The following is a 243,793-nucleotide window of genomic DNA, read 5'->3' on the forward strand; positions in this document are numbered from 1 at the left end:
TCGAGAACAAGTCAGAAAATATACAAGAAGAGATACCAACAAAAAAATCTAAGCAGTCTATTAAAAATTATATAAACAGAAATAATATGTACGATAAAAATTCTAAAATAAAAAAAACAACTTGATAAGTTTTACGTCGAAATCATCGCTACAGACATGTTGCCTTTCAGAACTTCTGAACTAAAGGTTTCCAGAAATTATTAATACCATAGACAAGTATAAATTACCTAACAGACACACGCTCAAAAATTCGTTAATTCCACTGTATTACGATGAAATAAGAAAGTTGACAATGGCAATTTGACAATGGCAATTGACAAGCATTTTGCTATTACAACAAATATGTGAACAAGTTCTTCATACAAGGGTATTTTAGCAGTGCTTATCACTGCTAAAATTTTAGCTTTATTCAAAATGCAAAGTTAAAATCACCATTATTAAAAGTAACCAAAATTAAAGGATATCATACGGCTGAATCTACGGTAGAAGTAACTTAAACTTGATTTTATTTTTTTATTTATTTGTTTTACGTATTACTGGTGAGTCTTTATTTACATATTAAATTTTTTTTATTATCTTGTTTCAGACTATCAATGAAATATTGGTGGAATATAATATTCGTCATAAGATTGTGTCTATGATTACAGACAATGCTGCATCGATGATAAAATGTTCGAAATTTCAAAAATTTGATATTTGCCTTGCTACGCTCACAGTCTTAACTTGACAATGCAAGAGTGTTTTAAAATAGATTCGTTTGCCAGAATTTATAAAAAAGTAAGGCCATTATAACATTCTTCCGTAACAGTACGTTGGCAGGCGGTACATTGCGTACTATTCAGCGAAAAAATAACAAAACGGAATTAAAACTATTGCAAGAAGTGGAAACTCGTTGGAATCGTTCATATTATATGTTAAAAAGAATTTCGGATGTACGTACTGAGCTGGCAATTGCCATAAATGAGTGTACATGAACTCCACTGCCACTTACAACCGAAGATTTCAAAGCAATTGATAAATGATTGCAGCTTTTAGAGCCTTTTGAAGTAGCAACAACAACTTCAGGGGAGAGCTATGTAATTTCTTCTTTAATAATATCTCTTTCAAGAGATATTTCTGCAAAATTAATAAGTTTTGAAAACAAAGTAGAAACTATTGAATGACGAGACATTCTAAAATTTATTAATAAATTCTGTAAATAAGAGACCATATAATACAAGATCGGCAGCCTTGGAACAATTTTGGATCCAAAATTAAAAAAAAAATGGTTTTAAAACTTTTCAAGAAGCTGACAATGCGATTCAACTTTTGCAAAAAGAATATACATCTTTTATCACAACTACACAAACGATTATCAGTTCTATTAACGTGATGGCGATTGAAGAAAATTCTAAAGCAGATATATTACTTTTTTTGCCAAATGATAATCAACAACTGGTCGCAACTCCATTGAGTGATGCTATCATTGACATTCGTCAATATATTGAAAAGCCTATAATTGACAGGCAAGCATGTTCCTTATTATTGCAGTATGTCTAATAGTATGCTTCGAAAAATGGCCGATAAATATTTATGCATTCCGGCAACCGGTTCCATCAGAACGCATTTTCTCTAAAACAGACGATATTGACTAATAAAAGAAATAGGCTAAAGAACAAGAACTTAAATACATTACTATTTTTTAAACAAAATATTCCGTTGCTTGATAATCAATAAATTATGTTTTTCTATAAAATTTTAATTTTTAATTGTTCTGTATTTAATAAAAACAGTTTTTTATGATATTATATGTAATAGTACGTGTACAATTTCTGTTATTTTTTATTCTGAACTAAAATATCGATATTATCGATATTATCGATAGTTTTATCTAAAAATTATCGTTACTATCGAAAGTATTAACTATCGATGTAGCAGTACTAGCCCACGCATATACTTTACAAAAAGCAAAGCGAGGTCCACCCCATAATTGTTGTGTGAATGGGAAAGTGTATGCGTGGACGTGAGTTCCGCCCCCCCTCCCTTCGGGGGACTCCACTTCCGGAAGATATAATCTAACCCAAACTTATTTCTGATTTAAAATTAAAATTTGATTTCTTGTGTTTATGATCAAAAAACGCAAAACATTAATAGTACATACGATTCTAAGCTACACATGGAAGATACTAGCGACAGTGATCTTCACAACATGTCAAGGTCAAGGTCATTGGGTTCGTTTTTGTAAAGTTTTATCATCAAGACCAATACTTTAAAATGATATATCTCGGAAACTATTGGTCGGAAATTTTTTTACTATTTTTCTCGGTTTCTCGTCAAAAATGCTTTCAGAAACAAACGCCCCCTTTCAAATAAGGGGCCGTAGTTATCATAATCATCCCTGTTTTTAAAAAAATTTGTTTTAGAGAGGTTCATTTAGTTTAAGACATTTTCGACAATTTCAATGGCATTTTTATTTAAAACAAACATTTAATAAATTGCACATATTTAATAAATGACATTTATCTTCAATAAAATTAATATTCCTATTAGAATTTGCTTTAATGTACTGCAATATTCCAATTGCTTAGTGCTATGTCAAATATATTTTTATATTGCACGTGCAAGCACATCGTACATGTCATTGAAACTACTGGCAGTATTTCTGTTTTAAAATTAATGTATACAGAACTACTTGCTACGACGATTAACTTTTTTGACTCATTCAGGGAAATTATTTCATATTTTTTATTAGATGACAAATTCAATTAAACGATATTTTTAATAATTATTCATAATTGATTTTTATCTTACCTCGACGATGAAGTAAAAAGGATCACCGGGAAGGGCATGTACGGCGAGATAGCGGCTGGCGGACACCAAGGGTTGAAGGCAAGACCGCGCAGCCGTGACACCGCTACCACGCATGCTGCATGCTTCATTTCGTCGCCGCTACGTCCAGCGTCCTCACTGTAAACAATAAATCATAATTTTTTATTAAATACAGAATAATATATTTTAATTGGAAGTTAATAAATTTCTAAATGCTTAATTTAGTGTTACATCCTGTAGACTTCACGATTCCTTCCTTTCGAACTTACCGCGTTGATTTCTTCCTTTAAAAACAAAAAATTTTTTTAAAATTGCCAATAAACAAATTCTTCATAAACAGTATTATTTTCGCAATATGCTTTACAATCTACTAACAGAATTGCTAACTTTGAAAAACAATACGAGAACAAATGCGGCAAGATGGGTGAAAAAGTGATGAAAATAATTAGAGAACTTAGACATATATTAATTTCTTTTAAACAAATAAAAACTGTCGGAACGCAAAAATACAGTAATCAATAAAATCTCGAAGTATTAGTTTTTTGGCAGGACAAAAATATTATATTCGTGTGCACATTGAAGGTATACATTGAGGGTGTTACCACACTCTGTTAAGAGGCAAAAAAACTGAGAAGAAGAAAAATATTATTAAAAATTTACCAACAGAAACAATTAAATAACGAAATCAAAGAATAAGAATTACGACAATTTATAGTTTGACTGGATCAGTATTACTTTGTTTCTATTTATAACTGAGACAATGAGAAAGGGGATCGTCCCGTTTGCGCACATTACGGATCGGACACGACAAAATTTCCCGATCAGACACAGTCCCAATCGAATACAGGCTCGATCGGACACAGTTTCGATAGGACACATATGATTGCAAATTGGACACCGACCTGATTGGACACAGACCCGATCGGACACTGGTCCGATTGGACATCGGCTCGATCGGACACAGGCCCGATCGGACACGGCCCCGATCGGACACAGACCCAATTGAACACGGGTCCGATCGGACACTGTAGTAATTTGTAAGTTGTAAAGCAAGGTCCACCCTACCGGCGGGTTAGGTGCGGAAAGGGAGCCAAAGGCCTTCCTTGCACACACATCCCCGTGTGTGTGTGTACGCGCGCGCGCGCGTGCTTCCTGTCCATGCATGTACTTTCATATAGCGTCTGTGTCTGAGCCGGTGTCCGATCGAGCCTATGTCCGATCGGGCTGATGTCTGAACGGACCGGTGTCCGATCAAATCGGTGTCTGATCGGGCCTGTGTCCAATCAGGTCGGTATCCAATTTGCAACCATATATGTCCGATCGAAATTATATCCGATTGAGTTTGTGTCCGATCGAGCCTGTGTCCAATTGGGACTGTGTCTGATAGCAACAATATGTGTTCAATCGGAACTGTGTCCGATTGGATTTGTGTCCGATGAAGCCTGTGTCCGATCGAGACTGTGTCCAATCGGATCTGTGTTCGATTGGGAAATTTTGTCATGTCCGATCTGTAATGTGCGCAATCGAGATTCACTCATTTTTAATAGCGATTATCTCACGACCTGGACAGTCAATTGCTTTTAAATTGTGTCACAAACGTGTAGATTTGTACAAACGTGTACATTTATTAGTACATTTATTTAGTATAATTAAACTTTCAAATTTTTCTTGTTAATTGCGAGATAACTACCTTAAAAACTTTAACATCGAGGAATCATAGCTCAACATCATCAACGGATTGCTGTAATATATTGCTACGAACAACTAGGAAACATTGATGGCAGTATGAAGATGTTTGACGAGATTCATATTGATTAACAAATATCGGATCGGCATTTATACACTATTTTTATTCATTATTTATATGCAAACTGTACATGTCTGAGTATAAATATAATATTTTGAATCTTCTTATAATTGTCTTTGTGTTATTAAATTTTAAAGTTAATTTACTTTGAATTGCAACAAACAAATAAACAATAAGACTTCATATCTTTATCAATCGATGTGTAACATACATGCTACTTTTTAATTCATTTTTCTTATAGTCAAACTTTTAGATAAGCTAAAATACTATTCAGAAATTTAACATAAAAGTTCAATATCTCGGAATAGAACGAGCCGCCGCGCGATCTTATATACTGTTGCTGATGTCTTTTCATTCACAGGTTGAGCTTCCACTGGCACGTCTTGAAGTGGCGCGAGTTTGAATCATTGCTAGGTGTGCGCAAGCTTTCCATATTAAGAGACACGATAGTGTCTCGCGTCAAGTTCAATGCGAAGCAGTCCGGGTATCTTCTCGCGAATCAGCAAGATTATTAGATATCGGACCTCAATAACGGTTCGATCGTATTTTTAGTAGGCTCAATTGATAGCTTGGGTTTGAAATATGTAATAAAAATGTCTTTTCTTTTTTTCTACCTATATCGTGAACGGAGATAATATAACGCAAAGTTAAAATGTCTAAAATTTTATTTAGGATATGTTTCCGTCATCATCGCAGCTCCAAGTCTCCAATGCGCATGTATGAAAACAATTGGAGCGTTCGTCATAAGATTGCGTTAATGTCGCTTCATGATGTTACTTCTCGCGTCCGTACCTGCTTTTGCAAGTACAGGTTAATTTGACAAGGTTAAATAATTTTCAACATAAGAGTGCAATAGTAAATGAAATACTTATTAAAAATATCGCGGAATAATGCAAGAAAAAATATCAAGAGATATAATAAGAAGAACCCGCGAATAGTACGAGGAAAAATATTCTGTATCTCGCCCCAAGCAAAGATCACGCACCGCAACGATGAGCATCGTGAGTATAATGCAAAATAAAGCAACAAGAAAAAAAATGATAAAATGATTAAGGTAAAGTCGTAAGAAATTATTAACGTTTATAAATTATAAAAGTATCGCGGAATAGTGTAAGGAAAAAAAATGATTTTTTTAAATCGATTATTTTGGACAAATTAGATTATTGTGATTATCGAGAACAAATTAAAATTTATAAGACTTTACTTTTGTGATCATATAGAATGCCTTTGGGGAGGAGATCAATATAAAAATTTCAGTAAATTAAGGCGCTAAAAATGTCTTGCTTAAAGCCAAAATAACATTTGGGCAATCAGATTTTAATATTTTAATATAATAGTATAAATTCTTTTTCATTAAACTATTAATATTTAATATGCATTACATTATTTCCCAAAATATAAAATACAAGAATTAATTTTTTTTAAGCATTGAGCATTTTATATAATATCTATTTTTTTTACGCAGTTGAGTATTTTATTGTACATTAAAATTTGAAACATTGAATATAATGTATGTTTTTTTTGACACATTGGGATATTTTAAATAAAATATTTATTTTTTCGCGCACTAGAGTATTTTGTATTAATATTTATATAAATAGATAAATAGATAGATATTGGTTTTATTGATCCCTTGAGGTTACAATCTCTTTCAAATACACTTCCAACTTACACTATAGCTTACAAACTAACATAATTCTAACTTATCCTAGCTTAACCTCTACCTGATCCTACGCATACACACACTATTATTTGCCCTACTCTAATGTGGATCTCCGCTTCCGATTTATGTCGCGGTTCCTTTCAGCCATCCTCATTCCTTCTTCTCACATCATTCTCTCCACTCATTCCCATTCTTTCTCTTCCCCCCATCTATCCCCCTCTCAGATCAAATCCTCTCTTCCCTCATCATTTCCTCCCTCACCTCTTAATCTCTCTAATTCCCTCAATCACCTCTCTCCCTCACCTTCTTCCCTCAACTTCTTCCCCAACCTTTCCCAACATGTCCTGCCATTCCATTCCATTTCCCAATTCTCCATGTTTCTCTTCCACATATTCTACAATTTGTTCTTGCTTCATCTTTCCAGTACCAGCTCCCCCTCATTCCGTTTCCCAACCTGTACCTTACAACTTTTTGCCATCTACTTTCCCCCATTCTCTTTTCAAGTATTCCGGAATCCCATTCCTCTTGATTTCTCTATAATACTCATTATATCTTGACCCTTCTATCCTTTTCCATATTTTTTTTCTATATCTCTCTTCACAAAATAGCCGAAATCCAGCACTCCTTCCAACCTTTTCGCTTCTACCTCCACCATGTCCATACCTCTATCTTCAAAAAACCCACATCTTTCCTTTTCCCATTTCGATAAATCCTTTTTTCTCTTACATCTCTCTCTCAATTCCTCCCAACACCTTCTCCCAATCATACTCTCTCTACCTTCCTCCAGCCTTTTCTCGAACCCCTATGCCCTTCTCCCCGCCCTATCTCTTAACTTCTCCCTCTGTAATTCCTCCCTTATCATAGCCCGACGTTCCCCATTCTACTCCTAGCATCCATCTTAGGTATCTTTCCTGCAGCCTCTCCTTCCTCTTTTTCCAGCCCCAAATTTCCACTCCATACCCCATCACTGTTCACACCAGTTTATCAAAGAGCCATAATCTCCTTCCTCAATCACTCTTAAATTTCCTCTTATCAATTCCACAAACTTAGCCCATTACAGCATCGCCCTTTCTTAACCTATCCCTTATATGCGCATCTTGTCCTCCATTCTTCTGCATTGCATAACTCAGGTAAAAAAACTCTTTTACCTCCTTTATCATCTCCATCTATCCTCTCTATCTCTAACTTACACTCTTTTCTTTTCCTCCTCCTTTCCTGAACCTTAATTTTTGATTTTCCCACATTTAACTCTAACCCCTTCTTTTCAAGATAACCCTCTAACCTTTCATAATACTCCTCATTTCATCCTCCTTCTCCGCAATCAAAATCACATTATTCGCGTATGCCAAGGTATAAATCTTTTCCTCCCCTAATCTAACCCCTCTCCATCCTTCTCTTTTCATTACTTCTTTCATATCCGTCGTCACCAAATTAAGCAAGTTAGGGCTTAATAGGCACCCCTGCCTTACTCCCCTTTCTATCCAAAACCGTGCTCCCATATTCTCCCCCTTCCTCACCTTGTTTCTAGGTTCCATCAAAATATCTTCACTCTTTCTAATCAATCCTTCTCTCACCCCCCTCTCTCTCATTGCCTCCACCAAGTTCCTCATATCCAGAATCAAACGCTGCTTTCAGATTTATAAAGAACGCCATTAATTTTCTTTTCTTCTTTCCCAGCTGCCTATTCACCTATTAGTTCAGCGCATATATGTTGTCCGTCGTTCCTAGCCCTTTTCTGAATACCGCCTGATTCTGCGGCACCAATCCCTTTCTCTTCACCTCATCACTTAGTCTACTTGCTAACACTGAAGCGTATATCTTATATAGCGTCGGCGTCAGCGACACCACTATACTCTTCTATTCTCTCTCCGTCTCCCTTCTTTAACACCGGTATTATCACCCTTCACTCCACTCATCAATTTACCCTTCCACATCCTATTACATATTCTCCACACCCATTCCTCCATATTCTTCTCTCCGTATTTCCATCCAGACCTCCGGAATTCCATCCCTATCGCTTTATTATTCTTCTGTATTTCAATCGCCAACCTTATCTCATTCCTACTTATTTCCCCCTCCTTATCCACCTTAATTCCTTCCTCTGATCCTATCCATTCCTGCCTTCCACCTCCATTCCATTCCTGTCCTCCATTCCTCCTCCTTTCTCTCTCTGTTCCTTCCTCCCTTTGCTCTTCCTCTCCTTCTCTTCCTTTCCTATCTTTCCTTCCATCTCCTTCTTTCTCCAGCTCCTCAGCTCTCTTCTTACTATATTTTTTTTCTCCTTACACTTATTATCCCACCATCCTCTCTTTCTTCTTACCTCTTTTGTTACGCACTCACCTATCATAACTTTCTTTATCTTGTTTCTCATATTCCCCCACATCTCTTCTACATCATCCTCCACTTTCTGTACATTTTCTAACGCCATCCTAAACTATTCCCTACCCTCTAGTGTCTACACTCATTTTTTATCCGTCTTCTCCTTCCTTCCTAACTTTTTCTCCTCCCCTCCTTTTATCCGCAGTTGAATGTTGATCCGGTCTATATTATCCTGCCACCACCGCCACCTCTTCGTCCCCAGCCTGTATTATTCCCCTGTATATGTCCATTTCCCCCTCTGCATCTCCCTCCGTGCAACCATTAAATATTGTCTATCCTGTCTTTTCTATCTATCTTCAGCAACTCCCTTCCCTCCTTATTAATTCTTTTGTCCTTAGACTTCCTTCCCTTCCCTTCCTCCTATCCTTTGCCTATTCTTTCTCCCTCCTTAACTGTTTTCGCGTTAAAGTCTCCATCAATAAATATTCTACTGTTTTCTTCCTTCTTCTCCGCCCATTCATTCAACTTTTCCAACTTCCTGTCTATATCCTCTCTAATATACATTCCTATTACTCCATTTTTTGCTCTCCACTTTAGTCGCTACTTCCATTAGACCATCCATCTTTCTTGTCTCCACCTTAAATTCCTTTCTTATTCCTATCAACATCCTTCCCATTGCCCTATTATTCATCCTCCATTCTTCCATCTCTATCCATTCCTATTCCATCCATCCTTCCACTCTCCATATCTCCCATCTCCTTCCATCCCACCTCCATCCTTCTCCACTCCACCACCACCCCTTCATTCCATTCCATCCTTCCTTTCCTCCCCATCCCATTTCCACCATTTCTCATATTCTTATTCTTCCTATCAAATTTTCCTTTCCTTCTTCTCCTCATCCCTCGCTGATTAGAAGAGATACCTCTAATCTCCATCTCATTTTCCTTTCCTTCCACGTTCAATCCTTCATAATTCTTTCTTTCCTATCTTTCAAAAACTTCTTCCTGTTCCAAATCTCTCTTCTTTGATCCTCGTTTTTCAACTTTACTACCACCATCTCCCTTTCTCCCTCCATACTTCCACCTATCTTTCTCACCTCGATCTCCGCCTTAACTCCAATGCCATCGAACACCTCTTCTACCACCACCCTTCTCCTCCCTTCTTTTACTTCCATCCCTTTAATCAGCACCTTTTTTCCTTTCCCTCCTTTTCATTCTACTTTCCATCTCTTTTATCCGATTCCTTATCACTTCATTTACCCCCACAACCGCTTAACTCTCTCGCCCATATCGCGATTTTTTAACTTCTCTATTTTCCCCTCCAATCCTTTAATATGACTTTTTAGCTTTTCTCTCTCTTCCGTCTATCTTTTTTCCCTCTCTCTAAATTCCCATCTTAAGTTTTCTATCTCCTCACTCACCCTTTCCCTTTGCTCCTTGATGCTCTCCTTAACCTTCTCTTTCATATTTCTAATTTCTTTCCTCCACCCCTAACCTTCCTTTCTCCGGAGCTTTTCGTAATCCTTTTTTTACTACTTCTAAAAATAACTTCTTCTTCCATCTCTAACCCCGGTTCCTCTCTTTTTCTTTTTAACAACTCCTCTACATTTCCGTAGCTACTTCTTCTCTCTATTGTTTTTTTTTATAGCAAACTGCGCCATCTTGTTGTCCCGCCCTCTATACAGAATTTTGCCACTAACCCATTGCCACTCTCTATGTCCTGTAGCACTGCCGTTCTTACTCATCCTTACGCCTTCCTTACCTCCTTACTTCTCACCTTCCACCCATCCTTCACACCTCTTCCACTCTTCACTTTCTCACTCTGCACTCTGCACAACACACACGTTAAGCCACCACGAGGCACATTTCTTGACACCGGAAACGGAAGTCCCATTAATATCTATATGTTACTTTTATATGCATTAAAGTATTTTAATTTCTAGTACATTAATTTCTACATATTCAATTATTAATGTCAATTTTTTCTACGTATTATATTTTTACTTTTTACACTCCAGTTTTCTTATGTATTAATATTTTAATCATAATAATATTGTAATACGCACTGGAGTTGACGCTTTTTTTCTATGCATTATATTTATTTTTTATTTATTTTCATATTGTTTATATTTATATAATAATCATTCTATGTCGAAATACTCTTAGCGTCCTGTTACGAATCAGCTTCTTCATCGCTGTCTAATTTATCCTCACTTTGTTCTAATACTTCTATATTTTTAATTTTTATATCTTTTATATTTTTGCAGAGCTTTTCTTAATTAAAACTTTATAATATTACTTAATAATGTTAATAATTTTATAAATCTAAATTGTTTACAGAACATGTAAAGTTAAAATAAAAACACTTTTTAGTTAAAATACTTTTATAATATTATTAATTGATTTATTTGTGCTTTATATACGACTTGCCTATTACGCTTTATATACAACTCCAAAATTGCAAATCTTTAATTTCTATTTTATTACTTTTAAAATATTTTTTACTATATAAACTCAAGTTATTGATTAACCCTTTCGCTACGGCGGGCCTTGCCGCGGAGTGCCTCGTCTAGAACGGAGCGCTGTGCCGAAAGTGGGAACATTAAGCGCGCGCAGTCTTTAGCATTCGGGGCCAAGACTTTTTCTCAAAAACGACTTTGTGACATTACTTTTAGAAACAAAATGATTCGTGTTCATAATTTTTCCATGGAGGTATTTTTAATTCAACAATATAATTAATATTTTTATATTATACAACAATATAGGAACTATAATTATAATATAATATTAAACAGTAATTTTTAATAATAATATTCTGTATGAAATTTTTCAAAACACGGGTAGACGCATAAACCAACATCACAGTTCTTACATTGATATCGTGTTTGACTGGTTTTATCGTTCTTTTGCATACTACACATTTTCTTAGTGGACTTTTTCTCTTCGTCTTGTTATTCTCATAAAGTGATGGAAAATGTCTTGCAGTAAGACGCGTTGTGTTGATATGACCAGATTTATTAACATCCTTCGTGGCTTTTGATGAATGGTAGCGCCTTAAAATTTGTCGAATTAATTCAAGATGGAATTTAGCCATCGATATATATTTCCCACTTTTCAACTTATATAGACAATAGGCGTTCCATATGCATATATCCAATAAGTGGAAAAAATACTTCTTATACCACTTTAAATTTTTTCTTTGGGAATGAATTGTACTTATTATCATGTCAGTTTTATCCACGGCTCCCATAGAACGATTATAATCAACGACACATTTTGGTTTTATGATCATTTCCTTTGTACGATAATGGATTTTTGTATCGACAAATTCTTCGGTGTGAAAGGTCGATAACATGTACACCTCCCTTTTGTCATGCCATTTCATGGCTAGCAAACATTCTGACGACCAGAAACTCGCCTCGCCTTTTTTCAATTTTTTATCCATTCTTGGCATACCTTTGCGTCTTTTTTCACGGTGCCACAGGCGTTAGTACCATTCTTGTGCAAAAAATAAACAGTGCTGGACTTGTGTACCAGTTATCAACAAATAGAGTATGCCCTTTTTCTAAATATGGTTTGAGTAACTGGACAACAATGTTCCCAGATTTTCCAAGATTTGCATCTGTGTTGGTAATATTGGAGAGGGATCCGTCGTAAATTATAAAGTCTTGAACAAATCCAGATTCCTTATCACATAACACAAAGGACTTAATACCAAATCTGTTCCTCTTTGATGGAATATATTGTTTGAAGGACAATCTGCCCTTATATAACAACAAACTTTCGTCAATGCATAAATCTTGGAAGGGATACAACGCATTCTTGAAGCTTTCTCTAAGCATATCACAAATTTCCCGAATTTTATATAATCTATCAACATTTGCTTGCATATCATTGGTATTAAAATGTAAAATTTTTAGTAAATGTAAAAATCGGTCCCTTGACATTATTTCACCAAAAATTTTGCTTCTCAAAAGCTCATCGTTTGCCCAATACTCAGAGTGAGATAGTTTTTATTCCGCGACATCAACATCTTTATACAGAGGAAACGATACATTTCATCAAGAGAAGTCCCTCGTGAAGGACTCGGAGCGTTATTATTATTTATGCATTCCTCATAATCGTTTGTTGTTTTGACAATAAATTCCACAAAGCTCTCGGAGAAAAATAGCTGGAAGTAGTCAAGAATTGATGCGGAGTGGCTAATTGGTACTCTTATTCCGGAATTTCGTTTCGAAAAATGATGAAGTTTGGGTCGCGCCGGTTCGGTAGTCCATGTAATATCCAATATATTTTTCCCGATTTTTTCGAATTTTGATCTTCGGATTCTGAAGTGCTCAATATACTCTTTCGAGTTCTTTTGTACGAAATAACACTCTCATCTTCCGATTGCGATTCATTATGCCGCTTTCTTTTATTATTTTGATTTTTATTGTTTCTAATCATTTTCTGGAACGGGTCAAATATTTAAAAATTTATTGCAGTTGCAGAAAAATATAGAAGTTAGAAAAATAATCAGTTATACCTTTGTCTTGCTGTACGTCTGATATATTATTTTTATAATTTTAATATAATTGTATCACAATTCACTATATTTATATAAATTTACTGCAATTTTGTCACAGATACGTCTGGTTTCTATCCTCTGATACATTCGACTTACGACTAACTAAGTATAATTATACATTTGAGGCCCACGGGTCGAACGTTGCAATAGCGCTTGCAAAAGCGACTAAAGTCGTTCTGCGCGGATTTGACATCTTGCGGGGAAGCGACTAAAGTCGTTTTGCACGTTTTATTGGTGGATTCTTGGTATTGATGGGCTTTTGTAGTGTTTTTACAATAAGATCGGATACATATGAGTATTAGGTCAACGTACATTGCGTCGAGCAAGCTCGCAGGTGCTAGCGGGAAGATTGGGGTAAGGAGGGAAGAGATTAAGATAAGCGACGTCTTCTCGGGATAATTTATGGCTTTTGTGCATGCTTCGATGGATCCCGGACATACACTGTCCAAATGTAGACGAAATACATAGATCGGGAGCATAGTAACGGGTGCATAAAGCTGCCACAATGTCTATTGCGAAAAACCTAAAGTTTCAAAAACTACAACTATTTTGTGAAGTCATTTTGCGTACGAATTGTAAAAATCGCCCGCTACCCGATGAGAGTTCGGTGGCAAAGTACCCGCGCAAGATGTGTTAACATTTGGTTCCATTTTTCGAGCGGGTGACTAAAGTCACCCGTCGGGTATGCGTGTCGTTTCGTGGCGGGTGACTATAGTCACCCGTAGTAGCGAAAGGGTTAAGCCTATTAGTTTGATTGCTTTACATGTCATTAAAATAATATATACATATATATATATATATATATATATATATATATATATATATATTTTAATGACATGTAAAACAATCAAACTATATGTATATATTATTTTAATGACTATATATGTATATATTATTTTAATGACATGTAAAGCAATCAAACTAATAGGCTTAATCAATAACTTGAGTTTATATAGTAAAAAATATTTTAAAAGTAATAAAATAGAAATTAAAGATTTGCAATTTTGGAGTTGTATATAAAGCGTAATAGGCAAGTCGTATATAAAGCACAAATAAATCAATTAATAATATTATAAAAGTATTTTAACTAAAAAAGTGTTTTTATTGTAACTTTACATGTTCTGTAAACAATATAGATTTATGAAATTATTAACATTATTAAGTAATATTATAAAGTTTTAATTAAGAAAAGCTCTGCAAAAAATATAAAAGATATAAAAATTAAAAATATAGAAGTATTAGAACAAAGTGAGGATAAATTAGACAGCGATGAAGAAGCTGATTCGTAACAGGACGCTAAGAGTATTTCGACATAGAATGATTATTATATAAATATAAACAATATGAAAATAAATAAAAAATAAATATAATGCATAGAAAAAAAGCGTCAACTCCAGTGCGTATTACAATATTATTATGATTAAAATATTAATACATAAGAAAATTGGAGTATAAAAAGTAAAAATATAATACGTAGAAAAAAATTGATATTAATAATCGAATATATAGAAATTAATGCAAAATACTTCAGTGCATAACAGTTGCATAGATATTAATGCAAAATACTCTAATGCGCAAAGAAACAAATATTTTAATTTTAAATATTCTAATGTGTCAAAAAAACAGACATTATATTCAATGTTTCAAATTTTAATGTACAATAAAATACTCAACTGCGTAAAAATATAGATATTATATAAAATAACTCAATGCTTAAAAAAAATTAAATTTTGTATTATATATTTTGGGAAATAATCCAATGAAAAAGAAATTACATTATTTATACTATTTATACTATTAAAATATTAAAACCTGGTTGCACTAATATTATTTTGGTTTTAAGCAAGACATCTTAAGCATCTTAATTTACTGAAATTTTTATATTGATCTCCTTCCTAAAGGCATTCTATATGATCACAAGAATAAAATCTTATAAATCTTATAAATTTTAATTTGTTCTCGATAATCATAATAACTTAATTTTGTCCAAAATGACATCGATTAGAAGATATCATTTCTTTTCCTTTTATTCCGCGATACTTTTATAATTTATAATTGTTAATAATTTCTTACGACTTAATCATTTTATCATTTTTCTTCTTGTTACATTATTCTGCGATATTCTTACTCGTTGCGGCACGTAATCTTTGCTTGGCGCGAGATAGAGAATATTCTTCCTTGCACTATTCTGCGATATTTTTAATAAGTATTTCATTTACTATTGCACTCTTGTGTTGAAAATTATTAACCTTGTCAAATTAATCTGTATTTGCAAAAGCAGGTACGAACGCGAGAAGTAACATCATGAAGCGCCATTAATGCAATCTTATGAAGCGAATACTCCAACCGTACAAATTTTCGTACATGCGCATTGGGGACTTGAAGCGGCGATGATGGAGACTTGGAGCGGTGATGACGTATCTTAAATAAAATTTTAGACATTTCGACTTTGCATTATATTTCCTCCGTACATGATATAGTTAAAAAAAAGTAAATTTTTATATAATTCAAACTATTGATTAAGCCTACTAAAAATACGATCGGTTCAACCGTTATTGAGGTCCGATAATCTAATATACTCGCACCTTGCTGATTCGCGTGAAAATAACCGGAATTCCTCGCTGCTTTGCATTAGCGCGAGACACTAGCATGTTTCTTGATATAAATGCGGCTATTATATGTGACAGTGTTCCAGAATTCGCAGATGCGGAATGCACAATGTGATTGTGTAAGACAGCGTGCTAGAAGAAGCAACTCTTTTCTCTGGCAAAATTGCGTCTAAACACTACTTTTTAAATAAAAACAACTTTAAGCTCGAATGAACGCTCTAGGTTACTCATAAATCAGAAGCAGGCGCGCGACATGGCGCGTGAGCGTGTAAACTATTTTACTATTTTGCTAAAGATTTTATAAGAACTATACATGTGATATCTAAATATTGCTATTTTAAATACAATTTACTTAATAAGAAAACATTTTCTAATTGAAATCACCAAAGCAATGAGTGAAAGTAAAATAAATAGATAACGTGAATAACTTTGATCCAAGATTATTGCTCCTTCCAACGCCAACATTCTAAAAAAGTTTATGATCCTGAAAAGGGTCTAACCCTAAGGCTCGATTAAGTTATAAGGAAATGTTACTCAAGATTATGTCCTTGACAATATATATCAAGGTCGGAATTGCCTTTTCTATACTACATAATTACTAAGTTAATTTTACCCTACTTATTTTAAATAACAAGAGGCATTTACAAACATATATCATTAGGTATTTACAAACTTATATCATTAGGAAATCCAATGAATTTGTTTTACAATAGTGTTTGCCTTAACGTTTTTCAGAAGGACATTTTAAGCAATGAGAAACATTTTAAAAATGGTTATGAAACATTTCGAAGAAACTTTTGTGAAAGGTTTCTGAAACAAATATGTGCTACTTCTGGGACATACATATATTATATTTACTTTATCACATACATATTAAGAGAGAATATAAAACGAATCTTTAACTAAAATATTGAAGAATATGTACAAAAAAATAAAAAGAAAAAGAATTTTTACCTAAATTCTCCCGTCCTCTGAATCCTCCGTCTTTCACGAATTTAGCTGCAACACATAAAAATTAATTATAAATAGTTAAAATTGTAATAGTAGTTTATTATTTTGCATTATCTCAAGAAATTATGAGGATATTGTCCTTTTAATTATAAAATATATTTACTACCTAATGTTTTTTATTAAAAAATTTGACAACACTATTAACTCTCAAAAAAACACAGAGAATTTAAACAACATATACGATAGATTAATAAAGGTCATTTAATCATTCTCAGTATCCCAAACATAGTGGTTGACACAATGTCAGTTTGACATTTCGATTTTTCTCTTTCTACTTTTTAACTATAACGTAGGTACATAATTCCGTTTATTTCATTTGTAACGTGACTATCATTATTTATAATATTGTTATTTTAGTTCACTTGATAAGGACCAAAACCATATGGTCGAAACGTCGTGATAAAACAATCAAACAATAAATTGTCAGTTTGGTCGTATAAACATCCGTCTATTAATTTATCTACCGGCAACATTTTAAAATTAAACATAAGGATATTTACTATCATTTGTAAGTCTCTATTGCAAAAATATTGATTTACATAAATACAGAAAGATAAAAAAATAGTAACGTTAAAAAAAAAGATATTGTTATATTATTTTTTGCTCTGTGAACGCTCAAATTTCTAATGATATATCTATTAAGCAAATAAATAAAAAATGAGTCCTCAAGAAACGCAATAGCAATATCTTAACAATAATATAGAAATCATCGATTATCTTTTTTATGCAAAAAATACGACATCGTATGGAAAACTTGATGTAAAATTTTACAGAATCTCTATAAAGTCTGTCTTCACTCCCTATATTTCGGAAATGGCTCAAAATTATGAAAAACCGCGAAATACATATTCCATCATTTCGAGAAGCAACTCTTTTAAGGAGGTTGAGGAAGTTATCTCTCCAAGAGGGTGACACTTAGGGGGATTATTCAAGTTAAACAGTTTTTAGGATCAAAGTTCGAAAAAGTTAATTTTCAAAATATCGTCACTCCCATTTTGAAAATCCTAATAAAACATTTGAGGTATGAAAGTTTATCTTTTTATCTTTATTTATATAAATTCAAGTCGATAAAACTCGTGTATTATGTAAAATATTTACATTATATCATACATTGTTGTATTCGTTTCAAACAGCATTACAACTTTTATCATATCGAAATGTTCACATTATTATAAAAAATTATGCGTACCTGTCCATTCGTTAATTCCCTCAAAAATTTCAAATGGAACTCTTATATTATAGTATATTATTTGAAAAGGCATAAAAAAAGAAAATTTTTGGCCCAAACGGAGATTGATACACAGATCCATTCGGAAGTTATATAGGATCAAAGTTCGAAAAAGTTAATTTTCAAAATATCGTCACTCCCATTTTGAAAATCCTAATAAAACATTTGAGGTATGAAGGTTTATCTTTTTATCTTTAATTATTTTTTAAAATCTTTTTCATAAAAAAAATCAGATTTGACCTTGATTGTTTTTTAAAAAAATACGCAAAAAACTGTTTAACTCAAGATGATCACATTCAAGATGACCAAATTTTTTTTTTATTAAATCAAAGTCAAATCTGAATTTTTTTATAGAAAATACTTAAAAAAACGAATGCTTTCACAACTCGAACGTTTTTTTAAGATTTGAGAATAGTCAGTCAATCTCTAATGCACGAGTCAGAAGTTGACCATAACGCAGAGTAGAAAGTGAAAAGGTAAACGCCTGCGATATTTCAAGTCGATAAAACTCGTGTATTATGCAAAATATTTACATTATATCATACATTGTTGTATTCGTTTCAAACAGTACTACAACTTTTATCATATCGAAATGTTCACATTATTATAAAAAATTATGCGTACCTGTTCATTCGTTAACACAAATAGCTTTTAAAAGCAATCGCTATACTTATAATAGAATTCAGTTTGAACTATTTAATTTGATATACATATATTTGTTAAATATCTCTTCTAGTCTATCTTTTTTAAAAGATAAAAGGAAGTAACCATTTTTAATGGGACACTCCTTATATACTCAGCCTGTAATATAGTACACTTTTGCCATTGACTTTAGGCCATAAATGCAAATTTTACATTTTATACCCGCTGCCGGCGCTGTAGAGGGGACACACAAGCGTAAACTGTGTACATGTAATGTACAGATCGTTCTGCGCATAAGTATTATACAAAAAATGAAGTAAAAAAAGAAAGAGAGTATGTGTGGAAAGAGATAGAAAGGATGTGAAAAAGATGTGCGAATGTAGGGAGTATACGGAGGAAGGGCTAAGGGCCGGAATAGAAAACATAAAACAAGTATATGGTATAAGTTAGAAAAAAATAAGAAATAAAAGGAAAGGAATGGCCTAGAGAGCAGCTAAAGAGTAGAATGGCTGAGACATAAAGTGGCTAAGGAATGATTAATGTTGTAAGTAAGACAATTTTGCATTCTCTTCTATCTAAACCGCGCTCTATGGTCTGGGATCCTATTATATGTAAGTTGGCACGCCTGTAAGCTGTGTGGGAGTGGCAGATTGTGAGACTGCGCACGAATCGAATTAACGTTACGGTAGTTTTTTTGTTCTGTGCAATAAAGGATTCCATTCGTGAATCATTACGTCTCCTTTCAATCACGAAAGTCATCAGATTATGGGTCCAGAACGTTCTTGAGCCCGGTGAACATTTAATAGATCTTTTTCAATGTGTGAAATAAGTCTCATGTCGGCACGCACACGTCGTCAATATGGCGGATGTAGAAAAGTACAAAATTCCTCTTTTCGACGGTTCTAATTTCGGGAACTGAAAGTTCAGAATGGAGACTTTACTGAACGAGTTTGATCCGTTGGAATTCGTTAAAAATCTGTATCATAGCATGATCGAATTTTCGGGAACTGACTCGACTGTGAAAACTGCGCAAAAGCAATTAGAACTGAAAAATCTAGAAAAACGTGATCGGAAGTGTCGCTCTCAGATAATTCAACGTGTCGCGGATAGTCACTTAGAGTATGTAAAAGATTGTGATAGTGCATACGGGATCTGGATGCTATTAATAGAAACATTTGAGCGGAAAAACATAACGAGTCAGTTGTTACTGCGGAAGAAACTCTTGCTAATGAAGTTTCATCCAAATCGTGAAACAATGGCGAATCTATCTCGCAGACGTACCGGAAAGCTTTGACGATATAAATTCTCGGGAAGACAAAGAGGAATGGCTGCAAGCAGTTAATGAAAAAATAAGTGCTCTAAAGAAGAGTAATACTTAGACTCTGTGTACCTTACCGATAGAGAAAAGGACTATTAATAATAGATGGATTTTTAAGGTCAAATTCAATGATTTAGGTAACATCGCGCGTAGGAAAACAAGGTTAGTAATTAAAGGATGTTCCCAACGGCTTGGCTTTGATTATAACGAAACGTACGCTCCGGTAGCGCGTCTAACAACTTTGAGAGTTTTATTAGCAATTATTAATGAAAGAAATTTGCTCGTATATTAAATGGATGAAGATGGCTGAAGAATGCATTTTTACATAGCGATCTAGAGAAAGAAGTCTTTACGAAGATACTCGAAGGCGTTGAAGCAGTTAATACTCAGGTCTGTAAACTGAAAACATTGTACGGTCTTAAACAGAAACCTTGTGCCTGGAATAGTACTTTTGATACCTTCATGAAGACTTTGGGAATAAAAAACTCAGACGCTGATCGATGTTTGTATATAGGCGAATTCTGAGACACAAAAATCTACGTGTTACTGTATGTCAATGACATAATTATCGCGGGGAATAATGATAAAAAGATACAAGAAATAAAAGTTGCATTGAAAAATAAATTCTTCATGAAAGATTTGGAAAAACTCAGCACTTTTCTGAGAATTAAAATATCAAACACAAGCGAAGATCTTTTTCTTAGTCAAGAGCCATGCCTTAAGAAATTGTTAACTAAATTCAACATGAGTGAGTGTAAATCAGTTAGAATGCCGATGGAAATTGGTTTTGTTAACGACAGTCAAAACGATTTGAATGTCAACAAACTGTATCGCGACTTGGTAAAGTATTTAATGTATTTAACGCAAACGACTAGAGCCGATTTTAATTTCTCAGTAATTTTTTTAGCAGATTTCAAAATGAACCGAAGGAAATTCATTGGAAAAGATTAAAAAGAATCCTGTGATATATACAGGAAACACTAAACTATGGCGTAATTTATTGTAAATCGAAAAGGGATATCAGAGAACCCTTGACTGGATTTGCGGATGCTAACTGGGAAAGTACGGAAGATAGAAAATCTACGTCTGGCTTTGTGTATCAATTGTTCGGGAACACAATATATTGAGCCACGCGAAGGCAAAATACAGTTGCTCAGTCCTCAACGGAAGCTGAATTTGTTACTTTAGCAATATGTGCGACAGAATATCTCTGATTAAGGAATCTTATGAACGATCTCGATGTAATTGAAGATAGCCCTGTAGTAATATATGAAGACAATCAAGCATGTATTCATTCTCTAAAAAAATGGAAACATAAACGGTTAAAACATGTCGATATTAAATATAATTTTGTAAAAGATTTACTCGCCAACAAACAAATTGAAGTCAAATATATTAGAACGGACGTACAAACAGCTGATATTATAAATCTCTAACAGGAGATAGATTTGCGATATTATGAGATAAGCTGAAATTTTGCTACGTCGCGCTTTCTCTATCTATGAATAGAAGATTCTATTCATACATAGTTATCATCATGAATACTCCAGAAATACTACCGAGCGTAACAAAATCGTAAAAGTTATATTAAAAGATTTGTTGCGTTTCAATATTAAAATAATATATAAAAGAAAATATTATACTATTTAAATATATGAAAACTAAATTTGTTAGTTGCTCTAAACTCTAAAGTATTAAGAATCGACAATAGTTATCACGGAATTTACATAACGCGAATATCGAATGAATTAAATAAAAAAATTGTTTGTATTAAGTATGTTTCGCACGCTTTTCATTAATTGCTAATTAGATTGTAACAAGCAGGAGATTGTGCGCGTAAGACATACACATTCCGGCGGGAAATATACCTTCTTTTAATTAGTGTATTAATCAATACGCATTGGTTCTTTGTTTCCTTTTTCTCCTTTTAAGTAATAAAGTGTTTCATATTAAAAATCTACGTGTTAATTTCTTATAATCCACAAACATTTTCTTTCAAAAAATTATTTTTATCATCCAACTTGTGTGTGTACATTTACTCGTGTGTGTACATTTTTAGTATCAAAACATTCAAAGCGTTCGCACATGCGACGCAATTCGCACCGTGAGGACTGTACCACCACGCCGAACTACGTGAGTAGGATAGTAATCGGCATGCTTCGGCATCCATTCCTGATCCCTGTGTAGCACATTCTCCAGATTCAAAACCAACTGCTGACACTAGGCAACTACCCATTGTTAGGCCGGGCTTCCCGGTCACTGGCACAAGCACACCGCGCACCTACGCTATACCAAGCGACGGATTAACCGTGGTTAGGCCGAATTCCCCGATTGTTTGAGCGGCGCTAACCAGATAAGATAACGTTGACGCCTCATACATCTACTCAGCTACTTATTACATCGACCGTTCTTACGAATATCGCATTTCTCCGATTTTGTTGTATCTACTGACCGTTCCTTGTAATAACCGCGCTTATCTAGTTTATTGTACCGACCAACAGCTTCTTGTAAATACGCGCTAGATTATTATACCGACTGACCGCTATAAATACCAGATTTAACTAGTTGTAATACTCCCGATTACTTCTTGTAATCACTGTACTTATGAACCACGAGCCCGCACGATTGATATAATTCAGCGGCGCTTCTTAGCTGGCTACGCGCATCTATTAACGCTATTTTATGCTACCATCACATAAACTTTACCGCGTCCAACGCTTGGCTTAATATTTGTATCGGCTTTATCAAAAAGTTTAATAAATTAATTTACACTAAAATACGAGCAAATTTGAGTTTTCCCTTCTCCCCGAATTCCGGTGAGCCTGATCCACGATGTCGGGAAAGGTGAACTATTACATGACATCCGAACAGGAACCTGACTAGTGGAGATTCCAGTTCGCTCAACCTACTTAGCCTGCTTAGCAAGAATGCATTCCGTTTCATACATTGAGCGCATAGATCGCCTGAAAATCTATAGTTCACGTTACTTATATTATAGATTTTCAAACGATTTATGCGCTCTATGCATGAAACAGAACGCAACCCTAAACAACTTTAAAAAGGACGAACTCGTAAAACTATTAGCGGCACGCGGGACAGTAGGAGCACTCGACGAGCTACGCCGACAACTCCGCCGGATTGTTTCGCGAAATCCAACCCTCTTTGCATCCCGCCCTAATATCCCGGAAAACAGCCAAATGCTACGACTAAAGACCCACCCATGAGCACGACTGAACTAGCCGACTCAACACGGGTGAATCAAATCCGCAAGTAAGGTTGCCATTTTGATGGCAATACCTCCCTGGTATTCTTGAAACGTGTAGAGAAGGTCAAAAGTTATCGTTTTACTAACGACCAGCTGCTGTTGAGTTTTCCCGAGTTACTGCAAGGCGCCCCCTCTGTTGTGGTACCGCAATTGCCGAGACCAGTGGGTAGGCTGGGCTGACTTCTGCCGAGATTTTTGTGCGCAATACCTCCCGCGAGAATACTAGTACCAGTTCCGAAGTACTATCTTGTGGCGCAAACAACCTCGAGAACCCTTTCAAAAATACGCAACCGAGATTATGACCATGCGGCAGGCAAGAGGACTACCCGTCCGAAAATAATTAGAATAATTATATGTCAACATGAACCTGGAATACCGATTGTACATCCAGAGGGCAGAGATCACCAGCGCTAACGAGCTCAGTGCTTTAGTCTCCGATATCGAGGAGACCACCAAAAGCAGAAGCAGCAGCGAGAGAAAAAAGATGATCGCTGGACCAACCGTGATCCGCGTCGCCGTCTACAACCGAGACTATTGTTGGCATTGCAAACAACGCGAGCATATTTGGCAAGACTGCCAAAGATCACCAAAGAAATTTTGCTCGCGATGCAGGAAAGACGATGTGTTAACTCGCGATTGTCACCTGCATGCAGGAAACGGAGCTCGGGCCGGACAGACCGCCATTATCCAGTCCAAATCCGAGTAAAGTTTACTCCCAGGCCGTATATACCGATTCGCCTGGCACGACAAACATTGTGAGCACTCCTGGACTCTAGCTCGGAGGTCTCCTTTCTCAGCGCCGAAACCGCTTGCCGACTTGGCTTATTACACCGATTATTCTTACAAATACCGCACCTCTACGGTTTTGTTGTATCTATCGATCGTTTCTTGTAATTATCGCGGTTATTTAGTTTATTATACAGCTCCTTGTAAATAATTGTGTTTATCATACCGCGATCGACCGCTCTTATAAATACCGCGCTTCTCCAATTTAGTGTATTATACCGACCGCTCCTTGTAATTACCGCATTGATCTAATTCAGTGCTCGGAAATAGTTGCCCTTTTCAGGCCGATATCTAAAACGATGCCTACGATCCCCTCACTACCATTCTAGGCTCGATGGCCGAGCCGCCGATCGCACGTGTAACTCTATACCTCAAGAGCATCCCGATTTAAAAAAAGGCTGAGATCGTATCTTCCGTCAAATGGGCGTTAAAATTTGCTTTGCCGGATAATTTGTATATTATTAATATATTATATATGTTACAATAATAGACAAATGGACAACTATCTTCGAGCACTGATCTAGTTTATTGTACCGACCAATCATTCCTTGTAAATACACGCTTATCCAGATTATTATACCGACCGATCTTGTAAATATCTGCTTGACCAGCTGTAATACCCCCGATCGCTTTTTGTAATCACCGTATTTACCATGTAAGACTTTGCCACGCATAAACTACGAGCCCGCACGATTGACATAATTCAGCGGCTTTTCTTATCTGGCTACAACGCCTATTAACGTTCGTTATCTAACGCTTATAGCATAAGCTTTATCATACCCAGCGCTTGGCTTAGTATTTGTATTGGCTTTATCAAAGAGTTTAATAAACCGATTTACATTGGAGGACGAGCAAGTTTGAGTTTCTTCTTTCTCCCGAGTCCTAGCATCGGTGAGCTTGATTCGCGGCATCGGAAAAGGTGAACTGTTACAATGTGTTCAATATATAATAATCATAATACTGTTTTCAATACGCTGTAATTAACAATTTGCTTACATTCTTTATAAATTATCCGTTATTTAGCTGAATTTCTATTTTGCTAGTGTTATGATTACCATAAACAAATTTTTTTAATATTATGGCAAATATGCATCTCCCCCTCCCAATGTCTCAAGAATAAATAAATCAGCTAAGAATATATGGCGTGCACAACAGAAAATTTTGAAATCGCGCGAAGTTGCATGTCAAGTGCTTTTCTTTTGCCCGCGCTCTCGAATCCACTTGCACACCTCAGTTAATAAATATCAATGCAAGAGATCTGGATTTTTTTTTTACGTCTTTCGATTTGTTCTCACGCTGACCGATGCGACCAGGACGAGAGTTATCAACGCGAACAAAACACATTTCTCGCAACGAACAATAGCAATACTTTGTAATTGTTACATTTTATTTACTGTATCTAAGAGGGAATAAATTGTTATTAAGAATAATCCGATTCTGATTATTTCATGGACTCGTCCTTCACCTCACCCACAAATACATATTAAAACATAGTAAATCTTCCCTACTCACGCATGAAATTTAAAAAGAAAGAAGTATTTTATAATTTTACTTTATTATAAAATGAAAGAATAATGGTGGGAAAGGTGCTGAGCACTTCCTACTATCCCAAAAAAATTCGAATCTAACCCAAACTTAATGCTAATTTAAAATTAAAAATCTAATTAGGGTGGGACGGGGGTATAAGGGGAGGGAAGCGTCTCCCTTGCCCACTCTTTTACTTTATAATTCATATATTTGCCATATATGTGTAATGTATGTATTAGGGTGGTCGCTAAAAAAAAATTAAAGGACATTAAAAAGATAATTAGGAGGAGCTGTTGCTCCCTAAAAAAGTAGTAATTGATAAAGAAAAAGTTCTGTAAAACCTCAAGTCTGTAAATTAAAAGGAACAGATGCCTCATAAAAATACAATTTAATAATTTAACAATTTAATAATTTGGTTTTTTTTCATTTTATCCATTTTTCCGTTTTTTTTTCAAGATTTTGCTTATTTTGGGTATGATAAATATATATAACAATGAATGTTACACAACAACCACTCAAGCAAGGGCATAGTGATTATGAGTTGTGAGACTGGAGAAGAAATAAAAAATTTAAAAACTACAACACAAACCAAATTGGGTGAAAAGTTTAAAGTTACTTAATCATCGCGGATGAATGAAACCTAAAATAAAAATAGTCAATATTGACAAAGAAGAAAGAAAATTGGGTGTGAGGATAATAATAGATATAATTAATAAACGGAAATTACATTAAATGAAGGATTTCATGTGTGAATATCAAAGAGAATACTTAAAAAGAAGAGAAATGATAATAGTCAATCCGGAAGAAAAAGAAGGTAATAATTAAATTCCGTAATAATTAAAGCAGATGAAAAAACATAAATTAATTGAATAAAGAAAAATCAAATGTAGGATAGAAAAAATGTCTTGTGTTCAATCATATTAGTGTTAAAACATGTTTAAATGCTGAGGTTCATCATTATATTGCAGAAAAATTGTACACTAAATGAAACATGCCACAAATATATAGAAAATCATAAAGCAAATGAATGCACGGCAACTAAGAAAAGAATATGTAAATGTCTGAAATTCAAACATATAATCTAAAGATAAGTAAGCATGATGTACTTAATCCGAACATTTAAGAGGGCAAAAGAAAAAGAGGAAATGGAAGGATATTAAATAGCAGTTACAGAAAAAAAAGAGCTAATATTATATATTATATAAACGGGTAAAATCTGATAGCGCATAATGAGATACAGCATCAGATCATGAAGAAAATGAAAATTATAAAATTATCGGAGACTCGATTAACTGCTAAAATTGAAGGTAGTGAACGTGCCGAGTTATAGTATTAAATTAGATGTGATGCGAAAAATATAAGAACAGGACAAACGATTTTATATGTATTAAAAGATGATATTAAATATAAAATGATATTGGCAAACAAAATAGTATCAAACGGCTGGTGTGTTGTGATAGAAGTTAAAAAGAAATTATAAAACTGTGAAAGTATAAAACTGTGATAATAATATAATATCATTATCACAGCGATTGGGACTTGGTTAGAAGGCGTGTGAGTAAGCGGACGCGTGCATAGTGCGTGAAGTAGTTTTTATTAAATATTTATCGTATTGCGAATAAGCAGAGGTGTATAAGATAGGTAAGAGAAGAGAATAAATAGATGAGAAGAAGTGTGATTGAAGAAAAGAGCAGAAATATAATAGCTAGGACATTATTTAGAGGTAAACAAAGATAGAGGTTAAGATGGTGAGGAGACTGGGCAACGGAGAGAATGCCGATAAGGAAGAAACGGATAAAAATGGTAAATTATCATCAGAGAAAGTCGCGTCAGAGTTATTCGAAGATCAAAGTAAGTCAAAGTCAGGTCCGAGTCATAAAGAAATGAATCCGAGAATAAAGCGTCGTCAGGTCATCGTCGATCATCATAAAGATCGATAAAGAATAGATCTCGATCAATTCAACAAAGTCACTCGGCATCAATTATCATCATCAGTCGTTGTCAGTTCGAATAGTCAATAAAGTCGATCGTCATAATAGGTCACGGATCCGGCGTAAATCAAGAAAAAGGAAGAATAAATCAAGATCGATCATCGGTTCAGATAAAATCGATCGCGTTTCCATCGGTTAAATCGCTTCGATAATCCGTCGAGATCGAATGGACCATATGCTCATCATCGCTCGTCACAGTCGATCGCTTTCATCGGATCCGGGCTATTCGCTAATTCTTTCTCGGAAGAATCGCGTCCGCGTCGTCAAAGACAATCCGGCATCCAGCTGGACAATGCAAAACAAAGTATCAATCAAATCGGCAAGAGCTAGAAGATAAAGTACATCGAGGAAAGGTGAAGAGAATGAAAGCGGATTCAATAAATCAGGAGTCGGCATTGTCAAAGGTATTAATATAAAATATTATATAATTGAGGGCAAAAAAATCATATTTTGGAATGGTCGTTTGAGTGAGAAGTAAAGGTCTAGATTTTTGGAAATATATTGAAGGTTTTGATTTTATCAGTTTAAGTGAAACCTGGATAGATGAAGAGAAAGTTGAAAAACAGATTGCCTAAGACACATGTTTGAGGATGTAAATATGCAATAAAAGAAAGAAAAAGAAGAGGTAGAGCAAAGGGAGGTTTTATAATAAGTAAAAGAAGAAATTGGGGTAGGGGAGCTAATAAAATAATAAGTGTAGATGAGGAAGAGTATGTAGTTATAGAAATAGAAAAAAGGTATATTATATATTATCTTTGTTTATAATAAAGAAAATTGGAATATTTTAGAAATGGACAGAAGGAATCAAGCAAATGTAAAGTGAAAGCGATTTAATATCGAATAGGTGAACTAGGAGGAGGTGAGAATCAGGAGAGTAAATCAAGAATCAAAATAAATGGAGAATTATCGAATATATTGAGGAAAGGATGCTATGTATTAATGGATTGACGGAAGGAGATTGGGAAAGGTCATATGAAATTATAGAATGCAATGATCAATTATGTTTGTAGTGAAGAATGCATGATATTAGATTCGAACAAGGTGGATCATACGATTAAAATCGTCGACAGTCGATCGGCATCAGAATATTGGGATGAAGAATCTCTGTCAACTATCGAAGATCGTTAGAAGCTCGTCGGCAAGATCAGATCGGCTCGTCATCAGCATCATCATCATCAGATCATCAGAGATCGATCCAGGACTCGTCGGATCAGTCAAGATCACGATCAAAGATCGAGATGCATCAGGCGATCGGGCTGCGATACAGAGTCAAGACGTCGCAGTCAAAGTCAATAAATCATCGAATTCATAAGGAACGGTCGGACGTCGATAATCAAGAGTCGGAAATCATTTCATGACTTAATTGAAAGGAGAGATAATAGAAAAAGATGAAGAATTCAGAGAAAACAGGTATGCAGATGAGGAAATAATAAGGATAAAGGAAGATCAAGCAAGAAGTCAAATAGAGAAAGAGGAGATTTGAAATGTGGTAAAGAAATTAAAAAAGAAGAAAGCAGTTGGCGTAGACGGTATACCCATGGAAGCTTGGAAGTCTGGAGGAAGCGCAGCATGGGAAGGACTGGTGGAACTTATGAGACAGATTTGGAAGGAAAGTTACCTAAAGACTGGAGAATGTCGATCACATTACCCTTGCACAAAAGAGGAGATTCAAACATAACAAGTAATTACAGAGGCATATCCTTGCTGTGCTTGGCCTATAAAATTTATGCGAAGATTTTGAGAAACAGATTGGAAGAAGAAACGGAAAGGTTGAGTCTGTTACCGGAAAGTCAGGCAGGTTTTAGAAGAGGAAGAGCAACGATAGACAACATTTTCATGCTAAATCATATAATACAAAGAGAAAAAAAGAAAAGGAATAAGGAAGGAAGAATCTATTCTTTGTTCGTGGATCTGAAAGCAGCCTTTGATACTGTGGAGAGGGAACAATTATGGAAGATATTAAAAGAAAAAGGGATAGAGATAGAACTTATCTGGAGACTGAAAAGAATATATGAAGAAACGGAGATAGCGGTAAAAGCAAATGATGAGGTCTCCAAAAAATTCAGAACAACGAAGAGAGTACACCAGGGATGTGTGATGAGTCCACTTCTGTTTAATTTGTATATTGCGGATATAGATAAAGATTTGGAAATGCGAAACATAGGTGGTATACGATTAGGTGACAAAAGATTATGGTCCTTACAATATGCAGACGGTGTTTTTGGCAAAGAATAGAGAGACATTATTAGACATGATGCAGACAATAAAAAGGTTTTTAAATAAAAGGAAATTGGTATTATGTACAGAGAAAACAAAAGTATTAGTTTTTAAGAGAGGAAATAGGGAAAGATTAGAAAAGTGGAAATGGAAAGGGGAAAAGTTATTTTTGAGGTTATAAATTGAAGAGATTAGTTTTTAAATATTTAGTTTTGTGTTTAATTATAAGGGTAATTATAAAGATCATATAAGGGATATAAGAAATAAAAAGAATAGCAGCCAACAAAACGTGGGGATTAGAAGAACAGATGTGGGGATGATTTTAGGTGGGTTTTGTTCAGATATTTGGTACAAAGTATGATGTTCTAGAAGTTTCTAGAAATTTCTCAGAGTAGAAATTTGGGGATGGGAGGAAAAAAAGAATTAGAAAAAATAATGTTGGACTATGTGAGATGGATCTTCAGACTTGATTTTTATACTCCAAGGTATTTGATAACAAGAGAATTAAGAATAAGTTAAAGATAGAATGGGATTTAAGGGCAGTAAAATATGAGAAAAAAATAAGAAAATTAAATGAAAATAGGTGGTTGAAGAAATGCTGGAGTGAAAAAGAAAATGAAGGGAGGAAGGATTTGTATAATAGGGGGAGAAAGAGATATTATAATAGAAATGGTTGGGGGATAGAAGCTCTAGAAGATTGAAGAAGAAGAGATGATATGAAAAAGGCATTAAGTGAGAAAGAATGGGATGTGCAAAGGCAAATAGAGGAAGATAAAATTAGGAAAGCTAAGTACAATAAAAAGTATAGGAATTGGAAACAAGGATACAAGAATCAAGATATTTGAGATAGCGTAGATATAGATAATATAGAAGATATGATAAGGACATTGTTAAAGATAAGAAGTAAAAAATGGAAGTAGAAATATGGAAGAAAGGAATAAATATTGAGTAGAGGAAGAAGCGACGTTGTGCATATTCTGCGGTAGCGGTGAAGATTGTATAACTTATATAAAGGAGAGTGAGACGATTAAAGATTGGTTTAAAAATTTAGGTACAAATTATAGTAAGATAGAAAGTAGAGTTTGGAGCGATGAAATAGATGTCACTAAAGGTAGGATATTGAGAAAAATATTAGGAGAAAAAGAAATTATCTTTAAGAATAAGAAAAAAAGGGTAGAGGAACTAGTCTTTGCTAGTCATAAAGGTAAGAGTTATGAATGTGTGAAAGTGTGAATGTTTAAGGAATTATATGTAAACCAAGTCCACTTCCTGGCAAATAGCTGAAGTTATAAATAAATTATTATCATGGCGAATGAATCACACAGTGATTTTGTAAGGTTTGTAAAGGATATAATAAGAAGTTTTAATAATAAAAAGAGACTGTATATAATGAAAGATTTTAACATAAAAGATTTGTTTTATACAAGAAAGTAGCAAATAGTAATGTAGAAATATGAAACAGTATGTTAATAAATAAAAATTATAAAGGATAGTCAAACGATTATAAATTTACTTTTTGCTAATAATAAGATACAAATATAGGTGATTCATGAGTTTAAAATAATCATGCGTAACTAAAAGGTGTACTAAGTGCGAATAAAACTTAGAATAAGTATAGAGAATTTAGCTCTAGGATTTTATCCTGATATTTAATGTAGATAAACTCTATTAACTTGACATTCTTACCGTCCAAAAATCAGATATAACGCATAATTAAGTACTAATTTGTTGTTAATTTATTGCTCTAAGCACAAATTTGTTTCTTCTGCACAATAGCAAAAAAATGATATTAATGATGGGAGCTTGTTTGCAAAAGTAAAGTACATGAACACAATTAATTGCTATTATGAGTTTGCTCCTAAAATGTTATCCTGATTTATTGTTCAATGTTTGACTCTTTTTATGTATTAATTTTAAGTGAAAAAAATAAATTTTTTATCTAAAGAAATGTGAAAAATACGTTTATTAAATTATAATTTCAAAAAATTCTTATCAAGATTTCAAGATTATTGGTGTTTGACGATTATAAAACATTAAATACGTTTAAGAAATCAACAAATTTGGGATATGAGCACCTAGGCAACTTTCTGCATATGTAAGAAATATTTTGTCAACATATAAACCTCACTCTATATGGAAAATTGGAAACGTATGACAAATTGTGAGTGAACCTTGGCTGGTTCCTCAAATCGATATATTTATCTTCTATTTGTTATTATATTAATTCTTTAACTAAATTTAATTTATATAATAATTTAAATTTAAACCGAAAGAAAGCAAAGAGAGACTCACTATTCTTACACATAGTTACTGAAAGTCATGAACAAATGCACATTAAATTATAAATTGATCAATATTTGCGAAGATGATCCAAAAGGATAAAAACATTCAATATCATAATAAATAAGAAACATATATAAAAATTAATTTGCACATCATTTATTGCGATGGGTTCTTAATTAGCCTGCTACTCCTCACTTAAATGTTTAATATCAGAGCCTTTTATTTCATATTTAATTTAAATTTATTTAATTAAATTTTTTCAATTTACTTACAAAATTTTAAAAAAATTTTTATGTTAATATGTTAAAATTATAATCGTATATAATTTTTTGATCATAAAAATTATAAAAAATAGTGAAACGTTTATTTCTCATATTAATATATTCATATTGAAAAATATCAAAAATAATAATATTCAACATTCTTGTTTTTATTTATTCTTTGCTTCCTAATCTACGTTTCCCAATCTATGTTTATTTTTGCAATCTATGTTTACAAATAATGAATTTTGGTAATTGATTTTAGATATATTTACATAATTATTTTATTATCGTATTTTAAAACAACAAGCAAATCTGCAAATCGATCTTAGATCTTATAAAGCTAAATTGCATACGTGCGTACGTTGATCTCACAATAAATAATTATAATTTTCATAATTTTTTGAAAAAGAGAGAAAAAAAGAATGTAATCGCAGCATTAGCTTCTCCAACATTCTTAGAGTTACAGTAGACAATATAATAGTTTAAAACTCATCATTATTTTATATTTTCGCGTATGCTAATTTCTTAGATTAGTTAGAGATTGATTAAAACTTTAGAAAAAAATCTGAACGATGTGAATTGAGTGCATAGTCATGGTGCGCGATCAAGGCGAAACCGAAAGAGTCAGTATGCGTAGCTCGGAAGCTTGTCATTATATTCACATTATAATCTCATTAGGATACTTTTCTGCTTTGTCAGATAGCTATGAAAATATGAACATATATATTCCTGTTTTGCCTTGCCTTGTTTCGAGTCCATGTTTTGTTTAAAAGAACTCAAATTATATAACAAGTCTTTACAATCGTATCATATCATATTGCATTTTTGCATATGAGATTTTTCATCTAATTTTCATGAATAAATTTTTTTCATATTTTTATTTCATTTTTATTGCATTAGTATGTATATAAGTCATTGTTTAAATAAAAAACGATTTATTAATCAATCACTTACTAAACTTGAATTTCAAATCGTATTTTAAAATACAATAATATATGTATTTTTTCCAAGGTGTTTTTTCTTGGAAAATTCTAGAAAATCTATATTTCTCAGAAATGTTTTTTTATTTTTGAAAATTAGAAATTTTTTATGGCTTTTTTTATTGATATGCAAGACATTATTTAAAAAATCGTTCCTTTGATAATAATTATATTCTTATTATTCTTATATTGTAAGCGATCAGCAATCTGCCAATAAGTTAACAATCAGAATAATGATATAGCGAAGTACACATATACGCATATATACAGGATATCTCATAATTCGCGGATTACCTTTCATGTGCATATAAAAGATGTTAAACTGGATAGGAAAGTTCTCTTTCGTTTTGCGATTTTCACAACAATTAATGAGAAATTAATTAAAAAGATAGGCCAATCCGCGCCTTGTACAAGCGCGCGACGAGAAGAAACGTCCTAACCTGTAACGTGATATTATGTGCGGCGAAGCGATGGGAGGGACGCTCTACGAAGGTTATGTACAAGCATGTAGAACACTCCACCGCTTCACCGCGCGCCTAGTATTGCATTACAATAGGATCTTTTTTAATTAATTTCTTATTAATTGTCATAAAAATCGCAAAACAGTAGAGGACTTTCCTATCTAGTTTAACATGCTTTATATGCACACGAGAGGTGATCCGCGAATTATGGGACACTCTGTGTAAAAATAATTTTATATAGCAGCGTCAAGTTCTCTTGCATTAAATTTTGTTATTATTTTAATTATTTTAATTAAATCATATTTATTGATATTTTGATGCTTATGAAAAAATTTTTTTTTCAGTAATTATATTTTATGAGAAAATATTACATATACATATCAATTATATTAACATATATAACATATATAACATATATATATATATATATATATATATATATATATATGTCTGTATGTATATACAGAGTGTTCGGAGTCAATCACATCACCCGTCGTGTGCAAATAGAGTGAATTAAACTTAGTAAGAAAGTCCTTTATATTGTATATATATAATATATAACTAAAAAATTAAATTTTATATTTTTTAAACAGTTATTCTCAAATTGTACTATTTTTTGATATCATTACTTTTCTAGAAAAGTAATAAATCTTTAATTGTTAAAATATACATTAAAAAATTATAAGCCAGAAAAATTTTATCCGAAAAAAGTTTTTGGCTAATAATTTTTATTTTATGTCTTCTTATTGTTAGTCAGGATGTTTCTAACAAATAGGCAAATTGTTCACTTTGTTCGCGATTCATCTCAGATTCCCTCACCGATAATGACACACGCATACACACATAGATTTACTCGATGCACAAATATTAATATGTACATGCATTTTTCTGATTTAAGTAATTTAGATACGCCATTGTTGTTATCGTTGTACTTTTTTTTGTAAAATGTTGTGATTGTGTAACTTTACTTTTATACTTTTGTTAGATGGCGCCATCGTTTAGTATTGTCTAGAGACTCTCTAATAAGATTGGCCATAAGAGAGCCATTTTTTATTAGTTCGACATTTTTCATTAGCTCCCGCTTATATTCAAATTTCAATTACTCTATTTATTTTAAATGTAAATAATATTAAATGATAAATATTATAGAAATATTAAAAACCAGTTTTGATATTAATTTATAATTTATATTATAATTCATTTTTAAATACTTTATTTTTTAATATTCAAAATTTGCAAATTATAATAAAAGTGAAATAAGAAAGAAGAGGTAATGTACAATAAAACATAAATAAATTTCAATATAAAAATAAAAGATAAAAGACAAGATTCATAACATCACTTTTAATTAAATTAATAATACATTTTTGATTTTATTAGAAATATGCTTTAATCTCACAACGATACGAATTCTTTAGGCGTATTTTTATGGCAACTTTTACGGTCAACATTTTTGGCTCATGAGGTACATCGTTGAGGATTTCTGAAAAATATTTTCATTATATAACCTTTCAATGATGAATTGTTGCAAAATTCTAATGAACATCCACCCATTTTTATGGAATTCTAAACACACAACACGTGTCACTTTACACCGACATGAATTGAAAGACACATGTATATAAATGAACATATGCTAAATATTTATGTAAGTGGAAGAGTGAGATAGCCTATATTTTTCTCTCACTTGCAGGATTTTGATGAAACATGGACGACTCGCTCTTATGGCCAATCTCTTATTAGAGAGTCTCCAGTATCGCCCATAGATTTCTATATAATATACTAAACTGCTAATTTCAGCTTTTTCATAACAATATGTGAAGCAAGGGCAAACATTTAGAATTGGGCAAAATATCGACATGAAATCGATATTCGATTAATTCATATCATTTAAACATTATTTATTCATTTTTTAAACATGTTGTAAAGAAAAAATAAATAATTGTTATAAAAAAATATATTGCTAATAATTGCATACTTTTTTTTAAAAACAATTATTTTCTGTACACCATTTGATTCATCTTATTATTCTATATATAAAAGTATTACGATACAATTATCGAACACTAATAATAATTTTCGAAATATTTTATATTTTATACTAAAATATGTCAGATTAAGATACAAAATAGCTCAAAAATTCTTAATGAAAAAATATTTCATTATAGTATTTTGAAAAGCTCTCGAGATAAGCTACAAGAATATGCAATAAAAAATGGGGGTTTACATTTAAAAAACGGAAGTTGACCTTCAAATGACCTTGAAAATGATCTTTAATGTCAAATCCAAGGTCACTATTAGATAGCCCCCTTTGTTCCCTACAACTTTTATCCGAGTCGTTTTCCTTCAAACGTTGATCCTGAAAAGTTATGAGAGTGGAACTTTTAAAATGGGATACCCTGTATATATATATATATATATATATATATATATATATATATATATACAGGATGTCCGAAATTTCGCGCAACACCCTTTAAGGAAAGGTAGAAGGCGTTGTTCTGAACAGAAAAGTCCTGTATCATTTTTTTCTATAACGCTTAATAAAAGAGTTATTATTGAGTGAAATCTGGCCTATCATCGCCGATCGTTAGCTAGACGCACAGTCAGTGAGCCGCGCGCCTGGTAATGTGCGTGAGCGTTCAGATGTATGACGGCTCACCGACGTGCGCCCGACTGAAGATCGGCGATGATAGGCCAGACTTCACTCAATAATAACTCTTTTATTAAGCGTTATAGAAAAAAATGGTACAAGATTTTTCTGTTCAGAATAACACTCTCTACCTTTCCTTAAAGGGTGTTGCGCGAATTATTGGACACCCTGTATATAAATTATTACATATATATATATATATATATATATATATATATATATATATGTAATAATTTATATTATATATATATATGTTAATTATATATATATATATATATATATATATATATATATATAAATTATTTTCGTGAAATATCTGTTGAAGTTATAGGTTCAGAAAAATCCTATATATTCACATACTGTGTATACATACATATGCACACGCATGCACACACATACACACACCCGCACGCACACGCACACACGCGCGCGCAAACACACACACGAGGGGTGAGAGAGAGAGAGAAGGTGTTTTGAAATCGAGGCTAATAATATTGCAACACGGAAGCTCATAAAAAAATTAAGTAATAAAAGTGCATATTGTTTTTTACTCTAAGAAATATTAGTTTTGTAAATATAAAATTTTATTCTCCCAATCACACAAATGTTTATTAAACTATCACATGTAAGTTTCGCGTATATATAATAGTGTTAATTATTAGAACTCTCACGATCAAGAGACACGATAGTGTCTCGCGTCAAGTATAGCGAGGCACACTATCTATACGCGAGTCGGTCAGTTGCAAGTATCTCATAATTACGGTTCTCAGTAACGGCTGGGCCGATCGAGTTTTTAATAGGCTTAATGGATAGCTTGGGTCTTAATTATATCAGGAAAATGTCTTTATTTTTGCTCTGCATGATCTACGATCAGAGATATTACGATGTAAAATTCAAAATGTGAAAATTTTATTTAAGAAACGTCCACGTCATTATCGTCATCAATCAATATACATATATAATATAATATAAAATAAAATGTCCGTTTGCTACTTTCGACGAAAGATTGCTAGTATTGTTCAGAGTTAGCAACGCTCTGCAGTTAGCGATTGATTGATTAAAAAATTACCATGGTAACCGCATCTAAACTAAAGGCTTACATTTGTGCAAGTCTGAATTGAGTCTGGCCATAACGTCCTTTTTATTGGTCGAAACAAAGTTTAGAAAAACATGGCAGAACTAAAAATAGAAATTGTTAAGGAAAACATAATAATTTTAAAAGAAATAAAATAAGAAAATTACGAACAGCTTGTACTTTTTTATAATTATTCTTAAAGAATAAAAAACATTAACTTAAATAACAATAATACAACTATAATTACTATAATATTCTAAGATAATAATATCCGATATTATAAAAAATATAAACTATATAATAAAAATTGAAACTTTTTCATATTTTAATATTATTTAATTATAAAATGCATGACCATTGTTTTGCTATTGTATATTGGTTTGCTTATTCGGCTTTTGATACAGGCAATTTTTATTTTATATGAAATAAATTGTGTTATAATTTTCAAACTTAATTGGTGACAATTGTTAATAAGATTTGCATAAGAAATATTTTTTTACTCGTTCATGTATATGTAGGCAAATAGTTATTTTAAGAAAATAACTTTTGACTAGACAAATGCTATCTGCTTGGTCAAATGGCTTTTATCCATTTATTTGTGTTCGAATGCTATTTTCCTAGACAAATGTTATTTGACTGAACCGCTGTTAGGTAAATGGTATTCGTTACAATTATTAATAAGATAATTATTTAGTTTAACGCTTTCACCTCAAGTATCGATAGAAAAGTGTATGCGTGGAGACAGTATATATAATAGTGTTCCGCCCCCTCTACGAGGAGGGGAGCATTTGCCTAAGAAAATGGCATCTCAACTTAAAAATAAACAAAACCATTTAGCCAAACAGCATTTGTCTGGTCAAAAATTATTTTCCTAAAATAATTATTTGCCTACAACATATACATTGCTATTATGTTTCTCCAAAACTAATTGAGTGGTCAGATTCTATTTTTAAGGACTTTAGTATACATGAACGAGTGTAATGCAAAGTAATTATAATTGCGTTATATAAAAAAATATTTTTTATGCAAGTCTCATTAACAATTGTCACCAATCAGATTTGAAAATTATGAGACAATTTATTCGGCGCTGCAAAACTTGTGATAATACAAAAACTACTGTTAATAATAATATTATTATTTCGATTCCTATTAATAATTTGAAGAGCAAAAGTTATAATTTTAATAATTTATTAAATGTTATATTTTTACATTGGTATATCAATCACACAATGAATCATGTAAACATTATACTGGAAATGATTTTTGAAAAATGAAGTAACGTTAACAAAAGAGAAAATTGGTCTTCATTTAGTACTATTTTCATCATAGGATGATAAATTAATGAAAGCACAAGAATTAACTTATGATCTGTTCCAATAATTAAAGTATTACTAGCTAGACAATTTTATAAGACGATGAATGCTATATTTTATCATGGTTCATGTATTAATAAAGGTCATTATATAAGTATATGTAGAGAAAGAACATCTAATATTTGGATCGAAGCTGATGATGCGTAAATAAAAAAAGGCAGTGGCCTAGAAATGTTTATATAATATTTTTACAAAAGATAGTTGATAAATAATATATATTGGATATTATGAAATAAAAAAATAATTATATAAAAGAATTTTTATTAGAAATAGATTTTTGTAATATCAAACTTGTGATTAATACGTAATAATTGCATTTAATAATTGCATTTCTATCAGTCCCACATAAAAGAATGTCTCAGCAATTTCGTGAACAACGTTTCACGATCTGCATTATTCGTGAACTGTAAAAAATACATCTTTACTATTCAAAATAGAATTATAGAACTCACATTTTTCTGCCTTATTAATATAATTAATAATAAAACTACATGAATAACAACGATTATTCATCAAAAATTTAGAAGTATAGATTGTAAATAATAATGTATATTTCTGACACACTAATTTGTAATTATCCATTATTCTTAGATTAAGAGTAGATAAGAAATTTAAAAAATCTGAATATCTATAATAAGCAAAAAAAAAAAACTCGTATTTTGATGAAAAAAAGAATGATATCCCTAAAAATTACCTTTTTAAAAAAAAGATTAAAAAAAGTGCCAAGTATACGCGTTATGTGAAAAAATATTATATTTAAATAAAAACATTTTAAATAAAAATTTTAAATATTTTTGTATAAAATAATTATTTAAATTTGCTACAAAAATAATGATATAAAAAATTGCGCCAAATAAATAAAAATTTATGCTATAAAATTTCTTTTATTATTATTTAAATAAAAACTTTTTAACTGAAAAAACTGTTGTACAAAAACTATTATATAAAGTTATTGTTTCAAATTCCTAGAAAAATAATTAAATTGAAAAATTATGTCAACTGAATATAAATTTATGTTGTAAAATATTTTTATTTTATTATTTCCAATATTAAGAAAAATTATATTCAATACATCACATTATAATTAAAGTAGTAGTGTACTACTAAAATAACTAAAATAGAGTTATTTTGTAAATAACTAAATGCACAATATACACATATCTAAGGCTTTGAAATATAATTATTAAAGAAAAATTTCTCATAAACTCTACATCGCATAAAACAAACTTATACTAAAGCAAGGTATAAAAACGTGTACTTGGCGCCTTTTTTTACCTTTTTTTAAGAAATTATTGATTACATTAAACAAAAAAATTGACTCGTTGCACAGTGGATCGAACTGTATTAAAATGCGGGCATAAAAATAAAAAATTTATTTTTCAAATTAGCTTTCTAATTGCTAATTTGGTTACTTAATATATCACTATAAGAAATAATTATAATATTTTTTAATACTTTTAGCATTTTTATCTAAAATAATCATAATTATCACATTGAAACACTCATGGATTTTCATCGATTTTTTAGTCAAATTTCAAGACAATATATTTCTTCTAAATTTATATACTATAAAACCAAATTTTTTTCCATCTTATAGCATTTTGTTTAATTTAAGAAAGAATATATATTTTAAGTAAACAACAATAAAATTTAATGTTTAATAAGTATTTTCATAATTTTTCAAAAAACATACTATCTTAATTTTTTATTAACATTTAAAAAAATGTTTAAAAGCTGTTGGAATGATTTCGATAACTATGGTCCCCTATTTGAAGGGTTATTTCTGAAGGCATTTTTGACGAGGAACACAGGAAAAATAATAAAAAAATTTTCGACTAATAGTTTTCGAGATATGAGATTTTAAAGTTTCACAGTTTTAATGCATTTTCTGTTATAAAATAAGAAAAAATAAGGTTTTTTTACTTTGTATTTGTATAAAGCAGACGTGAAAAAAGTATTTGTTTACATTTCCAGAGATAAAACTCCTTGAGTTTTTTCACTTACCACGCAAAGCAAGGTTCAACGCAAACTATGTGCCTAATTTTTTGATAGTGGAGCCGTCCTGTAGAGGGGGCGGGACATACTGTCCCCACACATATACTTTTTAACGCGAAATGAAGTTCCACATGGGTTTACAATTTTCCATTTTATATTTACCAAAAAATTATATAAACAACACTTATCAATACAAAGATTTGAACCTCGATTTGTGTGAAAAGTGAAAAAATCCAAGGAGTTTTGTACCTGGAAATCTAAACAGAGACTTTTTTCACATCTGCTTTACACAAATGTAACGTAAACAAACTTTATTTTTCCTTATTTTATAACAGAAAAAACATTAAAACTGTGAAACTTTAAAATCACATATTTTGAAAACTATTGGTCAAAATTTTTTTTACTATTTTTCTCGTGTTCTTCGTCAAAAATGCCTTCAACGACCCTTAAAATAGTTATCGTAATCGTGTCAAGCTATTATATTATTTATTGTTCTAATTCATCAAGTGAACATTCCACAAAACGTGTATATGTATTTCATCTGTCACTTTGATAGATAAACAAAAAATTCGATAAATAAATCATAAAGAAAAATTTACGAAAACTGAGACTAGTATACATTTTGACTTATTTGTTTCAAATACCATTAAAAATATGAAAAATTATTTCTGAAAACAATATTATTGAAATTAAAGTTATGTATACATATATGCATGCAGAAACACACAATATAATTAAGTCATCTTTGGAAAAAAATATATTAACATAGTTCACAAACAGTATTTTTAGTATACAATTACATAAATTATGGAAGTATATCAGAGATGCTTTATTTATTTCAATTCAAATAAAAAAACCAGATTATTTATCGAAACTTTAAAACTTTTACTTTAGAATTTTACTTTTAGAAAAAGATTCAAAAAGTATTATAATAATATTTGTAATAATCAAAATATAATACATTAATAGTAAACAAAAATAATAAAAACTTAAAAAATAAAAATAAACATAAATAGAAATTAAAAATAAACAAAAACAAAAGTTTAATAAATTATTAAATACGTGTATTTGAATTATATGTGAATAATCATTTAGTTTTAGGTATTATAATATAATTTTCAAAAAGCGATACATGCTATGTCCGCCTTTTTCTATGTTCGATGCATTGTGCGTCGTTTGTGCACTAGTACACAACTATGTGTATGATTAACAACATTGATTTTGTTAAGTGTCACAGTAAATACATGTAACAAAGAAAATAAGTTTCGTATTGCATCATATATCATTTAATTAATGTTGTAGATTACCACAAGTGTTATTATAAAATTATAATCAATATTAACAAAATATTAATATTACTGATTTCACAAAATTTCACTAAAATTTGAAATCATATGTGATGTACAGGATGAGGCATCTAAAACAGGCTCACTCGAATAACTCCCATAGTTTTGGATATAAGAAAATGTTTGAAAAGTTGTATAGTATCGAGGGGGAAATCTTATGGAAGTGAACATTTTTTTTAGGTGGAAGTGCTTAGGAGATTTGAAGGTCATCTTTATTTTTAATGGACCCACTCTAATTTTTTTATACAAATCGATTCCTCGCAATATTTGGCACAAAAAGTTAAAAGGGTAAGATAGCCAAAAAGTGAATAGTTTACGAAATATTTCGTACTTTATTTTGATATAATTTTACATAAACTATAAAATATTTCGTAAAATATTTATGTTTCAAAATAAACTTATCATTACTTTTATGGACAAAATAATTAGAAGAATCAATTAATAAAGAAAGCATATAAGTTGTTTTTAAGGAAAAGTATATAATTTGCAACAAACAACTACATGTCAATACATTCGTGTCCTCTCTGGTGTTATCGGATAGTAGAATTTATACGGACTATAAAATGTAAATAAACATTTAATCACCTTGTATGTACACTTCAATCGTTATCCATTAATCTCACATGTATTTTAGTTTGCAGTATGCTCACGACCAAAGTGCTCATACTTCCAAAATGCATTATATTCACTTTTTGACTATCTTACCCTTATAACTTTTTATGCCAAATGCGAGGAATCAATTTATATAAAAAATTATGGTACTTTCATTTAAAAAAATGATCTTCAAATCTTCTAAGCACTTCCATTTAAAAAAAAAAATGTTTACCTCCACAAAATTTCCCCTTTAATACCATACAACTTTTATTTCAAACATTTTCTCCTATCTCCAAAACTGTGGGAGTTATTCAGGTGGCCTGCTTTAGATGTCTCACTCTGTATATTTAATTCTAGTATATCGTAAAATTATCGAAGAAAAAATTATCATCAAATGGACAAAATGAGTATAAATAGCGTACGTATAAGGGAATATTCATACTTTCATATTTTCTCAAAAATACCTTTTCGAGAAGTAACTTTATCATACACTCATATTGAGTTAGTCGTGAAATTTTCTTCTATTTCTGTCCGCACAAAATTTTTAAATTTTTAAAAATAAGGGAGAAAGGAAAAATATTTTCAAAAATTTGGCATTTTTGAAAAATCTGAATGCACCATTATATAAAAGACATTTTAAACCATAAAACTTTTGATAAAGAGGAAATTCAAATAAAAACCAGGGCACGAATATTGATAATAATAGTTCTTACACCATTGGTAATAATACATATTATAAACCAACGGATATACGAGTGGTAATGATATTTAGATGTTGCCCACTAATTTGTACAGACTTTACGCGAATTTTAGTGAATCTTCTTTTTTGATTATCGGTCTTAATTTAAAATTCGACTACACAACCAATATTATATACCACTAAAAAAAATCTTACAAAGGTAAAAAAATAGCCAAGTAAAATAAAAAAAATGTCGACTCGTATACAACAAAAAATTTAATATTCATCCTTAAAAAAATAATTTTTACAATATTTTTTTTCTTAAAAAATGTTTTCCTATAAAAAATAAAAAAACTAATTTAAAATTCGACTGCAACAACTAATATTGTGTATGTCAAGTTTTAAAATTCCAATGTAATCTTTATATATTTATATCCATGCTATGATAAAAGATGGATAAAAAAACGGTTCAAAACGTACATTTTTAAAAAGTACACATTTATTAAAATAATGTATAACAATAATAAGTTCGCACATCAATGCCAGCGCCTTAGCTCTTATTTTTTATTTTTCCCACTTAATTGTTAGTATTCTGAGTCTATTGCTGTTATTATAAAACTTTTGTTTCAAACATTTTTTATATATTTTATTGTTCTGACGATATTAGCTCTTAGAAACAAAACCGAGTTTTTTTTTCAAGATGTTTCAATCCCTTAACACAGGAACACTTATAAAAAAATACATATTTCTTATTTTAGCATAGATTACAATATATTTGCACAAAGTTCATCAAAATTGGAGGAAAATACTTCTGATTCTTTCGATGTTAATTATACGTGAACGCACAATACTAAATACAATATCTATGAGATTTAACATGATGTCATATCATACTGATGGAGGTCTTACAGTAGACGTAAATCTAATAAAAAAAAAAGAATAATGTACATGTCGATTTACTATCGTCGGAGACGCACGACAGATGATCATCGAGCGAGTAAAAATGAAAAATAAAAGATCAAAAAATAAAGAACAGAAGACGGAAAAGGAAAAATAGACGAATGAAAAGAGAAAAAAGAACAGCTATAGACTACTAGAATAACTGCTTCCATTTTACTTTTCTCTTTTTTCCACTTAAATCTTTTTTTCGCCTCTATAGTCTCCCTCTCTTTTCTCTGCCTTCATTTTTCCGTCTTGATTTTTATCTTCTTTAACTTCATCACTCTTCTTTTTTTCTTTGCCTTCTTATCTTGTTTCCTTTTCTTCCTTTGCCACTTCTCTATCTTTTTTCTCGATCTTCCTCCTTTTCGTTCTCTCCCTATTCTTTTTCCGTTTCATACACACAACACGCCCGCTTATACATACGCACGCATATGCGCACACACGCACACACACACCATAGACACACACATAACACACACCATAGACACACACATAGACACACACAAATACCTTCCTTTCTCTCTCTTTTCCTCTTTTCCGTTCTTCTCATCTCATTTTATTTCTCGCTTCCTCCTTCTGTACAGCCAATTCTTCGTATACCAAGTTGTGGCGTGGAATGCGGGCGTCCTTCATCCGCTTCGAGCAGCGTCCGATGAAACCCGCTAGCGTTATCCTTCGCCGGTCCTTCCATATACTCTTTAGGGCTCGATAAAATTAACCTGGAATACTCGCTTGAGAGAAACGCCCATCTCACTCTTTCCTCTTCGTCTTACTTTTTGTAGAAGCTGATGTTTGACGCCTAACGCCTCTTTCAAACTTACTATTGACGAAATTAGCCCAAGTTATTTTTGAACGATTAGAGATATTCGATAAAAAAAAAGAAACTGGCATCGTTCAATATATTGTTTCATCAAAAATATATTATTATGTTGTATCCAATTATTAGCATTTATTCAACGAAATTATAATAAACAATTTTGGTAAAAGAGAGCTATATTATGCATATATTGAGCATCACATAAAGAGTCTTAACATTTATAAAATATATTTTTTAGAAATATTAAAAAAAAATTGACAGTCTAAGTTACTAATCATGATTTTAGCAGTTGTATAGTTAAAAAAATAAGTGAGTTATATGCATAAAGACATATGCACAAAACTTAACTAAAAAATAAGACGATTATTTAGTCTTCCTTAAATAAATTTCCAAATCCTTTTTTAAAAATTTATATCATAGATTAGCTTTATATTTGAGATATTCCTTAAAACAAAAGCTATCAAAATCGCGACATATCCATTTTTTAGACTTACTAAAATTCAAAACTTATGTTAGCCCCTTACTGAAAATTTAAAATAAAAATTTATACTTATAAATATTTATGAGAGACTACTCTTTATTTATGTTACAATTTATATAATATGTTTAATAACGTTTCAAATTTTTTGAATAATACCTTGATAACATGTGGACGAAAATAGAAATTTGAATAAGTATCCAAAGTACGAGTATCACACAAAAATAGCATATCTATTGGAAATTAAAAATATGTCAGAGTATAAAGAAATACTGCAATAGAATGTTGCATGCTCTATTGAATTATATATGCAAATTAATTAAAAATGTTTAGAATAACATTATATTGTTTTCTTATCTATAAAAATAAATATTTTTAAAATATCATACTTTTTAGTTGTTTAAATTAAAATTTTTAATGCAAGATATATTCGTGGTAAGAGCCCCTTGAATACATGAAATTTTCTCATGAACAACTTTTTGATTCTACAAATATTTTTAGAATTATTGGCTTATAACACTACTGGACCATCCTGTATATGTAATATACATAATATACATACATACATACATATATATATATATATATATATATATATATATATATATACGTATTTGTCTTATTATTTTGTACATAAAAGTATTAACGATAAGATTATCGAAAACTAAATATTTTACGAGATATTTTATATTTTATATCAAAATATATCAGATTGTAAGATATAAAATAACTCGAAAAATAAATTTTATACTAAAAATATTTTATCATAATGTTTTGAAAAGATATCCAAGGAGGACTATAAGAATACGATGAAAAATAAGAATGTATGTATGTATATATGTATATATGTATGTATGTATATAGGTATGTGTGTGTGTGTGTGCGCGCGCGCGCGCGTGTGTGCGTGTGTGTGTGTGTATGTGTGTGTGTGTGTTATAACTATGTTAATCACAATCTAAATTTAGTTTAATTTCATATGTACATATGTATGTATAAATGTATATAGGTACGTATGTTCAAACGTAAATATATTATGTATCCAATCCAAAAAAGATTACTATTTAATTAGATATAAATCTGTTTTTTATTTTGCTTCTTTTATTATGCTATTTATTATTTTTTCATAGACTATGCTGAAGAAGATATTGTAATAAAAAAAGTTTTGTAACTTTGAATTATACACATCTATTGCAAACATACATCCATTATAATATAATATTTTTATTTAAAATTATTATGTATTTAATAATGTCTTTACAAAATTACTTTTCTTTTAGGAAAAATTTAGAAAAAGACGTCAAATCAATATGTTCCTGTACAAAAAAGTTCGAGAAAAAGAGAGAGAATTTGTCACTCGCAAAATAAGTTTGAATGACAGAAAATCACTCAGCGTTGCAACAATAAAGCACAAGAAAACGTTGCTCATTTTGCTTTTTGATACTAAAATAATCTGTGGACAATATACTGTCGAAATATTTTTTTATCAAATAGTTATATATAGCAGTTTCATGATTTCCAGGAAAATATAAAACTAATCAAAATTTTTCTAGATAAAAACATTTCAGCGATTTAGATGTTAACTTAGTTTTTTTTATAAAAGCTTATTGTTTTATACATATAAACAGATTTTTGTTATAAATATTCTGGGTAAAAAGTTATAAGAAAATATCCAAAAAATTAAATAGTTTACGAGGTATTTTATATCTTGCATATCTCGCATATTTTGTATAAAATATAAAATATTTAATAAAATATTCAATTTTTGATAAACTTATCTCAATATTTTTATCTATAGAATAAACAAATCAATTCAAATAAAGAAAATACATAGCTGTTTTTAAAAAAAGAAATATATAAGGAATTCATAATAAAAAAATCCATGAAATGAAGTTTGAGTCACATTTCTCTATTCTAAGTTGCATTTTTCGACTTCATTGATGTCTTTTTTCCAAGTGCCTGATTGAAGTGATCGACAATGTGAGCCGAATGCAGTCGAATAAATGTTATCGTTAATTCGTATATCGTAAACGAGGGATTAATAGTAATATTTTAATGTAATATTTTATTTAAATAAAGTATAGTATAATAATTTAAGTAATATTAAATAATATTTTAATCATCAGTTAAGTAATATTAAATAATATTTTATTTATCAGACATTTTACTTCCAGAGGAATTATGAATTTTCACAAAGGGTAAAAGTATATTAAGCTATCTAAGCCAAATTATCACAACGCAATAAACTATATATGGAATTAATTTACTAATTCTTTGGTACTTTTCGCTTTCAAAAATAATTTTTTTTTGCTGCAACTATTAAAAAGTTACGAAGGGCTACATAACTTAAACTTAAGTTAACACGTCATTATAAAAATAGCATATATATATATATATAAGTCAAAAAATTAATAATACTAAAATTACTCGCTGATTTTTGCTACATTTTACTTCCAAAAATAATTTTTTTTTTCCAGCTTTTAAGAAGAAATCAAGAACAAAATGCCGCACTCAAAAGTAAAGTGCATTAAATAAATTAGTTGACATTATTATAACATCAAAATGTTTCCTGAATTATTTACTCTCAATATGCAGATCCCGAATTTTTTGTTCGCAAAATAAGTTTGAAAAATTTATATTTTATTTATTATATAAGTCTGTTTAAATAAAATAACTTTTTTAAATTTTTTATATCTTTATTAGTTACAGAAATAATTGTATGTTAACATTTAAACTAAACGCTATTTATGTATATAATTTTATTATTTATTTATATAAATTAACTTATATTTATTTATTAATAGTGTATGCATGTGTGTGTACACACACACACGCGCGCACGCACGCACGCACGCATCACTATTTCTGTGTGCATATATATATATATATATATATATATATATATATGCACACAGAAATAAATATACATTAAAAAAGCATATGACTCTACAATTTATTAAAAAATATCGTTGATATTATTTTTTGCTTTCTGATTTGTCGGATATTTTTCTTTTTAGCGAGTCGTCAAGTTCTTTCCAATTTCCATTTTGAACCACTGGCACATTACACTGCTATAAAGTGTTCAATCCACTTTTTGCCCACGGTGTCCACATATCTTATATTTCCTCAAAATTGCCTTTTTCGTTTTCTTTATTTATTAAATATTTAGATATTTCTTCTATCATATTTTTTTTGGAAGTAACAATATCTATTATTATTAAATTATCTGTAACATTACAAAAATAATAATAATCGTGCTACATTATGTTACTTTTTATTTTTACATTTCTATTAATTTTTTTATTTATTTATTTTTCAAAATTCTCTGATTTTTGTTTCCTGGCAAGTATCGTATTTGCTCTTTTGTGGAAATGCTTTTTCTACTATTCTACTATATTATTATCAATATTCTCCCTTTTTAATTTTGTTTCTTTTATAAATAACATCTCGCATTGATGGTTTATTAGTTTATTATATTGCTTTTTATAATAATCAACATACTTTAAAGAGTAAAAACTATTGTTAATTAATTGCAAAAACATCTTCTCTGCATTATTTTCGCAGTCAATTATTTGCTTCAATTTTTATTGTAAACGATGACGTTTCCATGAGTTGCCATAAACTTGATTCTGCGTTTATAGCCTTAATTGATAATAGCATTTTACAATATCAAAGAACTCATTTTCTTCAATTATAGTTATCTATTAAAAAAATGATTTAATCATTAAGATTAAGATGCTCTCTTATGCTTATGATGATTTATGATTAAGATGTTCTCTTATGCTTTTGTTCTGCTAAAATTATTTATCTACTATTTCCTTCATGTTCTCATCTATTCCAATTACAAATAATGTTTGTACTAAACTGTCAAATGGACATGAATAAACAGTACGAAATTCTCCGTATATTTTATGCTAGATAAACGTTTGAGCAATGTTTAAATATATCCATTTCAATAGCCTACTTATACTGCAGTTTTTGAAAAATACGGTTTTTCTGGTGTTTCAAATAGAGGAATAACTGTGTTTGGTGTACGATTTGAGATATCTTTTAATATATTTTTCTCATACATTTTTGTCGTTCTTTAGAAATTTAATTATTGTCATTATATTTATTTCAGATCTTTTTTTTAATATTTTTGATAAATATGCATAATTAAATACATATTAAGGTCGATCTCACCAATTTCAATAACGTTGACATATGTTGTCAAGAATATGACCTTGAATAACTTTCAAAAGATTTTAGCCGTTGCTCGTTGTTTATTAAAAAGTTATTAACGAACAACGAGCGATGGCTAAAACTTTTTGAAAATTACTCAGAGCCGTGTCCTTAATAATGTATCAAGGTCATTGAAATCGATAAGGTCGGTCTTAATACATAATTATCATATTTTTTTATGATTATCAATAAATATACTGCACTAGAATCTATTTTTGCAACATTAAATTTTCTAATAATTTTTCTTTTCTATGTTTTCTTTCTCTTGGAGATCCTATGATTCACGTAAATTAGTTTTATCTAATTTATATTGGACTTCTTCAGAATTAGCATCAGCTAAGAGCATTTCGCCAAGTAAATGTTCAATATGTCTTTGCACAACAGCATCTTATAGTTCTATTTTTTTTATATCTTTAAAAACTGTTTTTTATTTTATTTTTTTTTCGCAACTTGCTATCGATTCTCTCATGTTTCCATGCTCCAGTGGTAACTTATTTTAGTCTCCAATAATTTTGATCACAATGGTAACAGCAAAATATTATTTTTTTAATTTTGAAAATAAAAACTGTTACATGAATGCTACAATAGATATTTGGCTTAGTCTGAATCTACAATAGGTATAATAAGTCTCAAAACATAAGAACCTGATCAATCACAATGTGAGTCAAATGTGAATAATGAATTGTTATTGGTAATTTCTTTACAGCTTAAGGCTTACTATACCTAAATCTGGTCTTATCGGTTTCTTTTTTTGGATTCTTTTTCTAATTCGTTTTCAATAACATCAAGCCATTATTCCGTAAAATCATCCAACTATGTTCATCTTCCATGTTTATAATATTTTCTACATCTTTATTTGTACTTAAAGAAGTTATACAATATATGTTATAATAATAATAGCTGAGAATTATTGAGATTGATAAGCTTATCTAGTATGATAGATTTTAAATATTTTTCTCTTTTTTTAAATTTATTAATTTCTGTTTCATGCTATGCAACATTAATATTGCTTTGATTATTTTTCTCGCCTTTATTTCGTCTTTGCAATTACAGAGAGCACTGTTCCACAAAACGTAAAATATTTTTAATATTTTTAGTAGAGCTTTTATGCTTTTATAATTAACCTAATTTTACCTGCATGTTGTATTGTAAATTTACAATACAACATGCAGAATAAATAGGATTAATATAAAAGCATAAAGCTCTACTAAAAATATTAAAAATATTTTACGTTTTGGAACAGTGCTCTGTAATTACAAAGACGAATAAAGCGAAAAATAATCAAAGCAATATTAATGTTGCATAGCATGAAACAGAAATTAATAAATTTAAAAAAAGAGAAAAATATTTTTCTCTTTTTAAATAGGAAAACTGGCAAATAAGAACAAAGGCGCGAGTACTGGTGCGCGAATTTATTATTGTTAAATTTTATTAACAAATGTGCATTAAAAATATATATTTCTGATCGTTTTTGGTTCATCTGTAATATGGATATAAAGATTACATTAAAATTTTTAAATTTGACATACACAATATTTGTTGTTATAACCAAATTTCAAATTAAATAATAATCAGAAAGAAAAGATCGCTAAATCTCGCGTAAAATTCCCACTTAAATGCAAGTAAATTCAAGTATATTTACTGTTAATATTATAAATAAGTTAACTTGTATATATTTGTTAAATGTATATGATATATTGCATAAAAGCTTTAAATGCGGATGCTACATTGCTACAGATACAATAGTGTCGACATAGAAAATATTGCAGAGAAAAAATAAAAAAAGAAGAGCTGAGTATCATCGAAGTGCATTACAAGCATTTGCTTTGATATTACATAAATTTAACATTGATTGATTTATAAATTTATTAATCTGGTACTTCTATCACGAAAACACAGATTCAAATATAATGCAAACAGATTTTAAAAATATATTTTTAAAAATGTACCATACTGAAATAAATAAAAGTAAAAACATCAAAAATGAATAGCTATTTTAATTTGTTGTAAAATTGTTTTCTGCATTAAATACTTTTCAAATAAATCATTTCCGAAACATTAATCATAACTATTGTATTTCCATACATTCGGGTTAGTTTTTCTAGTTAAACTACAAACAATAAATTTAGAAATCGTTTATTTTGAGACCATTTAATGCAGAAAATTATATTGTAACAACTGATATCATTAGCTATTTATTTTTGATGATTTTACTTTTATATGTTCATAATATGTCATATTAATGCATAATAAAAAATTTGATATATTTCCAAAATCAGTTTGCATAAAATGATTATAGTCATTTTATATTTGTATGATTTCTTCTTGACATCACGTTTGAACAACTCGGTTTCTGTTCTTTAATTTGTAATTGCGATGAAAATAATGAAAAAAACGACTGAAATATACGCTTTTTATTATTAAATTTATTGTTACTTTATTAAGTTAATATAATTTAATTATAATAAAATTTGCGTAAACAAATTACCGCGCTGGCTTTTAATTGTCTTCCTTCACTTTTGTATGAAACATACATTTAATTATATTTATTTATATTTAAAATTATTGGTAAATGAATTGGAATATTCTGTTTTATGGTTTATATTTTTAGTAAAAAAAAATTTTTAGGAACGTTTGAAAGCGGAAAAAAGCAAAAAAAGAAGGAGAAAAAATGAAAAAAAAAAGAAAAAAGGAGGACAAAAAGAAAAAAAGAGAAAAGAAAAAATAGAGAGGAAAAAAAAAAAAAGAATGAAAAAGAGGGGAAGAAAGATTAAAAGATGTCAACATCATCCTTTCTCGCCCTTTCCTTACACATACACAGATATCATTATACAAATTATTATAAAATTAGGTAATTATTTACTTTTAGGGAAGCATGTCAGAAAGATCTTGACCTTGACATATGTTCTCAAAGCCCTGAAAATTCAAGTTTTAGCCATCGGTCATTAAAAATAAGTTATTAACGAAAAAAGTTGACAATATAAATGTGTATTTAACTTTATAATTTAAACTTTACTTAGCGTAAATATTATTTGCATATTTGTATATTTAAATGCTTGGGCAATGGATGGGCTCCGCCCAACCATTAACAGCATGTATTCGATCGGAAAGAGAAATGCATTTACACGAATTCTTAAACTTAATATTATAACATATAATAGAGAAGAATTATAAATCTTTAATCTTAAATCTTCACTTTACTAAGAGAGATACTAGAGAGAGGAATAGAGCCCCTCCTATTTCTGATTTAAAACTAAAATTTGGTTTGGGTTAAGTTATATCTTCTGGAAGTGGAACCTCTCAAGGATGGAGAGACCTACACATTCACTTTCCCATCTACACAACAATTGTGAAGTGGACCTCGCTTCGCGTTGTAAGTACATGCATGGACACAGTGGATTCCGCCCCATTTCCTAGGACGGGACTCCACTTCTAAAAGGTATAACTTAAATATATTTCTAATTTAAAACTAAAAATTTACTTCTGTTATATTAATATTTCATAACCTTTGATCATAACCGCCACTTTTTTCTTTGTTAATAATTATTTAATAAAGAACGGCAGCTAAAACCTTTTGAATGTAATTCAGGGTTATGACAACATATGTCAAGGTCAAGTCGTTCTGAGGTTCTTCTCGAAAAATAAATAATTATCAAAAATTAAATGTAATTTACAGTTATAGAATAAAAATAATATTGCGCTAATATAAATATTACACTAATTTATTGTAATAGTTACAATACAGATTCTTTAAAAATATCCAACAGCCATACTTGAAAAATTATTTTATCAACAACGACTTCTTGCAATGTGTATTTTTACTATTGTATGTATTATATTTTCAATTAATCATCAATCAAATATATAATTTTTATAATAATTGCCCTACACAGATCTTGCTTAATTTTTGCAGCCAATTTGATATCAAGTCATGTTCATTTCAACTTTGCTCGGTTTTTGCGAGCGTTTGCTGTCAGGTTATGTCAACAAGCTTTGCCAGCAAAACACGCTATAAATACTATAATGTCATATATATATTCTAGATTTACAATAAAATATTGAAAAAGAAAACTATTTTTTATATAATTTTTATTATAAAATTTCTTCGTATATATGCGAACAGGAATGCTTTAACATGTGAATTTAAATGTATATTGGATCTATGAACTTGGCATCCCACTTTTAATAAAAAAAGTTTTCAATATATGAAACGACAATATTTCGTTTGTAGTTATAATATTTTGTAGTAATTATATTTTTGTTAATTGAGTTCAAATCATTAAAAAATAAATTGAAAAATGACTGTCATTCGATTTTAAGATAAAGAAAAATTATTGATACATCTTGATTCAGAATCATTTGTAGTTGTTTGTAATGATTTTGCTTTCATTTGTTTTGTCAATTTTATAGATATGTCAATATCTATAAAATCCGCTGACTCCATGTGTTTTAGAATCGTTTGTAGTTGTATGTAGTGATTTTGCTTTCGTTTGTAGTTAAATAGTTTAAAAGTTACAATATATTTACAATAAATAATGTTTTTAGCTTTTAAACTATTCAACTACAAACAAAAGCAAAATCATTATAAATAACTACATATGATTCTAAAACACCTGGCACAAGCGGATTCAAGATATCTTTAAAATTGACAAAGTTATGTTATTTGTGTGTGTTAATGTTAATGTTATTTGTGTGTGTGTGTGTGTTTATTGTAAATATATATTCTAACTTTTAAACTATTTAACTAAAAACGAAAACAAAATTACTACAAATAACTACAAATAATTCTAAACCAAGATATACAATTTTTTTTATTTTAAAGTCGAGTGGCAGTCATTTTTTTTAAATTTCTTATTTTTTAGTAGCTTGAACTACACTGAAACAAAAATATTATTACTACAAACAATTACAAACAATTTTAAAACACATGACGCAAGCAGATTTTGAGATATCTGTAAAATTGACAAAACTACGTTCTTTGTACGTATTGTAAATACATTATAACTTTTAAACTATTCAATTATAAACGAAAACAAAATCATTACAAACAACTACAAATGATTCTGAATCAAGATATATCAACAATTTTCTTATCTTAAAATCGAGTGATAGTCCTTTTTTTTAATTTTTTATTTTTTAATGATTTGAACTACAAACAAAAATATTATTACTACAAATATTTACAAACAATATACTATCGCTTTATACAAGGTAGACCATTTTAATGATTCCATTAAAATATCTTAAAGTTTAAGACAAAAATGTTTTAGACAAAAATTGTATGGTTTCGAGTATCATAAGATGATACCATTGGTTTGACCTTGAAAAAAAGAGTTATTTGAAGGTCACATTTAATTTTTTAAGTAGAATACTATATTTTTTATTGCATATTCTTGTAGTCCATCTTAAGAGCTTTCTAAAACACTATAATAAAGTATTTTTTTTAAGTACTTTCCGAATTATATGATAATATAATATATATATATATATATATAATATATATTATATATATATATATATATATATATATATATAATTTGATATATATTATAATATATATTATAATATATATTATAATATATATTATAATATATATAAAATATATAATAAATTATATAATAAGATTTCAAAGTTGCAATATTTTTATATAAAATACAAAATATCTTGTATATTGTCATGTTATGGGGTGAAGTTGACCCTTAGAGATCATTTCAAGGTCAAATCAACTTTTTACCCAATATCTAAAACATTTTTGTCTTATAGATTAAACTTATAGATTTTAAGATATTTCAGTAGATAAGTACATTAAAATGGCCTACCCTGTATATTGAAAACTTTTTTTTATTAAAAGTGGAGTATTACCAAGTTCACAAATGCATATTGGAGCATATATTAGAAATGCATATATGCTGTATGCATAAATGTGTTAAAGCATTCTTATCCCTATATATCATAATCTTTAAAAAATTGGTTATAAATAATTGTCTGCCACGATATTGTTTAACCAGACCAATCTACAAACATTGATCGTATCATTACATTGTAAAACATCAACGATATACGTGTGGTGATGGCGTTGTCCACTAATATGTAGATTCTACGCGGGTTTTAATGAGTCTTTCTCTCTAATTATTAATTTTAATTTGAAAGTTGACTGCAACAACAAATGTTGTCAGATTTAAAAATTTTAATTTAATTTTTATATATTTATATCCATGCTGAAGATGGACCAAAAAATGACCCAAAATATATATTCTTAATATACATTTTTTAATAAAATTTAACACTAATAAGTTTGCATAATACTCGTGCTTTGGCTGTTATCTACCAGTGTTTTCACTTAATTGTTTGTATTCCGAACTTATTGCTGTTATTATAGAAATATTTAATTGTAAACATATAGAATTTTTAACTGTAACTATATATATGCAATATTCAAATAACATATAATTTCCTATTTTTCAAATATGATGACAAATAAATTTCATATACTTCGTACTTCTTTAAGTTGCTGCTAATATTTAGATCAAATAAGTCGTATAATTTTTATTTTATCAGTTTTTAAATATTTAATAACATATAATATAATTATACATAATATGATATTTGATATAATTAATAATGACTCGATATTATCATTTTGTTATAAATAATTTCAATAACTGCTCATGGATTAAGAAATATTATGAAAATGTTTTTAAAAATATTTCTCAATCATATTAAAAGACCGATGTCACTAAAAAATGTGAAGTAGTAGATCATTGATTTTGAATAAAATTCTTAGAAGCCATATAATATCGGATTATCTCATAATCCGATGGATGACACAATAGAGTGCATTGACACTCCGTACGCATGATGTCGATAACATCTCAGTTCATACTTAGAACACATATATACTTGCCTCAATGTAGAGGGCAAATAGACAGTGGTACTTTCACCAGGTAGCCGGATTCCATGATGCATGCCAATAGCCAAGAGCAGCCCACTTTGGAGCTTGCATTCCATTCGCTCGCATATTGCACGCTGTATCCAGTATCCATATCAGAGAATACAATATAAGCAAGTAACATATTAAATGTATTTAAAATAATAAATTTTAAAATAATAAATAATATTAAAATAATAAATCAATTTATCATTTTATATTGTTAAAATAGTAAATTAAATTATTTTGATATATTAAAATAATAAATTAATATGCTTTTTAAAGTATATGACTATGATAAATTCAATTATGTTCTACTTCATTTTTTTGTAAAGATAATTGCTATCTCTTCAAAAAATTTAAATGACAATGCAGCTTTTTAAATATTTTAAATGCCAATAGAGATCAAGCAGCACGCGGATTTCAATTATTTTGATTTTCTTTATAATTATGTTTATTTATTTGAATTTGTGAATACGTTTTAAGAAATTACATATAAAGTTTTGTATACTAAAAATTTAAAACTTACAATTTAGCACGAGTGACACTAAAAAATTGATGCGATTCTCATGTGGTGAATCCGACTTACATTCCGGGATCATTAAAAACCAGACATGAACGTACATAAGTTTCGAGAAAAATTAATTTTTCTTTAACGGTTATGCATAGGGCACAAATTTTATTTATGTTAATATTATATACTAAATGCTTGAATAATCTCAAGTTTAAAATTATTTCTTTTTTTATACTGAGCTAGAAAAATATAGCAAAATTACTGAATCGAAAATTAAATCTGAACTTTTTGTTTATCAATTGACTTCTTTTATCACTCAAATTATGTTTGTGTATTTATTTTTAATACGAATTTTATTATAAGAACATTCGATAATTGCTCCTTTAAATGTTATAGAATATTATTTATTTGAAGCCGTTTTAATTATTTTAAAACAGATTCTCTTAATAATGGAACATACAATGATTCTGTTTGGATTATATTTTTATTTGAAAATGTAAAATTAGGATACATTTATTTTTAATTTATTCTTAAATACATTTATTTTTAAAAATAAATGTAATTTTTTGTTATATATTGATTATATAATATAAAAATATTTTTGAATGTTCCAACAAAATATTTTTAATATTTAAAAAAATATTAAATTTACATTTTTTTCATAATATATCGGTGCTATATTTACAATAATATCTTAGAAATTTATTTTTTTACATCTTTTTAGTTATTCTAATTGCATTTCTTTTATTAAATTAAATAATACTAATATTTAAATATGATAATTTATTTGAAAAAAAAGTTGACATTTTCTGATGAAATCAGAAACGATACAAAAAATTTTATAAGATGTTATTACACTATAATACTATAATATCGACATTTTGCAAAACTTTAAATTAGTATTTTAATAAATAAAAAAATATTTAATTTGAATGAATAAGAAAATATTTAGTTTGAATATGAAAACTTCGAGATATCCTGATATTATCTGCTTTATTTGCAAAACAAAAAAATTATAAATAACATCATTCGCATTACATGAAATTATTTTACGTTACATAGTATTACATGGAATTGCTTTATATTGTTTCGTATTACACATAATTCTGTCGCATTACTTAAAATTACTCGCGCATTACATAGAATTACTTGGATTTCCTAGAAATTTGCAATACATGTACAAATTTTTTGTGAATGAGACACCCTTCGGATTGGACGCATTGTTACATCGCTACAACATCGAGAATGTCGGCGGCACAAGGCTCTGAGCAAGGTAACCCGCTATTCGCGTGACATCACAAGCGTCCAGTTCAGAACACTGCTTGCCTGAAAAGTGCCGCAATTAAATGGCAATGGCCGACTATACTCGGTAGGTCAGTGCCGGATGATGGAATCGTGATCTTTATGTGTTTTCTATGTATGTTTGATCCTTCGATATTATATTCTTTCCCATCATACTCGGAAAGATTGAGGAAATCTCCAATTGTCTTTATTGTCATTTTGGGAGGAAAGAGAAATTAGGCAAGGAGTATATTTTGCTCTTATGCCGCCGATATCATAGAGATATAGCGACGCGTTTTCGATCTCAAGTCCAATTGCAAAAAATGATTCTTAAAATGCCTCCGGATGTTTTCGACAATGTCTAAAAATTTGTCGGTTTGTCGGTTGAACAAATTGCACGCATACACACACGCGCGATTGTACACACACACATATATATTTAGGCGCATGAAGTGTGATAGGTAAATATTTTCAAAACTATTAAAGATAGAAGAGAAAATGTGTGTTATTAAGTAAAATTGAAGTGTTTTAAGAATCCCGGTTTTCAGATATATTTATTTTTTTTTTTTTTTTTGTGTAAATACAGAAGATTTCAAAATTATTTAATTTTTCTTAAATAAAACTGCATATTTTAGGATATGCATAACTATAGTTCACATTAAGATAAATTCAACAACTATAGTTATTTAAAGGCATTCAAGATTAATTAATGCCATAGATAAAAATATATATATATATATTGTTTCAATTTGATTTTTTTCTAGTATTATAATGTCTCTTAACTTGAGAAAGTGCTCGAAATGTTGACCTGTCTAGCCTGTCAAACATACAGTAATTCGAAAAAAGCGAAAAGATGATTGCATTTTTAGCATGGCAGTCAGGAATTCGTTGCAAGACAAATTCTAATCATTCTGTATTGTAAGAACTGACGACATCATATACAGAATGTCCGAAGTCACCACCCGTCATGTACAGGTAGAGCAGATGAAACTGAGAAGAAAAGCCTATACCATTTTTTTCTATAACGCTTAATAAAAAACTTATTATTGAGTGAAGTGTGGCTTATCATTGCCGATCTTTAGCCGGGCGCACGTCAATGAGCCGCGCGCCTGATAGTATATAAGAGCGCTCAGTTGTTACAGCGGCGCACCACTACCAGGCGCGCGGCTCACTGACGTGCGTCCCGCTAAAAATCAGCGCTGATTGGCCAGACTTCGCTCAATAATAACTCTTTTATTAAGCGTTATAGAAAAAAATGATACAGGACTTTTCTTCTCAGTTTTATCTGCTATATGACGGGTGGTGTGACCGACTCCGGACATCCTGTATATATACACATAGAGTAAATTACTAGAAATTGCCTTCTATGTTCCTAAATAATAATCTTATACAAAAACATTTCAAACAAAAGTTAAATATTTTTTGTAAAGGCTACATTTTTATTGTCTTAATTTTTTTAGGCAGTAGCATTAAAAAGTTTTTAAGCTCATTTCAAATTTTTTAAATGAAAAGCCTTGTTTTCATCAGTTACAGTTGTAGAAGATAGAAAAGACAAATCCAACGATTTATAACACTTTGACCGTGAAATGAAAAATCTAGTAAAACAGAATAAGTTAGTAATAAAAGTAATCAGTTTTTAAATAAAAAAAAATGAATTAATTTTATTTAATAAGATGCTATCTTTTGAAATAATTCGATAAGCATTGATAATACGTTGTTTTATGTCTTCGGAGTTAATAAACACAGTACTGATAAACATAAGGAAACAGAATGTATCAATGCGAATTCATTAGAATAATAATAAACAAGTGTATTAATGTTTTTAATTTAAAAAATTTGAGATGGCCTTCAAAACTTTTTGGTGCTTCTAAAAAAAACAAAGATGACCAAAATTTAATCCTTTTAAGATTATTTAACTTTTCTGAACATTTTTATGTAAAATCTATTTATATGAAGATATCTTAGAAGGCAATTTCTAGTGGCTCGCTTTGTATGGGTGTTCGTGCATGCATGCGTATGTGTGCATATGCGTGATATGTGCGTGTACATGTGCGTGTACACGCGTGTGCGTGTGCATATGCGTGTGTGCACGCGCGCGCGTAATAGATCAAGTAAACAAAATTAAATTTACTTTTTTAATTCTATTTGTGAAAAAACTGTTATTTTGAATATAAAATATTTTCTTAATCCCATTTTTGCAAAGTTTTCAACTTATTTGAATTATTTAATGACTTCAGCATCTTTTTATATCATTATATATATCTTTTTATATCATTATATTTCTTTTTTAATATTATTTTTGTAAAAAATGTTATTTTGGTTGAAGAGATTCTATTTTTGTAAAATTTTAAACATATTTGATTATTTTTATAAATTCAATATTTTTTTATAATTAATTTAGATATATTTTTTATGTTATTTTTATAAAAAAAATTGTATTTTTTATTAAAGAAATTTTATTTTTGTAAAAGTGATAGTTAGTTTGACTGAAGAAAAAGATAAACTTGTCTTTTTTTACATTCTATATGAAGCAAAAGAAAAAGATATTTCTAGCCACAACGGCCTTCAAGTCAACCTCGAAAAGGTTTTGCACCTGCTATATTTACACAAAGCAAATACATACGACCGCACGAGTCAGACCTAAAGTGCGTGAGACATACAAAAGGAGTCTGATCCGGCATGTAAAATAGAAAGTAATAACTTACGATATCACATAAACGTTAAGTTACGTAGCCTAAAACATTCCACTGACAATGTAAGATGAAATTCTCTTGTTTATTTCACTACTTGTACAACCAAGTCGAATATGATATTCCACATCACTCTTACAAGCTTTTTCGTGTTCATATATTCATGGCATAAATTGTTCATATTTTTTTTTAAGTTTTGACTAAGAGTTTTTACGTATTTATATATCTCCAAAACTATTCTAGCAAAATTAGAAAATAATTTATGAAATAATTTTTTTTTATAAAATAATTTATACACATATCGATTTTTATTTTCGATATAAATAAAAATACACAGCGCGTTAACTATAGCAATAAGAGATAAATAAATAATAAATAATAAAATAAAAATAAAAGGCAAAAAATACAGGGTAAAAACGATAATTGTAATTTTATTTTTAATAATAGTAATTTTACTAATAAAAGACAGAATTAACATAGAGTGGTGATAATAGTGATAATAACATAGATAATAATAATGACAATAATGATATATTGATAGTAAGAACAAATGACACAATTTTTGTAGATAACTAAAAATAATTATTTGATAATTTAAAAAATTTAAATAAAAAGATGATCATACTATAGATTCTAAGCAAAAATACTTTAGCGACATAATATGAAATTCGAAAATGATATTCTAAATGTTGATAATACACACTGTTGATAATATACATTTAGTTAAATAAAGCGATATATAAAATAATAGAAAAATAATAGAATAGAAAAATAGTATAATAGTATAATAGTAAAAATAGTATAATAGAAAAATAGGAAAAAGTTGTAAAACTTCAAATACTTATAATGCAGCAAATAATTATGATATTGAGATGTTTCAAAAACGAAAACGAAGTTTGAAGTTTGTATTTTGAAACAATTTTGATATCGTTTATGTGGAATGATTAGTTTTTCAACAGCAGATGACACAATGAGAATCTGCAAAATTGATTAATAGAAAGTCAAATTTCTTGAATTGCATGGAGTGAGTCAGTAGACGTAGCTCAATGGGATAAAAAACGCGTTAAAGTTCAAATTGTTTTCTTCAAAATGCGCTTTCGCGAACCTCGACAGAGTAATTTTTCACTAAGTTACGTTAATCTGAAAAAAATAGATTTTATAACTTAAAATGTGTGTTTGCCGCTTATCAATTCGACGTGCTGCAATTTTATTCAAAATGTATCCCATTGATTGTTTGAAATCACATCAAATCTCATAATTTGTATATGTGTGCGTGTATGCGCATGTTTACATGCGCACGCGCGCGTATACTTATTTAAATATACACGATAGAGATGAGAATCCTATGATTTGTCACGTCCACAGTATTTATCAAATTTAAACTCTCCCTGCCGTGTATTTATGAGAATATGTTCATGATAATGTATGAATAATGAATGTGACTTTCGTCAGCCCGGATTACCTCTTCCATACAACGAAGCATATTCGTGAAACATTGCGAGAACTTCGAGAAGTTCTTAAAAAAGCGTAAAATAAGATAGACTAGGCAGAAATAAAAGCATTGATCACGAGTATGAACCTTGTCATATGAAAGAAATAGTCTGGGCCAACAAAAGTCACATTCATTATTAACACACTATCATATTCACAAACACATGGCAAGATTTGGAATTGATAAATACCGTGACCATAAGATTTCACAGGGATGAACCCTACCGTATACATTTTAGTTACACGCACGCGCGCGCGACATAAACGCAGGTACACACAAATTGTGATTTAATGTGATTTCAAACAATCAATGCGATACACTTCAAACGGAATTGCAGCAGGTCGAATTAATAAGGGTGGCAAACACACATTTTAAATTTACCGTTATAAAATTTATTTTCTTCTAGATTGACATAACTTAGTGAAAAATTATTGTATCGAGTTCTGCGAAAGCGCATTTTGAAAGGAAAAATTTGAACTTTAACGCGCTTTATATCCCATTGAGTTACATCTACTGATTAACTCCGTGCAATTTAAGAAATTTAACTTTCTATTTTGCAGGTTCTTACTATGTCATCCGCCATGAAAAACTGATTACGTAAATACAATACTACGTAAGTACAATATTAAAACTTTTTCAAATACAGACTTCAAGTTTCATTCTTTCTATTAAAACATCTCAATATCATAATTATTAACTGCGTTATAAGTATTTAAAGTTTTACAATGTTTTCCTATTTTTTCTACTGAATTGCTTTTTTTGTGACTGAGTGTATATGTGTGTGCGTGTGCGTGCGTACGTGCGTGCGTGCGTGCGTGCGTGTGCGTGTGTGTGTGTGTGTGTGTGTGTGTGTGTGTGTGTGTGTGTGTGTGTGTGTGTGTGTGTGTGTGTGTGTGTGTGTGTGTGTGAGAGAGAAAGAGAAAACGACTATGTGAGTATGAGTATGCGTGCATATGTGTGTATGTGTATCTGAGAGAGTGAGAGTATACACACAAGAGAGTACACATAAAAATGCCGAAAGTAATAGATAAATCATGGAGCAAATATCTACAAATTCGACCAAAACAGAAACAATATCAAAGAAATCTTCACTAATGAATAAATTTGTATTAATGAACATCAGCATTGTCCTCCAGGATTGTTAGTGTGCGTGGCGTAGCGATAAGATTGAAAATTGTCTTAAAAACTTCAATTACGAATTTCTTTTCTGAGATTGTCCAAGAAATATTAAGTTTTATTAATCAAAACTTATCACAAGATAAATAATACATATATATTTTAAATTACTCAAAATTTGAAAAATATATATTTTTCTTATTTCTTGATAAAGGTTGATTTTTTTTACAAAATTTGCAATATCATTTTTAAATAAATGTAATTTAGTATATTTTATTTTATTTTTTTATATTTTTTAATCATATTTTTTGTTTTTATTCTTCAAAATACACACAAAAAGTGTGCCAAATCTCAAATTTATTTATTACGTAATTTTTTTTTAAATTTCAAAAGTGGCCTATTTTTTTAGCATTCAAAAGTAAAAGCCCCATAAGTTCTATTTCAATTAAAAATATTAGAAATAAAGACAAATATTACAGATATGACTATATTCTTAACATCAAGGTCATCATTTTGAATAACACTCAAAAGATTTTTAACTGTTGCTCATTGTTTATTAAAAAGTTATTAACAAAAGAATTTCCACAAATTATATTTAAGGCAATTATACAGAAAAAGGACAATCTCATATATGACCTTGATCTTGATATATGTTGCCATAATCATCATTCTGAGTGATCCTCATCTTAAAAAAAATGATGGTCACGATTCATTCAAAAGTTATGAAGCATTAATATAAACATAAACAGAAGTATAAATTTTAATTTAAAATTAGAAATTGGTTTGAGTTAGATTATATCTTTCGAAAATGGAGCCTCTTCATAGAGGAGAAGGAATCCACTGTCTTCACGCATATATTTTACAACACGAAGTGACCCTATAACCCCACAATGTTGTGTTATGTTGTATGCGTGGACGCAATGAGTTTCGTCCTGCCTACAGAGAGGCTTCATTCCCGAAAGATAAGCTAAGCCAAACACATTTCTGATTTAAAATTAAAATTTGGTTTGGATTAAATTATATATTCTTGAGTGGAGTCCTCCCCCCACTCTCTTAAAAGGGGTGGGCCTCATTGTATCACGCATATACGTTACAACACATATGTCAAAGTCAAGGTCATACATGAGGTTGTCTTCTTTCTGAATAATTAAAAAGTTCATAATCGCATTTAATACTTGTTTTTATAATTTAATTATATTAATTAACTTAATTAATTAACTTAATTAATAACTTTTTAATAATCAATGACTGATGGTTAAAACTTCTTGAATGTCTCAGAGTCATGACTTTGACATATGTCAAAGTCAAGATTATATATGAGGTCCTCTTTTTATATAATACCTTACATACATATAATTCGTGGAAATTCTTTTATTAATAACTTGTTAATAAACAGCGGTTAAAACAATTTGAGTGTTATTCAAAGTGATGACTTTGACAGCATATGTCAAATCAGCCGTTGCATCGCAATATTTACCGAAATAAAATATTATTAAAACTTACAATGCTCAAGAAAAATTATTTTATTGAATATGTTAATCATATACATATATGTATATATATATATACATACATACATATATATATATATATATATATATATATATATATATATATATATATACAGGGTGTTCCAGAACTGGCGGAAAAGTTTTTAATGACAGATTCTTCACGAAATTTGAAGTCAAAAAAGCTTTTTACAAAAGCTTTTACAAAAAAGTGATCCGATGAATAGAATTTGAATGGTGAGACATTGAAGTTGACGTATGGGAGCGCATGAAATTCGTGCGGTCAGGATCGGCACGATCAAGTTTGACTCATGATTCGCGTACCGCGACGATGCATGTTTCTTATTACTCTACATCTAATTATTTATTATTTTTTTACTATTAATTTATTATTTATTATTATTTTTTTCTTTTAATTATTTATTAATCTTTTTTCTTTTCTTATTTCTCTACATTTAATTATTTATTATTGATTTATTCTCTATTACGTACTATATATATATATATTATAAATATATATATATATATATATATATATATATATATATTTATAATGATAAAACACCCTTATATAAAAGTTATGAGGGTGGAACTTTTAAAATGGGACACCCTATATATATATTAGGTTGGCAACTAATTTCCCGCCGTTTTTTTAAATTTTAACATTCCGTATGTCATTAAATGTTTTCGGCATAATGTTTTAAATCATTCGAAAGAGGATATTTTGTTCTACCGGAATCTACGTTTTTTTTTGTTCGAGTTAATTTATGTTAATTTTCAGATCATTAAAATGGAATGTCAAGTTGAGAAAAATGAGCATTTTCGACACCTCCTTCTTTTTGCTTTTAATCAAGATTCTAAGGCCGCAAAGCTCGGATTTCCACCTCTTTCAATCTCTTTCAAATGCTATGCGCGGAGTTTCGTTCAATACTGATGCAAAATTGAGAGCTTGGTTGGATGAATTTTTCGAGTCGAAACCGGGTGATTTCTACCAACGAGGTATTGAAAATTTTGTTGAATGTTGGGAAGAAGTTGTAAACAACAAGGAAGAATACATTATTGATTAATTAGTTGTTAATTTTTATTGAAAAATAAACTTTTGAAAAAAAACAGCGGGAACTTAGTTGCCAACCCAATATATATATATATATTGGGTTGGCAACTAAGTTCCCACTGTTTTTCAAAAGTTTATTTATATATATATATATATATATTGGGTTGGCAACTAAGTTCCCGCTGTTTTTTTTCAAAAATTTATTTTTCAATAAAAATTAACAACTAATTAATCAATAATGTATTCTTCCTTGTTGTTTACAACTTCTTCCCAACATTCAACAAAATTTTCAATACCTCGTTGGTAGAAATCACCCGGTTTCGACTCGAAAAATTCATCCAACCAAGCTTTCAATTTTGCATCAGTATTGAACGAAACTCCGCGCATAGCATTTGAAAGAGATCGAAAGATACATATATATATATATATATATAATATATATATATATATATATATATATATATATACAGGGTATCTCACTTGAGTTATTGATTCAAAAATGTTCTTAAAATTTGTGTATGTGGTATAATGTGGTGCAGCACCATTTGAAGCCACGTTCTTTGCCTTGTCTCTAAATTGACTTCTTCGAGTAAAGCGGGTAAGTGATCTCTGAGAAACTCCAGAAAGTTATGTCTGTTCACATTTTCATGAAAAAAATATGGACCAATTAGATTGTTGACGATTTCACACCAAACAAATTACACTCCAACGGATTGTGATTGTGATTATCTACTTGCTTATACCAATAAGGATTTACATCTGACCAATAATGACAATTATGTGTGTTCAATTCTCCGGTATTTTTAAATGTCGATTCATCAGAGAATAGAACGTATTTGAAAAAATCTGCATTATGCGCAATCATCCGTTTAGCCCATTGACAAAATGGTACACGCTGTCGCATATCATCAGAAATTAAAAGCGTTAGTGTAATATAGTATATGGGTGATACAATTTTCTCCTCAAAATTTTCACAACCGTTCTCTGATATTTACCTGTTTGTCTTGCTATTTCACGAGTATTAATATGAGAATTAATGTTGACAGCCGTTAAGACAGTCAGAACATGCGCATCATCAACATCATAATCAATTTAACGGTACGACGGGTCAACTGACCCTGCTCGCTCTAATTTTAAGTGTCCGAACGGAAGTATTCGGATGTCGTCTGTTAGAGTACCGATTTCGGTAAAGTCTCGCAGCTTCACGGTAATTGCCAAAAGATTCTCCGAAAACTAGTAAAATATCAACGATTTCTAAAAAAGTATAATCAGCTATGTCTAAAATTTGATAGAATAGTTTGAAAACAAAACTTGCTTATAATAGTTAAGAATATTGCGATGTAATTGAGCGCAATATTAATTTTCATAAAGGAAGTCAGTTTTCAAAAAATGAAATTAGACAGTTTACCGCTTTCTAGAATTAAAAACAAATGCGTTGAGATGCTCCATGAGTGTGTTGCTGAAAAATGTCTTTCTTTCTTTAATGCTGGAATCACTTAAGTATCAAATTTCTTATTTAAATGAATATGTGATCATAAGTTCACATAAAATTAATATAAAACGTAATATTAGAGAATTCAGTTTGATTCGGAATGTCATAATTATAATCTCTAAGCTGAATTTTGTATATGAAAAAAGGATTGTATGTTGTGCTGCGTAGCGGTAACGCCATTGTACTGCTGCTGGTGAACTACTTGCTAGCGTCTCACGTCTGTTGTGTTATGCGCAGCATACAATTTTTTAAGTCTCATAACTCTAAAAAAGTATTTTATAAAAAAATATTTTATTTATGTTTTGAAAAGGTCTTGATGCCAGCTACAAGAATATGAGAAATTGGTAGTTCCATTTAAGAAAATCAAGTTAACCTTAAAATGATCCCTAAATTTGACTCCAAGGTCAGGGTCAAGGTCACCAGGTGTCCCCCTCTGAGCCCTACAACTTTTGTATAAAACATTTTTTTCCATCTTGCTTATTTTACGAGATATTTGCATGTATTGATTGAAATGACTCACCTTGTATATTTTTTTGTACAGGGAAGGGCCAGCTTAATGTTTTAAACCAGCCGCCGCCAATATACATCTAATTTTCTGCCAATGATTTGAAAATGATTTGAGCACCTAATTTCGAACTTTGGCACCTAATTAGCACTTAATTTTAATATAGATTAGAACTTATTTAGCGCTGGGGCTAACTTAATAGGGATACGGGACATTTAATTGCTAACAATTATTTAAAGAATATAAGAAAACGTAAAAACTGCAATATAAAAACTACAATACAAAGAGAATATAAAAACTACAATAATTAACAATTAATAACTGTTAATTAATTAAAATTAATTAAAATAACATTGTGATACAAAGATAAAATGTTGAAATCTACATAAATTAATTTAAAAAATTTGTTTTTATGTTTTTGGCACCAAAACGTGTAATGTAGTATTAAGTTTTTGTGTTTCAATCCTACTGCAATATTTGTATCTGTATTGCCGTGCCTGATCAATACAGAATAATTGGAAACATGAAACTAACCAAGAAAATGAAGATCTTCCGTCTTCCAGACGGCTAGTAAGTTCTATTAATAAAAGCAAACATCTTAGAGTTTTTGATTGCTGTCATGTCGTGAAAGCATTTTCAATGGCATATTTTCTTATATGAATTACATTAAAATTATAATTTATTATTTATAATATTGTTTATTTCGGTTGGGCGAGCGCGTTTCTTTCGCAAATGAAGAAGTGTATACTGTGAAATATTGATTTCAATTCAGGAGCACATAAGTACATATAATACATAATATATAAAAAATCAAGTTGCTTGTCCTAAAGTGTTATGTATCGATATTATGTATCCTTATTAAGCTGTTTTCCATTACTTTGAGTATCGCTAAATAAGATTACGATTATCAAAAATTTACTCTTTATATATTAATTTGTTGTTCTTATCTAAATTTTGTTACTACAATTATTTAGCAGGATTTATATTTTAAATGCTCGTAGCAGCATTCAATAGATAATATTTCTAAATAATATAATGCTTCCAAAATATTTCCAGAGAACTCTACTTTAAAACAGCATAATAGTAATTAATTCTATATTCAACTTTTCAAGCAAAATAAATATTCATTTCTCCTTTTAAGAGAGTAGAAAAAGGAGCCAGCTAATGTCAAACTTTCCTCTTTATTTTAACTATGATTTTCTAGAATGAGCTCGAACAATAAAATACATATTAGAGCAATATATTTGTACATATGTAAATAGTTCTAAATTTTCTGATAAGTGCTTTATTGTGTCTGTGAAGTTGGCACGTTTTACAATTTTCAAAAAATACTAAAAGTTCTAATAGCACTTTTCATAGTTTTATTGTTCCTGATAAAAATTAAAAATAGTTCTGCATTTCTTATATTAAAAAATCAAAATTGAAAAAATGTGCTAATTTCGCGAATCTAGCACGACACTCTCTAAAGTACTAAAACGTATTGAATATTATTATTTTTAGCAAGAGTTTCCGATAGTTCTGTTCAAGCTCAGTACATATATGCAATTTCAGAGCGATATTCCACCAATTAAAACATATGTAATTTCAGAGCGATATTCCAACAATTTTTATTCAATTTTTAATATCCACATCTAGCACGACAGTTGGTGAAAATATGTCATGCTGATGATTTTTCTAATAGTAATTCTCTACAGTTCTATAAGAGTTTTATACTTTAGAAACATTTTTACAGAGAGTTCTGTTTATTTTTTAAATAATTTTATCACTAGTGAAAATGTGTTATGCCACTGATTTTTGACATTTCTATCTATTGTTTTTGATATTTCCATAAAAGTTCTATGCTTTAAAAGCATTTTTATAAAGAATTTAGACCGTTAATAATTTTTTAAACAATTCTCAGTAATTATATCCAGCATGACATCTAATGTTAGGCCTTCAATAAAGTGGCTCAGTAGTCGATGAACTACTTGGCAAACTTAATAATAAGGATTTCTTTGCGCAGGGATATACGGATAATCTAGCGATCATTGTACAAGGACCCTTTTTGGACACGCTCCTGGAATTCACGCAAAGTGCTCTTGGAACGGTAGAGGTATGATGTGACAGCACCGATTTCTCGGTTAATCCCCGAAAGACGGAGCTGGTCATATTCACTTGCAGATACAAGCTGGGCACTGTGGTGGGACCCACCTTAAGAGGCATCAAGTTGACACCAGCTGGGTCAGTGAAATATCTTGAAGTCATTCTAGATAGAAAGCTGACATGGAAGGAGCATCTGGAGGATCGGTAAAAGTGTAACCTCTTTCTTCTGGCTGTGTAGAAGATCCTTTGGTCAGATCTTAGGTCGGGGATGGTCTATTGAATCTTTTCTGCCATTCTTAGGCTTAGGCTGCTCTATGCTGCAATGATATGATGGTTTAGGGTACAGTTAGTGTCGGCGAAAACATCGCTGAGCACCTGAGGGCTCTTATTCTAAAAGGGACTCTTGGGGCTATGAGAACCATGTTAATTGTGACGATGAGGGATGCTGGTCGGTATCGAGCCGCTTTATCATATGATCGTCGCCGCGACTGCATCGGCGGCTTACTGTCTGAGATGTAAGGGAAAATGGAGGGTCGGCATCAGGCACACTAAGTTTTCCAACGGGGTCCTCTTTCATCCTATCTTTAACATGGGGCAGGACAAAATGCCAGCCATTCGTGCTCTGGAGATGTCGTTTAAAGTGTGCTTTCCGGAGCGGGAAAACTGGCTTAGGCCGTAGAGCTGAAGAATGGGTATATTCTGTTTACGGACGGATCCAGGATCTGCTCGGGCTCAGGAGCAGGTATTTACTGTCGCGGTAGAGGAACTAGTGAATCCATCCCACTCGGTAAATTTGCCACGGTCTTCCAAGTGGTGATTTTATGTTGTGCGCGGGAACTTCTCGCCAATGAAAAGAGGGAACTTCTTGCCAATGAAGAGAGGGGCAGACGCATCAGCGTTTGCTCGAACAGCTAGACGACTCTTAGGGTCCTTGAGGGTCTGATTACTGTTTTCAAGTTCTGAGACTGCAGATGCATCCTGGGAAATCTTTCAAGAGACAACGAGGTTGCTCTGGTCTAGGTGTCTAGGCACTCTGGAATCAAGAGCAATGAGGCGGCCGATCAGTTTGCTCGCTGGTTCGGACTACTAACCACTAACTGCGTTAGTGGGACTGGAGCTGACGGTTGGTATCCCCTGCAGCCTAGATGGGAAGAAAATCAGTCTCTGGCTGCGAGAACAGCACCTGGCCTCCTAGAGAGGCGTGGTCGGATGCAGACAGACGAAGGCTCTCCTTAGGGATTCTCCGAGGGAGGGCCTCGCCGGCTGTACCAAAGCATTAAGTAACCGAGAGGCCGGGCTGGTGACTCGTATTCTCACGGAATACGGTATTCTCAACTACCACTCGCAAAAATTGGGCATCAGTATGAGGCCCAACTGCAGGAAATATAACTGAAGGAAACTAGCTTCCACGTGCTATGCGACTGCTCGGCTTATGTCACGACTAGATTGGAACTGTTGGGGTCTGCTTTTCCAAGGCCTCAGCAGATAGGAGATCTTTCGGTTAAAGCTCTCCTTCTCTTTTGGAGGAGAATAGGCCTGAACTGAAGGGCCGCTTATCGAAGAGGCACAATGGACTCGGTCTGCGTGCCGTAGGAACTTCACACCCTGAGGACCGTCCTCCGCTCGCAATACAATTACAATTATAATTATACAGTGAATATACATAAAAGTAAATATATTTTTTCTTTGAAAAAAAAAACAATATATTAAAATATTTGTATAAAGTTTAAATGTAAATACAATAGTAATAGAAATGCATTGCATATCTTTCTAGCTAATTATAAAATAAAATATAAACTAAATATCATATACTAAAAATTAAAAACAAAATATCACATATTCATAACGGTTTTTATCAGAAACAATATTGACTTTGAAGCATTCTTTTAACTTTATAAAATATCTTAGCATCGTATAACTAACTATTTATATATAAACTGAAAAAACTTTAACAGATAAAAACTATTGTTTTATTTTAGTTTATAATTAATTAGATATGCAATGCGTAAGATACTTTGTAAAGTCTAAAAAATGAATCACAGTCAATATTATGTAATATAAAAAACTGAAAAACTATAACTGATAAAAACTATTGTAAATCTAAGAAAAAAAAGGAAATACAGTGATCGATCAATGTGTATCTGTCGATCATGAAAATCGATCATACATTAGTAAAGAAACAGACCTGACATATATTAGAAGTAAAATGGATAATAGAAGAAAATTGCTCTCACCTCTAAAATGAGTTTTGTAGAGTGATGTCGATGATGATCAAAGAAAGCGGGGAATTCAGGAGAACCCATTGGTGTGCCGAATATTTATTGATAATAAAGAGTGAAAGAAAAAAAAATGAAGATAAGAATAAATTGGACTATCAACGGAAGGAACTCATCTTGAGAGATAGTACCAAGGATGGTGTCTCATTTATCAATTTGTTTCTCATTTATCAATTTGTATATTGCGAATTATCGAGATACATAGTAATTCCATGTAATGCGCCATATAATTCTAAGTAATGCGACGGACAAATTCATATTCGGGTTCAACTATAAAAGACATTTTCAGATGAAAGATTATTCTTTTAAGTTTTTTCTTTTAATTGGCCATTAAGTTGGCATTCCTTATATTTATTTAGTTCTTTTTTGGTTTTAGATGACATATTTCTGGACATTCTTATTAATCGTAATAATTTATCTGTAGACAGTCGGTCGTATTTTGTAGCAAAAACTCAACATAGTGTTGATTTTCTTACTAACAATATCTTATTTTTAATTTATTTTATTAAATTTATTTTATTAAATTTAAAAAAAAATATCCTTTTGCGGTTATTTATTTATCTGAAAAATATTGATAAATAATCATAAATTTGACTCTCAAGAATTATTCTTCTTCAATCCGTATTTCTTATTAGAAGATGGTGACATCCTCTTCTACGGTGTGCGCCTTTTTATAATTCTCCATAAACATATGGAACCTACAGTTTAATTTCGAACAGAACCGGAGTCTAGATTAGAGAGATCTTCTTGGCAAGATACTCTCAATAATTTGCCATTACCTCGAGAAGTAGCGATCGAATATATTCGATGTTTCTGGCTGGATTTGGACCCGAGCCTTTCGACTCTAATCGGTAATTTTTTAAACAATTCTCACCGAATTTTATAGATATTCGGTGTTTTTGATGCTAATTTTACTGTACTAATTACATAAATCGCAATATTCATTCCTCACAATATTTAGTATAAAAAGTTATGAGTATTATAACCAAAAATTTAATAATTTACTAGTTTAATAATTAATATTATGTTTAATTTTAAAAATGTCGCCAGTAAATAAATTAATAAACAAGTGTTTATACGACCAAACTGGCAATTTATTGTTTGATTATTATATCACGACGTTTCGACCATATGGTTTTGGTCCTTATCAAGTGAAACTAAAATTACAATACAATAAATAATGATAGTCATGTTACAAAGAAAAAAAAAAGGTAGGATTAAGCAACTTACGTTATAATTAAAAAGTAGAAAGAGAAAAATCGAAATGTCAAACTGACATTGTGTCAACCACTATGTTTGGAATACTGAGATCAACTAAACGACCTTTATTAATTTATCGTATATGTTGTTTAAATTCTCTGTATCTTTTTGGGAATTAATAGTGTTGTCAAATTTTTTAATAAAAAACATTTCAGCTATTTCTCTCTTTCTTACATGTTTTTCGTTATGTAGAATATCAGGCGCTGACCAATCGAAGTCATGATCAAATTTTAATTTGTGTTTGCTAATTACGGATAAATTACTTTCATGCATTTTTATATTATTACAATGTTCCTTGACTCGGGTGCTTAAGTGTCTTTTTGTCTGGCCAATATACGAAGCGCTACAATTCTTACAATTTATTTTGTAAACAACCTCCGTTCTATTGCTAATAGGCAAACTATCCTTGCCGCGTTTAATCAGTGAATTTAATTTTTTAGGTATATTGTAAACCACTGTCAGTCCCATATTTTTAAGCAACCGACCAACATCGTCACTCAAGCCTTCGACAAACGGTAGTGCGATGTAAGAGGGTTTGTCTGTATCAATTTCCCCATCACCTAGAATGCTACTGCTCCGGTGTTTCAAAAAATTCAGCCTCTTACAAATATAACGATTTACAATGTGTGTCGGAAAACAATTATTAAGTAAGATCTGCTTCACGACATCAATGTTTTTTCCATGAAACTGGTCGTCAAATAGTAAAATAGCATGGTCAACAAGATTAAAAATGGTGTTCAACTTATATTTAAAAGGATGGCTCGAATAAAAATTTATGTATCTATCGGAACACGTAGCTTTTCTATACCAGTTTGTTAAAATTTTTCCGTTGGAACGGATAACACTGGTGTTTAAAAAATTGATACATGAATCCGACTCTATTTCATGTGTGAATTTTAAACGTGGATGATAACTATTGAAAATCAAATTAATCTCGTCAACATTTGCACGTGGAACAATAGCAAAAATATCATCTACGTATCTATAATATACAGGAACCGCAAACCCAAGTAGACTCAAACAATGTGTCTCCAAATCATCCATCACAATATCTGCTAAAATAGGTGATAACGGAGAACCCATAGGGTTCCAAACATAGTGGTTGACACAATGTCAGTTTGACATTTCGATTTTTCTCTTTCTACTTTTTAATTATAACGTAAGTTGCTTAATCCTACCTTTTTTTTTTCTTTGTAACATGACTATCATTATTTATTGTATTGTAATTTTAGTTTCACTTGATAAGGACCAAAACCATATGGTCGAAACGTCGTGATATAATAATCAAACAATAAATTGCCAGTTTGGTCGTATAAACACTTGTTTTTTAATAATTAAATTTATAAGTTTACGGATATTTTGTACTTTAATGTGATATGATTTTATTTAAACTATGAAATATAATAAAAATATAAATCATATATCATGCTCTTATCACAACATCATAAAATATTTACTTTTTAATTATCTTATCTCAATACTTTTATGCATAAAATAATAAAATAAATTAATTGATGTGAAAAAAACAGATAATTATTTTTAAAAAAAAAGTATAAATTTGCAACGAGCTACACACACACACACACACACACACGCACACGCGACACGCACACACACACGCGCACACACATGCACACGCGCATGCACACGCACACGCACGCACGCACGCGCGCACACACACACACATACACACGTACACACACACACACACGCACGCACACACGCACACACGCAAGAAAAAATAAATAATTATTATAAAAAAATATATTGTAAATAATTGCATACTTTTTTTAAAAACAATTATTTTCTGTACACCATTTGATTCATCTTATTATTCTGTACATAAAAGTATTACGATACAATTATCAAACACTAAATAATTTTCGAGATATTTTATATTTTATATTTTATACTAAAATATGTCAGATTAAGATACAAAATAACTTAAAAAATACTTTATTATAGTGTTTTGGAAAGCTCTCAACATAAGCTATAAAAATATGCAATAAAAAATAAGGGATTCCATTTAAGAAATGAAAGGTGTCCTTGCCTTGACCTTAACGATGCCATCCAAGATCAAACCAATGATACCATCTTATGTTCCCCTTAAAACCAATTTTTGTTCAAAACGTTTTTCTCTAAAATGTTTAGTTTTTGAAAGAAAAGTGGTGTATGGGTGGTCTAGGACACCCTGTATACACACCACACACACACACACACACACACACACATATAACACACACTACGCACGCACGCACGCACGCACGCACGCACGCACATACGCACATCGCACACACGACACATCACACATAATACAATAACACACGCACACACACACACATGTACATATATATATATATATATATATATATATATATATACACATATATGTGTGTCTTTTTCTTCTTCTTCTTTCTTGGATGGCACCTGCTCTCGACCGAGGATCACTGCAGCCAGAAACTAACGTATAATGTATATAGAAGTGGCATTAGATAGAATCAAACTGTCTATTAGAAATCAAACGGCAGAATGTATGTGTATGTGATGTGTATATGTGTGTGATATGTGATGTGTCTACTATAAAGTCCCCGACCAGAATCCGTGTGTGTATGTGTGTGTGTGTGTGTATGCGCGCGCGTGCATGTGTGCGTGCATGTGTGTGTGTGTGTGTGTATTACCGTAAATCGATTAAATGATTATATTATGCACATATAATTACTAATAATTATATATAATTACTAATACAGATGATTAGTATAATAAATTTCATCAAAATAACCATCTATCAATAATTTTGCATAATTACTAGAGCTCCTTGAAAAAAAAATATATAATATATTTAATATATATAGAATATATTTTAGATTATATATATATATATATATATATATATATATATATATATATAGAATATATTTAATATATTCATAATTTCATATTTCAATAACAGATTTATTTGTTAGAAATGCTTATATTATGCTCTTATATTTCATGTACAGAAGTTTTTAAAATATATGTTTAAAAAACCTGACATGTCCATTAAAAAATTCTTTTTTTTTTTTAAGATAAGAAGTTGATGCCAAGTTCATGCGCTCATTAAAAACACATTATATAAAAAAAATCTTATTTTATTATTCAAAATTTTTTTTTGGCGATAAAAGTTATATCAAAATATATTGTTAGAATTAAAAATAAAAAATTGTGCAATCTATTGCTGGATTTTATAACATGTTTTTTCAAATAAAACATTTTAAAAAATATGTGTGTAGCAAGATGTATATATGTATTTTATCATAATACTTCAGTTTTTTTTTTAAACAAATACTTTTTGTCTTATGTATTTTTTATGCTCGAATATAGTAAAGATATTTTAAATAATCAAATTAGATAAAAAAAATCTTGTATTTTATGTATTTTATATTCAATGACGCAGTAGTGCGAATGCGCAGGTGTGAATAACCAGTAACAAATCACGAACCATGCAATCATGCGTATGCGTGTCTGTGGAATGCGCGCTTGTGTATATTCCTCCCGCCATCATTGAGCCGCTCCTTTTGCTCTTTCCACGTGTGTCGCACGATTCTTGTAATCTCCCCTACGTCGCTGTTCATCGCTCTGATATGCGGTCATGCCGCACCATGCTAGTTCGATACGTTATCATGTATACATTATTTTATTCTATTTGGCGATATGATATATTTTTCGCATATTTTTTAAATATTATATAGTTTTCGCTGAATAAAGTTTTTAAAATTTGTAACTCAAAAAAGGCCTACCCATGTTAAATAAAAGTGAATTTAATTTGATAAAATATCAGAATTATCATTAACTTTATTCAAATTATGTATTTTATCACAAATTTCAAAACAAATTTGTTATTGTTTGAGTAGATTATTGTCATTTTTTAATATTTTTATATATGTGAAATATCTGAATAATACAATTTATTGTACAATTTATTATTTGTGATAAAATATATAATTTGAAGAAAGTTAATGATAATTTTGATATTTCATCTTTTGTACAATCTTTTAAAAGATTTCATACTAAAAATATAATATTTCCAAAATTTTATGTAGCACTATTTCCTAGGATGTTTATATTAAAATTTAAAAATTTGATCAGATCATACAACTTCTTGATAATATATGTTATATATATATATATATATATATATATATATATATATATATATATTCTCCAGTTATTCAATTTCATTTATATTTGTAAACTAATAATAACTCTAAATTAAAAATTTTGAAAATCATAAATCACATTATTTATACTAGAATGACAATAAGTCTTGCTTATATCCTTTTACATGATATCAATAGAAACAATATCTAATTTTCGATCGCAATTGATAATATTCCAATTAGCATGTTTTCAATCGGTTAAACACTGTCAGAGCGAAGGAATCCTTTGATAAGTAACCCTTTTATAAGACAAGAGAACGCTATACATTTAATATCATGTCGCATTGTAGATGAAATCAATTAAAGCAAAAATGCGTACACCTATTGATTTCTTCATTAATATCAGAGTGCAAAATAAACCACGCGCGAATTAATACTAATATTATGCAATTATAGCAATTGTACGAATCAAAGTGGCAACGCGGCGACAGCATTCGTGCCGTTCATGCGAATGAAAAGCGAGAACGTGCAAGCGTGGAATCACATGCTCGATCACTCACCCTTACCTTTTCTTTCACAGCGTCTGCACAGTCGATGATTTATTTACACAAAGAATATTCCGATGCACGTAATCTGGTTAATCCAACATGGCATAAGGATGTATAGGTTAACCATGTAATAGATGGTCGTCGAAGGTAAACACTCGTAAACTAAAATGCATTCATATATGATGCATAGCACAACACAAATTTTCGCACGCTCGCTTCGAAACTCTTCTGGCGTTAAACTCTCGCTCACTTCTCACTTATGTCTCACATAAACTCTCGATTTTCCCGCAGGAGACCATTGCACCGAAATTCTAACCGCAAGAGAGAAAAACGTTATTGTAAAAGAGATTATGACAAGCAATTTTCTTCAGATTTTTTATAAATCGAACATGATACCGTGCAGTTTTTTTTAGCAACGTCACAAAAATAGTATTCTTCTCTGTAAATAGACAAGAAACGATGCTCTACGGCAAGCGTTTTTAGTAACGTGAAAACACGAACGGACCGACAAAATACTACGATCATTCTACACCAACGGCCGGCGAGTCACTGAGTGACTGGAGTACAAGTACACCGGCTCGCGCTCCACCATCGGCTTCAGCTCCAAACTCTTCGACATCAGTTTAAGCTCAGGATAATCACCTTAGTTCAAGTACGCGCTATATATTCTACAAAGAGCCAGTTATAATTGTTTGATTTCAGGAACTTATAAAATTAAATTATACATATTGATTCGATTAAACAAATCAACAAAAAATAATTTTTTTTTCAAACATTTAAATAGTCATTTTTTGTAGATTTTTTTATGCTGAATATGATTTTATTTTCCAAATTGTTTTATTACGTCATAATTTTGAGAAATTTGCAGTTAGAATTGCAAGAAATAGCTATAAGATTTCATTGCAGTCAAAATTAAGTATACTGTTAAAACTTTCAATCTTCAAAAAGAAAATTTGGTGTATCGATTATTCGATGTTTAATAAGATATTCATAATTAAATATGAGGTTTGATGTAAATAGATTATTAAAAATCTACTAAATAGTTTTCAATTATGTTTAAAAAAATTTTAAATTATTTTATGCTTGATATGAATCTAATGCAAAAAAATATATAAATTTTTGCAAAAATCTAAACATTTTTTATTTTGATATCTATATTTAGAACGTTTAAAAAAGAATAAAATATTTTAAAGGGATTTTGAATGCTCAAAAACAAGTCAAAAAATTTTAACAAACATTGGACAAATGAACAATTTTTATTTTTATTTTTTTTAGATATTTCAAATATCTCAAAAACGGCTTATTTACGCACCCATGTTTATTAAATCTTTTTAACTTATTTTAAAAAATAACTCAAAAATAAACATGGATCCGCAAATGAGCCATTTTTGACATATTTGCAATATCTCAAAAAAAAAAAAATAAAAATAAAAATCTCAAATATTTCAAAAACAACTCATTTGCTGACATATTTTATTACGACTTTTTAACTTATTTTAGGGCATACTAAATCTTAAAATATTTTAATATTTTTTTTAAACGGTCTCTATATATTAATTCCGTTATTTTAAATTCATCAATTTTAATAATAAATTTTTTAGTGACTTAAAGAAACTCTTAAATTTAATAAGTGTAATTGAATTAATAATTACTTGATATAGATTCACAATAATTTAATTCGCAATAAATTGCATATACATAATATTATATTATATTACATACATATATACTATATTATACATAAACGTATATACTTATATACTATATTACGTTATATTATATAACGTATATTTAATTAAATATCTTATCAACTATAGTGTATCAATACAAATTCCTCCATCAACAATTCCTTTTGAGAACTGAAAGTTCTATCAACATATTTAATTTTGATTTAATTGCAATAAAACTTTTTCAACACTTCACATATCATAGTTATAATTTATCAATATATATACACAGAGAAAAAGATTTCTTTAGATTTAATATATCTATTTGTTTTATTTATATTCATTTTGTTACAAAAACATAAATTTTATACAAGACATTATTTTGTTGGATAAAAGTTTAATAGTTTCGTTATATTAAACCATATTGTTTGACGAAAAAATAATTATTATTTGAAATAATTTTTTTCAACCAAATAATATTTGTTTCACTGTTGATGCATTAAATCATATTTTTTAACAGAAAAATAACTATTTGAAATAGTATAGTTTACTCGCTTACCATTATGCAACACGCTATTTATACTCGTTCTGTAGGAAGAGGTAGATCAATCCGCCGCCATTATTATGAAAACTGGAAACAGGGAACTTCGAAAAAAGAATGAAATTATAATTTTTTTAATTTTATAGAGACTATATATCGCACTCTTTCTTCCTCATTTTTCTATCTCTCTCATTTCCGATTTACATAAAAATGTCAGCAGCCAATCAAAATGTTGATCCATCTCTCCATAGAGGATCTCTATATATTCGTATTCAATTTTTTGTCATAAGCATATATGTGTAAAGTCTGCAAAATGCGAAAAAAGGAAATTGAGCGAATAGAATTTCATTTTCAACCAAACTGAGTAATTAATAAAAATTATTTATTCATATTCTACTATATTAATTATACTTATAATAATAATCTTATTTAATATAAAATAATACTTATGTAATAAAATGTTGATTTGGTGGCGCAACACGTAACCAAGGTGGAAAACTTGACTCGACAGATAAGAGAGATCGGAAAGACACTGAACAACGTTGCTATAAATACAAAAATTCTTGATGCACTATCAACGAAATATCGAAATTTTTATCAGACTTGACTTTCTTTGACAAGGCAGACAATGCCAAATCTCACGACAAGATTGCTAAATAATGAAGATAGTCTAACTTCAAGAAAAAAGAACAAGAAAATGCACTTCTTGTTTTTTCAAGTAAAAAAAGAGCTCTCGAGCCAATGATTAAAATGAAGAAAAACTAAACAAAACGAAAAGACATGAGCAAAGTGGCTTGCTATAATTGTCGAACGAAGGAATATTTCATTTGAAACTACTCCAGTCTGAAGAAGACCAGTGAAGATCAAAAGGAGAAGTAAAGAAATAATTCGGCATTCAATTTCGAGTGGTAAAAGGTTTTGTCTATAATACCCAAAACAAATGAAGACAATGGATTGTGCATAGCGGATCATCCGCGCATATAATTCATCGTCGGAAATTTTTCTGGAAGTTCAAAGAAACAAATAAAAATGATATTGCGTTTGCTAATAAATAAGAATTATCAATAAAAGGATAAATAATTAATACTATCAAAATAGAAAAATACATTAATGGAAAATGGTATAAGTCACAAATGTTTTGTACGTTCCAAACTAAAAAAGAAGTTTCTATTTTTTGAAAGAGTTCTAACGAAGAAAGGAATGACAATAATAAAATAAAAAGATATGGCTAAAATTTTCAAAAAAAAAAAAAATTGTGGCGTGCGCCGATTTGTAAATGGAATAATATTTACTCAATGTTATTTCGTACAATTGTTGCTCCAAAAGCAAACATAGTTTTGCGAGATGATTTAAAATTCTAGCACGAACGCCTCGGACATATTAACATGAAATCTCTGTGATAATCAAACAAAATCTTAAAGGCGTGAAAATGTCAGATATGAATGATTTTTTCTATGAAAGCTGTCAATACAGGAAACAATATAAGCTGCCTTTTTCTTCCAACAAAAGAAGAAAAACTTCCTACCAGATAAGCTTATTTATTGTGATCTAAGTCTCATGAACACATTATCAGAAAATGGAGCAAAATATTACATTTTGTTTAAAGATGATGCTTTGGAGAGTGTTTAGTCTATGCTCGGTCTATGCTCCATACAAAGGATTTATCAAGAAGCCTGTAGGCAGAAGTAATAAGCGGTGTATTAAATAAAACCCTAACTACACAGATTCTTAATTCGATATCATTCAAGATCTGACATGGTAATTCACGCTGAATCACATCAGAGTGTTTAGCAACGAAGTATATGTGCTCAAACCGAAAGAGAACCGCACAAAGTTGGAAAGGGAAGAAGCTGATTTTAGTTATGTGACAAAGATTCGACAAATTACAGACTGATTCAGTGACAAAGAAAATCACAATTTCAAGAAATATATTTTTCAACAAAATAGTTGAAGTGAAACTTTCTAGAAAGAATACAGTTTTAATTTAACTAGACAATTAGGGGGCTTATTGCGGTTCTTAGGTAAGCTCACTCACTTTTAACATTCTTATCTTACGTGACTTTGTTCCAATTACGAATGTCGAGTGAAACTGCGAGATAACTAGGCATTTCCGGGATAGTAATCTAACATTTTCACGAAACAGATTGGGCTATAACGCTACAATAAAAAATGTGAGATTAAAAAATTAGAAAAAAATATAATATGAGCGATAAATATCGATGTTTGATGTTGATATATAAGAAGGCAATAAAAAATCAGACTTGTTAAACTTTTTTATCATCCAGATTGTTAGTAAGTAAGCATAAAGTTTATAATAAAAACTATTGGAACTCTGAGTTGGAATTAATGCGGAATGGACTACCGACGGAACAATGACAAATGACAATGACATTGTTGAATAGCTTGCATCTGTTGAGTAGTTTTTTAATGTCACTTGTTACTTACCGATTTCAATTTGGATTTTTGATTGTAGCAACCAATATTGCACAGGTTTTTAATACAAAACTGATTTTTGTAGTTTATTGTTTATGCTAAAGATGGGCCAAAAATGGCTCAAAACATATACATTTTTAATGCAAACTTGTCCATAAAATTTGACAACAAAAAGTTTGCATATCAATAACTGTTCTTATTTGCCAGTTTTTTCATTTTGTTAGTATTCTTAATACTCTGACCCTTTGCTCAGAGATTGCTATAATTATTGAATTGATTTATAATAGGTGCTTTCCAGCACGTACATAGACGATACTGTGTAATACAGTGTATGACCCAGTACTTTCCATTTACGACACAAATCGACACAATCATACAACTAAAATGCTGTCATCGCTCCATGGATACCAAATTTTAACATTTAATATCATTTTTTTTTTTATGGAATGATATTCAGGTGAAATTTTTGTTTAAAAAATATTGACTTTTACAGTGAAAGTATCTTCTGCTATCTTAAATTATTACAAATTAGTTAACATACATCATATTAGATATGTATATCGGAATATCTAATGATAAATGTATATAAATTAACTGCTCTGCACTCTGACAAATAATAAAAAAACTAAACATTGTTCCAGCTGCAAGTCGACATTATAATACTATATCACAGTGTTCCGTTGCTGGAAAGTATCCAATATTTGCTACACATACACACACCTCCCATTTCACTTTTATATCTACAATCAAACACACGCATATACTTTATGTATTAATTATAGCCTACGTCAACTTGTTTCATCAGAAAGAATATTTTTTAAAGCAAGAAATGTTTATATTATAAATTTATATTAAAATTTATATTATAAATAAAAAGCGAAATAGAAAACTAAGCGAAATTAAAAACTAAGATTATAAATCGAATACTATTACTTCTAAATAATTGATATAAATATTAGATTATTAAATATTATATATTAAATATTTTGTATTATACTTATTGTTTGTAAAAAATTATAATTATGATAAAAGTAATATATTAAAATAATTTTTATACAAATATTTTGATTTAAAACAACATAAAATTTCTAAGTATTGAAAAAGATTCAAACATATTTCATCTAAGTTTTAATCTATTTGGAAGTGATATGCTTTTGTGTTTTTCTAGATACTCAAAGTGTTTGAACTTATTTCGTCCAGATTCGAGTTTACTTTGATTTAAAAATACTTTTTTTTCTAAAGTAATCATAAAGAGTTTAAAACCATGCAAACAAAATTGGAATCTATTTGTAAAATATTTAATTCCATCGCTATATATCGCGTCTCTTGATTTTACTATACAGAGTTTCATAATTCGGCTTCATGAATTATTCCATACTGCATAGAAAAATTGTACCATTACGTAAATATATTTTAATGTAACAATATGTATTTATAGTAACGGTACATCTTTCCCAACCACACAGATCGTCAATTCAGGAGGTCAGAGTTCAGAAAAAGAGAAGATTCGCAAGTTAGCAATGTCTTTATTGGTTTAATTTATATGAATAGCTTATATACTATAGAGTGTCGCGTGACCGCTTGATACTCGATGGTTTCAACTTACTCTGCGGCTTATCTTGAAAAGGACTAGGTGCAAATGCTATTATGCGACCACGGCACAATTTATCGACCAGATGGACAGAACACAGTCTTAACTTCTGGACTGATAAATACACGCTATAGATGATATACGATTTAATAGCTAGACAGACGAGACATAACTAAATAGCTAAGCGAATAGAACAATGGACGGCATGTGATCACCGTGTGCTGATGGCGCAGACGAGCGCGGCTAATGGCTCGCGATCCTGGTTGATCAGGATCTGAGGTCGGTAGGCGATTATGCCGCGAGCTGCTTTGAAATTTTTTCTTTTAAATTTTTCTTTTAAATTTTGTTGCCTTATTCTTGATGCCTTGAGTTCAAAAATTTCATTTTGTACAGCATGAGATGTCCATGTATACCCTTTTCGAGCCATGCCTTTAATTTTGGTACATCTTCAGATCTTGCTTGAAGGATTTGTTTTAAATTTGAATGTTCATAGCTGCCATTGCCTCTTAGCAGCAAACCTTGTAGAGCTAAAATTCTGATAGAACAAAAAATTTTTTTTAATGCTATTCTATTTTCCACCATTATTTTTTTATTTGCCACTGACATTTGCTGAGCAACACTCATAGACTTCGAACTTAACAGTAACTCGTTAGCTTTACGATGAAATTCACTTTTTTCATGTTTATAGGCAAAAATGAATACGCATTTTTCCATAATATAAATCCTGTTGTCACAAAAACTTTTTGTTCTGACTTTTTTGATTATTTGGCAGCGCAAATTGTTTTTTAACAGCTTCTGTGCAAATTGAGCAAATTCCTTTTTTATTGTCTCTCAAGAATAGCATTGGGATGATGCGGGGTCCTTTGCCATCAGATTGCCCTGCGCAGATCTTGCTTGAATTTTATCGTCAATTTGATATCAAGTTATATCAAGTTTTGCTTGATTTTTGCGAGCAATTTGGTGTCAGATTATATCAGCAAGCTTTGCTAGCAAAACACGAGCTTATTGCGGACACATATGACACCGGATTTGTTATCAAGTTTGACTGAATTTGATGCCAATTTGGCGACAATTTGCTGTCAAATTGCTATCTGGGAATATTTGTTGGCGCTATTTGTGAATATTTCGACACAATAAAAATTGTAGCGCTTGTAATGTATTGATAATAGAGAAACTAAGATTAAGTTGGTAATTAAAATTATAAATAGATTGGCGACGAGAGAAAGGTAAGTAAAATAGGTAGAGAGAAAGAAAGAGGGAGAGAGAAAAAAAGAGAGAAAGCTTCATTTATTACCCGCTCTGGGACAAATCCCCTCAAGCGCAAAATAAAAATACATTGAAAATGTTATATAACATATGGTTATATAGTATAGTGATATACATAGAAAATGATCATAGACATAGAGTATATCTAGACCGAGCGTTTCCCTTTATTTAAGAAGTGGGGATAAAGGTTACGTAGAAAAAGCTCTGTTTTGTGCTCTTTGCGATCTCACTCGCTCGTACGTAACATAGCGCTCTCTTTTGCTATGCTACGCGCGAGTGAGAGAAAACACAAGGGACACGCACGAAACAGAGTTTATCCTTTTCTACGTGCACCTTTACCCCCACTCCTCAACACTCGGTCTAGATATATTATTTATAAAAATGATCGTGTGAGTGAGTGTATGTGTTAAATTATGTATAAATGTGTATATGTATTATATAGTATAAGTGCATATGTGCAAAAGAACAATATATTGATGTTTAGATATGTATGTATATAATTTTTAAGAAATTTAATATCAAAATATTAAATTTCAAACCTTTATGTTGTAACACCTGAAATGCAGAGTGAATAATAATAAGTAAAAAATGAAAAAGATGAACAAGATAATGCTAGAGACACTAGAGTGTTAAAAACATTCGGAGTCATGATCTTGTCATGAAGATGCACAACCCAGCAAATGCGAGAGAGAGAAAGAAAGAGAAATTAGAGAAAAGAAAAAAAAAGCTTTGTATGTAATAAGAAATATAACAAGAAAATATAACAAGAAATATAACAAAGTCCAAGTATTGATAAAAGTTAGTAAGATCTTCAACCATAAATACGACAGCGCTGTTTGAAACGAATACAACATTGTATGATTTAATGTAAATATTTTGCACATTATACGAATTTTATCGGCTTAAAACATTGCAAGCGGTGTCTACCTTGTCATTTTTGACCCTAATATGGCTAACTTCTGACTCGATTATTATAATGATCAAATAATATGACAATACGTCAATCTCTAACACATAAAAGAGAACGAAATAGAAAACGAAACGTGGTGGTTAATGCCTAAAGAAATAAGTATTTTTAAAGCTACTGAACAAAATTTGGAGGGAAGGAGGAATCCCAAAGAATTGGAACAAAAATTTAATAAACCCAATATACAAGAAAGGAGAGAGAAAGAGAAAGAGAGAAAGAGAGAAAAGAGATAAAAGTAACGTAAAAAACTAGGAGAATAAAGCGGGGAGCACACACTTTTGCATAAACGCATAACAATAAACATAAGGAAATTGATTGGTTCATTTTCTTATGCATACATTTGTGGACCAATCAATTTCTTTATGTTTATGGTTATGCGCTTATGCAAAAGTGTGTGCTCCCCGCTTAACCTTGGACACAGTCTACACAATTTATGCAAATATCCTAAACGAGAAACTGAATTAGAAAGAAAATTGGAGGAAGGACAATTCGGATTTAGAGAAAGAGGCACGATTAATGATGTATCCACATTAAATTATGTGGTTAACAGAGCAATAACAAAAAAAATGGAAAGATCTTCACATTCTTTGCAGATCTTAAAACGGCACGTTCCACAAAGTAGATGGAAGAGAATTAGGAAAGATACTGAAGAGGACAGAAATAAGAGGGCAATTGAGACAAAGAATTATGGAAACATAGAGATGAAGAATATAAAGAGATGAGGAAACAAAGAGATGAGGAATATAATAAAAGCGGAAAACAAAACATCGGAGGAGTTCTGAACAAGGAATGGAGTCAGACATTCATGTTCCTGTTTAATGAGGAATAGTAGTTGGAAAAGTTGATGGTCAATCACATACGTAGACGACATTCTTGCAAAAAGTCTCCAGTAAGCAAAATGTTAGCAATTTGCAAGCAGATTCAAGCAGAATATTGCAACAGATTGACATCAACTGCATCTGCATTAAGCTTGTGTTCTACCAGCAGAACCTGTCAACATAATGAAGATCGAAGTTATTAAGCACGCGGGAAGTTGTTTATTAAAATGTGCTAGGCTACTAGCCATTGCCGCTTATAGTAAACAATTCCTCGCGCCTAGCAACTTCGATTTCTCTCGTCACGCGCTTGGATTTGGCGGTAGGCCAAACTAATACGGCGATTTTTAATAATTAATAATTTGTTAATTATTGCAAAAATTGCAAAATGATAGAAGACTTTTCGATTCAGTTTGATAGAAGACTTTTCGATTCAGTTTTCCGCTCTATCTGCACACGAATATTGTCCCAATTGATCTGAGACACTGTATATAATATATATTTGTTTTACTTATTGGGACAAGAAATGTTAAATTTTGATCACAAAATAACCAATTATAGACGTACTAAGTTAGGTCTCATGAGACCCGAAAATGATGTCAATAGTCGATGTGTTACACTCACAGTACATCACTTTCTGATGTTTGTATTAATCACATATTCTGGATTAATTTTGAATACCTTATAGGCGTTTTAAAAATCACGATGTCTTATGGACATCATATGGACATCCGTAGGACTTTGAAATAGAATATCCTGAGGATATTTTTAGGTGTAGCATGAGCCGCTTATTTATTATTTCTCAGAAGGTCTTGAAAAAGTAGAGTAATATAACATAGATATTCTCTGGATAATCCGTACAGAAAAAAGAGATGTCCAAAAAGACCTCCTTAAGACATCCAAAAGGCATCCAGTTATTAAGGAAATATACAGGGTATTAGAAAAGAATGGAATTTCCTATGATCTCCAGAAGTACGCACTTTCACGGAAAATTTTCTTAAAATTTTCTTAAAATATAAGGAAGGAAATCAGTGTAAAAAGAACTATTTAAAAAATTTTTTCTGGTAAATAATTGATTTTTTTAAATTACATTAATAGTATCAAGAAATACATAATTTAAACTATTTTTTGTAAAATTTTTGTTAAAAAATATTAATATTTATAGCTATAATAGACAATAGTGTGAATTGCTTTAAAAAAACAGGCGCATGCATAGCGAGTCAATGGAAGCTCTAAAGCAAAAAACCAAACATTTTCTTAAAATATAAGACAATAATTTCAGTTCTGTATGAAATTTTTAAATAAATAATTGGTTTTTTTTTGTAATGTTAAAAAATAGAGATCAATGTTTCACTAATTTTGGTACTTTTTTCTTCAAAAGTTTGCTAGTTTTGTAACAAATAATTTTTTATTTAAATTCACACGTGCAATTGAAGCTATTGTCTTATATTTTTAAAAAATATTTGATTTTTTAATAATAAACATATATTGTGATAACTGATAACTGTAATTGATCGTTTGTAATTTACAAATATTATGTTACATATAATACAATATTACGTTTGTGAATCGATAAATTTTTTAATTACGTGCAAAATAAGTTTATTTTATAATTATAGTGCGCATGTGCAAAGTATATTCAGGTTTTGAGATTCGTGATTTCGCGTGATGATTTGTGTGTGATAATTTTTAGCTGGCTCTACAATAAGTGTAATAAACCTTAAGCTAAAAAAATTATCAATAACAATTGATTATTCTTCTCACATTTGACTATGATTGATCAATTTGAGGCTTACTACCTGTTATAGATCTGAGCTTATTGGTAATTTCTTTACAGCTTAAAGTAGGGAGCACACACTTTTGCATAAGCGCATAACCATAAACATAAAGAAATTGATTGGTCCACAAATATATGAATAAGGAAATGAACCAATCAATTTCCTTATGCTTATAATTATGCGCTTATGCAAAAGTGTGTGCTCCCCGCTATAACCATAAACATAAAGAAATTGATTGATCCACAAACATATGCATAAGGAAACGAACCAATCAATTTCCTTATGCTTATGGCTATGCGCTTATGCAAAAGTGTGTGTTTCGCGCTTAAAGCGAGGAGCATACACTTTTGCATAAGCGCATAATCATAAACATAAAGAAATTGATTGGTCCACAAATATATGCATAAGGAAATGAACCAAACAATTTCCTTATGCTTATAGTTATGCACTTATGCAAAAGTGTGTGCTCCCCGTTTAAGAGCGGGAGAACAGACTTTTGCATAAGCGCATAACCATAAGCATAAAGAAATTGATTGGTCCATTTCCTTATGCATATGCTTATGGACCAATCAATTTCCTTATGCAAGTGTCTAAATTAGTTACGCCGGATTTACAATGTAATAAGTCTTGAATTGTAAGAAAATTACCAATAACAATTGATTATTCTTCTCACATTTGACTGTGATTAATCAATTTCTTATGCCTTGAGGCTTACTACACATCTATTGTAAATCCGGCATGCGCTTATGCAAAAATTCTGTGCTCCAGCCCTAAAGGCTCTCGCACTAAAAATATAAGGAATAGAGAATAAATATTAGAGATAAGGACTAATTGAACTAACTTTCTTTTCAATTTTCCAGATTATGTGATATGTACAAGTTATGTACATATTAAAAAAAAACCTGGAAAAAATTGAAAAGATAGTTACTTTAACAAAAGTCAAATCAGTTCTTATCTCTAATATTTGTTTTCTATAGCGGGGAGCACACACTTTTGCATAAGCGCATAACAATAAGCATAAGGAAATTGATTGGTTCATTTTCTTATGCATACATTTGTGGACCAATCAATTTCTTTATGTTTATTGTTATGCGCTTATGCAAAAGTGTGTGCTCCCCGCTTTATTCCTTATATTTTCAATTGTGCGGAAGCCTTAAGGCTTACTATATTTATTGTAAATTCGGCCTAATTCCAGGTTAGTTTTGTAGTGGCATCTCGCGGTGAATAGCAATTTTAAGTAGACAAAGAAAGCCAAAAAAAAAACCGAAGCCAGCCAGTCTATAGTCGAGTACGTAATAACGAGCGGATATAGCAGGCGCAACGATCGCTAGCCTGCCTATCCGCAAAGAAGAACACGGTGTGACGTAAACGGCGATCTAAACAAGTATCAGCTGTGCCGCAGTCATTGTTCTCTGCTTCGCATCAAATTTTGAACAAGGGTGAATCCCTTTCCCCAGGACTCGTATCCATCGAGTCGAACAACGGCGGAGATAGCGGTAACGTCAGCGGTGATTGGTTCATCCACACGCGAAGATACGCGAGAAGACGGGTGAACCACTCTTTTAGAGACACGACAAGTGGCGAGAGGGGAAAAAAAAGGGAAAAGGCTAAGGCTCAGGACTTTTTGCCCCCGTGCCTATAACGCAACCGTGGCCGTGTGCGTGCCTTCGAATTCTCAGTCCCCCACAGCTTTAGCTGCTAAGTCGTCAACAGTTACCCCGGGGGATAATAATCGTGTGAAAAACGGGGCGGTACGCGCATAAGCCTGGCCTCGAGCAGCGAGTCGGACGACGGTGGACTCGCTCCGCCACCGCGCAAAAGGTCCCGTAGTTCTCTATCGGCTACCATACGACCAGCGGACGAGCAGCAATCCCCCAGTCCGGACATGGATAACTATCGGTAATGTTTTTTTTTTTTTTTTTTTTTTTTTTTTTTTTGAGCACTTGTATTCTTTATGTTTCTTTGTCTAAATAATTTTTCATGATTACACTTTCTTCGTTTTTTACATCTAATATATGTAGCCTAATAATTTTAAAATTTTTGGTGGTTAATAATTTTAAATAATTTTAAAATTTTTTGAAGGTTACAAGATAGAAATATTTGATTAGAATAGAATATACACTAATGGCTTCGAATTAATAATATGGTATCGTCAGTGCCATCATGGATAACATTTCAGTGTACACGACAGCATAATGCAACAGCAGGCCTCAAATGGTGGTGTATCTTCTGGATTACAACAAAATGGATCTAAGGCAGACTCTGGTGGACTTCATGCCAATGGCAGCTTGTTACCCGAATCGGATGGCGATGTTAATAATGTGAACGGGGAAATAAATCAGAGTTTGGGACCTCCAAAAATAATGGACAAAACTAATCAAGATATTGTGAGACTTATTGGACAACATTTAAAGACAGTTGGTTTAGAGTATGTAATACTGTTGTTTAATTTCTAAATATTTTAAATCATCAGGCTTATTAATTTAAAAATCAAAAAATAATTTATTGTTAACTATAAATATAAGTCTACTTATTTTTATTATAACAAAATTACAATTATATATATAAGTTGTTAATTATATTACAATAATCATTCTGTTTCATTGTCAGCTAAAAATTCATAGGTAATTTAATGTCTTCTTTGTCGATTTACACTTTCTGAAGGGAATTGTATTAGTCTACATAACAACAGTATTGAAATGATAGAAAAAAAGCTAATAATAGAATTTTGAAATATAGATAATGTTAAATATCTTTCAATTATATTTATTTTATTTATTAACAATGAACAAATGTGAAAAATGCATATGACATTGAAATATTTCAACACTGGAGATAATTTAAATTTATATAAAATTATAATTATATTTTTATTAATTATTCTAAAAATGATGAAAAATTATGATATTTACATATATTTTATCACTCTATATATTGACAATACTTGCAGTTGTTTATTTTAACATTTATTGTTGCTCGTAAATTTATTAAAATCATTTCTTATAAAAGATCTTACATTAATTTTTAGCAATATTATATATCAGGCAAATGTAATTTATAATTAACAATAAATAACGAGAAAAATGTATTATTTTTAGTCGTACAGCAGATCTACTTATGCAAGAATCAGGCTGTCGACTAGATCATCCTGCTGCAGCAAAGTTTAGACAGCATGTTATGGATGGTGATTGGAATAAAGCAGACCATGATCTCAATGAACTGAAATCCTTTTTGAAGAGTACACACCAGAGTTTAGTGGTAAATCTTTCCAATTTAAATAATGATCAAGATAATACAAGTTGCATCTGAAATGTTTAGTCAAACTTGATTTATATATTCTATTAATTATACTGAAATAAAAAAATTTATATATACACAGATTCATAAATATATTTTTTTTAGTTAGATATTAAAAATTATATAAATTAACGTGAAAAGATTTTGCAAACAATTAAATAAATAAAAATTATTCAATATTGCTCGATAATAAAATATAATTAATGGCATATCAATGGAAAATACTGCACTAAAAAATTGTAACTTTTAGAGAGACTCATTTGTATAACTTTACAAAATCTTCTTTTTAGTTTAAAGTAGGATTACAATACTGTGATTCTGTTGAATGATGGTTAAAGAAATGAATAATAAGAAAACAAAGAGAAAAATTTTTAAAAACATATATTTAAAAAAATAACATTTGTAGAGTTTTTTATCAGTACAATTACTAAAATATATATACAATTTAATGAATATTTTTTTTATAGGAGATGAAGTTCTTACTACTAGAGCAAAAATATTTAGAATATTTGGAAGAAGGTATGGTATTTGATGCGTTACATGTATTACGCAATGAGCTTACACCTTTGGGCCATAATACTGGTCGTGTTCATCAGTTATCTTTATTTATGATGTGCAGTGGACGAGATGAATTACAGGTATTTTATATATTTGCTTTATATAACAGATACATAAAGTTATATATAAATACAGTTATATACAAATACAGCATAAAAAACTATACTTGTTTAATAGTATATATTAACAAGTTCCTACGAAAATTGAAGTTTCCTCATTTAAGAGAATATCTTTAAAACTAACTTAGAATTGAAAATTTGATCACTAGCAAATGGACACTTGTTGACAGACACGTGCAGGCTGGGATGGCAAAGGGCCAGTCTCCAGGGCTGCGCTTATGGACAGACTACAAAGGTACCTGCCACCTTCCATTATGTTACCACCACGCAGACTTCATTCTTTACTTTGTCAAGCTGTGGAAATGCAAAGTCAACTCTGCACGTATCACATAACACATACGCAGGTATATTAATGAATCTTAATATTGCAATCTAAATAATCGATTTAAATATGTGCTATTAAATGTATATATAATTTGCTAACTGCATTATTTCTATATTTTTTTATCTATGTTTTTAATGCTTACTTTCTTACTGTCTTTTTCTTGTATCATATTGTTATTTTGATGAAACAAAAAACTGAGATATTTTTAATAAGTTTGGTATAATATTGATATATCTATCTCAAAATAAAATAGAGCTATTTATAGAATTATACATAGCACAAAGATAATAATTAGTACATATTAATACTACATAAAAGTAATTATTTTTGAAATTACATTTTTATTAAAGAAATAGTATTTAAATTTGCAGTATCTCTTGTCATTTAATTTTAGAAAAATAAAATGTTTATTATTGATACATTTTTTTAAACATATTTGAAACATAACACACACACACACACGTTTTAAAAACTTGAATTTAAAAACAATTATCTTATTGTTTTTATTTTACATAAAAAAAGATTAAAATTGAATAAGAAACAATATTCAAACATCATTTGTAATAAAAGTATTTAATATTTTGATTATAAATGACACACATATCAATTTTAAATTAAAAAGTATCTTAGTTTAAAATTATAGTTGCAATATAATAATTTCAATTTAAAAACGATAAATGTATAAAATGATGTATCAAAAAAACAATTCAATTGTCTTAGCATGAAAATAAATAATTATTTCAATATAGCAAAAATACATATAACTCACAAGAATAGTACACAATATATGTATGTTTCTAATAATACAATTCATTACTTTTCTTGTGAATATAATGAAAAAGAAACACAAAACTGAAAAAAAAAACATAAGGAAAAAAGAAATTCTTATTTTTAAGAAAAACACGCTGATTTATAATTATATAAATTTTCAAAAATTTTGATGTTTTAAGAGGAATATAAAAATTAACTTTCTTAATCCTCGAATGAGTGCGCATTATATTAATTCTTAAAAATGCATTATATTAATTGAAGAATTTTCTCCAATCTAATTTTATATGAAATCTATTTAAAGAAATTTTTTGTATATCCATTTTGTATTTTCGTTTACCGAACGTAATACTATAACTATTTATTAAATGAAAAAAAATAACTAATTGTTTACAGACACCTTACCGATGACCTTGACATATATTGTAAAAGTAAAGATATTGATTAATGTTTTCTTTGTTTTAATTGGCGGTTATTTAACAAAAAAAGTTTATTGTATAGAATGTAATTTTTCGAGACCATATATATTCAATAAAAGTTGGAAATTATAAAACTGTATAATGATCCCACAGGAAACGTGTGAGTGGGGGAGAAGCAGAGCCCCTGCACTCATTAAAAACTGACAACCCAAAGCTAATTCTACTTATTTTATAACTAATATTAATTTTAAATTAGAAGAAAGAGGCTCTTTTCTCCCCCGCGTTTACACATTTTGTGGGATCATTATACAGTTTCACATGGGTTTCCAATTTTCCATACCAAGAGATGTACGCCTCCCCCTCCCCAATACCGTCCGGTATTTGTAATATGAAATGAGATTTATTATTGTACGATTTTACATAGGTTTCTGTATTTTGATCTCTTCTATCAAATTTTATAAACATTAAATTTGTTGCATAGGTCATACATGTATAGATATTCAGATAGACTTGAATAGATTTGAAATTATAAATAAATATCTAATAGAAGTAATTTATGTATAAATGTTTAATAAATAATATTTAATACACTATATTAAATGTACGTATCCGAAAATTATATTCTTTATTCAGTAAAATTCTTTTTTATTAAATATTTCAAAAATTATACAACCGCTTAAAACAAAGTACACATTAATCAACATCTTTATTCTTATAACATATATCAAGGTCAAGGTTATTGGTGAGATGTCTGTTAATATAAATAATTATCAAGAAGTCTGTGCATACTCACTTGTTCTCACATTAAATGAAAAACTGTAATATCTGTTCTATAAAAGTAGTTTAGTTTTTAAGATGAGAGTAACAACGTGTGATACGATAAGAATATTTAAGATCATAAATCAAAAATGTAATAATTAATATAAATATTTTACAATATATACATATTATATTTGTAATGACAAAGTTATATATAATTATCAGATATACAAAAAATTACAGTTTCATATTAATAATAATAAATGATAAAAATAATAAAATAATAAAAAATTGAGGGTTTTATTACACATTTTTAGATTTATGGTAATTGAAAAGTTACCATCATAGCTTTTATAGGAAATAAAACTTTTTTGATATTTTTTTTTTATTTTTTTCCAAAAGATATCCATCACAAGAACACTATACACTTACTCTTTAATATTTTATAGAAATTATAATGTGTGAAATTACATCTAAATAATAATAAATCTCATACTGAATAAGTCTCAAATCTGAATTAATTGGCCTCTTTTTATTGTGATTTTATTAAAATTTGAATAAAAACTTAGAAGATTGATTTTATTCAGCAAATTTTAATAAAATTGTATTTATTTAGTATATTTCGTGAAAGCCTATACGGCAGAGAAAGATTACAGACATATTGTAGAATAATTTTATTGAAAGATTGCAATATTACACATATTATGACATGTTTGCTATACCATTACTATAAAATTGCGATAATGTTAAGATGTCCATCTTTAGAAAGATTGTAAAAAAAGATTATAGGAACAAGGATGAAGAATTAAAAATTAGGATGCAATGTATTTATAATAATGTAATATATATAAGTTTTATTTTAAGTGTATATATATATATATATATATATATATATATATATATATATATAAAAGTTTTATTTTAAGAAGGAACAAGACGAATCAGCTATCAAAAGTTGAAATGAATGAATCTAATACGAGATTCATGAATTTGATATTGTGCATAAAGCACTTTATTTTAGCCTTTTAAAATATAAAATTAATGATTAATTTGTGAGTTTAAGTAGAGATTTGTTCTGTAGAATTAAAATTTTTAGTTTTTGAGTTTCTGTGTCATACAGTTAAAAGTGTGATTTACAATTAAGTTTCTTTGACATAAGATAATATTTACAATTTTGAGATTAAATTATATTTTACAGAACAAATTTTTATTTTATCTCACATATTATTATTAATTTTATATTTTAAATGACTAAAAGTAATTTGTGCGTACCTGCGTGCATGCGTGCGTGCAATGTCAAAATGAATCTCGAAATGTATTAGATTTATTAAGGCTGCGTTCCGATATTCATTGTCAATGCTGAAAATCTATAGTTTACGTCACGTACATTATAAATTTTCAGTACTGGCAACGAATCGGAACGCAGCCAAAATCTGTGCATTCAATTAAAATTGTTAATAATTTTTCTTCCAAAGCCGACGAGTTTAGAAAATGTCTCTCTGCTTGTGGATCACAATTGTGGCAAGGAGCAATTCCCGTGCCATACCATACAGATACTCAATGATCATTGTGACGAAGTTTGGTATTGCAAATTCTCACCCGACGGTCTTAAACTCGCCACAGGCTCTAAAGATATGACTGTAATTATATGGGATGTAGATCCAGTGAGTATTTACATAGTGATTCATTGTGAAACTGATCAAGTGTTTCAAAATTTATAAAAAAATTTTGCAAAATTTTTATAAATTTATTATTTAAAAATATATGATTTATATTTTAATAATATACAAGTTATTAAAAAAAAAATTGTTTACATTTTTATTTTTTTCTTTTTCTTCTCTTTTCTTATATTAATTTATGTTTCTAGCTATATCAAGAGTTACAGTAAACATTTTTATGAAATTTTTAAAACATTTAATCAATTTTATGGAGAACTATTTAATATTATAAATGGATTAATAATGTGTAGTCTTCATTCACCCTAACAACATTTCTTTAAACTGTAGATTTTTTCGGCTAACTTTAAATCAATTTTTTCTATACAAAAATTTAAAATATTTGGAATTTTTATCTAAATGATTGAAAATAAAGTTTTTTGAAAAACCTATATTTTTCTGAAGAAATAGATAGATCATCTTTTTTTCAAGATATAATTACAGGCTTTATTTTAAATTTGATAAAATTTTAATTTATGAAAATTAATTGCAAAAAATGTACGGCATTGAACATAGGAAAATTATAACAAATAATAATTTTTTTGAAATTTCTGAGAAAAACAACCTAATGTTGGCAAAAAAATTTATAGTAAAAAAAGAATGTGATTAGTGTGATTGGCATCCTGTATAATTTTATTTTCAAGAAATATCAATAAATATTTGTCTAAATATAGGAAACACTAAAAGTAACACATAGAAAAACACTCGAAGGCCATACATATGGTGTAGCACTAATTGCTTGGAGCCCGGACAGCAGCCATCTAATTGCTTGCGGTCCCGAGGATTGTCCCGAATTGTGGCTTTGGAACGTTGACACGCCCGATTGTGAATTACGTGTGAGATTGACTCAAAGTACAGACGATTCACTGACAGCTTGTGCCTGGCATCGTGATTCAAATAAATTTGTAGCAGGAGGTCTTCGTGGTCAATTTTATCAATGCGTATGTTAATTTTTATAAATTAATAATATAAGCACAGTTTATAATGTTATCTCTTTGATCATATCATATAAAATTACTTTTTAAAATTCTCAACAAACGAAATGCAAAAAAAAATGCATTACGATTATGGAATATTGCTCAAATCTTGTCATATTAATTAGTGTAAAATAATGACATAAATTAACAATGAGTTGTCTCAATAGACTGTTTAAAATTTAATTTTTTTACTATAAGGTGAAAGGGAAAGAGAGAGAAAGTGAGACACATTTCTAATCATTATTAGACATAAATATACAAGATTTGCACCCAAAAACAATGTTAGATAGATGATAGATTATTTCATCTTTTTATTAGACAAAATTCATGGAAGATTGAGTATTTTTTAATGTATATAACTTTAATAAAAAATTTCAGGATATGGATGGCAATGTTTCCGATTCATGGGAAGGAGTAAGAGTAAAATGTCTATGGTGTCGCAGTGATGGAAAGACTGTTCTAGCTGCTGATACACATCATAGAATTCGGGGATATAATTTCGACGATTTATGCGATTTCACAATGTAAGGTTTAATAATCAGTTGAGAATGCAATGGCATTAAATAAAACTTTTAACAAAATCATTCTATGCCATTGTAGGTTGCAAGAAGATCATCCTGTTATGTCATTTAGTGTAAACAAAGCGGATCGACTTGCGTTACTAAATGTGGCCAATCAAGGTGTGCATCTTTGGGATTTACAAGATAGATGCCTCGTAAGACGTTTTCAGGGAGTCACTCAAGGACATTTTACTATTCATAGCTGTTTCGGAGGGACTAATCAAGATTTTATTGCATCTGGCAGTGAAGGTTTGTCATGCACAAAAACAAAATTGTTATATATTTAATCATTGCCTATATTTCAGTCATTATTCAGAAAAAGATTTACATGATACATAATCAATAATTTGTTATTTTTATATTAACATAGATACTAAAGTGTACATCTGGCATATCAAGAGAGAACTACCTATAGCAACACTCACAGGACATTCTAGAACAGTTAATTGTGTCTCCTGGAATCCTGTTTATCATCAAATGATGGCTTCTGTGTCAGATGATTTTACAGTAAGGATATGGGGTCCAAGATCATCTTCCCTAGATGGAGCTGAAAATGATAAGACTGGTAAGTCTTTACAAAATCGTCTAGGGAAGAAGGGGAGGGGATTATTTATAATATAAAAGTTGTTGCAACATATTATATATTAATATAACTATTTTTTCTAATTTTTTCATGCATCTATTATTTTCAGTATCACTAGAAACTAACTCTTCAAATACGAGTGGATGGCATGAAATGGTATCGTAGCGAACTACAGAGCGCACCAGTGTTCCCATGACCTCATGGTGTTCAAAAGACTGTCATATTGACATTTGACTATCATACTGTCCTGTTGATTGTCATATTGACATTTTACTGCCTTCTGCAGTTGCCCTCCATACCTCTTTTGTCACTCTTACCTACCATCCATTGAATAGAGGTATTAGGAGAGATGTATATGTTAGCAACAACTGCTAAACCGTCTGCAACTATTAAAACCGAAACCATCGAGTGTAATTTTCACCTTTGTGCATATATACTTTCTTTTTAATAATATCTTTATGTATTTTGTATGCATATGGTATCCATTGTGTTATCTCAATTAAAATGTTGAGTGATTTAAGCATCAGAGTTAATAATCGAAGATATGATGCAGCATAATAAAGTAGGTTATATGGCAGAATAGAAAATGAAGAAAATTCCGTCTTAGGATTGATGTATAAGGATAAAACTATAAGCAAGAACATGGAACGCCTCTGTATGATATTGGGACAGTATCGTAGAAACGTTATGTTTTGACAGGAATTTTGTCAAATTTGACTATAATTGTATCAATAAATATTGTAAATAACAATTTTGAATCTAGAGTTTTATTCTAAGTCATTCATCAATTAATGACATAAACACTATTTTTAATGTTATATTTTGTAATTTTTTATGACAAAATTATATAAATTTCCAAATATAGTATTGTGATCTCATAGCAGATTACTGGATTTCATGTATTAAGCAAACACTCAAAAACACTTGATGGAAAAGCAATTTTATTATGTTCATTTCAATATATATACCAAATTACAAAGTTTAGAAAGTAAGTATATTTAAATGTATAAAATTGTTTAAGCATTTATAAAATAACTATTATTTATCAATTTTTATTTAGAATCATAGTCACAATTCGTGCAAGAAAAATTATCCACAATTTATGTGTATCACTATAGTTTATAGAACTTTCTAATGAAGCGCTTAATACAAATCATTTTTAAGTTGTGAAAGAGCCACTTTATTTATGTATAATATAATTATATAATTTGAATTGATAAGCATATAGATAATGTGGAAAATTATGAATGTTGCGTGCTGGTCTTATTAACTGCCATGTATCAAAAGATGTAATGTGCTATCTTTTGCATAATTTATTAAAAAATATATGATGTGCATAGTGTGATAACATCTTAATGCGATATATATTGTTTAATAAAATTCGTAAATTTGTTTATTTATCATTGTTGTGTGTATATGTTTGCGAAAATATTTTGTAAAAGTTATACGAAAAAGATAGGAATTTTATATCGTGAAAAAGATAAAATAATTTCCTTTAATCTGATTATATAATTGGCTTTATTCAAGTTACAATAAAAATATGTTTAGAATGTAATGGCAATTAAAGAGATGAATCTAAAAAATTAATCTAAAAAAAAAAGATTTATTTTGTTGTCTGAAATAAAGAAGTCTGGGAACATCAAGAGAAAGAAAGAGAATTTAAAATCTATATATATTTAAACATGTATAAATATCTTTGCAATACATATTATTATTAAACACATTTATACATATAAAAGAAATTTCTATATTTGATTAATATTTATTAATAGAAAATAACATAAATTAAGTTATTTAAATCACTATTATCATTTGCATTTTATCTCTCATTATTAGCATATAATTTAATCAGAAACCTACAATTTTTTGTATAATTTGAAATGATTAAATTTAATTCATAATTATATTCTATATTAGTTTCTGTATATAACGATATAATAACAAGATGCTAATATAACAAAACTTTAATATTTTGAGTTCACGAGTCGAATCTGATTCGACATAAATTTCGTTCCAGCTAGTCCTATGTCAAAAAGTTTAACTCGACATAGGAATAATGATTATTTACAAACACATTCTAACGATCTTGAAAATATTTCTGGTAGCATCATGGCTCTATAGTATTTCGTGAAGACTTAATTTTTTTCTTTCATATATATATGTTAATCTGAGAGATTATTGAAATGTGAAAAAACCATAGGGTATAATTAATAAGGAAATAGCTGAATTGGGTGTAAACCTGCTGGAATAAAATGTAAAAAAACGATCCAGATCGTAAAAAGTTAAAAAAATTTCAAATATTCAAATATTTTTCAATTTTTATTTGTGCGTGCGTATATATATATATGTATTGTATTATTTGAAATCATTATATTCATTTTTATACCCAAATAACAATTAAAATGTTAGCAGTATGCTAACAAATTAAATCATGATTTATTTGCAACAAATTCCGATCTGCTATATCTTCATTAGGCTTAATTTCTGGCAACACAACTTGCCAATATAATATGCATTTTGGCTCTTATTACCTGTTATTTTTTGTATTACTTTTTATTATCAGAGCCTTACCATATGTATTAAATAATTATTTGATTTGATTTTTACGTTTACATGATCGCGTTTGTTTGTATACAAATTAATAATTATGCCGATGAGTTTTGCGTTTGGATACACTAAAAAAGAAAGACATCATTCTCCCAATTATCCGCAACTTTACAAAAAATAAATTCAAGCCATTAAAAAAAAAAATTTGAATTAAACGTATACTTGCTGGGTTACTTTTTCTTAACATCATTACAGTAAAATTTTTGTACATTGTATTGTATTTATATTTTTATTTCAAAATCATTAGTAAAAGAATCTAATTTGCTGCCAGAAACAGACTCCGCATTTGTTCCATACCAGACATTCAAATTCGCGCGCTATTCCTTAAGCCGTTGTCACACTATGCATTGCGGACACAATAAAATTCGGATTACGAATTGTCGATTATCCAATCAAAGCAAAGTAACTACTTGAGTATTTAGCTCTAATACTTTGCAGTCGACGATTCACAATCCATAATCAGAATCTGAGCTGCGTCCGCAATGCGTAGTGTGAAAACGACTTAAGTTTTCCACTAGCGCCATCTATCTTGAGATTATCGGGATTCCCATCCCCGATCACCATAAGGACTGATAACTGAAACTCTATTACGATTTTTGAAATGAAGTGAAAAGTACAAAAGTGAGGAAATTCACTAAAATATTTACAATTTTATTTGTTGAATCTAGTAAATCTGTTCACTTTTGTAATTTTCAACTCGTTTTAAGAACCGTTATAGCTCCCCTTGAAACGAGATGAAAATTACAAAAGTGAATAGATTTATCAGATTTCAACAAATGAAATTGTAGATATTCTAGTGAATTTCCTCACTTTTGTATTTTTCACTTTGTTTCAAAAACCGTAAAGGCCATTGCACGTGAAAAAATTTTAGTCATAATCGTAAAGCCGTAAGCAAGTCGATTAATGACAATCAAGCCTTCTAAAGGCCAATTTCATCACCTTCGGTTAGATTAACCGACGGCAGGATGGCAACTGAAATGATAAGAATCTTGGTTTTCATTCACCTCTATTTTCTGTTGCCACCCTGCTGATTTTAACCGTCGGTTAACTTAACCGAAGGTGGTGAAATTGGCCCTAAAGGTAACATTTCATGAGCAGTGAAAAGCAGCAGCAGTTTAATAGTTACTAACCTATTTTATGGGCAGTACAGCAATTCTGTAAAATCATCAATGCTAGTTAGTTAACTAGCATTATTTGGTGATTTTACAGAATTGCTGTGCTGCCCATGAAATAAGTTTTAAAACATAACTTTTATTGCTTTGCTGTTCAGTATGATGTTCAACATGATGTTATGATGTGCCGATGACTAACACTTTTTTTAAATAATTCTATATGAAATCGATTGTATTTCGTTTGTAAATGATTGTAGTGCATTTATTTTCGTTTGTTAGTGCATAATTAATTTATAATTAATTATTTAAAGTTTAAAATACACCAGCACCCTTCCCGCCGGTAGGCAGGATGAACCTCGTTTTACAACTTACAAAGTACATGCTACATTATAAAGCAAGGTCCACCCTGCCTACCAGAAGGGGGCCGAAGATCTTCCTTGCCCCCATCGTGTGTGTGTGTGTGTGTGTGCGCGTGCACACGTGCTTCCTGTCCATGCCTGTACTTTAGTATGTTTCAAACTTTAAATAATTAATTAAAAATTAATTATAAACTGACAAACAAAAATAAATGCACTACAATCATCTACAAACAAATTACAATCAATTTCATATTTATTTTTGTAATTTTATAGTATATGTCGGCTAGTTTCATGGTCTACAATTAAATAAATAATTAAAAATTAATTATGAACTAACAAACGAAAATAAATGCACTACAATCATTTACAAACGAAATACAACTGATTTCACACATAATTATTTAAAAAAAGTGTTAGTCGTCGGCTAACATCATACGAATAACAGGATGAACTTCAAACAGCAAAAACTTGCGCCAAAAGTACGTCACCGATTCTAGTTATTTTCTAAACTGCTGTTGCTTTTCACTGCTTATGAATGTGAACCTTTAAACATAATTAGAATATTTAACTGTGATTGGTTGATTTGTTTACGACAGAGCACGTAATGTTGGTTACGTAAACTCGCTTGGAAATCTATAATATATGTTACGTGAACTATAGATTTTCAGGCGATCTATGCGCTCAATGCGTGAAACGGAACGCATCCGTTAAAGCATGCTGCCCGAACCTAAACTGAACTATCCAAAATAGTCGGTACAAGTTAGTAATAAGTTAAGCGAGTAAACGCTAAGTGTAAATAAAAGTAAGTTTTACTTTTAAATATACAATTAAAATAATAATTAACAGACTATATTATTATTATTTTATATTTTTTAATTTTTGTTTTAAAATGTACGTGCAATAAATTTAGATTATCTACAGATTAGGTTAGACTTCGCTTTAATATATCAATGAATTTGTCTGCGCATACTTTAGTGCATTCTATTTTACATTAAAATTAAATATAAGATAAATGCTAAGTTCAATAATAAAAACTATCATTATTTTTTTGTTGGACTTTTTGATATCAAATCAAAATATAGAATGAGTCTCTAAGTTCTCTAAGTTACAAAGATGTTTTTCATTGAATGTTTTAATTTGATTTATACTTCGCGACAATTTTACTTTCTTATTTTTACTTTTTTATCAAAAATATGTTATTTAATATTATTGTTGCAGATTTATAAAAGCCAAATATTAAGATGAGGAAATATTATAAGCAACGTTTAACACCAAAACATCAAGACCCCCAGCATTTATTATTCTCAGTGTTCACAGCAAATGATATAAGAAATTTAAGTGTAACAAAAATCAGGACACCTCTATCTTTTAACATTCTCGGACATCCACTAAAGGGTGGATTATATGATCCATCTTTAGGTCAAATGTTTTATCCTAATATATTTTGTTATAAAAAATTGTTATATAACTCTGTTAAATATTTTGTTTATATAATACTTTTCTATTTTTTTTTTTATAGCAACATTTTGTAACAGTTCTAATTATGATTTGTTCAATTTTTCAAGAATTGTACTTTAGATTTTGAGTAAAACTGAACAACTTAAACTTTCAAGAGAATAGGAAGAACATATATTTTTTGTTAATTGATCTAATATTTATTTAAATATTAATTTCAATGCGCGCGCGTGTGTAATCGTAATGTAATTTTATATTTAATGTAGTCTAAATTTTTTTTTTTTCTGTAATTATATTGAATTTTATTTATATTATATTGATTTAAACTTATTTATGTATATACTTGAACAATTTATGATTTAAATCCAACATACAAATAGTGAGGAAAATTAATTAATCAATTAATTTTTATTTTGCAAGAAAAATTCCTATATATAATATACTTTCTGTTTCAATTGTTATACTTCAAGATAATTACAGTAAATTTTTAAAATATGTGATTTTCAAAATTAGAATTACGAATTGAAATTGTTATTTTGAAAATTAGAATACTAACATAATAATGTATTAATAAGTGATATAATTTCTCTTAATAATGATATGATAATTTATCATATTTTTTCAAAAATTTGTCGCTGTTAGAGACATATTATACATGCATGTACAATTTTAATATTATTAAATTAAATATATATAGACATATATGTCAAGATAATAACGCAGATAATATAACAATAAAAATAGAAAATAGAAAAAAAAGCTATGCATATTATATTTTGCTATAATTTATATACTAATTTATATTTAATATTCAATTTATAGGCACAACAAGAAGTAATTTTGAACTATGTAGCACATGTGGATATAATAGCTCCAAGTGTCCAGGTCACTTTGGACACATAGAATTGCCAGTACCTGTTGTCAATCCATTATTTCACAAAGGATTATCCACATTGTTCAAACTGTCATGCTTCAGCTGTTTTACTTTTCAAATACCATCATATATGAAAACGTTATTGTCTGCAAGATTAAAGTTGCTTTATCAAGGACAACTTGCTGATCTTGAAGCTTTAGATCAAGAAATCAATTATGTAAAATTGAGTGTTCCAAAAATAGAAGAACAAACGGAGTATATTTGTGAAGTAATCGATATTTACATGCAAAACTTTTCCAATAGAACCAGATTCAATCAGCCTATGACTGAGAATCATGAGCTTAAAAGTAACATAAAGAATGCTAATATACAGTGGCATACCTGTGTTGAGAATATACTTAAACAATATGTCAGGAACAAAGTTGGAATATGCATTAATTGTAACGATGCTTTACCGAAAATTACGACGTTGCAAAATAAAATAATGATAAGCAATGAAGGAGCCCCTAAGGAAATATTGTCACATGAAGTGATTCATAAATTGGATAAAGTGATGATTATGCCAGACCAGTCTAAGGAATATATGCGACGATTATGGAATAATGAAAAGGATTTTCTTCAGATAATTGTACCCTGTTTAGAATTAGTGGATATTGAATATCCAACTGATATATTCTTTTTTGAAGTAGTACCCGTGCTACCACCCATTGTGCGACCAGTAAATTTTGTTAATGGCCAAATGATCGAACATCCTCAAACTCATATCTATAAAACCATTATACAGGATTGTTTGGTCTTAAGAAATATTATACAAACAATTCAAGATGGAGGTACCGATCAGTTACCTCAGGAGGGTCGACTTGTCTTTGAACAAATAAGAGGACATACAGCGGTCGAAAAATTACACAATGCCTGGCAAACATTACAAAGCAATGTTGATCATCTGATGGATCGTGACATAAATAAGACTCCGGAGTCTATCAATAGTCTAGGCTTGAAGCAAATTCTCGAAAAAAAAGAAGGTATCATTAGAATGCACATGATGGGTAAAAGAGTGAATTTTGCCGCGCGTTCGGTCGTTACTCCAGGTCCTGACTTGAATATCGATGAAATTGGCATTCCCGAAGCTTTCGCTCGAAAATTAACATATCCTACAGCTGTGACACCATGGAATGTCGTTGAATTGCGACGATTAGTTTTAAACGGACCCGATGTTCATCCTGGGGCGGTTATGATAGAAAATGAAGATGGATCAATACAAGCCATTAACAGTAACAATTCTATGCAAAGAGAAGCTATTGCAAAACGTCTTTTAACAACAAGCGATAGAACCAATGAATCCTTCAGTGGCGTCAAAATAGTACATCGACACCTTCAAAACGGCGATATATTGTTATTAAATAGGCAACCGACGTTACATAAACCGAGTATAATGGCTCATAAAGCACGTGTTCTCAAAGGAGAAAAAACATTGCATCTTCATTATGCAAATTGTAAGGCATATAATGCAGATTACGATGGAGATGAACTCAACGCTCATTTTCCACAAAACGAACTAGCTAGAAGTGAAAGTTATAATATAGCTAACGTAAGCAATCAATATCTCGTACCAAAAGACGGAACTCCATTAAGTGGTCTTATACAAGATTACATGATATCCGGGGTACAATTAACAACTAGAGATCGATTTTTCTCAAAAACTCATTATATGCAATTAGTTTACGCCGCACTTTCAATGGTACAAGGAGATGTAACCCTCTTATCACCAACTATTATCAAACCAAAACCTCTATGGTCGGGTAAACAAATTATTTCAACCATTATAATTAATATTATTCCTTCACATAAGGCACGAATTAATCTAAGCTCTAATACAAAAATTAATGTAAAAGAATGGCAAGTAGAAGCACCACGACCTTGGAAATGTGGAACAGAATTAAAAAATCCAATAACTATGTCGGAAGCTGAAGTTGTAATTCGGCACGGAGAATTGCTATGCGGAGTTCTTGATAAAACGCACTGTGGTGCAACTTCTTACGGTCTTATTCATTGTATTTATGAGCTATATGGAGAAATATACGCAACTAAAATGTTAAGTGCATTTGCTAAATTGTTCCAAACGTTTCTGCAATACAATGGATTTACTCTGGGTGTCGAAGACATTCTAATAAATCATGGAATCGATGAGAAACGTAAAGAAATAATTTCTAATTGCCGGAAAGTTGGAGAAGATATACAAAAATCTGTCGTAAAAATATCTGATAATATATCTGTGGATGAACTTAAAAACAAGATAGAAGAATCTTATTGGGATAATCCGAAATTTCGCGCACAAGTTGATCATAAATACAAGAGTGTGTTAGATGTTTACACTAACGATATAAACAAAATGTGTCTACAGATAGGACTTTTTAAAAAATTTCCAAATAATAACTTACAACTTATGGTGCAATCAGGAGCAAAGGGATCCATGGTTAATACTATGCAAATATCGTGTTTGCTTGGCCAAAGCGAATTGGAAGGTAAAAGGCCGCCATTAATGATCAGTGGGAAAAGTTTAGTAAGTTTCTCAGCATATGACCCGACACCTAGAGCTGGTGGTTTCATCGATAATAGATTTATGACCGGTATTAAATCTCAGGAATGTTTTTTCCATTGCATGGCAGGACGCGAAGGTCTTGTTGACACTGCGGTAAAAACTAGTAGATCCGGATACTTACAGAGATGTCTTGTGAAACATCTGGAAGGATTGATTGTTGGTTACGATGCGACAGTCAGAGACTATGATGGTAGTTTAATTCAATTTTATTACGGAGAGGATGGCCTCGATATACCGGGTTCGCGATTTTTAAGAAAAGAACAAATCCCATTTCTAGTCGACAATAAAGACGCTATTATAGACGCAAAATTATTAAAATACCTAAAAACAGATAATAAAGAGATTGCAAAAATGATAAAAAAGATAAGAAAATGGGAAAATAAAAATGGTTCTTCTTTGCAAAAGAAAAGAATTAGTGAATTTACCAAATTCTCTATTGAGAATCAGAATAATAGCTTAAAAAGAAGAAGCATCGATAGCCGTAGCGGAAGGAGTAAAGCCGCATTATCGCTTATACGAAAGTGGATAAGAGCAACGGAAGAAGTAAAAGAGACATTTCGTGCACAAAGTGCTAAATGTCCTGATACAGTAACATCAAAATATAGGCAAGATGTTGTATTCGGTGTATTACCAGAACGAATAGAAGGCTTAATAGACGAATATCTTTCTCACTCTTCGAAGATTAGAAAATCTAATTTAAGAGATTTGTTATCCATCAAAGTTATAAAAACGATTTGTCCACCTGGTGAACCAGTTGGTTTGTTAGCAGCGCAATCTATAGGTGAACCATCCACTCAAATGACCTTGAATACATTTCATTTTGCTGGACGTGGTGATATGAATGTGACTCTAGGTATTCCTAGATTACGTGAGATCTTAATGTTGGCGACGAAAAATATAAAAACTCCAAGTGTGGAAATACCTTTTCAAAACAATCTGCAAAATCTTGAAAAGCAAGCAAAAAAGCTGAGATTAAAATTAACAAAATGTGTTCTGCATGATGTATTGAAGGACATCACGATAAGTAGGAGAATGGAAGAAGGTCCACCACGAAGATTAGTGCACACTATAACCATCGAATATCTTCCTTACAAATCTTATAAAGGAGAGTTTTCTGTTCGACCACAGGATGTGATTAAATGCACTGAGAAAAAGTTTTTTTGGAATATATTTTTAGAAATCCAAAAACTCACCAAAGCAAAAAAAGTTTTATTACATTTCGAAGGAGAGAAAAAACGGGCAAACGACGAGGATGCAATAATAGATCAATTTGATCCCGATGACACAATGCCGGAAAATACTCGAAGAAGAATGAAGATGGATTTAGGAGAAATGCATGAATCATCCGATGAGGAAGAAGTTGCCGAGGATGCTGACGCGACAATGAATAGGTCACTATCACGTCATCAAGAAAATCAAGAATATGAAGGTTCAGAAGAAGAAGAAGTGGAAGATGTTATAAACGACAAGGAGGAAGAAGCAAATAATAATAATAATACAAATAAAAACTCAGAGAACAAGGAAGATAATGAAGAAAATAATGACTATACTCGAGAAAGATTAAATAATAGGAAAAATGACACATATTCTAACATAAAAAAATACGTCATAGATAGCTACGAGCATGCTATCGATTATGATTATGATGAAAATAAATTATCATGGTGCAAATTCACATTTTGGGTAAGTACTTGTAGCAAAAATTTGTTGTTGCAATCTTTATACTTTGTATCTTTGTAAAGCAATATTTATAAAAATAGCAATATTTATAAAAAATTTAATCTGCTGAAGATAATATGAATTATATAATCAATCACATAATCTCATGATCAATTTAATCGATTAAGATATATAACTATTTATATTAAAAATAAACTAAGTTTTTGAAACATTTCACGATTATTTATAGAAAACAAATGTGAAAAAAAATTCTTTTGATATACAGTACAAGAAGAAATGTATATAATATTAATTTTATAATAATATATTATAATATTAATTAAATATTATTTAAACTGCCTAAAGAGCGGTGCTAAAAAATAACAATTATTTTATTATTCCTTTTTGATTAAACATCACAAAAAAATAATTCAGGACTTTTCAACTTTTTTATTCAGAAATAGTGTACTTATAAGTGCGTTATGATATACTGTTTCTACTGAAATTTCATATAATAACACCTATCACTTATTAAATTGTAATAATATAGGAGTTCTAACATAAATAAGTAATATATATATATATATATATATATATATATATATATATATATATATATATATATATATTAATTCTTTTCAGTTACCACTTAAAATGATCAAATTAGATTTGCCAACAATAATTAAAAATGCTGCACAGAAAACAGTTTTATGGGAAATACCATATATCAAGAAAGCTTTTACTTTCCAAAATAGTGAAAATGAAACAATTCTCAAAACAGATGGTTTATTTAAACGAAATATAGAAGTAAGTGAATGTGCTTATTATGGACAATTTGTAAATAGAAATCGTACTCTTCTGTCTCATCTCTATGTCATGTTTCTTTTATTATAGGAATTGTACAAATATGATAACATACTTAATTTAAATAGACTATATTGCAATGACATTCACAATATTTCTCAAACATATGGAATTGAAGCTGCGAATAAAGTTATTGTGAGAGAAGTTAGGGATGTCTTCAAAATGTATGGTATTACTGTAGACTTTAGGCATCTAGCCTTAATCGCCGATTATATGACGTTTGATGGGACATTTCAACCACTTAGTCGGAAAGGAATGGAAAATTCCGCTTCACCATTACAGCAAATAAGTTTTGAAAGCTCGCTAGGTTTTTTGAAAAGTGCGACATTGCAAGGTAATAGATTTTATAATTAGATGTAAGATCGCCAAATAGATTGTGCAAAAAATATGTTTAAGCATATATTATTTTACTTTTCATTTAGGAAAAAAGGACGATATATCATCACCATCAAGTAGACTGATGTTAGGACAACCATGCAAAGCTGGTACTGGAGCATTTTCTGTATTGCCATCGTTATACATGTAAAAATACACAATACATTCTCTATTGACACAATTATATTTTATATGTTTAGAAGTTTATTACATTTTTTCACAAAACAAAATTGATAGATATAATAAAATGTTTCTAATTTATGAAAAAAGAATCAGCTTTTTCTATTTTTTCGATGTGCATAAAGCAAAAAAAATTCGCGCTTTTTGTATATATGAACTTGTATACATATACATAAATAGCTGTTCAGTATTATATTTCTAAAATAGTATTATAATTCATGTGTATTTATGAATTTATTATTCATGTATCATTTTTGTTTTTAAACAATATATTTAAACAATCATAATATATTATTTACTTGTGTTTTTCAACAGTATTTTTCAATTTATCATAATTTGCACCAGAAAAGGTCTCCAACTGAAAAAAAAAAGAAATTTTATTTGGTTATTGATAATTAGTTGTTTTCTCTCCAATATTAATATATAAGAAGTTTAAATGTTAAATTATTTTGGGTGTAATACATACCACTTTGCCTTCTTTTATAAAGATAAATGTAGGCATACTGGTTATTTCATATTCAGCAGCAATATCTTCACATTCATCCACATCAACTTTAAGAAAAATAACATCCTGCATTTCCTGTATAAAAATATTTACATTAATTAAAAAAATTTTGAAAAACTTTTTTGAATAAAAATTAGACGTGATAAAACCTTTGACAGTTCTTCAATTAGTGGTCCAATCATCTTGCATGGTCCACACCATACGGCAAAAAAATCAATAACTACCAAACTAGTACCTGCTTCTTTAAGTTTACTCTTCAAATCATCCTATAAAAAATGAGAGAATAAGATTATCATTTTTTCTCACGAAATGTCAATTAAAACACAAAAATTATATAAATTACTGGAAAAATGTACATTATATTATATTAGATATATTAACATTCTTAATGTTAAATCTGTATAAGTGAGATAAAATGAAGAAGAAGGAAAAGTACAGTAACTGTCACTGTAATACAGATAAGATATAATCCACTTCAAGTAATACGATATCTATAACAATTTGATTTTAAATCAGAATGATATTAGTAATGTACACAGAAATAAAAAAACGATATAAATATTTTTATCTTAAGCTTATATAATTTTTCTTTCATAATCTGAAACACATTTTTTTAAACTTTATTTTCTATTTATTTTCTTATTATCTTTTTCGAGTTATCAATAGTAAAAAACTCAATTATGCAATTTCATCAAAATATGAGAATATTTCATTAGAATTCGCAAACATCTCTCACTGTTTTCTTAATTTTTTATTTAAGTTTTATCTTATTAATATTTTTAAATTTTTTTCCTTTATATATATCTTTTTTATTTCTTTGCGTAGAATTAAAAATTGTCTTATTTCTATCTTAGAATTTATTTATTCACAGTAATCATCCCAAAATACACTTATAGTAAAAAGTAAGTACTGTGATAACTGCTGACAACTGCTGATTACAGCAAAATTACTTTTCAAATTTTATTACAGCACTAAATTTTATTCAGTTTGTCTATTAATTGTCTAAATATTATTAATATTCTATTTTATTATATTTTCCATTTATTGCACAACTTATTTTATTATAATATTCTTTACATATATACATATATTGGTTTAAAAACCATTAAAAACCATCAACGAGAGTGTAATGCTCAAGATAAAATAACATAAAGATTATATGCGTAATTAATATGTATAGTCTTTAATTTATTAGAATATATATTATTTATCCATTAATTGATTAATATTATGATTAATATGTGATATATATGTGTGAGATATGCTATCGCTCTCTATGTACTCGCTGTATGCAACCTAAGGTTTGCGAGTACAAATAGAACGTTTGATTTTTTGCTGCAATATTTATTAACTTGAAATATTCTTATAAATTATAATTCTTATAAATCGAAAGTTTTAAAATTGTATAAAAAAGGTAAAAATTTAAAACTCCTATCATAATTATTTAATACATTAAAGATTTACAATAGATAATTTTTTGTGATTATCTAACAGCTTTGCTTCATATAGTGAAGACACAGGATCTTTTATTGAATATACAATTTATTTCGTTCATGTTTTGCTATTTCTCGACATTTATATGGCAATAAATGTATTAAAGATTGTTAAACTTGTGGAATTTGCAAAGCTAGAAAAATTTGTTGTATTTTTAAAAAATTTAAAAGCCACAGAAAAAATAAAAACAATAATAATTCCAAACAAGTATAATATGAGTTGATATCCTCAGTAATACAATTCACAAAATTATATTGTGCCATGAAGAGAAATATGAAATGTATATGTGTACTTGCAAACATCTATATAATTATAAATTGTAAAATCAATAATGTATATGCGTTATAATTTAAACTTATGTCTTTATATCAAACACTGGCGAGATATCATTATAGATCGGTGGTCTTATGGGATTTAGTGTGACTGGAAAAAAAAACTCGCTGCGCCTTATTTTAATACATCCAGTTATTGTTTTATTATCGAAAATGTATAGATCTTTTATGTAACTGCTTCAAGAATAACAAAATAAACATTTTATTGTACAGTTACTGTTTTATTATCGACAATGCAAAGATTTACTTATCTACAGTAGCGAACTTCTTTTCGAGTAATATGCTAAATCCTATAGACCATGAGTCTTTAATGATATCTCGTCGGTGTTTTCAATAAAACAATAACTGGATAAACTAAAATAACCGTATGAATTAAATAATTCATGTAATTATATCTTCGATACAATCAAACAGCAGATAATGTCAATATTCTTCAATTACTTCCGGGCCTACCGGGCCCACTTGATGGTCCCAAAAATTTATCCACAGCTGACGATCTTTAATAGTCGGTGGATTTCGTCAGTGTATATCATTTTACATAAATGTATATTTTACATGAAATGTTAGTTAATCGACACGTTAATGCTCTCTATAGTTTGCCTCCAGATTCCTACTAGACTTTCACCTTTTCTTATTATGTTAAGACTCCGTATATACGGCAAATGCTGCGATGACCAATCAGAAGCCAGGCGCAAGTCGAGCTCCAACAAGCTGGTCACAGCATTTGCCACATATTTGGAGTCATAGCATAATAGAAAAAGGCGAAAGTCTAGTGGGAGTCTGGAGGCAAACTAATAGAGAGCGCTAACGTATTGATTATCTGATATAAAGACATAAGTTTAGATTATAACGCATACATTATTGATTTTACAATTTACATTTATATAGATGTTTGCAAGTACACATATACATATATTTCATATTTCATTTCATGGCACAATATAGTTTTGTGATTTGTATTACTGAAAATATCAATTCATGTATACTTATTTGGAATTATTATTTTTATTTTTTTTTCTGTGACTTTAAAATTTTTTAAGAGTACAACAAATTTTTCTAACTTCACAAATTCCACAAGTTTAATAATCTTTAATAAATTTATTGCCATATAGATTTCGAGAAATAGCAAAACATATACGAAGTAAATTGTATATCCAATAAAACATCCTGTCCTCACTGTAACCATATTAAATCATGATGTCAAAACTGAGAAATCATATAAATTTTTCTTGTGTTATTAAAATATATTAAAACAAGTAAAAAACTGTGCAAATTAGAAACTTGTACACATTTCCTCATAATTTTGTTTTTTTTCCTCCATAATATTAGTAATCGTAACTGTAAATAGTTCCATATTCAATATCAACCATCTTTTAATGATACTTTATTCGTGTAAAAATATTTAGTTCTATATCTCGAAATTTGCGAAAGTTAGAGCAACCAAATCCTTTTTCGGAAAAATTAAAATTTTATAAAAAATGAACTCTTTCACCAATTCTCATCGAATTCAATACTAACCATTCTTTAACAAAATTCTATTCATGTAAAAATATTTAGCCCGATATCTCAAAATTTGCGGAAGTCAGAGCAACTACATCCTTTTTTGAAAAATTCAAAAAATTTTATGAAAAATAAATCTTTTCACCAATTCTCATTAAATTCAATACCAATCTTTAACAATACCCTATTTATGTAAAAAAATACAGCCCAATATCTCAAAATTTGCGGAAGTTAGAGCAATCACGTCTTTTTGTACACGTACACACATACATACACACATACGGATATTTTGTAAAAATGTCATTTTTCGACGTTTTAGAACATTCTGAAAACATCGGCATCAAAAATTTAAAAAAAAATTTTTCATAAAGACAAAACTTCCTTTATAAGGAAGCAAATAAATTTTTTAATACTATCAATCGTGTTCGATAATATATTTAAAGTAAAATATGTACAAAACTTCTCTTTTTGATTCATGAATTAGTAAATAACTGTAAATCTTGGTCGTCATTATAGTCCATTTTTATTAAAAAGAGGATACCTGCAGATCAGTTATATAGGATTGCCATCCATCCGATTTTCCCCGAATTTAGTCTTAGTCTTTCGAGCGTCCGGGAACATCTGGGTGAATTTTCTACGTAATCTGGATCTTTTCAACGCAAAACACAAAGCAATGCATGCGGCGTGTTAGAACGACTAGCATTATTTAAATTGCCAAACACGACCACAATTGTCAGAGCCTTAGATCTTAGAGCGTTGGGATCAATGACAGCGAAAAAAATAATATTGTAGTATTACATTATTACTATTATTAATAATTTTTAATAATAATGACATTAATATTAATAATATTAATGATTATTAATAATTACTAATAATTAAAATAAAAAATTGTTCTTTATGACTTTATCAGCAATTGCAATAATTTCACGTTATGAATTATGAGTGTCCAGGTTTCAATTAGAAAATCCGGAATTTTAAACTTTCAGTTCTAGGTATGTATAATTATAGATGGCAGCCCTAGTTATACATGTATTTATTAATACAGAATAACAGAAAAAGTTTTTGGCATATATTTTATTAATATATATATTATCGAATATGAATAGTTAACATTCAAAAGAACTTATTAATTATTTTGACGTATCTTCTGAGAAAAAAATTATATAATTCCTCGCTTCTGACGTTATAATTTATGACATCAATAAGGGAATCTTAAATGAATATAACATTCAATAAATATACTCACGCGCGTTATTCGCAATCACCATATATTCAATGTGTTAATAATAATAATATCTGGACAATGATTGCATTTAATGGTCATATCAGTGAAAAAGCATAATCGGCACGCTGTTCTCGGGTTTATCAAGACAATGGAACGATGATATAATTAAAATTGTTTAAGATTGACGTAATGTTCAGTGAATCATTCATCTCCATGAGTGGCATAAATTCGTGGAACCATTGCGCGAGAATCGTTTGCATTATATTGGGTTTATAGTGAATTTGGATTATATTGGATTATAATGAAAGACTATCTCAATATGTAGCGCAATCGATTATCCTCAAGGACAGAATCGAGCCAAAAGAGAGGTTTTGCAAAAAAAATATAAATATGAGCGCAACGCAGTCATACTAAAACGCGCAGTGTTGCCAGATTATATAGTCTTGTTCGTACTATTTCACGTTTCTTATAGCACGCAAGAAAGCGTTATATCACATGCTTTTTTCCTTTATTATTATTATTATTAATATTATTATTATTTTATATATATATATATATATTTTTACAATTTAGAATTATTAATTCAGAAATATATAAAAAATGTTCTCTTCTACAAAAAGTAAAATTCAATATAATGTAACTTACAATACAATTGTATTTGTGTCTTTGATGTCTGACAACATGGCAATAAGTTGAACTTGCGCATGTACATACAGCCATACAGCTCTTTCCGCATTCAAGGTTATCTTACTGCATACATTCGTACAAGCCGTTCTGACACACCCAATGATTCATGCGAACAGATTTTTATTACCAATCAATTATTCTATTATTACTTACGGAATTCTGAACTAGAACGATTTCTCCTTCATTACCCATTTCGAAATAAAATACCGAACTTTTAGAAAGTGCTAAGAACTCTCTCAATAACAACCATACACTACGATAACTCAGGAGCGAATGATTTGGATTGATAGTGTTTGACCATGATGTAATCATACACAGTATTATTGCCGAGGTAGCTGGTTTTATCGCGCATGCGCTACGCAGCGTCAAAGTTTTGGCGGGAGTTCGAGAATTAATAAGACAGATTACAACTCATGTCAAACTACGCATTGAAAATTGAAGATTGACTAATCAAAACAAAAGAACTAAAATTTCTTTATCCTTATTTCAAATTTCAATCTTTAAGGTATAATTTCATGTGCTGTAAATTCGTGCAGCAAAGAGGTCACGTGATCGAAATGGACGAATCGCGGTTAGACTGTCGTCATTCATTTGTCCATTTCAATCACGTGACCTCTTTGCTGCACGAATTTACAACACATGAAATTGTACCTTAAAGCGGGGAGCACACATTTTTGCATAAGTGCATAACTATAAGCATAAGAAAATTGATTGGCTCATTTCCTTATGCATATATTTGTGGACCAATCAATTTTTTTATGTTTATGGTTATGCGCTTATGCAAAAGTGTGTGCTCCTCGCTTTAATTTCAGGATGATGTCCCATGGCGCGTATCGCGATACGAGCGTATCAAACGTATTAAACTCCGCAACCAATCACAGATGATTCGCTGTTTTTAGTACGCTGGAATTTCGTTCCTACTTTCCATGAAGCGTATTACGCGGAAGCGGAACCAGAAGATCGCCAATCACAGGATTATTCCGATAGAGAATACATCAAAGTAGTCTCGTGATTAACGATTCGCAGATTACGCTTTCGCGTAATTCACTTCATGGGACAATAGAAAATCAAATTACGGCGTATTAAACACACGCATACAAGCACCTACAAAGTAGTTTTCAGAAGCCAGTCGTTTACAAATAATAATAAAGTGTAAAACTGCTAAATAAGTTTTAAAACTGCTCATGTTGCACATTTTACTATTACTTTTAAAAAATTTAATAAGAAAAATAATGAAATTTAATGAAAAATAGTTTGCAGTAAATAAAAATAAATAAGTTTTTTGAGATATTAAATTAGATTAGTGTGTATATTATTTTTTGGATGTTTATTTTTATTCCAAATGCACGTTATAAGTTATATATGGGTGGCGACCATATATATAAGGTTGCGTTCGGTTTCACGCATAAGCGGGGAGCACACACTTTTGCATAAGCGCATAATTATAAGCATAAGGAAATTGATTGGTTCATTTCCTTATGCATATATTTGTGGACCAATCAATTTCTTTATGTTTATGGTTATGCGCTTATGCAAAAATGTGTGCTCCCCGCTATAGAGCGCACAGTCGCTTGGAAATCTATAATATATGTTACGTGAACCATAGGTTTTTAGGCGATCTATGCGCTCAAAGCGTGAAATGGAACGCATCCTATATTGCTAGTCAAAACTCACGCGGGCGAAAACATTACGGTGCAGACTTATATCAACCTCTCGCTTCCACAATTCATGTACTTGATGCAATGCGTATGCGCTGGCATCATAGAGACCATGGGTCTGTTCGTTTTGCTGAACTTGTTGCACTAGTTTAGAGTTTATCTTTTTCTTTCCAACATGGAGAAAAAGATAAACTCTGAGTTAGTGCAGCCAGTTCAGCAAAACGAACAGACTCACTATTAGCTCAACAAAATTCGCGCATGCGCATTGCGTCAAGTACAAATTGTGGAAGTGAGAAATTGATATACATCTATACCGTAATGTTTTCGCTAACACCGCTTATTGGGAAAATACTGTGACTAGTAATATAGTAGTATTATATATATGGCGGCGACCAATCCGTAACCTGTTTATTTGTTGTCCGCTTCTTCTAAAGTATCTCTAGGCGATCCAAGTTAGCGATCTAGGTATAGACATCTGTATTTCAATACTATTCGATGATTTTTTTCACGCTGCGTGCTGCGCGCTCGTCGAAAATGTGACTTTGACAAAGCTTGCCGCTTGCCCGAATGAAGGGTAGCGTCTTGATCCGGAAGCTCATCAGTTGGGACAAACACGTGGTCCCGCGTCGGTATTTCAGTTCGACGACGATGTCAAAGAGTAAATTCGAATATGTGAAAGAGTTTGAGAAGAATGACAACTGTTTGCCAAATTGTTGGATCGTAGTTAGGATAGACGGCAGAAATTTCTCCAGGTTCTGCAAAACACATGAATTTGTCAAGCCAAACGATGTGGCTGCTCTGGAGTTAATGAATCGCGCCGCAATCACCGTTATGGAAGATTTTAAAGAGATTATACTAGGCTTCGGACAGAGTGATGAGTACTCATTTGTTTTTCGGAAGGACACGGAGCTCTATAAACGGAGAGGTACGCGTATGTCCAACAACAAAGTTTGAAGTTCGCTCATTCAAGAGAATTAAAATTATTTGATCCATGATTGGATATAATTATATAAACATTGGTATTAAGTTTTTTATATTACGTATTGCACATTATTGTATATTAGATATTTTATATTTATGTTATTATGAATTAGAGAAACAGAGAGAGTATATTTTTCTTTAATTCTTTATAGCACAAATCAATTTTGAAATATTTCAAGCATAATTTATTATTTACATTCAGAAAATGATTAAGTCAATATATATCTCTATTGCAGTTTTGATTGATTTGTTTTCTGAAATCATAATGAATTGTCAAACTCTCTCTTTCCCTCCTCCCTCTCTCCTCCTCTCCCCCATCACTCTCCCCTTCTCTCTCTCTCTCTCTCTCTCTCTCTCTCTCTCTCTCTCTCTCTCTCTCTCTCCCTCTCCTCTCCTCTCCCTCTCCCTCTCCCTCTCCCTCTCCCTCTCCCTCTCCCTCTCTCTCTCTCTCTCTCTCTCTCTCTCTCTCTCTCTCTCTCTCTCTCTCTCTCTATTTAAACAATTTAATATTTTAAGTTTTCTGCAATGATTAATTTAACAACTGTATTCTGTTAAAAGATGAAAAAGATTTTAAAAAATAATAAATGTCTTCTATATCGAATTATGTTTTACATACAGATTTTACAATTTTTTTTTTTAACAAAAGCATGTATTAAAAGATCAATATTTAAGATATATAAGCAATTTAAAGTATTAGAAATTTTTTGCTATTTTTTAGGAGTGCAATTGAAAAATAAAACTTTACTTTTTATTTAAATTAATTATTGATTATTTAAATTAATTTAAATTAATTAAATTAATTTTTGATTTATTTAAATTAATAATTTTGATTAATATTATTTTAACAAATTAATTTAAGGATTACTTAATAAGATATTTAATATCAAAATTTGAAAACTAATGACCTTTCTATAATATTTTTGCAAAAACTTAACTTTACATGGTTGAAGAAGAATACAATAATAATAAAAAATGAAAAAAAGAAGAAATTCACTAGATCTTAGGAAGATATACAGGATGTCTCACCTATACTAAAACAGAACAGTTAATTATTTGCTGTTAAAAATACAAACAAATAATTTGAATAAATTTAAAAAGCATATGTGTGTGAAAGAGACAAATTTTTTAATGTTTTTTTTTCATGGATAATTTTTTAGTTATTAATATTGTTTTAAATGAAATTTTAACATATTTTTTTTCTTACATATTGTAGCTAATATTAATATATTTAGATTATATAATACAATCTTAAAATGACTTCAAATTCCAAAAATTAAAATTAAACATATTTTAAATTATTAATATATAACATTTATTTGATTATTAATAATAAATTCAAAGTTCCTTGGATATTAGGATCATAGATTAATTTTTCTTTTTCTTATTCTATTATGAATATATACAAATACACTTATATAAAGACAAATGATATCATTAGTATTAAATTGTTTAAATACTATTAAATTATTAGAATATCAAAATATTTCTAAATTATAATATTTATATACTATTAGAACATCAAAATAATGTTATATTCAAATTATAGAGAGAAAATATATAATTCATTTTTTATTTTTATTATCAAAATTTTTTATGGAAATAAGTATATTTCTCTGAAACTTTCCAGATATGATTTTTATATTAATTTATTTGAATAAATTTAAAAAATTTGAATTATTGACTATATTTAGTTTTAATAAAATTTTCAATCATAAAATCAAATTTTGATCAACAATTATTATTTTATAAGCATAATTAAGTTTTATAACTTTATTTGAAATTAATTAGTTTAATTTGTGATACTTTTCAAAAATGTGTAAACAGCATAGTGATATATTGAATTTTCATGATTAATTATGTTAATTGACTATACATCTATAAAAATACTTCATAATATTTTCATGTCTGTTTTAGCATCGAAATTATTGTCTAACGTAAACTCATTATTCGCTTCGGCGTATGTTTATTATTGGCCACGCATCTTCAGAGGTAAAGAATTATATTATCCACCTTCGTTTGACGCTCGTATTGTATTGTATCCGACAGATAAGAATTTAAGGGACTACTTGGCTTGGCGACAGGCTGATGTACATGTCAATAATTTATACAATACTTGCTTTTGGAATTTCATTTTGAAAGAAAAATTAACTCCGAGTCAGGTATTATATTCTAAAAAGCATAAAAGATATATGATATCTTATACACAAAATCTTGTACACAATGTTACATAGCTCAATAATTGTTATATATCCACACATATATATTTATTATTCCATTGTACAAACACAATGTATGCACCAATATGTATAAATATGCAATTATTTTTGTATTATTTTGATATTATTTTGTAGTGAAAAAAATGTGTTATTAATTTTAAAATAAATAGTAAATTATCAACAAAAAAAGCAACAACTTTAATAAAAATTTTATTTAGGAGTTAATCTTTTTAGATATATTGCAAAATTTAAAAGTTTATTGGAATAAATAATAATTTTTTTATCAAATAGGTACTTATGAAAAATTCTTTTAAAATTTATCAATAAAAAAATTTGTCTTTAAAATATAATATTTATAAAACACAAAAACCTCTACAGTTACATATAGAAATTATAATGTATGTGTAGATATCTTCAAAAATATACACAAAAACTAAAATATTTTTCTTGTGTACATTTTAATACTTTAATTGCAGACAATATTATAGTTTTCAAATAAAAGAAAAAAGAAATTAAAAAGAAATATAAAGTTTTATTTACAAATAAACAAATTTTTAGTTTAATTTATGATTGATTGATATCAACATTAACATTAGTTTTTTTTCTTTTTTTTTTTTTTTTTTAAATTTTACAAATCCTAAACAGTTTATAAATTTTAATTGTAATATTGAAATACAGATATGCAGACAATAGTTAAAATAAAATTTAAAGAATAATGACATTTTTTATTGTAATGTTTTTTATAATAACAGTTTATAATTATAATTTTTATACGTCATATACCATGTGTATCTTTCTAAAAGAAAGAAATATTTTTATATCATATATGCATATTTATTTTACAGGCAGAAGAAAAGCTTAGAGGTACTTTAGCATCACATAAGAATGAATTGCTTTTCCAAGAATTTGGAATAAATTATAATAATGAACCACAATTGTTTCGGAAAGGTACAACGCTCATTCGAAAATTGGTGCCTGATGGTACAGGAAGATTAAAACCTGCTGTAGTGCCTTTGGTAGACGATATTATAGGTGACCGTTTTTGGAAAGAGAATCCTGAAGTAATTGGTTTGAAAAGTTTAACAACTTATCAACCACCAAACTTAGCGAACAGCATTAAAAACATATCAATGCCAACACCTCCCTCACCCATCACAATCAAACATGGAAATAATGTTTCACAAGTGATTAATGTGAGTTCAGTAAAGGAAGAAGATCCTAATAAAAACAGAGAGACAGAAGGAGATCGAATGCAGTGTGAAAATGAACATATTTGTAGAAGATAAATTTCTTTTTTTTTTTTTCATACAATAAATCTGTATCAGAACTATATATATTTCAGTAAAATATAAAAACAGTTAAAACTTTACCAAGAAAATACTATTAATAAATGAAAGAATGCTGCAGCAAAGGAGAATGAGTTTCTTTAAAAAATAATTTTTAAGAAGTTTAGAAAACAATTTGAAAAATAGATAATATAATGAAAAATAGATAGATATAAATATGTATAGATAAGCTGTCAAATAAATTTATTGATGTATGAATTCAGTGGTGAATTTGTACAATAAATTACTTCACATAAGCAAAAATGTGTATTTTCAAAAGTATGTAAAAAAAATAACAAGTTTTATTGCTGACACAATTACACAAAACAACTGATAAGTAAAATTGCTAATAATTTTTTTTCCCAACCTCTCTTTCTTTTCTAGCCTATTGTAAAAAAAAAATAAAGTATTATGTTATATATTGTGTAAAGAAATAAGAAAATTATCCAGTATATTGTTAATTATATGGAATGTAATATATATTTTTATTTGTATTTACAGCTATTGAATATTTTAAATATAGAATACATGGGAATAATTTATATTAAAGATACAATAAAATATACATTATGCACACATAATACAAATTTTACTATATTATTCAAATTTTAAAGCAAAATATGATTAATTCTAAAAAATAATATGACTAATTCTAAAAAATAACTCTCACCTAACACACATATGCGAATATATTAATATTCAATAGATACATATTTATATATTTTTTCAATTTTCTAAGACAGCTTTGTTGAATATTTTTCAAACGATTTCAGAAAACTGTCTTCTTGTCTCTGACAACATTTATAATTAACATTATTATATGATTCACAATGTTAAATTAAAAAAAAAAAAAAAATGACCTTAGTAATGCTAAATTAATCAATTACTTCATCCTTGTTGCAGAAGTAAATATAATTAACATTATTGCAATGTTTAATATGTTCAATTAATTTAAAATATGGGGATATAATTGTCTATTTTGGCACGATGCTTTTGAGCAACACATTCTGCAATCCATACAATATTGCGACATTCTTGTTCCTTCAATTTCAAGTAACTATAGAATACTCCAAAGTGAAATTGTTGCAGAAATGCATGGACATTCAAACGAACCTGTGTATACCAAAAAATTAAAAAATTTAATTGTTAATATAAAAAATATTAATATAAAATGCGTTATTAATGCATGTATGTATTTTTACATAAAATAATAAATATACTTGCTTCATGCTCAAAAAACTTGTCTTCCAAAGTCTTATCACCTGGATTATTACCTGCGCCTTCAAATAAAGCACTGTATTCCTGTTTAAACATTGAGCAATGAAAAGAAAATTAATTTAAATTAACAATTATCTAATTCTAAAACCATTAATAATTTATATTTAAAAAATTACTAATGAATTTTATAAAGCTCTAATCAAACTGTGTATTTAAAGTATATTTAAATTATTAAAGTTTTTCTCACAGCATAATATTCTGCTACAGCCTTCACTTGTTCATAATCGTCGGCTCTTGCCAAGGCTGCTAGACCATCTGGATTCAAACGTCCACAGCGTGGATATAATTTTGCACGATCATCTTTACCCAATTCAGTTCCAAATGAATTAATAGTTATAATGATCGCTCTTCTATCTGCTTCAAACTAAAGATAGAAAAATAGTGTCATTTATCTCATATAATGTTATTTTAATACAAAGGAGTATCTTACAGCAAGTATTTCACACATAGTGTCTGCAGTTGTACCACCAAGTTCTTTGCAAAATTTATAAAACGCTTCTAAATAAGCTTTATAAAGCGTATTTCTTATTATCTCAATATTCATCTCATCCAAATCTTGCTCAGATATGCAATCCACAAAAAAAGGTGCTATAATAAAATAAGTACTGCATATTTCTCAGGAAAATATATCGTGATTTCTCATATAATGTGCAAGAATAAAGAACAATATAAATATAATATAAATCAAAATCTTATATACCTAAAGGTGTATCTACCAATACAGCATTGTATAACTCGGCAGGTGTGGCAGCAACATGGATTGCCTCCATTTGCTCAAAGCTACCAAGCGGATGGCATTTTGGGATCAATTCTGAAATAGGTCTTTGATGCAAAGTACCAGTGATCAACAAAATGATGTTATCAATCATATAACTGTAAGTGATGAAATCTAGAAATTGAGACAAGGGTTCAACAGAATGATTGCGCATATGTTGAAATTCTACGACCAGTTTCTCCCTCAATTTGTCGTCGATCACACTAACAGAGAGTGGAGATGGTTCATTTGCCAAGAAGCTGCCATAGTCTGTACCAGCCAAATGTAGTTTCAAATCTAGGTACAAATAGTTAATTTGAGCAAAAAGAAATGAATAAGTTTATGATTCAATAATAATAAAGAAACGAATTAATCAAAAGTACAAATTTTAACGAATAAATAATTTTTTATCTCTCTTAGTCGTTATTTATTTATATATATATATATATATATATATATATATATATATATATATATATATATATATATATGTATGTTACAAAGTATGAAAAATCTTTGTTAAATATTGTATAAAAATTGTATAAGACGGTTCAAAGAATAAAACGATTGAAAAATAATCAAGTAACGCGAATAAATACCTTCGAGCGTCTCGCATTGAACCAAATTCAGATAATCACTCTGTTGAAGTATGCCGCACTTGAAACCACGGCACAGACCTTCTAAATAACCGCCGTCGATGTTAAATATGCATCCCTTCATTCTGCAACGAGATTTTCCTCGGATAGGTTCGTATGAAAAAAATCGATATGTCAAATTTAAAACTGGATCTCAACACGACTCGCCCCTTTTCTCATGAAGATCATATGACCGAGCATGCGGAGATATGTCGCGAGCTGTCACATGTACTTGCTATCGATATTTTGCGTTCGATTCTCGAATGTGTATGCACATTTTTTGAAATTTGAGGTTGTTCTTTTTAGCTCAACTTTGTGCATTTAGTTTTTCTTCAATGATTTTAAAAATTTTATTTATACTATTTTATCTTTTATTATATCTATGGAATATGGAAAAGTTATTTTGTGATTAAAATTTTAATGAAATTGTGATTAATATTTATCATATCTTATTGTTTATTAGTTACCAGTTAGCTCTTATTTCATATTATTTAGTTTGTAAATTATTGTATTCGTTCTTTTAATTAATAATGGCTAAATTTTACAGAAGCTTAAGGCTCCCGCACAACCGAAAATATAAGTCTGGATCCACAATAAGGGTAATAAGCCGTAAAAAATTAACCAATTATATTTGATTATTCTTCTCACATTCAATTGTGGCGTTTTTGAATGGACGAATTATCCATATATGTAATATCAGAGAAAAGCCTGAGAGCGGCCATTCCGGCGTTTTTCGTACGATAGCTCTCGGTCCCGTACAGCAAAGCCTCTACGTCCATTTTACGGCGGCTTGGAACTACAAGGCCACCATTTCAGGGCTTCCATTTTCAGGCAGGATAAAACAGCCAGTTGGTTCACTTCCGTGCTACGATCATTTTTCAATTTTGGTTCATGTCTGTGCTACATCCACTTTTCGATATTGTCGATAGTGGTAGTACACTGATCGTTAGACAAAGAAAGATGATTGCGCCGTCTTCGTCTCTCTTTCATTGTGTATGTATGTAGCGTCCATGAAGCACTATACAAATAAATATTCATTGTATAGCGAGTAAGAAAAGGTGTATAAAATAAGTAAGAGAAAAGAATATATAGGAGGGAAGAGCAGAAATATAATAGATAGAATGTTATTTAGAGGCGACAATGATTGCGGTCGGGAAGACGCTAGAAATGCTTCGAAGCATTACATTAACCAATCAGAATAAAGAAATCTTTGCTCTTTTTGTCCTGATTGGTCAATCAAATGCTTCGAAGCATTTCTAGCATCTTCCTGACCTCAGCCAAAGATTAGAAGTTAGGATGGCGAGAAGACCGGGCAACGGAAAGAATGTAAGGAAGGAATGTACAAGAATGATAAATTATCATCAGAGGAAGGTAAGATAAAAAGAAAGGTAACATTTAAAGAAGACAAAGAGGAGAGCATTATAGAGTCTGAGTTAAGAAAATTAAAAGAATGATGGGTGCACGAGGAGATTGTTGGAATAAAAGACAGTATGAAGGAATATAGAAAAGATATAAAAGGTATAGAAGAAAAAGAAAAAGAATGGGTCAGATTAAATAATATTGAAGAGGTAATAGAAAAGATGGGAAAGGAGATAGAAAATTTAAAACAGGGTCACACATTTATAGCGGAAAAAGAGGAGGGATCAGTTAGTAGGAAAAATAGAAGTAGGAGAAGTAGTTTTAAAAGCTCAGTATGGTCGTTAATAAATGATGATAGATTAAGTAATAAAGAATTTGAAAGAATAAGAAAGATGGTAATAGATAAGGAAAGGAAAGAGAGGAGGAATAATATAGTTATAAAAGGAATAGATATAAACAACATAGGTATAGATAGGAAAGATTTTCAAAGAGTAGATTGAAAATAAACTATGATATAATAAGTGTTAGGATAAGTGGGCCTGTGATAATAGCTAAGTAAGAAGAAAGACAAGAGAACGGTAATGAAAAATAAAAATAGGTTAAAGGAGGAAATGTTCGAAATGATTCTGGAGGATAGCAGAAAGAAATTAAGTGGATCAGAAAGCAGAGGAAAAGATGTGAAGATAGGGTATACGCTAAAGTGAAAATAAAGGAAGTATAGAAAAGGTGGGAAGAGATAGAGAGAGAATTAAATAGAAAGAATATGAGAAAGAATGAAGGGGGGACAGAGGTAGATGGGGAGAGAATATAGATGTGAGGAAAATAGTTGAGGGCAAAAGAATCATATTTTGGAACGTAGCTGGAGTGGGAAATAAAGATCTAGATTTATGGAAATATATTGATTGATGAATATTGAAAGTTTTGATTTTATTAGTCTAAGTGAAACTTGGATAAATGAGGGAAAGTTGAAGGACAAGTTGCCTAAGATACATGTTTGGGGATGTAAATATGCAGTAAAAGAAAGGAAAAGAAGAGGAAAGGAAGGTTTTATAATATTTTATAAAAGAAGAAATTATGAGCTGATAAAATAATAAGAGTAGATGAGGAAGAGTATGTAGTTACAGAAATAGAAGAGAAAGAATGTACATTATATATTATTTCTGTTTATAATAAAGAAAATTGGAATGTTTTAGAGGAGAAAATAGAGAAATGGACAGAAGGAAAGAAGACCGAGCGAATAATAGTAGAAGGTGATTTTAATATTAGTATAGATGAACTAAGGGGAAGCGAACAGAGGGAAGGTGAAATAGAGAAAAAGCAAGAACAAGACGATAGAAAATGGAGATAGAAAATTTAATAGAATATATACTGAGGGAAAGGGATGGCATGTGTTAAATGGATCGACGGGAAGGAATTGGGAAAAGGAATTCACATATGTAGGTATAAGAGATAACACAGTAATCGATTATGTTTTTTGTAGTGAAGAAGCGTATGAGGATGTAATAAAATTTAAGGTAGGTGGCAGAGTGACTCAGATCACATGCCGATTTTGGTAATACTGGAAGATGGAAAGATCAGGAGGAATGAAAATCGATGAGGATGAAGAGAATAGAAGATCGCTTGGGATAGGAATCGATAGAAGGATACAATTGAAAGATAATAGTCAAATATGCAAATACAATGAGTCATGATCAAGAAGTGATAATAAGACATCATAAAGAAATATCTGGAAGGAAAGAACTGAAGATCTGCAATAAGGAAATACGGAATGAAGTAAATAAAGTCGTCAGGAATACAGAATGAACGAGGTATGGATTATCAAGAATGAGGCGGTCGGAATCATGATTAGTGGAAGTGCAGGTAATAGGAAAAGAGGAAGAACTCAGAGAAAACAAAGTATAGGAAACAATAAAGATAAGAGAAGATCAATCAAGAAGTCAGATAGAGGAAGAGGAGATTTGGAATGCAGTAAAGAAATTAGAAAGAAGGAAAGCAGTTGGCGTTAGATGGTATACCCATGGAGGTTTGGAAGTTTGGAAGTTTGGCGCAGTGGAAAGGATTGGAGCTTATGAGATAAATTTGGAAGGAAGGTTACATACCTAAAGATTGGAAAATGTCGATAATAGTATCACTGTATAAGAGGAGAGATTCAAACATAACAAATAATTATAGAGATATATCCTTGCTGTGCTCGGCCTATAAGATCTATGCGGAGATTTTGAGAAACAGATTGGAAGAAGAAGTGGAAAGGCTGAGTCTGTTACCAGATAGTCAGGCAGGATTTAAAAGAGGAAGAGCAAGGATAAACAACATTTTCGTGTTAAATCATATAACAAAAAAAAAGAAGAAAAGGAATAAGAAAGGAAGAATCTATTCTTTGTTCATGGATCTGCGTTTGATACTGGAGAGGGAAGATACTAAAAGAAAAAGAGATAGAAACTTATCTAAAGATTAGAAAGGATATATGAAGAAACGGAGGCGATAAGAGCAAAAAAAGAGGTCTCCGGAAAGTTCAGAACAACTAAAGGGGTATGCCAGGGGTGTGTGATGAGTCCATTTTTGTTTAATTTGTATATTTGTATGCAGATACAGGCAAAGATTTGGAGATACGAAACATAGGTGGTATACAATTAGGTGATAAAAGATTATGATATTTAGAATACACAGACGATATGGTGTTTCTGGCAAAGAATAGGGAGGCATTATTAGACATGATGCAGACAGTAAAAAGGTTCTTAAATAAAAGGAAATTGGTATTATGTACAGAGAAAATAAAGTAATTAGTTTTTAATAGAGGAGATAGGGAAAGAAAAGAAAATTGGAAATGGAAAGGGAAGGAAATTGAAGAGGTTAGTGTTTTTAAATATCTAGGTTTTATGTTTAATTATAAGGGTATCTATAAGGATCATATAAGGGATATAAGGAATAAAGGTAGGATAGCAGCTAACAAAATATGGGGATTACGCAAACGGATATGCAGAGACGATTTTATTAGAAAGTGGATTTTGTTTGTTTAGATATCTGGTACAAAGTGTGATGTTATACGGAGTAGAAATTTGGGGATGGGAGGAAAAGAAAGAATTAGAAAAAATAATGTTGGACTATGTGAGATGGATCTTCGGATTATTTAAAATAATATCTTTCCGGCTAACTTCACGCAAACTTTTATTTTCGTATTTTCAAAAAAAATATTAATTAACAAACATTGTAATTAGGCCAACAATCACCAACAAATGACCAACAAACAATTTGTAAAAAAAAATTATAAAAGCGAATAACCGGCTAATTTTATGGAGCTACTTTTCACATGCACTTTTTCGCCATAAAACTTGAGGTGTGTTCCGAGTAAAGCGGGGAGCACACACTTTTGCATAAGCGCATAACCATAAACATAAAGAAATTAATTGGTCCATAAATATATGCATAAAAAAATGAACCAATCAATTTCCTTATGCTTATAATTATGCGCTTATGCAAAAGTGTGTGCTTCCCGCTTTACGCAAGCGTGTAGACTGCATAGAAAGTCGTTTCTATTTAACCAATGCGCGCAATAAAAGCGCTTTGATAGCGCTGAGAATTCCCTAAATTGTATTAACCGTACTGAATTCTAGTACTCGTCCCAGCGCATTGACTTTTATTTCGACTTGAGGCAATTGATGCGTCTTATGCGTTTATACAGTCTATGTGTTTCTTGCGTAATTCGGAACGGATCCAGATTGAGGGTGCGTTCCATTTGAACGCTTACACGCTTATAGCGCTATAAGCATTGCTTACGCTGTTCCCTTTGGAGTTAATAAGCGCTTATAAAAACATTTATGACGTCACTGTGACGTCATAACTCGTACTCACAAACGCTATTTCATCGAGGTAGGGCAGTAAAAGGGTGAGCGCTTACATCACGTGAGCGTTAAAACGGAACGCATGTAAATGAAAAATGGACGTACCAAAAATCTCCAAAAAAAAATTGATATTCAAGACGCTGCAACTAATAAAATATATTAGTAAAAATATTAATAAAATATAGTAATTTAGTAACGGCATAATATTGATTAAAAAATATAATATTTTCTAATTCTATATTATATCTTCATCATCGAAAAATATTTCAAATAACATTGAAATTAGAAAACATAAAATAATAATTTCTTTCTCTACCATCTTGGCACGCTTGCACTGCTTATTTTATTTATTTATTACACTCACGTACCCAAAAGGAACGACTTTTGTTTGCAATTCTAAGCGCTTAAGCAGCGAATGGAACGGTTGAAAATAGCGCTTATAAGCATGAGCGCTTGTAGCGCGTGAGCGTCCAAAGCGAACGTACCCTGAGACGGAATAGACGGAAATGCTTAGTGTGGGAGCTCCTAGTGTATGGAAGGGATAGGCTGGCAACGCACACAAAAACATAAATTAAGCGTTACTATTTGAAACATTGAAAGTTTTTTTATATTAATTAGTTTATTTTATATTAATGTTTATTTTATATTAATTAGTTTATTTTAATTTATTAAAATTTTAAGTTTGAATATTAATCCTCAAAGTTTGAATGATATGTTATTATTTTATTTTGTTCATATTTTATAATACACAAAAGACTGAATATAAATATAAAACCAAAAATTAAACATAACCAATGCTTGTTTATTAACCAAGAATATTTATTCATTAAAAAAAAACAATATAAAATTCTTTGTATAAGTTTGTTAATTAATCTATCCTATAAATATCCTAATCCTATTTATGATTTTAATAACTATTATTAATAATCAAATATCAGTTATCGATCAATTGAGGAGCTTCATTTCTAATGAATTCATTATTCTCGTTCTTTTAGTTCTTTTAATTGGAATTCGTTTTTCTATATTTTGCACGACATTCATTTTCAACTCGTACTAGCGCGCAGAAAGCGTAGGCAACCATTCCAAATAACTAAAGCGTCTCATGCGCATTGACAAAATGGAACAATGTTGAAGCGCTGCGCAACAATAATGCAGTTTATGCGTTTCATAAGCAATTCGGAACGCACCCATAGTGGCGGAAAAGCGAAAATCTAGGGAATTACTAAATATATTTCGGAAAATAAAGAAATTGTTTGATCCACAAGTATATGCATAAGGAAATGAACCAATCAATTTCTTTCTGCTTATAGTTATGCACTTATGCAAAAGTGTATGCTCCCCGCTTTAGAATAAGTGTATTCTCGTTAGTATTGCGTTGACAGAAGAAATGTTATACATATATATCATAAAATTAATATTTTTTGTGATATAATTATAATAGTTAATAATTATAATAGTAATTATATTATTTTTCTCTTTTTTATACTTTGACTTCTTTTTCTCTTTACTAAAGTGCCGATGATCTTATATATAATTTCTGTTATATGATTTTTCAATGTGTTATTCTGTATTTTAAAACCAGTTTTTATATTATTTTACCGACTTTTTTTCGGAAAGTTTAAATAGCTTTTTTATTAGAGATTTCACACTAATTTCAGAGTTCTTTTATAACAATTAACATTATACGGTACGGAATTCCTAATTTTTTCAGCTCATGATACAGTCTGTCCATGTTTTTATCTGTTTCAAAGTTTGAAATTATAATGTTTAGTCATGTATACAATGCTGTATTTAATCTTTTGTAGTTATAAAATCTAGAAGCCATGTGTAAGGATTTCACTTTTCACGTAAACTACATACATAATTGCTATGCGTGATATCGCACTTTGTTTCGAAAACCATAATAGGCCTCCCAGTCTGGTAAGTTACAACTCTCGCAATCTCATCTGATCACCAATCAGCAGAGCCGTGCACGTTCCAGAATGGTATATAGTTCAGTGGAAAAATATCCCAAGGAAGTGAGAAAGAAAATCATAGTTGCCTCTCTCTTGTGAATAACTGCTCAAAAGTGCGCATGCTTGCCATTTACTGTGTATACAAGCATCAATGTCTATAGATATATATACCTCCACAAATCAATCATGTATATGTTTTATCTTTTTAATTAATAAATCATGGAAAAAATCAGAGAATAAATAAATAAATAAATGGTAAAATGCATGAGTCAAGAAATGAATAAAAATAAATAAACGAGTCAAAATAAATAAATAATAAAATCGGTTAATGGATAAATAAATAAATCGAGTAAAAAAAATCCATGAATAAATGTAAAAAATAAATAATTGAATAAATAAAAAATAAATTAATCAATATTGGGATTTAGCAATCGATGCATAAATAAATATATATTTATATTATATATTATATATGTTATATATATTAAATATATTATAATATATATTATATATTAAATAAATATATTATATATTTATTTATGCATTGATTGCTAAATCCCAATATTAATTAATTTATTTTTTATTTATTCAATTATTTGTTCGTTACATTTATAAACTGTTGCACTAGAACTCTCAGATTGGTCAACCGTAAAGATATATTCAGATAAAAATAGCGCAGAGAAATATGCAAGAAAATTAATTAGTCCATATAAGTAGGCATTAAGATGCAGATTCATGAGACGCTCGTTTCAACGTTGCATGTGGTCACGTAACTTCGGTTACGTTCCGTTTCATGCATAGAGCACGTAGATCGTTTGAAAATCTATAATATATGTTACGTGAACTATAGATTTTCAGGCGCTTAATGCGTGAAAAGGAACGCATCCTTCGACTCGACGCTAGCCGCACTAGCGTCAAGAAAAAAGAAGTTAAATTTTTTCAACTTCAGCGACAAGCGTCAAGCCGTACTATTGGCCAGTATTGACGTCATGGACTTGAAGGACGGAGCATAAAGGCCATTGCATTGTTAAAAAATTTTAGTCGTAATCATAAGGCCGTAAGAAAATTGACCAATCATAATTAAACAATCTAAACATAATAAGAATATTTGAACTGTGATTGGTTGATTTAGTTACAGTTTTACGATTCGAAGAGCGAAAGCGAGTAGAGGGAGATCAGCCATTTTGTTCGGCCACATTAATGCTGCTATCTAGTCAATAATAATAGTATTATTTCTTTCAAATTGCCAGAAGCCAGAAGAATTCATTAACCACTAATCCTCATTAATACTCAAAAATATCTTATTTTTTAAACATAAAAAAATACATTTAAAAGATCGTGACGCTTTAATATATCCATCTGAAAGTGTCATTAAAATATGTAAAGAAACCGAAAAAGTTAGGTTTTATATGAAGGAAAAAAATGAAATTGTATCAAATAAATATAAAATATATCATGTTGCGCATGTTATTTTATCCCATTTAAATATTGGATAATATATTTATAGAATTATTAAATTATTCGAATCACCAAACATTTTTAACTTGTCATAAAATATGTCTAGTAAAAAGTATTATTTTAAAATTTATTAAAAGGCGTTATTTTTATCTTGCAAAAACAACTGATACAAATATTAGTTATAGACATTTTTATAATAAATTAATATTATTTATGGGGCAAAAAATAATTTATAAAACATTATTTTCAATTTTATTTTCAAAAATTTTCATTACCAAAGAAGTTAAACAATTAATTCTGTTAAGTACTAATAGATAGCAGCGCTAATGTCGCTGACCAAAATGGCTAAAAGTCAAAATCTCCCTCCTCACTTAGGCTTCAGCCCCCTCGCCTATAGTATATGTTTATGCTCCATCCTTCAAGTCCTTGATTGAAGCTATAAATTGACTCTTTTCATGCGTTTTTCACAATAGCATCAATTTTAATGATATATAGTTTCTGAATTATTGGTAACAATGGTTGCAGTTGGTACCGACGAAGTGCTGCCTCGTCGGTACCAACTGATGCAGTTGGTAACGATATTTCGTAGGTACAGTTAGTAACAGCTTTTATTTGAATAGTGTAATGTAAAGATTCAATAGCAAATCCCAAATTGTTTTTGTTAAAAAAAACGCATCAAAAATATTGTAGATTTACTGGTAATTATAATTATTACACTCCTCTTTAGATCATAAACTTATAGTAACAATAATACATATAGTAGGTCGGAAAATTTAGTACAATCGACAGCCAAGTGATTTATTCTAATGATATATATATATATTGAATTTATCTTGTCAGTGTCATAGAATATATTAATATATTTTAAATTATTTTAGATTGTTTTACTAAATGGAATGTCGTATTTTATTTGTATTTATATGTATTATTTAATAGTTATTGTCAAATTCGACGATATATAATACAAGATTATTAGAAATTATTCAAACTTTAAAGAAAAATATGTAATATTAAATCTTTCTCGAAAGAAATTATAAAATATAAAATATTATTAAAATTATAAAATATTATTTGCATGCAAAAAGTTTCAAAGGAATTATTGATCAAAATTACAAACGTTGAATTTTAAACTTGTTACCCATACTCGTCTTTATTTTTTCAAATATTATAAACACACAAATTACTTTTTCTGAAATATTTCGGAAAAAAGTTTTTGGAGGAGATATTAATTTTTATTTTACACTGATCTATTTCAATAATAGTAATCTTATCGAATTATTTAGGCCATTTCTGCTACATCTGGATGCTAAATGTTGGATGATGCATGCACAATGAGATATGTTTCGAGAAGAAAAGCGAGATGGAATTGGACGAGCACACGATGGACATCGCGACGAATACGAAGGTATGCACGCTATATGACATGTTACATTTTACAACGTATACTTTATTAATTGCAGTTACACATGTATGCGTTTGCATTCTTGCTCCACATGCAAATTACTTACACAAATGCTCCACAAAAGGAAAAAAACAACGTTCCAACGTTTTCACATAGCCTCTCTCAGCGTGGCGTAATATGTGTATATATATATATATATATATATATATATATATATATATATTTTTTATTTATTTATATATGTATATGCGTGAGAGTCCATAAGAAATACTTAATTGCTACAAAACATTCATAATCTATGTTATCATGATCATAGTCGATGTCGCATTTAAGCACTGATCGATCGATTGTTTTTTTTGTTCATGCGATGTGTAACACTAGTCTAGATCACAGTCGTTTCCGCTTTGCAGTCGAGTAAAGAGATGCGATTAATGCTTCGATGAGTGAGAATGGATGAGAGAAAGGGAGAGAGAGTGAGAGATAGAGAATGAGACAGGCGGTGATTATCATTCATTCGTTATCCCGATTAGATACAAGCGATTTTTTTTTCCTTTTTGTTTCTTTTCTTTTTGCAGGCTTTGGCGAGTAATGACACGAAATTTAAGTTACATCGGCGCGTCGCTTATTTACAATGAAATTTGATTGCCTGAATCTATTTTTTTTTCTTTCCACTCTTGACGAAGAAGAATGGAACAAAAGAGAATTAAATTTTTGCTCGGAAACTTAAAATGAAGAGAAAAGAGTAGAAAAATTAAATTTTTTATTTCTCTGTCCATTTACTCTTTTTTCTTTATTTTAATAATTCCAACAAAAATTAAATCTATTCTTATTCCATCTTTTCTCTACAAAAGATTTTCCCTTCTCGATCTTCGTTTTTCTTTTACAGTGACGATGTTACGATGAAGATGCATATTGCGTGTGCATGGTGGATTGTATTATTATTTACAAAAAATGCGTATATTACCGCTTATACTCTTCCTTCCGGACTTTATCGTGTTGGCGACAAACGATGAGAGCGAGTGATTTCTGTTCTCTTTTTTTTTCCTCGTGATAAAACGCATGATTGGATGATATTGATAAAATGCCGATTATTGGAGCCGATCATTGAGAAGGAAATAAAAAATATCAGGATATGTATTATCTTTTTTTGTATCTTGTTCTGTTTTTTCGTCGGACTTTTTATTAACGAGAGAACAACAGTTGAATAGAAGTTAAATTGAGACTAGAATACTGGCTAGAGTAAAAAGACCATCTCTTCGATTCAAGTAAAATCACAGTTTAAACGCAAAATGGATAAAGATAGATAGAGAGAGAAAGAGGGAAAGAGAAGGAGAAAAAGGAAATTGAAGAGAAGAGAAAACAGGGATAACGGGCACAAGGACAAAGATAAAAACGAAAAGGTAAAAAAGGCAGACAGACAAGGTAGAGAGAGCTGGCGACAGAAGTGTTCGTATCGAAGTTCGATCGGTGAAAAGTTACTATTAACGGAATAGTGAAATAGAGACGGAAATAGATAGATAGATAGATCGATAAATCGATAGATAGATAGGTAAACAGATAGACAGAAAGAGTGAGATAAAAAGAGAGAGAGATCATTTTGTAACAGTCCTAATCTAATTAGTAGAGTATAGGAGAATTACCAATAGTAAGAATAACCACGATAATCATAATAATTCTAACGTCGTTAGCATTGGTAAGTATAGTATTAATAATTTGGATATTTTTTTTTTTTTACTTTTGATAAAGTTTCAAATTTCTCACGTGTTTTCTTTCCTTTTCTTTTTTTTCCCACTTACACTTTCTTTGGACTTAAATGAATTTCGCTCGCGCTTGACCTTCCGTTCTCGTCACGAATCTCGTCACGATCGCGACGAAAATCATCATGTACGGTGTGTGTAGTAAGGCCGCGTTTACTTAATCAGTATTGTTATACATCATCGTGGCGATAAATCATACAATTGTATCACTGCACTTGCTGGTTATTGCGATATCAGTGACGAAACATTCAAGCAATTGCAATAATGCGCTCATCAGGCTTCTGAATATTTTTTGTCCTTTTTTATATTCTGTTTGTTTCTTCTCTTAAATATAAAATTTTTATTAAATATTTCCATAACATCATAGTAGATTAAAAATTTCTGATATAACAAAATATATTTAAAACTAAAAAATTTAAAAGAAATAAAATTTTGAAAACCATACATACATTCGCGGCTTTAATTTGCCAAGTTTTTTTTAAATATTATTAATTTTTTAATTATTAAAAATTAAAAACTGTTCTTAATTCACATCTTTTTATATTTGTGGCTGTAAAAACTTACGGTGAATTTCAAAAGCTCATCTAGACAATAAGAGAAATGAGATAAAAAAAATATAAATATATAAAAACGAGGAAAAATTAATTTCCGAAGCAAAAAATAAAGACATTTCTATCAGGCGTTATTACGCACTTTATGCTATATTTTCGTCAATTGAGGAAAAAAAAGATTTCTCAATTAAATCGAGCGTAACAATATAGTCTTAATCCAATGTCACTACTAGTCGTGACGTGTCAAAAATAACATAACATTTATAAAACTGTGCCCTACATAGAACTTTGCTTTCTTTAGACGTCAAAAATCCACAATATAACGAGATCAAAAAAATCTGTTTATGGAGAGTATTTATCTCATTCTTTAGCAAATTAACATGCACTTGTCAATTTCTGGCGAGAGAGAGAGAGAGAAAAAGATAGAAAGAAAAAGAGAGATAATTGGAAAGAGAAAGAGAGAGAAACAAAGAAATAAGAGATTGAGAGAAAAAAAGGAACTCGCCTTTGGTCGCCCTATTCTATAAATTTGTATGTGTGCAATGCATCAAAAAATATTCTGTCAAATTCGGAAGTCGACGATGAAAAGTATAACATCATCTTTAGAAATTTGCATCGATACAGAAACTGCCGAGTCGTGAGATAATTTACACGTTCCTTTTTCATGCTCCGTTATTTTTGTGTCATATAAAAAGTTTACTCTTTCCCGTTTCGCCATCGCTAAAATATATACAAACGAATGGTAAATCTCTCGCCTCGCGTTTGCGTGACTGTTCTACATTTGTGTGTGTTTATATGTGTATTTTTATCCTCCTCTTTTATTTTTAATTTTATACTGCCTTACTCATCGAAGTAGAATGAAAAATGTATCCGCCGCTAACTAGACAATGAATAAGAAAATTGATTTTAATAAGAAACTTGATATTATAATTCTCTGAAATGCGTAATTTTTTATTTAGAATGAGAACTATATAGATCTCTAAAATTTGATTTGTCAAGAAACCAAGTTTTATCTCAATTATGAGTTTAAAATCAAATCAAACTTCGTATTTATATCAACTTATTAATTTTTTTCTCGATTATCTTATTCTGGAATTATTTTACATATACAATGGAATGATTTTTCGAACTTGAGGTAGACAGAGAGAGCTCAAAGAGCTCGATTATAAAGGCGATTAGGATTTGTCTCGCGCATTTTTTAAAAAACATAGAAACACGCAAATAAAAATTTATACACGAAATAAAAATAAAATAAAATATAAAATAATTAAAATTCTTAAGGGACGTACATTTTTCATCCTACCTCGCTGTTATACTTTCGCGTTTGATGCACTTTCAAGAGTTTCAATATCAAGCTGAATAAATATCCATTAATATACGAACATTATATCGTGAAGTGTTGAAAATATACATGCGTCTCGTGATCCAGGGACAAGGCTCTCTTGTATTGTAAACCTACATAACACTTGTCTTTTATAGGACGTTAGTATCATAACGACGACAACGGCAAAAAAAACATAAACAATTAAAAAGAAAAGATATATATTTCCTCCCCACGCGCAATTAGAGCAAAATCGAAAGCGATTCAGTGCCCAACCCACGCGCGATTCGTTTATGTATTCAATTCTCTGAAAAGTGACTTCCCCGGCAGCAAAAATCTATAGCAGATCCGATTGAGAATTACTCCCAAAATTTTGAAACCGCTAGAAAATTTTACAACATCGCGAAAGTTACTCTTAAGAATGAAATATTCTCAAACGAGCACACAGTTTGATGTACATTGAAGAACTTTATTCTGGCGAACCATTTCTACCTTTTGGTCAATTTTTAATTAAAGAAAGAATTTTTCCTTTATTGTTTTTGTAATGTTAAAATAAAAATTTTAACGCTTTTTAATAAATTACGAATTTTTTTATTATCTTTCTCGACTGGACTCTCGCCAATAAAGTTTCTTCATTGTGCATAGTTACTCGTGTTTTCTTTCTCGTTCGTAAATAAATAGTCAATTAATTTCTTTGTATATACAGTTCGCGGACGATACGATTACATTACCGATATTGTGCACAGATTTACATAATAATATAATGCAGGTAAGAAACACAACGTGCTACTACGTTCACTGCTTCTGATGGTTGTCGGCGACCATTCGATCGCGACTAGTTAATATGCTTAAACTTTTTTATGTATCTGTTTAATAAATATAGTACCATCGGAAAAATCTATGAAAGATTACGTCAATAATATATTACAAATTACAACCCGATTAATCTTTTAAACGCTATACACTGAGATATCTATTATTTATTGCCGTTTAGGAAATTTATCAATTGAGTTCTCAATACGAATTATAAATTAACTGCATAAATCAAACGCATTAGTCATTTCAATCTGATATGCCACGATGTATGTGAATAACAATCAATATCTCTCAATTCTTATACAAAGAGCTCAGGGCTTCAAAAAATACTTGAGACACAGATGAATATAGAATCGATCCTTGACGAAAATTTGCAAGATACTTTATATCGATTAAATTTTAGAGAATTAATTTTGAGTATCAATTTTAATTTCTGAAAGATTTTTAACAAGCTCAATTGCAATGAAATTTTTAATTTTTGCATTGGAAAAATCGACCCTAAATTTACTGCGGAAGAGATAAAATATTTCTCGACAAATCTTAATCTCAACTTGTGTATCTTATCTCTTATCACAAAGGAACATTCTGCTCGAGTATCGGGCGAATGGTCGTCCAAAAGATAACAGTGATCGTATCTAACAGTTGAGAAAGCATTGTTGGTCACGAAATTAACTCGATAAGCAATTTCGACAAGTCGCGTATTCCTTTCCTTCCCTTTTTTTCTCTTCCGTTTCAAAATTCTCAATATTCCTGTCTCGTTTCCCCGTATTTCACACTCAAGTAACGTTGCAATCGACCCGAAAATCTCTTCCAGTTATGCAAAATACCTGCCTTTGCTTTTATCCTTCGACAACTAAATCCGCAAAACCAACTCGCGATACACAGTAGGAAAAATTTTATATATTCTGTGTTCTAACAATTCAGCTAATGTATATATATATATATATTAACGACGTTAGTCTGACACACGCAGACCACGACAAAATGTACGAATATCTCATAATTACACGTTGCATATGTGTGCATGTGTACGTTTATATACATATACCTTTGTAATATGATTAAATATATCTACGCGTTTACTCTTGTCTATATCCTGCGTACACAATCAGCCTTTCCAAATATATTTCGACTATGTTTTTGTTATTACCTGAGATCAAACATAATCAATTCAATTAAACAAGTTCGTGTAATTCTTAGCATGCTCGTTACATCTAATATGTATTATTAATAGAATATGTATTATTAATGAAAATTTGAGTATCGGAAAAAAATTATGCCTAAGTAAACGAAAATATATCAGCAATTAGTTTTTTTAATCGTGATCAATAAATAAGTAATTTTTTCAGTATTAATTCCAAACAATCGAAAGTCTCGAAGAAAATCCGCAATAAAATTGAAACAATTTTGCGAGACGATAAAAGCCAACTGATCCGATCGATTGCATCGTTTTAATCATATCATTCGTTTATATGGACAAAACTCTAGATCATCGTACTGCCTATAAGGTACTGGCTACTCCTTTAGAAATCTTGCCTCGTTCCGCATCCTCTTATTTAGATGAAGGAACGTACTAGTCAAATGTAAGGTTTTTTTTACTGGCAGAGTACTAGAAATAATAACTAGAACCAATTGCTGGCTGAGCCGAATTTTGTAGAAAGACCGCCAATGCCTCTGCCAAACATACTACCGACTTTGCCAACAACGTTCGAGGTGACGTTGCTCAGATTAGCTACATAATTCGCGTCTTCCGTCGTCTCAACGATCGTCACTTTTGTCTTAGGTCTCTCAACCTCGTCGTCATTGCCATTCTCCGAAAGCCCTCTGTAAAAAAGAAAAAAATTAATTAATAATTTTTCAACTTAAAATTTTCTAAATGGCAAAATTCGGATAAATGTAACTCAGTAAATTATGAATATTAATATTTATATGAAAAAAAACAGCTCTCTCTCTCTCTCTTTCTTTTTCTCTTTATATCTTCTATGGAAAAAATCTTATTAAAAAAAAATATATATTTTTATATTTTTTTGCAAGTTCTCTTAGATATATATATATATATATATATATATATATATATATATATATAAGTTTATTGTTAGAAAAATTAAAACAGCTTACTCTTCATTCTGAGCGCTCATGGTTAAGGCACAAGTTGCTTCTTCCGTCTTCATTCTTTTGTCTATAGTCTGATATGTCTTCGTATTGAGTTTCTCCTCCATGACACCCTGGAGCTCAAAGTCGGAATAGATCTTTTTCACGATGTGAGCTAGGCAGGTACACTGATACAGATGCAGGCTATGATCGAGCCTGTCGGACAACCAGTTACACAACATTTGTATCTGCGCCGTATACCATTGCTACAAATAAAAATAATTTAATTTACTTATTTAAATTACATCCAATAACGCAAATGTATTAATAATGTGTCAATTTTTCCTTAGATAAATCATTATTAGAATTAAAGTTCTGTTTGTCTTGTTTTTATTAACTATTACCTCGAAGAAAGTCAAGATCCACAACTCGTCGAGGACTTTGCTGCGAATCTGATCCATACAGTTTCTCGTGAAGTTTACATAGGCTTGTCCCATTTCCTTCCCGCTTCCTGATACCTTCTAAAAACAAATTGTTAGATATTGAGATGTTAAAGAAATTTCGATAATTCTTCAAGTTTATGTTGTCACTTGAGTTACCCCTCGATTTTCTGATAAATAATCTATCATTGATTGGTATAAAATATCATAAAATTGAAAATAATAGATAATCTATATATAATTGAGCAGAACGAAATACCGTAAAACTGAGAAGAGAGCCTATGAGCGAACCCTCATCATAACGAGACAGCTTCGAGAGTGTCGCTTCCAGTACCGTTATTAACTTGTTAATCATTCCTTGAGTCATTCCTGCTGAAGTCTTTTCAATCATGTCATCAATCTTGGAATGATATTGATGCTAAAAATATAAATGTTAATCATACGATAAAAATATGCGATAATAGACACATGCTGAAATAAATCACTCAGCTCTATTTATTCCATATTTATAAACTTTTGTTATATATATATATATATATACATATATACATATATATAAAATATTTTTTGTGTAAAAATATTATATTTTGAGGCAAGTGTTCATGAAATCGCGGAATATTATATAATGTTGGACCGGCTCAATGACCAACGATCAAACTTACCACATCGACACCATCGACAGTACAAAGTTTAAAACTCTGGTTTTTGGCGTCTAAAATAACGTTCACCATAGCGCACATTTCCGACGGTATGATGTAATCGGTCGAAATAAAGGTGACGCCTTTCTTCAGCCACTGCTGGAAGGCCGCATCGGTCCTCTGTATGCACGACTCCACCATGTCGCAAGCCATCAGCTTCAGCCTCTGTTCGAGATGTTGCCTGAACTCTTGATCGGGCCAATGCAGCCCGCCAATGAACGACTGCAATGCATCCAGCTTCCAAAAAAGATCCTCCGAAGTGGCGCAGCCGTTCCCTTTTATCTCCCATCGCTCTTTCTCGAAACCTTTATGAATCGATTGAGCGATCGACGTCTCCATCAGATCAACGTAACGCACTACTAATGGCGCGAACGTATCGCGTAAATGCTGATGAAATCTTCCATTCTTCAAATTGTCTGCGTGCAAATTAAATTTTGTCATCATCTAAAGAATCTTTATATCTAAAAGTACACAAAGTAATGAAGTCTCAAAAATATCTAAGAAATAAGAAAAAAATAATAAAAAATTAAGAATGTTAAGGAATGATCTTGAAAGAAGGTTTATAAACTTACCGTCAGTCCTGAGATAATCGTTCATTATTTGGAATAGCGGAAAACTGTCCCATGTGTCAGGTGGTTGTTCCGCAAGGACTTTATCCATGTCGACGGCGAATAGCGACCAGAAGATCTCGGCGTGCTCCACCATAAGATCGCTAAACCAGGCGAACGCCTGCGGTACAGTGTAGTAGGAGCGGATCGTGAAAATATTGGACGTCGCACATATACGGTGGGCATGTTTCCTCTAGCTCGGGGTGATGGGGACGCCACCCTGAGCACGGGGCCCTCGAGTACCCAGAAGACACTACTTCTACTTCACGATGTGCGTGAAAACGATCGTAAAAATCGTGACGCTAAGCGACAAGTGATTGCTGCAGCTCTAATTTTCGTGAGTATCAACTTGAACAAGATATCGCGATTGAATATCGATGAGATTTGCCTCATTTGCGGAAGATATCTGAGAAGTGAAAATGAAACTAAATTCAAATTAAACGCAGCAATATGTGAAGTACTAGAATAGATGTACCAGTAAATAATTCGATTTCTTTGCTAAACAAAAATTTTATTTTTAAAACACTTTTAAAATAAGATTAATCAAAATTACAAAATTTACAAATAATTATTTTAATTTATATTTAAAAATTATAATTAAAAATCACTGGTTTTAAAAATATTTCTTTAAAAATATAATTATATTATTTTACACACACAAGAATAAAGTTGGACCAGATATTATTTGTTTCTGATACATCTATCCTATATTGTTATGTGATATATTTGGAGATGTATATATATATATATATATATATATATATATATATATATATATATGATATGTGTGAGAAATTAAAAAACGTGACAATATAAACAAAGAAAAACTTGCTTTTTTGCTCTTCCGCAAAATAGTGAACATCTCTCGATAACAATGGGACATTTACGACGTCTGCGTTTTAGCAGACTTTACTCTAGACGAAAGCAATTCGATGATACCAGAAGCTTTCTATATGATCACCTACGCGATCAAAGTCTACGACGAAAAGAAATGAACGGCGCGCTTTTGTCTTCTGAGGAGGTGGCGGACCCTTACCAAATCCGTATATCAAGGCATGCTGACCCTCTCTCTCGAGAGCCCCGAGAATCGACACTCAGTTCTAAAAACCCAACTAATACCTCCGAATAATGCTCTTCATTTTGCTGCAACAGGTCCACGCACAGCTCGGCGAGGTGTATGAGATCCTCCAGCTTTTTACTGGGAGGCACGCACACCTCGCCGCTTAAATCGTCTTCGATCTTCGCCTCTGCGGACAGTTTTGTATAATTTACCAACGCTGCTGTTTCCAGGCAATTTTTTATCAGTGCTTTCACTTCTTCTTGCGGCACAGGTGTCACGCTATCTTTCATGAGAACACGTTCCAACAGAGATAAAGTCGCCTTCAATGCACCTTCCGGACGCCCGAATGGAAAACTGTATCTGTTGCAAGGAAGATTATACAATTCGTGATTTTTTAATCTTTGGAGAAAAATTTATTTTGAGAAAACGTTTTATTTATTGGTCAATCTATTTTAAGAATATTTTTATTATAACAGCTCTATATTATCACAAATTAATTTTTTACTTCAATAAACCTATGTAAATTATTATAGAAATTACAGAGAAAGAATAATTTTGGAAAAAGGTAATTTATTAAAAAAATATTTTTTTATATTATATATACATTATTACGAATCATATAAATTATATATTTTTTTTATAAATCAAATGCTATAAAAAATGCTTTACAGCTAAATAATGGGAATGAAAATAATTATTTATAATAATTATTACCTACATTATTCTCATAGACAATATGTGAAAACAATATTAGAATTATTTACCTAAAGTTGGTGATCTGCTTTTCAAGAATCTGTCTGAGTCGTTCTTTGATATCCTGAAACTTATCTTTCTCTTCATGAGTTATCGAACCCACACCATCGGCCGATGTTGTGTTACCGTAGACATGAGTGGCACAAAAGGCAAAGCTAAAGTGTATCAATGTTGGATCTATCATAAGTCCACGATCGATTCTGTCCAACAGATCGTGAAGATAGCAGAGATGCCGAAAGCATCCGCGCACGCCGTATCTATTATCAGAAAACAGATTCTCAAATCGGTATCGCAAACAAAAAATTTATAAAACAAACTAACTTTATATATTTTGATTTTATATGTATATGTATGTGTGTGTGTGTGTGTGTGTGTGTGTGTGTGTGTGTGTGTGTGTGTGTGTGTGTGTGTGTGTGTGTGTGTGTGTGTGTTGTGATTTTTCTCAATGTTCCTTATTTTTTTCTTATGAACTGTAATGTGTTTAATTAAAATCGCACACAATGACAGTCTCTATATAAACAACGTTTATAAATGTCTACAAATACTGCAAACGGTCGGATTAACTCGGTTGACAAATACGAGCTTCATTACCTGGCGCAATACTCGTCCAGCACAAAAACTTGACCGGGCGAGAACCATCCGAGCGAGCAATACGGATCGTTCAATCTGTAATCCAGGATCAAGTTTTGCAAATATTTGAATAGGACATGGTGGTCGAATTTGCAAGGATCGGCACTGATATAGTCTTCCATGCCGTGCTTCTTTGCACGATCCGCATCGCCCTGGATTTTGCTGATAGTAGAATTCTTGTCGGCCACAGAAACCGGCGGGGTGGGCTTGTGCGATTGACCGGTCGCCCGGTACATCGCCATCACCCACAAGTGACATTCGTTCTCGTCGTCCGAAGCATATACTATATTGTCGCCTTCGCGTACAGCGTTGAAAAAGTACCTGTCGGATATACGCAATTCGTAACTGCGAATTGTGCAAATGTGCGACCGGAACTTGACGCACGATCTTTGCCAGCTAGCTGCGAAATATCTTGCTCGATCATATTAGAAGATATCGAAGATACAAAAAAATTAAGAAAACTTAAGCTTTATTCTCTTGTAAAAAATTTTCTACTTTTTACTACAAAATCAACATAAAATTATTGATTTACGAAAAATGTTTGATAATGTGTGGTTGCATGAAAATAAAAAGAATTTAATTAAATTTCTACCCTTAATGATAAAAATATCTCAATACAAATTTAATAAGATAAAAAATAATAATTAACGTGTTTGGTAACGGCAAACAATTGCAATTTGTATTTTAGCGATTCTGCGCGACTACGAGCATGCTGCTATGGCGGGGTTTAGGTATTTCTCGCTCTCTCTCTGCGAGGGGAGGAAAATTTACCTTCCGCCCTCTAAATCCATGCCGACCATGAGATTAGCAGAAACGGCCTCGATATAGTCCACTGTATAGCCATCGAGCTGCATCATTTCCGACGGCTCGCTTTTTTTTTCTTTGTACGAGCACATCGCAAATGTGTACTGCGAGACCTGGACCAACACAAAGTACCGCTTCTTCCACTTTTTCCATACGGACTTGCCCATTGCGTACAGATAGCCGCAGTGTTTCATGTTGAGCGGCTTGTCCATGCGACAGGCGATCTTTATCCTTAGATCCTGATCGGCGCAATTCTTCGGAACAGTCATACGATGCCACTCGGGCATCTTGGAAGATAACGGAGTAGGTCGCAGAATCACCTTGCCCAATTCCTTGTCCTCGAGCGCCAGCATCGCCGGATTCTCTGTGTACAGTCTGACCTTGACTACTGGTAGCGGATGCATCGTGGTGAAGTCACCTTGAGTGTCCCACCTATAAATACGATCCGTGGACGAGAATGATGCGATCGGTCCTGACCCCCTTCCGATTGGCTATTGCAATCGGACTTTTGATCGTCGCGATCGACTTTTTTTTCTCTACTCACATAGGCTTGGAGGCCTCTGCCTGATCGGTCTGCAACTTCTCGCCGCCTTCCACCTCCATGGTGCAATAAACTATTCTATTGGGTGCTAGGCTTTTGAGGCCTTTGACCTCCATTACGATTACTTCCAGCTGGAAGGTCAGGCCGACGTCCATTTTCGTCAATTGGGGATCGGAATCGGCGGAGTCGCCCTCCAGTTTAGCGAGGGAGCCCTGACAGCGGGAGCGGGAGCGCTCACCACGATGGTTGTAGCGCTTCAGCTTCTGCAGCCCGTATTTGCTGTCTATCGAACCCTTGGAGACCGGTAACGACTCCAAATTAGCCATTAGCAGGTTGATAGACGACTTGAGCTCCTCGATGTAGAGCGACTCCATCTCTTTCAGAAGGAACCTGGGCATGAGCTTGCGGTTCTAGGGATAGAGAAGGAACGGTCGGTGTTCAGGAACGAGCAGAAGCAATCGGTGGACGATAAGACCAGAGAGAAAACGTATCCATGTCCAAATGAAACAGTTGTTAAAGTAAAATAAAAGCAAAAATGAAAAGAAGAAGAAGCGACCGTCACAATACCTTCTCCATCTCGTTGACTTTCTGTACGCGACCGTCCAGCTCCCTCCTGATGGCGGCAGCCTGTTCGTCGGCTGAGTCCAACAGGAGGGCGTTGAACAGAAGCTGGTGCTCGAACTTCTTGATGCCGAGAATCTGCTGAAACATGTCGTACAGCTGCTCCTTCGACAGTATCAGCTCCGAGTTCAAAGACTGCTGTTGCATCCTGGAAGGCCGTTTAGTATCCTCGTCACCAGTACCTTTCAAAATGCAATCGAATTTGGCCAACCAGGACGTAAGCACAGTCTCTTTGCTCAGTCCGTCGATTTCCGGGAGGCTCCGAACACGCTTCTCAATGTTCTTCTTAAACACCTCGCGGAAGTCGAGCTGGGAGCATGCACCGCTCTGCACCATTCGCACCACTCGATCCGACTTGAGAAATACGTCGTGGTAATTCTGTATAGCATTGTGGAACGCCTCGTCAGCCATGATCTGCGTCTCACCCTTCAAAAAACTCTGCAATTCATACGGACACATTTTACACGATCATACATCATATATAATGTGTAATTTTCTTCGAGATTGTAAAACCTTTTGTAGAGCTGCACACAATATCTACATAATTCTAAATGGATTCTTTGATTGATATTTGGTATTCGATAACAGCCTCATATTTGCTGAATAGATCAAACATTACATACGTGATGTAGTCTTGCATGACATAATTATATTCCTGCATGTGAGAAATATTTAAATATATAAATCTGTTTTTTTGCATGATGATAAATGCAGGAAAAAATTAATATACATCTAACAAAGCACAATGTAAGATGTGAGACATGATCATCGTATATAAGGGAAACAATCTATATTTATAACGGCCAATAATTTAATGCGATCGTAGCTTCGATATTGTAAGAGCAATGAAGGTGAAGGTTACATGATAGATACATATAAGACTGCATAAGGCTTCGATAAACGGCCATTCGCCACGAAAGGTTTCTCTTACTCCGTAAAATGTTAAATACATAATGCATTTTAAACAATATTCTGATTTAGTAAAACATAAATAAAAGATTGACAGCAATAATGTGTAATACAGATTTAATATCTTATCAATAGGTTTTTATATATATAACATTTTATTCTATATTTTTATATTATTTTTATATTTAGTAGTAAAAATTAAATAATTTCTTTCCTAGAAAAAAAAATGTATTTGTCTGTTTACCTGAAAACGAGAACATATGGTCTCCAATTGTTGTTTCGTCACTTTCATTTGCCTTCGCGTCATATCCATCGGTTGCTTGGCATTGAACGGATAAGCGATGCATCTAGATATGAAGACATAAAGCTGTATCCGGGTTTTTCTTTCCTCTTCTTCCCTTTCTTGCTTATCCTAAAAAAAAATTAAAAAATTTGTATCGATGAAGCGATGCTGTAATGTTGGAAAAATTATCATTAAATTTCTCCTCACGAAAGAAATTGGTCTAAGCAAAACATTTCTTATAATTTCAGTCAATTGCAGTTTAATAGTTTTTATTGACATTTCCTACCATTCCCTATATCATTTCTCTTTTACATAAAAAAATATCTAATATATTATATGTTATAATATATGTATATTTAATTTTTTTTATTTCATGCATATATATATATATATATATATATATATATATATATATATATATATTGTATATTTTAACTATAAATATATTTTTTTAGTATCTGAAAATAATTGTGACAACCAAAAAGAGACTTTTTGATGAGAAGCGAGAATAGAAAGAAATTATTGGGTATATTTGTGTTCGTACTTGCAGTTCCGCTTCCGTTTTCTCGCTGGCGACAGAGGGAGATGGACTAGTGGGCCTCTGAGCATAATTAATTGCATCTTGAGTCGCGCTCATCGATGGCGACAGGGAATTCCTGGCGCTGGAGAGATTAGGCACGTCCAAGCCAGGCCCGGCGGTGTCTTGCGGCCCCACGATCGCTCGACTTCCGGATCCATGGACGCCTGCAGTGCTCGAAGGACCCACATGGTTCGGTCCGCCAGGGGAAGCTGTGAGGCCCGAAGCGAGCGAGCCGACGCTACCGGAACCTGGACCGCTGCCGATGCTGCTAGGATGTCGACGAGAGCCGTGAGAGCTACCACTGCCTGCACGGCCACCGCCACCGCCACCACCATGGTGAGTGTTCTGATCCTCCTCGCTCTCCTCCTCGGACGAACTTGGGTCTATCATCGTCTAAGAACGCTCTAAGAGGGTGCGCACGCGGTCCTCGAACCCCCTGTCACAGGAGGCCCAGCCGCTTCACGTGGTCACGGAGCCGTCGTGTTCTGCCTTCGGTAGTATTGATTATGCTCTTTTAAACTGAAAAAGAGAGAAATTGTATTCATTTTTATGATTACAATCAAAATAAGTATGATAAAGATAATATTATAAAATAATAAATATAATAATGATAAGGATAAATATGATATTAATTAGATAACTGTGCTAGGAAAAAGAATTCATAAATGTTAAGAAGATATGAACAGCTGTAATTGCATTGCAACAATGATCTCCAGTATTTTAGGGAAAAAAGAAAAACTTGATATTGTCATTTTCCACGAGATAATATTTCTGTGCCCTTTTTTCTCCGGTTTTATATTTTGCATTTTATTTAACAAAATTGCATAATTGAAAACGTGGCTGCAAAAAAAAAAAACATCTTTGAATTTTTTAGAAACTTTCTTCGCATATAATATTTTTTTTTATAGTTTTTAATAATATTTAGTTTTAATCAAGAGGGGAAAAATTTTTAATATTTTTATGTTTAACATTTTTTATTTAGCATTTTTTATATTTAACTGCATATGATCAATATAAAAATAGAATTATATTGCAGCCAATTGTAATAATATAGGACTACAATAAAACTCATTCACTTCAATAACTAATTGCATTAAACTACAGCTTAAAATTCAGCTAAAGATTAATGTATTTTATATTAGAAAGTAAAACTGCTATAATTTCCTTTCTCTTACACAGTACCGAATTATTTCGTTAAAGCGTACAGCGAGTTTAATTATTAAATTAAGAATTTCTAATTAAGTATAAGGGCGAATTAGGGTCACCGTTGGATTAACCGTCGCGATTATTACGTTCATCGTGTTTAACATAAGCACAGAAATTGCGTGTCAGACACAGCGGCGAGTATCTGCACGCAATTTCCATTCGATTTTTTGCACAAAGGGGCAATTCGACGTGAGCTATTTCTCGCGTAATTGCAGACCGTTGTACGCAAAAGCGAAGAAAATTGTTTATCCTAATCCCGTTGCGCCATCACGCGAGAAATAGCAATTTGCAATCCGCTAGCTTTCGGCATCATGAGCTTTCATTGCCACCGAAAGCTCCAAAAGCCTTAGACGCGAAAGCCTTTGGAGTCACTTAATTTCATTCGCCAATTAAGGTAACTGAACCAAAAACTTAAAGGATAGAGGATAAATATTTTCGGCGTCGAAACGCGTTCACAGCTGGCTTGGCAAAAATGACCGCGGAAAAATCAGTCACGCTGTTCTCGCAGAAACAGAGATTTAATTCTTGCAATTTGTCGAGGAGGAAGGCAGCTGAATTTATCGGCTTATAAGGATACTTGCGAAGTAACGGAATCCACTTCGTACGAACGACTTTGGCGAATAATTCTCCTTTAATTATAATTGATCGCTTGAAAAGTCCTCTCTCGCCTCTCTTAAAATGCTATCGGATTACTTCAGGGCTCGAATCGACTCTTTTACGAGAATTTATAGCGGTCGGTGCATACAAAGACTAAAGGTTTTTGTGCGAAAGAGATATACGAATTTTATGCGACTATAGGATTTAAAATGTATAATCTGGAAATTTAAAGCGCCAGAGATCTGAATATTCAGTGATTTAAAGATTTACGAATAAACGATCTAGAATGATTGAAAATGGAATGAATAAAATAATTATATTTGTATGTTATTTTTCTATTGTAATTATGTAAAGAGGAAACATAATTAGAAGGATGATATCATTTTATGATACATTAAGTTAATTAATATTTATAAAAGATATAATATATCTTGAATATGTTAATAATCTTTAAGCAGTCTTTAGTAGTTTATTATAGTATATATATTGAAGGTTATTACTTAAACATTTAAGAATAATAACAAATACTAGAGAGTACGAAAAGTTGTTATTCTAGTTTATAAGAGTTTCAGAATACGCACAACAGTTTTCTCGGTTTATGAATTTTCATCTGAATTTCATTAAAAATTCATTGTTTTGAATTGCAGAATTTAACGACTGCCAAGTATCTTTTGTTTATAGAACGAATTTATTGAACTTTTTAATAGAATAAATCCGTTCCCGTATTTACTGACAACATAATACATTCCAATTTCGCGCAGAACAGATCGTGAGTTAGTGGTAAAGCTTAATTGCATTTAACCTCTTCGTACGCGTGATACAAGTTCATCGATAATTGCACTGGCTTTTTGATCAGTATATGTAATAGTATTTCATCCACACATACATACTCATACACATGCACACTCACTCTCTCGTGTCATTACACAATGCACGCGATACGTCATATTCGATTTAAACTGCGTTCCATCCTGCGAGAGATAAGCTTTTCAGCTAATATCGGAAAGATGTATCAATGTGTAAAAATGCGCAACATATTCAAATGCAGTGTTTTTACAAATGTATCGCGGATTTATGGACAAGTCATATTCCATAAATTCTACGAACCTGTAACGATACCGAATCAATGAAAAAATATCCGAGATATGCCATATTTCCATATTAAATTTATCTTATATATTTATTATTTCAATATTTAATTTATTATTTAGTAAACTTCCAGAATGAAATCTGTTTAATTAATGTCGAGAATAAATGTAATAAAACAAAATATGTAAAATTATATTTCTATCTCTTTTCTCTTAACTTTACTCGCAATAAAGAAAGGGAGATAAAGATAGAGAAAGAAAGAGAGAGAAAGAAAGAGAGAGAAAAAAAAGAGAAGTACATATTTACATTTTTTTGCAGTTTAAATGACTATTTTAGATTTACATTTGGGACACACATTTTTATACAAGACAATTATTTTTCAATTAGCGTATATTTTGTTTTTTTTTTTTCTTTTGTAAATCTTGATATTCTATTTATAATATCTTAAAATTCAAATTAATGACATTTATACACAACACTTTGGTGTTTTTTTTAAATAAATTTTAATTAACTTGTATTCATATTATATTAAAACTTAAATTAATGATATTTATACACAACACTTTGGTGTTTTTTTTAAAATAAATTTTAATTAATTATTATAGTACGAATGGAAACTGGGCGATAGAATCGAGCTATAATTTCACCGATGAAATTCTTAAGTCGACTAATAGATTTTAACTTAACATCGCTTCAATGTTATTACGTATTGCGTCATTATGCGTCGGTGTAATTGCATCAGCGGATAGATCTGGTTGCGAATGAGATGTTTTGAGATGGGTGGTACTACCGGTGCTTCCTTCTCAATGGCATAATGTTCTCTGACAAGTAAATGAGCTGATGCATGCAGACACGTGCTACGAAACATAGATGATTTATTACAAGCTTCGTCTTTGTCAATTGAGAAATGTTCATCGCTTGTATCTGTCGAAGAATTAATTTCACAAATAAAATTGACGGACGAATTGCTTTATCGCACAGGACTTGATCCGATTTTCCAATAACCGAGCCATCTTGTATTTGTTTTTCTTTTTAATAACAAAAATAATTTGATAAAATTTGTTTACTATTATAAATTTATTTATTAAAAATTTATTTATTGAAAACATGCGGCATCCAAATTTATCTAGCACTGTATACTTTTCTGTCGCTCATTTGACATTGTGTCAAATTCACACTCGTCAAATATGTTCACAATAATTTCTGCAGAAATTAACTAATTTTTAAAATAATTTTATTATTTACAATATGCTCGTATAATTTGCACAAATTTACAAATGGTTTTCGCGGATAATATTTTCTCGACAGCAAGTGCATCACGTATCGGTTAGCGTGTCGAGCTCTACTGCTGGCACTGCAAGGAAACTTGGCTTGCGACAACTATATGTCGTGAAACTTAACCGCGCAGAAGCCGTCGATAAGGAGTTTCCGGCTGGCGAAATCAGAGCGAAGTAACCACATATGGAAGAGAGAAAGAGAACCCATTTTCCAACACACGAAAGCGCACCTGCGATCAGATTCTCCGATCAGAAAGAAGAGAGAGATATACTTGTCCGGATGTATGTGTGTTTTCCTCTTTCTCTCGTTTGGAATTTTTCCAGACGCGACAATCGATTTCCGGGTGCAACGCTGCGCGTTTTCAACACAAATATAGGAAACGAACTGGAGCTGAGGAAAGACATGCGTGGCCGTCATAGTGCAAACATATCGATTGTTTCCGGCCGTCTTTCCGACTTCCTTTTCTGTTCGAGCTAAATATCTGATTCATTTCGTACGCGTGTTTACGCATGTGTATATATCTTTTGTTTTATAATTAACGGAGCCTTGAAAGGATTAAAAGCCGGGGCTTTAAAAACCTTGAAGATTTATCAAATTTGTAGAAAAGTATATTTCTTGAGAAATTAATTTTTAGAATTTTTTTTTTTAACTATTGATGCAACTTTTTATAACGTGTTTTATATTAAATATCTATTTATTAAATATGATGAAAAAATATTTTTTTTTAGATTAACGTTACTATGTTTCTTTTTCAGATTGCTTTCCGTCTGTCAAGATTCTCTTGTTATCTAATTATATTCTACAATTCTATTTCGTTGTAATCGTCCTAGCAGATTTTTCCCTAGAAAAGAGCAGATTTGAACATCAGACAGTTACGTAAGTAGAAAAAGAAAAATAATATCATTCATTGCATGTTTATAGGATATAAAGATATTTAAGAGAAAGTATTTTCTTGTGACATGTTTAATCTTTTCTTATCCAGTAAAATATCAAAAATTTATCTCATGTTTTGCCCTTTTTTCTCTTAAAATAAATAATCTCAAAAAGGTCTTAACCACAGAGAAAGAAAATTAGTTCAAATAATTATTGAAAAATGTATAATAAATTTATCAATCTCAACGGTCGCGAAAAAATATATAACGGCGAAAGGAAGGACTGAAAAAGAAATAAAGTATTTTTATAACGCAACATTATGATAACATACTGCTTCTTGGTACAGCTCATGTCATTGAATTCATAGAATAGAGACTACATGAATTATGATTCCTGGTTTAATTTTCGAATGGAATAATGTGAACCAGTATGTGATCGGCGACGTTCTCTCATGATGATCGTTACTCATTGTAACAATATACGCGTTCATTTTGCGTACAAAGGCACGTATATACGGGCGTGTTAATGTCTAACCCAGAAATGCAAATGTTTCCGCCGTTGTAACGTTGATACAGAACGCACGCGTGATTTCTGGGCCGAGAAAGTGAAGTATACTGTCGGTTCGAAATGTAAAAGCGGATTGCTATGTGGTAAAGCGTGTAACTGTTATCGGATACGCGCTACCTTTATCTATACATACACACGATGAATATGTAACGATGTTAAGAGTTGTCTAACATAACGGAATTTAGCATAATAACGTAATCAGTCGAAATAGCCCGAAAAGATTTGTAACGATACGATACAAGAAATACATGAAACGCTTTGTATTTTATGAGATATTTTTATTTATAAAGTTAATATTGTAGACAGTAATCTGAATAAATTTGATTGATTATAGTTGAATATAAATTATAGTTAAATATATCCAAATTTGCATTTGAATGATCAGATGACAAGTTGATTAAATGCGGAATAAGTAAAAAAAACTAGTTAATATGATTTATAGGAGTTCTGCTATGAGGTTTGCCTATTGATTACGATGTTCACGTTTCCCCAATGTTAAATATATAGTCACAGACTTCTAATGTATGTATGAGTATGTTATATCCATACTGCTAGCACAGCTAGGTCTCATAAATGACATGTGAAACAAAGACAGCCATTTACAATTGGGCAGATTGAAAATGTATATTATATATACATATATGTAAGTGTCAGGATGTAAGTGTGTATTAACTCAATTTATATATATATATATATATATGTATCTACATTCTGCCCAATTGTAAATAGCTGTTCTGGCTTTACCTTTCACATCGCTGTTAAAATTCTAGGCCTAATATATGTATAGAAGTCCGTGTATACAGTAATACAAATAAATTTAGAAATTATCATCGCGGAGAAATTGAAATAAGCGAACGTTAACAATTTTTTTTTTTTTTGCTAAAAGTCTAACTTGAATTTTGTCACAGAATACGCATTTTTTTTTTTTGCTCATTCTGGAAAACTCTGTACACTCTTTGCAAAATGTGTGAAGATATTTGTGATGCTACCACCTGATAAACGATATCTCAGTTCAAACCCAGATAAGCGCTCACAAATAATATTCGGCAATGTTAAAAATGGGGAAGAAAAAAAATATAAGCGAGCCGATTTTGCGGGTTAAGTGTGAAAATGGTCGGAAGCGGATTACGTAACACAACGCGGAGTTTATCAAGTTAAGATACTAATCCCGCATGTAAGCGCAACGCGACCGAACAACGGTATAGGTATCGGTACGGGCGATTAACTTATTGGATCACGTAAACGCGTCCCACGGGGACGAGTTTCGAAATGGTATTACGAGAAGGAGAAGAAGAAAGAAGAGGATCCGGGACGTTTCCGCTGCAGCCGCGACGCAAAATTTCTACCAAACTTATACGTGAAGAGATCGATAACCAATGCTGTCTATGTATTTGTGTGTTACACATATTTTGTAACGTTCGGTTTTGACAATTAGTGGCTCCCAAACATTTTTCAAACGGGTTTAGAACCGGATTTACATTGGAATTATAGCTCAAAGTCTTATATAACGAAATATTTGTGCCATCTTGGAATCGTATGTTACAATTTTATATTTGTAATAAAAATGTTTTATTAACCATTTGTATGGTGAAAAAAAATTAATTGACACATAATATTATAATTTAGGTCTATAAATTTAAATTCATTACCAAATCCGTTCAAAATTATCATCTGTCATTAAAATTAAAATCGGTTTTTTACGATTCCCTAATTGCATTTTCTGATATATTCCTTGATAGGAAACTTTATATCTTCCTAAAAATTAGATTTGATAAAATTGATAAATTTGATAAAATTGACGTAAACAAAACTTTTTTTTGAATTCTATATTAATCAGTATTTTCGATAATATTATATTATTGATTTTATATAAAAATTTGTAGATGAAAATTTCGCTGTATTTATACGACATCAATAAGCTATTCTTCAGTTAATTCATTACCAGCGCACTAACAATACACATTTTTCACGTTCCATCAATTTTTCGATAAATAAAGAGTAAATTTTGATAATATTAAGCAATTAAAAAACTAAATAATTATTATGCGTGATTAAATTCAAAAAATTAAAAAAGTAGACATTTTATCAAACTTTGTATTTGCTGAAAAGAGAAATTTGCATTCTGGTGTTAAAGCACAAATATGTCAAAAATATCTGAAATTAATTTAAACAATGCTTTCTTTGAAAGAAAAATATATTCAATGTTTTAGAAAAAAATTTCGAGATAATTGTTTCTTTTTACAGCTTTTAATATTTGAGAGAAATAATATTTAATTAAAAATTTATAAAACAGACTGAAATACTTTGATATTCTTAAATAGGATTCAAAAACTTAGGATTTCATTAAAATAGCAAATAATTTCTAGTACAAATTATTGGTCAACATTTTTTTTTTTTAGTTTAAATATTCAATTTAAAAAACTCGAAAAAATGTAAATATAAAATTAATAGTGAAATAAATTTGACAAAAAAATACCTTAGTCTTATCACATAGCAAACAAACACTCAGTACTAAATGCAGCATGCTCTCGTAATGCTTGTAGCAGCTTTTTAAAACATCACTTTCATCAAAAATTTTGTTACCATTTCCAATAGAGTTGGCTCTTCGACCAGTGATTGGAAATGCCGTGTCAATCGAATTTCCAGGCATGTGCCAATGCTTTCAGCTCGATATTGATGCGCTCCTTTATCTGCGCTTATTAAATATGGCGTTCATTGATCCACTTATTATCGTAGCATACGTCGCCTCCATCAATCCCATTTCCATGACAACCTCATAGACGAACGAATATTTCACTTGTCGCATCTTTGCTTGATTTTTTATATATATTTATTAAAAAAAAAATTATAAATTTTTATAATAGAAATGCGTTATTTGTGACAAAAACGTAAAAATAAGAATAGAATAGAAAGAGAAGATAGAAAATTATTTGAAGCACACGAAAATATGACAGAATGATTATTTCTAGGATAAAATCGCATCTCTTCCTGTTTCTTTTTACATAGCCGGATTCTACATTAATTGTAGCTAGAATACACAGAGTAAGAAGGTGAAAGTCAGACCCAGCCATAAAACCTGCGATATTATTTTTACGAGGTCACGCTTTTTTATCAAGATTAAACAGGTACATCATGGAGTACTACCTTTATCGAACCGTACAAAAGAATATTTTGATTTTTATTAATGTATTTTTACTTGTGTAATCTATTTCACATTGTGTTACGTTCAGGTTTCAACAATGCAAAATTCCACAATGCAAAAATTCATTGTGCCCAACTAGATTTTTTCGCGTTATTTATATATACGAATCCAACATTTTATAGTTTGCATTAACGCGCACATATGTGTCTTCTTGTATATGTGCAGTAATTTGAATATTAAGCTCTTTTTGTGCAATGAAAAAAATTTATTTTTTGCACAAATCAAAATATTTTTTATTATGAAAATATCATACAGTAATAATAATTTTAATGTCATAGTTTTAAAATAACATTTTCAATATTTTATTATTTTTGTCTGTAATGACTGCGAAGAAATATCAAGACATTTTCTAAAAATAAATTTACTGCACAATACAATTATATAAGTATTTTTTAGTAGTTTATACTATTATTATATGTATAACATACTATTTTGATAGTTTTAATAACAACTTTGGAATTTAGATATTATTAAATATAAAAATTATTAAATATAAAAAATTGTTCAATAATTCAATTTCAAATGAACAAAAAGCACCACATGTATTTCATTTTCATTTTTGCATGCATATATTGCAAGAAAAGACAGAAAAAGTGACTTAATCGTCTATTATTTTTGAAATCCTGGTTTGATGCTCGTTTTGTTCGTTTTGTAAAACTGTATTACTTAATATTTAATAATAACAAGATAATCAGTAAAATGATTTTTATATATTCACGTAATTCCACAATAGCTAGCAAATTTGTACATAGAAATTAGAATCCATAAAAAAGTCAATTCTAATTATGGTACATTTTAATTAATTGCCGAATCTGAAATCGATTAAACCAAGTTATTTTAGTTTAGTTTAGTTTAGCCATTTATAATTATTTAATAAATCTAATAGACATTTTTTTGGAAAATTGAAGATATATTTTAAAAAAAGTAAAGTTTACTTTAATGTCTTCTATCTCTGAAAAAATCTTTATTTTTATCTCTTTTTTATAACAAAAATTTCAGGTATACATTAAATATTGAAAAAGTTAGTTTTTTTAATAAATTAGAACGTTTTATAGCTATCATGAAATAGCGATTGCCGAACTTTGTTTAATAAATACTAAAATAGCTGAAGAGAAAGATGCCTTGCAGCAAATTGTTAATGTTAATCTTTCTAAAAACTAAGATCTTCGAATTAATCAAGGAATACGTCATTATAATTTTGGAAAATTCTACATATTTGCATTTAATTTTGAAATAAAAATTATCAACAAGAAATAGAATTTGCTTAAAATTTGAATAATATGCTAGTTTGACTTTTCGCACACTTAAACACGCTATTAAATCTTTAATTACGACTGCACATATAACTTATTTGATGCACTACTATATTAACTGTCATATAAAAGTGCATTTTTATTTTGCATTGGAACATAATCTCATTATTTGATCGGCTTTTGCGTTCATCGGATGCCGATATCAACCGCAACGTTTCCGTTCATCCTCGACATTCAAGCCGACGACGAGACACATACGTAAAAAAATCGATAGCCGCCTCGATTTACTATGACACACCACCGCTACGTGCGTCCTTCCTAACTCGCCGATGCGGAATACGACTTCCTCATCCAACTCGCCTCATTCGAAATTGGCTCGTTGAAGCTTCAGCAATTTATTGCTATAATAAATCATAAACTAACTAATCAGTTACAGAATCCTAAATTCAGAACTAACACAAACTGACATATATTAATTAGATTATCAATTTTAGCATTTCTCTTGAAGGATTAGCCTTAATTAGCATGGAGTTAAATCATCGACTAAAGACTACTATCAATTAATATGAATTAAATAACAATTTATCCACCATTATTATTCACCAGCAATTAGTTATCAAATAAATTAAAAATTATAATAGATATAGATTAATATATATATATATATATATATATATATATATAGATTTATAGATATAGATTTACCAAAGGCTGTCATCACAACACGACAACGAATGACACGTCACCGATACGTTTTAACACGATGATTATCGCGCTCTCGAAACCGCTCTACGCAAACGAGATCGCGGTGCGACGTGAACTCCTGGCCGAGCGAGAAGCTTTCGCGCGAACGAGTTTTCCTCGCGGCATGTTATTGATCTAGCAGCGTCGAACGCGCGGCTTCCGAAGCACGGCTCGCCGTTGCCCTAGACACGCTCGAAAGTGCACGTACGTTTGGTGGCTGGGTGTGTCGTATGTGTGTGCTGTCCTTTGCCGTCGAAGGATTTGGAGCACAACGGCTATTCCAGTAATTCGCTATCTCCTTTGAGCGCGCACAATCACTCACCCCAAGAAGAGTTGTCTGCGCTAGCTAAAAGCAAATATTTATGTATATGTGGACTAACCTCCTATCAACCAGTGCGTGGTCGCGACTCCTTGATCTGTCCAAGAGCCATCTCGCTACGACGTGCCGTGTGTAACGACACGGGGAGCCCGACGATATTGTCCGTTCGTCTGATCAGTGACGCGCCGTATCCACTTGGTGAGTAAATCGAGCGATGTTCGACCGCACGGAACAAACGTCACACGGAATAAACTAGCGCGCTAGCGAATAACTTGAGAAGAGACAAGTACGGGGAAAGAGGAAGAGTGAAAGAAGGAAAACAGGAGAAGGGAAATTAGAGGAAGGTAGAGAGAGAGAGAGAGAGAGAGAGAGAGGCCGGAGGGCGCTCAAAGGAACGAGAAGAGGAATCGTCTGCGAGGGTGAAAGCAGCGGACGGACAGATCCTTTGTGATCCGCAAGCTGGCGTGTTCAAACTGCGACCATCCTGCCGACGTGCCGACTGCGATTCTGCTGTGGTAGGGAGAAATGATAAAAGTAGGGGATGATGTCGGTAGGAGGTGGAAAAGCCGAAGGGAAAGAGAAAGAGAGAGGGGTAGGAAAGAGGTAAGCAAACGTCGAAATTAGCGAGAGAGAAAAAGAGGAGAAAGGCAATGAAAGAAGAAAAAAGAAAGAAGGACGAAGGAGTCGAGTAAAGAGTAAAGCAGAATGGAGGGAAAGATGATGAGGAAAATGTTGAAACGAGAGGGAGCCAGAGTCATGAGGAGAAGACGAACAAAGGGGAAAAGATCTACGGCGGTCAAATGATGGTTGCAGAGGAGAGACGGCGCTTTATGTTATTAAGTTTGCAAAGAGCCGGTCTAAAAAGCACTCTATCACGACTACGATTAGATCAACGGTGATGGCGATGGCGAGCATTACGTGACAGACATTTGTTATGTAGAGAGAAAAGAAAGCCGAAGGAAGGAGAGAAGAGAGAAAAGAAGAAAAACGAAAGATAGAGAACCTAAGTATATGATGAGGAAAAAGAAAAGGAACATTGAATGATAGAGAAAGGAAAGAGAGAGATGCATAGTCAATGATAAGATATTATTGTAGAGAAGGAAGGAATTTATATGGATGAAGTTCGAGAAAGTCCACTTTTATTTCTAAATAAAAAAAAAAATGAAGTAAATAACTATTCTTAAATAGGAGCTCGTTGCGCGAGCCAAAAAAACAATCGGAAAATATGTACAAAATAAAAGGAGAAAGAAGAATGCTCACATATACAATAGAAAAAGTCTATCTTTTTTATGTAAAAAGTTTCTGTAAAAAGTCAAAGAACGGCTTTTGGCTTTAAAGCACGATCTTCGAGCCAAAAAACGAGCCTCTTTAAATGCTAAAAGAAACATTTGCGATTCCAAGCATAAAGAACATACACAAAGCGAAACGAAATACAAGCCAGAAGAGAAATTATTCTCTTATAATTAACACCGATAGAGAAAAGAAGATATTATAAAAAAATAAAATATATATAAGACACGCAGTCCGTATCCAATATGCAAAATCGAAATAAAAATTTCAGATACAATCGAGATAAAGGGTAGTTTGAATGCATGAAACAGATCCGAAATTCAGAGACGCGGAAGAAAAGTCAACGAAAGACGATAAAGGACGTAATATCAAGAAGAGGCTCCAAGTAGAGAACAGGTATGAAGGAATGCATAGAACGCAAGATGGAGTAGAAGAGAGCAAACATAAGTGGATGGGATGAGAAGAAGGAGGGAAGGAGGGAACGCGTTTGCTGGAGTGCAAGACGCAGGGTGACGGCAGATCGTTAGGACGGGAATGGAAGGGGACCAACGAGAGGAACAAGGACGTGGGGTGCGCGCGCGAAGCGGCACTGGGCCATCGATCGGCTGCGCGCGATGATGACCGCCACCGCCGCCATCGCCGTCGCCGTCGCCGCCGCCACCGCCGCCGCCACTGCCGGCATCATCGTCGTCGTCGAACTCGTCGTTCGTCGTCATCGTCATAGCAGCTGAGTGTTTTGCATCGCACACGCAGATTCATAGCGGCGATTTCTCGCTTTTCTCACGCGCATGCGTGCGCGCTTAAGTGCGGAGGAGGAGGAGGAGGAGGGGGGAGGGCGGCGAGGGAAAAGAAGAGGAGCGCGGTGATTGCGGCGAGAGTGGAAAAGCACCCGGCAAGGGACGGGCGAAAATCGCGACAGGGTCGGTAAAGGAAATCGGGGATTAATCGCTCTGAGGGATGCTGCCGTTTGTAGATTCCTTGCTCGCTCAACCTTGCCAAAAGTTCGACATACCGGACAATGGTCGCGAATACGAAATATGTGTATCCGACTTTTTAAGATCAATCCGAATAGGCACGAGAGATTGACTGACTCTCACAACGACAGTTTTTTTGGGTCAAGAGGGGCCCGATTGTAAGTCGAGAAATCGAGTTAGCGTACTTCTCTTAGATGTACCGACTGATATGATTATTCTTTAAAAAATTTGATTTTAGACAAAGGTGAATGAATAATGAATTTTTCTATTAAAAAAAAAAAATATTTTTAAAAGATATAACACACAAATCACAATTTTTCGAAAAAATTAATTTTAAGCCAGACCGAAGAAATGTGATCATTTTCTATATACTTACAACTGCAGAATTTTTCTAATATTTCAGCCATTTTTAGAGAGACGTTATAAGAGGAAGCCATGCAATTAATCTCTTTTTATGCTATATTTTATTCAGGAATTTATTTGATGGAAAATATATTTTGTGGTAAATACCACTAAAAAAACCCGACTATAAACTGTATATTTAAGAAATTGTTTAATATAATGATTAAAATAGATGTTACATTACATTCATTATTCATGCAACAGTAAATTTAGTTCTTCTTTGATTATAATAATTTTATAATCAATTTTCAGATATTTGTATTTTCAATTGACAAAACCTATCGAGATACAATGCAATACACTATTGGCTTATCTAACCAAGGCAAATCGCGTCTATTCTTACCGCTTTGTGTGACGCGATATCAAAGAAATATATACTATATATCGATCGCATTTTCCTTATCCACAAGTGCATTAGAGCTGCAAGAAACTCTGCATATATTGATCTCATGTGAAAAAACCGAGGGCCAGATCAACCGCGGCTGATCACACATTCATTATTGCCTTATACAGATTTTTTATTAATAAATTTATATTTAATAATAATAATTGTTATTATAGTATTGCGTGTATCTACATATATATAATGTGTGTGTGTGTGTGTGTATACGCGTATATTTATATTTATATTACATATAAATTACATGTTACATTACTTTTTTGATTATAAGTTTCATAAATAATAGGAAAAATTTCAGTAATGGATTTTTAATGCTTAGAGAGAAAAAAAAAAAAAAGTTATATTAACATAAATCCGGAAATGATTATTTTCTGAGTTATTAAAATTTTTGTGACACAATTCTCGTCGCATCATCTTAGACGAAATGTTCAATATGTCCACCTCCTGTCTTAATACAAGCTTCAGCTCGTCGTCTCATTGAGCTCCCAAATTCCTGACGTGGCGCGCATCGTCTGAAAAGCTGCCACAATTCGCGGAGAGTTTCTACGTCATCCACTGCAGACGAATACACTAAGGATTTTGCATAATTTCACAGAAAGAAGTCCAATGTTTAAATCTGACAAGATCAAGCAATTTGTCCATCTCTACCTATCTACTTACTATACCAGAAAACATTTCATCGAGATATTTGCGGGCAAAGAAACTAAAAGGCACGGTCTTCTATAGAGGGTCCTGGTATATACATTTCAATAAATGTTTTTTCGATTACATAAACGTATACGATTTTAAGAAAATAGACATAAATATATTCTAAAAATTCAATCTTTCTTTTCGTATACTTGTCTATTGTTTTTGAACAAATTAAATTCATTTTGTATTATATAAATATAATAAAAACAAATGTCATTCAATATCGTATGTTATACGATAATGATATTGTATAAAAACCATAAAAATTTAAGTGTTTCTCTACTTTTTTCCATCATAATGCTAATAATTGTTAATTTATTCTATTTAGTATCAATAATTATATAATCCATCATTTACATTCTAAGTATCGCGTCCAAGTTCTAACTTTTTATTATTCTTTTAATTTTTATTACTTGTTCTTGTTTATTTTTTGACTTAGCATCTGTCTACTAATTTTATGCTTAATATCACGCATTTATAGCGTACTATCCCGGATAACAACAGTCTGATGACGAGCAAACAGCCATAATTAGAATATTAGAAAGGCATAAAATATCAGTGCGTCAATTCCGCGAATAAAGTCTCGACATCGAAAATGTGCCTTCTATTCGTTGCTACGAAGCATTCGAGTTTAAATTGTATAAGACTGTGAACACGGCTCAGCTATAAACTCTTTGTAAGTAAATAATTTGTATAAAATTTTAAATAATAGTGTTTGATTTATTTGAGCTCGTGTGTCTCTCTCCAGATTCTCCGATACCTGTTTTTAGAACTAGAAAAATAATTACCAGTGTCGTTTTTCAACAATAATTTAATTTAATTTCTTCGAAATTTCTAAGAAATAAATCATAATTTTGGATCAAAGGACATGATGTTTCGCGTCAAGTTCAACAAGTTGCACGAGGTACTTCGTATATGTATCTTTACACGAATCGGTTAATTCAGAATATCTTAAATTACACAGGCCAGAGTTTAGTGTGTTAAAAGTTATTTGAAATTTATAGATAATTTTGTGAACACGAATCTGGCCGCAGAAATTGCCTCAGACTTTAGAGATAAATGGAATAAAATGGTCCAAAAATTATGATTTTGGCTATATTCATAAAAGTATTAGAGAAAACAAATTATTTCCAATATTTTAATCGATGGCTTCATATAGTATTATTCATATAGTATGTCTCCTCTTTAAAATCAATTATTTGTCAACGTATTTGTCAGTTTTTTTTCACCAAAATATATCAATTAGAAGTTGTGAACTTTTGAAAAAGGAGCTTAACAAGCTGAAGGAACTGAGCATTAAAATTTCTCGCACACGGTATTTGTTTTCTTTTTGGATCGTTCGTTGGATATTTTTGCTGGTTGCCGAACAGGTTCCATTTGGAATTATGTGGGTAGTACTGCTGACTTGGCTTCAGACGGACGCTGCTGGTTTTGTCATTTGTTTTCTTCACGCCTCCATTTTTTGCGATATCATGGTGACTACAGTAATCACATGACAGATCAATGACAGTGTTCTGATTGGCTTGTGAGCCAGCAGATAAATCTGCTAGAAAAATAGTACGGATGCATTTTTAAAGTTATGCAAGCATTTGCAGCTTTATATTTTCATATACGATGTGCGTGAAAACTTGGGCTACGTTCGACGGATTGCCTTCAAGGTTTGCTTTCAAATTATACAAATAATAAATTCTGCATCGATTAATAAAGCGTGGTTAAGGAAGGATGTGTCCTTCAGCGTATATGTGTGACAATCAAAAGCGCTACGCATGCACACGAAACGCGCATGTGTATCATTAGAAAGTAGAGATTAAGCAACGAAGAGAAAAGTGCAAGGCATATTGCATTCTTGAATTGGTTTTGCTTATTATATATATTTGACCCAGAGCATCATTCCCTTTAGTTTATATTGTGCATCAATTCATTCGCATTCAGCTAATCTCGACGTGCTCCAATATCGTGAAAAAAGCTGAAAACATAAACATCAACGAAGGTACATAGTGATACTTCCTTTCTCTCGACAATCATGTGAATTTGTCGGGTGTGCATGATTAGATCTACTTTGTAAAATTGAGTCAATTTAATAATCAACAAAACATGGAATGCGTATCGCATCACGTCGCATCGATCCTCAGAATGATAGAGCATGCATGTGAAGATTAATGTTGAAGATATTGCTTCATTCATGTCGCAATTAAACAAATCGTAAAACGTGAGATTCTTGTAAAATACTAATGATTTAACACAAATATGTATATAAAAGACTACGAAATTCCGCGACAAATTAATTATCGCGCGCGTCATTCCAATTACGTGGCTTCAACACAGAATTTTTTTATTTGTTATTAAAATACGCAACAAATAAAAGACAAATAAAAGAGACAATTCTTAATTTCTTCATAATTGTTAGATATATAGGGTGTCCGGCGTCAATTGCATCACTCGTCGTGTGCGGGTAGAGATAGAGCAGGTAGACAAAACTGAGGAGAAAAGTCCTGTATCATTTTTTTTTTTCTATAACGCTTAATAAGAGAGTTATTATTGAATGAAGTCTGGCCTATCATCGCCGATGCGCAATATGAGGAGATGATCGGACTCAGAGCATTGTATGTGTGTGTATATGTGTGGGAGAGGGGAGGGAAGCAAAATATGGTTCGCTTAAAACTGTATTTAATTATGTACTTAAAACTGTATGTACTTAAAACTATATTCCCGTCTTGTTTTGATGATTTCATACAGACGCTTACGCATGATGATGCAGACTCTAATGAAGTGGCTGAAGAATTCCAAATTTAGTTGGAGCGTTGCTTCCAGTTGCTGAAGATTGATTAGCGATCTTTTCAAATGTCGTATATGCGTAAGCGTCTGCAAGAAATCATCCGAAGACGAAAATAATAAATAATTTTAAGTGCAAACATTCCCACATTTCTCTTCCCCAATACACACACACACACACACACACACATCCATCCATCCACCCACCCACCCACACACACACACCACACACACACACACACACACACACACACACACACACACACACACACACACACACACAACACACACACACACACACACACAAACACACACACACACACACACACATACGCGCGTGCGATACACCAAATCTGATCAACAATTTTCTCGTGTTGCGGTTTTAATACTAGCGATAACTGAACAAAAATATACGTAATTTTGATAGTTGTAACACCGCAAAAAACAATCATACAATTCTTTTTTGATTATTCTTTTTTAATTTGCATGAAAAAAGTCCATATTTACTCAAAATGATTATCGTGAGATTTGCAAAAAAAATTAATTCCATTTAGTCAAAAAATTATGCAATGTTTTGAAGATGTAACACGTTTTTACTTTTGAAAAGACGGCGGGAGGGAAGAGGATAAATTTGACAAATGTTTTTTAAAATGTAAATTTTTAACTTGATAATGAGAAAAAAAAATTGTCAGCTAAAATAATTTTTGACGGAGTTATGCTGATTTGAAGTTGTGCAAAATTTTGACATGAAATTACCTATGCGATAATTTTATTGACAAGTGTATTAAAATGTAATTTTAATTAATTTATTTTACATTAATTTAATTATTTTATTAATTAATCAAAATTAACTCTTCATCTACTTTTATCTTTAATTTTTAATTTTTAAATTTTTAAATTTTGATAATAATAGATATCATGACAGTTCGTTGTTGCCACGTATTTCATAAAGGATTTTGCATAAAAAATTATGAGTCATTTGCAATCAAATTGAGATATTTGGCAAGAATTTACAATAATCCATCCGATCTAAAGAATCCTGAGAAATTATACATTATCTTTAGCCAGTGTTAGTAATTTTTTCTACTTCGATAGTACGGTTCGGTTTCAACAATAATGGCCACGGGTCGAACGCCCTTGCAGGATAGAAATTTGATTAACAGGCAAAGTTCAGTAATGTATAATTATTCTGTCGTCGCTCGAATATCAGATCAAACATATATTGAATGGCCTTGAAAAATAATAGTCATGAACATCGATAAAACATGATCCGCTATTTCAAGCCATTTTGTCATTGCATCAACATGCCTCATGTATTATTAAATTTACTAACGCTTTTAGGAAACCCATCGATAGAAAAAAGCTGGAGCAAATTATTATAACAAGAGACACGAGGTATAGTAAAATACAAGAAATTAGCATTAAATACACGAAGTGAAAAAAAGCGTATTATTAATATCGAAAATCGAAAAAATTCAGCGTATTATTGATAGGAGAAGACACATCAAATCATTTAACTCTTGCGTTCTATTAATCATTAAATCTCTATAACATATACTCTATCTTACATAAATTTGTCAGAAATATTCAAATTTTTTAAGATCCATTTATTTTAGATCCTATTTCATAATCCTATTTATAAGGTTATTTCTTTTCGTATTATATAATGCTTATAATATATTTTTGTATTTACATATGATGAATGTTATTAATATTTATTTTCTGCAAATTAATAAATATTAATTTGACTTAAAAAAAAAACACAGTTTCTAAATACTATTTTTCAAATATTATATAATACAAATTTTAAAAAAGATTCTTCGTCTTCCCCGAATAATTAGGGATGGATGCACCTTTGGCGCGCCACTGTGATAACGATGCATTGTTATACCGCCGCGGTAAATTATGATTGTACATTCATCACGCGGATAGCATCGCACTGTTGGTAACTATAGGTAACTATAAATAAAGCGTACATCTCTCTCGATTTTCTGACAGCAAAACAACTCTACGCTTTTGTATGATGTGCATTTTGCATTACAAATATACTTTCTTTTGTCACAAGCTTATTTAATAAAAAGATTGTCATTATCGATAAGAGAATTATACATACAATTTTAATTACATACAATTTTTTGATCTAATTTAAAAAGAGAAAAAAAAAGAGTCTGAAGATTGTAATAGAAAGTTTCTCATAGCTTTAACAACACGAGTATCGATGCATGACGTTCGGTATGCATTCATTCGTAAGCCTTTTATTTTGAAGATTCTTTATTAAAGGAACTGAATCTTATATTATCAGTGATAAAACTATATGCAATTTTGCAAGAAAATGAAAAACAAGATTAACAAAAAGAAAAGTTAAAATCTTTTTTAGCAATTTATATTAAAAATATTTTAAGACTATAAATAAATAATTTAATAACTTAATGGTTGCATTCAAAAATCGGTATAATTCAAACTTAAACTGTTCAAATCTTATTTATATTTATCTAAAAGATAAATAAATTCAGATATGTCTCACTACTTTTTAAAATATGAAAATAAAAAAATTGCCAATCTAGTGGTAAAAAGATGCTTAGATTTTAGTGGAAACTATATAGAAAAATAATTTAGATGTGCGTTGTAAAGATTTTGATCAAATAAAATATTTTGGAAAAAGACCGATTTATATTTGACTTGCTCACGTAGCAACGATGCGCGGCTAATCCACGCATGCCATGCTTTCAAATCAGCAGATATTTTAGCTGATAGCATATTTTTTATATTGTCTCGACATTTTTCATATTATCTTAAAAACGTCATGGTTTCTGTTTCACAAAAGAACATTTTGCATTAATTAACGGAATAGTTCATCAAGTATGCTATTGTATAAATTTGTTAGGATAAATTTTTTTCGTTGCCTTCTCATTTCTAAATATTTTCGTCCGCTTTACCTGAAAAAATATTTTCATCCGTGCCACCTAATCTCTTAATATGTCATATCTAATCATAAACCTTAAAACCTTTCTCTTCCAAATAGGAAACAGCGCTTCGCTGAAATTGTAGAAACCTACGCGGAAGGCTATATTTATATCAAATGCTAAAGATTTATAGCATTTCTCTTAAATAAAATTGAAAAAAAATAATGTAAGAAAATCAATAAACTTGAAAAGTACATTTTAAAGATATATATATATATATATATATATATATATATATATATATATATATATATAGTATATCACTTTTCTCTTGTTGAAAAATATCTTTAGAATGTACTTTTCAAGTTTATTGATTTTCTTACATTATTTTTTTTCAACTTTATTTAAGAGAAATGCTATAAATCTTTGGCATTTAATATAAATATAGCCTTCGCATTCCGCGTAGGTTTCTACAATTTCAACGAAGCGCTATTTCCTATTTGGAAGAGAAAGGTTTTGAAGTTTATGGTTAGTTTCAGAATAAATATGTCTATGGCATATTAAGAGATTAGGTGGCACGGACATAAGTTTGTGACATATATATATATATATATATATATATATATATATATATATATACATATATATAGTATATCATTTTTCTCTTGTTGAAAAATATCTTTAGAATATACTTTTCAAGTTTATTGATTTTCTTACGTACATTACTTTTTTTAACTAATTTTCAATAATAAGTATATACTATATATATATATATATATATATATATATATATATGTATATATATACTTATATACTTCATACTTCGATTTCGTTATCAAAATGAAAGTTCATTATAATACATTTAAAATAACATTACTTTTAATTTAAAATAATCAATAAAAAATAATAATCAAATAATAAATAATCAATTAGAAATAATAAAAAAATTAAAATAAATTTACAAATATAAATGTTAAATTTTTAGTTTTAATGTGTTTTGATGTTATTTTAATGTTATTTTAATGTGTTGTAAATTTTGTTATTTTTATTAAATATTTTAACTGTACATAGATATTATCGAAAAATAAATATGTAATATTACATTTAAAAATACTTTTTTAAGAGACATTCTGCGAGATAAATGCAAATGCATTTATAGAATGCAATAAGATCTGAGTAGATGGAGCAACGAGCAGTAGCATATACAAGGTGAGCATTTTATTTATCAAGAAATTTTTATTTATCAGAAATCAATAACTTTTTTAAAATAAAACACACACACACACACACACACACACACACACACACACACACACACACATACACATATATATATATATATATATATATATATATATATATAATTTTAAGTTATTATGTACAAAGTAGATATTTTTCTATAAAATATATTGTTAAATTTATTTACAGAAATATCTAACTACAAAGTATTTTTACTTAATACAATCTTCGTTATTCGCACCTTTTTGAATTTAATCAAAATTTATTTAGTAAAAATATTTAGGAAAAATATTTAATAAAAATACTCTGTGTAAATAGATATTTCTATAAATAAGTATAACAGTATATATTTTATAAACCTTTTATATATCTATTTTTTGTATATAATAATTTCACTAAAAATATTTTGTCTTGTACTATCATCGAAGTTTTACGTTATCATGTTTCTTATGTGTCAATCTTTCTCGTAAACAGGCTTTCAGTTTAAAAAATTAATGAAAATGAAGTTTCTTTCACACCCTGTATAGATGTATATACATATATATACGGCAGCATCATCATTTAAATACAGTTCTCATAGATACACCAACTGAAACTTTAGTCAAAGAAGTTGACAGATCTATAAGTGTTACTTATTTGTTAATTTTTGTGATAATTTTTAAAAGATCATGGATTGCGATCGAAATGAAATTAAAATACATAAAACGCCGATACAAAAATTTTACGCCGGACAGTCAATTCTCATTACAGGTATTTATTATACAAATATAAATGAATAAAAAGATTAGTTTTATAAAATAATTAAGGCTATTAAAAATGTGTATGTGTGTATAATAAAAGTAAAGATGCTCATGCAGTGCTCAATGTATATATGATACTATGACATATGATACGCGTTTCATTGATATACGAAATATATATAAAGCATGATAAACATAAGTCATTAATAGAAAACCGATTATGTATGTGTTTGTGTATGAGCGACTTAAATAATAATTTTTTTTCTTGTAAACAGCATTATTTCTTTACAATTATGCATTTTACCTACTCTATATAAAAAATTTTAGAATAAATAAGAATATAATTTTCTGCTTACTGTTTTAGCAAGTCTATACAAGTGTATCAATCCCTTTATTAATTTCACAAACAGTTATTCGTCGGTTGTCTTGAATAAAATCGCGCAGTTGTTGAATATTTTCAGGTGTAATGCTTGTGCTTGATCGATATATTTAAGTCAAATTTGCAATATCTTCTCAAACTTCACAAAAAACTTATGCTAAACCTTTACATCATTTGCATACTTAAAACTTCAATAATTCTTATGTAATCCTCATAAAATTACAGTTAGTTTATCATATTCGTACATTAAAAATTTAATGATTATGTGTTGCACAATTGAGACAGGCACTTTCTGTTCATTCTTACTATTAAATAAACGATATTATAGACTCAAAAGCGCAGCTTAGAGATCTATATGGACACATCAATCAACAGCTCATTTTTGTTACAATAACGAGCATTAAAGTATCCTGTTCTTATTCAAAGTCTTATTCATACTTGATCAATCTTCATATATATATATATATATATATATATATATATATATATATATATATATAGGCTTACTAAAATACTAAGCAGAAATTCTTTGTATAGAGTAGATAAAATGCATAATTCTAAAGAAATAATGCTGCTTAACTAAAAAGATCATTATATATTTTATATATATAATATATATATGTATATATATATATGTATATATTATATAAGCTTATATATATATATTATTTATTAAATATATATATGTATATATGTATATATTATATAAGCTTATATATATATATATATATATATATATATATATATTATTTATTAAATATATATATATGTATATATTATATAAGTTTATATATATATATAATATATAATATGTATATAATATATATATATATATATATATATATATAAGCTTTCTAAATAATAGTATAATTTCGAACATGCCTTTATTTATCGAGATGCCTTAATAAAAATAAACAAAATTAGACGCAAATTTGTGCATAAAAATTACTCATACAATGCCCTTCGCAAATCTTTCCTATACACAAAACAGCATTCTGTTTATCTAGAATATAAATCGGTTAGAAATATTGCGCAGTCTACTAACCGCACAGTTAAAATTGAGTACGTCAATCGTAAACTTAAACAATGACGCACAAGAGTCTTATGAATTATATCGCAAATTCTTCCACTTCTTTTTAAATGATGACATGAAATTTTTTATATTCTCAACTAACTCACATTAATCATTTCTCCTACGTATGGAATCAATCTCTCTCTCTCTCTCCGCTATTTGATGATTCTCTGTACGTGATGGATCTTAAAAATTGCTTTGGGCTCTTTCCTCCACTATCTTTGTCCAGCTGCTCGCTTTCTAAACGGAATGGGAGACATCGCCGCTGAGACGTCTGCCGACCGCTTGATTTCATCCTAGCACATGACACCTCGCGCATAAATAACATGCGTTGCGACAAAGCGCGTTCAAAAAATTTCTTTGAGCTTCTCCGATTAATATTATTTCTTTAAAAAATGTATTATTTTGCATTGGCCTTCTGCGGAAACGACTATCATTTTGCGCGAACTTTTTCGATACCACTGTTCGATCCATCTCTCTAAGCGATAACGGTTTTATTTTGATAATTGAGGATACTCGAATTGTGTTGAAACGTATGTAGATTTTATATTAGTAATGTCAAATAAATAATCTTTTACGCAATAAGTATCGCTTTTGTGCAATAAGTATATTAGCCTTATTAGTCTCACTATTGAATTCTTACGCTTAAATCTGCTTTGTTCTCCTATATGTACATATACACATTTATATACTAATTTTCTCTTTATTATAACACTTTTCAACAATTTCAACAAAATTTGTACTTCTCATAGTTAGTCCTAATTCTGTTTTCTGGATTTGACTGATTTTAATTCAGATATTCTATATTTTATATATTATACTACGTATGTACAATTTAAATAACATGTATTATTACGGTTCAATGTTTATAAAAATGATTTAATCTCTTTGTTTATAACTAAAATTTATTTATATATATATATATATATATATATATATATATATATTTAATTATATTTATCACTTCTAATTAATTTTTAATTACTGAGAATTGATTTTGTCTTTTATCTTTATAAGCGTATGTGTTTTGTTTTGCTGTGAAAAAAAAATATATTATATATTTCATAAATCAGATTTTCGATTAGACAAAAAATCTGGTTTTTGAGATGTTTTCGATAAAGTCAATTAGTTTTTACAACAAACTTTGAAACTTTCAAAGTTCCTTCCTTTTTTAGTCTATATGCTTTTATCTAAAATATTTGAAATGTATATAAATATATAATTATTTATGTATTGTATATAAATATATAATTATTTTAATACTGAAAATTTATTTGCGGATGGAGACTGGATTTTGTAAGCATTTGCAAATAATTTGCAAGATACAGGATAAATTATTTATGCATAGTTTATGCAAGTTTATGCATTATTTATGCAAGATATTGGATAAATTTTTTATGCATTATCACGGCATTAATGGCAGTCGACTTCTAGTTGTATCTAGTTATATTTAATTGTTCAGTAGCATATTATTATTAATTTTTTTACTTTGATTACGTGATCACTTTAAGTTGTTTATAAACCTTTAATCTTTTATTTTTTTACATAGCAATAAGATATAGGCAAAGTACTATCATTACACCCACAATTAACACTAACAACTAACTGGAGGCCAGCTTTAATAGATTTTTTAAATATAATAATTTTTTTAATATAATACTGTCTTTAGATACTGTCTTTATATTTTTCATCTTTATAAATAATCTAGTTATTAAAACACTAAATTTATTCTATGCTGGTAGTTTGCAAATCTATCTTTATTTCACAGTTTAAAAGAGCAGTTATAGAATTGATCGATAAAAATGTAGCTGCTGTTAGCGATTGGGTTTCTAGTAACAATCTTTCAAATAAAGCTAATAAAATAAAAGCAATAATAATCGGCATTTCTGGATAATGCAAATCATTTACGATCTTGATAAGAAACCAGTTATAATAACTTTTAATTCTCACCAATCAGATTTACAAGAAAACGTAAAAATTTCAAATCACAACGTAAAAATTTCGAATTACCTTCATTATTGAAATTTTAATTAGATTTCTCGCTAGAAAGGTGTCGACTATATTTTTTAAGCTGTTTATTTTATCAGCATTTCGAGTGATAATTCAATTTGTCTTTTGAATAGATATGAATATTTATCCGCTTATGAAAGACTTCGAGGCATTCCTTTTTTCGAAGCTAAAAGTCTCATTGTGTCAGAAAATAATTCATCAAAGATCTGAAAAAAAGATTTGAAAAACATCTTTTTTGTTGAATTAGTTAGTCCTGTGAGCCCAGTGAATCTCCTCCATTATACCATTTACAAGAAACTTTAAGCAATACATTTCCTAAATGTTAAGCCGATAAATGCTGGCAACTTGTATGCTTTTATCTGCTGCTATGCTTTTAGTTTAATTTTATCACATTATCATTCTAATATGTTTATCTTTATTTTATTTTTTACCATATTTTATTTTTCATCATATTTCGTCTTTTGATTTACTATATTTTATTCTTCATCTTGCTTTTATTTTTTATTACTATAATTTTTTCTTGTGTCTCCTATTTTTTCAATTTATTACAGTTATTTTATCTTATTATATACTTTCTATACCATGCGTTTTCTAAAGAAAACTTTTGAAACAGAAAAACTAATTTAACTGCTTTATATCTCTACAAATATTCTCAAATTTAAAATTTCTTGACATTTAATATATTAATTAATTTAAAATTAATTTTCTATTAATAAATACAAAGATAAATTTGAAATACTAGTTTGCTTTAATAATAATATACATTCAATTTTAAACAACTTATTGACTGAACTATATTTATGATATATATATATATATATATATATATATATATATATATATATATATATATAAATTCTTATTAATAATAAAATATTTTTTATAAAATTTTTTGTATAATCTTTCTAGTTATTGTAATTTATATTACTTATGTTAGCTTAATTTTTTTATTTTCTTCTATAGGTAGTACCGGATTCCTCGGAAAGATGTTAATTGAAAAATTGTTACGGAGTTGTCCCGATATTTCTACAATATATCTATTGATACGTTCGAAAAAAGACGAGAGCCCTAAAAACCGTCTAAATGATATATTTGAAAAACCGGTGCGTATCTAAAAATAATAAAATGTATTTGTAAAACGTTGTTACGTGAATCTATAATCTGCAGTTATACAACCGATTAAAAGAAGAAATGCCCAATTTTCGCAAAAAAGTTGTACCGATTATAGGCGATCTTAATGTCGAAAATTTAGGACTCTCCGAAAATGATAAAAATATGTTGATGCGTGAGGTAATTCAAATTTCTTTTATTCTTCCTTACATTTGTACAATTATATTATTAGCGTGCAAAAAAAATTATTTAATAGATATATAAATTTAAATTTTTAATTATTAAGACAGTTAAAAATAGTTCTTTCTTTTTATTGAGATATTATAGATATTAATTATGATACATTAAAAAATTATTCTTATTATATTTATTTTAGGTGTCTATAGTTTTTCATTTGGCGGCGACTGTACGTTTCGATGAGAAAATAAAAACTTCTGCGATGATAAACATTATTGCTACCAACGTCATTCTAAACATCGCTAAACAGATGCTAAACTTAAAGGTAATTTTTATTTTTTTTTTTGTAATAATTAGTTTTGGGAGGTGATTAAAAAACATTATGAATTTTCATAAATTTTCAAAAAATTAATTAACTTAATTAAAATTGACATTTTGCAGTCATTTATTCACGTGTCGACCTTGTATGCAAATTGCCACATGAAACATATCAAGGAATGTTTTTACATGTATCCCATTGATCATAAGGATCTTATCGCACTCACACGTACTTTATCCGAAAACGAAATCGAGGAAAAGTTAGCTAAGTGTGTATTCCTTTAATTTTCGATATATAATGAATAAGTTAATAAATATAATACATTTTTTATGTAAAAAAATTAATGTTTTTAATAACATAAAGGAAATAAAAAGGTAATAAATTATCGTTTTAATAGAATCGCTTCATTTTGGCCAAATACATATACATTTACAAAAGCCATTGCGGAAAAACTTCTTAAAGATGAAGGTGGAGATTTACCAATCAGAATATTTCGACCTGCAATAGGTGACGATTAATTACACAAAATTAATTTATGTTAATTTTTTGCTCGCTTATTTCTTAAAATTAATCATAATTATATCATGTTTACATATTGTGAAGATGATATAATTATAAATAATTTACATATGTGAAGAATATAAAGAATATATATGAAATAAATATGTCATGCAAATTCAGGAGTTTTATCCGAAATTTATCATGTACATATATTTTTTTTTTTTGATGAGTAATTATCTTATCTATAAAAAAATATACATTACATATCCAAAAGAGATTTCTGTGTAATACAAAATTATAATTATTGCCACATATAACAAATAATTTATCAGTATCATTGCAAGAAAATAAAACTTTAAGGTAATAATAACATAAAGTCGCAAAAATATTGCAAATTATTATTAAGCTGAAATTTACGTGAAAAAAATAATAAATATTTTTTTCAGTCACATCTAGCGCTAGGGAACCGATCGTTGGATGGAGCGAAAACTTGTATGGACCAATGGGAAGTACACTATCTGTTTTACTCGGTTTCTCGAGATTTCAATGGTGCGATCCTAATAATCAAGCGAATTTAGTGCCTGTTGATTTTACTGTAAACGCTTTAATTGTTAGTGCATGGGATGTTTCTAATCAATGCAGGTATGATAAAATATTATCATCAAGAAACGGTGTATTTTATAAAAATAGTAAATTCACATATTTTATTTTTACCATAAGCAGTTTTGATATTAATTACTATTATTAGATATTAAATATTGACATCAATCTCAGTTTCAATTTATTCTTCAATTTTACTTTAAAAAAAAACAGAAATTATTTTACAGAATAATTCTACAGAAATAATTTATGTAATCATTATTATATGTTATATAATATTTGTGTATCATTTTAACGCTCGTGACAGATTGACGTCACACCTACGCGATAAAATAATTAACTTTTATGTAAAATATATTGATTATATTAATTAAATAGATTTGCGTGGTTTGTGGTTGACGAGCGGTTTTTAAAAGGCACGTTTTAATTTTTATATAGGAAAGGCGAAGATATGTTAATTTACAATTATAAATCGGCGTTTAATTCGCCAACATGGAGCGAGTACATCAATAAAATACTCTGCGAAAATCAGAAATTCCCCTTGAAAGATTCCATATGGTTACCATTCATTTTTTTAATACCACGAGAGATACCATATAAAATTTGCATTTGGCTTTGTCATTTGCTTCCAGCTTTTCTCATAGACGGTATAAGAATATGCATGGGCCGTCAATCGAGGTATTGTAGAAACATAAATAAATATTGATTATTTGATTAATAGTTTGTCTAGAAACTGAACAAAGTTACTTTTATAAAACACAAGGAAGCGTAATAACTTTATATATATATATATATATATATATATATATATATATATATTTCAGAATGTGGAAATTGTATGGTAAAATCCATAAAGCTTGCAAATCTGTTGCATATTTTTCGACCAATACATGGACTTATGACGATGATAATGTTCAAACGATGTGGAACCGCTTGAATGAAGAAGATCAGCAATTATTTCACTTTAACATGAAAGCACTTGACTGGTCAAAATATCTCACTGATTTTCACAAAGGTATACGTCTTTATTTATTAAATGAAGATGATAGTAATTTGGAAATCAGTCGCATCAATTATAGAAGGTAAAAAAATTTCTCTCTAATTTTTATTAGAGCTAATTATTTAATATAAAGTTTTTAATATAAAAATTAAATTTTAATTAAAAACAAAATTATTTCAGGCTTTATTGGATGCACCAAATATTTAAAACTACGTTTATTTTTGTCACTCTGTGGATTATCAGGACCATATTCATCAAAATATTTGCATAAATGTTACATATTTCTCTAATATGCTTTAATTTATTAATACTATATTAGTAAGTATACTTTTATAGTATATGCATAGTATAGTGAATTTTATTTTAACATACCAAGTATATAAGTAAGTATTATTTAATATGCATGTCGAAAAGTTTAGATTTTTTGTCTATATACCAACTTATTTTCATATATTTACTTTAAACATAAATAGTTAAGGCAAGAGTTATCTTTTCAAATAAATATATCTTGCGATAAGACTATTTTTCTTAATTATACACATTTTTCTTTTAATTCCTTGATTATTTTGTGAAAATTACAGAAAAAAGACGATATGAACAAAACAGAGTATTTTATTTTGCGTTTTACATTTGTTTTATTTGTATGTATCATATTGTCATTATAGTAATAGATGTATAAAAAATGTAATCATCTTTCATATATTTTACAAAATTGTTTTTGTTAGCGAACATATTCGCAAAAAGACTTGCATTTGATGTGGGAAACTTTAGAAAAGTGTAAGCGAGATAGTAGCAAGCGTTTGATAAATTAATAACTATTATATATATTAGAAGCGCGATAATATAATGAAGGCGTAAGAAATATTATCAATTAGATAATGTTACAGAAATAAATCAAAATGTAAAAAATGTTTTGGGTATAGCGGAGGGAGGGTGGAATAGGGGGAAGAGATACCACGGTTTATATATATATATATATATATATATATATATATATATATATTAATTATTAATTATATATATATTAATTATATATATATTAATTATATATATAATATAATTATAATATAATTATAATATAATTATATATTTTATTATTTAATTATATATTATAATTATATATTTATTTTATATATTTTAATTAATTATATATATTAATTAATATATATTATATATATAATATATATAATATATATAAGAGAATATATATAATATTATATATATTCTCTTATATATATTATATATATTATATATATAATATATAATTAATTAATATATATAATTAAATATATAAAATAAAAATATATAAAATATATAAAATATATAAAATAAATATATAATTATAATATATAATTAAATAATAAAATATATAATTATATTATAATTATATTATAATTATATTATATATATAATATTATATAATATTATATATAATATTATATATATATATATATATATATATATATATATATATATACAACTTTAATATAAAATTTAGATAAGATTTTATCAATTTACATTGTTATGCTTATGACTATTTTTTCTGTCTAAATATATTTCAATATTTATGTAACAAAAGCAAATGCAAATATATTTTAATATTTTAATATTATGTGAAAATGTTAAATGTAAACTATTGAAATATATTTAGAGTTTCTGAATGCGGAAAATCGTCACGGCGGTCATCACGACTATCAGTCCTGATGTGTCGCTGTTAGACTTGAATGCCACGCAAAACCTTGTCGGGATTTGAAAATATTTGTGATCTATCCCGAGAACGGGGATTACACTGTTTGCGATGTCAAAGAGTCACAGCAGTCACTCACCAGGAATTCTGGCGCCACGCCAATCGCGGAAAAATAGGTTATCGATCAATCCCCTCAGTCTTGAGTAATAACTACAGGGCCCCCCCCCCCTTCCTCTCAAGTCCAAAAGGAGACAGAAAAAGAAAGGGTTAGAGATCCGTGTCTAAGAAGTGAAAACTATGTATGTATATTATTTTATATATAATTTTACAGTTTGTTATATAATTGTTATTATTATTGTTATTATAATGTTTAATAAATAATATAATGAAAATATTTTACCTTAAGTTAAAACTACAAAAAAATAAACACGAAAAAAAAATATTTATAACTTAATATACAAATAAAAAGTCATAAATTGGTTTAAACAAAATAAAATTATTAATCATTAAAATACGAGAATATGTTGTAAGGAGGATATTATTATTAAAAATTTTACAGATGCTATAAAATTTAAAGAAAAACTCAAGTCAGCGAGAATTCTTATTACGTTTGGTTTAACTAAACAAGTTTAGTGCATAGCTGTTTTGTTCGTGACAGAGATACGCGGTACTCGAGATAATTTGTATAGCGATTAAACTAAACGGGGTATCTTGCGAGTCAAGTAACTGTGTACTCCTTTATATAATCTGTGTATTAATGTTTATTAATAATTCAAGGTCGTAGAGAAAACGCATCAGGAAAATCACTGCTTTGTCTTATGGGATTAAGTGAAGGGCATGTTTATTCTTATATTATCGCACAGCGTTTTAGAAGGTCTATCATGGCAATTTTTCATCGAGCTCATGATGCTCGTTAACTTTATGTTCTAAAATAATAAAATGCATTCTACTTCAGTTTATTTCCTGATAAAATGCGTTCTACTTATGGCTGAGAACAGGGCTCATTCAACTCGGGGTATAAAATATATATATATATATATATATATATATATATATATATATATAAAATTGACAATAGATATTATCCCAAGCAAACTATGTAAAACTCGATACATGCCCGAAATATGCTCGGCATTTTGTGATATCGAGCGACTAGCTCGAGTAAAACATAATTTTATATGTAACTCAAAAAATAGTTTTTTAACAAATATATATCAGCACAAATAGTGCTATTCAGATTTGATAAATTCTTATATCTTATCTCAAACTTTTCGAAATAATTAAGAAATTTACATGTCATCTTGTTTTAGGATTATTAAATTTTTATTATTGATCTTAATTTTCATTTGATTATCAAGATTATCAGCATGTATTTTAAGCAAAATGTAATAACGTTTAACTATCATTTCAGAAACATATTCATTTTGTTCTTTTATTTTCATCTCCTTTAATAATATGAGATATTAAATTTAAATTATCGATCAGACATTTTATATATAGATTTCTTTACCTCTCACATTAATCAAGTTAACATAATATATAGTTGCAGAGATTACCAATCGCAATCATTGTTAAATAATCTTGTTATTTTTCGCCTTACATAAAAATCGATGAATGTTTTGCGGACAATCCCGTTATCGACAGTTTAAGTCATTTTTTAATTTTAAAACTGTCAGTTACTGGTATACGAGAAAAATATGGTTTTAAAGCGACGATAAGCGGAAATACGTTTGAAGCACGTAATGGCGATACATCTATTATGCGGCCTGATGTTGTTAAACATTCACAGCATTTTGCAAGGCTTCTACCGCGCATCTACCGGATATACGTTGATAAACGATACTCCCCGAAAGAAGATACGCATACAAAGTGACTCGACACTATCAGCAGACAATGTAATGCCAGATTCTTTGTCAAATTTTCAAAGCCAAATCTTTTACAGAAAATGTAAAAAGAAAACTGTTCTTTCTTTTAGCACGTGTTCAAATTTTTAATATTAAGTATATGTACATATATTGTAAAAATAAACACATTTAAAATGAATTTTTTCCGCAAGATTTAGATTATACGAAAAATATAATAACTAAGAAATTTTTCAAATCAATAGCTGCGTTTGATTAAACACACAGTCGTCGTACACGTGTTCAGTTTAAATCAGCTGATGAGCTGTCAAATTGCATTTGCATCTTGCACCGCATTTTTCGATGGGTGGCATCATCTAGTGTCGGCGAAGAAGACTAACTAGCTTCACTCTGAGGGTAAAGAACAGTAAGACAATCGTCGATAAGTCCGAACGACGATGCGTTGACGACGTCGATATACGCCTTGTCGAAAAACCGCGGCCGAGGAAACAGTCGGCAGAAGCGAATTCTTTCATCGGGCATGATTCAAGACCGTCGACGACGGTGATGCGCGAAGGCAGCGGCCGCTTTGACGACGTATAATGTGATACCGGAACGCGTCTTCTTGTATGTCGGAAGTAGTGACGCGCGCGCGGGGCCAGGGTCTCGTCCGCGATCCCTTGGAGTGAGGGAACGGGCGAACAAGACGAAGGACGGCGAGTGGGGCCCCACGCACAGTATGGGTATAACCTGTCGGACAACGGCACGTTGCAGCGCACCGATCCATCGCGGTGGAGTCCAGGACGGAGCGACTACGGTCGTCAGGTCGTCCGCTGCACAGTATACACCATGATGATATGAATCTCCGGCGACGAGAGAAAAGAGTTGAGAGAGAAGAGTGATCCGAACAAGTGTCCGTCATGTTCCACTATTTGCATCTCAGAAGTCGTTTTCTGCAGACCCTGATCCTCGCGTTGATCGGCCTGACCTTCTATGCGTATTACCGTACCACCATTTATGATGTTCACCAATACAGCTTGCCACGGAACACCAGTGAGTATTTGTAATGAGAGAATCATATTGCGACGATCTTTAATGTTGCTTTTACTTTGAATGAATAATTAATTGAATGACCTAAAAGAAATTAACTTAAGGTGACATACAGATTCTGTATCAATTATCGATATATGATTTCTGTAAGCAATTATTATTCATACATCTACAAGTCTGAATTTAGAAATTTTTATTTTTGTCAAAAATATTCAAAGAACATTTATTTACATTTATTTAAGATTTTAAGTCCAAATTATTAATATTTTGAAATATTTAATATAAATTCTTCTCTCTCAAATCGATGATTACTCAAAATTTCAGGTTTCTCTGTGTATCAAGAAGGCCTCCATGTGCATACAAATCTCAGTGTGGATACACGACTTATAGCAGCAGCGTCCAGGAACTCCAACTCGGACAACGTGTCTCTGAGTCCATATGCAGTACACAATGCGAGCAACAACTCCGCGATCGTTATCACGACGCTGTCAACATCCTCCAGCGCGCAGTCCTCCGCGTCATCTTCCGTGAGCACATCAATCAGCTCGAAGCAAAGCGCGAACGAGAAGCTTCAGGTGGTAAAAGTTGCCAATACGACCAAGTCAGCGCCGATCGCAATCCGCAATGATTCGGCGCGCGCCATATACGAGGTCGGGCACACGGTGCCAATCCCTGAACGCTGTCCAAATTTTGGCAAAGAAATGGAACTGGTGGTGATTGTTATGTCCGCGCCAACGCATCTCGAGGCGCGGACGGCAATCCGACAGACTTGGGGACACTTTGGCCAACGCAGAGATATGAGCGTGCTCTTCATGCTCGGCACTACTCTGGATCCTAAAGTGGAAGCGATCCTACGAAAAGAGCAGAACATGTACAGTGATGTGATACGCGGACGCTTCCTCGACTCGTATTCGAATCTCACGCTTAAGACCATCTCGACATTGGAGTGGGTGGACACTTATTGTTCTAAGGTGAAGTATCTGTTGAAGACCGATGACGACATGTTCATCAACGTGCCGCGATTGCTGGCATTCGTTAATAAACATGCAAAGGATCGTAACGTGATATTTGGCCGACTCGCCAGAAAGTGGAAGCCAATCCGAAATCGCAAGAGCAAGTACTACGTGTCACAGACGCAATTCCAGCAGTCGGTCTTCCCAGACTTCACCACCGGACCGGCATACTTGCTGTCTAGCGACACGGTGCGCCGTTTATATGACGCCGCTTTAGACCAGACGTACCTGAAGCTGGAGGACGTGTTCACCACGGGCATTGTTGCGCACAAGCTCGGCATCAAGCGCTCGCATGCCAATGAGTTTCTGAACAAGCGGATACAGTACACCGCCTGCAACATCCAGCGCGGCATCAGCATACACATGGTCAAATATAGCGAGCAGTTTGATCTCTGGAAGAAGCTGCTCGACGGTAAGAGCAAGTGCAAGTGATAACTATTAGCGAAGCCATAGGCGACGAAGGCCCTACGTTTGACCCTGGCGAACTAAATAGTACCGATCGTTACCGCCTTAATGCGATTCGAGTGCCCGGTTAAACGCCGATCGGCTGTGATCAGCCGTCGTTTCACCTCATTTACGTAGTCATACACGCGCGTGAACACACATATACATTTGATTTAAACGTGGAAACAAGCTCGATGATAGGCGTATAAACTATAATCAGAGATTGTATGTCGTAGCACGAGGGACCTGAAGATTTCGCCGCTTACATTTTTACACGATGCACCAAACGTCTCACGATTCAGGCTTTTCTCACATCAATCGAGAATGAAAGAGGTCTTTATCTCGAATGAATTTGCTGTAAGATAGAATCTGTAGTTTACATCTCTTTTAAAAATTCCAAAAAAAAAATTTAATTTTATTGCAGATAAAATTAATTATAAAATTGTATTTTATAATATAAAAATATTTTTTATTTTTGCAAAAAAAAGGGGAACTGTTTCTCTCTCTCTCTCTCTCTCTCTCTCTCTCTCTCTCTCTTGTATCTCTCTTAAAACAATTATTCTGTAAGAGATTCTATAAGAGATTCTATGTCTCAATTCCTAGTTTTTTTTTCATATCGCAGTGCTAAACTCTGATATAGATATAGTAGATATAATCGCTCGCTGCATATTTAACAAATCACACCTGCATATCTGATTTTTGTCCCGTTTTTTTGTTTACGAATACTTATCTCGCCTTCACATTACTCGTACAAAACAGAATAATTGCATCTGGCGCTAAGTATACGAACAAAACGTGGGTTATTATTTTTGTACTGTTGAGGAAAAATACTATTCATATAAAAGAGGTTCCCCCAAGAAATCTTTTGTGTAATCGACTACTTTATTACGATTACACGTGTATTCATAAATCTCTAATCAAATCAGTTTCAATATAATCAGGTCACAGTAACGATATGTAGCAGCATGTATCACATATCACACACTTTCTCTTGGTGAGAAGAATCTGAAAGCAATTTTTCCTGAATGATAAGTCGATATTTCTCATTACAGTGTCATTTAATATTTATATAATATTTTGACGAATATATATACATAATTTCTAGTGACAGTTTATTGAATTTTATTTTAAAGAATTTTATACTTTCGCAAATATCAAGACCGCAGCTTTTATAATTATCAAATCAATATACTCAATTATTATTAATTATCAAAATATTGAGAGAAATATATTACTAAAATTTGAAAAGTCTGTTTTAAATAGTATTCAAAAAAGAAGAATTGAATTTATTTTTCTTCGAGGAAATTGTATCTATAATGACGGACAAATTTTTTTTTCCTACTCTCGAAGCCAACATAAAATAATTGAGATATTTGAGTGAACCGGATGACACGTGATAATGTTGCGATAATAAAAAACTAATAGTTATTTGTTAATTATATATTTATTCCACACGACACGATTGTTAAAAATAAATTTGCGATCTAATAATTTCATAACGATCACTAATTTTATCATTACATTCGTTCACCCGACGGTGAACGTTTAAAACCACTTGACCTCGGACACGGGGGATCAAGCAATTTCATTAGGAAGAATATATGTACGCTTTAAAATGGCGTGATTTATGTAATTCTAACGCTTCGAATCGCAATCATTTCCTGCAAGAAAGTTTTGCCGCGAGGAGTCTGCGCGATTGTGTCGATGTGACGCGCATATTGCATCAATCGAGCGCGATCACCCGAGGCGTAAAATAAATGTGTCACGATGAATGGAGCGGCCCCGGAGCACCGGCTTCCCTCCTCCGCCGAATATTATCTAGTCATCGTCTAGATAATGCGTCGTGCGATAACGCGGGCGAAACTTGTACGCTCGATATCGAACATTCCTTCGTATATGTATATTCGAGGCATTCGTTATCGCATTTTTTTTTCGTATCCTGCGGAAGTATCTTACTATATATTTCCGTTCTTCTCGGTGCCATACGTCCGAAGCACGATTAGCAGAGATTTTTTTTTTGGACCCCCGAGGCACGATGAAATATACAAATAAGGAGCCACGAACGATTGGTGTTCGAAATTCCTGATTATAAGTAAAAATAATTCAATCATTTTCCAGTGAAACAGATAGCTTTTATTTTTTAATGATTTTTTTAAATGATTTTCCTTCTACGATTATTAAGTAAAGAGCGTTATTTGATTTTTATTATTGCTAAATATAAGAATACGCACCCCAGTTATTTCATAAATATATTTTTTATTAATATTTTTTTATTAATGTTAATTTTTTTTATTATTGGAAAATTATTATATTTACTTATAATCTCATTGTCTCAGCGGCACATTGACCGATTAATTATTTTTATATCTTATTGCACCGGGGGCTTAATCATTGTGTTCCTAATATGCATTTTGTTTAAAAAATTTATTTTTATATTATTATTGTAATTGCTTTTATTTTATTACTCTTTCACTTTACTTACATCTTTTAAATTCGCCAAAAAATCGATTAAAATTGTCACAACAATCTAACGAATATTTTATAAAGGTCAAAATTGTAGTATGATAAAAAAAAGAAAAGACAGTCTCTCGTAAAAAAATAAATGCAGATTCGTTTAAAAATAGTTTTACATTTTATTAAGTTGACAAATATATCTAAGACGATAATTTGCGACAGAAAAATTCAAAACAAAATTCCATTTATCAATTTTAAGTGTTATAAACACAAAATAAACACATAAGATATATACAAAATATAAGGATATATACATAAATTAAAATTATAAATAGAATCTTGATATGAATTTTATTGCAAATTATGGATCTTGTCTGTAACATTAAAATATATTATTATGTTTAATTTTAAAAATGTCGCCAGTAAATAAATTAATAAACATCATGATAGAATAATCAAACAATAAATTGTCAGTTTGGTCGTATAAACACTTGTTTATTAAAATATATATTGAAAGTTTAACAAAATATAAGACGATTTTAAAACGCATCAAATGTGCGTTTATCTTTTACGAGACATTATCTTCTCTTTCTTTTTATTATACGAATATCTCTTTTCTTATATTACGAATTTTATTAGAATTTTAATCTCGGTTTCAATCGATTTCAATTTCATTAAATAAGCAAAGGAGGGGTGTTCTTTTGTTTGTCTTCTGCATCTCTTGGGCGCCATGAGAACACTCGCTCGAAAAAATCGTGCGCGAATTAATGAGCCCCGAAGATCGGGTCAAGGCTCCTCCGCTCGGTTGCGACAGAGCACGTAGTAGTCCAATTGTGTCCTTGGCACAATTTTTCGCTAGCACGTCGAGTGAAGTTGAGGGATTTTTATGTGCGATAATCGTCATCATTTATATCGGGATTAAGGAAACGTTTTTCCAGCCCGATTAATTAGAAGATTGCGGCGTAATCTTCTCTTCTCCCAATCTTCTCATGCGAGAGAAGAACGCGCGGCGAAACTTTGTTTGACCCTGACGAGGGTCAGGATATCTAACCACGAGCGATATCACATTAGTCTACTGTATTTCGTTGAAAAATCACGTTTCCATAAGAGAGACTTGATTTCTTTCAAGAAAAGATAATGGAATAAAGGATAAAATATATTTTCGAATAGGAAAAGCAATTACATTATTTGCGTAGAATCATGAGCGATTATACACTAAAAAAAGATGATTTTTTGCTCATGCGAATTATGTATGCGCATTTATTCATTCATTTATGTAAAGGAAGCGCGTATAGCTTCTCGGAATAACGGATCGATCCTGCAGATTTAATGTAGACAAGAATCCTCGCGAGGATTTCGTTATCAATGCAAAACCGATTGGCATCGACGTTCTCTGAACCAAAAAATACGAGTTAGAATCCTTTAGTTTTGACACGATAGTATACGTACTTACATGTTCTAAAGAATCTGCAGTATTGTATCATACATATACACGTTCTCTCTCGCTCATCGCACGATCATTGCGTATCCGGAGATAACAATTGTCGCACTCGTCGTAATGCGCGATCGTGCGATGGATAATAATTTATTTCCATTCCTCTCTCTCTCTCTCTCTCTCTCTTTTTTCCTCTGTAACCGATAAATTAAGCTAGCTACGATGATTTGTATTTTATTTTTGTATGCATCTATATTATATTACAGAATATCTGCGTAATACACAGTAAATGTGTAATTAATTCATTATTATACATTCATTATTTGAAACAATCACGAGACGACTGATTAAACTATCAATTGTCTGGTTCAAATTCTTCCTGGCTTAATTTTTCGCGCTTGAATGAAATGATTGTTACATTTCATTTAATTTTTTTGTTTTGATTAAATGAATCTTTAATTGTAATTATTAATATTTTATGACAGATATTTATTTATAAAAATATATAGGAAGCATACACGTTATATTTTTATTTTATAAAAAATTGTATTGTAAATACAAGTGTGAAAATCTGAACAATTCTCGTTACGCATTGCGAAATACAAAACGCAATTTGCGTAGAACATCCGGTATGGATTAAGATGTATGAGTCAATGAAATTAACGTTTGCCTTGCAAAACGAAAGCAAGGTGAACGGATGAATTAACTGCGTACGTATGTCGAACCCGTATATGCGAATTAATTGTGTTAAATAACTTCTTTAATTTTATAATATATCGGCGGATATAGAGGGACGCGTCATTTAAGAGCATAATTATTTTCTTATTACATTATATAATTTATTATATTGTAGCGATTGATATTAGTTCTCATACGAAAGATCTACAAGGCGCATTTTAGTTTTTAAAAAATCTTAAAAGATACTTTATAAAAATTTGTATAACATCTCTAAGAAATATAATCTACGAAATCTCTAAGTAAGATCTATAATACTTTATAAGATATGTATAAGTGTTAATTCGAGTCAAATCAAAAAGAGAACCTTTTACTTCTCATCGATTTTCAGCGATGCGCAGAAAAAAGCGTAATTTTTAATATATCTCTTATGCGAGACTGATGTTTACGCGAGATTCATAAAATAATTATGCGATTATTCTTCATCCGTATAATTATCGTAGAGTTATGTAGGACGTTTTAAGAAAAAAAGTTGTGAGAGAAAAAAAAAATATTCGTTTTTATACGCACATCTCGCACAATGCCTTGCATATTACGCGTATCGGCGACTTGATTTTTCATACGATTTTATTATCATGTTTAATGATCAAAGAATGTGTTGTAAGCATTTAGAGCGATGTGAAAAATCGAATCGTCCCAAAGCTTATGGAACAAAAAAAAAAACGGCGGCCTGAAGATTTCCCCGCATTTTACGTCGAACATTTGAAATCGTTCCAGAACTTTGAATATTTTCTATTTCAATATTTATAGCGTATGTGACTCGAATGTGACAAGTGCTCAATAATCATTTGAGGAATATAAATTTTTTGCTCATACTTATATGTGTGCGCCTTATTATTTAAATCCCGTTCTTGTTTCAGAAAGAAGATAAAAAACCGAATTTGTAATTTCAATCGGTATTTTATTGAGAAGAAATTATTTATAATTTTTGAATATAATATTCAATTATTTTTAATTATTTCTAAGTATGTGTTTACACCTTAGAAATCTTGGTTTGAATTTCAATAGTAAACATATTAGTTACTTTTTAGAATTGGATTTTTTTCAATGAAAATTTTCAGGGAAAAGCCACGAACTTTTCTCCAAATGTTCCGATATGTAACATGATTCGTCCGTATCCGTGATTAAATCTCGGTAATTCAAATTTAGATAGGGAATTCCCGAGATATTAATATTGCATTAGTCCAATTGCGTAACTCAGTTGCAATTTATTCATCTAATTCGCAATCATCGCGTTAGGCCACAAGAAACATCTTGCCGCGTCGTCATCGCGCCGTCATAAGTGCATTCGCAGTGCAAAGGACTAAGCGGTCGATTCGCGAGCTGCACTGGTGCAGCGGCATTATCGTTGGATCTCGTAACGAGCCGACAATTTATATGATTCTATTATTCTATGATGATTGTCAGATCGTAGCCGCGACGCGCTCGAACTACTCAGCGCATAATAATATATACGTTAAAGGCAAAGAGATTAATATAATTTATGACGTGGCTATCCTTCATAGATCGTATATCAGGATTAGCCGCTTGTCGTTGCAGTCGAAAGCGGCAATTCTAGTTTTGCATCAGCAGACCTTTCTAACGGTTCGCAAAATTCCATATGTCTTTTGCCTTTGCCACGTGTTCATCTAAAGACGGATTTTCTTTCGATAGTGAAAAATCTCTTCGAATTTATATATATATATATATATACAGGGTGTCTGACAATTCGCGCAACACCCTTTAAGGAAACATAAAGAGTGTTATTTTGAACAAAAAAGTCCTGTGCCATTTTTTTCTATAACGCTTAATAAAAGAGTTATTATTGGGTGAAGTCTGGCCTATCATCGCCGATCTTCAGCCGGGCGCACGTCGGTGAGCTGTCATACATCTGAGCGCTCACGCACACTACCAGGCGCGCGGCTCACCGATCGTGCGTCCAGCTAAAGATCGGCGATGATAGGCCAGACTTCACTCAATAATAACTCTTTTATTAAGCATTATAGAAAAAAATGATACAGGACTTTTCTGTTCAGAATAACACCCTCCACCTTTCCTTAAAGGGTGTTGCGCGAATTTTCGGACACTCTGTATATATATATATATATATATTTTTCTCCTTAGATATTTATAAAGTGCATAGCGATTATTGGAGAAAATTGAAAGATGAATTGTAAGAACAATTAATTTTTAGATATTAATTTTCTCTATACTTTTTCTCTATACTTTAGATATTAATTTTCTCTATACTTAAGTGAGAAAAGAAAAATTTGCTAATTCTTTCTCCTTGTTAATTAAAAATGTAATCTTACATATATGTTATTTTAATTCTTTTTAATTATTCTTAATTCTTTTTAGTTTTCTTTTTTTTTACACGAAGCCAATAATAATGCATATTTATGACAAATGACTAAAGAATGCGCGAGTGGTCATTCATCGTGTAGAAAGTGTGTGCATATTTCTTTGCCATCCGACATATATAAAATTAACCGAAAGTGGTTTCAAGTTACTTTCATCAAGATCTTATAGCGAATGTCTGATATAAGACACTCGAGCATATCAAAAGCTCCATTGAAGATCTCCGATTTATCGTTACGTAACATTAATTCTCTTCGAGTAATTACGGATGAACACAGCGGCATGAGAGAGTGGTTTGCTCCGGATGAGAAAGAAAGGGATATAATCGGAGCGGGACAGAATAAGAAAGGAGCCGGCGCGGAAAAAAGAGGAGGAGGCGCAGGGAGAGCGAGATGGCACGGTTTGCGCAAACCGCAGTAATTAAATGCAAATACCGCGTGCTGCGCTTGGCGAAATTAATATTTGATATCTGTCGCGCAACTCGGTCATTCGGGTCGTTCCTCCTTCGAGGAATCGACGATTGCTGCTGCTGCTCTCTCTGTCCGATAATGAGCGGAAAGTTGGGCGCGCAATCGCTGCCGACAAATTGGATAGACTAAAAACATCCCATCCGACGACGGAGAATTAACAATGGAGAAATCTCTCTCTCTCTCTCTCTCTCTCTCTCTCTCTCTCTCCCCCGATCCTGTTCAGCACCGGCGGACGGTGAACTGATCGTCACCGGCAAAAAAGTAATGGGATCAAAGATGATTTATTCGGGAAAACCGTTTTATATATTATTCAAAATTAGAATTAATTCAAGATTAATTTTAAATTGAAATTGAAATTGATTAAAGCAAATAATTGATTTAAGAGAATATTTAAAATCTATTATTCTTCATTCTTGACAAAATTCTTATTTTTCTATATTGAAGTTGTAGCGATATAATAGAATGTCGAGTTATATATGTGTTGGGACAAAAAAGAGAATTTACTCTCTAAAATATATATTTTAAACTATATTATAGAATTTAATTATGTAGTTCTACTAAAAAAAAAAAAATAAAATAGAAAGAGAAAACTGTGAAAAAAATAGAAAAAGACAAAAAATTTTTAAACCATTCTTTATCCTATCGAAAATTAGGAATTTTATAATTTAAAAAAATAAATTCTTTTATCTATTCTTTTTTTATAATTCAAAAATTATAATTAAATAATTACTTATTAAAAAATTGCCAGATATTTCTGCATATCTCTTTCCCTTTGATTTAAATTTTCTCTTATTAATTTATTTTTTTACTTTCTTACTATTTAAATATTAATTAGCCTTTTTCAGATAAAGAAGAAAGAGAGTTTGAATCTCCAAAGAGGTGAATAATTTATCCCTGCTCTTCCCTTCATTTCTACGATATTGTGACGCTTATTTCCCGGATAATAGTGACGATAAGAAGCCCGCCGATTGACTGACTGACCACGATAAATTCCTTCATGTTACTTTACTTTATCCAAGACCTGCCGCGATTGAGTAAAATTAGTCGACTGACGCGATAGATTTTTACTCTTTGGTTTACTTTGTTGCGCACTGACAATAAAGTACGTATATGATGAATTGTGCAATGAAAAAATCTTAAACAATCGAAATTTTATTTTTCAAATTAGCAATTTTGAATCCATTCCTTTTCATGGATCACACTTACATATATTCGTATTATTATATTATTGCGCTTATTATTGTACACGGCGATTTAAAATGTAAAAACTGTTATGTTTGAAATGTGAATATGCAAAAACTGAAAAAAAGACATATTGCGCCATGTATCTCCATTGCAAATTGCAGATAGCACAACGTATTGCGATAAAATAGCATTATACAACAGAATATTATAAACAACAAAGAAAAAGAAGCGACCATCATAGCTTTTAAATTGCTTTACTTGCCGGGAATAAGCAATTATTGTGTATTTTTCAATTATGAAATATACATATTTCACGCAATCTATTCTTTTTTTTTTTCATAATTATATCTGATTATCAGAAATATCTTCGCAAGAATTCTAGAAGTTTTTAAAATTCTCGGAATTTTAATCTGTCTGCTGTTTCTATTGATAATTTTGTAAAAATTATATAATTATTTAAGTTTTTATGAGATTAGTAAATTTCATCTCTTAATTATCGATAGTTTATAATTCAGTGTTTTGATATATCGGCAGAGCAACGTATGGCTTGCAGTTGCAATAGATTATAAGAAAAGCGTTACAATCTCAAGACGAGTCCCTCTCGTAACTCGTAAGTTACCGCTACGTTCGTGTTCAGTGGGCGGGGAATTGATAGAATCTTATGTTTACAAAAATTTCATAAAGAAATTATTACGCCAAGTGACGAATTGATCGATTTCGAAGATGGTATGTGAAATATATAATTACAAAACAAATCAATATCCTTTATTAGTGATAAGAGTACGAGTAAATATAGAAAAAAATATGCTCCAAAATGCCATCTCAATTGACGTTTCGATTTCTGTCAGGTGGTTGACAGACCATACATATTTGATAAATTCGGATGTGATATTTGATTATAAAAATTTGATAGATTAGAGAGTGTGTCTTTATATCGCATAAAAATCCCTTTTATTAAATAATAAGGAAATACATCTTTGATAATTATCTTACATTCACAGTGATAATGATATTAACAATTGTATTGAAATATCTAAATGATAAGGATAAATAAGTACTTCAAACTTTATACATTTTTACAGATACGTTTCATCCTTATACAAAATAGAGCGGGTAAGACTAGATTAGCAAAATGGTACATGAATTTCGATGATGATGAAAAACAAAAGTTAATAGAAGAAGTTCATGCAGTTGTTACTGTCAGAGATGCAAAACACACAAACTTTGTTGAAGTGAGTTGGACAAGATAGTGCCTTCTTGTGCTACATGTGAATTATATAGTCACTATATGTACAAAATAAATATGTATGTTTCAGTTTCGCAATTTCAAGATAGTGTATAGGCGGTATGCAGGTTTATATTTCTGTATTTGCGTCGATGTTAATGATAATAATCTCTGTTACTTGGAAGCGATTCATAATTTTGTAGAGGTGTTAAACGAATACTTTCATAATGTATGCGAATTGGATTTAGTCTTTAATTTTTACAAGGTATTTTTCTTTTTGAAAGTGTTCTTATATTAATATTATTCTTATAATTAATTTAATGAAATTTATAAATAAATTAATAATTTTTATTGTAACTAATATTATGAAATTTTATATATTATTTGATTTGTTTTAATTGTATCATTTGTTTTCTACTATGTATAATGATAATGATTGTTTTAGGTGTACACTGTTGTGGACGAGATGTTTTTAGCTGGTGAAATCAGAGAGACGAGTCAAACCAAAGTACTGAAACAACTCTTGATGTTAAATTCTTTAGAATAAACAGACTCATTTTTAGCTTTATATGTTAACAAATGCTTCATCTGAATATGTGTAATATATCCAAAATGGATGTACATTCATAATATGTAGATTATTGCTTAAAACACATACATAAACCCTCTATGTAATGATATCATTCAGATGAGTTTCAATAATTATGTTTCGTATAAAGAAGGTAATGAAATACAATAATCTCTACTTGAAGTTTATAATTTAGGAAAAAAAGATCAATGCTCAAAACTTGACAAACTATTGTAGGCATGAAAGAACAAGTAGAAAGAATTATATAAAATATATCCTCTGTGTTTTAAGTATGTAATAAATCTTGTAAATATGTGATAGTGTATCCTTAAAACGTATTTCTTTATTGTTACATTTATATATATATTTATATATATACTGACTCAATATAATTTTCTATATTTATTTTTAAGATCAAAATATACATATAAAAAGTATTTTTATATAAAAAGATTATCATTAAAATTGCCATGCATGGTTAACAATATTTTGTACATATCTTTGATTTAATTATGTTAACATAATCACGTTATCTGTGCGATCGCGAGAATATGCGTTATAATTCTATTAACGCCGTACATATACCAAAGATATCTCTAATCCATACAAGACTCAAAAAATAGATCACAAAGTTGACAGTCGCTTAACAAGATCCATGATGAAGAAAATAAAAGATAATTTATATTATATAAATATATATATATACATAATATACATTTTAGAACTCTCGAAACACGCAATTTTGTTACTATATTAAGTCGCGTTTTAGTAAACTCGCGATTGCAATATTGCCTTCTGCAACAGAGTACAAAACGTCGCGTTCACTTCTTGACACAACAAGTTTGTCATTCTGTCGCCTAGAGCTGCCTGTGCCGAACTGACTCTGCCAAGTTGAAGCAATAAACCCGTGGTGTCCTCGGCCAACGGAGGAAAGGCCAAGCATATCCGCGTCAATGACGATAACACCGGCATAAAAAGAACGAATCGATCTTTGGCGGATAACACACCTAATAATGTTATCAAAGTATTGATCGCCAATCGGCAAACGCTCAACGCCTTCGGTAGAGCATATTGAATTGCCAGATGCGAAGCCAAATCAACCGCAAATACTTGTTTTTCCGGCTCGGGCTGCGATAACAATTCCGGAATCCAATCGAGACATATGTGCATAGATGGAATTCCGGAAACCGTGATCAGTAATAATTCGCGTGGATAGCCCTGCAAATAAAGGATATTCATCGTAATAATTGTACTAGAGAATTAATTACAAATAATTAATTCTAGTAGATTTAGATAATCATTTGATTGAGATATGTAATGGATAGATCATGTATGTGTGATATGTATTACATATAATGTGTGATATGTATTATATATCACACACACATTATATTATTAAAATATTATTTATATTAGATTATATGAAATTTATTATATTACGGACATATACCTGAAAGTGAACTAATTTAGCCAGAGACGGATCGGCTATGAAGACTTGATGTAAATACGAGCATACAACACTCCGTATTTCTCGAAGTGACCACATTTGTCCAGGAGTATTCCTGTCTTCTGGCATTTCTAAACATGCTTCCAATAAAATTTGCACCGCCGCACTTTCCTGACCGGCCACCAAAGCCATTCTCAAATCTTCTCTCTCTGTTTCGCTCGTTAGTTGCCCGATTTTCTCGGTCAAAGGCTTGTCTTGCATGTGCCTTGATAACTGAGATCGCGATGCGGCCAATGTGGCTTGCAAAATCCTATTGAATATAATTTGATTATTTTTATTATAAAAATAATTTCAAATGTAACTTTTATTTTTAGCTTTTATTTAACGAAAATCATATATCTCAACTTACCTAAGAATCACAGATAAAATCGGCGCGCATCTAAAAACTCTCGTGTCACATCTCAGTACTTGCAACGGATCTAATACGATATTGTCTTGTGTTAAGAAAACGTTTTTTACTATTAAATTTTCTATTAACAATGCGTTTATGGAAAGAACCCATAAACAGCGCGGTAGCACAGTATTAAGCCTGAGCCACACTTGTTTGTAAAGTTCTGAAATTTAAAAAAGTTTCAAGTTTTTAATAAATAATAAAATTTAAATGTGTTTATATACAATATTATATTAATAATGATAATTAATAATGTTAATTATTAATTGAAATGTACATTAATAAAAAACAACTAGAGAAAGTTCTTTTGAGGTACATTTATTAAATAATTGAAGTTATTAAATAATTATTAAAATAATGCATATACCTTGTATATATCTAGGAACTTGTTCATTAAGAATGTCTTTAAAATAATGTATGATCAGTTCAGCGTGAGGCCAAATCTCAGTCGGTTTCATCGCCATCAATTGTCTCAATAATCTTCCTGTCCTCGAAGGACAAGTTTTAATATGACTAAATGCCTCGACGATCGCGATGTCGCTGATCTTCGTATTCTCGTAACTCGCGATGGGAGAATCTATGTTAATCATCTCATCATCGAGCCAGTCGTCCACCAGGGATAGATGCGGGAAGTGAATGGCTAATAACCGAAGAAGTGGCGAAAATAGACTTGCGTAATTCATTTGATCCCGTTGAACTAGTTGTAATAAATATTTAATTGGTAATTCGGATAAAAATTCCGTCGAGTACGACTTAAGCTTTCGGCCTTGCGATATGAAGGTATGCATGTTAGACAATCTCACATCCTCATATAACAAGAGATAATACAGTAGCAGTAACTGAGACGTGAGCGAAGGTTTTGAAGTGTTATGGTCCACATCGATATCTACTTGCATAATGTTGATGGAATTCTTCTTAAAATCAAAATTTGCTCCAAACACGCTATTCTGAAACACCCGGCGAATTTCATTCTCAGTGATAGGCTTGTTCGTATGCTCAGACGTTTTGTTGTTTGTTACTAGGATGGAATTCACGTAGACCTCCACCAGAGCCGGTAGAACCGGATGCAGCGGAGGCACGCTGGCACATATTTGTCGATATATCCAATTTTTGATGGGTACTCGGTGTTTTGCGAATGCCCGTGATTTTAGCAATTGATGGATACAATGAACCGGTAGAAACCCAGGAATATTAGCATTCAGATTCGCCGTGACCGGCACTTTGACGGCGTGAGCGGTAACCACCTGTTCGGTAAAGATTTCCTGCATGAAGATCTGTTTGATCCGCGTGAGATTGTTTGGCCTGATGGGTATTTTCATGCCAAGAGTAGCACAAACTAATTCGCAGATTGCCGACAGCTGATTGCTGTGAAAGTGTATCGCCATCAACAGCAGCATCTCACCAAAACTGGCCGTAACGCCGCTCGCGCTCTCGAAATAGGCTTCCTCGCGTACCAGCCACTGCACCCACTCGATACTGCGTTTTTCTAGATTATGATGCCCGATCAGCGAAGGACAAGCTATCAACATGCACAAACCGAGGGAGACAAATCTGACACCAGCCGGCGACGGCGGCGGATGCGATGTTAGTAATTGCACGATCATCGCTACCTCGTCATCCTGAAACTTGATGCCTCCAATACCTCTCAGAGCGCAATAAAGTCTCAGCAACGCACTTGCTTGCACGACTTGCGATTCCGCTAATTGACTGTCCGTGCTCTGAGAAGCGATTGTTTGCAATCGTTTGAGCAATTCCTCCCGTAACGATTGCAAGGCCGTCTGAGATTCCCACTTGCGCTTTTGGCCATTCCGGATGAACATCGCAATCCACGAACGTACTTGTTGATCGCTGCCTAGTAACAAGCCAGATACAAAGGCAACGACGTCACTTTCGGGCTGTGAGCTGTTCACGTTCTCGTGCTCTAGACTTAGAGTGATAGCCAGAGCGGGCATCCTGCATAATTCTACGCATTTCGCTCTGACCGCCAAGGCTTGACTCGGATTCATCTGGCATAGCATCGTAATGGCTTGTGTCCTAATCCTACCTAATGCAGATTCCTCCTGTCGCTCTCCATTAGCAATTAAGTGTGCGCACACCTCCGAAAAACTGTCCGGACTATTGGCGACAATCCAGCAGATGATATCTGGACCATGCTTGACATGCAGCAGAGTCTCCGCAATATCGAGAATGGATAGCAATGTTGGCAATTCGGCAAGTGCTATGCAGATGACATAACTTATTTCCTCCATATAGACTGCATTGTCGAACAGATCCGACTGCTTGATCTGAAACTCCTGATTCTTTTGCAATTCCTGTATCTGAGACGCTATAAACAGAATCTCGCTAAGTACTAGTCTAATCCTGCGAATGGATTCACTACGTTCAAACTCTAGAGCCAGCCCACTTGATAATGATTGTGCCAGTACACTATCTCGCTGTACACTGCCAAGTTTTTGTCTGAAAAAGATAAACAATTATATATAGCATGTAATATTATTCCTATTGTATATAAAAGTTGTATATTAAAGACAATAAACTTTAAAGTTATTTTAAAAAGAAAAAAACATTTCTATGACAAAATTTAATCTCTCTTTGATGTGTAAAAATATAATAATAAAGTCAAATATATATAAATCTTAACCTCAACTGCTGCTCCTGTCGGACATCGGTTTCTAGAGCGTGGAAATCAATAGATAAGAGGGCAATGATAGAATTGACGGATTCAATGCCAGACAATATCGTCAGAACTTGTTTTCTACCTTCCACGCATTCTTTCGTTATATCAAGCGGCGAGATGAGGCTCATTCTAACCAAACACGGTAAGATGGGCCTGATCTCCTTATGCGAACACAGTGATAGCTCCTTAATATCAACATTTTGTATCGCTGTGAATACTCGCGGTGACACGCGAGTACTTTCATACATCTCAATAGTGAATTTCTTTCTTTAATTATGACGCTAATATATAAACTAATAATCAGTGTATCAGTTTCCTTTTCACAACCAATCACCGTAATGATATGTGTCAAAAATCACATGTGTGATGTGTATTGGGTGCAGTAGTGTGATTGAAGAGACCATCTTTTTGCGCATGCGCTATGTAACGAATATAAATACCCGAAAATATTTGACCATGTTAATAAATTTCTGTTATAATTCGTGCAATAAATTCAGAAGTTATACAAAGAACGATTATAAAACTGAAAATTGTAGATATGCGAATACAAAGCAAGATAGAAGTATATTTTTATAGATTAAATTTTCATATTAATACATAAATTTTATTTAATTTTTTGTAATTGCATTTATGTATGTGTGTATTCGATGCACATGAAAAAAATGATTTGGATAATTGATATATATAGAAAGATAATTGATATATATTGCAATCATAAAAATCTTGTACTTATATATTATTATATATATATCATATATAATATAATGTGCATATTAAATTATATATGTACATATTTTACATATATTTTTTTGTAAAAAATGTTCCTAATTTTTTAAGCATCTTGAGGATATACAACACCCAATTGTTTACGTATTTCATCCTCTAATCTCGCTAGTAATAAAGATGTATCGTGCGTCACTTTCGGACTTTCTATCAAACCTATACAGACAAGAATATTTTATATTAAATCAGTCAGTACATAAGTAAATTTTAATTATTATAGACAAACTTATACTTATATAGCATACTTATATAGCAACTTATATTATAATTTATTTTTATAATTTATAAATTTCACAAAAGAAATATATCGCAAAATATTTACCTTTTAGAATACACTCGCGAGCTTCAGCCGCTTCATAGGAAAGTCCGGCGGAATTTATGAAGTTAGTCTTTTCATTTAATTCGGGCAGCGAAAAGTTTAATTTGCCACTCGGTAGATCGACTGTTGTTGGACACCAGAAACTCGGCACTTTTATCATACCTTTGGTGCCGCAGATATACGCTTCATTTGGTAAATTGACTAATGCCTGTGTCATAACTGTCGCAGTACGATCTCCTTTGTAAAGCAAGGTAGCGGACATGGACATATCGACACCATTCTCGTTTAAAATACCAGAGGCTTTTATACTCTCTGGCATCTCATTGTTATAGGCCAAACAAGAAAATTGCAAACAATAAATGCCAAGATCCATAACTGTGCCGCCGCCCAGTTCCTTTTTACTGAAACGCATCATACAAAATTTATTTTTGATTAATTAATTCAGAGACAAACAGCCTAAAAAAATTAATCATTACCATCTTTTAGACAACCGTCGTCTTTTTTATTTCTCTTTTTTTATATTTTAACTTAATAAATTATATTATACAAACCTTATTCGATCTATGTTAGATATTCCAAAACCGAAAGACACGATCACTTGATAAATGTCACCGATATTGCCAGATGCGAGTTCCTTCCTGATGGCGTCGTATACGGGGAAACAACGGCTCCATACAGCTTCCATCAAAAACAACTTCTTGCGTCTTGCATAATTGATCAATTCTGTAGTCTGTTTCAAATTCAATGTCAATGGCTTTTCACACAGAACGTGCTTGCCATGTTGCAGCATCAACATCGCGATATCGAAATGTTGAGGATGGATCACACCAATGTATACAATGTCTTAAAAAAAAAAACAATACATATAAATATTTTTCCTCGCAACAAAATTATTCTTGACATATGTTCATCTTTATGCATAATATTATACTTTAAACATATCTATCTAGACTTTATATTAAAATTTAGATGGAAATTCTCTTGCACCGATGGATCCATAGAATACGAATTCTTATTAATATTTTAAATGAAAGCGAAAAGTATTACTGTGCATCTGATATACCAATATCTTCATTCAAAGCCAATTTCTCGTAATCATCATAGGCCTTCTGGATTTTGTGGAAATTCGCAAAATCTTGCGCGCGCGACAATTGTCGCGCCGCGACGGCGATGATCTCGTGCTCGTTCGCTGGCAAAGTACGTAACGCCAACGTGAAATCGTGCGCGATCTTTCCCGCGCTAGTAATGCCCCATCGTAAAGTAGCCATCTAAATCCGAGTATAAAGAAACTGTTAATTTTTTCAACTAATGTATACACTACATATATGAGATATCAATTCTTTCAAATGTATGCGTATCTCTCGATATCTCTGGTAAAAATAAAAATTATTATTTATTCTCTTGCGCTCTGTCACTTTTCTTCCATAAAATTTGAAGAAAAGATGATATTGAAAATTTTAGAGTATATTAAAAAATTAGCAATAACGTGATGTAATATTTCTATGGGAATTAATATATGTGTGTGAGACAGAAATATGTTGTTTTTCGAAAATAATCTTTTGGTGGTGAAATTTTTGAAGAAAACGTAGTGTCAAAAAAATTTTTAATTTTTTTAAATTATAAATAAAAATATATATAATAACTCTTTTATATCATAAAATCAAATAAAACTAAAAGAAAACAAAACAAAAAAAAATTGATATTTAAACAAGTTATCTCTCTAGCAATATATATTTTTTTTTGCAGCATTAGATAAATGCGCAGATAAATGCGTAATAACAAACACCAATATATAAACAATTAAATAACTATAAAAACAAATTTTTTTTCTGTAATTCAATATTTGTAAACATTTTTAAATATTTTCAATTCAAATTTCAGTTATTTTGATATAATATCGATATTAATTTTGCCGAATTTAAATTTTCGATATCATGTGGATATGAAAAAAATATATACTTTATGCCACTCTTTTAATTAATTTAAGATCATTTTCTCTTTTTTTTACGCATCTAGATTTGAAATCGTCCTATTTATAATGATTATTATTGTCTTTATTTTTATCAATATTCTGTCGATATTTTCGTTTATCTTTAAATTGTCTAATTTTGTAGCTTAACCTAATTTTTATAATTTAGTTCTTTATAGAAACATATTTTTAAAATCTTTTATTACGACGAAAGAAATTTGATGATTTCTTTAAAAGGCCCTTTAAAGTAAAAAGAGATAAATATATTCATACCGTGACGAAATCGAAGTACTTGTCACGACACACTCGACTTTACTAATCACCTCTCACATATAGAAACTGCTTATATTATCGGTTTGTATGTGTGTTCTATCATACTCGTTGACTTTACCGACCTCCAACGTTACGGATAAAAGCCGCTAAAAGAATGTTGTTTATCATTTACTTGTATCTTTCTACATGCCTGATTTTAAGTTATGTAATTATCTTATTGCGGAAATAATCTATTATTTGTCATATGACACCAAGTATATAGAAAATACTTGATATAAAATATCTATAATTAAAACAAATATGACTATATATTTTTGAAAGGATTATGAAATACACACGTAAATACACACCTCAAATCTGTATATAACATTACATAAATCTAATACATAAACATATGTAAAGAACTTTGTTTTCTCTTACTCTAAGTTAACTTAAACTAACCTAAGAATTGTTCCATGATTATTTTTCCATAATTCTTACTTGATGAAAATATATCTCTAATATATAATTAATTTAGGTTACGCATTTTGTTGTAAACATAGTTATCTCTCTCAAGGGAAATATTTTACATAAAGCTCGTCCACGTAACAATGCATGAGGTACTGGTCCATATACTCTTGAATCTGTAGAATTATTACTGTTATCACCTTCTAACCAAACATATCCATAAGGTACCTGAAAGGATATATATGTATCATCAGTACATACAATAATTAGTTATTTATAAATTATGATTTATAATATTATTACATAAGTATATAATTATTATTTAATATAATTATTTACCGTCGTTATATTCAGACCATTCCTTATCTTGTCGCCAGGCAAGCCTACAATTCGCTTGCATATATTTTGTTTCGGATTGGTAGGACATTTAGAAATAACAATGTCGCCTTTTTTGAGCCTTTGTAATCTAACCGATATTCGTTCCATAATTAATACATCATTAGTATACAACGTAGGTTCCATGGATGGACCATTGCACTGTAATTATTGACATGTATCCAGTATATTTATTTCACACATTGTTCCTTGTATAAATTGATAGATTTTATAAATATTTTGTTATATAAAATATATACGAAATCACACGTATGGCAATATGATAAATTTTATTTGTAAAAATTTACTGTATATTATTTTTTATTCTCTCGCTTTTATGAAACCTATACAATCGAATCTTTTGTTTCAAGACGAATAATAATACGATGCGTTAATTTTTGATTTTTCATTATATAGAAAAAATTTTCAAACTATAGAACTTACAATTAGAAAAAAATCTTTCTTCAACAAAGGAAAAAGGAAAAGAAAAGAAAAGAAATATCAGAGACTTTACAATAATTCGACGTAAATTTCTTAAAAAAAATATCACACTATATATATAAACACATACCACAACGATATCTCCTACATATTCGTACACACAGTATGTCACACACGCACATTGCACGAATCCGCGTGTAATCTTACACATGAATTTATTCAGCTTTAACATCATGTGTAACGGATTGTTACTCGTCTCGACGAGAAAGGTTCACACGAAATGCTTCTCCTCATCTGATCTGTCAAAAATGTATACATAACACGAATGTCTCTTATATGTCAAAACGTGAGATCACATATATAATTCATTCAACCTTGCTTATATTGTATCTACATCTAACTCGACATTGCAAATATATGTCATTTTGCATCTTTTAGGTCTGTTCCTTTTAGTTGCCTATGTTGCATGTACATTTTCTACTGAAAATGAATTGCGAAAGTGTCGCAAATTGTACGTACATTCAAAAGGATATTATATTATTTATATATATATATATATATATATATATATATATATATATCTAGATATATATATCAAAGAGAAAAATTAAAAAAAAATGTACATAATGCGTTGCTAAATAAATAAATCTTATAAATTCCTGAAAATGGTGCACTATACATGTTATAAATTGCATAACGATACGCGCATGAAGCAACGCAATCCTGCCAACTGAGAAACAATTCATATCATTAATCGCGCTCCGGAAACTTTGCTTTATATACATCAGGCTTGTCCAGACATGTGTGGAGCGGCAAGCTGTAATAAATGACAATTATTCAAATAACACAATTGTAATTATGAAAAAGCGTATATTATTTTCATGTTATTTTCAAGCATTCTCGACTCGAATTGCAGTTATTCGGGAAATTGAAACCGATATCTATGCGAGTTTCGCCGAATTGGCAAATTATATGCGATAACGATCTTTATTCGAATGGTTGAAACGCGATATTTGAGATAACGCCCTTTTTCAAAAATTGATATCATCTAAAAGATGATATCGCTATCAATTATTAAGCATACATATATACTACGAAAAAAAAAATTGATTAATCATACGTTTATCATAACGTGTAGCAATAAAGAATTCTATTAATTAGATCAAATAAATTTTTTTACATATATTCTACATATCCGTGGAAATTTATTTGAAAAGCTTTTGAAAAAAAAAAAAAAAGAATCTGTTGCTCTTAGCGCGTAAAAATGAAACAAGTATACCTTCAGGCATAGGAGAGGAGAAAAATTGCGACAGAAAATGCAGGCGTAAAGGATGCAAGTTGGAAGGAGAGAATATCTCTTCTCGCGCGATTATATTTCGCCTCCAAGGGAGGATGGATTGATCCCGAGATTGTCCTGGAACTCTCGCGAAAAGATCCCGGCGATGGGCGCATTTTCACGGGCGAATCGAACTGGAGCAACAACAACTGGGCACGGGTTTCACGGAGCGTCGCGCAGAATCTCGCGATATCTCGCTAGGAATCACCCCCTTAATCGGGCACCGTCGGCGAATCTCGGGCTCGGCTCGCGGTCGTGTCCCTCGACCCGTTCCTGCGCCGTGTATGAATATCTCGCGTTTAGTTTAGTGTCTAGCGCAGGTTACGGTCCGACCGACGGACCGGGATATTACACGACGTGCGCGATATCGCGACAAGTGTCGACGGCTCGGTTCAGAGTGATACATATACGAGGTAAAAAGGGTGACATAAACGGATAAAGGCGCGCGCGACGTTGAAGGGGAGTGACACGCGACGTGGTGCGTGGTGCGCCCGCCCGTACGCACGCACGGCGTCGAGAACGCGCGACCGACCGCACGCACGCACACACACATTCATACATACACCACACACAACACACACACACACACATATATATATATACACACAGTATATATTTATATATATGTATATATATATATATATATATATATATATATATACACTCGCAAACGTACGAGGGCACGGAAGGAGGAGACCGCCGACGGTTTCTCCCGTCCCACGGCGCCAATTTAATGGATCCGACCATCGGTTGGTACCAACCGGAGCAGTACGGCCCCGCTAAGAACCTGTGGATGCACATCTGGGAGGTGGAGAAGGGCATCGACGTACTGACCCTGCGTAACGACGCGAACACTGCGATGGGCGTGCGGCTGCAGCAGGACTTTCTCGCGCTGGACACGAGCCCGGCGGCGGCTACGACCACGGCCGGCACCACGCCGTCATCCAACACCGGCACCGCCGGCACCACCACGGGCTTAGGCTTGGGTAATAATAACGGCGGCGGCTGCAGCAGTAGCAGCAGCAGCAACAGCAGCAACAACAACGGCAATGCCAACGGCGGCAATGTCAGCAACGGTAACAACGGCCGCGCCGCCGTTCACGGCAATGCCGCCGGCAACGGCGAACAGCATCGCGTACCCCACAACGCCTGCAATAATTACTACAATCCGTCGCGCAGGAAAAGCGATAATCGCGCGAGCACCTACGGCATGAATTACAATTACGAAGCCCTCGTGGGCGAGTACGGTGGCTGTCCCTGGCGTGTGCCGAATAAGCAATACTCCAGGGGAGTGATCGGGTGAGTATCATCGATAGCGTCTTTTTTCATTTTCGTCAAGAAAACTCGCCACACGGTCCATATGGTTATTAGTTAGGTTAGGTGTACTTTGTATAGAGTGTCTCGACGCGACGCTCCCGGAAATATGATATTCAAGGCTAAACGGGACGGCGATTGTAGCTGGATTTAGAAGCGAATGCTGGGAATCGAAGCCTATGATTTAAATGTTTGGAAATTTCTTTATTTTAATTTGCGATTTAAATATATTCTTGTGCCTGTGTAAGGCTTCACGAGGTGCCATGCATCTCTTTGCGTTCAGACATCAACTATGTAGGTTTACAAATAAAACCATATACAGCTACAAAAAGTTTAAAGTTGTATCATTATAATTCGTTGGGCTGTAAAAAAAATTGTAAACATGTTTTATATTTAGATATACAATTCAAGGGACATTTTGGGGGATTATAGATGAAGGACAAGATGAAAGTATCTCGCAAAGATACCTTCAATAATGCTCGACGGAAATTCTAAACAATATTTGTATAGAAATTTGCATTTATTAATTATGTTTTCATATTCATTATAGCAGATTAACATATTGATTCTTTGTAAGCTCTATTGGATCAATACTTATAAAGGAAACATTTATTAAATGAATATTAAAATATAATATGAGTATATATTACATAATATATACACTTAGGATCAAATCTTTTTACCAATTGAATATTTTGCATATTATTTTTATCCTCTTGTGCAACTTTTTTATATATTCAAGATATATATATTAAAAGAGAATAATTGAACAATGAAAATAAAAAAAGACATTTTAGGAATATTTAAAAACTTATTCTAGGTAATACTGTGCATTGAATATAATGATGTATTCTGTTTAGATTACATGAAGAAATAGAAGATTTTTTTGCATACATGTGTCCCTCTCACGAAGAGCACGTTTTAAGAATAAGAGTTGTAAAAAGAATAGAACAAGTAATTTATGATCTCTGGCCAGACTCTAAAGTCGAGGTGTTTGGCAGTTTTCGTACTGGTTTATATTTGCCTACAAGGTATGTGTTGATATACAAAGATATCTATATAAAAATCATAACTTAATGTTTGTTTGTTATGAAATTATTCATAAAATAGGTAATACTCTCTCTAACAAATTTAAAAAAAATTTAAATATTTAATTCATATACAATGTGTCTAAAATAATGAGAAAAATATGACTTAGTATATAATTGCATATAATAAAAATCATTACATACCATATATATCTTCCATCTTTTACTATTACAGTGACATAGACTTGGTAGTAATAGGGATGTGGACAAATCTTCCATTACGTACTTTGGAACGTGCTTTACTAGATCAAAATATCGCTGAGCCATCATCTATTAAAGTGTTGGACAAGGCCAGTGTGCCGATCGTCAAACTGACCGACAAAGAAAGCGAGATTAAAGTGGACATCAGTTTTAACATGAACAATGGTGTCAAATCTGCAGAGTTAATAAACTCCTTTAAGAGGCGATATCCAGTGCTAGAGAAACTAGTCATGGTGCTGAAACAATTCCTACTACAGAGAGATCTTAACGAAGTGTTTACCGGTGGTATATCCTCCTATAGTCTAATACTCATGACCATTAGTTTTTTACAAGTGAGTTTAATCATCGTAACAAATATGTTAGAATCCTAATTAGCTAATTAGATCAAATTAAAATCAAAATTGTTTTCTTTGATTGCTTCAGATGCATCCAAGAAAAAAAGCTTCTTGTTCAGATGCCAATCTAGGGGTGCTGTTGATTGAATTTCTAGAACTATATGGCAGAAATTTCAATTATGTTAACACTGGTATTCGTGTAAAGGATGGTGGTACTTACATATCTAAAGAGGAGGTTTAGTAACTTTTTACATTTACAGTAGTTAGAGTTTTACATATAGAAGCGTTTACTAATAATTTTATATTAATTAATAGGTTCAACGAGACATGATAGATGGCCATCGACCATCCTTGTTGTGTATAGAAGATCCACTGACACCCGGAAATGATATTGGCCGTAGTAGTTACGGCGCTTTATATGTAAAAGATGCATTTGATTGGGCCTATTTTGTTCTTACTCAAGCAGTTAATCCCTTAAATATCTTAGCCAATGACGCCAGTAAAGTAAGGTAAAGTAAGACCTATAATTCTTTTTTATATTCTTTTTCTAAATTTTATTTTATTTGTATGATATCGAAAACTGTAACAAATGATATACTTTTATTATATGTAGCATTCTAGGAAGAATAATCCGCGTGACCGACGAAGTAATAGATTACCGTAGATGGATCAAAGAAACATTCCCACTACCTGTAAGTGAAGGAGATTCTCTGTCAAGCTCAACTGGTTCTGATGCATCTACCCTTTCAGCTCCTGCCAGTGATACAGTAAATATTTTAAAAATAAATATCTTTATTAAATCTTTTATTGTATCATTATATCGATATCATATTTCTTTATATCAGTAATATCTTCCTTTAATATTGACTTTATTTCACGTCTCATAATATATATATATATATATATATATATATATATATATATATATATATATATAGAAATAGAGAATAATATTGTATAACTCAAAACATAATTATGACATGTGTGGCACAATGAGATCGTTTTTAATAATTGGATCACTAATTTGTCTTTAAGGATTCCGAGTGCAGTCGTGGCAATTCTCCGAACACTGGCGGAAAAAACGATAATGATAAAAATAAAGATAGGCACATTTATAATAGTCAAATTCATCCTTATCCGGGAAAGAAAACCTTCAAGGGAATCACTCATGGTATGGCATTCAAGCGATTCTGTTTGCTACCTGTGTGTATTACAAAATTGCTGTAATAAAGAGATGATATGAATAATATAATATTCGAGTTTATTCTGTATTGCCTCGGTGTTATCTTGTCGATGTTTTTTTTTTGCAGCTCATCACCAACAGAATTTCAAAGGCAGTTATCATATCAACAACAATATAGCTGGTCAAAACAAAATTAAGCACGCACTTCACAATAACGGAAACAATAATAACAATAACAATAATACTAGTCACAGTCCGAATTCTAGACCAAACATAATGAAGAGCAAGAAACAGCGTATGATGCAGCGAACAGGTGATTGTGTACGGTGATGAAACATATATGATAATTTTGGACATTACTTCCGTCACTTAAGTAGCGAGCTCAATATCATAACTGTGTGATAGAAAGACAGCGATTAACGTCGATCACATTACAACTGAATCATCCTATACGATTCTCTTCTCTTTTTTATTATTTTCAATTAAATATACAGAAGGGCACAAAAAATATTTACAATTCTAAACGAACTTACAGTTTGGTAATTTTACAATTCTTGTACAAGACAAGAATGCCCAAGCAAAAAATGGCTATACATATATACATATATATATATACATATTTATTTTTTTTTTCCAATTTGCCAGAATCACTTTTCATTGTACGCAAAAATTTATGTATCAAAGACGTACAGAATTTCTAATCGCGAATCGAGATAGGATTTGTTTATATTTCACTTTTATTGTACAGGCTGTACCTGTGTAATGTTTTATGAATTATTGTTTAAAAAATCAGAAAGTTATTATTGCCATTGTTAAATAGCAATTGCGTGTTCAGCCATGATGAGTAATATATCATAATACATTTATAGTACGAATGGGAGGGTGTGTATATATATACACACACACACACACACACATATATATATACACACACACATACATACACACACGAATATGAGTTGTACATTTTTCTCTCGGGAACCTTAATAGATAAAACTATAAAATACGTGCTGATAGTGACAACAGAAACTTAGTTTTCTATATGGAACTATATTCTTATAACAAGAGTGACAGCGAATTTGTGATGATATTGGGATTTATCTAATGTACATATTGTAATATATATATACGTGTATATATATATATATATATATATATATATATATATATATATATATATATGTATCATCAAAGAGATATAGAAGTAAGTCTAAGAGTTACCTACTATAAATATCTTTGTACTATAATAATCTTTGTTTTTTTTCTTTTTTTAAATTTATAAATATCTAAAAGTATTCATTACAATGGTTTTATTATAAAAACTCGCGATTAAAATCATATCTATTTGAGAATGTACTATTGTTTCTCTCTATATTTTTTCTCTACCATTTTCTCAAACATATAAACGAAATATATCGTGAAAATTTTGGTATATTTTTCAGATTTTAATAAAATTACAGGTTCATGTGCGTGTGTGTGTGTGCACGCGCTAGTGGAATACGATGGTATAAAAAGTAAAGAAAATTTTGAATAAAAATATTTTTAAAAAATAGCTTATTATCTTGAGACATAACACACACATACACTCATACAATGTGATGACAACGCTTCGAATCTTTGCAGTCTATTTCGTAGCAACAATTCCTTTTTTTCCTGCAAATTTACTTTACATTTTTTTGTACAGGAACACTAATTTCTTGATGTTAGTTCACATAATTCTTAATATCTCCTCAACAATGACGTATTATTTTTATATCAGATAATTAAAACACATGTTTCTATTATACAAAGGGAAAAAACGAAGAATCTGATATTTATGAATCTTACATTGCATTTCATGAAACTTATGTATATGACAATACGCAAAAAAGGCCTTGACATTACTTAAAAGCTCCGTATGTTACGTTCGTCGATCATGGTAGACGTAGTTCATTATTGAATATTACATTCCGTTGACGCAATAACTAAGAGGACAGAGAATAGAATGTTTATTGTAACAAATCTCTTCAATAATGTCAGATCAAAATTTTTTCTGGTGCAGCTGTATTTTTTGTATGTTCAACGATTTTTAACATGCGATGCAAGGATTGTTCCTAAATTCTTTAATTTAGTCACGTGAATTGAGGATATTTAGCTTTCAAATTTTTTTTAAATTATATAATACCCAATATTTTTTTCATGTATATTGTTTAACTTAAAGAGCTCTTTCGTATATATAATATTGTATGCTGTGATTGAATTTAATAATTAAATTGTCAATTGCTTAAAGATATATATAAATATATATAAATATATAATTTAAATGTTACTGTGTAAAGCATTATATAGCCATACTACATTTTTAAAACTATGTAAACTTATTATTACCGCTTAGTGATCCTCAGCAAGTTACGTGTTTTTTATAAATATCAGAATTTCGTAATCATACACATTGAAAGTTTGATAACGAAATTACTTCGTAATCACTCATATTTATCGAATTTTCCCGAGCGATTATTGGAATTTCTGTAAAAACAAAAAAAAAAATGAAAAAGAAAAAAAAGAGTTTAATAAATATGAATGATGCCGATGTCTGATCTTAATTATTTCTTGTCATTTGTATACTTTTCAGGAAAGCGATTTTACCTCATAGTTATTATTTAAAAACAGTTAGATTATAAACTTCTTGATAGCAATATGAATCTCTATAATAATCTCCATATTTTCCAAAAATTTTTTGATAGTCGTGTATATTTATATTCATACGAATATATATTTTTAAATAAGCAATAATGTAACGATGTAAAACACGATCAGTAATGCAGCTTTACCTTTGTAGAATTTTACTGTCGTCTCACAACTGTTACATCGAGATTGTAAAAAAAAAAAATTAATTAAATGCATTACACTCTGACAGTTCGTAACTGTGTAATTACGAACTTTTGAAAGTACAGGCATTTAATGCCTGTTGTCTGTTTTTTTTTCTATAAAAACTTGCATGAGGAGAAAGGAAAGTGAGATAGCAATTATGCGATTAGACATTGTCAATCTGGCAGCGACTTGTACTTATAATTAACTCTATTTGTAAGTTTGTATACATATATTTAATATAAAGCGAAAAATGTGTGAGAATGTACAGAAATGAAATAAATCTTACTTACCTTTTTCTTCAATCACAAATTCAACATATTCCAATAAATTTACATTTTCATACAATTTTTAATATACTAATTTATATTTATACATTTCACATATAATTTAATATGCTGATTAATATTAATGATGTTCTAATGTAATCACATGGCATTTATTAAATTTTAGCCACTTGTACGTATATACAAGTGTTCAAGGAAAGAATTACTGTACATAGTGAGACTATATTTTATTCAAGAATAGATAATTTAATTTTCTTTCAACTTTCGAGCAAAGGGTCCATCGATCGGATTCATGTCAAGCTTCTTCATACGCTCTAATTGTGCCAATCGACGTTCTAACGAGAATGTTTCTGGTAATTCTGGAGTAGCTAAAAGAGAAAAAAATAATACTGTATTAAATCAAGATTTTTCAAAGTGAATCGAGTGGCATCAAAATAGAAACATACCAAATACTTTGAAATACAGGAATAACCATATGGCAGAGCTTATAAATAAGCAACATATTCCAATAATGCCTTTCCACTCTCCTGTCGGTGCTTCCATTTCGCTAAATGTTTGGCGAAAACTAGCACGATATAAACATTTCTTCTCTTCAATAGATAGCTTCTTCCAGTCTCCCTTTTCTTTCTCTCTCAGCGCCTGATATGGTAGTTTGACAATTGTAATCAAATAGTTATTTATAAAATATTATTTCAGCATTATCTTCTTTTCTTACCATCACATCAGGGGTATTTTCCTTCCAACGTATTGCAGGACAGGGGAAATCTACTCGATCTATGTAACTGGGTTCACCATTGAATCCATAGCCAACCACATCTCTATTACCGATTCTATCCACTGTCAGCAATCCGCATCTTTGTATTTGGATAACGGGTCGCAAGCGACTCGCGAATAATCTACCTGCCATTGTTTACTGAAAAATATTGGAATATTGTACATTTTCGGCAAGGTTTTCAAAAAACAAATTTTTTTTCTACAATAGCGACAGTTTTACATACATAATTCAGCATCTTTTTTGATTTTTCGAATCTAGTACATCAATATCTTGTCAAGATATGTATGTATGTATGTATGTATTTATATATATATATATATATATATATATAATTAATTTGATTAGTTCTTTATCATAAAATTAATTATTTGTCATATAACATGAAAGTTAATACACGATCCCCAAGATATTTGCCTTAACATTGAATTAATAATCGTTGTCAAGAAACGTCAATATTCAAGAATATTTCATACCTTCGAAATTACATACGATTATATGTCGAGTGCGAGTATTACCTAACTGATAATAACGCTAGTAGAGAGTCGAGAATGGAAATTGCGCATAAAAAAAAATTACGCACAGAGAGACGGACCGAGTTACATAATCGGGATAATATCACGATTCTAATTGGGATCTTGTCGCGTGAAGAAACGGAAAATTAATACACTTACTATCTGCGAAGACACTTCGTGAGTTCGCGCAGGACGAAGTAAAATGGCCTAGAATAGCACCAGATGTCAAGTACGTTCAAGAATGCGGCTCGCCGTTTTCTTCTGATGAAATTGCTTCTGATTTGAAGCTGTTTTGAAAGAACTTTCGATTAATCGGGGAATTGTTGGACAATTTTTTACTATCGCTTCGAAGAACATTAAATTCGATCAATAAAAATAAAATAAATGGACATCACTATGCTGATCTATCCCAGACTTTTTATATATTCTACTAGACCGCAAAAGGCGATGAAAAAGAACAGGTATATTTGATTTTGGCAGAATACATAGATTGGGTTAATATACTGTCCGTGTATCATATTTCAGTTTGCCGGCAATTATTAAAGTATAAGCTACCTTCACATATATATAAGTATAATGATTATGTGAGAAATATATATGAGAGATAAGAAAATAAAAATTCAGAAATATATTCTGCCCAAATTAAATATGGCTGCTGTTGCTTCATCTTAGATAAATCTGTGAGTTCTGTTCATGCTTTTAATTCATGTAGATAATTTTGCAAACGGAGCTTGATGTAAGAAAATGGAGCGCGCGCTTTGTTCATTTGGTAACACTGTGTGACAAAATCAGTCGAAGAAATGTAATTGATGTGATTTGATACTTACTCTTTATCCAGCAAAACATTTTCGCAGAACGCAATAGAATCTTGCTTGTATTTCGCAAAAGTGTATACCGGTGAAAATGTAACCGGTACACCACACAAGGAGATTTGTATATAAGAACAGTGCTCGTTATAAAATTTCCGCTCAGACGACATAGTAACACTCCGGTATACACATATTCATATTTTATTGGAATTGGACACCGTGAGAACGATAAAAAAAATACGCAAAGATGCTCTTTCATTAGTCGTAGTCCGAATTTCTGCTTCAGCGATGTAAGGAATTCGAATATATTCTCTTTACTGTGATAGAGAACACTGTAGTAATCTGGCAAGAGAATATTGTGTATACTGTGTTAAACCTCAGCTGGGTCTAGAATTTCGTTGCGATATCTCCGTAGATGAAGATGAGCGGAGATATGTTTGAGGGAAAGGATTATCCGACCCAGTGGGCGCTCAATCCCACCGCCTATCAAAACATGAGTAACGATCAAGGTAATTTTTGACAATAGATATTTCTATAAATCTTCACATTTTGTGGTTCTCAATAATGCATAAATGACTGATAATTGCTTGTCTGGAAATAGTGGATTGGGCAGCTCTGGCGCAACAATGGATCAAAATGAAAGAGACAGTCGTACCACCAGCACCACCACCACCAACTATAAATCCCATATATTCCGCAAATGATGGCAGTGGCGAAGCACCAATGGATATGGATACCAAAGATGATGAAGTGCCTCCAGCACCGCCTGCACCAACTATCAGTGGATCTGGTGAGAGAAAGCGTTCTGAAGATTTTATATTTGAAAGAGATAATAAGCAAAATAATTATCAAAGTTGACAGCATAAGATATCATTTTCTGTTATATGAATAGAAGCCTGGACTCAGTGGAACCAGTGGGGTCACTGGAACACTTCAGCATCTGGAACAGGAAGTTGGGAATGGAGTGGCGTACCACCACCTGGTGTCACTATAGGTCCTGATGGCAAGCCAATCGGACTTCCAGCTATGCCAGTTATACCACCTGCGCCAACAATATCTACCACCACTGATTTTAATACGCCCCCTCCTGCTACACCGTCTCTGTATTCGTACAATTCAGTGTCACCGGCACAACCGTACAATCAGGTATAGTTGAAAAAAAATAAAAACAATCTGTAACAGTAACAATATGTTAGACAGAGAGAGAAAGAGAGAGTAATAAAGTTATTAAATTCTTCTTAATAATTTCCTAAAAATTTATGCTATTAATTAAATGCTATTAACTAAATGCTATTAATCTAAATATTTTGGATACTGAGATATTATATACATGATCTATTGTTTCAAACATGATAAATTTATTTTCAAATTTTCTATTTTTTATGCTATTGTAAATGATTTATTATGTCATAATCATATTTCTTCTTAGATATTCAATTGTCTAAATTGAATATCTAACTATGCTATATGGTTTTCTGAATATTTTCATTGAAAAAAAATTACAAAGTTTCCATTTCTCAATTAGGTATCTTATTATGTGCTTCCTTATTAGGTTACTAATTATTGGTCTGGAGATCCACCTAATACAATATCATCACAACCACCTCCTTTCATGAAGAGTATGAGGCATACAAACAGAACACCGCACATGAGAGTAATGGATCCGGTTCGATGTCGAGATGATAGAGAAAAGACACCAGAAGAGGATACTACTACGACTATAGGTAAAAATTTTAGAAAGTATAATAAAGATAATTATCTTGTTACAATTGAAGTTCAACTAGTTATTACATATTACATATATAGAATTACATATATAGTAATTTGCTATAACTCACTGTTGATCTATTCTACATAGATGCCGCAAAACGGAGACAATTACCAGCATGGATTCGTGAAGGACTGGAGAAAATGGAGAAGGAGAAACAGAAGGCTATGGAGAGAGAGCGGCTAGAGATCTTGAGAAAGCAAGAATTGGAGGCTCGCAAGCAAGCAGAGGATGAAGCGTGTGCAGTGCTTAATCCTAGCAAGAGTAAATTTGTAAGTCTTAATCCTTACACTAGAGTTTTAAATAAATAGAGCAGTGGACCTTCCTTATCACTTCTAGCATTGCCATATACAGTTCTTTTCAGGTTTTATAGCTTCAATAGAGCAGCGCATGTAAATATGCTGCGTAAGATTAACTTAAGATTTACAATGTGTATTGCAGTTTATTTATATATTAAATAAATATATTGAATGCCGCTGACAATTGAAAATGATAATCATTAATCAAGTGCCAGCTGCAAATGACAAGTATTAGCATGTCATACTCTTCTATAGTCTCAATGACTGCCTGAATCAGGTGGAAGAAAAACCACAAATCAAAAATTGCAACGCTGCAATCGCTTTTCTATTTATTTAGATAATTACATTCGTATTACATTTTTTTCAAACTCGACTTCAATCTCGATTCGACAGTTTTGCATGTTTGTGAAAATTACATATCGCCGCCGCATTTTTCATGATTTTCAGGATTCTGATTCCGAGAAGGAGACTGAACAGGACTTTGATGTAGCGAGTAGCGCACGCGGACCGCAATCCGTAGATAAGAACTATGATCGCACCCCGGATATAGTTGTTCGGCCGCGAAAGTCACGATTCAGAGATGCTGACTCACCAGAATCTCACGCGGATGCCGACGAGAGTCCAACTGCCACGACTAGTGCGGTTCCAGCGGTCGCTACCAGATCGCAAAAGCGATCTCTAGATGAGATTTTCCAGGATGTGGTAAGTAAAAGATGGCATTCAAAGTTAATCTGAATTAGCATCAAGATTAAAAGTTAACTAAGATACAAATTAATTCGATGGCAAATATTCTTAATTAATTAATTTTGTCACAACACATGAAATATAATTTGTGCTTTTTGTGTGTCGCAGATGTTGAAAGTAAGACGATCGCTGACGGAAATACTTTTGGAGGTAACGAACGAAGAGATTGCCGCAGTATGCAGAGAGGTTTGGAGCCGCGCACGTGCCAAAGGTACCCCAGATACACACGATAGAACTAACCAATTGCATTTCCGTGCTTTTGCTCGTCGAAGCACAAAGTCCGCAGATTCAGTGAGCCTATTCGCCGCGCCATGCTGCGACGAAGCTGTGCGATTGTGTAATATAAAGTTGAAAGAAGCATTAAACAGAGATTCCTTAATGCGTAGACTTAATTATTCGGCAATTTCAGGATATCCTGCTTTTTTGTTTTCAGGGATTTGCGTTTAGTATAAGGCATATTTCACTGTCTCGCGTTTTAATCACGTAATCGTTTCATATTACGTGCGTAGATTTTTTAGAGGCTTTGTCTTTTTCACGCGCCGGCATTTTTATGCCTGACAATCATCCCGCGCGATATATCTCCTTAGGAGATAAAAACTCTAATATTATATATTTATTTATATTGTAGTGTAAACAAAATGTTTCCATAATCTATAATCGGAATTTTATTTCACCAGAATTTGTTTTAACAAAAATAGATGTTATAATTAGTCAGTAATATTTAATCGAATAATAAGAGATTATACGTCTCTCATATACCCATTTTTACGTCATGGGCACGTTTTATCACTTAACTTTTATACACTTCGAGGCACTTAGCTATGATCCGAATTTTTTTTTTAAGTATCTCTAACTTTTTTTGTTTCGAGTTTTGTGCGGATCTTATCTCCCATTTTCCGATGATAATCCGCATATACCAAATCGCGATGTCGATCAATTTTTTTCGCGCAATATACTATCTTAGTTCGACTTTTGTAAGTGTGAAATAATGTTGTAAAGATTTCTTAAGGTACATAAAAGGAAGCGAAGGGACGAAGGAATGGTTCGGCCCCTCCCCTTACGAAAATGAGCCAATAAAGAGTCATTCAATATTATCAGGGTCATTTATCCGTGCAATAGCACTTTTAGCTTTGGTTACTAAATGCGTATGTATTGTAAGTCCCCGCAGGAGAGATCCCCGTCGCATCCCTCAACAACACGGCTCCTCTTGCTCAGATCACTCGCAAGCTCGGTGAGTAAGCTTCAACACTTAATATAACACACGGCGATATCCTTAGGGAACGACCTAATGAACGACGCAAGTAACTCGTTAAGAGAAAAAAAAAAGAAAAAAAGACACGGGTCAATGCGTGAATATACTCGATATTAACTCGGCTATTCACTCGTAGATATTTATTGCCGCGAGAGAAATGTTTCTTTATCTCTTCCGCTTTTTGTCAGGATATTTCTTAATGAAAATAACGGCTGCGAAAATTAATCGAAGCCGCGAATTTTGTATGTTTTTTTTTCTTTTTTTGATACCCAATCCGATTTTGAAAACATTGATATATCGCGCGTATTGAACGGATGTAATTTCGTCTTCTATCTGCCGTAGGTCTGGGCATCTATGGCGACAGTAACAGCGAGTCCGAGGAAGAGCAAAGCGAACATGCACAGATTCATGATGACGACAGTGACGAGGAGTTGAAGGTAAATGGATCTTGCGAGCAAATTATTTCTTAAATAGATCTTAAATAGACTTCACGAAAATATCAATATAAATTGAATCTCGATTTTGTAGGAAACGTTGAGACGTCGACAGCAGGCATTTCGTAAGACGGAGGAGGAAATTGAGGCGCGTCTTGCTGAGGAGGAAGAGAATGAGGAACAGCGTAGTTACGAGGAGCAAAACAGTAGACAACAAGAAAATCATACCGGTAATACTAGCTGCCGGGAGTCAGGTATGTTTCGACAGATAACAACACAACTGTATGTGGCCGCTGCGCAATTAAGTGTAACTTCCTGACGTCATACTTTAGTTGATGAAAAAGAAACGGTAAATAATCAAAGAGAAGCGTCCGAAACTTTATCGAGCGGCGGGCAAAGTCCACAAACGATGGCGCCGCAGAACGCGCCGACGGCCGACGGCCATCAGCAGATGACGAAAACGAGCAGCACCGTGTCGGGATCGGCCGACTCCGAGTCGAGCAGCACTGAATCCACGAGCAGCTTGTCCGAATCGAGCCGCGAGTCCGCCAAGAAACATGACAAAGCGCGCAAAGCAAGCAAGCAGCTGCAATCACAGTCGCAGCAACGCGAGCCGCAACAGCAGCAGCAGCGCGGTTATCACCAGCGGCGACGAAAATCCAAGAGCAGGAGCAAGTCGCGAAGTGGCAGACGCTCCATCAGATCGTCGCGCTCATCCGAACGCGTGGCGCATAAGAGGCGTTCGCGCTCGAGATCAGCCAAGTCGCGTAAGAACTATCGTTCGCGATCCTCGCGTTCCTCCAGTGATCATAGATCCAACAAGAAGCGTCGCACAAGATCGCGCGATCGGAAACGCGCGAGATCGCGCTCACGTAGCTGCCGACGCTCCAGATCGGTGTCTCCCGACGATCGCAGGAAGTGGTCGCGATCGCGCTCCCGTAAGAGAAAATCTCGCTCGCGTTCCAGAGATAGGCGGAGGAATAGTCGATCACGCAGCAAATCGCGCGTAACAGCGAAACGAAGAGGATCGCGCTCAAGATCACGTGGAGGCGGCAGGGAGAGATCGCGTAGCCGTTCGAGGGATCGCAGACGATCGAGATCGTATGTTTCCAGGAGAAGTCGACGGCGGAGCAGCCGATCCAGATCGCGGGATCGAAGTAGAAAATCACGATCCAAGTCACGACAGTCGAGCCATCGCGATGGTAAGAAGTCGTCACATCGATACAGGAATTGAGCCTGATCTGCTCTCCTAGCTCAAGGTTGTATGAATGTTCATTTTGATTATAGCTTTAACAGAAAATAATACGAAAATTAGTAATACATTCTGTTTTTAACAAGAATTTGTCACGTACATATTATTACATAGATTAATCGAAAATTGCTCTCGAAAATTTTCACTCTTTCTTCTCTTTTTTTCTTTTTGTCGTTGCATCATCACGCACTCAGCTCTCTGTATTGATTCTTAGAATATTTATGTGATATTTCTCATAGATTTTTATGTGTTATAATATCAACGCGATAGTTATAATTATACTTTATGTGTGATCAATATGGTAGCACGGTGCGCATTCTTAAATACATTTTGCATGTAAAGAAGCTTCTTTTCTTTTTATTTGCTTTTTGCTATATAGATATTTATTATTTTCTTGCAATTAATGGCATTAATTAAGGATTAATTGATATTGTATAGTTTCGTTTCTTCTATGTATAAAAAAATATCAAAATGATTGAAAAATTTATGTTATATATCACTAGAACAATTATAAAGTACAAAATTATAAAGTACATCATATGTTGTTGCAAAAAGAGAAAACAGTGAAATTTGCTCAATAATTTTTAAAGATCTACTGAAGACAATTGAGATAAATAATAGAATTACTTCAATTTAAAGGTTTTCTACTATATAGCTATGTTATATAGCTATGTTATAACAGATTTATTATTAGATTTAGTTGTAAGAAATAAAAGCAGCACACGCGCGATTCGAGAGTTGATTAAATGCATTTAAAAAAATGACAGATATGAAGATATTTTGCACTCATATATTCATTGAATATTTAGGTTTAAACAAAGGCAATATAATTAACATAATTATATAATGATTTTCATTGCATAAAAAGTTTCATGCATATTTTATTAATACAATATGATATTTACATACAAAGAAACGTTTTACACTAATTGATAGACGCATATTTTGCTCCCTTTCAGTATCAAAACATCTAAAATTCAAAACTTCCTTTATTTCAAGGATTTCTTGATTTATACATGTTTTATAGGACGGTAACTAGTCAATAAGCTTTTTACATTACATTTAGACACGAACATGTAATTAAAATATATAATTAATTTATGAATTTTACATGCATTATATTTTGCAATAACAAAATAATGTAATATATGAGAGAAAAAACGATATATCAAATTATTATTACATTTTCATTAATAAATGAATTATTGACCGTTTCCTGAGAATTAATTAAATGAGTATAAAAAAATCATAAAATAAGTATAAAAAATAGCATAGTTCTCAAATGCATAATTCTTTTTTCAGAAATTCAAAAAGAATATGCTATTTTGGACAAATTATTTGTACAATTATTTGTTTGTTACGAGTGCAATTATTTGCATCGTGTAAAAATCTGATAAATTAAAATGAATCTAATCGAGTCTAAAATATTAATAATCTTTTTCAATATTAAAAATTAGAATTAAAAGACTCGCAATTTATTAGAAACATGCATATCTTTGATACAATGAATGTTATTTTTGATATTAATAAATAAAATTCATTGAATGTTGCTAATAGAATCTGTACGAGTGCAGATATATATACGCGTATAGATTCTTATTTATATTAAATTAATTATTATATTTAATATATATATACGAGCGTTATAATTATATATATATATATATATATATATATATATATATATATATATATATATTTATATATATTATACAAATGTATTGAATTATCAAAAAGCACTTTAATAACATGAGATTTGTATTCGATTGGAATGAAAAATATATTTGAATTCTGATAAAAAAAAGAAGAAACGTTTTTTGAGATAAATTCTAAAGAGTATTATTGCAAAAATGAAGTGACTTGCAATATATTTTGTAGATTGAATGTGTGCCAGGATGTTGACACGAATCCTAGAAATCTTATTTTGTTTCAGCATCTTCCACACTGGCTTCCGCTCGGCTTCAACGTTTCACTATGATTCAGTTCAACGTATAGCCACACTATTGTGGTACAGTTTTAATTTTTGAATATATCACATTAAATTTTCTCTTAAATATAGTGTATTATAAAAACGTATAACATATAATAAATAGCAATACTTGAGGGTATGTGTTATTAAGTTTGTTTCTAAAATATTACTCTTACTAATATATACAAAGACTATCTATTATCTACCTAGTATCTCTCGTTCCTTTCTAAAAAGAAAGAAATATCTCGTTCAAATATTACACACGAATAATATTCGAACGAATGTCTATATATCAAGATTTATATGGGAAGAGGATATAATAAAATTGACAATGTATTATCAACCAAAATAGTCGCATTTTCTCTGATGTAATTCTGTTAAAGATTGTTATTCGATTAATAAGGTAAAAATCTAAAAGAGCCGTGGATCGTGGATTTTTGCGTATTGAATGAAAACAATGAAGATCCTCATTACTAGTCAAATAATTAAGTGTCCTCCCTTCCCTATTTCTGTTTCAATCTGGTTTCCTTCTTTTTAGATTCCTTGTTTTTTAGTTATATACAATGTAAAAGAAAAGCAGATAAGCCTAATGACAAAATTCTATCTTCTATAATTTCAGTTGGTAGTTAGTTAATTGAAGATATTGAGATTTAATTATTAATCGATGACTATCTGAAATACAAGTCACGAACCGATATATATATAATCGATAGAGATAGAGATCTCTAATATATTTATAGTGATAAATTCAAAGATTTTGTTTCGCGTCTTACCTTTATGGAATTGAATTCATCTTTTCAATTAGATCATTATAAACGAGATCTCGTATACTCTTACCGTATACGAAATCGAAATGACCCAGTGGCTTTGACTGAACCGTATACTTCCCCAATAAGTTCGGTAGTTTTCTTTGCAATATCTCAACATCCTAAAATAATGTTACAATGTTAAATGTGATATCGAGTCTTGTTGATATTAGACAAGAATGATTATTTTCTACATGCATTTATAACGACAAATTAATAAATCGTCTAATTACATTCGGATGAGCCAAAACATCGTTGAGGCCGTTGTAGAAAATCACTGGGGCTGTAATTCTTTCCACGGGATATTCCGGCGGTTCGATTCGTCTATATACTAAGAGATTCGTTAAAATACCGTAATCGTAACTTCGAAAACGTCCTGCAAGAGGAAAGTGATTTTTTTAGGAGAACAAATCGTTTCATAGTGAAACTTTGTGAAAAATCTCTGTTCTTATGTGAATTGGCAATCGAATCGAATTACAGAATTGATACCTGGATTTTGAATACCCATCGAGTAATGAAGTAATTGTTTAAACGAACATCCTGCCGGCGCGAACTGTAGATATTCATCCAGACGTGTCTAAAAAAATATGTAACAAATATTATTTATCTCACGTAAGTCGCAAATCAGAATCACGTTTAGTTCGGATGACATGACTTATATGACAATAGCTTACACGATCCATTTCGGAATCGCTGAAGCCTCCGATCGAGGAAATAACAAACTCGCATATAGGTTGAGTCATCATGCCTTCCCGACAGAAAGTACGTGCCATAATTTTCTCCATGTCTGTATTTGATAGCAATTCGAAGAATCCGATGTACTTAAAATAGGGCTGCAAAATTGAATATATATATATATATATATATATATATATATATATATATATAATATATATATAATAAATATATATATATATATAACGAATACACACACACATACACACATAATAAAAGTATAAACATGGATATAAAAAATATACTTTGCACACAATTTACACTATTTTTTAGTAAATTGCTTCCAAAATCGTAATTTTTTCGTAACAAAAAATAATTTATTTATTAATTTATTTATAAATATATATAAAGATTTTATTTCATAAATAATAATATAAAATTATATATTACTTTTTTATACAGAAAGTGTTATAAATAATTATAATTATAATTATATATATGAAATAAAATATATTTTGAAAGAAATTGATTTTTATTAATTATTTATGTTTGTTCACAAGTTTTCTAGTTTCAAAGAATGTCTTTATTATATTAGAGCTATTCAACTCACAACAAAAAAATTCCCGAAGAAACTTAGAGGCCTTAACGCACCGCCAATATGTCCCGTATAAGCTACGGGGGCTAAAGCGGTCATGAGTTTGATCTTTCTGTTATATTCCGGCTTGAGAGACATTAGAACCCAAAATTGCGTTGTTCCTTGAGAAAAACCTATATAGAACAACTGTTTCTGGCCGGTTTTACATAATATGTAGTCTATCATAACGGGTAAATCATAGATACCCATCTCGTGCCAACTAAATAGAACGTTAATATTCATGAATGTATAATCATCATTAGAATTATTTACAAATTTAAAGAACTTCAAATATATTACAATAACACTTAAATTAATAGATGAACATTGAATTTTAACGTCAAGTTTATCGAAAAACATGATAGATAATATACTTTTGAGCTGCAATACCTGAAGTCCCAAAATTGAGCACTTTCCACGGAAAGTCTTGTATGATTTTTCGAATTCGTTGTTCCGCGGGAGTTACCGAGCCACACGTCGTATCCATTGTCGGACAAGAGATAAGCTAAGAAAATTAAAAATCAATTTTTTAATCAACGAGTCTTATATTAGTAAAAAAATCTAACGGAGTAGGATAAATTAATTTTTTGATACCGATTGATCGATTTCCCGTTACTAGCCAATCTGCCGAACATCCCAACAATCCGTGCATCACTAATACCACTCGCTGATTTTGCATATTGTTATTCATATTTTTAGATGGTATCCGATGCATTGCTAATATATATCCATCCCTAGTTGTTACATGATGAAGTTCGAAGGGATAGCCATTCTGTCTTACGATATCTTCCTAAAAATATAGCGATTTACTAAGATCTATTGACTATAATCTATTGATTACATACTATAATCTATTGACAAACTAAATTTATTATTTTGATATTAAAAAGTTAATGAAAACTCTGCAGATTGGTAAATCCTCTTTTATTGAACGACGTTTCTAATTTTATTTATAATTTCAAGCTTGAAAAAATCACAATAATTTATGATAAGATACTATTATACTGTTACTTTTCACACTGCAAAAAAAAAAAGAAAAAGTAAACTCTAAATTTTCCGAGGTTCCACTTACGACCAATAAATTGGGATCCTTCAGCGGCGGGAATATTCCACGTGTGCGAAATAGACCGTTTGTTTGAACGATGAATCCGTAGTATAACAGTGAGACGAAACACCAATATGCAATCATTTTCTTGACGATTTCTTGACAGTTCGTGGATGGTTACTTTTGTGTAGTATGCACTTTTGTATTATAAATGTATCGTTAATTCGAACGCAACGGTTTCGATACACCGTAAACAGACGGAAATGTATTTAAACAGTGAACATGCTTACTTTTCCTTTTTAAATATTGTGTGGATGAATATATTATATAACTATTTAAGATTTCAATTTTTTATATGGAAGCATATCCACACACACACACACACACATAAATATCCGATACCTTAAGCTTTACCTGTGATAAAGAAATAAATAACTGTTTTTTATTTCAAACATCAGGAAGATTTTAGCAATCATATATATAATATCGAAAATTTCGAAGACATCACGATTAAACAAATTTTTATCTGCTTTTTTTCTTTAAGCAGTTACGGTAGCACGGTAGATTGATTTCGACATTTATGATTACAATTAATTAGAACGGATATCCTATTTCAGCTATCGACAAGTTCTAGAAAAAATAAAGTCCTTTATATAATCAACCCAAATAATTCGGAATATAAATTTCACTTTTTAAAAAAAAATAGATACGTAATATATAAGAAAAAAGAGAAATATATAAAATATAGTGACACAAAAAATTATTGCTCGATTATCGAATTTTATAAGTACAATCGATCATAATTTTATGTATCTATATATATATATATATATATATATATATATATATATATATATATATATAACAAATAATGGAATATAATTGTTAGAATAGTATAAAACTTGCTGTTTAAGAAATAGCACTTTATGTAGCTCTTAAAATAATGCAAATATTTTTTCAAACTTTCGCAGAAATCTTTCTTGCACTTTTATTTACCCTATATATATTCTTCTTTCTAAAGAAAATTATAAGCACATTTAAATGGTAGAATGAAACTGAAGTTTGGATAAATTTACTTCCACGGCAACGACCCATTTCCGTAAATCTCTCCCTTCTTTTTCAACATTTATCATTATCTGTCTTTTGTCGCTCACGTATTTGAATGATTGTTTTTATTAATAACACGAATTTCCTAAAGCCGAACGAACGATAGAGGTAGAAGCATGTTTCGGATAAGTGACGAACGCGCGGAACTTCCGATTTATTGCGATTACGATAGACCGTCTCGCATGTTGCATCACAAATTCGCAAAAAGTTGGTTGTTATCCCTTTCAAGGTAATTCTACGCTTGCGATTAATTATATTCAATTCGCGTGATTATAACCACCGGAATTTTCAAAAATTGTCGATATGTCATGCAACACCTGACAGTCACAACTTTGACATTTTTGATAAACGCAGCTGATGATCAAATATGTAAAAAATTTTCGATATGATGTATATGCGAGGTTCCAAATCAATCATTGTTCAATTTTATCATTTTATACACTGTTTGTTTCTGCATTTCTCAATCATTTTTTTAGCTTGAAAAAAGAAACTAAAAGTATATATATATATATATATATATATATATATATATATATATATGAATATATATGTGTGTGTATATATACATATATACTTTATATAATATACGCAAAATTATTGCGTTATGTATAATAAAAGTCCATATTCTTACAACTATCATTATATAAAACAGAAACTGCGATAGAATAAAATATAATAATAAATGATTTCGTTTTTTTTCTAGAAAAGATCTTTCAAGATGTTAGCTGAAATGTGAGCCATTAAACACAGATATTTGTGAATCGACATTTACAACTTAAAATACGGATATAGTATTATATGCACTGTTCGCGAAATTCACTGTCAGTGATAAAACTAATTTCTACCCTTGCTCAATCTCTTCCAAACTATTGTTAATAGTTGATCAATAAGTTTTCTAGCATCCGTTCATTCTTAGCAGCAGAAGTTTCGATCCTTACTAGAGTTCGCAGCCGATTGATTATTCTTCAATAATCAGAGATAAGAATCAAAAATAGTTTCAAAGTATATACAAATAATTTTCAAGTTTTGCGCAAATATTTATTAGTGTTCTTAATATATGAAAATTTTTATTTTGTTGGCAATTTTTTCTTGTCAAATTTATCAATAAGTGCTACAATACGATTTTCCATAAGGATGAAGTAACTTTAAACTTAAATAATTACCAAACCATTAAGAAAATTGTGTTCAGGTTTTGCACAGATATTCAGAAATAATAAGATAGTCTATGAAATTTTTCGATACATACATTCTTAAACAGCGTAAGCTCTTTATTCCAAAGAATGGGTGTATGTAGTGATAATTTGAAAAAGAAAGACATTCCAGATGCTTGAAAAGTATGAAGCGTATATAGTCGATCAATCTTATCTAATTACTCAACGTATATTCGCGTTTGACATACACGGTTGTAAACGAAATCATATGTGCATTTAACGATCTTCACAAAATTTACACTCCATAGTTTTGTTCTTAAGCATAGAATATTGTGATCACGGTAAACACAATACATATACACACAAATATTTTCTTTCTTCTATTTTTTTATAACTTTATAAAGAGATAATTTTTTTACATTCTTCGCCTCTCGTGAGTTAAAATTATAAAATAGTAAAAAAAAAAAAAACGATAACACTGTATTCTACATATTAAGAGAATATATGTATATAAATAAAAATGTATCGCGTATATTAAATATGCATTTATCAATCAAATGCAAGTGTGCTTGTGGAATTAGTTCTGCATTTTCTTTTTCTTACAGTTTCTTTCATTTAAGAACGTATTGTTTTACGATTTAATTCAAGTAAATGATAAATGTTTGAATAATTTCAAAATTACATACAACAGTTACACGACATATCTGTGAACACATATACCACAATGCAATATCAATCAAATCGTCTAGCTTATGATATTACACTTTAATATTAATATATTATGTACAACTTATATATATATATTGTATATATATAGATATAGATATATAGATATAGGATATCTATTATGGTCCGTACGATTTTAAACACTTATGATAACCTGATAACCTGATAACCTGAAAGAAAAAAATAAAATAATTAAAGATAAATTATAAACAATTATAGACACAATTTTGTGGGCAACATTCTGTATTATGCAAATTATAATTTATGATAAAAGAAATATCAAAAATCTTTCTTTTCTGTAAAAAGTTCAAAATTACCTTTATTCTTTGTTTATATAAATTGCATCTCTTTTTGTTCCTGCAAATAAAAATAATATTTCCGAGTTGAATTTGTCTCGATACTCTCTACAAAATTATGAAAATTATAATGATTCTAGTTAAAAAATATAAGATGAATTTTATATATAAAAATAAAGATTTTCGATTTTTTTTATTATAAATTGTAGCTTGAAATATTAACAGCTAAATATTTGTCTATAATATTTTCTTTCTCAGATTATTGCAGCGTTTAAAATCATGTAGACATTACGATAAATCCTGAATGTTACTTCAGTAAATAGAAAAAACTAAATTTGACGAATTTGATATTTTGTGTAACTGTATACAAGTGAAGAAGACCAACATATATCTATAAATAGTAAATTAAGAAACACTATTCGTTTGCAACAATTTATAATTTTTCATTTTGTTTAAATAAATCTGTTTAAAAAATAAATAAGATAAAATTTTTCTAATCTTAAATATTCCATAGATAACATAGTTTTTATATTTAACATAGTTTTAAAACACTCTGTACAAAAATAAACATAAGTAAATATAGAGTTGCTTCAATTTGAAAGCGTTAATCAACTAATTTAACGTATGAGCAATTGTGAAAGATGTTTCAGTTGCGCGCACTAGCATGTCCTTAATCTTCAACTAATCATGCGTATCCAATAAGATAAGTTTTAACTTCCTAAATTTCATAAAGAGATATTATTATGTGTCGTAATCCTCGTCAATGTTGGCAGTGTGAGCAAAGTTCGATGTCGGCTGATTACTAGCATTTGGATTAACTTCCGTATAAAAATTTGGTTGACTAATTTGAAAGGATGCAGGTACAGATATTTGGAATTCTGGAACCTGCGAATGCCCTCCTGCTGCTCTTTGGTTAACGGCATTTAAATTACTTGAAACTGCAGTCGATCCATTGTCTCTTGTATTTTTATGATCCGTACTCGATTCCATGCTAATTGGTAATCCCAGTTGTTTTTGATATCTGTAGAGATATGAGTCGCAATTATGTGAAATTTTGAGAATATCATATCACATATAAAACTTACTCTAATGGATCTGTTTGTTGTGTTATGGTAGGACATGCAGCAATTGTGTTTGGCAGATTGATTTGTAATGGAGTGGGAGTTTCTGGTGACGTCGGTATCTCATCATCAGGTCCTGACACATCAGGCAAAGACTTCACTAGATCCTTCAAAAAATCGAATCTGCTCTCCGATAAGATGCACTGTTTCCTGTAAAAAGATAAGCTAGGAAATATTTTGCAAAAAAAGTTTCCTTTATCAGGTCTGTCCAAGTATTTATCTATGAGTAAAACATTGTCTTCTGTCTATCATCTCTGAGATATAGAGAAACAAATGGACGATTCCAAATGATATAAATACTAAATGATTTTGGATAAACCTGCTTTATTCAATATATCCAAACACAATTGTTTACTCACATATGAGATGGACTTAGAGTCTTAGCATTTTTAGCACTCGTGATCTGCATAGTCTTCGTTAACAACGAGTGTACAAACAGCTCTAGGGTCTTAGGTAAGCTTTGTTAAGGAAATAAAGCATAGCAGATGTAAGCGATGACAACTGTGAAGCCTGTACAAATCTATAGTCCATATAAGAGATATCAAGAAAGGATATAGATTATGATTGGCACTGCCTGGGCGACCTTCCCAACCTCCTCGTCCGTCTGCATAATCTTCTTGATACGACCCTGACAACAGACACGCGACGTTAGGTTATGTCAATTCGATATGCGTCAATATCGTGCTCGATCGAAAATTTCTCCTTGATAATAATCAATCGTCGCGCGCGTCCAACATCGTGTCACCGAGAAGCGAGTTGATTTAAGATTTGACAAAAATTTATTTCTCATCGGTATCATTCTAGTATTTTCGCGCGCCAGTATATATTCGCTTACCGCTGGAAAACGAGCGTTATATTTTTTCTTTTTGCTGGGCATATTGTTTTCACGCGGATAGGATTTCACGACGACACGGCACAATAAGATGCGACAATACGGCACAATACGCACGCACGGCGCGAATCGGGTAAACAAAACGGAGCAACAAAAACTCTCGCGAAAGACGAAAAGGGTGAAAGGGAGCTTCGTACTGTCTTGTCTTCTGTCTCTCTCTTCCGTGTATGCATAACATCAGAGTTGTTCTAAAATCTTGTGCGCGGACGCGTGCATATATGTAGTAAGTTTTTAGACGAGGTATCGAATTTTTGATTGGCTACGTCATTTTGAATGAGTTACAAAACGAGCGATAACATTCCCTTCTTTTCTGTCTTTTCATAAAATTTATGGCGAATATTTTGATTGAATTGTCAAGTTTCCTCTATACGTTATTTAATGTCTATGGACAAAATCATATGTTCGAATCCCGCCAAATATTGTAAATGTAAAGTGATCGCTTTGTAAACAGCTGATTAAGATCAGACTTGAACGGACTTGTTAGAGAATCTTCGGTTGCAACCTGTCATATAAAAATGGAGTCGCGAACGATATTAGATTGTTCGCATTAATTGACCTAGAAAAATGCTTTATAGTTATTAATTAAATTTATAAGAGATTTTCGGCAAAACATGGCAAATTCGGCTAATAGAATCGTCGTACTAATCGACATGGATTGCTTCTTCTGTCAAGTTGAGACGAAGCTGCAACCACAACATGAAGGAAAACCGCTCGCTGTCGTTCAATATAATCAATGGAAAATGGGCGGGTAAGAGAGATCTATTAATTATTTAATTGCTTATGTGTTTCACTTGAAGTTAGGTTTCCATTTTTTATTTATTCTTGATGTTTTATGCGATAAAAATTACTTTGCACTTCAATTAATAATAAAAATTTATCTTATCAATATTTTACTTTTAAAAAATATATTTGTTTTCTTTCCAGAATTAATCTGACTCTTCTTTTTATTTATCATAAGTTCATCGGAAGGAATTTGTGGCAATTTTCTTATATCGGATTTTAATTTTTGATTAAAAATCTAAATATATCTATGATAAATGATAATACTTTTGATTATTTACAGTATAATAGCTGTCAATTACGAGGCACGGAGTTTTGGAGTAACCAGACACATGAGGGGCAAGGAAGCTAAAGAAAAATGTCCAGATATAGTTTTAGCTAGTGTGCCATGTCTTCGTGGAAAAGCAGATACATCAAGGTAACAATTTGCTATTGGAATCAATTTTGAGTGCACTGCACTAATTTTTATATATATATATATTATATAATTCAACATTTGATGCATCAAGCGTTTAACAATTTGTGTTATCTATATAGATATAGGAAAGCTGGTCGTGAGGTTATTGAAGTCATAAAAAAACACTGTAATGTGATAGAACGTGCTAGTGTTGATGAGGCATATCTTGATATTACAGATATTGTTGATAAGAGATTTACCACAACTAATATTTCCCCAAAGGAACTAATATCATCTCTTGCAAATACATACATTGTAGGATATTCAGAAATTAATAAAAATGATGAAGGTAAAAATTATATTGTGATATCTCTCAAAATGAACTATTTTTAAATATATTTTAAACATATGTATTTAGAAGAAAGATCTGAAGGGCTACTGACTTGGATATCGGACTCTTTTAAAGAACTGCATGACACTCAAGCTCAGAAACTTGCTGTAGCTGGTGTAATAGTTGAAGAGATAAGGGCTAGTATATATAAAGAAACTAATTTTAGATGTTCTGCTGGAATTTCACAAAATAAAGTACGTTTCACAGAATATTCTCGCTATATTCTCTGTATTTTATATTAATATTTACATCATTTTTATGACTTACATATAACCAAATGAAATTTCATTAATAGATATTAGCAAAATTAGCATGTGGATTACATAAACCGAATTGCCAAACAATTTTACCTGAGGCAGCCGTTCCAAAACTTTATTCCACACTGCCAGTAAAAAAAGTTCGAAATCTTGGTGGAAAATTCGGCGATGTTGTGGTCGAATCTCTTAGTTGCAATGTTATGGGAGATTTATTGCAATATTCCATAGAAGAATTACAAAAACGATTTGATGAAAAAACAGGGTAAACCAGATCGAATTTTTAAGATCAAGGTTCGATAATTAATAACTTGTTATTTCTAAAAATTTGTAATTGTTATTTTTCAGTTTTTGGCTATACAATCTTGCACGAGGTATAGATGACGAACCTGTCACTAACAGATTATTGTCAAAATCTATTGCTGCATGTAAGAAGTTTCCTGGAAAGCAAGCTATTACTTCCTTAGAAGTGGTATGAGATCATTAATATAAATTCTAATGTTATATGAAAAATGACAGATTAAATAAGAAATTTTATGCTTATATTTTTCAAATATGCATATATATTTTATACATAGTTAAAGCATTGGGCTGGAGATTTGGCTGCGGAAGTTTGTGAACGGCTTGAACAAGATTTTGAGGAGAATCAGCGACGCGCGACGTTACTCACTATCTTTTATCATTACTATCAGAACAGAAGTATTGTATCACAAACACGTTCGCTCGTTTTGAATTCATACAAACCAGACAAAATAGCAAGTCAATGTGTGGACGTTATTACCAAGGCAACACAATGTCCAGTGGCATATATGGGCATTTCTGCTAGTAAATTTATACCGTCAAAAGAGAGTGGTAGTTTCCTAAAATTTTTCACAAATATCAGATCGAAAGATAAAGAAAATGACAAGGCAGACTCTAAAACTGATAAATTGGAAAATTTGTCTAGAGATATGATAAATTCTTCAGCTAATTTAGAAATAAAAGAAGAAAAGCTATTTACTATTAATAAAGAAGATACATTTTTAAGAACGGAAGAGAAACCTAATAAAATTAAAGAATCTGCTTTGATCAAAGAATCAATCGCAACGACAAGCAAACCGATGATTAAAACAAGTAAGAAAGTCCCCAATAATTCATTAAATACAATAAGTGCGGAGGATTCGCCGATATCAAAAAAGGTTGTCAAACTAATCCAAGTGTGCAATGAACGCGATAAGACCAAATTAAAAAATGAACGTCTGTCGGATGTGGTAATAAATAACAATGATTTTCAAGATTCGTTCTTTATGAATATATATAAGGCTGGAAAAAAGGAAGATTCTGATATCGACGGAGATATGGAAGAGTTCGAATACGGGGAACAATCTGGCGTGGATGAAAAAAATGCGAATAACGAGAGCATCGATGATTACAATTCTAATTTATGCATACAGGAGGACGCTCAACAAAAACCTTCCACGAGCCGTGCACATACTCATGTAAATAGCAATGACGCAGATTCTACAAAGAAAAGCAGTAAAGAAACTTCAGTGCAAGATTCCTTGGTACGATTACGAGATATATTTCCAAATTTGGACAATATAGACCCTGATATTCTGCTATTGTTGCCGGCGAATTTGCAGGAGGAAGCAAGAATGTATATGAAATCGCGAGACGCAACAAAGAAGCAAGAAAACGTAAAGGTGGTTCGAGATTTGCCAAAGACGGGGAAAGGAAAACCTAACAAATCCAAAATCGTCAACAAAAATGGCAAGGGACATAATCCTTTGTCCAATTTTCTGATCAAAATTGATTCGAGCGAGTGCGATGTGCATCTGGAGCGATGCGCCGAATGCAATCAAATGATACCCATAACGAAATTTTGCGAACATGTGGATTTTCATGTCGCGCAAAATTTGAACTGCGAGATCAACAAGCCCGCATCGAGCGAGAATGGCCTAAAAAGGAAACTCGGGGATGCCGAAGCTATTGTTACTTCTGTTAAACGTCCAACATCGAGCAATAACCACGAAACCCGACCGATAACTACGTTTCTCTCGTAGCTCTCATCTATGAATCAAATAAATTTTATCATTGATTATGTGTCTCTCATTACTTATGTATTACGTGCCTCATGCAATCATAGAAAAAAATTTAATATGTATATATTTTGTACAATTGTATATATATATATATATATATTTAAACTAGAAACCAGAAATATGTTTGAACTTTCTTAAAAAAATGTCTGAAATAAATTTTTATAATCATTAGTAGATATTAACACTTTTACACATTAAAATGTTATAATAAATCATATTTCAATTGAAAAGCTATAATAATAAATTATGTGTTATATTTCGATTATCTTAAATTATTTTCCCGATTCTAATACATCTGGGATTTTTAATTCTATTTCTTTATCTATGTCTGCGAAAGTATGATCGAATATTGTTTAGGATTTTAGGAATATTAAATCATATTAAAGTATTTCATGTTAATAGGGTTACGGCCTATTCATATTCGTTTACGTCGTTATTACTTTTACTCGCTCGGTATCGTAATAACGGGTGTGCGAATTCTACTCTATATAAAAGAAGAGACTGCTCAGACTGCTACATCAGTCACATTAACACGTGCTCTCAACTCGCGTGATAAGGTGTTTTTTAATTGTTCCGAACCGATTTTACGGTTAACATCACAAAGAAAGTTTTTCATGGCGAAATTAGGTAAAATATTAATGAAAGTTGCGTGTAATAAATCACGAAACGATAAGAAATTGTAGTGCGTTTCATTTGTAATGCGTGGCTCAATCGGCAAGTGAAGTAATCAATTTGTGGAGTACGAATAATATATTTTTTTTGGAGTCTTATCTCGAAATATTTGTTTCTTGTATAAAAGATGTATTTTATGATTATTACATGTATTATTATATATTTTTTGGTGAATTTCTGTAAATATTTTCTTTTCATTTTTCTTTTTTTCTAGAATATAATGGTATGTCAAGTGACAGTGGCAGTGGAGATGATTGGGAGGAAATTGATGAGGATCATCATGACATTTCGTGTCTGTTCTGTATAGAAACCATTAATGGATTTCCCTCTGCACTTAATCACATCAAGACCTTTCACAAATTTAATTTCTGCGATTTTATAAGAAAACATATCCACGATACTTATTCATATATCAAGTTAATCAATTTTATTCGCTATAAGAAGATTTCACCTGAACAATTGAGTATATTGGATATAGAAGCTTGGGATAAAGATGAAAATTTACGTCCAGTTGTGGAGGATGACCCATGGTTAATGTACGGTAAGTACAAAAAATTTAAAGAGCAATTTTTCTGTTGATTATATTATATAAATTATATACACATATATTATATACACTAACTTATAAAATATTATATTTTAATAAAGATATTGAAGATCTCATCAACATTAAGGATGTGAATGAAGAAAAAGAAACAAAACAAATACACCAAACTAATGATAGTGTCATTTTATCGGAAACACAATATGAGGATATGAAAAGAACTATAAGATCACTCAAATCTCAATTGAAGGAAAGCGAGACAACATGTTTCCTAGTCAAGCAGGTATAAATATATAATTAAATATATTTTCATATATATTGCGACTTAAGAAAAATGATGTTTCATAGCAAATGGAAGAGATGAAAGAGAAAGCTCAAAAGTTAATACTAGGTGATGATTTAGATGGAAAGGAAAAGAATACTCTGGTCAATGCTCACAATCCCAATGTTGATGAAGGCTACTTCAATACATACAGTCATTTTGCCATACATCATGAAATGTTAACAGTAAGTTTATAATCAATTTTATCAGTCAAGTCAATTTAATGAGAATTTGTATATATATATATAATCACTGATTATATAAATATTTGATTATATAAATCACTGATTATATAAATTTATATTTGAAGTTGTAACATTATGAGAAATATTAAACTGAAGAATTTCATTTCCAATTAAAGAAATATTAAGTAAATTTCTCCCAAAAATGGAGTAATGATTAATACATTTTACTTAAAAACACAACAGTTTCACATTAACATTCTGTAATAACAGAAATATTTTGTTTCAGGATAAAGTACGAACAGAAAGCTATCGCGATGCACTTTTAACAAATTCGAACAGATTTCATAACTGTATAATGTTAGATGTTGGTTGCGGTACTGGTATCTTGTCAATGTTTGCAGCAAAGTCTGGTTGTCGTAAAGTTATAAGTGTCGATCAGTCTGATGTGATATATCATGCTATGGATATAGTAAGGTACAAATTATTATATTCGTATATCTACTAAGTATATTTACTAAATATATATTTAGTAAATTGTAAGAATAAGAAGAGTAAATTGTGAATATAAGAAAATTATCAAAAATCAATTTCTATTTCAATTAGATCTCATATAGGGAGAGTATATTAATAATAAAATTGATTGATTTTAGGGAAAACAATCTCGGTGATATAATTACTTTAAAGAAAGGTCGCCTAGAGGATATTAATATAGGGGTAGATAAAGTGGATGCAATAATATCCGAGTGGATGGGATATTTTCTTTTGTTTGAAGGAATGCTGGACACAGTCATTTATGCTAGGGAACATTATTTAACACCTGATGGAGTAATTCTTCCAAACAGATGCACAATTAGTATTGTCGGAAGCGGTGACACGAGTATGTATTACATTCATTACTTTTTCTGCAATAATTAAACATGTTTCTTAGCAAAAGATTTCATATTTAAGGGATATAATCCAATATTATTTAGAAAGCTATTTTGTTATAGCTATACATTATTATTGTTTTGCACAGAGAGATATATCGATCTAGTTGATTATTGGTCGAATGTGTACGGTTTTAAAATGAGCTGTATGAAGGCGGAAGTAGTACGTGAACCGAGTATAGAAATTTGTAATGTCGATAATCTGATAACGAACACCACCGAGATCCAAGCCTTCGACTTGTACAAAGTCACCACGGATTGCGTCAATTTCTCATCTCCCTTCACGTTGAATGTAAAAAAAACGGGCTCGCTAACTGCTATAATCGGTTATTTTGACATTTTCTTCGATCTTGAGAACCCAGTACATTTCAGCACAGGTCCTCATTCTACTCCGACACATTGGAAACAAACAGTATTTTCCTTAAGTGAGCCTATTAGTATAACCGAAGGTAAGTTATTACATCTTTAATTACTTTTTACAATGTGGATTAATATATTAGTTTTCTCTTATATCATATTTAAATTATATTTCTCTCGGTTGTAGGCGAAGTTCTAACTGGCACATTGATTTGCCGAAGACACTGTAAAGACATCCGAGGCTTAATCGTTACTATTCATATAAAAAACTTCACTCAGGTATATTATCTAGATTAAACATTGAATATTGGTTTACCTGAAATATACGTGCAAACAAATAGCCGTATGTGCCAAACTTGAGAATAGGGGTCCATCTAACAAATTCCGTTAGATATTATTACGCAAAAAACGCGTGATTAAATTCTATATCTCTTTCTATACAGTTTAAAAAATTTCTTATCTATAATCTTTTCTGTATATATTCTATTTATAATCTCCATTAGATACTCAAACAGGAAAAGTAATTTTCATATTTACGCATTTCAAAATTCCAACTCTTAATTTTTATTCTGAAAGTATGAATATATACTGTTGCATATAGATGTAGGCGTGTGTGCGCGCGCATATGTATATAAGTTTTTTTTTTCATTGCAAGCGAGATATAAAATGCGGCAGTTTTTCTTAAATAATTTGCGGATTCGAATTAAAATATAATAATTGACCTAGTAGCTATTTACATTTGTGCCTTTTTAATGATAGCGATTCATATCTCTATAAATTACTATTACATATATATATACATACATTCTTATAAACTCAATTTTAAGAATTTTTGCATGAACGATAGAGTTTCAATCTTATAGTTGAATATTTATTGCGTAAGCACAAAAAAGGAAAAAAAATGTCCGCAGAGTTTACAATTAGTATACAGACAACGATATATAGTGTGTTCGCCCAAGTTCAATTTTTGCTAAATTATTCTAAAGAGTATTTGACATTCTACAGTTTCTTCGGAGTTCTCTTGTTGCTGCTACCAATTTTTCTTCGCAATAAAATTTCATTAATATCTCTTTGATGAAATATTGATAGATATATATTGATAGATATACTTCAATCGCGTCCGATATATTAATATTATGCAAATTCTCCTGCCACATGTTCTTCTTGCATGTGATACGTATGTACAAGGACCGAATTATCGAACGTACCAAATTATCGAGAATAATATAGGTATCGTGCTTGCCTCCGAATTAAAATTGCAATCAAACAATTAATTATACGATTCTGTGATATGAAAAAAATTAGCTATAGAATGTTTATCGAGAGAGCGATAGACCGGTGGCATTTTTCGCAGTTATTTATATACGAGGGGAACAAAGTGTGTGCATGAGAAAAAAAATAAGGCCTACTTTGCCTCGTATATACGTATACATACAGCTATCATATAAGTATATGACTTGTTGAAATAGCGAATTTTAATCCGCATGTAATTATCAATTGATTATATAATTGATGCTCTTTTAAAATGTACGCAAATTGAAATAAAAACTTTAGAATCTTACAAGCTTGCTGAATCATTTATATGTATATGCTATTCTAAGTTTATTTTTGATTTTATAGATACATAGTATTTCTAAATGTGTATATCGTTCTCTCTTATGGATAAAATATATATATATATATATATATATATATATATATATATATATATATAAAAATTTTATTTCACATTTTATCCGAAATTCATTCTCATATTTCATCCACATTTTTTTAGTTTAAAATGCTAACAGTATACCGGTAATTTAGCATTTATTAATAAAACATTTATAAAATTATTCAACATCAAACATTATATGAAGGCTTATAAATTTATCATATAGTTCAATTAAAATAAAATAAAATAAAATACGTTATATATTTAAAAGTTATTGAGTTTTTAAAATGAAATAATTACAATATATCTATGCAAATAACAGACAGTCTATCTTTTACTGTGAAGGAAGATCAACTTTATTGAGTACAATACATGCGAAACTCTTATCTTATGTTCAGAGCCTGAATTGCGCGCTATTAAAAATGTTCCATTAATAATAATAATAATAATAATATCTATCAGATAATTTGTGAAGGAAAAATGCGCCAACTTTCCAATATTATCGCGTCAAATTAAACGATGTCGTGCAACAATTAAGGCGAACGGGCATGCCGTCGGTTAGAAATACGTGGACGGGCGTTCACCGGCACGATGTGCCACTCATATGTTTGTCAGTGGTAAATTTACCGGGTTCACTCGATATCCCATGGCGCGAATAACGCGCTCGCGAGACGAGATATCGGCATTGGAAAGCGTGTGGTACCCGCCGTGGCGGGTATGTTTAACGTAACTCTATCCAATAATGCATGTTCTGGCCTAGGGCAACCGAGTGTGCCCCTCCCTCTCATCCCCCGAACACTCGGCAAACACATATGGAAGGTAGGGCAGAGTCACGTATTGTGTATCCATATGCACATATATTTGGATAAAAAGCCTCTCTTTCTCTCTACATATAAAAGTATTCATTTATATGTGCGTACCATGTTACGGTATTCGTTTGACAAGAGGAAGATCCTGTTTTCTCTTTGAGAGTACTCGCACATTTTAATGGAAATTTTAATCGCGAGATCGGAAGAGATCTCTATTGGTGATTTTTTATTAGTAGTAAAGAGTGAGAATATAGATTTTAATCGAATGGAGTATTTTCTGATCGGAAGATTATCTCGAGAGTATCGCCCAGAAATATTAAGAGAGATAGAGGCGAATCGTTAAATTTGAGATATATCTTTAAAATAAAAAATATATGAAACAGTAGTGCATAAAAAATATTATACTAAAATTATAATATTTAAAATTATCAAAAAAAAGAGCTTTAATCCCCTGGTTTCTCCTACATTAAAATTCTAAATATTAAAGTAAAACTACTATGCAGAATTATATATTTTTTACGTACATTGTAAAATCTCATATATTTCCTAAGTTATTATTATGGTATTCATAAATTTACTATTATACTTATAAACAGTCGATGTATAATGAAAAATACCTTTACACAATGTGAATGAAAAATTTTCTTCAAATGTCACGGAGAGAAGGCAATCTTTTAAGTAGAATTTGCGCTAAGAATCTTTTAAAAACATTGAAAGAGTACTTTAAGATATACACACACACACACTTATGTGAAATATTATAACTAAAAGTTATCCCCGATAACTTTTCTTAATAAAATACTTCTTAATTAAATTTATGTCCGTCCGGAAAATCCAGAAGGATGCACATGCGACTCCTCGTCTGCCATCAAGAATCGTCGGAGTCCTTGAAGGATACAGGAGGCGAGGCAACTGCAAAGTAATAGCCGTCGTTTAGGGCCCGGTGCGGATAAGGAGCGTCAACATGGATAGGGGGACGGGGGCGGGTGAGACGGGAGGTATACCGGGACAACGGGGGTGGAAACTAGAGAGGGACCGAGGCCGGGGATAAGGGTGGCTTGTTGCGTAAGCCGATTAGAGCATCACGGCAGTCACTCCTGTCCCGTGCAACGTGGTGGCACACTGTCTCTCTTCCTCTCTCTCT

General features: G+C 31.0%; 20 protein-coding genes and 1 long non-coding RNA gene across 45 annotated transcripts in view; 11 read left to right on the forward strand and 10 right to left on the reverse strand.

Moving 5' to 3' along the window:
* The window catches only part of LOC126850758 (protein expanded), a 158,214-nt gene extending 78,897 nt beyond the window's left edge, over positions 1-79,317 (reverse strand). For 3 of the 4 annotated variants that reach the window (XM_050594057.1, XM_050594055.1, XM_050594053.1), the window contains exons 1-3: positions 78,815-79,317; positions 16,727-16,771; positions 2,791-2,946 (exon numbers count right to left, since the gene is read on the reverse strand). In XM_050594057.1, coding sequence (XP_050450014.1) covers positions 2,791-2,904 — 114 coding nt within the window. In that variant the 5' untranslated portion in view covers positions 2,905-2,946; positions 16,727-16,771; positions 78,815-79,317. The remainder of the gene's footprint in view (positions 1-2,790; positions 2,947-16,726; positions 16,772-78,814) is intronic. The other variant, XM_050594054.1, reaches the window with a different exon arrangement.
* Positions 79,318-91,100: 11,783 nt separating this feature from the next.
* On the forward strand, positions 91,101-100,692 carry LOC126850761 (WD repeat-containing protein 26). Of its 3 annotated transcripts, none has more exons than XM_050594067.1 (11): positions 91,101-91,753; positions 92,011-92,282; positions 92,953-93,112; positions 93,619-93,789; positions 93,999-94,172; positions 97,575-97,763; positions 98,489-98,755; positions 99,170-99,315; positions 99,392-99,600; positions 99,722-99,916; positions 100,044-100,692. In XM_050594067.1, the coding sequence occupies exons 2-11, from the start codon at positions 92,050-92,052 to the stop codon at positions 100,097-100,099; spliced, it is 1,800 nt and encodes a 599-aa protein (XP_050450024.1). In that variant the 5' UTR covers positions 91,101-91,753; positions 92,011-92,049; the 3' UTR covers positions 100,100-100,692. The 3 variants fall into 3 exon arrangements, with proteins under 3 accessions (XP_050450024.1, XP_050450021.1, XP_050450023.1); XM_050594064.1 differs by having other exon boundaries at positions 92,034-92,282; XM_050594066.1 differs by having other exon boundaries at positions 92,046-92,282.
* Positions 100,693-104,639: 3,947 nt separating this feature from the next.
* On the forward strand, positions 104,640-112,110 carry LOC126850754 (DNA-directed RNA polymerase I subunit RPA1-like). Its single transcript, XM_050594044.1, has 6 exons — positions 104,640-104,814; positions 105,231-105,431; positions 106,290-110,623; positions 111,242-111,406; positions 111,494-111,797; positions 111,886-112,110. The coding sequence occupies exons 2-6, from the start codon at positions 105,254-105,256 to the stop codon at positions 111,987-111,989; spliced, it is 5,085 nt and encodes a 1,694-aa protein (XP_050450001.1). The 5' UTR covers positions 104,640-104,814; positions 105,231-105,253; the 3' UTR covers positions 111,990-112,110.
* Positions 112,004-118,081, reverse strand: LOC126850776 (thioredoxin-2-like). 2 transcript variants are annotated; one of them, XM_050594092.1, is made up of 4 exons: positions 117,918-118,081; positions 112,673-112,789; positions 112,485-112,598; positions 112,004-112,376 (listed from the first exon to the last, which is right to left on the reverse strand). In XM_050594092.1, the coding sequence occupies exons 1-4, from the start codon at positions 118,074-118,076 to the stop codon at positions 112,314-112,316; spliced, it is 453 nt and encodes a 150-aa protein (XP_050450049.1). In that variant the 5' UTR covers positions 118,077-118,081; the 3' UTR covers positions 112,004-112,313. The 2 variants fall into 2 exon arrangements, with proteins under 2 accessions (XP_050450049.1, XP_050450050.1); XM_050594093.1 differs by lacking the exon at positions 117,918-118,081 and adding an exon at positions 117,723-117,870.
* Positions 118,082-119,856: 1,775 nt separating this feature from the next.
* LOC126850770 (probable tRNA(His) guanylyltransferase) lies at positions 119,857-124,175 on the forward strand. Of its 2 annotated transcripts, XM_050594081.1 has the most exons (4): positions 119,857-120,347; positions 122,318-122,562; positions 123,465-123,483; positions 123,568-124,175. In XM_050594081.1, the coding sequence occupies exons 1-4, from the start codon at positions 119,990-119,992 to the stop codon at positions 123,903-123,905; spliced, it is 960 nt and encodes a 319-aa protein (XP_050450038.1). In that variant the 5' UTR covers positions 119,857-119,989; the 3' UTR covers positions 123,906-124,175. The 2 variants fall into 2 exon arrangements, with proteins under 2 accessions (XP_050450038.1, XP_050450037.1); XM_050594080.1 differs by having other exon boundaries at positions 119,867-120,347; positions 123,465-124,175.
* A 127-nt stretch (positions 124,176-124,302) lies between these two features.
* On the reverse strand, positions 124,303-126,891 carry LOC126850769 (V-type proton ATPase subunit d). Its single transcript, XM_050594079.1, has 6 exons — positions 126,576-126,891; positions 125,923-126,273; positions 125,653-125,810; positions 125,410-125,586; positions 125,169-125,246; positions 124,303-125,057 (listed from the first exon to the last, which is right to left on the reverse strand). The coding sequence occupies exons 1-6, from the start codon at positions 126,694-126,696 to the stop codon at positions 124,896-124,898; spliced, it is 1,047 nt and encodes a 348-aa protein (XP_050450036.1). The 5' UTR covers positions 126,697-126,891; the 3' UTR covers positions 124,303-124,895.
* Positions 126,892-127,743: 852 nt separating this feature from the next.
* Positions 127,744-137,127, forward strand: LOC126850782 (uncharacterized). Its single transcript, XR_007687592.1, has 2 exons — positions 127,744-127,982; positions 136,506-137,127. It is a non-coding gene; the product is annotated as an uncharacterized LOC126850782 (long non-coding RNA).
* Positions 137,128-137,757: 630 nt separating this feature from the next.
* On the reverse strand, positions 137,758-162,909 carry LOC126850756 (calcium-dependent secretion activator). Of its 5 annotated transcripts, none has more exons than XM_050594051.1 (15): positions 162,277-162,909; positions 151,052-151,606; positions 150,469-150,636; positions 149,262-149,753; positions 148,698-149,104; positions 148,121-148,585; positions 147,311-147,670; positions 146,731-146,976; positions 146,026-146,326; positions 144,871-145,027; positions 144,263-144,714; positions 143,860-144,018; positions 143,565-143,681; positions 143,188-143,426; positions 137,758-142,893 (listed from the first exon to the last, which is right to left on the reverse strand). In XM_050594051.1, the coding sequence occupies exons 2-15, from the start codon at positions 151,475-151,477 to the stop codon at positions 142,692-142,694; spliced, it is 4,191 nt and encodes a 1,396-aa protein (XP_050450008.1). In that variant the 5' UTR covers positions 151,478-151,606; positions 162,277-162,909; the 3' UTR covers positions 137,758-142,691. The 5 variants fall into 5 exon arrangements, with proteins under 5 accessions (XP_050450008.1, XP_050450007.1, XP_050450004.1 ...); XM_050594050.1 differs by having other exon boundaries at positions 143,565-143,678; positions 144,871-145,037; positions 146,024-146,326; XM_050594047.1 differs by having other exon boundaries at positions 144,871-145,037; positions 146,024-146,326.
* Positions 162,910-173,443: 10,534 nt separating this feature from the next.
* Positions 173,444-181,720, forward strand: LOC126850763 (putative fatty acyl-CoA reductase CG5065). Of its 2 annotated transcripts, none has more exons than XM_050594070.1 (10): positions 173,444-173,635; positions 178,050-178,189; positions 178,254-178,376; positions 178,573-178,698; positions 178,815-178,960; positions 179,090-179,199; positions 179,640-179,835; positions 180,232-180,471; positions 180,618-180,875; positions 180,974-181,720. In XM_050594070.1, exons 1-10 carry the CDS (start codon positions 173,554-173,556, stop codon positions 181,062-181,064), a joined length of 1,512 nt encoding a protein of 503 aa, XP_050450027.1. In that variant the 5' UTR covers positions 173,444-173,553; the 3' UTR covers positions 181,065-181,720. The 2 variants fall into 2 exon arrangements, with proteins under 2 accessions (XP_050450027.1, XP_050450028.1); XM_050594071.1 differs by having other exon boundaries at positions 173,540-173,635; positions 178,054-178,189.
* Positions 181,721-184,858: 3,138 nt separating this feature from the next.
* LOC126851181 (beta-1,3-galactosyltransferase 1-like) lies at positions 184,859-192,271 on the forward strand. Its single transcript, XM_050594858.1, has 2 exons — positions 184,859-185,374; positions 185,696-192,271. Exons 1-2 carry the CDS (start codon positions 185,242-185,244, stop codon positions 186,814-186,816), a joined length of 1,254 nt encoding a protein of 417 aa, XP_050450815.1. The 5' UTR covers positions 184,859-185,241; the 3' UTR covers positions 186,817-192,271.
* Positions 192,272-196,025: 3,754 nt separating this feature from the next.
* LOC126851186 (AP-2 complex subunit sigma) lies at positions 196,026-197,555 on the forward strand. The gene is made up of 4 exons (XM_050594864.1): positions 196,026-196,170; positions 196,527-196,676; positions 196,761-196,934; positions 197,115-197,555. Exons 1-4 carry the CDS (start codon positions 196,168-196,170, stop codon positions 197,214-197,216), a joined length of 429 nt encoding a protein of 142 aa, XP_050450821.1. The 5' UTR covers positions 196,026-196,167; the 3' UTR covers positions 197,217-197,555.
* A 71-nt stretch (positions 197,556-197,626) lies between these two features.
* On the reverse strand, positions 197,627-202,189 carry LOC126851185 (integrator complex subunit 2). The gene is made up of 5 exons (XM_050594862.1): positions 201,777-202,189; positions 199,503-201,592; positions 199,094-199,298; positions 198,688-198,994; positions 197,627-198,455 (listed from the first exon to the last, which is right to left on the reverse strand). Exons 1-5 carry the CDS (start codon positions 202,058-202,060, stop codon positions 198,003-198,005), a joined length of 3,339 nt encoding a protein of 1,112 aa, XP_050450819.1. The 5' UTR covers positions 202,061-202,189; the 3' UTR covers positions 197,627-198,002.
* Positions 202,190-202,514: 325 nt separating this feature from the next.
* LOC126850991 (trans-1,2-dihydrobenzene-1,2-diol dehydrogenase-like) lies at positions 202,515-205,298 on the reverse strand. The gene is made up of 5 exons (XM_050594489.1): positions 205,157-205,298; positions 203,978-204,182; positions 203,466-203,757; positions 202,918-203,315; positions 202,515-202,751 (listed from the first exon to the last, which is right to left on the reverse strand). Exons 2-5 carry the CDS (start codon positions 204,180-204,182, stop codon positions 202,645-202,647), a joined length of 1,002 nt encoding a protein of 333 aa, XP_050450446.1. The 5' UTR covers positions 205,157-205,298; the 3' UTR covers positions 202,515-202,644.
* LOC126850994 (mitochondrial inner membrane protease subunit 1) lies at positions 205,157-207,839 on the reverse strand. Of its 5 annotated transcripts, none has more exons than XR_007687618.1 (4): positions 206,550-206,878; positions 205,943-206,140; positions 205,598-205,831; positions 205,157-205,302 (listed from the first exon to the last, which is right to left on the reverse strand). XR_007687618.1 is itself a non-coding variant. In XM_050594497.1 (4 exons), exons 2-4 carry the CDS (start codon positions 206,652-206,654, stop codon positions 205,670-205,672), a joined length of 465 nt encoding a protein of 154 aa, XP_050450454.1. In that variant the 5' UTR covers positions 206,655-206,718; positions 207,699-207,839; the 3' UTR covers positions 205,500-205,669. The 5 variants fall into 5 exon arrangements, 4 of the variants coding, with proteins under 4 accessions (XP_050450454.1, XP_050450453.1, XP_050450455.1 ...); XM_050594497.1 differs by lacking the exon at positions 205,157-205,302 and adding an exon at positions 207,699-207,839 and having other exon boundaries at positions 205,500-205,831; positions 206,550-206,718; XM_050594496.1 differs by lacking the exon at positions 205,157-205,302 and having other exon boundaries at positions 205,500-205,831; positions 206,550-206,718; positions 206,794-206,927.
* Positions 207,840-207,974: 135 nt separating this feature from the next.
* Positions 207,975-213,003, forward strand: LOC126850987 (non-canonical poly(A) RNA polymerase protein Trf4-1-like). Of its 2 annotated transcripts, none has more exons than XM_050594479.1 (9): positions 207,975-208,168; positions 208,435-209,054; positions 209,930-210,100; positions 210,333-210,690; positions 210,782-210,928; positions 211,009-211,202; positions 211,307-211,460; positions 211,729-211,864; positions 212,004-213,003. In XM_050594479.1, the coding sequence occupies exons 2-9, from the start codon at positions 208,489-208,491 to the stop codon at positions 212,204-212,206; spliced, it is 1,929 nt and encodes a 642-aa protein (XP_050450436.1). In that variant the 5' UTR covers positions 207,975-208,168; positions 208,435-208,488; the 3' UTR covers positions 212,207-213,003. The 2 variants fall into 2 exon arrangements, with proteins under 2 accessions (XP_050450436.1, XP_050450437.1); XM_050594480.1 differs by having other exon boundaries at positions 208,029-208,168; positions 211,729-211,896; positions 212,004-212,192.
* Positions 213,004-215,054: 2,051 nt separating this feature from the next.
* LOC126850993 (cytochrome c oxidase subunit 4 isoform 1, mitochondrial-like) lies at positions 215,055-216,657 on the reverse strand. Of its 4 annotated transcripts, none has more exons than XM_050594492.1 (4): positions 216,386-216,657; positions 215,726-215,923; positions 215,457-215,649; positions 215,055-215,378 (listed from the first exon to the last, which is right to left on the reverse strand). In XM_050594492.1, exons 2-4 carry the CDS (start codon positions 215,915-215,917, stop codon positions 215,257-215,259), a joined length of 507 nt encoding a protein of 168 aa, XP_050450449.1. In that variant the 5' UTR covers positions 215,918-215,923; positions 216,386-216,657; the 3' UTR covers positions 215,055-215,256. The 4 variants fall into 4 exon arrangements, with proteins under 4 accessions (XP_050450449.1, XP_050450447.1, XP_050450450.1 ...); XM_050594490.1 differs by having other exon boundaries at positions 216,457-216,652; XM_050594493.1 differs by having other exon boundaries at positions 216,301-216,447.
* A 339-nt stretch (positions 216,658-216,996) lies between these two features.
* Positions 216,997-224,963, forward strand: LOC126850984 (arginine/serine-rich protein PNISR-like). The gene is made up of 12 exons (XM_050594477.1): positions 216,997-217,615; positions 217,708-217,896; positions 217,999-218,252; positions 218,659-218,830; positions 218,965-219,146; positions 219,621-219,875; positions 220,026-220,128; positions 221,077-221,148; positions 221,512-221,606; positions 221,698-221,857; positions 221,936-222,862; positions 224,789-224,963. Exons 1-11 carry the CDS (start codon positions 217,522-217,524, stop codon positions 222,835-222,837), a joined length of 2,478 nt encoding a protein of 825 aa, XP_050450434.1. The 5' UTR covers positions 216,997-217,521; the 3' UTR covers positions 222,838-222,862; positions 224,789-224,963.
* A 150-nt stretch (positions 224,964-225,113) lies between these two features.
* Positions 225,114-229,560, reverse strand: LOC126850990 (lipase 3-like). 4 transcript variants are annotated; one of them, XM_050594487.1, is made up of 10 exons: positions 228,981-229,560; positions 228,012-228,398; positions 227,534-227,729; positions 227,330-227,444; positions 226,916-227,159; positions 226,305-226,463; positions 226,120-226,207; positions 225,864-226,006; positions 225,598-225,752; positions 225,114-225,496 (listed from the first exon to the last, which is right to left on the reverse strand). In XM_050594487.1, exons 2-9 carry the CDS (start codon positions 228,126-228,128, stop codon positions 225,600-225,602), a joined length of 1,215 nt encoding a protein of 404 aa, XP_050450444.1. In that variant the 5' UTR covers positions 228,129-228,398; positions 228,981-229,560; the 3' UTR covers positions 225,114-225,496; positions 225,598-225,599. The 4 variants fall into 4 exon arrangements, with proteins under 4 accessions (XP_050450444.1, XP_050450443.1, XP_050450442.1 ...); XM_050594486.1 differs by having other exon boundaries at positions 228,012-228,614; XM_050594485.1 differs by lacking the exon at positions 228,981-229,560 and having other exon boundaries at positions 228,012-228,767.
* Positions 229,561-231,682: 2,122 nt separating this feature from the next.
* On the reverse strand, positions 231,683-233,439 carry LOC126850995 (uncharacterized). Its single transcript, XM_050594499.1, has 5 exons — positions 233,221-233,439; positions 232,941-233,013; positions 232,745-232,838; positions 232,350-232,535; positions 231,683-232,285 (listed from the first exon to the last, which is right to left on the reverse strand). The coding sequence occupies exons 1-5, from the start codon at positions 233,260-233,262 to the stop codon at positions 232,006-232,008; spliced, it is 675 nt and encodes a 224-aa protein (XP_050450456.1). The 5' UTR covers positions 233,263-233,439; the 3' UTR covers positions 231,683-232,005.
* Positions 233,440-233,669: 230 nt separating this feature from the next.
* LOC126850986 (DNA polymerase eta) lies at positions 233,670-237,397 on the forward strand. The gene is made up of 7 exons (XM_050594478.1): positions 233,670-234,025; positions 234,341-234,475; positions 234,595-234,803; positions 234,873-235,039; positions 235,141-235,364; positions 235,448-235,571; positions 235,678-237,397. The coding sequence occupies exons 1-7, from the start codon at positions 233,889-233,891 to the stop codon at positions 237,139-237,141; spliced, it is 2,460 nt and encodes an 819-aa protein (XP_050450435.1). The 5' UTR covers positions 233,670-233,888; the 3' UTR covers positions 237,142-237,397.
* A 259-nt stretch (positions 237,398-237,656) lies between these two features.
* LOC126850988 (protein arginine N-methyltransferase 3) lies at positions 237,657-241,750 on the forward strand. 2 transcript variants are annotated; one of them, XM_050594482.1, is made up of 8 exons: positions 237,657-237,807; positions 238,067-238,393; positions 238,501-238,679; positions 238,745-238,903; positions 239,190-239,377; positions 239,554-239,780; positions 239,919-240,278; positions 240,374-241,750. In XM_050594482.1, the coding sequence occupies exons 1-8, from the start codon at positions 237,795-237,797 to the stop codon at positions 240,481-240,483; spliced, it is 1,563 nt and encodes a 520-aa protein (XP_050450439.1). In that variant the 5' UTR covers positions 237,657-237,794; the 3' UTR covers positions 240,484-241,750. The 2 variants fall into 2 exon arrangements, with proteins under 2 accessions (XP_050450439.1, XP_050450440.1); XM_050594483.1 differs by having other exon boundaries at positions 237,680-237,919.
* Positions 241,751-243,793: the final 2,043 nt, after the last annotated feature.

This window comes from Cataglyphis hispanica, chromosome 7 (genome assembly GCF_021464435.1).
Source record: "Cataglyphis hispanica isolate Lineage 1 chromosome 7, ULB_Chis1_1.0, whole genome shotgun sequence".
Taxonomy (NCBI): Eukaryota; Metazoa; Arthropoda; class Insecta; order Hymenoptera; family Formicidae; genus Cataglyphis; species Cataglyphis hispanica.

Coding starts and splice junctions, on each gene's coding strand:
- LOC126850761 (XM_050594064.1), top strand. Junction 97,764..98,488: donor TTATATGGGATGTAGATCCA/GTGAGTATTTAC, acceptor GTCTAAATATAG/GAAACACTAAAAGTAACACA. Junction 98,756..99,169: donor GTGGTCAATTTTATCAATGC/GTATGTTAATTT, acceptor AAAAAATTTCAG/GATATGGATGGCAATGTTTC.
- LOC126850754 (XM_050594044.1), top strand. CDS start 105,254: ATGAGGAAATATTATAAGCAACGTTTAACACCAAAACATCAAGACCCC. Junction 105,432..106,289: donor ATTATATGATCCATCTTTAG/GTCAAATGTTTT, acceptor TTCAATTTATAG/GCACAACAAGAAGTAATTTT. Junction 111,798..111,885: donor GAAAAGTGCGACATTGCAAG/GTAATAGATTTT, acceptor CTTTTCATTTAG/GAAAAAAGGACGATATATCA.
- LOC126850776 (XM_050594092.1), bottom strand. CDS start 118,076: ATGATTACATCATGGTCAAACACTATCAATCCAAATCATTCGCTCCTG. Junction 112,790..117,917: donor TCGTTCTAGTTCAGAATTCC/GTAAGTAATAAT, acceptor CATTTTTTATAG/GATGATTTGAAGAGTAAACT. Junction 112,377..112,484: donor TTATAAAAGAAGGCAAAGTG/GTATGTATTACA, acceptor TTTTTTTTTCAG/TTGGAGACCTTTTCTGGTGC.
- LOC126850770 (XM_050594080.1), top strand. CDS start 119,990: ATGAAGGGTAGCGTCTTGATCCGGAAGCTCATCAGTTGGGACAAACAC. Junction 120,348..122,317: donor GGAGCTCTATAAACGGAGAG/GTACGCGTATGT, acceptor TGTCTGTTTTAG/CATCGAAATTATTGTCTAAC. Junction 122,563..123,464: donor AAAAATTAACTCCGAGTCAG/GTATTATATTCT, acceptor TTTATTTTACAG/GCAGAAGAAAAGCTTAGAGG.
- LOC126850769 (XM_050594079.1), bottom strand. CDS start 126,696: ATGAAGGGATGCATATTTAACATCGACGGCGGTTATTTAGAAGGTCTG. Junction 125,587..125,652: donor CTATGTGTGAAATACTTGCT/GTAAGATACTCC, acceptor TTCTATCTTTAG/TTTGAAGCAGATAGAAGAGC. Junction 125,247..125,409: donor CTGTAGCAGAATATTATGCT/GTGAGAAAAACT, acceptor ATGTTTAAACAG/GAATACAGTGCTTTATTTGA.
- LOC126850756 (XM_050594047.1), bottom strand. CDS start 151,477: ATGATAGACCCAAGTTCGTCCGAGGAGGAGAGCGAGGAGGATCAGAAC. Junction 147,671..148,120: donor ATGGATTTAGAGGGCGGAAG/GTAAATTTTCCT, acceptor TATATCCGACAG/GTACTTTTTCAACGCTGTAC. Junction 146,327..146,730: donor AAGCAGATCACCAACTTTAG/GTAAATAATTCT, acceptor TCCTTGCAACAG/ATACAGTTTTCCATTCGGGC.
- LOC126850763 (XM_050594070.1), top strand. CDS start 173,554: ATGGATTGCGATCGAAATGAAATTAAAATACATAAAACGCCGATACAA. Junction 173,636..178,049: donor ACAGTCAATTCTCATTACAG/GTATTTATTATA, acceptor TTTCTTCTATAG/GTAGTACCGGATTCCTCGGA. Junction 178,699..178,814: donor AACAGATGCTAAACTTAAAG/GTAATTTTTATT, acceptor GACATTTTGCAG/TCATTTATTCACGTGTCGAC.
- LOC126851181 (XM_050594858.1), top strand. CDS start 185,242: ATGTTCCACTATTTGCATCTCAGAAGTCGTTTTCTGCAGACCCTGATC. Junction 185,375..185,695: donor CAGCTTGCCACGGAACACCA/GTGAGTATTTGT, acceptor TCAAAATTTCAG/GTTTCTCTGTGTATCAAGAA.
- LOC126851186 (XM_050594864.1), top strand. Junction 196,677..196,760: donor AACACACAAACTTTGTTGAA/GTGAGTTGGACA, acceptor TGTATGTTTCAG/TTTCGCAATTTCAAGATAGT. Junction 196,935..197,114: donor TAGTCTTTAATTTTTACAAG/GTATTTTTCTTT, acceptor TGATTGTTTTAG/GTGTACACTGTTGTGGACGA.
- LOC126851185 (XM_050594862.1), bottom strand. CDS start 202,060: ATGTATGAAAGTACTCGCGTGTCACCGCGAGTATTCACAGCGATACAA. Junction 201,593..201,776: donor CGACAGGAGCAGCAGTTGAG/GTTAAGATTTAT, acceptor TATCTTTTTCAG/ACAAAAACTTGGCAGTGTAC. Junction 198,456..198,687: donor CTAAATTAGTTCACTTTCAG/GTATATGTCCGT, acceptor CTTTATTTGCAG/GGCTATCCACGCGAATTATT.
- LOC126850991 (XM_050594489.1), bottom strand. CDS start 204,182: ATGGCTACTTTACGATGGGGCATTACTAGCGCGGGAAAGATCGCGCAC. Junction 203,758..203,977: donor GGCTTTGAATGAAGATATTG/GTATATCAGATG, acceptor TTTTTTTTTAAG/ACATTGTATACATTGGTGTG. Junction 202,752..202,917: donor TCGCGAGTGTATTCTAAAAG/GTAAATATTTTG, acceptor TTGTCTGTATAG/GTTTGATAGAAAGTCCGAAA.
- LOC126850994 (XM_050594497.1), bottom strand. CDS start 206,654: ATGATGTTAAAGCTGAATAAATTCATGTGTAAGATTACACGCGGATTC. Junction 206,141..206,549: donor ATGTAGGAGATATCGTTGTG/GTATGTGTTTAT, acceptor CAATAATTACAG/TGCAATGGTCCATCCATGGA. Junction 205,832..205,942: donor ATGGTCTGAATATAACGACG/GTAAATAATTAT, acceptor ATATCCTTTCAG/GTACCTTATGGATATGTTTG.
- LOC126850987 (XM_050594479.1), top strand. CDS start 208,489: ATGGATCCGACCATCGGTTGGTACCAACCGGAGCAGTACGGCCCCGCT. Junction 210,101..210,332: donor GGTTTATATTTGCCTACAAG/GTATGTGTTGAT, acceptor TTACTATTACAG/TGACATAGACTTGGTAGTAA. Junction 211,461..211,728: donor CAGCTCCTGCCAGTGATACA/GTAAATATTTTA, acceptor TTTGTCTTTAAG/GATTCCGAGTGCAGTCGTGG.
- LOC126850993 (XM_050594492.1), bottom strand. CDS start 215,917: ATGGCAGGTAGATTATTCGCGAGTCGCTTGCGACCCGTTATCCAAATA. Junction 215,650..215,725: donor AAAATACCCCTGATGTGATG/GTAAGAAAAGAA, acceptor CTACCATATCAG/GCGCTGAGAGAGAAAGAAAA. Junction 215,379..215,456: donor CCTGTATTTCAAAGTATTTG/GTATGTTTCTAT, acceptor TTTCTCTTTTAG/CTACTCCAGAATTACCAGAA.
- LOC126850984 (XM_050594477.1), top strand. CDS start 217,522: ATGAAGATGAGCGGAGATATGTTTGAGGGAAAGGATTATCCGACCCAG. Junction 217,616..217,707: donor AAACATGAGTAACGATCAAG/GTAATTTTTGAC, acceptor GTCTGGAAATAG/TGGATTGGGCAGCTCTGGCG. Junction 218,253..218,658: donor CGGCACAACCGTACAATCAG/GTATAGTTGAAA, acceptor CTTCCTTATTAG/GTTACTAATTATTGGTCTGG.
- LOC126850990 (XM_050594487.1), bottom strand. CDS start 228,128: ATGATTGCATATTGGTGTTTCGTCTCACTGTTATACTACGGATTCATC. Junction 227,445..227,533: donor AACGGGAAATCGATCAATCG/GTATCAAAAAAT, acceptor TAATTTTCTTAG/CTTATCTCTTGTCCGACAAT. Junction 226,464..226,915: donor TCTTCGGGAATTTTTTTGTT/GTGAGTTGAATA, acceptor TCAATTTTGCAG/CCCTATTTTAAGTACATCGG.
- LOC126850995 (XM_050594499.1), bottom strand. CDS start 233,262: ATGCCCAGCAAAAAGAAAAAATATAACGCTCGTTTTCCAGCG. Junction 233,014..233,220: donor ATAACGCTCGTTTTCCAGCG/GTAAGCGAATAT, acceptor GTCTGTTGTCAG/GGTCGTATCAAGAAGATTAT. Junction 232,536..232,744: donor ACTCTAAGTCCATCTCATAT/GTGAGTAAACAA, acceptor ATCTTTTTACAG/GAAACAGTGCATCTTATCGG.
- LOC126850986 (XM_050594478.1), top strand. CDS start 233,889: ATGGCAAATTCGGCTAATAGAATCGTCGTACTAATCGACATGGATTGC. Junction 234,476..234,594: donor GGAAAAGCAGATACATCAAG/GTAACAATTTGC, acceptor TTATCTATATAG/ATATAGGAAAGCTGGTCGTG. Junction 235,365..235,447: donor CGATTTGATGAAAAAACAGG/GTAAACCAGATC, acceptor GTTATTTTTCAG/TTTTTGGCTATACAATCTTG.
- LOC126850988 (XM_050594482.1), top strand. Junction 238,904..239,189: donor TACATCATGAAATGTTAACA/GTAAGTTTATAA, acceptor ATTTTGTTTCAG/GATAAAGTACGAACAGAAAG. Junction 239,781..239,918: donor TGTCGGAAGCGGTGACACGA/GTATGTATTACA, acceptor TGTTTTGCACAG/AGAGATATATCGATCTAGTT.